Genomic DNA, 259,985 nt, shown 5'->3' on the forward strand with positions numbered 1-259,985 from the left:
TTAGAGAGTTTGTGGATGCTCTTAATCACAATGATCTGGGATTACGTTTTACTTTTGAGATTCACAAGGACCAGATCCCATTTCTCGATGTTCTGATCTCGAGAAATGACTCTGGTGGATTGGACACCACGATATACCGCAAGCCCACATCCACAAATTCACTACTAAACTGGGATAGTCATCACCCCAGATCTGTCTGCCGAGGGATTCCGAAAGGACAGTACCTGCGCATCAAGCGCAACTGCTCTACAGATTCGGAGTTCAAAAAGCAGGCTGCTGACTTACGGAAGAGGTTCAGAGAACGGGGGTACCCCGATTGGGTGTTAAGGAAAGCATATCAGGAGGCTATGAACAAAGAACGCAATTCACTCCTTGCACCCCGACAAAAAACATCAGGTAAAGACATCACACGGATAGTGGCTACTTTTGACAGTGGCACCCCGCAGGTCAGAGCCATTATTGAAAAGTATTGGCATGTCCTACTGATGGATAAAGATCTCCAGGAGGTCTTGGACACTCGCCCACAGATCTCTTTCCGGCGGGGTCGGAATCTGCGGGACAGACTTGTTCGCAGCCATTTCTCCAGACCCAATCAAGGACATACTTGGCTAGACCGCAGTATCAAGGGCTGCTTTAGATGCAGTGGGTGTATTGCATGTAACCACATTGCAGTGACCAAGACCTTCAGGAGTTCCATCACAGGGGGCACATTCAATATCCGTGATTTCATAAACTGTCGGAGCAAGGGGGTGGTATACAAGGCCAATTGTATATGTGGTCTTGAGTATATCGGCAAAACCAAGCGTGAACTGAGAAGGAGGATAGGGGAGCATTTGAGGGACATTGCTAATCAAGCAGATAAACCCTTGGCAAGACATGTTTGTGACAGCCACGGGGGGGACCCAAAAGTGGTGACCTTTGTGGGGATTGAGCTGGTAAGACCCCCCCTTAGGGGAGGGGACTGGGACAAATTGATCTTGCAAAAAGAGGCCCAGTGGATTTTTCGTCTCCAGACTCAGTCCCCGAAAGGCTTAAATGAGAAATTAAGTTACGCATGTTTCTTATAGCCGAGATATGTATATGGTCAATTATGAGCCTATACCCTCATGCCCTGTCACTCCATCACTTGGCCTATCTCCATGGCTCCTCCGCCATTCACACCCTTGTTATTACCATGGTTTATTTCCACTATAATGATTTACTCACTTGGTACTCGGAATCTACCTGTCTGAAGGTTAATTAATATTTTTCCAGTTACCCGACACTGACTAACATGTCCCCAATTAGTAGGATTGTACTACCTCTATGTTTTACTTACCACTGATGTCCCAGATCCAGCCCCCAAAATACTCCTTCTGTTATTGTTTACATAGTTGCGGACGACGCCTGCACCTAGCACTATGGTGTCGCCAGGCAACGGCAGACGCTCCGCTCTGTAATGGTGACGCGCCCCCGGAAGTGATGCAGACTCACCAGCGTGACGTCGGCATCCGGCAGTGGCGCGCGATCCGAGCGTAGCAGCGTCTGATTAGATAAGTGCTATAAGAGGGCTCCTCTTTCGCTGATCAAACCAGCGGAAAACAGACGCCATAGCTGTGCATTCTGCCACTACAGATGCCAGCATCTCGCAGACCGCCACTGTGGGTCACGTGAGTCAATACCCAGGAGCAGGGCTCTGCTCTGGGTCATTAGCACATCGCTACTCCCTGCACTATTACTTGTCTTTGAGGGGTGCCTAAACGGATGGGTTGTGGTTGCGGTGTGTTTTATTTTGTTTACTTTATATGGTGCACTTTATTGTAATTGCTGCACCTCTTTGGCCTCGGCTTTCATTTTACACTCTGTGTCACTAAGTTGTAGCGGATATTTGTGACACTGGCTGTTTATGCTCTGTAGCCCCTGACGAACCCAGTGATTTGGGGGAAACGCGTTGGGCGGGCGGGCTGACTATTTCTTAATACAGGGATTGACAAAGGGGTAGACCGGGGCAGGGGTCGTCCTTTCTAGGACGAGTGCCCCGACAGTTCCCTGAGCGAGCAGGGGTAGTGGCACGACATCTCCCTGATAGGGTATACTAGGGCCACAGCCCTACCCACCCTGGTCTCATATTGCTTATCCCCTATCACTCCCTGACCATCACCTTGGCCTTGTGACTGACTCAGATTGCTGTCCACAATCTATGGCCTCTGGGTCCGGTGTGACTACTTTTTCTGTTGTATTGTTGTCAGTGGGGTCCTGTCTTTTAATTAGCACAATAAATGTTAAGTTTTAAGTTGTTATACCCCTTCTGTGAAGCATGCATTAGGAGTCAGTCATACAGACTCATAATCTCCATGAAGAACCATGTTTACGCCTGGAGGAAATGTTTCTAGGGAGAATTCTATCCATAATATGGGATGTCATGGAGAATGCTACGATTTTGTTGCAGATTTTCATGAGAACAATGTAAAAGAGGTGGTATGTGAAGGTACAGTATGGGCCCAAAGAATCCTATGGTTGCATTGGTCAAACATCCCTGTGAACATTGGACATCCCATGTAAATGAAAGGTTTTTGAGATATATCTTCATTAGTAACTTTGTGAATATCACTTTTTTTTAGATAATTTTTACAGAAATGTCCTATTACCATACCAACCCTTAGTTATTGATGGGCATTTCATTGCACCCAACTGTGTTAAAGAGCTGTTTAAAGCGCAACTGTCATGAACTTGGGGCTATATAACCTACAGCCTTTGTACTGTGTACAGATTGTGTCTGCAGTGGTGTTTTTACCTTAGTTCTCTCTGCTTTTCTCACCCCAAAAAAAACGTTTTTGATAGCAGCCGCACACAGTCGGATAGGCGTGGTGCAAGGTTCCCTATGCCCTGCCGCTGACACGCCTATCCCCTGTACGTCAGTGCTGGGACCGCTGTGTGATTGACACACAGGTCCCAGTGCATGCACATCTTAGCTTATCCCCCGTGCACACTGCAGTGTGTTATGCGGCGGGGCATAGCGAACTTTGCACCACACCTATCCAACTGTGTGTGGCTGCTATCAAAACATTTTTGGGGGCGATAAAAGCAGAGAGAACTAAGGTAAAAACACTACTGTAGACACAATCTGCACACAGTACAAAGGCTGTGTGTAGGTTATATAGCCCCAAGTTCATGACAGTTGCGCTTTAATACAGATCCTAAATATGGCGCTTATGCATTGCTAGGTAGGCATGTAGTATACAGTTTTATTTATATGCAAAGTCTGTGTCATGCTGCACACAAAATGTAACCAACTGCATAGTGCACAACACAATTAAGTATTGTGTGTTGTACTGTGCAAGGTCATAAGTACATATCGATGATTTGTGAATGAGCTGGGACTCGATAGGGCTTTTTAACCCTTCATAATCTTTTAGCCCTACTCGTTTTTATAAGAATACACATGAATAATAAATGTCCCTATTCATGGCAATACTTGATATTCTTTGGTTCATATGCAGATTTGCAGGATATTTTTGGGATACTAAATACTATAGAACAACTAATAAAGTGCTCTGGGTGTGGCTATAGGCACACCCGGAGCACTTTATTAGTTGTTCTATAGTATGTACTCTCTGATGCTGGGTGATATTGTTGCGTAAGCTTGGTTCTACGCAGAACCCATTATTGAATACTGCGTTATCAATTTGAATAAAAAAAAATTTGGTACCCAAGTTTTAATTATAATCAGTCCATTATAAGATCTATGAACAGCAGCTATCCTTTTTGCAGGCTTTAACATACTTTATTTCTCTCTTGTCACAGTATAAAAATTAACTGGAATACAAGTATTACCAGTAAAGCCTTTTGAGTGAGTGGCCAAAGGTCAGGCAGAATAGTAAGGTTACTGAAAGAGCTTTATTGATCATTCAGTTGTCATTACAAGTCATTCAATAAATCACACACATACATAGCATGTGCAATATACAGTGCAATATACAGCACAGTTTAGCTATACATTGTACCAAATGTAAGCTATACATTGTACCACATGCTGCACTAACATTCCGCTCCATCACTTATAAAAGAAACAAAGTCAAACAACAATATATTACAGTCTGTGATCGGGGAGGGGTGTGCGATTTATGAGGGTAGGTAGGGGCTGATCCAGAGGTGTAGCTATAGGGGGTGTAGAGGTACCTAAGGGGGCCCCAAAGCACATCTGCCCCATATGAGACCAGTACTATAGTTGGCACATGGGGCCCTGTTGCAGAATTTGCATCAGGCCCCAGAAGCTACAAGTTATGCCTCTGGGCTGATTATATTTGCGGTGTGCAGGTTAAGGAAAGCACTTTGTATAAGGAGTCCAGAAATCTGACAAAATACTGCTAGTTAGCTGTTGACAGGGCAAGGAAAGCTTATGGTAGGAGGTTGCAGCGCGGGACCGTCCTTATTAGGACGACAATTCCGCCTAGGGGTAGGGCCTAGGATAGGAACTAGCATAGGGAGTGATAGGCTCCCGGTCTCCGCCACCCCCCCCCCCCTGTTGTCCCTCCCTGCACCCTCTCTGTGTCATCGGTGGGGAGGGTTTGATAGATACATACTGCGTATACTCATCTTCTATCTTGTAACTGTTTTGGTAGTTTGTTGTATTATCTATCAGACAGACTTTTTTTAGGTGGATAGATACGATCTATGTTATATGCTTTCTCAGACGTATCAAGAGCTATAGTGTTGTTTATCCACCTATAGGTATTTTCTATGTGTGAAGCATATTATTGATTATCATTTGTATTTTTGTGGTACCCCTTGTTTTATGGGCTTGGAATAAAAGTTATGTTTTAAAGTCTATTTTTCTGTGAGTATAAATTTGGTCGATAGACTTGATATCCTTTCTCTGTGAAAATACTTCTATAACAAACTAAACATTCCAAAAGGAACTTGGTTTCTGAAGCATCTGTTCTTTTGAGGACAATTTCTGTGCAGGGTTAAATTAAGAGCTGTGGTTATGAGTGTCTGGGAGATATTGAACCAGTTCTCACAGTGAATGTCTACATAGGAAAACAAAATCAATGCTTAAAGCAGCCAATCTATTACTCATCAAAGGCAGATTGTGCCTACTCCCTCCCCCATGTCACCTAGCCCTACCAGCACCCCCACTAGCTATGCCTCATCCTACAAAATCACCAATTATCTATGAGGACGCTCTGCCATTTGTGGTAAAAATGTATGAGACTATGGTATTGGGATAGGATACTGTATGGTAAAATGAGGCTCATGTCATAATGCAAGAAACTGGCATGTGGCATTCTTCTGAAAAGTATGGTGTTGACATGTAAATATAGCAGACACCACATTGTTGATGTGTCAACCTCATGGATGTCACCAAAAGTAATTGGCTACCATGTTTATGGTGCTATCTTACTATAAATAGATCTGATCAGTGCCGTTGCGGTAGGTTTCAATACATTACAATTTAAGGCCTCCATACACATTAAAAAAAAGTTGGCTAAACCTTCAGATTTCGGTTTGACGGGCTGACTGTGTAATGTGTATGAAGGCCTCTGGAAATCTCCATAGATGATGTCCAGAGAGATTGCTCAGCCATGTTGGATTTTAATTGCTTAACTGTAATATCCTTTCTGTGTTTTTGCATTTTTCAGTTTTTGGTCCTGTTCAGACATTAGGTTTGTGTCTGAACAGTTTCTGTGCTATCCTCCCTGGTATGGGAAGAGTTAATGCTCTCAGCCTATGGCATCTTGGGTGTGGTTATTTAGACCCGAGCTCTGCTGGAACTCTCTGCTGGTAATTAGATCTGTGCTATGCACTTTAGCTATGTTTGTCTGTTTGAACACGTCCTGAGTTTTTACCATGGTTATCTGTCCTGTTTGATATATAGATTTTAGCCTGCTTTGTTTTGGTACATTTGTCAGGTTTTAGCATTTGTGAATGTTCATTCTGCATTTGCTTTGTGTTGTCTTAGTCTGTATTCACACTGTGCGTTTTGTCAGTCCTGTTTTGACCTTTTGATCCTGCTACTCCTAGGATAGAATTCCTGAGCCTTGGGCTAATCCGCCTATCTAGGAGTGAGTGAGTCTTGTGCATGTACCTGTGTTTGCTTGTATTTAGTATTTATGTTTCCTCCTAGGCCAGTACGCTGATCACTCAGTGGAGAGTCCTCGCTGGCTAGGAGCCTATTTGGCTTTGGTTTAAATGTTCCTCCATGATTGGAGTGGGGTGTCTAGTGTGTTCCTTGTTCTGAGTCCAGTGTGAACAGTGCCCTTGAATTCCTGACCTGTTTAGTGTTCTGGCATTCAGTCATCCTGTTCATCCACTGCATCTCCTGGTTTTGTCTGCTGTATACTTTTCCCCGTCTTGTTCATATAACCTTATCTGCTGTTAATTTTGATTCCGGTTTCTGAATGGTATGTTAGTATGCTATCTGTTTGTTGCTTATTGTATTCCCGTTATGTTCCAGGCTAATTTCCTGACATGTACAGTTCCGTTTGTTTTGTTGACTTCGACGCCCATGGACTTTAGCGCAAGAAAGGGACCATAGGGCAAGTAGGCAGGGAGAATGGTTTCTATGGACATCTTTAGGACTCCCTTCTTCCTGCCCCCGGTCATGGCCTTAACTTTTGTTCTTAGAGAACTAAGGCACCATCAGTCTAACAGCAGCTTACCGCTTCTCTCCCAAGTCAGAACACATGAACACCCAACTAAACTGAATGTTTATGAATATGAACAGTAAGGGAGGAATAGAGGTCATTTGAATGAATGCTTGGCCCACAGTTATTCCATGTGTAAATGCAAGGCTGCCATAAAACAGTACTGGTGGTACTGCCATCAGGCACCTAGGCCTAATGAAATATTTAAAGGGGCCCACTGCCAGGTCCTTTATACAGATTTTGGTAATTGCACTTTAGGAAAGTGGGTAGTCTACAGTCGTATGAGATCCTATACAGTGGGCCACCATATACCACTTGGTATACCTTTAACATTGGGGGCTATAAGTGGCTTATGCCAGCGTATGCCCATACAGTGCTATGTCAGTACCTTCCATCAGAGAAATATGTTGTGGACATATATATCTGATCAGAAATATTAGATTTTTTTACCCTATATACAGCATCGGACAGAGCTGGAGACCACCTTACAATGTCGCTAGGATATTATTACTTTATAATGTTTTTACTGAGCCCTCAAGAACATACTGGAGAAGTACATGAAGGAGTGTTTAAGGTGTATGACCATTGTAGAGGACTAGACACTGGGAAGATTGGCTCCATCATCTCTTACATGGTCGCCCTGGCAATCCTTATGGCAATTTTCCCCAAGAAAAACTACAGCTCCCAACAATCCAGGACATTGTCAGGGCATGATGAGGGTTGTAGTTATACACAGCTGGACAGACACAACATTGCCTCATGCAGTGTTTTCCAAACTCTGGCTGTCCGGGCATGCTGGGAGTTGTATATTTGCAACAGCTGGAGACACACTGACACACAGTCAGCATCATGGGGGAGTGATCCACTTCTGAGGTAGCTGGAAGGCTTACCTCTCCTCCAGCACTGGCAAAATTTCATATTTGTGGTCACTTTGTATGCCCTAAAAAAATGTATAAAAAGCCCCATCAAAACAAAATTGTACCGATAAAAACTTCAGATCATGACGCGAAAAATGAGCCCTCATACTGGCCCGTATGGGGAAAAATAAAAAAGGTGCAAGTAGTTCTAATTTTTTTTAGGTAGTAAAAGAAAATAAGACCTATATACATTAGGTATCCTTGTAACTGTATGGACCTACAGAATAAAGATAAGGTGTCATTTTTACTGAAAAGTGTATTGCATAGAATCAAAAGCCCCCAAAAGTTACAAAATAGTGTGTGTGTGTTTTTTCAATTTTGCCCCACAAACACACACACACACACACACACATATATATATATATATATATATATATATATATATATATATTTTTTTTTTTTTCGCTGTAGATTTTGTGGAGAAACGATTGATGTCATTACAAAGTTAAATTGGTGGTGCAAAAAACAAGCCCTCGTGGATCTGTAGGTGGAAAATTGAAAGTGTTATGATTTTTAGAAGGTGACGAGGAAAAATGAAAGTGAAAAAATGGCCCGGTCCTGACATGTTATAGTCAGCAGAGGACGGGAGACACCTGTATGACAGGACATGGAGGTGCCTGGACAAAGCATTGACAATGGACTCCTCTGCCTGCAATAGATAAGGGGCTATGAGGGAAAGCAGAGGAGGGGAGGTGACCGACATGATAGGTGTGAGGAGGAGACGGTCCGTACAGCAGTATGTGAGAGGAGTCCCTGAGCCAGAGGAGGGAGACAGACGCCTGGGAGTCACAGAGAGAGCGCCGGGCGGGCGGAGACAGGAGAGGGAGGAGCGGCAGCACACAGCCTGGGACCGTACGTGCCGGAGCACGGGGAGGATGGACGGGGAGCTGCCCTAGTGCACCGGGCACCGCGCTTCTCCTTCCCCGGGAGCCGCAGGCTTTCCATGCTGGACAAGGCACCCTCTGGTTTACAGTGAAGGGCCCGGCCAGGACACAAGCGCCAGTGCATGCCAGCTCCACAGCAGGTAAGAGAGGAGGGCACTGCCCACTGGCTGCTATAGCAGGGAATGGCATATCATACTGGATGTGGCCCCCGACACCATCATCATCACCAGCAGCGGAGAGGGGTCTGGGGGTCCAGGTGTCATTATGTACCGGGGATGCCATGGATGTGGGACCAGGAGGGGCTGCCTGTGCTCATGGCTATACATTGGGTACCTGGCATGACAGCACTGCGAGTCCCTGCCCAACATGGATGCATTTAGTCCTCTATTACTGTGCCTTTGGCTATGAACTGATAATATGAGGCAATAGAAAACACAGCAACCATGATCATCAATGTAAAATACATCTAATCTACTGGAAGATGGTGTCTATGGGCACATGGTGGGTCCTGGAAGAATAGCAGCATTTTTATAGCTATATTATAGTAAAAAAAATAATAATCATCCTTTAAAGGGTTAATGTGAGCACTAGGCCTGCAATGTCATTTGGGGGTACAACCTGTGTGGCACTTCAACGTGTGTGGTTGGGAGACTGTGCCAGCCAAGCGCCATGGTAAGGATTCTCTATACAGTTGTTCCTGATTGTTGGGAAATATATGATCAGGACTATGGGAATGAAGCTTATTTTATCATTATTATGATGATGATGATTATTATTATGATTGTTATATATTTCTACTAGTCAAAGCAGACAAAGTAAGAGTGTATGACCTGCCATAGACAAGCTTTATGATATATGATGTTACCAATCTGAACAATAAGTAGAGATCCTAGTCGTCCTTTAGTGGGGTAACTGCATGTTTCTGGTTTCCCTAACACTAGAAAGCAGCTGTTACTGCCAGCGGAAGCTGCGGGCACAGCCTATAATTCTAGTGGAAATGTAATGTTATACGGTGGGCATGTTATACTAATCTCACAAAAAACGGAGGGTCCCTGTATAGCTCTCGTAATGCACATGGATGGGTTGTGTAGATATGGCAGCCCCTTTACTGATTATATTTAATGGGTGTTTCTAACATTTATTAGACCTTCACAGTTGTTGTATCACTATTGTCTGATACTACGGTATAATGGAAAGATTTGCACCTTTTTCTATGATTTGTACCCACTCCTGGTTTTGGTTAAAATACGCACCTAATACTCTATGTGAACCCAGCCTCCGGCTGGGTTCACATAGAGTATTTGGTGCGTATTTTAACCAAAACCAGGAGTGGGTACAAATCATAGAAAAAGGTACAAATCTTTCCATTTTAATATTTCTCTATAATGGTCTCACTTCTGGTTTTGGCTTCAAATACTGACCAAAATACTGTGTGTGAATCCAGCCTAAGATGAATGCGGTGAAATGGAACAATATGATGTGAAGGGGCTTCATGTGGGCTATGTTTCTGCATGAATGCCCTTTTCCTAGGGAGCATCCTGACAGTGAAAACCATCAGTAACCTGACTAGATCGGAGGAGATCCTCCCAAGAAGAAGGTGGCGATTTTAGGAAATACAATGTCACTGCGGTTGTTGTGTAGAATTTAGCAATGTTGCCAAACAGCTGCTGCCTTGTGCTTCACGGTCACAAATCCCAGAGGTGTGTTTTTGACAGCCAGATATATTTGGCAGTTCCATAATAAGACACGAGGTGGGGGGGAGCTAATGAACACAATTAATTCCCAGGAGTCATCCCATTTCTATACTAACGTTGTGTTGGCGTTCTGACCCGACGGACCCTTCATCTGTGTGTTACAATGTAGATCAACAGTGGAGTAATCATTAATGGAGTACTCCGCTGCTCAGCGTTTGGAACAAACTGTTCTGAATGCTGGAGCCGGCGCCGGAAGCTCTTGATGTCATAGCCCCACCCCCTCATGACATCATGCCCCGCCCCATCAATGCAAGTCTATGGGAGGGGGCGTGACGGATGTCACGCCCCCTCCCATAGACTTGCATTGAGGGGCACAAGGCATGACGTCATGAGGGGGCGGGGCTATGATGTCACAAGCTCCCGGCGCCAGCGCTCGGAGCAGTTTGTTCCAAATGCTGAGCAGCGGAGTATCCCTTTAACCAAATATTGCGGAGCAGCTACTGTGCTGTATTGTCTTATAGAAGGTTGGAGGACAGGTGCCAAAAATCGGAAGCCAGTCTTGTGGAAAACACGTAGAGAGGGTAGGAATAGTAACTAGGACCTATGTGATCAAGTGCTCATAAATATCTGTAGATCTATGTAGATAACATGCTTTGACATCTGTGTCAGTTTACTATGGTTGGACATTATGGTGCTCTCAAGTCACCCAAGTGCAAGTAAAAAGGGCAAGTGTTCACTCAAAAAACGTGCAGGAGGATGTGGTCTATCGCAAGCCCTTCTCCGAAAGGAGAGAGGCCCCCCAACAAACCAAACCCTTCGCCTCCGGACAAAAAAAGGCACCTGCAAGGTTCCAGGTACAATGTCCCCTTCCGCCGAAGCTACTAAGGGACCGAAAGTGTTCCCAGCGGACAACTAGGCGTTAACCATGTTGTCGCCAAGGAAACAGTAAAACCGTTTCGGCATCCCGCCAAAGCAGGAATGCCTGGGGTATGGCAGGGAGGTGAGGAACCCAATTGTCACACACACCTCTCCTAGACCGGCAGGAGGGACACCCATAAGGGCTACCGCACCCTACCAAATCCTTGTGAACAAACAGAACACAAAACGTGGACACAGGCACAGTGACAAAAAATAAATACATTGCTACACTTTCGCCCCCATCATTGGCTTTTCCTTCCTACCTGCTGCAGATCTTCATTATCAGGCCCAGTTGGTGTTTAAATGTCATGTCATTTAAAGGGATACTACCGTGCTGACAATTTATCCCCTATCTAACGGATAGGGGATAAGTTGCCTGATCGCGCGGGGTCCCCGCAATCTCGCACGCAGCACCCCGATCTCATCAGCCCCCGGAGCGAACATCGCTCTGGGTCTGATGACTGCCGATCACGGGGCCGGAGTATCGTGGCGTCATGGCTCCGCCCCCATGTGACGTCACGTTCCGCCCCCTCAATGTAAGTCTATGGCAGGGGGCGAGACAGTTGTCTCGCCCCTGCCATAGACTTGCATTGAGGGGGCGGAGCGTGACATCACACGGGGGCGGAGCTGTGACGTCACGATCACCAACCCCATTATCAGACCCGGAGCGGATGTTCGCTCCGGGGCCTGATGAGAGCAGGGTGCTGCGTGCGAGATCGTGGGGGGTACCCAGCGGCGGGACCCCGCGCGATCAGACAACTTATCCCCTATCCTTTAGATAGGGGATAAGTTGTCAGCACGGTATTACCCCTTTAAGGGAGAATGCTATTCAATACATACCCTAATTTCTGCAGAACCTCTTTTTTGAAGATGAATAAGGATCAACTATTCCCTGACATTCCTTTCACATTAGGTTCTGCAGCATCTATTTTGAGCATTATAGGCCATGCATCTACTGTAGGACCCCGTAGTGCACACACTGATGAAAATGGGGCATTTCATGTCAGTCAGTCAGTGACAGCAGATGACAGCGAGTGACACTTCCCCCTTCATCATCGTCATCTTCTCCTTATGCTTTTATGTAATGCTACTACTCTATGGTGACATGTACGCTGTATTATTGTAACCATTCATATTGGGCATTGATGATCCAGACAATGCATTTTGTTTTGCTGCAGTTCTTATCCTTTGTGTCAAGTAGGAGACAGTATAGGTGATATGTTGTAGTTTTGCCAGTTCTTTTTAGGTTTGGCTGTGGAGCAGGGAAATTGTCGGATCCTTGAAGTATTGTGATTAATGGGGGATCAGGATATATGGGAGGCAGCTGTATTACAATATAAAAGCCATCAATGTGGCTGTGGGAGAGGGGAGATGCTGTCAGTATTATACTGTGGGATTTTAGCTTCATTACATTGTTTGCAAGGATGCACAGACCAAACTACATCTCTCTGTTGGTAGATTTGGGTCATATTTTGGGAATATGCTGCTGAGCTGGAAGTTACTTGCCTGTCTTGTCTCTATATGTAATTGTCGGGTTGCACAAACAGAATTTATGTCAAATGCAGCCAGACACCAGTATTTCACTCAATACAATTCTGTCAAATACCCCAAAAAACATTATCTTGAACATGTAGAGCAGTGGTCTTCAATCTGCGGACCTCCAGATGTTTTAAAACTACAACTCCCAGCATGCCCGGACAGCCGATGGCTGTCCGGGCATGCTGGGAGTTGTAGTTTTGCAACATCTGGAGGTCCGCAGGTTGAAGACCACTGATGTAGAGAGATAACATTTCTCTTTTGCAGTTATAAAGAGGCAGGATGAGATAATTGTGAATAATGCCGCTATCAAGCTAATGTGCCCAATAGTATGACAGATTGTTAGAAGGTGCCTGACAAGTAATAGTTTTACACAATACTCCTATGTGTATCAGTGACATTAGGAGCGACCATCCCCCCCATCCCTCCATATGGTTTATATTGGCTGATCATATGAAAGCAGGTGCATATAACAGTGTTTGGGACCTCAGGGGATGGCCACAGAAACTTTGATGTGCTGCCCGGACTTGACAGTAGATATATATATTCCATTTTTTTATATTGTATTAGCAGTGTTATCTCTGATCAGAGGCCGTGTATTTTGCTCATTCCTTGTAATGTTGTTTTTTCAGGTTCCCATTTGGGGCAGGTCCAAGATGCTTGTTTTGTATTTGTCCGTCAGACATATTGTTCAGAGATTAAAATTAAATATAATATATTTGAACTAAATAAACATTTTCTATTGCTGTTCAAATGTTATTTTATGCTCTATAGTTCCATAAGTTATTAGTTCATCTCACCACTGTCATTAAAACTAATTTTTGCTGTTGCGCTCTTTATGGTAAATAAAAAAATATTTCTAATGTACTTTGTTAAAAAAAAAAAAAAAATGTTTTATGTGTGTTTAAAAAAGCTGCCACTAGGTGTCTCCCTGCTTGTCCAGAGCACATTTCCCCCCCATCTCTTGCACAGACCTTGGACTCTTGCTGGCCTGGCAGAAGTCTAAAATCAGGAAATGCTGAGGGGTGTGTGTGCAGCCTTATCCAATCATAGCTCATCTCACACTGAGCTGATCTGGGCTGTGTGTAGCAGAGTGTGGGAGGAAGTTCTCCCCTGTATGGCTTCAGATGATGTCACACCTGCTGGGGAACGCCCCTTCCCAATCTGTGAATCTGACTGAGACTGAGCAGAAAATACAGAGCAATATCAAGGTAGAAAACTAACAAATAATAAAAATAAAGGCAGGGGGTGGTTTATCATGATGAGGCAGTGAACTGGGAGGATTATAAAATTTAGCAAGATCATGACAAATACTCTTTAAATATCTTTTAAATCTTTTATATATCAACTGGCTCCAGAAAGTTAAACAGATTTGTAAATTACTTCTATAAAAAAATCTTAATCCTTTCAGTACTTATGAGCTTCTGAAGTTAAGGTTGTTATTTTCTGTCGAAGTGCTCTCTGATGACACTTGTCTCGGGAAACACCCAGTTTAGAAGCAATTCCCCATAGCAAACCTCTTCTAAACTGGGTGTTTCCCAAGACACGTGTCATCAGAGAGCACTTAGACAGAAAAGAACAACCTTAACTTCAGAAGCTCATAAGTACTGAAAGGATTAAGATTTTTTAACAAATCTGTTTAACTTTCTGGAGCCAGTTGATATATAAAAAAAAGTTTTTTTCCTGGAATACCCCTTTAATGATATTTTACTAGCACACCAATAAGAACCATCATAGAATATAATCCAAGAATGGTAACTAAAAGTAGGTATTGTAAGTGTACAGTGGTCCCTCAAGGTTATACAATGGCCTCAGGTTATAAGATATTCAACATACAATAGCATTCTTGGACCATTATAACTTGAAACATGCAATGTCAAAGACAGTCTGTATTTGCGGCACAAATAAATGGCTGAAAGAAATGATCAACCAGATGGGGTATTTTACTGCTAAAACCCCTGTATTACTGAAATACAGTGCCTTGCAAAAGTACTCACTCCCCTTGACTTTTTTTTCGTATTTTGGGACATTACAGCCTTAAAGGGGTACTCCGGTGGAAAAAAAAATTTTAAGTCAACTGGTGCCAGAAAGTTAAACAGATTTGTAAATTACTTTTTTAAATTCTATTAAAAAATCTTTACCTTTCCAGTACTTTATAGCAGCTGTATGCTACAGTGGAAATTTGTTTCTTTTTGAATTTCTTTTCTGTCTGGTCCACAGTGCTCTCTGCTGACACCTCTGTCCGTGTTAGGAACTCTCGAGATCAGCATAGGTTTGCAATGGGAATTTTCTCCTGCTCTGGACAGTTCCTGATACGGGCATTAGGTGTCAACAGAGAGCAATGTGGACAAGACAAAAAATAAATTCAAAAAGAAAAGAATTTCTTCTGTAGCATACAGCTTCTAAAAAGTAATGGAAGGGCAAAGATTTTTTTAATACAAATAATTTACAAATCTGTTTAAATTTCTGGCACCAGTTGATTTAAAAAAAAAAAAAAATGTTTTCCGCCGTAGTACCGTTTTAAATTCAATGTTTTGTTAATCTGAATTTTATGTGATGGATTAGAACCCAATAGTCTAAGTTGGTGAAGTGAAATGAGAAAAATATAAAAATAAAACTATTGTTTAGAAAAATGGCAAGTGTGTAGGTAGTCACCCCCTTTGCTAGGAAGCCCATAAAAAGCTCTGGTGCAACCAATTACCTTCAGAAGACACATGTTGAGAAGTACAAATCAGGGTTAGGTTATAACAAAATATCCAAATCTTTGATGATCCCCAGGAGCACCATTAAATCATAACCAAATGGAAAGAACATGGCACAACAGCAAACCTGTTGAGACGGCCGCCAACAAAAACTCACAGACCGGGCAGGAGGGCATTAATCAGAGAGGCAGCACAGAGACCTAAGGTATCCCTGGAGGAGCTGCAGAGTTCCACAGCCGAGACTGGAGTATCTGTACATAGGACGACAATAAGCCGTACGCTCCATAGAGTTGGGCTTTATGGCAGAGTGGCCAGAAGAAAACCATTACTTTCAGCTAGAAACAAAAAGTCATGTTGTGAGTTTGTGAAAAGGCATGTGGAAGACTCCCAAAATGTATGGAGGAAGGTGCGAGGGTCTGACGAGACTAAAAAAGTTTTCTTTTTACCCATCAAAGAAAACGTTATGTCTGGCACAGTCCCAACACATCACATCACCCAAAGAACATCTTTTTAGCAGCCGGGACTAGGAAACTGGTCAGAGTTGAGGGAAAGATGGATGGTGCAAAATATAAGGATATTCTTGAGCAAAACCTGTACCACTCTGTGCATGATTTTAGGCTAGGACGGAGGTTCACCTTCCAGCAGGACAATGACCCCAAACACACTGCTAAAGCAACACTTGAGTGGTTTAAGGGGAAACATGTAAATGTGTTGGAATGGCCTAGTTCCTTATTTTGGTGACATTTTAGGGGCTTTAAAATGAATTACTAATTTTCCAAAGAGTTTTGGTCTCAAGATACAATAGGTTCAACGTACAATGGTCATCCTGGAACCAATAATATTGTAATTTCAGGGATTACCTGTCTGAGGGTTATGTCTAGACTTTTGACGTTCTAATAAAACACCAACTGTTTACAGTCATTCTCAACACGTGTAATATTTGCAATGTGGAAATTATTTGACATGTTGACTAGGGCCACCGCTTAGGCTTAGGAAGTTCGTATCTGGAGATGTATGCATAGCTAGGAGTCATTCAGTTTGGTAGAAGGGCTGGCCTCTATGTTATCATGTTTACACATGACACCAAATGACACCTTATGACACCTTTAATGATCTGGAGATCATTAAAGTAAACACACTAGATTGGCAGCCTCTACATGTTTCGCTGTTACAACGGCGTTCTCAAGAGGCAAACAGTGGCAATGGCTGATTGCCATTGCCACTGTTTGCCTCTTTAGAACGCAGTTGTAACGGAGAAACATGTAGAGGCTGCCAATCTAGTGTGTTTACTTTAATGATCTCCAGATCATATAAGGTGTCATTTGGTGTCATTTGTACCAAAAAAGGGCACTGCGTAGAAACGGAAGCTCTAAAAAGTAGCAAAATGGCATTTTTGTTTTTTAATTTCACCCCACAAAATTGATGTCATTACAAAGTTCAATTGGTGACGCAAAAAACAAGCCCTTATATGGGTCTGTAGGTGTAAAATTGAACGTGTTATGATTTTTAGAATGGGGAGGAGGAAAAAACGAGTCCTTAAGGTGAAAAAGACCTTAAAGGGGTACTCGCTGGAAAACATAAAAAAATTTTTATCAACTGATGCAAGAAAGTTAAACAAATATGTGATTTATTTTTATTTTAGAAATCCTAATTCTTCCAGTACTTTTCAGCTGCTGTAAGCTGTTGAATTTCCTTTCTGTCTGACCACAGTGCTCTCTGCTGACACCTCTGTCCATGTCAGGAACTGTCCAGAGCAGGATAGGTTTACTCTGGACAGAGATGTCATCTGAGAGCACTGTGGTCAGACAGAAAGGAAATTCAAAAAGAAAAGAACTTCCCCTGGAGCATAAAGCAGCTGACAAGTACTGGAAGGATTAAGATTTTTAAATAGAAGTAATTTACAAATCTGTTTAACTTTCTGGCCTCAGTTGATTTCATTTTTTTTCCCAGCGGAGTACCACTTTAAGGTGTTAAGTACCAGGATGCAAGGGTGTACCTGTACATTCTTCATCCTGAAGAGGTTAAATCACCCCTTTTTCCAATTTTTCTAATAAAACAATGTAAAATAAATAAAATAGTAAACATACTTGGTATCATCACATGCATAATTGTCTGAACTATTATATTATTGCATTCCTTATCCTGCAGAGTTAATGACAAAAGGCAAAATTCCAAATTGCGGATTTTCTATCACATCCCAGAAAAAAAATTGAACAAAAGCCAGAACTACAAAAAAATGGTTAAAAACTATGGCTTATGCTGCAATAGCCCTAACATGGCTCTGTAGGTGGAAATGTAAAAATGGTTTTCAGATTTTCAAATATTCTCCAAGTTTAGTATCATTGGAATCATACTGACCCATAGAATAACGTTGGCATGTTCGTTTTACTGTATTGTGAACTTTGAAAAAATTATTGCCCCACAATATTGCACATGTCCATATTTTTTAAAAATTTTGCTCTACGTATAATCTTCTGGCTTCGTAATGCATTATATGATAAAATAAAGTGCACAAAGTCCCACAACTTTATCAGTGCAAACATTATAAAAGTTATGGATCTTAGAAGGTAAGGAGGAGAAAAACGTAAGCCACAAATCAAAATTCGCATGAAGGGGTTAAAATAATTGAAATATCAAACTAACTGTTACTTACCTCTCCAATCCTGCACTGATCAGCCTCCAGTTGGCACTCCAGGCTTACTTTAGGAGCTTACGACAAGTACCTGCTGCAGCCAATCAGCGGCCTTGGCAGTCTTGCTCTGTACTCCTGGCATCATGGCTGACATCACTGACATCACTGAGTGGTGAGGCCAAAAGTAGAGAGCGTGACTGCAAAGGCCACTGGCTGCTGTATTTACGTGACGTCTGCTTCCAGAGCAAGCCAGGAGTACTGAATGGGGGATCAATGAGGATTGGAGAGGTACCAGTGGCGACCGGGGTGCGGGGGGGTGCGGGCCGCACCGGGTGACACCAGCCTGGAGGGGTGACACCACGTCCGCCAGCTAACCCCCCGGAAATCATTTGCAGAGAGTGAGCAACAGCAGTGAGTGACATGTTCACCAGCAAGCCCCACAAACCAAGCCCCCCCCCCCCCGTCCTCATGTGTGCGGCGGCACGTGGATGGCTCCGGACCTGCTGAGCGACTCATACAGTAACATTGCGACCAGGGTGACACCATGTCCGCCAGCACCCATCCCCCCCCCCTCCCCCCCCCCCCTAAAACACTTGCAGAATAACTTGCAGAGTTAGAGTGACAACTTCAGCAGCAAAAGCACCAACCCCCCGTCCTCATCACGTCCTCACCAGCGGCGCCACTACACAACCACATTCCTCCCCCCGGCGGCACGTGTGCACCTTCGAGGCTGCTACCTAGGATGTCAGGCGGCGCGCTGAGTCCCGACTCCCTCCAGCCCTGGTCCTCTTCACCAATCCGGCAGCACCACAGACAACATGACTGCCACCACCGGTCCTCCGCTGTTGTCCGGCGACTGGGGTGCATCTGACCCCTGTAAGGTACTAACAGGGATAATGGGGTTGCTGAGAGGCTCTGGGGGGGTGCCACTGGCAGGAGGATGATCCTCCTTATGTATGATGAGGGTGCTACTGATGAATGATGGGGGTGCTGCACCCCCATCATCCATCAGCGAGATCATCCTCCTGGATGATGGGGGGTGCCACTGGCAGGAGGATGATCCTCCATATGTATGATGAGGGTGCTACTGATCAATGATGGGGGTGCTGCACCCCCATCATCCATCAGCGGGATCATCCTCCTGCCAGTAGCACCCCCATCATCCATCAGCAGGATCATCCTCCTGCGAGTAGCACCCCCATCATCCATCAGCAGATCATCCTCCTGGATGATGGGGGGTGCCACTGGCAGGAGGATGATCCTCCTTATGTATGATGAGGGTGCTACTGATGAATGATGGGGTACTGCACCCCAATCACCCATCATCAGGATCATCCTCCTGCATCCCCGCACTAACCTATTGGTAAAGGCTTGAAGTGCCTGTGACACTGATCCCAATGGTACTTACCGTTTGCTAATCCTTGGCTTATTTCCTTCATTATTCCTGTTTTTTTTTTTTATGCAGGTAAAGTAGCTTGGTGCACACGAGTGTTCTAAAGCCCCAAGTGCACCATGCTGATCCTCCACCCCTGTAAAATCTTTCTTATAAGTAGAGAGATTTTACCAGGGGGGAGCAGACGTCACAGTGCACCCGGGGCTTGGGATGCCCCACGTGCACCAACTACTTCACTTGTATAATAAGAAAAACAGGAATAATGAATAAAATAAGACAAGAATCAGCAAATGCTAAGTACTGTTATCGTCACTGTCAGGTGATACTGATGACCAATATCCTTTAAATGGGCACTTTTTTTTTGCATATGATAGAGCAAGATTTGTAATTTACTCCCTGTAATAAAAAGAAAAATGTATTTTTATGTCACTTTCATGGCCTTATAAATCTGGCCACTAGGGGTCTCCCTTCTGGCCCAGATGGCATTTTGTCTGCTGAAAAGCACAGACTTTAGTCTCCTGCTGGACTGGCAGGAGACCAAACCCAGGAAGTGCTGTCTGGCCATAGGCTGCCAATAGCACTTGCTCTCTGCCTGTGTATGAAACTGTATATGATGTATCTCATCCACACGCTACTCCTCGCACACCTGTCATGTCAAAAGATTTTAATAACCTGAATAGTTTTGTTAGATTAACCCTAAAATATAATGACAAGATCATTTTAATGCTCTTTAGTAATCATTTAGTGCAGATTGCGGTTACTGAGCCCCTGAGAGACCCCTTCATAATACACAGATATTTGTCATTCGCTCCAATTCAGGAAGAAGGTCCAGAGTTTATCTGTTTGCCAGTAATACACACGCAGGACTTTATCTCTCTTACGTCTCTGGCCAATCACAGCACAAACTCCTCTCTGCTATGCTATGACACAGGGCTGGTGAATGTGTACAGTGGATATGGAAAGAAGTTGTTTGAAGCAACATTACCATTTACTCTGTTGCAGATTTTTCATGTGCCACATTTCTGCTACATGTGAAATCACACTAAGGGTATGTTCACCCGGCAGATTTTATGTGCAGAATTCTGACTGAAAATTTGCTGTAATTTACTTCAAATTGATTTGAATGGGATTCCACAGTCCCATTTAGACAGCAGAATTTCTGTGGCGGGCTTTCCCCCACAGAAATTCTGTTTTCTGCATTCCATCAAAATATAAGACTAGTCTTTTATTTTGCATAATTCCGTGGCGGCATCCAATTAAAATCATTGGGGCTTGAATTTTAACGGAATATTGTGTTTAGATAACACAGTTTCGGTTGCATTTATGTTCTGAGCGGCATGCTGACTTACAGTTATGTTCTGAGCAGCAGGAGCTGCGCTCACTTCATAGACTGTTAATATTGTCTGCTATTAGCAGCCGTGCACTCACAGTCCGTGAAGGACATCAGCGATTCCCCCCAATGTCCATCTTTCACCCTTAAGTGCTATGTTCAATAGCAATGACAGTCCCCCTAACAGATTTGCACTACCGTAATATTTATGCGGGGGTCTGATCAGTTTGTTTGCCACTGGAGGTCCTCTCACCTGCTCTGCGTGGGTCTTGCTGATAGAACCTTCCTTAAAATGCCTGGCAAAGTCATCACAGCATGCCTGGCCAATAAAAGTTACCTGGCAATCAGAAGTCACACCGACTGCCGGGAATTGTAGTTTCCGGACAGCATGCGTAATGACACCAGGTAGAGGGGCCCAAACAGGCAAATATAAACTCCGGGGGCACAGAATGCAGTACTATGGGCCTAAAAACATGCTATTGGGCATCAATATGGTGATCTGATTGACTAATGAGCCTCCGCCTCTCTAGCTAGACTTTCGGATCTACTAATAACACATTATCATTTGCTCTATATGTCGCCAGACCATACTAGTTGAGAAAGGTCTTTGAGATGGTATTTTGTCTTTATTTAATCACTGTACTAAACTGGATGGATTGAATCCCTCTGTCAAATGAACTCAATATAAATTCAGAGCCAGATGTATTCAGCCATACTAAGCCATATGGATATTTTGTCTTTCTTGTTTCTCTCATATATAAATGAATTTAACTTTCTTCAAGCATAACAAGGAGTGCAGTAGTTTTTATACTGTTACTCCTATTCAGTTCTAGTTATGGGATAGTATTTTAGTGATCACATATCTGTTGCTACATTACGCTACACAAGCTGATACATGAGCAGCTTGTGATCTGTTACCTGTATTATTCAGCAGAAGTGTAAAGGAAGAAGTGCACACAGAGGCATTTTAAGCAGGCATGCATTGCTCTCCATTGCATTTATAATTTAACAGATATGCAGATATGTTTTGTCAGAGTATTTCCACCCGGCTGGCTCCCTCGAGTTTCTGAACTGCCCATCTGAGACTGCGGCATCTGCGCGCAGATTTCGTTTCTCCCCTGACAGCTATTACTCTTTAATGTACCAATTATATTTGCTGGGGCTTATTATGTAGAATAGATCATTTAAATACTAAGTCATGCTTCTACAAAACTAGTTATGTGTTCGAGGAGAAGCCCCAAAATCAATGAAAAAGAATGTAAGCTGCAAAGAGTGAGTAGAAAATAAAGAATGTTCGCTGCATATCTAGGAGATTTTGGTGCACTAACATATAGCTTTTAAAGGGGTTGCCTGATAAAGATAACCCCTGTCTATATTCCCTAATATGGCATATTGACCTCATAGAGGGGGATCTTCATCTGTAAAAATTGAACTCCTGATCTAATTTTAATGCTAAACATTTAAAAAGACTCTATGATGATCATAGGCTAAACGTTGGGAGCTCACACTCTGAAACCACATTTAGTGTAAACAATTTAAATGAAAATAAAGTATGAAGGAAACCGTCTTACCGTACTAGACTGAAAAAAAAACCACAAAACAAAATTTGCTCTCTTGGCATTGATGAACCTTTTCATGTCCCTTAAAAGATTTTGTTCATTCTTCCTAAGGTAACAGCACAGGTATCCTCCCTGCTTAGCAATAGCTTGTGTAGCTTTACCACCCAAACAGCAATCACAACAGTGTCCACCTTCACCCCCAAGTACTCTAAGGCCTTATTCACACTACCGTTAGGACACAGTAGTGTGACTGCCGTCGGGGCAACCAGGGAAAATAGCGGGAGAAAAAATTCATCTTTTTCTGCCGCTGAAAAACAGCGGCACTCGATGGACCCCATTGACTATAATGGATTTCATCGGGATCCGCTGTTGCCCGTTGCGCCTCATCAAAATGAGTAAAAAAAAAAAAAGAAAAGTTTGACGGCCCTTCTTAAAGGGGTGCAATGGCCGTGTGAAAGAAGCATAAGTAGTCCCCCCCCCCCAATCATACCAGTTATAATCCCATACAGTCTTACCAGTAGCCAATGCTGTGTCCTAATTATAACTTCTCCCTGATGTCACCATAGTGCCTTGTTCTGCCCCCTCAGTAGTCATAGCAGGTTCTCCTCACCCCTTCACTACTGTAAGTATGTACAACAGTACATTCTATCTAAGTAGCCATGTCCCCTTCCCTAGTCACATCAGTGTCTGCCCCCTCCACTATATACTCTGCTTCATTGCTTTCTTGGTCAGCACTGCACCTTCTGCCGGCAGAAAGCTTTATTTGAACAGCATATTGCTCAGCTACTGCATACAGAGATTGCTGCATGAGGAGCACAGAACTACCATTATCTGACCTCCTCTGTCTGAACAAATGGGGGCAGATGCTGTGAAACTCCAACTACATGTCCTTGGTATTGGGTGGAAGCCTATCTCACCAGGCAATGAGTTTTAGTCTTTAAATAAACAGTGCATGTTGTTCAGATTGCTCAAAACCGACTAGCATTAGCAGTGGATGTGGTCTGTATTCCCCAGACTATAATATTTTACAAAGCTTTAGAGCCGGTACATATGACTTAACCTAGTAATTGCTTTATGTGTTAAAGTATTTAGAAAATGTATGTTTAAAAGAGAAAAAGGGCCATTGTGTGAAACAAGCAGTCTATGTGTAATGATCTACCTATGGAGCTGAGAAAACGATTACTGTGCAGTCTACAACAAAAGCTTTTAAATGTAGCTTTATTGTATAAAGTAATCCAAAGAGAAAATAAGGACATATAGCACTCACCTTTTTGTTGGCAAACGTGGAGGGACTTTATTTAAGCATATCAAAGGTGCAATACATCAACGGGAGACAAGAAAGACGAGCAGCTCAGTGGAGCTGAAGGAGGAAATGATTACAGGAATGCTTGGATCAATATTACATATACAGTCATGGCCGTAAATGTTGGCACCCCTGAAACTTTTCAAGAAAATGAAGTATTTCGCTTAGAAATGGATTGCAGTAACACATGTTTTGCTATATACATGTTTATTCCCTTTGTGTGTGTTGGAACTAAACCAAATAAGGGAGGAAAAAAGCAAACTGTACATAATTTCACACCAAACTCCAAAAATGGTCTGGACAAAATTATTGGCACCCTTAACTTAATATTTGGTTGCACACCCTTTGGAGTTCACTTAGTCTTTGCATTGTGTGTCTGTGTGTGCCACAGACACACAATACAAAGTGTGTCTGAGGACTGGAGAACCAAAATTGTGTAAAAATATCAACAATCTCAAGGTTACAAGTCCATCTCCAGAGATCTAGATTTGCCTTTGTGCACAGTGCGCAACATTATCAAGAAGTTTGCAACCCATGGCACTGTAGCAAATCTCCCTGGGCGTGGACGGAAGAGAAAAATTGATGTAAGGTGTCAATGCAGGATAGTCCGGATAGTGGATAAGCAGCCCCAAACAAGCTCCAAAGATATTCAAGCTGTCCTGCAGGCTCAGGGAGCATCAGTGTCAGTTCGAACTATCTGTCGTCATTTAAATGAAATTAAACGCTATGGCAGGAGACCCAGGAGGACCCCACTGCTGACACAGAGACATAAAAAATCAAGACTACATTTTGCCAAAATGAACTTGCGTAAGCCAAAATCCTTCTGGGAAAACATCTTGTGGACAGATGAGACCAAGATGGAGCTTTTTGGTAAAGCACATCATTCTACTGTTTACCAAAAACAGAATGAGGCCTACAAAGAAAAGAACACAGTACCTACAGTGAAATATGGTGGAGGTTCAATTATGTTTTGGGGTTGTTTTGCTGCCTTTGGCACTGGATGCCTTGAATGTGTGCAAGGCATCATGAAATCTAAGGATTACTAACAGATTTTGGGTCGCACAGTACAGCCCATTGTCGGAAAACTTGTGTCCGAGATCTTGGGTCTTCCAGCAGGTCAATGACCCCAAACATACGTCAAAAAGCACCCTGAAATGGGTGGCAACAAAGCGCTGGAGAGTTCTGAAGTGGCTAGCAATGAGTCCAGATCTAAATCCACTTGAACACCTGTGGAGAGATCGTAAAATTGCTGTTGGGAAAAGGCGCCCTTCTAATAAGAGAGATCTGGAGCAGTTTGCAAAGGAAGAGTGGTCCAACATTCCGGCTGAGAGGTGTAAGAAGCTTATTGATGGTTATAGGAAGCGGCTGATTTCAGTTATTTTTTCCAAAGGGTGTGCAACCAAATATTAACCCCTTAAGGACCAAGGACGTACTGGTACGTCCTTGGTCCTGCTCTCCTGATATAACGCGGGGTTACACGGTAACCCCGCATCATATCACGGCGGGCCCGGCGTCATAGTGAAGCCGGGACCTGCCGATAATAGCGCGCAGCGCTGATCGCGGAGCCGCGCGCTATTAACACTTTAGCCGCACGCTCAGAGCTGCGGCTAAAACCGAAAGTGAAAGCTGCCGGTTAACTCAGTGGGCTGTTCGGGATAGCCGCGGCAAAATCGCGGCATCCCGAACAGCTTACAGGACAGCGGGAAGGCCCCTACCTGCCTCCTCGCTGTCCGATCGCCGAATGACTGCTCAGTGCCTGAGATCCAGGCATGAGCAGTCATGCGGCAGAATCATAGATCACTGGTTTCCTATGAGAAACCAGTGATCAATGATGAAGATCAGTGTGTGCAGTGTTATAGGTCCCTATGGGAGCTATAACACTGCAAAAAAAAAGTGAAAAAAAAAAGTGAATAAAGATCATTTAACTCCTCCCCTATTAAAAGTTTGAATCACCCCCCTTTTCCCATAAAAACAGTGTAAATAAAAATAAAAATAAACATATATGGTATCACCGTGTGTGGAAATGTCTGAATTATAAAAATATATCATTAATTAAACCGCTCGGTCAATGGCGTGCGCGCAAAAAAATTCCAAAGTCCAAAATACTGCATTTTTGGTCACTTTTTATATAATTTAAAAATGAATAAAAAGCAATCAATAAGTCCTATCAATGCAAAAACTGTACCGTTAAAAACTTCAGATCACGGCGCAAAAAATGAGCCCTCATACCACCCCATACACGGAAAAATAAAAAAGTTATAGGGATCAGAAGATGACAATTTTAAACGTATTAATTTTCCTGCATGTAGTTATGATTTTTTCCAGAAGTCCGACAAAATCAAACCTATATAAGTAGGGTATAATTTTAATCGTATGGACCTACAGAATAAAGATAAGGTGTCATCTTTACCGAAAAATGTACTGCGTAGAAACGGAAGCCCCTAAAAGTTACAAAATGGCGTTTTTTTTTTCAATTTTGTCGCACAATGATTTTTTTCCCGTTTCACCGTAGATTTTTGGGCAAAATGACTGACGTCATTACAAAGTAGATTTGGTGGCGCAAAAAATAAGCTATCATATGGATTTTTAGGTGCAAAATTGAAAGAGTTATGATTTTTTAAAGGCAAGTAGAAAAAAATGAAAATGCAAAAACGGAAAAAACCCCGGTCCTTAAGGGGTTAAGTTAAGGGTGCCAATAATTTTGTCCAGCCCATTTTTGGAGTTTGGTGTGACATTATGTCCAATTAGCTTTTTTTCCTCCCATTTTTGGTTTAGTTCTAATACACACAAAGGGAATAAACATGTGTATAGCAAAACATGTGTTACTGCAATCCTTTTCTGTGAGAAATACTTTATTTTCTAGAAAACATTTCAGGGGTGCCAACATTTACGGCCATGACTGTATATTACAGACATCCTGACACTTTTTAACAAACTAATCATAAGAGAAAAAGTGCTCCTTGTTATAGTTCTAGCTTTGGGCATTAAATGATCCTGTACCATCCTATGATATATTTATTATATATTAAATAAAAAATAAAAAAAAAGCTATCACTGTTGCCAAAATTACTGTTGGTTCCTCTAGGTATAGAACTCAAAAACAGAAAGACTTGCAGCTCCAAAATTAATTAAACTCTTATACCTTATACATTGTTGAACATCTTGTAAAAGCACATGACTGGTGATCTACGCGATGCTTTCTTTGCAGTGACACCTGTCATTTTGAAAATGCAGTCCATGTGCATAAATCTCATTACAGAGCAGAAGGAGCCAAGCAGATTGATATATAGGCGGAGATTTATCAAACTTTGTGCAATGGACCAGTGAAGCAATTGTTTATAGCAATCAATCAGATTGCTTCTTTATTTTTGAAAATGCTTCTGGAAAATGGGCAATTTGATTGGTTGCTATAGGCAACTGATGCACTGTTCCTTTCATAAATCTCCCCAATAGTTTAATCCAGCATAACGTTTCATTTATTCATGTAAATCTCTGCTTATTTTGTGCTAAGTAGTAAAGTGGGTGGTCTTACTCAGTGATTGACAGCTCTCTATTTGTATACTTATACACAGATAGATGTCAATCACTTAATAGAATCGTTCACTTGACTACTTAGCCCCAAATGAGCAGAATAGCATGAATAAAATGCAAGTAATCCTGGAACTTTCCCCACAAAACTATATATCAATCTGCTGAGCTCCTCCTCCTCTATAACATGACACCTGCAGACTGGACACCATATTCAATGTAACAGGTTCCCTTTAAGTGCTCTGTTTGATTACTTCTGTCCATGTCAGTCACCCAGTCTAGGCAATCTTGTATATTTAATGTAAATCAATAAAACAGTTCCCCTAGTGGTGACATTTATATAAGTGATTTTATAACACTTCTCTGGGCAGAGAAATGATAAGACTGTAGGGTTTTTATATTACGATTCTATGTGTATTATTCCCTTGCAGAGGAACTGAAATTGTTCCTGTAACATAACATGGCAGTTTTGATCTTATCTGTAATTTGCTCATTGTGTTCTAGCTCGATCCTCCACGTTGTCTGCTTTGTGTCAGCTGACATCTGTAGTTTATAACATGGTAAAACTGAAAGTGACTTGCTCACAAAACCAGATGTGGCTTGCTGAATCAGTTTATGAGATGTGCAGTGCTCTGCTATAGCAACTTGCTGCCAAATCTGTAACTTTCAGCGCACGTTTAGTGGACCTGCATACAACATTTACAAGTGCAGTTTATAGGCAAACCATTAAAAAAAAATCTCATTTTATGGTTTCCTCTATGTGCCTGCTGAGTGACTTTTATAACTGATTCGACCATTGCATCAAACAGATCCATTTCCTGTCTGGCCCAACTCATAAAGCAAGGAAAAATGCAGAAAGAGTGTAACCTCTAAAATGTCACAACTAAAGTGTAACCGTAAGAATCAGCTCCAGCCCCGATTCACTCGCAGGTCATCTATCAGAGATGACAGTATGCATGCTAAAATGTCAATTCAGTGTCGTGACAAATGCTGACAGATAAATCAATGCCAGTTTATAGACCGGTTTATACCATGCTATATTTATGCTGAATCATTTAATCTGCATTTCTCAGGTCTTACTATCTTGTGAGAGGAAAAAAGAAATGCTGCCCTTTAATTTTCATTGCCTTTGCTTGCACTTGGCATATAGCTTTAAATTTTGATGGAGGCATTTTTTTTACACCTTAAAATAATCAACCAGTTAAAAAATGAATCAATAATTAATCAATAATTAAATGCATGCCATTTTAGGAAATAAGGCAGCTAGGTGACATCTGCTACTTCTCATGTCTGCTTCACCAGACAGATTATCTCTTTGGGAGACTGAGAAAGCTGAGAGGGTACCGTGAGCCCATCAGCTTTCAATAAATGTTCTCTTCCCCACCCGTCCTGTTACTTCTCCCCCCGAAACAATTTTCTGCACCTGCCTGCCGGACAGGTAAATCATACTTTACCATGATGTTAGTCCGGCAGCAGGATGTTTAAAACTTCAGGCAATATCTGCAGCCCGAAAAGTAACGCGATCAGGAAATATTCCCGGAAGTCCCATAGAGTTGCATAGGACTTCTGGTACATCTCCTAGTCGTGTTACTCTTGGTCTGCGGAGATTTTTAAACATGGGTACCAAGTTTAACTGTAAATCTCTAGCCATTCGCGGAAGTTATGCTGGAACATATATATGTACACAGTCACGGCCGTAAATGTTGGCACCCCTGAAGTTTCTCAAGAAAATTAAGTATTTCTAACAGAAAAGGATTGCAGTAACACATGTTTTGCTATACACATGTTTATTCCCTTTGTGTGTATTGGAACTAAACCAAAAAAGGGAGGTAAAAAAGCAAATTGGACATAATGTCACACCAAACTCCAAAAATGGGCTGGACAAAATTATTGGCACCCTTAACTTAATATTTGGTTACACACCCTTTATAAAAAAATAACTGAAATCAGTCACTTCCTATACCCACCAATAAGCTTCTTACATCTCTCAGCTGGAATGTTGGGCCACTCTTCCTTTGCAAACTGCTCCAGGTCTCTCTTATTGGAAGGCTGCCTTTTCCCAACAGCAATTTGAAGATCTCTCCACAGGTGTTCAATGGGATTTAGATCTGGACTCATTGCTGGCCACTTCAGAACTCTCCTGCGCTTTGTTTCCATCCATTTCTGGGTGCTTTTTGATGTAGGTTTAGGGTCATTGTCCTGCTGGAAGACCCAAGATCTCGTAAGTAAACCCAGCTTTCTGACTCTGGGCTGTACAGTGCGACCCAAAATCCGTTAGTAATCCTCAGATTCCATAATGCTTTGCACACATTCAAGGCACCCAGTGCCAGAGGCAGCAAAACAACCCCAAAACATCATTGAACATCCACCATATTTCACTATAGGTACTGTGTTCTTTTCTTTGTAGACCTCATTTTGTTTTTGGTAAACAGTAGAATGATGTGCTTTACCAAAAAGCTCTATCTTGGTCTAATCTGTCCACAAGTTTTTTCCCAGAAGGATTTTGGCTTACGCAAGTTCATTTTGGCAAAATGTAGTCTTGCTTTTTTTATGTCTCTGTGGCAGTGGGGTCCTCCTGGGTCTCCTGCCATAGCATTTCATTTAAATGTTGATGGATAGTTTGCGCTGACACTGATGCTCCCTGAGCCTGCAGGACAGCTTGAATATCTTTGGAACTTGTTTGGAGCTGCTTACTGGACTATCCTGCGTTGACAACTTTCACCAATTTTTCTCTTCCATCCATGCCCAGGGAGATTAGCTACAGCGCCATGGGTTGCAAACTTCTTGATAATGTTGCACACTGTGGAAAAAGGCAAATCTAGATCTCTGGAGATGGACTTGTAACCTTGAGATTGTTGATATTTTTTCAAAATTTTTGTTCTCAAGTCGTCAGAGAGTTCTCTTCTCCTCTTTCTGTTGTCAATGCTTAGTGTGGCACACACAGACACATAATGCAAAGACTAAATGAACTTCTCTCCTTTTTATCTGCTTAAAGGCGTGATTTTTATATTACCCACACCTGTTACTTGCCCCAGGTGTATTTAAAGGAGCCTCACATGCTTGAAAGAATCTTATTTTTCCACAATTTGGAAAGGGTGCCAATAATTTTGTCCAGTTAGTTCCAATACACACAAAGGCAATAAACGTGTATATATTGCCTAAATAAAATTAACAAAATGTACTAAAGAATATACAGCTGGCAATCTAAAGATATATATATATATATATATATATATATATATATATATATATATATATATCTTTAGATTGCCAGCTGTATATTCTTTAGTAAATTTTGTTAATTTTATATAGGCAATATATACCTTACAACTGTTTGGAAACAGCCCTTTCGTCTGGATCTTTCCAGGTGGATTCCTGGGGAGAAAAAGTCCCTACATGCCTACATAGATTTTTATTTGTGGGGCCACAAGCTTACCTTTCCCAATTAAAAGAGAAATGAGTCTCAAGAGATCTAGGGCTGTACAGCTGTCCTGCTCAATAGTCTTATCCAGTTACATAATATCTATTGTTACCTTAATGATAATGCCATCTATAAATGCAGATGTTTCCAAAGTCGCTTCACACTCACATGCTCCTTAGGAGGATTATGTGGATCTGGTGAGGTATGGTATAACTCAAGGGGCCCATGATGACTGTGATTTTCCATAGGGGAATACCCTATTTGCAAGAAAAGCACAAGGAGAGTGATTTATGTATCCATCATTGTATGCTGCTGATATAATAGTCTCACCAGACTGATGCTGCTGAAAAAACTGGAAACTTATCTTTACTGATATACAACCTGACTCACTATTTTCCTTAGTAAATCCCTAAGACAATACTGTTTAAAAAAAAATCTCTGTTTGTTAGGAGCATTAGCGGTTTGATGAATGGGTTGTACCAAGCTTACATGCATGGCTCATTGCACCGCCTAATAATTTTTGTGTAATGAAGGCATAAAAAAGATTTCATCTTACCAGTGCACCGCCCTCTTGGTTATTTAAAAAAAAAAAAAAATGTTATTGCTGTCTGTGGTAATGTCTTGCAGTAGTTCTTTATCTAGTAGGCCGTGCATGTGAAGATCTTCTCTGCTTTGTGTTTCTATCTTTGCAGTAAAATAGTGCATGTGTTTTCTTGCTGTTTGCTCTCCACAGGATGAACTTGCTTCTTGAACAATTCAGCAGTGCTTGCTTCTTAAATGAGGCAAAAAATAATCTTTGTACAACCCCTTTAAGAGAAATTATTTTCCCATGGTTGACATAGATCTCCACCAGTAGATTCTGATCAATAAAAGGGTTAAAAATAACCCCACTACATTGCAGATGGAGATTGGAGTTTTGGAGGCGGAGATGGTGAGAAACCCTTCCCCCGAAGTATAGAGAAATTGGGTTAAGGCCCAGAGAGCTTTATTGATTAGTCAGAAGGAGAGAATTTAGAAGAGGATGGTGGATAGGGAGGTGGCCCTTTTTGAGTTTGGAAATAAAAATGGTAAGCTGCTGGGGAGTGTGGCATGGCACCGACCGAGATGGCCGCACATTAGGTCTGCTCCTGCTTCTCCGGCCATTCACCTGCCTTAAACCACGGGTGACCCTGCTACCTTCCATGGGGAAGACCTCCCAATGTTTTAAGAAGTCCCCCTCCATCACCTGGCCTCCTTCTACCCCGTCTGGAGGCATCCTCCGCTACCTTCGGACACATCCAGCCTTGGCACCTGCTTGCCTGTCTGCCATTACTGGCCCTGCACGCAGTCTGCACTCACGCTTCCAGGGTCCTCCCTTGCTTCGGACTGCGGACACTCCTACCTCGCAGCTGCCTACTCCATAACCCTCAAGGAAGCTGTCCCGAAAGCTGCAGTCTCCTGCTGCTGTTCTGCCCGGGCTCGGTGCGGCTGCCTGGTCACCTGAGTTCTGCGCTGAAGCGGAGACTCCGGAGCTTCCGGCCCCTGACATCACTCCCTCTGTGGTGCTTGCAGCCTCTTCACAGTGTTCGGACCTGGTGGTGAGTGAGTCCCTTAGCTAGCCGTCCGGGAATCCCAGTCCCCTAAGTGCTGGTCAGTTGCCCCCCTGGGTGGGACTCCCACTTTCCTCCCCCTGCATGCATGCGGGGTCGTCACCTTGGGCCGCAGTGACACATGGTCTGCCGTCCCCTACCTCCTGCTCACTGGTTTATGCGGAGGGGGGGGGGGGTTGGGTTGCCCTCACCGAGTACCCCTTTCACCTGCATCTCCTGACTGGGGAACTGGCTCTGATGGGTCTGATTCAGTGCCATCAGATCCTCTGCTCTCATTAACCCCTGGTTTCCACTCTGCTTACTGCATTCCTCCTGCCTCCCCAAGCCTCAGAGGATTGTGGTATCCAACAAGATGGCTGCCAGTACCTCCCATCTCCCCTCTCAAGGGAGCCCTTGGCGCTCTCCGGGGCCCACAGTGCCTCCTCAGCTGGCATCTACACCTGTATCCTGGGATCTGACGCGGATCTCACTTGCTCTGGCCTGCCTGTACCCTCATCTGCTGTACCTGACCTCAGCCAGCTCCTCTCTCAAATTCCAACTAAAGAGGACTTTCACTCATTCATTGCTGAAGTTAAGGACACTTGTCGGGTGGAAATTTCGTCCCTCCGCCAGTATTTACAGCATGTCTCTAACCAGGTCGAGGGGCTAGAGGATGCCCATGATACCACCAGTGCTTACATCGCTCGGCTTCACTCTACTATTGCATTACAAACGGACTTCCTCAGTGACCTGCAGGCCCATGTAGAGGATTTGGATAATAGGGGGGAGGAGCAAGAACATTCGGATTCTGGGGCTACCGGAGGCGACCTGTGAGGAAGAACTTCATATTACTCTGGAAGCTATTTTCAACCTTATCCAGGGTGAGCCCTCTACCCACAAGATCCATCTGGACAGAGCACATAGGGCCCTCTGCCCTAAATCCAATACGGGCACTCCTAGGGATGTAATCTGCTGTGTCCACAATTTCCAAGTCAAGGAGGCTATTATGGCTAAAGCTCGATCTCTGAGGAACTTTGACGGAGCTCCCATTCAGCTGTATCAAGATCTGTCCTGGCTGACACCCCGGCCCTTCCTGTCCCCAGCCCCTCTGCCCTGGCCTCTCCCACCGATCCAGAAGTACTTGACTGATTTTTTTTTACTGCAAATGAGTAATGGGTTCGGTTTCTTTGCAGGCCGTTCTCTGGGAAGCTCATAAATCGGTTGTACAGGGACATTGTATTGCCCTAGGTGCACGACTTAAGTGTGATGTTCTTGCTCGCTTCCGGGAATTTCATTTGCAGATTATGAACCTTGAGGCTTTATTACTATCCTCTCCCTCTCTCTCAGTCCCAAGGTGGACCTAAGGTGATGGGCCTTCTCTCCGATATCTCCTCACTACTCTTCATCCTCCTGACAGAGATCCTCCGTCGCACCGCTACATGGGTCGCTGGGATAATGTTTTGTGTACAGCCATTTCCCTACCTCAATGGCTTATTATTTGGAATGGACATCCAAAGCCTCTATTTGCACTACCTATAAGGAAACTCAGTGTAAAATTATTATGGGATGGTACCACACTCCTGAACTACTGCATAGACTTTACCCTAATGTTCCCCCTCAGTGCTGGCGCTGTGGGGTGGGGTTGGGTACGGTGTTTCATATTTTCTGGTCCTGTCCTCTCATAGCGCACTATTGGAGTATGTAGCAGTGCCTAATTTCTGAAGCCCTGAGTTTTTCTGTTCCTCTTGACCCCCTTCTCTATCTTCTTTACCTTTCTAATTCCACTTTATCTAAGAAGCCTCTTAAGCTCTTCATGAACATTGCTTTGGCTGCTAAGACCCTAATAGCCAAATGTTGGAAGAGGACTCTCCCTCCCTCAGAAACTGACCTGTTAAACCGTATTCGTGAGATCTGCTCCTTGGAATTTCTTACGGTCTCTTTGCATGACTCCATTCCCTCATCCCTCATTGGCTTCGTGTTTGTTCTTCTGTTTGTCCATGTGTTCCCTTTTGTCCCGTCCCCATCCCCCTCCCTTTGCTGTGGCCCTTTGGGCCTGTTTGATTCAAAATTAAGGTTCTTGTGTCTACCCCTGGAACCAGGGGCGTTTGCTTAACTTGCATTGCTTATATGAGCTTATCCTAGCTCACTTTATATCCTACAGATATGTAATTTTCTGACAGCTACTGGGCCTTGGCCCTGTTTTATTGTTGGATTGATTTTGAATCCATGAAAAATCTTGAATAAAAATTACAGTAAAAAAAAAAAAATGGTAAGCTGCTGGCGTATTTAGCTAGGGAGAGTAGGCCGGTGGTATCCATTCCTTGTATTAAAGGAGAATCTGGGGTGTTGGAGACGGACCTGCTGGTTATTAATGAGGTTTTCCAGGCCTTCTATCATACTCAATATGCTACTCCCTTATCGGAGGGCTTAGTCTCTTTTTTTTAGGGAATTGCCCCCTTTTTGAGGCAGCTGCTTTAGATGCCCCCTTTTCTGCTGAGGAAGTCTCCCTGGCAATTGATTCGCTGCAAACGGGGAAAACTCGAGGTTTAGACGGTATGATTGGGGACTGGTACAGGGTGAACAGGGAAAGGCTGATCCCGATTTTGCTAAATCTCTTTAGCGTTGCTGCGGAGACTGGGAAACTTCCGGACTGCATTAGGGAAGCCCTTATTGTGGTTCGCCTCAAGCCGGGGAAAGAGCTGACTCTGCCAGATTCTTACTGACCGATCTATCTTAATGTAGATATTAAACTTTTAGCTAAGATTCTGGCTAATCGCCTGAAAAGGGTCATAGCGGCTATCGTTGATCCTGAACAGAGGGGATTTATGCCTGGGAGAGCTACAGACATTAATGTTAAACGTTTACATCTTAATATTGCTGCTACGGAGAATGATGCTTCTGTGGGCTATGTGGTCAGTCTTGACGTGTATAATGCTTTTGATTCAGTAGAAGGGCCTTATCTTTGGACTGTGCTGAGGATCCTTCATTTTGATCTGAGGTTCAGAGCTTGGGTAAGGTTGCTATACGATAATCCGAGGACTAGAATACGCACACATTTGCATATCTCTGACTCTTTTCTACTGGGCAGGGGTACAAGGCAGGGGTGTCCACTGTCTCCGTTTCTGTTTGCTCTAGCTGTTGAACCTTTGGCAGCGGCCATCAGAGCTTCACCTGATATTCATAGGTTGTGTAGGGGGTCCCTTGAAGAGAAGGTCTCCATGTATGCAGATGATACTTTGGTCTACTAAGTGGATGTTTGGTTTCTTCTCGGGCTTGAGGGTTAACTGGGTAAAATCTACCCTGATGCCTTTGTCGGTGGTTGCTGATCCTCTGCCCTCTCTTCCCAATGGTTTGCAGGTGGTTACCATATTTAGCCATCTGGGAGTAGAGGTGACTGCGTGTCTGAGTGATTATATGGCGTTTAATCTGGATCCTGTTCTGGCCTTTACGGCTGCCAGATTGCAATCCTGGACCTCCTTGCCTCTTTCATTAGCGGGTAGAATGAATATTTTCACAATTATATATCTCCCTAAGTTTCTTTATGTTTTCCATTTGTCCCCCCTGATTCCCCCTAAGAGGTTCTTTGTGAAGTTGGGTGGTGTTCCGAGATCCTTCCACTGGCAAGATAAACCTCCACGACTGGGTCAGGCGCTGCTCCAGGCATCAAAGAAACGGGGTGGTCTTGCTGCCCCTGCCATGCATAACTATTTTCTAGCCTCTCAATTAGTGTACGCCACCTGGTGGATCGACCTGGATCTTGCGAATGCAGCTACAGCACTGGCAGGAGCCATCATGGGTTCGGATGAGACTCTTACTAACACCCTGTATAGGTACACCTCATCTAGTTTACCACCTCCTCTTAAAACTATACTGGAGGTGTGGTCGGTGGTCTGCAGATGCTTCCTGTTGCCAACACTGTCTGATAGAGCCCCCCTGTGGGGAAACCCTTACTTTGAGCACCTACGGGAGTTGGAGGCGGCCGGCTTCTGGAGTGATCATGGGATCAAGTTTGCCATGCATTTATTTGGGGACTTCTAATCCTTCCCCTCCTTCCATAAAGTGCTTTCATGTTCCATGGCATGCCCATTTTTGATAAATCTAGTTGAGACATGCAACACAGTGGCACAATTTGGCTCTCTTGATGTGACTCCTGTCTTTTCTGAAGTGGAACTGCTGCTGGGTACTACTGACCTCGCCAAACGGTGGGTCCAGATCCCTTTGAGTTGGAGTTTGTGAAGTGGTTGGTGGATATCCCAGAGTTGACAGAGGACCAGTGGCAGCAAGTTGTAAAAACGTATTACCCTACTGTGGTAGGTGCTAGATCAATACTGCATCTATATTATACTCCCGTTATAGGTGTATAGGTGTCTCCTCTTCTAATACTTACTTTCGCTGTCAGTCGGATGTGGATCATGCTGTGTGGAGTTGTCTGTGTGTAGAACCATTTTGGAGGGCTGTCATGCAGTTCTTGTTAGACCATTTAGAGTTCCCCTTTGTGTTTTCCCAGTTTTTTTTTTTTTTTTGGGGGGGGGGGGGAGTCATTAATGATCTGGAATCGGGTTCACATAGCGCTTGCTTTTGCGTTTCTTACTGTTTTACGCACGTAAGGTTGTGATAATGACAAGGAAAGACACTACCATTGTCCCTATTTCTCAGTGGTTTAAGTTAGTTAACAAGTATGTTCCTTTATATAGAACTTTATATATCAGTCGCAGGTGCCCAAAGAAATTTGATAAGGTCTGGATGCCGTGGCTGATTTTGGGAGTCAGTGGTCCCTCCGGAGCGGGTTAGTTCTCAATAAAGTATTTCCTCCTTGTGAGTGGGGGCTGGATGAGAGATGCTTCTCTGTGTGTGCGTGGTGTGTGGGTGTCCGTGTGCTGTGTTACTGTGCTGCCTAGCACTGGGCTTCATGATTGACTGGTCTTCCATGTGTTTAATGTATCTTTTTCCTGCCTCTCATTGCTGGTCGCGATGCTTTGAGGAGCTCTGTGCTGGTGTATTACTGTATTTGTTTTTTTTTTTGTTCTTTGAAAAAGTTCTAAATAAATAATAAAAAAAAAAAAATAACCCCACTATTACTCTCGTGCTGACCTTTTTCCTCTCCCAGTCTATGTCCGCATGAAATGAGCATTGATGTGCCCTATGGCAGAAAGTATAGCACCAGAAGACATATTTGCACATCCAAAAACAACTGTGAAAAAGCCAAATGAAAATCAGCATCATATGTGGCATGGTGTAGTTTTTAATGTGCACAGAAAACATGACATGTTACTTTATTTTCCATAAAGAAAACAAAATCGCAATAGAGTTTTTGAAAACTGTGCATTTTGTCCACATCTTCAATTAACCCCTTAAGGACTGAGCCCTTTTTCACCTTAAGGACTCAGCCATTTTTTGCAATTCTGACCACTGTCACTTTAAACATTTATAACTCTGGAATGCTTTTAGTTATCAATCTGATTCCGAGATTGTTTTTTCGTGACATATTCTACTTTAACTTAGTTGTAAAATTTTGTGGTAACTTGCATCCTTTCTTGGTGAAAAATCCCAAAATTTGATGAAAAATTTGAAAATTTTGCATTTTTCTAACTTTGAAGCTCTCTGCTTGTAAGGAAAATGGATATTCAAAATAATTTTTTTTTTATTCACATATACAATATGTCTACTTTATATTTGCATCATAAAATTGATGAGTTTTTACTTTTGGAAGGCACCAGAGGGCTTCAAAGTTCCACAGCAATTTTCCAATTTTTCACAAAATTTTGAAACTCGCTTTTTTTCAGGGACCAGTTCAGATTTGAAGTGGATTTGAAGGGCCTTCATATTAGAAATACCCCATAAATGACCCCATTATAAAAACTGCACCCCCCAAAGTATTCAAAATGACATTCAGTCAGCGTTTTAACCCTTTAGGTGTTTCACAGGAATAGCAGCAAAGTGAAGGAGAAAATTCTAAATCTTCATTTTTTACACTCGCATGTTTTTGTAGACCCAATTTTTGAATTTTTGCAAGGGGTAAAAAGGAGAAAATTTTTACTTGTATTTGAAACCCAATTTCTCTCGAGTAAGCACATACCTCATATGTCTATGTTAATTGTTCGGCGGGCGCAGTAGAGGGCTCAGAAGGGAAGGAGCGACAAATGGTTTTTCGGGGGCATGTCACATTTAGGAAGCCCCTATGGTGCCAGAACAGCAAAAAAAAAACACATGGCATACCATTTTGGAAACTAGACCCCTCGGGGAACATAACAAGGGGTAAAGTAAACCTTAATACCCCACAGGTGATTCACAACTTTTGCATACGTAAAAAAAAAAAAAAAAAAATTCCCTAAAATGCTTGGTTTCCCAAAAGTTTTACATTTTTAAAAAGGGTAATAGCAGAAAATACCCCCCAAAATTTGAAGCCCAATTTCTCCCGATTCAGAAAACACCCCATATGGGGGTGAAAAGTGCTCTGCTGGCGCACTACAGGTCTCAGAAGAGAAGGAGTCACATTTGGCTTTTTTGAAGGAAATTTTGCTCTGAGGGCATGCCGCATTTAGGAAGCCCCTATGGTGCCAGGACAGCAAAAAACCCCACATGGCATACCATTTTGGAAACTAGACCCCTTGGGGAACGTAAAAAGGGGTAAAGTGAACCTTAATACCCCAAAGGGGTTTCACAACTTTTGCATATGTAAAAAAAAAAAAAAAAATTTACCTAAAATGCTTGGTTTCCCAAACAATTTACATTTTTACAAAGGGTTAAAGCAGAAAATACCCCCCAAAATTTGAAGCCCAATTTCTCCCGATTCAGAAAACACCCCATATGGGGGTGAAAAGTGCTCTGCTGGCGCACTACAGGTCTCAGAAGAGAAGGAGTCACATTTGGCTTTTTTGAAGGAAATTTTGCTCTGAGGGCATGCCGCATTTAGGAAGCCCCTATGGTGCCAGGACAGCAAAAAACCCCACATGGCATACCATTTTGGAAACTAGACCCCTTGGGGAACGTAAAAAGGGGTAAAGTGAACCTTAATACCCCAAAGGGGTTTCACAACTTTTGCATATGTAAAAAAAAAAAAAAAAATTTACCTAAAATGCTTGGTTTCCCAAACAATTTACATTTTTACAAAGGGTTAAAGCAGAAAATACCCCCCAAAATTTGAAGCCCAATTTCTGCCGATTCAGAAAACGCCCCATATGGGGGTGAAAAGTGCTCTGCTGGCGCACTACAGGTCTCAGAAGAGAAGGAGTCACATTTGGCTTTTTGAAAGCAAATTTTGCTCTGGGGGCATGCCGCATTTAGGAAGCCCCTCTGGTGCCAGGACAGCAAAAAAAAAAAACATGGCATACCATTTTGGAAACTAGACCCCTCGGGGAACGTAACAAGGGGTTAAGTGAACCTTAATACCCCACAGGTGTTTCACGACTTTTGCATATGTAAAAAAAATAATTTTTTCCCAAAAATGTTACATTTTTAAAAAGGGTAAAAGCAGAAAATACCCCCCAAAATTTGTAACACAATTTCTCCCGAGTACGGCGATACCCCTTATGTGACCCTAAACTGTTGCCTTGAAATACGACAGGGCTCCAAAGTGAGAGCGCCATGCGCATTTGAGGCCTAAATTAGGGACTTGCATAGGGGAGGATATAGGGGTATTCTACGCCAGTGATTCCCAAACAGGGTGCCTCCAGCTGTTGTAAAACTCCCAGCATGCCTGGACAGTCAGTGGCTATCTGGCAATACTGGGAGTAGTTGTTTTGCAACAGCTGGAGGCTCCGTTTTGGAAACAGTGGCGTACCAGACGTTTTTCATTTTTATTGGGGAGGGGGGCTGTGTAGGGGTATGTGTATTTGTAGTGATTTTTACTTTTTATTTTATTGTGTGTTAGTGTAGTGTAGTGTTTTTAGGGTACAGTCACATGGGCGGGGGTTCACAGTAGTTTCACGCTGGCAGTTTGAGGCGCAGCTCAAACTTGCAGCCGGATACTTACTGTAATCCTCCGCCCATGTGAGTGTACCCTGTACGTTCACATTGGGGGGGGGGGGGGGGGGGGGGGAACGTCCAGCTGTTGCAAAACTACAACTCCCAGCATGTACGGTCTATCAGTGCATGCTGGGAGTTGTAGTTTTGCAACAGCTGGAGGCACACTGGTTGTGAAACACAAAGTTTGGTAACAAACTCAGTGTTTTGCAACCAGTGTGCCTTCAACTGTTGCAAAAGCTACAACCCCCAGCATGTACGGACAGCGGAAGGGCATGCTGGGTCTTGTAGTTATGCAACAGCTGGAGGCATACTACTTTGGCTGGGGATGCTGGGGACTGTAGTTATGCAACAGCTGGAGACACACTGGTTTGCTACATAACTCAGTGTGCCTTCAGCTGTTGCAAAACTACAACTCCCAGCAGTCACCGACAGCCAACGGGCATGCTGGGAGTTGTAGTTATGCAACCAGCAGATGCACTACTACAACTCCCAGCATGCACTTTAGCTGTTGGTGCAAGCTGGGAGTTGTAGTTACACAACAGCTGAAGGTACACTTTTCCATAGAAAAAATGTGCCTCCAGCTGTTGCAAAACTACAAGTCCCAGCATGCCCTTTTTGCATGCTGGGAGCTGTTGCTAAGCAACAGCAGGAGGCTGTCACTCACCTCCAACGATCCTCGCCGCACAGGTCAGTCCCTCGTCGTCTCCGCCGCGGCCGTCGCTCCTGGGGCCCCGATCCCAACATTGACGCCGGGGATCGGGGTCCCCAGCACCCGGGGTGCACGTCCCGCACCCGCTCACGTCCTCCGGAAGAGGGGCGGAGCGGGTGCGGGAGTGACACCCGCAGCAGGCGCCCTGATTGGTCGGCCGGTAATCCGGCCGACGAATCAGGGCGATCGTGAGGTGGCACCAGTGCCACCTCACCCCTGCAGGCTCTGGCTGTTCGGGGCCGTCGGAGACGGCCCCGAACAGCCTGTAATTCCGGGTCACCGGGTCACTGGAGACCCGATTGACCCGGAATCTGCCGCAGATCGCTGGACTGAATTGTCCAGCGATCTGCGGCAATCGCCAACATGGGGGGGCATAATGACCCCCCTGGGCGATATGCCCCGATGCCTGCTGAACGATTTCAGCAGGCATCGGGCACCGGCTCCCCTCCGACTAGCGGCGGGGGGCCGGGATTTGACAGGACGTACTCAAACGTCCTGAGTCCTTAAGGGGTTAAAATCAGTAAGACACAGTTTTTTTACGGCAAACCCGCATGATTTTTTAGGTGAAATCTGTAGTTTTCACATGAAAAGCCATGTGGCTTTAAGGTGTGAAAATGCCCTGAGGGCAGCATGGCCACACTTGCAGTGAGTATACAAAGTCAACTGGGGACCGGAGCATCACATCGGAGTGATGGGGATCTTATTTTGTTAAATTTATTGCTACTTTATCTCTGTATGTATATATTTTAGTGGTTATTAGCTGAGTACCCGGCGTTGCCCCGTTTTTCCTTCCTAATCCTTGTTGGGGAGGAAAATCAACAAGAGGTGGAAGCTTTTGACTTCATATTAGGGATCGGCCGATATTCACGATTTTTGACATTATCGGTATCGGCAATTACCTTGCCGATAATACCCCGCCCTGCCCCCCGGCCAGAGACCACCACCGCCGCTGCTGCCCCATTGCCTGCCCCATGCCCGGTTTTATAATTACCTGTTCCCGGGGTCCACGCTACTTCTGGCTTCTGCGGCGTCCTGCGCTATTGCTGTGCGCTGCGCAATGATGAGTGACGTCCTCAACGCGACGTCACCGTTAGTGCGCACAGTGACAGCTAAGGACGCCGCCGGAGCCAGAAGTAGCGCAGACCCCGGGAACAGGTAATTATAAAACCCGGGATGGGGGAGGCAATGGGGCAGCAGCGGTGGTTGGACTCAGGATCGTCAGGGGGAGAGAATCGGGCGGCGGCGGTCTCTGGCCAAAGGATAGGCAGGGGGGAGCAGCGGCGGTGGTGGTTGGACTAGGGAGGACCCCAGGACAGGCAGGGGGAGAGAAGCGGGTGGCGGCGGCAGTCTCTGGCCCCGCAAAAGCCACTGCAGTTCATTGATTTAAAGCGCCCGGTTTAAATCACTGGTCTGCAGCAGCTTCTGCGGGGCTGGGGGGGGGGGAGTTAGAAATAGCTGATAAATTATACCGGAATATCGGTATAAGTTATCGGCTATTGCCCTCAAAGTTCACTGATTATCGGTATCAGTATCGGCCCTAAAAAATCAATATCGGTCAATCCCTACTTCATATCCCGTCCTCATATCTCTATCTACTATCCCTTCCTCATATCTCAGCCGACTATCCCGACCTCCTATCTCAACCTCATATCCTGTCCTCATATCCTGACCTCCTATCCTGTCCTCCTATCTCGACCTCATATCCCGTCCTTATGTTCCATCCTCATATCCTGTCCTCAGGTGGGACTGATTTGTGATGAAGATATTGTAGTGCTGGACGGTATACCGGTTCATACCGAATACCGAAATTTTTATCCTGCACGATATGAATTTTTCCCATACCGCAATATCGGTTGAGCCCCTCCCCCTTGGGTGTGGCTTGCAAGCCAGACTTACACATTCACCAGGAGATGCAGAGAGGAGCTTGTGAAGTAAGGTATTGGAAGTCCCATATACCTGCATGGGACTTTTAACAAAAACCCACAAGGGTGTAGGTAAGGGTTAATTTAGCTATCATATATTTTTATTTGACATATAAGTAATATGTGTACCAGGTATTATTGAAATATCGCCAGCCGTACGGAAGTTATGTGGGAACATACATTTCCCTTAGATTTGCATGAGACTTTAAACAAAAATCCCGACTGTCACAAAGGGGGGGTAGTTAAGGGTTAAATGAACTATCCTATATTTTAAGTGGACATATAAGTAATATGTGACCAAGTTTTATCGAAATATCTCCAGCCGTTTGGAAGTTATGCAGTAACAAATTTTTTTCCGTAGACTTGTATGGGACTTTAAACAAAAACCCCGACCCTGGCAAATGTGGATGAGTAAGGGTTAAATTACCTATCCTATGTTTGTTGTTGACATATAAGTAACATGTGTGCCAAGTTTCATGTTAATATCTTTAGCTGTTTGGACGTGATGCTGGAACTACACACTTTAGTAACTACAAATAACAACTATTTGACACAGTGGGGCAAAAAAGTATTTAGTCAGCCACCAATTGTGCAAGTTCTCCCACTTAAAAAGATGAGAGAGGCCTGTAATTTTTATCACAGGTATACCTCAACTATGATACATAATGAGAAAAAAAATCCATAAAGTCACATTGTCTCAGAATTTATTTGCAAATTATGGTGTAAAATAAGAATTTGGTCACCTACAAACAAGCAAGATTTCTGGCTCTCAAAGACATGTAACTTCTTCTTTAAGAGTCTCCTCTGTCCTCCACTCGTTACCTGTATTAATGGCACCTGTTATAACTTGTTATCAGTATAAAAGAGACCTGTCCACAACCTCACACAGTCACACTCCAAACTCCACTATGGCCAAGACCAAAGAGCTGTCGAAGGACACCAGAAACAAAATTGTAGACCTGCACAAGGCTGGGAAGACTGAATCTGCAATAGGCAAGCAGTTTGGAGTGAAGGAATCAACTGTGGGCGCAATTATTAGAAAATGGAAGACATACAAGACCACTGATAATCTCCCTCGATCTGGGGCTCCAAGCAAGATCTCTCCCCAAGGTGTCAAAATGATCACAAGAACAGTGAGCAAAAATCCCAGAACCACACGGCGGGGCCTAGTGAATGACTTGCAGAGGGCTGGGACCAAAGTAACAAAGGCTACCATCAGTAACACACTACCTCATCAGGGATTCAAATCATGAAGTGCCAAACATGTCCCCCTGCTTAAGCCAGTACATGTCTGGGCCCATCTGAAGTTTGCTAGAGAGCATTTGGATGATCCAGAAGAGTTGGGAGAATGTCATAAGGTCAGATGAAACCAAAGTAGAAGTTTTTGGTAAAAATTCACCTCGTCGTGTTTGGAGGAGAAAGAATGCTGAGTTGCATCCAAAGAACACCATACCTACTGTGATTCATGGGGGTGGAAATAACATGCTTTGGGGACCAGGACAACTGATCCGTGTAAAGGAAAGAATGAATGGGGCTATGTATCGTGAGATTTTGAGTGAAAACCTCCTTCCATCAGCAAGGTCATTGAAGATGAAACGTGGCTGGTAGTGTTGAGCGGCATAGGCCATATTCGAATTCGCGAATATTCGCGAATATTCGTCATATATTCGCGAATATTCGCATATTCGTTATATTCTCGTTTTATTTTCGCATATGCGAAAGTTCGCGTATGCGAAAATTAACAAGTGAATATTGGCATATACAAAATTAACACGCACGTAAATACGCATATGCGAAAATTAGCATATGCTAATTTTCGCATATGCGAAATTTTGCACGCCAGTCTCGCACAGTAGTATTAGAGCCTTCTTTACACCACACAAGCTGGAAGCAGAGAGGGGTGATCACTGTGATGTGTACTGTGAAGAAAAGAAAAAAAAAAAAAAAAACGAATATTCGTAATTACGAATATGTAGCGCTAATATTCGCGAAATTCGCGAATTCGCGAATATGCGATATTCGCGAATAATATTCGAATTGCGAATATTCGCGAGCAACACTAGTGGCTGGGTCTTTCAGCAAGACAATGATCCCAAACACACTGCCCGGGCAACAAAAGAGTGGCTTCATAAGAAGCATTTCAAGGTCCTGGAGTGGCCTAGCCAGTCTCCAGATCTTAACCCCATAAAAAAACTTTGGAGGGAGTTGAAAGTCTGTGGTGCCCAGCGATAGCACCAAAACATCACTGCTCTAGAGGAGATCTGCATGGAGGAATGCGCCAAAATACCAGCAACAATGTGTGAAAACCTTGTGAAGACTTACAGAAAACGTTTGTTATATATACCCTTTGTTGGCAATGACAGAGGTAAAAGTATTGAGATTAGAGCTGGGTGGTATGACCAAAAATGTGTATTACGGTATTTTTGTAAGTTATGGCGGTTCCACAGTATTTAACAGTATTTTCATCATGTGACCCTTGGGCGCTGCTTCTCCAACACCCCCCCGCCCCCCCCCCCCCTTCCCCAGTTTATCAGCCCAGCGCTGCGCTGTCCCCCACATCGGGGAACTAATGATATGTCACCCGCAAGCGCTGCCGGATGGCTTCTTACATGACAGTGCGCTCATCCTATCACCAGCCTAGGTGAGACATCGCTGCGGCCGGTGATAGGCTGACGGCTCTGTGACATTCCCATCCCCGGCGTGAGGTCATTACCATAGCAACGGGGGAACGTAGGAAGGTGAGTTAAAGTGTATTTTGTTTATTTTTGCAGCCCGGGCACAAGGAATATGTAGTACAGTACAGAGTTCCAGCTCCGGCGGCCGGCAACTCACAGGGGGACGAGGAGAGCAGCGCTTGCGAGTGACATATGATTAGTTCTCTGATGTGGGGGACAGTGCTGGGCTGATAATTCATTGGGGGGGGGGGGGGAAGAGAAGCAGAACAGCGCCCGCGGGTGACATATGATTAGTTCCCCAATGTGGGGAAAGCGCGCTGCGGCTGATAATTCATTCATTCGAGGGGGGTGAGGGGCCCAAGCGATATTGTGGTATGGGAAAAATTCATATCGTACAGGAAATTAACCGGTAACCCAGCACTAATTGAGATGAACTTTTGTTATTGACCAAATATTTATTTTCCACCATAATTTGCAAATAAATTCTTTAAAAATCAGACAGACAATGTGATTGTATGGATTTTTTTCTCATTCTGTCTCTCATAGTTGAGGTATACCTATGATGAAAATTACAGGCCTCTCTCATCTTTTTAAGAGAACTTGCACAATTGGTGGCTGACTAAAATACTTTTCTGCCCCACTGTATATTGAATACTTTTCAATTTTTTTTGCATTTCAGACATCTTTTTTAAACAGTTTTCTGGTAATATAATATTAGGAAATGCTATGTATTATATTTTGTACAGTGTATTTTGTTTATTGTATTGTTCAGCACTGGGTGAGAGCTTCTGTAAATGTGCAAAATCTATACATGAACACAGTTCCCATTTATAGTACTGCTGTCTGCCATTGGGTTCCCTTTGTCACTTGGTCCCAGGTGCAACGTCAACCTCTGCACCCTCTGTAGCTATACCCCTGAGATCCCTCAGAGAATACACAATCCTTCAGATAAATCATTCCTTCCTAGCTGAACAGCCTGTTTTAGAAACTCCCGAAAAGTATGGCCTCACATGCATGTTACACATGGCTTACATCAGTGTATTTTGTATGGTATGGAGAAGTCATTATTACTTATATTGTACAAGTATTCCCCTTAATTAATGTACTGAATAAGCATTCTTCATTCCATGAATAGATGGATTCCTGCCATGCATCGTGGCTCACACAGTACAAATAAACAGTGTTTAGTTGTTTATTATCTGATATAAAATTAGACCCCTCAGTTAAAGGGCTTGTCTCACCATTGAATATTAAATATTCATTGTGTAGATCATAAAAAGAACAGTTTTGTTATTTACATTAGGGATATACCAATACTAGTATCGGTGCCGATACTCGGCATTTGCATGGTATCGGGGACTCGTTTAATGTCCCCGATACCATGTCCAATACCTGATCCTTACAAACAGCAGGTCCCCCCTTGTAGACAGGGACCCACCCTTGTAGACAGCACCCCCCCTTGTAGACAGTGCCCCCCCCTTGTAGACAGCAGACCCCCTTATCCCCCTTGTAGATAGCAGGCCCCCCCTTGTAGACAGCGCTCCTCCTTGTCCCCCTTGTAGATAGCAGCCCCCCCCCCTTGTAGACAGCGCTCCCTCTTGTCCCCCTTGTAGGGAGCAGCCCCCCCTCCTCTTGTAGACAGTAATCACCTGCGGCTGTCCTCGGGTGTTGCCGCTCCACTGTCCTGTTCTTCCGATCGCATCATGGCGTCCTATGGAGGAGCATTTGACACTTACATTACTCCTCCTCCTCCCCTGCGCCCAGAGTAACGCTACGGAGGAAGCAGAGTGACGTGTATGTCACATGCTCCTCCATAGGACGCCATGATGCGATCGGAAGAACGGGACAGCGGAGCGGCAGCACCCGAGGACAGCCGCAGGTGATCACTGTCTACAAGAGGAGGGGGGGGGGGCTGCTGTCTATAAGGGGGGCTGCTCCCTACAAGGGGGACAAGAGGGAGCGCTGTCTACAAGGGGGGGGGCCTGCTATCTACAAGGGGGACAAGGGGGAGCACTGTCTACAAGGGGGGGGCCCTGCTGTCTGCAAGGGGGGCCTGCTGTCTACAAGGGGGGGCACTGTCTACTAGGGGGGTGCTGTCTACAAGGGTGGTTCCCTGTCTACAAGGGGGGGGGGCCTGCTGTCTGTAAGGAGGACAAGAGGGGGCATTGTCTACAAGGGGGGGGGCGCTGTCTACAAGGGGGACAAGAGGGGGTGCTGTCTACAAGGGAGGGGGGCTGCGGTCTACAGGGATGGGGCTGCGGCTAATGTCTGCAACTATCTATTCTACCTACAAGGGGATACAACCTACTAATAAAGGCAACCTTACAGCAGAGTCACCTGCACTAACTTGAATTTATAGGTAGATAGTGCAGGTTACCCGGTTTCTACCGCTGCTCACCATGTGAACGTCAGCTACCTCTAAAGAGATACAATACTCACTCCTTTTTCACATAAATAAGGTGCTCTGCTTACACCCTTCTGGAAGTCATTCCACACATATCATCTTTTTGTCATTTCAGACTTCTATTACATAAAATGCACAAAGATGTTGATCAATGCAAACTACAGTAAGCTTATGTGATGAGCAATAGCAACAAGATACTATGGTCCTCATTGTAAACCTGACCTGTCTTTTCAGGCTGAGCACCAGAATTTGGCACATTGCACTGTAATTGTGTCTGTGCCAGAATTTGCACCATAAAATGTGAAAACCCGACCAACTCTCCATTTTACAGAAAGGGGCGTGGCTGCTTGGAGAAGGTGGGGTGTCACCAACATTTTCCAAAAAATCCCAACATATTTACTAAGGTTTCCATAGAATATGTGGTGGATTTGAGCTGAGGAAAACTCCAAAGCTCAGAGCATGTCTAAAAAAAAAGCAAAAAACGTAGGGAAACATTAATAAATACACAAAGAAAACTACATTCCACTCTCAGTAAATCAGGGTCTATATGTGCTAATACACATAGCAGTTTTTTCTGCAACCATATCCCTTCACAAATTACTCCAGTTTTGCAAAGCAGTTTACATCGGTACAGCAGGTACGGGTAAAACACTTAAGGAAATGTATTAACCATCCTAACATGTAAGCTGTCCATCTTCACCGGGGGGGCCTCTTCGCCGCGCTTCGGGCCCGACCCCAGAATAGTGACGTTGCCTTGACGACGACGCACAGGGACGTTCATGAGCAATGTCCCTGTGCGTCGTCGTCAAGGCAACGTCACTATTCCGGGCCCAAAGTGCGGAGAAGATGGACAGCCCAGAACGACTATCCCTCCCCACCGGACGGTCCCTGCAGCAAAGATGGCCCGGACCAGCTCACCCTAACGTCCCGCCGAGGGGAGGTGAGTACAAAACTAAAGGGGGGGGGGGGGTCTGGATGATGACGAAGGCCGCAGTGGTCTTCAACCTGCGGACCTCCAGATGTTTCAAAACTACAACTCCCAGCATGCTGGGAGTTGTAGTTTTGGAACATCTGGAGGTCCGCAGGTTGAAGACCACTGTAATCAGACATTGACAAGCGGTGATGATGACAGGTGGTGATGATGAAGGGGGGTGTGGGATGATGACAAGGGGATGATGACAGGCGGTGATGATGAAGTGGGGGGTGTGGGATGATGATAGGGGGATGATGACAGGCGGTGATGATGAGGGGGTGTGTGGGATGAGGACAGGGGGACGATGACAGGTGGTGATGATGAAGGGGGGGTGTGGGATGATGACAGGGTAATGATGACAGGCGGTGATGATGAAGGGGTTGTGTGGAATGATGACAGGGGGATGATGACAGGCGGTGATGATGAAGGGGGGTGTGGGATGATGACAGGCGGTCATGATGAAGGAGGGGATGATGACAGGGTAATGATGAAGGGGGGGGATGATGACAGGCGGTGAGGATGAAGGGGGGATGATGACAGGGTGATGATGAGGGTGTTAATGATGGGGGTCTGGATGATGACAGGGAGGATGATGTATTTCCCACCCTAGGCTTATAGTCAAGTCAATAACTTTTCCTGGGTTTTTGGGGTGAAATTAGGGGCCTCGGCTTATATTTGGGTCGGCTTATACTCGAATATATACGGTAGTGGGGTGAAAATCACAGAAGAATTGTGAGAAAACAGTCACACACAGGTACAAACACTATATTATGAACTACACTAACTTTACAGCCCCTGTAGCATAGTCAAATAAAAAAAAATCCTGGAATACCCCTTTAATAACCCTCTCATGTACTTTACTTTTACTTACCATTTGGCAACCATGTTTTTTGCTGTGCTGCTCCTGGCTCACCTGCACAAACTGCTGTGTGTACTGCTACCATAGTTGTGTGCACTAGACCATTTATACATGTGTACTTTGTTTGTTTGGTATTTGTGAAACCAGAAGTGGTACAAAAACTATAATGGAAAGGCTTGTACATCTTCCGTGTTTTGGACCCATCCTTGTTTTGGACTGATGCAAATGACTGCTGTGTAATAGTGTAAAACAGTGGTGGTAGTTGTCACAAAGTCTATTGTACTATAGAATTATCGGCAGAGCATCCAAGCACAGCGATGGCTGAGCATACAGTGTGTAGCGTGTGCCAGGCTGCCCTGTTATTGTGCTTGAGGCAGCGTTCAGTGCTTTATGCTGATGAGCAGGGACTGGAATATTTCAGCCTGTGCTTCTGTCAAGGATGATTTGAAGGCTTTGTTTTCTGGAAGGCGTTTACAGCAAGCTAAGGCCAAGCATATCATTAGAAATTATTAGCTCCATGGGAATACATCTTTAAATGTCAGGCTGATGTTCAAATTGTCAATTAGTGTTTCCCGCAGCATATTCCAGCTGTGGAACAATAGTAAAGGTTTACAGACTGAAATACACGTGTGGCGTTCTCCCAAAACATGGAGTACAAGCAAACCTTAGGAATAGGGTAGTTTTATACACTATTAACATTGGAATTGCATAATACAACTTTACACTATGTGAAGAGAAGGGTAAATCAGCTCACCAATTGTACGTCCAGTTCACAGCACGGCAGTTGTGCGGCAACACCAGCAGTAGATAAAGGAGAAGGATAAGCCAGCGTGGAAATGGCAGAAAGGTCCTTTTATTGCATAAAATCCAAAACACAGGTACAGGAATGCATAATGAGGCGTTTTAGGCATAAACCGCCCTTAGTCTTAGTATGACTAAAGGCGGTTTACGCCTGAAATGCGTCATTATGCATTCCTGTACCTGTGTTTTGGATTTTATGCAATAAAGGGACCTTTCTGCCATTTCCACACTGACTTATCCTTCAACTTTACACTATAATACATAGATCATGACAATTGCTTATAGTTACTAAACCATGGTGTGAAAGGACGTGGTTAAGGGCTGATAATTGTATAGGCTTTCAGTATATTAGCAATTATTAAAGGGATATTCCCATCTGGACATTTATGGCATAGTCTGTTTTACACAGTTCTCGTTGACATCAGTAGTCCTATACAGTGCATGCCTTGTAAAGTAACTTATATGACATAGAAGCAAACCTGTCTGCTTTTTTTATTCTGTCCTTTCAGAGAAAAGCAAAAACTGGGAGATTAAAGTTTAGCTCTGTGGTATACAGTCATGGCAGTAAATGTTGGCACCCCTGAATTTTTTAATGTTATTATTGTCAAACACACATTACCCCTTAAAACATAACTGTTATTTAATAATTTAAGAAATAAAGAAAAACACGTATGTGTCAAAATGAGGCTACAGCAAGTAGTCTGTGTGGTGTGCCCACTAGATACTGAAATATATGTATATAATGTTGTATCTTAGATATCGAACATGACATGAATATAGGGAGAAAGATGTAACAATATATTGGATATCAGCCATGGGGGACATTTATCAATGTTTGCTTATGTATTCCTTTTTTTAGTTATTTTTTTTCTTACAATTTTTTTTGCTTATGTGCTACTTATTTATCAACTGGTTTCAGTCTGTTGATAAATTTCTTTCACATAAACAATTTTTTTGCTTTGGTAGTGGCTTTTTCTGCTCCATGTCTGAGCTGGAGTAAATTTAGTAGTTTTTTTTATGCCATGGGACTTTTTTGCGACTTTTGACTTGATAAATCTCTAACCACTGCAAGTCAAAAATCACTTTTTGCTTTGGTAAGCAAGATTTTAATTTTTTGCTTAGGACACTGCACAAATCAAAAAGTGGCAGAAAAAAAGAGTAGTCACACTTTTTTTGTGACAATTTTAAGCAAAAAAAAAAATCTACTAAATGCTTTGAGAAATGTCCCCCTATATACATATACAATGATGAGCAGTGGTCAGGATATATGCATCTATTAGAATTAAATTTAATACGTATGCAATGATAGACAGTGGTCAAGATATATGTAGTAAATACCACTTAAGAATAATAATACATACATAACATAGATGGTAACTTACAGTTTTGCAGGCCCGGTGCAGAGCAGATATAAAAAGCAATATGGAACAGAGGTATCACAAATTCTGATGAAAAATGATACATATGATATTACGACTGCACTTACCCTGCCTAACAGTGGAGGATGAGCCCCCACTTCAAACGTTGAATTTTTTCTAGAAAATGAAGTATTTCTCACAGAAAAGGATTGCAGTAACACATGTTTTGCTATACACATGTTTATTCCCTTTGTGTGTATTGGAACTAAACCAAAAAGAGAGGAAAAAAAACCTTAATTGGACATAATGTCACACCAAACTCCAAAAATGGTCTGGACAAAATTATTGGCACCCTTAACTTAATATTTGGTTGCACACCCTTTATAAAAAATAACTGAAATCAGTCACTTCCTATAACAATCAATAAGCTTCTTACACCTCTCAGTCGGAATGTTGGACCACTCTTCCTTTGCAAACTGCTCCAGGTCTCTCTTATTGGAAGGGCGCCTTTTCTCAACAGCACTTTTAAAATCTCTCCCCAGGTGTTCAATGGGATTTGGTTCTGGACTTATTGCTGGCCACTTCAGAACTCTCCAGCGATTTGTTGCCATCCATTTCTGGATGCTTTTTGATGTATGTTTAGGGTCATTGTCCTGCTGGAAGACCCAAGATCTCGGAGGCAAACCCAGCTTTCTGACACTGGGCTGTACAGTGCAACCCAACATCCATTGGTAATCCTTAGATTTCATGATGCCTTGCACACATTCAAGGCACCCAGTGCAGCAAAACGACCCCAAAACATAATTGAACCTCCACCATATTTCACTGTAGGTACTGTGTTCTTTTCTTTATAGGCCTCATTCCATTTTCGGTAAACAGTAGACTGATGTTCTTTACCAAAAAGCTCTATCTTGGTCTCATCTGTCCACAGGATGTTTTCCCAGAAGGATTTTGGCTTACTCAAGATCCTTTTGGCAAAATGTAGTCTTGCTTTTTTATGTCTCTGTGTCAGCAGTGGGGTCGGGTCCTCCTGGGTCTCCTGCCATAGCGTTTTATTTAATTTAAATGTCGATGGATAGTTTGCGCTGACACTGATGCTCCCTGAGGCTGCAGAACAGCTTGAATATCTTTGGAACTTGTTTGGGGCTGATTATCCACCATCCGGACTATCCTGCATTGACACCTTTCATAAATTTTTCTCTTTTGTCCATGCCCAGGGAGATTAGCTACAGTGCAATGGGTTGATAATGTTGCGTACTGTGGACAAAGTCAAATCTAGATTTTTGGAGATGGATTTGTAGCCTTGAGATTGTTGATATTTTTCCAAAATTTTGGTTCCCAAGTCCTCAGACAGTTCTCTTCTCCTCTTTCTGTTGTCCATGCTTAGTGTGGTACACACAGACACACAATGCAAAGACTAAGTGAACTTCTCTTCTTTTTTATCTGCTTTCAGGTGTGATTTTTATATTGCCCACACCTGTTACTTGCCCCAGGTGAGTTTAAAGGGGAATCACATGCTTGAAACAATCTTGTGTTTCCACAATTTTGAAAGGGTGCCAATAATTTTGTCCAGCCCATTTTGGAGTTTGGTGTGACATTATGTCCAATTTGCTTTTTTTTCCTCCCTTTTTTGGTTTAGTTCCAATACACACAAAGGGAATAAACATGTGTATAGCAAAACATGTGTTATTGCAATCCTTTTCTGTGAGAAATACTTCATTTTCTAGAAAAATTTCCGGGGTGCCAACATTTACGGCCATGACTGTATAGGTATACAGGAAAGCTAAGAATAGGCAGCATAAATCACATTATTCCTAACCTCTATTTATCCCCTATGCATAGTATAGGGAATAAAAAGCTGATTGGTGGGGGTCTGATTGCAGGGACCTCTACCAATCCTGAGAACAGAGGAAAATTGTCTCCCTAATGAACAGAGTGCTGAATGCTATTTTTTAAGCCCATTGGCCTGTTGTTTTTCACTATTATTATTCTTTTCAAGGAAAACTTACAATATAAGCTAATATAATCAATAACTTCACATGGTCAGAGGAGATTCATTAAGCAGTTCAGTTTGTAATACAGAATTAGTGACCACACAAGGATTACTGTGTTATTATTATGTTTTACACAAACTTATTACCTTAAGAATGCATTAAGGGGACGTTTATAGAGACATTCAGGCCCTGTAGAGATTGGGGGAGGTCCCAGCAGATGGACCCCCATGATCAGACACATCCTCTATCCTGTAGATAGGGGATAAGGTGTCAAATGCTGGAGATTTATTTGATATACCATCACTTTATAAGGTGATAATTACTTGTGGCACAAAGATAAATCTTTCAGTAAGCTCATTACTATTTTCTAGTGTTATGGAGTTATATGTCTTAAATGGGCTTTCTGGGACCTATCTTCAGGTTATAGGTCATCATTATTAGATTAGGGGCATGCCAACACCAAGCACCTAACAGATCATCTATTTGCCAGAGCCACTGCACAGAGAACAAAGCCAGAAGCTGGCAACTTCATATGTTGTATAGTGGACAATGTTTTCCTGCTCCAGTTCTCAAGTGTCACATTTTTGATTGAAAGAGCTTTATTGTCCGTTCAGTCATTACAAGTCATACAATAAATTACAATCACACAAAGCATGACAGTACAATACACAGCAAAGGTTCCCTAAGCTATACATCGTACATCATGCTACTCCGCTCAATCCTGTAATAGAAAAGCACAAGAGATCGAATAACAAAACAATACAATCTGTGATCGGGGTAGGGGTGTGGGTGACTATGTGGGGGTGGGGAGGGGGCGGATCACAGGGCCAAAGTTCTCAAGAGTCACATGCTGAAGACTTCCTTAATATTCCACAGGTAATCTATCTCAGTCCCCACCATAGGATGGACAGTCCCGGATGGACAGTCTTCATATGTGGCAGAGACAATGTGAAGATGGAAATGGAGGGAAGCAGAAAACCTTACACATATTACACAAGTAATATAATACAGCACTGGATGATTGTAGTGATAAATGTTCATTTTTGCATCATTCCTGTGTAAGGTTAACTTGGCTTAGCACATATCCCAATAAGTAACCCAATGCTTGAGGAGATTAGAGTCTGTTAAAGGGCTGAATAATGCAGGTTAAGCCATGCTGATAGGAAAAGTGTATCCTTCTGAAAGATCAAGGATTGGGTACCTTGTGCAGCACAGTAATATTTCTTGAACATTTATGAAGCATTCTATAGAATGTCATAGAATATATGGCTTTTCAAGAAAACACTTGTTTCTGATAGACTTTCCATGTTGCTTATAAGCATTGACTTATATCACTTAACTGCTGGTCAAAGGTGGATTTTTCATTAGACTGCACATCTCGACAGCTCATGCCCACACACCAGTAGAAGCACATTAGGGTGTAAGGAGTTTTGGGGTTTATTGCACATCTAGGGAATTGTTGCAACATGAGGAAATGAAAATAATGAAGGCTGTTCATATAAGATCACCGACAGAGCATATAGCCGGAGTAGGGTGGTAGACAGAAAGGATGGAGGAGATATAGGTTGGCACAGAATTTTTCGGAAAACTATGTGCGTAAGAGTGAGGAGTTTAAATTGAATTCTAAAGTGAATGGGCAACCAGTTTCTGGCCCAGGGTAGAGGCATGGGTGTCGCAGTTGGACAGAAAGATAAGTGTTAGCTGTATTCAGTACAGATTAAAGAGGGTAGAGATTCTGGAGATTTTATTTTATTAGTCATTGTCTCCTGTAGGGCGCACTACTTAATTTCCATAACATACAAGCGCAAAAGATTTAAGAGGGCCAAATAGGTTGATTTAGACAGTTTTCTGCCAACTGATGGCTCATTTTCTCCATTTTTGGAAAAGTTAATATACTGTATTGGATACGCTGTTATTGAGTACAGTCATTAACAATACTTGGAAGGTCAGCTCAAGCTATAGATCATGATGACACCGTACAGCTCAGACTTTACAAGGGGGCAGAATAAAATGCAGTTATTATTAGTAAGTCATATTATATGTTGTGTTAGGGCACATTGGCGTAATTTATAGGAAAGTGGAAAGAGATATCTTCAAATTTACCTTAGTCTTTTGTGTGATATCATTGACAGCAGACAAGGCCTTTGAACTCTTGTTTAGGGCCTTTTCCTCTGTTCTGTTTTTACAAGCATGGATTGAAAACTGTAAAATAGTCAATGTTGGAGCCAAAATAAAAAACAATTATACTCCACGATAACATTTTCTAAAATGACAGTAATAGTACATAAAATATAATCAGTACTACACACTATACAAGCGTCTGTTTGATGTAAACTAAATAGTAATAAAACACTGTCTCCACAAAAGTATTCTGTGTGTACTTAAAAAGGTCTGTACACACTGTTTTGTTAGGGTATGTTAAGCAGGGTCCATCAACCTGATCTAGAAAATCATTGTCCTTGATGACAAACAGATATTTAGCATACATTGCAGCTGCTTATAAGTTAAACATGTGACTCAATATAACAGACCACATGTCCAGCCCCCGTTCCAAGTATTAGATTCAGCACTCCACAAGTCAGTGAACTCCAAGGGAACATACCTTATCTAACTATTTTCTACCCTTACTTGGAAAATAACACTTCCTGCGTACTAAAATGTATGCACTAAGGCTTTGGACAATCATAAATATTTAGTAAATTCTTAGGTACACATTCAAAAGAGACATCTTTGGGGTCTAGATTCTAGAATCTCCAGGCTGGGCAAGGGAAATGCTATAGATTTCCAGCCGATTGTCCAGTGCATATGTAACTGTGGTGGTATTAAAAAATGTCTAACTTGGTCAGCTGAATTTGTCTTTTGTAGAAGCACACACTCTACCAGCATGCTTCATTGGAATTTATCAGATTAAAATAACTATATACAGAGATGTGGAATTCCTATCACCCGACACCCGGGACATGCAGTTCTGGGCGCCGGGCAGGTGAATTTTTCCGGCCCTTAGCCCTGCTTCAGGCAATCAGGGCTGGACCTGACAAGTGCGGCGGCGCTCAGAGAAATGTATGGAGTGGGCTCCCGACTCGTGACCGCTCCATACTCTGCTGCCCCCGGCTGTTCTCAGTAGCCGGTGGCCGCCGCTAATAGCTAGCATGCGGTGATCGCCGTGGCTGGCTATCAACACTTTAGTTCGCCGCTGTCAAAGCTGACAGCGGTGTCTAAGGGGACATGGGAATGCTCACTGGCGGGCTAGTGGGGAGGATCCCCCCGCCGCAGCGGGATCGCAAAGGGACAATCCACTATAGAGGTAGCCGGATGGCTTAACTCTGTTCCCTGCTGTCCCTTGGCTCTGTCATTGATAGAGCTTGGTTGGACTAGGCTCTATCAATGGAGCGCAGAGCACACAGATCAATGGAGTTCAATAGAACTCTATTGGTCTGTATGAGGAATCTAATGATTCCTCCTAAAAGTCTAATAAAGTGTAAAACAAAACAAAAAAAGTTTTAATAAAAGTTTAAAAGACACACATTAACCCCTTCCATGTTAAAAGTTCAAACCACCCCCTTTTCCTATATAAAGCATGTAAACATAATAATAAATATCTTTAGTATCACTGCGTGCGTAATTGTATGAACTATTAAAATATAATATTATGTATCCCATACGGTAAATTACGTAAATGTAAAAAAAATTACCAAACTATTTTTATAATATCCCAGAAAAGAAAAGTTAAAAAGCGAATAAAAATTCAGATCAAAACCAAAATGGTACAAAAAACAGATTATGGCGCAAAAAAGGAGCCCTCATACAGCCTGGTATGGGCAAAAAATAAAAAAATAAAAAAAATAAAACTACAGGGGTCAAAAAATGTCAATTGAAAAAATTAGAATAAGTTCCAAAATTTTTTTAAATTAGTAAAACATGACAGAAACTATACAAATCTGGTATTGCTGTAATCAGGCCGGCCTAAAGTATCAAAAGAACATGTAAGCTCAACCACAAGGTAAATGGCGTAGAAAAGAAAACAACCAAATTTTATAAATTATCTTTTACTATTTCAATTTCACTTCACCAATTTATATATATATATATATTTTGGTTCAGAGAATATGTTATTGAAAAATGAAAAGGTATCATAGTAGGTGGTTATGGCTATTATAGGGTGAGGAGGAAAAAACGAGAGTGTAAAAGCGAAAAATGGCCGGACAAGTGGATCGTCATGAGGGACAAGTAGATTTTGCTCTGTTTTAGTCCCGTGGACAGGTAGCTATTTATTAAGTTTCCACACCCCTGTATACAAATACCTTGGCTTGTGGAGACATCATCAGATTCTACTACAGGACGATATGACCCCGTGTCATATTGCGTTGATCCCGGCGGCCATCAATGGCGGGACCCACTGCTAATACCGGAACCGATTGCGGTGATGCCCGGTATTAACCCTTCAGACGCGGCGATCAAAGATGAACGCCGCGTCTAAAGTGAAAGTAAACGTTGCCGGTTAACTCAGTGGAGCTGTTCGGGACAGCTGGAGGGTCCCTACCTGCCTCCTCGCTGTCCGACGCCGAATGACTGCTCCATGCCTGAGATCCAGGCAGGAGCAGTCGAGTGGCTATAACACTGATCAATGTCCGGCTATTGCCTGGCAGTGATCTGTGTGCAGTGTTATAGCCCCCTATGGGAGCTATAACTGCAAAAAAAAAAAGTGAAAATAAAGTGGTTAATAAAGATCATTTAACCCCTTCCATAACAAAAGTCAGAATCACCCCCCTTTTCCCAATAAAAAAAACAGTGTAAATAAAAATAAACATGTGGTATCACCGCGTGCGGAAATGTCCAAACACACACACACACACACACTCTCTCTCTCTCTCTCTCTCTCTCTATATATATATATATATTAATTAAACCGCAATCTATGGCTTACACGTAAAAAAAATCCAAAATAGCGTTTTTTGGTCACTTTTTATACCATAAAAAAGGGAATAAAAAGTGATCAAAAAGTCCAATCAAATCAAAAATGATAGCGATAAAAATGTCAGAACACGGCGCAACAAATGAGCCCTAATACATCCCCATATGCTGAAAAATAAAAAAGTTACAGGGGTCAGAAGATGACATTTTTAAACGTATACATTTTTCTGCATGTAGTTATGATTTTTTCCAGAAGTACAACAAAATCAAACCTATATAAGTAGGGTATAATTTTAACCGTATGAACCTACAGAATAAAGATAAGGTGTAATTTTTACCAGAAAATGTACTGCGTAGAAACGGAAGCCCCCAAAATGGCATTTTTTCTTCAGTTTTGTTGCACAATGATTTTTTTTCCGTTTTGCCGTGGAGTTTTGGGTAAAATGACTAATGTCACTGCAAAGTAGAATTGGTGGCGCAAAAAACAAGCCATAATATGGATTTTTAGGTGCAAAATTGAAAGCGTTATGATTTTTAGAAGGTGATGAGGAAAAAATGAAAATGCAAAAACGGAAAAACCCTGCGTCATTAAGGGGTTAATTGGGTCGATATGTAAAAAAAAAATTCCCTGAAGCATGAGGACAGTGATGCGTGACATAGGGGTGTAACCTCTGTTGCAATGTTCAAATCTAATTTACTATGTTCTGTTCCATTCTCAATACAGATTTCATCAGAATATATTTAGCTGTGGAAAATGTCATAGTAATTTTCTTCTGCCTCTGTAAATACAGTAGGTGATGCTAACAATGGCAGAAGTCCAGTCCCCCATTCTTCTTCCTTTATTGTTTGCTTATGTCTTATAATGTAGTAAGCACACATGGACATTTTGGAATCCATTTTCTTCTCTCTACTTAAATTATTATGTGAAGAGTCCTGAATGACATTATCTCATATAAGATCGAAACGTTATTATAGCCACAGTTGATATGTCTTTGCTGGAAGGAGCTCTACAGTCACTACCAATTTCTGTTATTTCCTGCTAAATATAGCATTGCATGAGAAGATAAATCCGCCTGGGAACAGGGATTTTCACCAGCAAACCAAATGAGAAATCCACCATAAAAAATAAGCAGCAGGAGCATTGTTTTAGTTTGGTGGTAATAAAAATACCCAGCTTGTATGAAAGGGTACAACCTCCATGCTCCTGCAAACTGATGACTGTTATCTGTGGGATAACACATAGCAAATGGATTTTCTTTTTTTAAGGTCTTTATTTGAGAAACACTCTTCTAATTTCCTCCAAGATGCTAAGATAGGATATAGGTGAAAAAATAGGTTTTAGAGGCACTGCTCAAAACTGGCACAAACACGACCAAGACGACAAACTATTACTATTGGGTATATATAGCTGAATAATGCGTTTCAGCACTACCATGTGCCTTCCTCAGGTCAACCAGAGTAACAATAGACAATTAAAAAAGGTAAAAAATCTTTCTCATTTATACTGTAAGAATAACCCATAGGAGTACAACAATAGTAAAAAAAAAATGTAAACAATGAGTTGTCATTCAGACAGAATGAATCACCAAGAGGTAGTACCTGTACGAACTGATAATATGCAATACAGTATAACAAAAGGTAAGAGATAAAAAAAATGCGTAGTATTAACATATGGAATATCAGCTAGTTAGTGATAGAGAAATAAATATAATATATCTGTCCAAAATAAATACACACATATATACATATCCAAATAAATACAAGCATACTAAAATGTGAATGTATATAATGTTATGTCTGAGCTATTAAATATTAGGTATATTGATATATATAGAGCATACTATGCTTATATAATATCTCCGTATTACCTATCTGCTCCTATAAGTATATAAGTGTTGGATCAGCTCATTTACTTGTCATCTTCCACACCCTCGATAGAGTTGTGCGTATTGCTTGCCAAACTCTACAAGTTCATGATATCACTGTGGGATACACACCTACTGATATTCTACACAAAGGAGCACCCCCTTTTCTTTTTTTTATCCTTCTAGTAGAGCTATTTAGGATTTTAACAGTTTCCATGAATAAAAAATAATGCTTAAAACACACATTAGCTAAAAGTTATGCAAACCCTATAATTTAGATGGCATCAGTTGAGTATAGGAGCTCCCCAACCATCCCTCCAGCATCTGATATTCAACGTGTCTGATTCTTTGTTCTTGGCGGAGTGGAGTGGTCTGGCAGCAGATTATTCCACTCTCCCCATTGAAGTAAACATGCATGTTTATGGTGGTGTTAGTAAAATAACTCACCAACAGCTATTGCATATGTATGGTCATCTTAAAGTGAATTTTTACCTTTTATTGTTATTAGAATTTTGTGCTGATTAATTTCTTGATATATCTTAGTAGTGGACGGAGTTCTGTTTTTCTGATACGGAGTGTCAAATCCTCTGCATAGATATAAAAACTTCCTAGTGGGACTCAACTAATGACTGGTGGACTTAGTAATCACACATTATGCAGTAAACTCCCATGCTCCTTCTAGTGATGACAGCAGGCCACTAGCATGCTATGTGCAAACTCTGGTGGAGATATTTAGAATGGTGTTTCTCATTTTGGGACCTCACTGGATAAGATTCAAAAGCTGGATACCCTTTTCTGGATATATCCTAAACGCAGATAAGTCAGAGGCTCTTTTGCTAAAGAGAACTACAAAATAATGCCCCAGCGGGGACAAGGGTAAGTTACAATTTAAACCAATAAATCCCGTTCCCGGTATCAAAAATACCCTTATTATTACCCCACCCTAAAACATAAATTTTATTAACGTGTTTAAAAACACCAGTGTCACTGTAATAGGTATATGTCACTGTGATATGAGGGCATGTGCCCACAATTACATCATATATGCTGTTGATGGCTGCAGTCCTAACAACAAGTATAATAAAAATATGACTGGTGACACAGGCTTATTAAAAACTCAAATAGCCCCCCTGACATGTTTCGCTACTCAGATCTTCATCAGAGGTTCTTTTGCTAAAGAGTAGGGATCGACCAATATCGTTTTTTTTAGGGCCGATACCGATAAGAGGTGCAGGTTAGGGCCGATAGCCGATAACTTATACCGATATTCCGGTATAAGTTATCGTCTATTCATCCCCCCACGACACCGCTGCAGATCATTGATTTAAAGCGGGCGCTTTAAATCAATGAACTGCAGCGGCTTTTGCGGTGCCATAGACCGCCGCTGCCACCCACTTCTCTCCCCCTGCCTGTCCGGGGGTCCTGAGTCCTATCAACGCCACCCCCCCCCCCCACACACACACCACTACGCACCCTCTACCGCCCCGCGTCACACCCCCCCACCGCACCGCCCCGGCCCCATTGCCTCCCTCATCCCTGGTTTTATAATTACCTGTTCCCGGGGTCCACTCTATATCTGGCTCTGGTGGCGTCCTCCTGAGCTGTCACTGTGCGCGGTGACGTCGCGTCACGTCACTGCGCACAGAGTAACGCATGACGCAGCAGGAGCCAGAAGTAGCGTTGACCCCGGGCCTTGGGAACAGGTAATTATAAAACCGGGGATGGGGGAGGCAATGGGGCTGGCGCGGTGCGGGTGCGACGCGGTGCGGCGGGTCATGGGGGGGCGGTCGCGGTGCGGTGGGGATGGTGCAGGGGGCGGGGCATTATCGGCAAGGTAATTGCAGATACCGATAATGCCCAAAATCGTGATTATCGGCCGATAGTATCGGCCAAACCGATAATCGGTCGAACCCTACTAAAGAGCACTTCAAAACTCTTATGGGCTTTGGCCTTTCCCCCTTAAATGGGGTTCAAATACACTGACTTAACTAGGAGTAAACAATGTGCAAACCTAAAGCATGTATAGCCACAACATACTAAACTAAATAAATAAGTTAGAACATACCTTTGGTCGTCAAAACAATTACGCTTTCCTTTGTGGGTCAAGCTAATATTATAAAAATCATGGATTTCCTTAAAGGGGTACTCCGGTGAAAACCTTTTTTCTTTTAAATCAACTGGTGGCGGAAAGTTAAACATATTTGTAAATTACTTCTATTAAAAATCTTAATCCTTCCTGTACTTATTAGCTGCTGAATACTACAGGGGAAATTATTTTCTTTTTGGAATGCTCTCTGATGACATCACGAGCACAGTTCTCTCTGCTGACGTTATTATAATAATAATAACGCTTCACTTGTTGTTGTACTTAGTGGGATTTGCTGTTGTACTTAGTGGCCACCATGCTGCCCTTAGCATACATCTGCTATGCATGGTTGCTAAAATGGACAGAGATGTCAGCAGAGAGCACTGTGCTCGTGATGTCATCAGTGTTCCAAAAAGAAAGGAATTTCCTCTGTAGCATTCAGCAGCTAATAATTATTGAAAGGATTAAGATTTTTTAATAGAAGTAATTTACAAATATGTTTAACTTTCTGCCACCAGTTTATTTAAAAGAAAAAAGGTTTTCACCGGAGTACCCCTTTAAACTTATGGATTTTCATTTTCTTCCAATTTACCTAAAAGTGAAAGAAAAGCAGATTAATTCACTACACAGATCCTTCATATGTGGAAGGGGGGTCCCTTACCATAATATAATATTTTAGGACAGCCCAGATTTAATGGGGTCTTAATTACCTAAATATTTGGTTTTATATCTTAACCCCTTAACGACCACGGACGTAAATGTACGTCCTGGTTTCGCGGTACTTCTTGCACCAGGACGTACATTTACGTCCTGTGTATGACCGCGAGCACCGGCAGCCGGGGACCCACCGGTAATGGCCTACATCCGTGATCGTGTGGATGTCTGCCATTAACCCCTCAGAGGCCTTGATCAATACAGATCACGGTATCTGCGGCAATGTACAAGTTAAAATAGATGATCGGATCACCCGTAGCGATCCGATAATCTGTAATGGCGGTCCCCTCACCTGCCTCTGTCCATCTCCCAGTATCTCCTGCACTGGTCTGAGATCGAGCAGACCAGAGCAGGAGATAGCCGATAATACTGATCAGTGCTATGTCCTACGCATAGCACTGAACAGTATTAGCAATCAAATGATTGCTATAAATAGTCACCTAGGGGAAATAAAAAGTGTAAAAAAAAAAAAAAGTGAAAATCCCCTCCCCCAATAAAAAAGAAAATTGTCTGTTTTTCCCATATTACCCCCAAAAAGCGTAAACTATTTTTTTATAAACATATTTGGTATCACCGCATGCGTAAATGTCCGAACTATCAAAATATAATGATCCCATACAGTGAATGGCGTAAACGTAATTTTTTTTTTTAAGTCCAAAAATGCTGCTTTTTTTGTCACATTTGATTCCCCCAAAAATTAATAAAAAATTATCTAAAAGTTTTAAATATGCAAATGTGGCATCGTTAAAACGTACAGATGATGGCGCAAAAAATGAGCCCTCATACCGCCCTATATACAGAAAAATGAATAGGTGATCAAAATAGGGCGATGTTAGATTACTGATTTTGTACATAAAGTTTTAGATTTTTTTTAAGCGGTACAAAAATATAAAAGTATCTATCCATGGGTATCATTTTAATCTTATTGACCCACAGAACAAAGAAGACATGTAATTTTTATCATAAATTGTACAATGAAAACGAAACCCTCCACAATGTGCAAAATTGTGGTTTTCATTTAAATTTCCTCCCTAAAAAAAGTTTTTTTTGGGTTCGCCGTACATTTTATGGTAAAATGAGAGGTTTCATTACAAAGTACAATTGGTCACGCAAAAAACAAGCCCTCATATGAGTCTGTAGATGGAAATATAGAAGAGGTATGAATTTTAGAAGGCGAGGAGGAAAAAACGAAAACGCAAAAATAAAATTGGCCTGGTCCTTAAGGTGAAAATGGGCTTGATCCTTAACCTCCCTGGCGGTATGATTCTGTCTGGAAATGTGTACCAAAAGCGGTACAATTTTTTTAAACTGAATTTCACATCTCCCTCCGCCCATTTCACATCTCCCCCGTCACATTCCCCTCTCCCTTGTCACATCCCCCGTCACTTTCTCCCCCCTCCTTGTCACATTCTCCCCCCTCCTTGTCACATTCTTCCCCTTGTCACATTCTCCCCCTTCATGTTACATTCCCCTCCCCCTGTCACATCCCCCCCCTTGTCACATCCCCCCTTCATGTTACATTCCCCTCCCCCTGTCACATCCCCCCTTCATGTCACATTCCCCTCCCCCCCTGTCACATCCCCCCTTCATGTCACATTCCCCTACCCCCCCTTTCACATTCCCCCCCCAGTCACATTCCCCTCTTGTCACATTCCCCCCCCCCCCCCCAGTCACATTCCCCCCTTGTCACATTCCCCCCTTGTCACATTCCCCCCTGTCACATCCCCCCCCCTGTCACATTCCACCCTTTGTCACATTCTCCCCCCCCCTTGTCACCTTGTCCTGCAGCCAATACACTAGGTTTGCCGGCAGATTTCAAACCTAGTGTATTTGCTGCAGAACAAGCCCTTTCCCCTTCAGCCAATCACAGGCTTTACACCACTGCGGCCTGTGATTGGCTGAAAAGTGAAAGGTCCTAGAAGATGAATAGTGAAGAGAGGACACCCCGGACCGCACGGAGGGGAACGGCATCTGCAGGGACCGGACTAGGTGAGCAAAAGGTTTTTTTTATTTTACTACTTCTTCCTTTTACACTTAGCTCAGTGTTTTTCTACCAGGGGGCCTCCAGCTGTTGTGAAACTACAACTCCCAGCATGCCCGGACAGCCTTTGGCTGTTCGGGCATGCTGAGAGTTGTAGTTTTTCAACAGCTGGAGGCCCCCTGGTAGGGAAACACTGACTTTTAGTATTTTTCTTTACCTGCTCTGGCCGGCCCCCGCAACGGGAGCCGACCAGAGCAGATAATCGCATGTTTTCCCGGGGGGCCGCATCGCTATATCGCATTGCTTTTGCGATATATCGTGCAGCCCGGCTGGGAACTCTGCAATTCTACCCCGAGCGTGACTCGGGGTTACCGATCCTGGCAGGGAAAATTAACCCCGAGTCACGCTCGGGAATACCGCTCAGGAGGTTAAGAGGTTAAAGGGGTTGTCTGGCAAAAAGTTTTTTTTTTTTTTTTTTTTTTTTTTTTTTTTTTTAATGACATTAAAAAATGAGTTCCATTTGCTCCTAATTATAGTGCCCATACCAGCTCTGCTCAGGCTGCTAGAATTGCTCAGCTAGCTCAAGTACATGGTGGCCTAAACACACCACAGTGGTTTGCACTTAAAGCCTTGGCAGTCCCAACATGCCCCCTTAAAGGGGTACTCCGGTGGAAAACTTTTTTTTTTTTTTTTATCAACTGGTGCCAGAAAGTTAAACAGATTTGTAAATAACTTATATTAAAAAATCTTAATCCTTCCAGTACTTATTAGCTGCTGAATACTACAGAGGAAATTATTTTCTTTTTGGGACACAGTGCTCTCTGCTGACATCATGACCACAGTGCTCTCTGCTGACAAGATTTTTTAATAGAAGTAATTTACAAATCTGTTTAACTTTATGGCACCAGTTGATTTAAAAAAAAAAGTTTTCCACTGGAGTACCCCTTTAATCTTCTGAAGGGGATCCAAGACGAAAACCTCCAGTATTGTCCCCAACATTATTGCAATCCATGGCTATCTGGGATTGCCTCGAAACACTCTTTCCCTACAGCATCGACAGCCACACTACTTCAGAATCTCGATTTTCCTCCGGGTATTGTATCTTTAGCATTTTCCCAGTGGTTTCTTCTTCTAGGTGACTTTATTAATAGATTAAGACTTTATTTATTGATCAGGTTTAAGACTTTATTAATAGATAAAACATTTATTAATAGAATGGGTATTTAGACCCTTGATCATTTTTGGACATTTTTCATGCCCTTTAAGACAATTTCTTATTTCCTGGTTGGCCTGAAGCAGAATAATGTTGATATCTCATGTCGCCTATGCTATGAATCACTGATTTTCGATTGTAAGCCTTAATTCTTCTGGCTGTAAGGGGTATCTCTCTTTCATTCATTGTGACCTTCTTATATATGCCTGAAAGTCTGATCTGGGCAAGGCTGGGTTCACACCACGTTTTGTACTTACGGTTCCTGTATACGGCTGGGGGGAGGGGGGATCGCGGCGCCCGCACTCAGCCGTATAGGGGAACCGTATTTAATGCATGTCTATGAGCCGAGCGGAGTGAACCGCAGCCTCCGGTCGGCTGCGTTTTCGGCCGTATGCAGTTTCCCGACTGTAGGCAAAAACGCGGTTGACCAGCATAGATGTCCCTTTGATTACCACAGTTTTCCCCCACATGAGGCAGCTCGCCCCCCACACTGTCACACACATACAGAGACAGACACATACACAAAGACACACACATACACAAAGATACACATATAAACACACACACTCACCCGGCTGAAGTTTAGAGCTGAGGGGAGGGGCGGAGCAGACAGGATACACAGCCTCTCCTCTACCTTCCGAGGTTCTACAACTGCACGGCAGAGAGGAGGGGGGGAGGGGAGAGAGTGCACACTCCCTTCTTCTGCCTGTCAGCACTGTACGGGCTCTCCCTGTCACAGGCTGATGGTGCAGACCTGGGCATTGTACGGCCCAACAGTGAGCGCGGGCTGGTCAGAGCCAATCAAAGGGCCGTATGTGGCCCGCGGGCCGTACAATGCCCAGGTCTGCTCTACTAGAATGTAAAGTAGTGAGTGCACAACCTGTATAACAATGTTTAATGTTGTGTCCCATCAAAATAACGCAACACAGCCATTAATGTCTAAACCTTGGCAACAAAAGTGAGTATACCCCAATGTGGAAATTGGACTCAAGTAGCCATTTTCCCTCCTGACGTCATGTGACTCATTAGTGTTACAAGGTCTCAGGTGTCTTTAATTTGTTATTGCTTTCACACTCTCTAATACTGGTCACTGGAAGTTCAATATGGCACCTCATGGCGAATAACTCTCTGAGAAACTGAAATGGTTGGTCAAAGAAGTTCAGTTCTTACATGGTTCTGGAGTACGATAAAGTGACTGCTGACAAAAAGTGTAATGTGCCCCATTAACCCCACCCCAACCCCCTTAGATTGTTTACTTAGGTTTTCTTCTTCCTCAACTTCTTAGATGTATAACATTATTTTTCAACTGAAGTAATTTTTTGCTGGACAAAGTTGTACTTTTAACCCCTTAAGGACTGAGCCCTTTTTTGCAATTCTGGCCACTGTCACTTTATGCATTAATATCTCTGGGATGCTTTTACAGATTTTTTTTTTTTCGTGACATATTCTACTTTAACATAGTGGTAAATTTTCGTCGTTACTTGCATCCTTTCTTGGTGAAAAATCCCCAAATTTCATGAAAATGTTTACAATTTTGCATTTTTTTAACTTTGAAACTCTCTGCTTGTAAGGAAAATGGATATTGCAAATAAATGTTATATTGATTCACAAATACAATATGTCTACTTTATGTTGGCATCAGAAAGTTGACATGTTTTTACTTTTTTAAAGACATTAGAGGGCTTCAAAGTATAGCAGCAATTTTCAGAATGTTTACGAAAATTCCCAAATCTGAATTTTTCAGGGACCAGTTAAGTTTGAAGTGGATTTGAGGGGCCTTTCTGTGAGAAATCCTCCATAAATGACCCCATTGTAGAAACTACACCCCTCAAAAGGATTAAAAATGACATTCGTTTGTAACCCTTTAGGTGTTTCACAAGAATAGCAGCAAAGTGGAGGAGAAAAATCTAAATCTGCATTTTTTACACTAACATTTTTTTCATTTTAAAAAGTGGTATTAGGTGAAAAAGCCCCCCCAAAATTTGTAGCCCAATTTTTCCCTAGTATGGAAATATCTCATATGTGGGATTTTTTAAAACAAATTTTGCTGTCATGGTTTTTGGGGGCCGTGTTGCATTTAGGAAGCCCCCATGGTGCCAGAACAGCAAAATAACCCCCACATTGCATACAAATTTTTCTTTTTCACAAGGGGTAATAAGTGAAAATGGAGCCCAAAATTTGAAGCCCAATTTCTCCAGATTATGAAAACGCCCCACATGTGGACATATAGTGCTCTGCTAGCACACTACAATGCTCAGAAGAGAAGGAGTAAAATTTGTCTTTTTGAAAGAGAATTTTGCTGAAATGGTTTTTGGGGGGCATGTTGCATTTAGAAAGTCCACATGGTGCCAGAACAGCAAAAAAAAAAAAAAAAACACATGGCACACCATTTTGGAAACTACACAATTCACGGAACTTAACAAGGTGTATAGTGAACCTTAACACCTCACAGGTGTTGGACGACTTTGCGTTGAAGTTGGATGTGAAAATGGAAAATTAGATTTTTAACACTAAATGAAGGTGTTACTCCAAATTTTTCATTTTCACATGTAAAAGGAGAAAATGGAACCCAAAATTTAAAGCCCAAATTCTCCCTGAATTGAAGTCGGGGGCCATGTGCATTTTCAAACCTCCCATGATGCCAGAACAGCAGAAACCCCCCATGTGACACCATTTTGGAAACTAGACCCCTCCAGGAACGTAACAAAGGTTACAGTGAGTACTTACACCTCACAGGTTTTTTGAATAGTGGGCCGCAAAAGTGAAAAATGTGATTTTTAACCCCTTAAGGACCGAGGGTTTTTCCGTTTTTGCATTTTCGTTTTTTCCTCCTTGCCTTTAAAAAATCATAACTCTTTCAATTTTGCACCTAAAAATCCATATGATGGCTTCTTTTTTGCGCCACCAATTCTACTTTGTAATGACGTCAGTCATTTTGCCCAAAAATCTACGGCGAAACGGAAAAAAAAAATCGTGAGACAAAATTGAAAAAAAATAAGCTGTTTTGTAACTTTTGGGGGCTTCTGTTTCTACGTAGTAAATTATTCGGTAAAAATGACACCTTATCTTTATTCTGTAGGTCCATACGGTTAACATGATATCCTACTTATATAGGTTTGATTTTGTCGTACTTCTGGAAAAAATCATAACTACATGCAGGAAAATGACGCCATATATGTTTATTTTTATTTACACTGTGTTTTTTTTTTTATGGGAAAAGGGGGGTGACTTTTAATAGGAGAGGGGTTAAATGATCTTTATTCACTTTTTTTTTGCAGTGTTATAGCTCCCATAGGGACCTATAACACTGCACACACTGATCTTTCACATTGATAACTGGTTTCTCATAGGAAACCAGTGATCGATGATTCTGCCGCTTGACTGCTCATGCCTGGATCTCAGGCACTGAACAGTCATTCGGCGATCGGACAGCAAAGAGGCAGATAGGGACCCTCCTGCTGTCCTGTAAGCTGTTCGGGATGCCGCGATTTCGCCGCGGTTATCCCGAACAGCCCACTGAGCTAACCGGCATACTTTCACTTTAGACGCGGCGTTCAACTTTCAACTGCGATCAATGCCGCGTGCTATTAGCCACGGGTCCCGGCCTCTAACAACGCAGTGGCCCCGCGTTATAGATCGGGAGCTGACACATCACGTTCAAGTACGTCATGTGTCCTTAAGGGGTTAATACTAAATTGCTGGTATTAACGAAAAATTTTTTTTCGTTTCACAAGTAGTAAGAGAAAAAAGCTCCACACAATTTGTAGCCCAATTTCTCCAGAATAAGGCTATACCCCATATATGGTGGTAAAGCACTATGCGGGTGCAAAACAGGGCTTAGGAGTAAGACAGCACCGATGAGATTTGAGGCCTAAAGTGGTGCTTTGCACTGCAATGGTTGAGGTTCTGACATAAAATCGAAACAAAAACCCCCGGCAAGTGATCACAATTTTGAAACTACACCCCTCAAGGAAGGTAAGAAGGGGTACATTAAGTACTTATACCTCACAGGTTTTTTGAACAGTGGGCTGTAAAATGACAAGGGGAATTTGGAGAAACTACCCGGGGTAATTCGAATCTCGCCCCTCATACACCATCAACTTGCAAGTGTACCCTGAGGTACTCTTGCAAAGTTTATACATCTTCACGTCATACCGCGCTCGCTTGGTTGGGATGTATTGCCGGAAGCTGAGTCTCCCCTTAAAGGTGATGAGAGACCCATCAATAGCGACCTCCCACCCAGGGATATAGGCCTTCCAAAATTTGTCCCCGAAGTGATTGATGACCGGCCTGATTTTATACAGGCGGTCATATGCGGGATCAATTCGCATAATGCAAACATTTCCGAATGGCCTCGAACCGGGAACGTGCCATGCCCATACTGTAGAGCGGGGTCTGGTAAAGGATGTTCCCACTCGAGTATAGCCTGACACTGGGTTTTTCACTAGACCCATATGCAGCACGAGGCCCCAAAATGTCTTCATTTCCGCTGCATTGACTGGGAACCACCCATGGGGTCTAGCTAAAAATTAGCCCGGGTTTGCCGCGACGAACTGTTGGGTGTACAGGTTCGTCTGGTCAACCATCCGATTGACAAAGTCGTCACTGAAAAAAAACCTGAAGTCCATTTCAGTTAAACCGACGATGTCAATCTTGATTCCTGAGTTGCCAACAGACTCAGGAGTCACAGGCTCGTGGTACGCTGACTGAGTCCAGACAAGTTCGCCGGTACGGGGTACCAGTAAATTTGGCTGGGGGGCTTGACTAGTATGAGCGCCAGGGGGACTCAAACTAGCATGGGGCACAGGGTCAGGAGCAGAGGAGGTTTGCGGCCTTGCATGGCAGCGTCTCCGCCGCCTTGGTGGCCTCTGTGGAGCTTTCAGAGTCGGAGGCAAGTAAGGCATATGCCTCCTCCGTTGAAAAAGCCCTGCGGGCCTATTCCGTACTCTAATGGGGGGGGGGACTTTATTGGTGTGTGTGCTGCCTGTGGTGTGGTGCGACACTTCCTACCCTAACACACCCTAACCTAACTAACTAACCCGCCCTAAGAACTAAAATATAAAATAAAACTAAACTAAAAAAAAGCGTTTACCTAATCAGTGGTGTGCACACTGATTAGCGCTTGGTGGCGGCAGAGGGCGCAGAAGTCAGGGGGGGGGGGGGGGGTCTGGCCACTCAGCCCAGAACAGTGGCTGGTGGCAGGTACACAGACCCCCACACACACAAAACCCAAAAACTTAAATTTAAAAAAAGGTTAAAACAGGGGGGGGGGGAAAAGCACCCGCCTGAACAAAGAAAAAAAAACTCTGATCAGTGAAAATCACTGACAGCGGTGGGGCAGGCCGCACACACAGGTAAGGTCCGTCCACACAGCACAGGCCTGCTACTGGTGGCACGGACCGCCTATAGTTGCAAAAAATTTAATTAAAAAAAAGATGCTTTAATCCCCGAAAAAGCGCCTTCACCACAAAAAAGTGCTGATCAGTTCTACGGGACTGCTCAGCGACAGATGGGCTTTAGCTAATGGTGGTGGACCGCTCTTTTATAGGTAAGAGGGCCCGCCACATGTTTAGCAAAAAAAAAAAAAAAGGGCTGCGCCCACCCAAAAGATTGCTGTCCTTACCTAATCTAACGCTTTCCCTGACTGCTTTCTGTGCCAAGGGGCTACAGAAAGGGGGCACTTTTTAAAACAACTTTTTTAGAACTGAGGGGGGAGATGGCACTACGGGGCTGCGTCCTGCACACCAGAACTCTAGGAATACATTAATTTATTCATTTACTAAATATGTCCTGATATTCCTGATCCTTTCCTTCCCTTGTTAAAGGAGATGTCCGGTACAGACTTTTCCTATTCCATCCTGCCCGGGCTGCTAAACAAGATAAAACAAACTTTCAGTTACCTTACTATGTTCCCCCGAAGCTCCGCAACAGCTGATCGGTCGGCCGGGCTGTCTACTTACTACTTCCCTTAGCCATGGACGTCACACGGCGCTTCAGCCTATCACCAGCCGAGGCGGGACATCGCTGCAGCCTGTGACAGGCTGAAGCTCACTGTGACGTTCTGGCTAAGGCTTCTTTCACACTATAAAAATTCATCCGTTACAAACGTCCATCAGAAAACCCTTGTTAAACCGCCGTTAAACAATCCCATTCAAGTCTGTGGGATTTTTTTTATTACCAGTTATGAACAGTTATAGCCAGTCATGAATAACGTCACAAGAAACGGGTAAATTAACGGCATGCTCAGAAGAGAGGACATCAGAAGACTCCTGCAGCGCTGAAGGACTACTACTACTCCCATCATGGAACAGACTTGTTTCAATGATGGGAGTAGTAATTCCCTGGCTGTGGGAGTCTGCAGAAAGCTGGGGAGGCTACATTAGTGTTTGTTCTACTACCACCATCATGGAACAGAGTCTGTTCCATAATGGGGGTTGTAGTACAGGGGCTAAGGGATTGATCGCACTGGGTTTCACTTCAGAGACCCAATGCGATCTGAAGTTATTAAGCAGGGGAGCGGGTGGCAAGCTCCGGCACCCTGCGATGTATCATTGTGTTTTAACTTTCAATTTTGAATACCCCGCGGGGAGCCCTGTATGGTCAGTACAGAGGAGCCATTCAGGGCTCTCAGTGGGAGATTTAAAAATGAACATTGGGAGTAGCAGGGGGGCCATATCTATATTAAAAGCACTTTTGTGGTAAAGATATATAGCGCTTTGGGGGGGGGGGGGGGGGGACAGATTTATAGCCTATATATCTAGTCCCCCAGCGCATTTATAATACGCCCCCTGCAGCGCATTAATATATATCCCCCGCCGGCGCAAGTATAATGTATCCCCCGCCGGCATAAGTATAATGTATTCCCCCGGCAGACGTCTGCTGACACTATGCGCTGCTAATAGAAATACTTTTCATTCATAGCACTGCAGGGGTATATGTATATAGAAGGGCTGCACCCCACAGCGCTTCTATATACATATGCCGACACTGCGCTATGAATGAAAAGTATTTCTATCAGCAGCATCGGGCCGCCAGCTGCTGCTAGAATGCTTTTCATTCATAGCGCAGCAGTGACATATATATATATATATATATATAGATGCTGCGAGAGTACCTATACATGCGCCGCTGGGGGGATATATATTTATTAATGTGCTGCAATTAATATGGGGCATATTATAATTGCGCTGGGGGGCTAGATATATAGGATATATGTCTGTCGTCCCCCCACTGCAGCGCTATATATCTTTTAATAGCTTTTAATATACAGTGGGGATCAAAAGTGTGGGCACCCCAGGTAAAAATTTGTATTAACGTACATAAAGAAGCCAAGGAAAGATGAAAAAAAATCTCCAAAGGTATCAAATTACAGATTAGACATTCTTATAATATGTCAACAAAAGAGATTTTATTTCCATCATTTACGCTTTCAAAATAACAGAAAACAAAAAAATGGCGTCTGCAAAAGTTGGGGCACCCTGCAGAATTTATAGCATGCACTGGCCCCTTTGCAAAGCTGAGACCTGCCAGTGTAAATGGATTGTTCTCAATCATCATCTGAGAAGACCAGGTGATATCAATCTCAAAGGTTTTAAATGCCCAGACTCATCTGACCTTGCCCCAACAATCAGCACCATGGGTTCTTCTAAGCAGTTGTCTAGAAATCTGAAACTGAAAAACGCTCACAAAGCTGGAGAAGGCTATAAGAAGATAGCAAAACGTTTTCTTATGTCAATATCCTCTGTTCGGAATATAATTAAGAAATGGCAGTCATCAGGAACAGTGGAAGTTAAAAGCAAGATCTGGAAGACCAAGAAAAATATCAGACAGAACAGCTTGCAGGATTGTGAGAAAAACAATTCAAAACCCACGTTTGACTGCACTTGTACAAATATGGTCTTCATGGAAGAGTCATCAGAAGAAAACCTCTGCTAGGTCCTCACCACAAAAATCATCGTTTGACCTTTGCAAATGAACATATAGACAAGCCTGATGCATTTTGGAAACAAGTTCTGTGGACCGATGAGGTTAAAATTGAACTTTTTGGCCATAATGAACAAAGGTACGTTTGGAGAAGAAGGGGAACAGAATTTAATGAAAAGAACCTCTGTCCAACTGTTAAGCATGGGGGTGGATCAATCATGCTTTGGGGTTGTATTGCAGCCAGTGGCACAGGGAACATCTCACGAGTAGAAGGAAAAATGGATTCAATAAAATTTCAGCAAATTTTGGATGCTAACTTGATGCCATCTGTGAAAAAGCTGAAGTTAAAGAGAGGATGGTTTCTACAAATGGATAATGATCCTAAACACACCTCAGAATCACGGGGGATTACATCAAGAGGTGTAAACTGAAGGTTTTGCTTTGGCCTTCACAATCTCCTGACCTCAACATAATTGAAAATCTATGGATAGACCTTAAAAGAGCAGTGCGTGACAGACAGACCAGAAATCTCAAAGAACTGGAAGACTTTTGTAAGGAAGAATGGGCAAAGATACCTTAAACAAGAATTGAAAGACTCTTGGCTGGCTAGAAAAAGCGTTTACAAGCTGTGATACTTGCCAAAGGGGGCAGTACAAGATATTAACTCTGCAGGGTGCCCAAACTTTTGCAGATGCCATTTTTTGTTTTCTGTTATTTTGAAAGTGTAAATGATGGAAATAAAATCTAACTTTTGCTGACATATTATAAGAATGTCTAATCTGTAATTTGATACCTTTTGGAGATTTTTCCATCTTTCCTTGGCTTCTTTATGCACTTTAATACAAATTTTTACCTGGGGTGTCCAAACTTTTGATCCCCACTGTAGATATGGCCCCCCTGTTACTCCCAATGTTCATTTTTAAATATCCCGCTGAGAGCCCTGATTGGCTCCTTGGTACTGACCATTCAGGGCTCCCCGTGGGGGATTCAAAAATGAAAGTTAAAACACAGGATACATCGCAGGGTTGCGGAGCTTGCCGCCCGCTCCCCTGCTTAATAACTTCGGATCGCATTGGGTCTCAGAAGTGAAACCCGGTACAATCAATCCCTCAGCCCCTGTACTACAAACCCCCAGCATGGAACAGACTCTGTTCCATGGTACAAACACTAATGTAGCCTCCCCAGCTGTCTGCAGACTCCTGCAGCCAGGGAATTACGACTCCCATCATGGAAACAAGTCTGTTCCATTATGGGAGTAGTGGTAGCCCCGCTTGTGGGAGTCTGTAGACAGAGATGTTATGGCCATACATGAGGGATTTTATAAGGGGTCGTAACAAATGACTATTTATTCATCCGTTAGCACCCGTTATTGCATCAGTTATTATACATCCGTTTTCATACAGAAAACGGATGTTTAATAACGGATGAATGCTCATAGTGTGAAAGCAGCCTAAGGGAACGTAGGAAGGTAAATGAAAATTTGTTTTCTCTTTTTTTGCAGCCCAGGCAGGATGGAATAGTCCGTACCGGACATCTCCTTTAACAGCTCATTGTCTATGTTGCAATGATCTGTCAACAAGGAGAGAAAAGGAGCAGGAGGCAAATTTACAATATTAATGTATCTGCAGAAAAATTTACTTTCTTTAAAAAGTATTATCCAGGAATAGAAAAAGAAAAGCTGGTATCTTCCAAAAACAGTGCCATCCCCGTCCTCAGGTTGTGTATGGTATTACAACTAGGTTTCATTCACTTCAATGGAACGGAGATGCAATAGCAAACACAACCTGAGGACAGGTGTGGCACAGTTTTAAAAACTAGCTGTTTTTCTAATCCTTGATAACTCTTTTAAAAGGATATTCCAGGATTTTAAACTATGTGCCTTTATCGCCAAATGACATATGCTGTTAATAAACTTGAATTACGTGCCTGGGATGGATCATGCCCTTTTTTTTTTCATGCCCCCAGAGATTCTGCATTGTTGTGCACTACTGTCCTTTTAAGCCAATTTCCTTAGCGGTACCTGTGTATAAAGGGTTAACACTACATCTATTAAAATGGATAATGTTGGCTTTATGATATCTCTCCTCGCAAACCTGTATCATGCCAGCTTCCTAGGATGGTCAATTGGGTGGTCTTAACTTGAAACTTTCTTGTGCAAGCCCTGGCACTGTTCCCTCTTTCTAAAACACTGGTTATTTTTTTCTTACATACCGTATTTTTCGCCCTATAGGACGCACCGGCATATAAGACGCACCCAATTTTAAAGGTGCAAAATCTAGAAAAAAAAGATTCTGCACCCAACAGTGATCTTCAACCTGCGGACCTCCAGATGTTACAAAACTACAACTCCCAGCATGCCCGGAAGTTTTGCAACATCTGGAGGTCCGCAAGTTGAAGACCACTGGATAGGAGGTAATACTCACATGTCCCTGCCGCTCCGGACCCGTCACCGCTGCCCTGGATGTCGCTCCATCGCTGTCGCCGCGTCCCTGGGGTGTCCCCGACTCTCCGGACGTCTTCTTCCCCGGGATCCATGCTCTCTGTCGCCGCCATCACGTCGCTACGCACGCCGCTCCTATTGGATGACTGGACGGCATGCGCGATGACGTGATGACGTCAAAGGAGAGCAACGGCCATGCAGGGGATCCCGGCACGGAGCAGACACCAAGGAGGCAGGTAAGATCCCTCCCGGTGTCCTGTAAGCTGTTCGGGACGTCGCGATTTCACAGCGGCGTTCCCGAACAGCCCGACTGAGCAGCCGGGTTACTGTCACTTTCACTTCAGACGCGGCGGTCAGCTTTGATTGCCATGTCTGAAGGGTTAATACAGGGCATCTCCGCGATCGGTGATGTCCTGTATTAGCCGCGGGTCCCGGCTGTTGATGGCTGCAGGGACCGACCCAATAGGTGTGTACTCGCCGTATAAGACGCACCAACTTTCCCCCCGTTTTGGGGAAGAAAAAGTGCATCTTATACGGCGCAAAATACGGTACTTCCCTGTCAGTGTAGATACTGATGCCTCCAAATAGCTTATATTTTGTAAATGAAGAGGAGCTAAGTGGTACAAATGTTTTCATGCTTCTCATTCCTGCTGCTTCCATTTGACTTGGCTTTGTAGCACTGCACATTGTAAACAAGCACATTTTACATAGTTTTTAATTTTTTTACAGGCAGGTCAGCCCCCCGCTGCCAGTTTCATCTATCCTGCAAATAAAATAAGATTCCTTCTCAGCTGCTTTAGTTGCTTGGTCAAGGGAGGAACAGTTGAACCTCACATGAACTTGTGTGTGGGTAGTATAACCTTCAAAGCAATGCTAGAGCGTGCACAGTTGTCTGCTATGCAACGCTTACATTTTCAGATAAGCATATTCCCTGCATGCTTTATGTTTGAGAATGAATTTTCTGGGAAATGGACAGTTTGTTTTTCCATCATAGAGTACACTCTCTATATTACATGTGCAAAAAACTCAAACACCAATTATAAGGCTGCCAAAAGGTATTTGCTACTTCACGGTTTATGTCATCTGCAACAGTCTGAGATTCACGACCACAGTAAAACTTTCTGGCCATTTGCTATCATGGATTTGATCAAATTTGCTGATACACATTAATGTGAGCAATATACAATTCAACTTTCAGGCTGTGTTTTCACTTGGCAGTTTTTTTTTATTTTTTATTTGGGCACCGCAGTTTTTGTGCCAAAGTCAGAAGTGAATTCAGCAGGAAGAATTAGTATAAGTCCTTCCTTTATATGTCCTATTCCTTTTGGATACACTTCTGGCCTTGGCTCAAAAACTGCAGTGGCAGTGTACCAAAAACCTGTAAAATGGAAACACTGCCTTATAGTTATCAAAATAAAGTTGAACCGAAGCTATGATAGGGAGAAAACTATTGTGAAAAGCTGATGCAAATCTGTGGCATAAAAGATGAATAGATATTAAAATCTGCATAATGCATTCCAATCCACTACATGGGATTCGGGTTTCCATCACAGCGATGTTACTTGTAGGACCAGCTTTAAGATGCATATCCGTACAGAACTTTTTCTGCAGTCCAGTATGGCTGGGTTCACAGGTTGGTCAGTACTTGGTGGGTATATTTAGACACCACGAGAAGTTGAACAGACACAGGAAAAACTGTAATGGAAAGATTTCCTTTTCTGTTTGGGATTCACTTTTGGATTTGGTCAAAATACTGACCAAAATGTGTACAAATAACTTTATAAATTGGCATTCCGCCATTGTAAATTGTTTCCATCCTAACAATGCATTACTGTGTAGAAATGCCTTATCAATCTGATGTGAGGCTACATCCCTTCCATGTAAAGCCAGCCTTAGATCTCATACTGTACATGCAGACATATTCTATCTGGAGTAGGGATGTCCCGATACCATTTTTTTTTAAGACAGAGTACGAGTACTGTACAGATATTTTTTTTATTTTTTTTTTAAGTACTCGTCGATACCAATTACCGATACTTTTTTCTAAGTCATGTGACAGGAAAAAGGGCTTTAGTTTTAATTAGAGGAAGGGCTTTTTTATATTTAAAAATATATATATTTTATTTAGGGGGGGGGGGGTGATTCAAACTTTTATTAGGAAAGGGGTTCATTCACATTATGTATTTTTTTACACTTTTTTTTGTCCCCATAGGGCACTATTACATGCAATCTGTAGATTGCATACACTGATCGATGCTATGCCATAGCATAGCATTGATCAGGGTTTTTTGGCGACCCATTACTACTGCCTGCCATAAATGGCTGCAGTAAAGAAGCGACGATTAGACGCCACAGGGCACAGAAACCTCACAGCTGATCGGGATTTCACTGCGGTGATCCTGATCAGCATCCCTGAGCTAACGGCAGTTAACTTCAGGACTTTTAGACGTCGCTATCAACTTTGATCGTGGCATCTAAAAAGGTTAAAGGGGTACTCCGCCCCTAGAAATCTTATCCCCTATCCAAAGGATAAGATGACTGATTAAGGGGCCACTGGGGCCCCCCGGGATCTCAGCTGCAGCACCCACCTGTCATTACTGCACAGAGCAAACTTGCTCTGTGCGTTATGACGGGCAATACAGGGGCCGGAGCATCGATAGGGGTTAAATTGTCTAGAGGCGGATCACACCTTTAGTACCGGACATCACCGCTGCTCACCGATTGGTGATGTTCGGCATTAGCCACAGGTCCCAGCTATGACACACGCTCAGCTGCTGGGTGCGCTGCATAGTTAGGCACCTCCGTGATGCCTGCCAAGTGGAGCAGTTTTTCCGTATATGCAAATAAACAGCAAGTGTGGTCAAGCATTTCTCTCCCGCCATCACCGTTTACCTCCTCCTGCCTTTGATTAAAGGGGTACTCCGCCCCTAGACATCTTATGCCCTATCCAAAAGATACCACCGCCGCTGGGGACCCCCGCAATATAGCATGCAGCACCCACCTGTATCTGCTTCCGGCAATGCTGGAGGTTCTGGCTCCCGACCACGGGAACGGAAGATCGTGATGTCACAACTCCGCCCCTTGTGACGTCACGCCCCGCCCCTCAATGCAAGCCATCACGCTCCCTCCCATAGACTTGCATTGAAGGGGCAGGGCATGACGTCACACGGTGCGGAGTCGGGAGCCAGAACCTCCAGCATTGCCAGAAGCAGATACAGGTGGGTGCTGCATGCTATATTGCGGGGGTCCCCAGCGGTGGAACCCCTGCGATCAGACATCTTGTCCCCTATCCTTTGGATAGGGGATAAGATGTCTAGTGGTGGAGTACCCCTTTAACAGCCCGTGTCATGTGGTGTAGCGGATGGAAATACTGGAACTTGAGGTGATTGGCCCCGCCCTGTGGGCACTTGCTGATCATTTGCAAAAGCTCACAAGATTGAAAACTACTGTATGCCTGTGAAGGTGCTTTTAACCCCTCGCTGATTCTGGGATTTCTTTGGGGTATGACTGTACCTGATCCAGCAGATTGACATGCACTCAGTAAGGATAGCAATATTCATAAATGATGCTGTGTGGAGCTGTGATACACTCTGTGGGCTTGATGTTAGCAGAGGCGCTGAAATAGCATTTACTGCAGGTTATCACAGTTTTAGAAAACTGACACTGAAAAGGTCACTAACAAGTTTAAGGTTTTCATTTGTTTCTGTTACAAGGAAAGGGTCTGTCAGCATCCATCACATGCATGACTTGGTGTTAACTACACTGCTAATTTGTGATATGTGTCAGGTTTATTATGCCGCTCCCTCTTTCTCCTCCATGGGATTAATAAAATCCTGCACAGATTATAAGAGCTTCTTGACAGCACCATGTCTCACCTGTAAATGTGGTTACCATGTCAAGTGGTGAACGCATACAGATTCACGTAGCCTGCCTGGATGGAAAGAACTGAAATAGCTCAGGAAAAGAACAAAGCCCCATTCCTAAAACAGAAAGCATAATACAATCAGGAAGGATGTGTAAGGCCAATGCCACCTTCTTCAGTTGCCAGAAATTCTGTTAGATTATTAAATGTTATCAACATTCCCAGCTTACAAGAAAATCAACATATTGCCCCCACCATTGTAACATTAATTGCTTTTTCTGTACCGTGTTAAGTTACCATGGCAATCCATAGGCTTCACAAATATGCAGCAAATCAAGTACACTATGAACACAGACTTGGTGAAATTATATGTAATGTGTCAAATATGTGCCAGGATTAAGAATGGGAATTAGTTGATTTTAATAATATTTTGAAAACAACATTTTATGATTCTTGATAATGCTTATAGTCTTCACTGGGTGTCACTGGCTATTATGTGGGTCCTTAAAGTGAATCTGCTTCCAGAATCCCTTAAAATCATCAGTTAATATCAGAGAAGTATCCAGCTAGTACCCATAATTACACTGCTCAAAAAACTAAAGAGAACACTAAGATAACACATCCTAGATCGGAATGAAGTAATGGTATGAAATACTTTAGTCTTTGCATAGTTGAGTGTGGTGACAACAAAATCACACAAAAATTATCAATGAAATCAAATTTATCAACCCATGGAGGTCTGGATATGGAGTCACATTCAAAATCAAAGTGGAAAACCACACTACAGGCTGATCCAACTTTGATGTAATGTCCTTAAAACACATCAAAATGAAAATGAGGATCAGTAGTGTGTGTGGCCTCCATGTGCCCGTATGACCTCACTACAACGTCTGGGCATTCTCTTGATGAGGTGGTGGATGGTCTCCTGAGGGATGTCCTCCCAGACCTGGACTAAAGCACTCCTGGACAGTTGGTGGATGGAGCTAGACATGATGTCCCAGAAGTGCTTAGTCGGGCTCAGGTCTGGGGAACGGGCGAGCCAGTCTAGAGCATCAATGCCTTCCTCTTGCAGGAACTGCTGACACACTCCAGGAACATGAAGTCAAGTATTGTCTTGCATTAGGAGGGACCAAGAGCCAACCAAACCAGCATATGGTCTCACAAGGGGTCTGAGGATGACATATCGGTACCTAATGGCAGTCAGGCTACCTCTGGCAAGCACATGGAGGGCTGTGCAACCCCCCCAAAGAAATGCCACCCCACACCATTACTAACCCACCACCAAACCGGTCATGCTGATGTTGCAGGCAGCAGAACGTTCTCCATGGCATCTCCAGACTCTGTCACGTGCTCAGTGTGAACCTGCTTTCATCTGTGAAGAGCACAGAGCGCCAGTGGCGAATTTGCCAATCTTGGTGTTCTCTGGCAAATGCCAAACGTCCTGCGCGGTGTTGGGCTGTAAGCACAACCCCCACCTGTGGACGTTGGGCCTTCATACCACCCTCATGGAGTCTGTTTCTTACCGTTTGAGTGGACACGTGCACATTTGTGGCCTGTTGGAGGTCATTTTGCAGGGCTCTGGCATTGCTCCTCCTTGCACAAAGGCAGAGGAAGTGGTCCTGCTGCTGGGTTGTTGCCCTCCTGCTTCCTTCAGGTCTCCTGATGTACTGTCCTGTCTCCTGGTAGTGCCTCCATGCTCTGGACACTACGCTGACAGACACAGCAAACCTTCTTGCCACAGCTTGCATTGATGTGCCATCCTGGATGAGCTGCACTACCTGAGCCACTTGTGTGGGTTTTAGACTCAGTCTCATGCTACCACTAGAGTAAAAGCACCGCCAGCATTCAAAAGTGACTAAAACATCAGCCAGGAAGCATAGGAACTGAGAAGTGGTCTGTGGTCACCACCTGCAGAACCACTCCTTTATTGGGGGTGTCTTGCTAATTGCCTATAATTTGCACCTGTTGTCTGTTTGATTTGTACAACAGCATGTGAAATTGATTGTCAATCAGTGTTGCTTCCTGAGTGGACAGTGTGATTTCACAGAAGTGTGATTGACTTGACTGTATTACATGTCCTAAGAAACTTTATATTTATGTAATGTTGCTGTAATATCCATTGTAGAGCTGTTGCGGAAATATTAATTTGAAAAACCATAGCAAATAAAGTTTCTTTTTTATACTTTATTCTTTTATAATTGTTTATTGCTCTAAAAAAAATATCTAGATTTTAACTCTTTTCTCTTTTTGTTTGCTTACAAAGCCATTAAGATGATTCCTGTGTCACCTGCATAGCTGGATGAACAGAAGATTCTACAATGCTACATAAACACTAGTAACAACCCAAAATCAGTGGGAAAGCTTTGGGAAAATGGAAGAACTCTATAAAGAAACGCCAGACCTGCAAATGGAGTTGAATAGCAGTCCCTCCACTATTCCAAACAAGATGGAGAATGGGGTCACACAACTGATTACGGCAGAAGCCTGGAATATCAATCCCTCGGGTCTGATGAAAAAAGCACTCTCCCCTCTCGTGACTGTGCCAGCTACCCCTGTCCTCAGCCCCTCATCTGACTCCCAAAGTGGAGTAGCACTCAAGGTAGCTGCAACTGTCCTTCAGCCTATTTGCTTAGGAGAGAGCCCTGTTGTTCTGCCAATTCACTGGCAGGTTGCAGGTAGCACACCACCTCAAATGAACTCAAACAGCAGTAGCACACCCTATGTTATAACAACACAAGGTCCTGTACCACTGCCTGTGCTTGTGGAGCAGCATGTTTTTCAGCACTTAAACTCACCATTGGTATTGCCTCAAGCGCCTCCATGTGCTGGTCCTACTATCCAAAACCACCTGTTCCCAGGAACTACTACTGCTACTGTTGGTCAGCCACAAATATTAGATCAAAAGGCTTCCATTCCTGTACAGGAAACTGTACTTCCACCAGTTTTCCAAACACCAGGATTTTCGTCTGTTCTACAAGATTTGTTTCCACCACCAAGTTTAGGTACACCCTCTCCTTGTCATTCATCTCCAGATTATGCATCTGCTAATATAAACTCATTGCCCCCTCAAGCCTTTAGCTCCCCTTTATCTCCGTTAGTTCCACCTGCCACGCTCCTAGTACCATATCCTGTCATTGTTCCCCTACCAGTACCACTGCCTATACCAATCCCAATCCCAATACCAGTGCCAGAGACTGAAAAGGACTGTAAGGGAAATGTGGACCTTTCTAAATCAACAGTAGAAATCCTTAAGACTTGCAAAGGTACCCAAACCACTCTAGAAAAAGAAGAAGTTAAACCTTTTGAATTTACAGCAAAAACAGAATTTCCTCAGTTCCATCGACACTCTGTCATTAAAATAAATAACGAAAATGAAGCACTTGATCTTTCAATGAAAACCGAGCCAATGGTTAATAACAATGATACAAGTACTGAGGTCCTCCAGGAAGATGGCGTTTTAGATCTATCCGTTCCTGTGTACAAGAGATGTGCGAGCACCAGTACACAAGTTGGCACATCTGTGTCTAGTATGTCTCAGTGTGACCCTGTAAGTCCTTCCACAGGTAAGAGCTTCCCTGCTACAACATTTAACCCACCCCTAGTCCATACTGAGGTGACACAAAAGCCGGACAATCGAGTCATCTGCTCCAACACTGCTGAAGTTTTACGCCAACAAAAATGGGTTTCGGAGTCAAGCAACAGAGCTAGTTATGAGCCGAAAATGTCCAACATTGAGCTGGTGAGTAGTTCCCAAACAGCAAAAGTCATTGTTTCTGTGAAAGATGCAGTTCCTGCAATATTTTGTGGCAAAATAAAAGGACTTTCTGGTGTGTCGACAAAAAACTTTTCCTTTAAGAGGGATTTGCCACAGGACTCTGTGATGCAGAATTACGATGTGAAGAGTCAGGCAGAGATGAGGGAGAATGCTGATGCTTTACGAAAGCCAGTGAAAAACAGAGGTATGAAGCTAAAAAAGGTGAATTCCCAAGAGATTCATATCCTTCCGATCAAAAAGCAGAGACTGGCAGCTTTTTTCCCTAGAAAATAGTATGCACCCAAAAGTGCAGTCCTGAAAGCTGCTGCAAGAAACAGCTTACTTATACAAAGATAAGAGGTTCTTATTCCATCCTTTTAACACTAGGAGTTCAAAAGGAATCATTTTTTTTTATTCGTTTTGTAAAAAGGTAAGAGTGGCATACAGTCATGGCCGTAAATGTTGGAACCGCTGAAATTTTTCAAGAAAATGAAGTATTGCTCACAGAAAAGGATTGCAGTAACACGTTATGCTATACACATTTTTATTCCCTTTGTGTGTGGAACTAAACCAAAAAAGGGAGGAAAAAAGCAAATTGGACATAATGTCACACCAAACTCCAAAATGGGATGGACAAAATTATTGGCACCCTTAACTTAATATTTGGTTGCACACCCTTTGGAAAAAATAACTGAAATCAGTCACTTCCTATAACCATCAATAAGCATATTACAGTTCACAGCCGGCAGAATGTTGGACCACTCTTCCTTTGCAAGGGCGTCCTCATTGGAAGGGCGTCTTTTCCCAACAGCAATTTTAAGATCTCTCCACAGGCGTTTAAATGGGATTTACATCTGGACTCATTGCTGGCCACTTTAGAACTCTCCAGCGCTTTGTTGCCATCCAATTCTGGGTGCTTTTTGACATGTTTGGGGTCATTGTCCTGCTGGAAGACCCAATATCTTGGACGCAAACCCAGCTTTTTGACACTGGGCTGTACAGTGCGACCCAAAGTTCGTTGGTAATTCTCAGATTTCATGATGCCTTGCATTCATTCAAGGCACCCAGTACCAGAGGCAGCAAAACAACCCCAAGACATCATTTAACCTCCATCATATTTCACTGTAGGTACTGTGTTCTTTTCTTTGTAGGCCTCGTTCCGTTTTCGGTAAACAGTAGAATGATGTGCTTCACCAAAAAGCTCTATCTTGGTCTCATCTGTCCACAAGACATTTTCCTAGAAGGACTTTGGCTTACTCAAGTTCATTTTGGCAAAATGTAGTCTTGCTTTTTTATGTCTCTATGTCAGCAGTGGGGTCCTCCTGGGTCTCCTGCCATAGAGTTTCATTTAATTTAAATGTCGATGGATAGTTCGCGCTGACACTGATGCTCCCTGAGCCTGCAAGACAGCTTGAATATATTTGGAACTTGTTTGGGGCTGCTTATCCACCATCCGGACTATCCTGTGTTGACACCTTTCATCAATTTTTCTCTTCCGTCCACGCCCAGGGAGATTAGCTACAGTGCCATGGGTTGGAAACCTCTTGATAATGTTGCGCACTGTGGACAAAGGCAAATCTAAATCTTTGGAGATGGACTTGTAACCTCGAGATTGTTGATCTTTTTCCACAAATTTGGTTCTTAAGTCCTCAGACAGTTCTCTTCTCCTCCTTCTGTTGTCCATGCTTAGTGTGGCACACAAAGACACACAATGCAAAGACTAAGTGAACTGCTCTCCCTTTTATCTGCTTTCAGGTGTGATTTTTATATTGTTCACACCTGTTACTTGCCCCAGGTGAGTTTAAAGGAGCATCACATGCTTGAAACAATCTTATTTTTCCACAATTTTGAAAGGGTGACAATAATTTTGTCCAGCCTATTTTTTGGAGTTTGGTGTGACATTATGTCCAATTAGCTATTTTTTGTCCCTTTTTTGGTTTAGTTCCAGTACACACAAAGGGAATAAACATGTCTATAGCAAAACATTACTGCAATCCTGTTCTGTGAGAAATACTTAATTTTCTTGAAAAATTTCAGAGGTCCCAACATTTACGGCCATGACTGTATGTACCCACAAATCAAGTGAATACCTTTACCTTGAAAAATAAACTTTGTAATTTATTACTTTAGGGATGGGGGAAGGGGGGTTGTGGAAGACTAAAAGGTAAATAAACATATAATATCTACAGTTTTTGTAACTTGTAATGGGCCACAAAACAACTTATTTTTGAGCAGATTGCACATTTTATGCAGCTTTTACTAGACTGGTGGGTTGGCCAGAGCTGTTTTTACTGCCAAGATTTGCTTATATGCTGTATTTAATATGAATAGCTACATTGCATATTTAAAATAAATGTTTGTATGTGTTCAAGACTTGCTGTATTGTGCTATTGTCTCATGCTGCCAGACATACAAAAATGTTCACAAGAAAAACTTGCTCTCCAGTGCAGGTGGAGCAAAACATGGTATTAATGATTTCTATACATATTTAGGTTAAGTATATCATATCCACACCCAGTGGGACAGATGAAAAAATATGTATGCCCACTTCTGCAAAGAGACATTGTAAATAAATTTGGTGTATGAAATGGATAATTTCTCCAAAATGTAGTAACATAGGTGGGAGATTTCCCAGCCGACATGTCAGATATCTTTTAGTAAGAATCAGCAAGTGATCGGCTAAAGCATTTATGGTAACAATATGCGAAAAAAGCAGATGCCAACAAATATATTACACAGGTGTAATGATATCAAAAGAATTACCTGGGAATATTAAAAATAAAACAAGATTTTATCACCTCAAATAGGTGATAAAAAAAAATAAATACTTGCCTTTTCTGATCCGAGCGGAGAATCGCTTGAATGTCTTCTCAAAATGTAAAATTATTCTTCAGATAAAAAGAAATACAAAATAGAAAAAAAGCCAAGTAAGCTAGTAGTATGTTTTGAGATCCAGGGAATAACTTGCTTGGTACCACTGGATGCACATCCCCCCTGGCTGTTATTCTTCATCTTACGTTATTTTTTTTCATAACCTCACAACATTGCATCATACTGAAGAACAGTATATATAATACGCTTTTTTCATTATCACAAAGCTATCATCAATGTAGTTACAAACAATAAAAAAATGCATAATATACAATTTGAAAATTTGACAAGATTCTTGGAATAGAAGCATTCAGCTGTTATACGTGCTACATATTACCTAAAAAAATTCATAAAACAGACATCCAAATTATTAAGCAAACATAGGTGCATCCAAATGAAATCAGGTTAAACAGAAAAAGAGCACCACTTTAATGACAAAGGACTTGTGCATGGACTCCCTTTTCCATGTTATAATATGGAGATGATGTATTCTAAATCATATAAAATGACAATGCTTACTTATAGGTTTGGCACTATTGGAAAGAAAGTGGCTATACATATATGCTTATTTTGTTCTTTTTGTCAAGTGACTGACTGAAAGCGGATCTGTCGGCTGAATATTCTGCCTATATTCTGCAACATATAACAGCTACAGGTCTGTACTGCTAGTGACCAAAATGGCACAAACTATCTTGCGTTTGGCTTACACGTATTCCTCTTCTCACCAATGGCATAAAATTGTCACCTATTCACAGGATAAAGGATAAGTGTATGATTGCAGGGGACATTTAACTGCTGGGACCCCCCTCCCCACAAAAACAGGGTTGCAAGTCTCATCAAAATAAAGAAGCGATCACACAGGTGCACCACTTCTACCATTCACTAATCCCCCGATGCTGTGAATATGAGATGAGTGTTATATTGGGACAGCCCCTTTAGGGGACAGCTCCTCTGCACATCTCAGGACAAAAAGCATTTATTGATCTGGATGTACACATTACACGGCTGTGGCTCCTAATATATTTCTAGACAACCCATGTTTATATGTTCTTTTAGGGTATATTCAGGACATAGTATGGTTCCCTTACTGGTGAATCCACCTCCATTAGCCAGACTGAAAAGGTGCTAAGAGTGGTTGATGCTTTAACAGACCCAACCTGTGCATACATGGTCATTCTTAACTTTCCTCAGCAATACCAGCTGGTCATCAGGGTTCTAGAAGCCAGAACTGTGGTAGTCATCTGAGAGAAAAGGGTTGCCGTGATTAAGCAATACCTTTAAGTCTGCCATACACACAAAACTGTGATTTTACAAATATTTATTTGGCCAATATCTCTCTCTTGGCTACAAAGTACACAATTAGAATGAAAACATGGTGCCACATATCCGGAAGTGGCTTAAAAAAGGGTTGAAATCCATTATGCACCATCCTTTCTTCTCCTGAAGTATGATATTGAATATGACTGAAGGAATATCAGGAATAAAAATTAGATGTTCACTATACAAAAATATGTGTGTCATAAAAACAGACTTTTGTTTTCCTCTAATTCTTTGTAAAACATATTGGAAAAGGCAAAGTATCATTGTATAGGTGTTACACAACCCTTATGTGTATTTATATTTACTTTTAGTATAATTTTGAATCCGATTGTTTTCCCAGATAGACCCACAGTACATATGTGCAGACACATGCCTTCTGCTTGGATTTGCCTGCCCACTGATTTGTGTACATTCTGTATAAGTCTAATATATGAAAACATCACAGTTCATGTTTTTAAGTTCCACCTTTTTTAAGGTTATACATATTAGTCTGCCAAGCCCTAAACAGACCTTCTCCATTAATTGTCATTAGAGCTGGCTTTCACCATCCTTCCTATCTACTTGTAAAACCCAGCACCAATGCATTGTACAACACTGACATTTCCAAGAGAGAAATCATGTATCAAGTCTTTGAAAGAGTCATTTGTTACAACTACCCCATTGTAGAAATATTTTCATGTTAATAGTGGAAGAAAGAAAAACAGGAATGCAACAAGAACAATACATTTGTATACTTAATGAAACAGGCCTTTAAATTAAAATGCTTCATTAAAAACAACATAATGGGCAATGGTGTTTTTATAAAGTAAAGAACATTACAATACGCATGTGCTAGAACCTGAGAAATAACTGTAGTAAGCCTTCCCTCACAGGCCGCTGTAGAAAAAGTAGATTTTTTTATGCTTACCGTAAAATCTCTCTTTCTCCAGGATCCATTGGGGGACACAGAGACCCTGGGTATATCTTGCTGACACTAGGCATACAAAAAGAAAGTCAGCCCCTCCTGGCAGGATATATCCCACCTACTGACTCTGTGCTAATCAGTTTAGTCCCAAAGCAGTAGGAGAGGACCGACAGAGAAAGAAACCAGCAGGTATCCGAGGGAACCAGACAAAAAAGGAACCAAAAACCAACCCCTCGGAAAGAAAACCGAACCATAGCAACAAACACAGTTAGTGGGTGTTGTATCCCCCAATGGATCCTCCGAGAAAGAGATTTTACAGTAAGCATAAAAAAAAACTACTTTTCTCGGTCGGCTCCATTGGGGGACACAGAGACTATGGGATGTACCAAAGCAGTCCCCGGGGTGGGAAAAATACCCAACTCAGAATCAGGCAGAAGACTTAGCCACTGCCGCCTGCAACACTTTGCGACCCAAACCAGCGTCAGCTGACGCAAATGCGTGCACTTGGTAGAATTTAGTGAAAGTGTGCAAGGACAACCAGCTGGCCACCTTACAGACTTGCAAGGCCAAACCCTATTGCGGAGCGCCCAAGAAGCCCCAACAGAACGCATGGAATGCGCAGTCACCCTTTACAACGGTAAGATTCCGCGATGGCAGAACGGATCCACCGCAAAATGGTCACTTCGGAAGCCGGAAGACCCTTGCGACCACCCTCCAGAATCACAAAGAAGGAGTCACCCTGCTGAAAGGAGGAGGTGACGGAAAGATAGATCCGGACAGCTCGAACTACCGTCCAGACTATGAAGGATGGATGGACTATAGATGGAGCTGGACAAAATAAAGGAAGAACGATCTCCTCGTTCATGTGAAATGGGGAAACCACCTTGGAGAAAAAGGAGGGAGGTGGCCGAAAAACCACCTTGTCCTCATGAAGGACCAAGAAGGGAGAGCAACAGGTAATCGCGATGAGGAGAGGTTTGAACGGAGCCTCCCTCAAAGCGCTAAGCACCAGGTTGAGATCCCAAGGAGGAGTGGGAGACTTGAATGGCGGAGCCGCATGGACCACTCCCTGCAGGTAGGTGTGGACATGAAAATTGGATGCCAACGGCCGCTGAAACAGAATAGAATGAGATGACAAAAAAGGAAAAGCGTCTCAGCTCACCTGGGGCGTGCACGGCTACCTCCAACCAAAGTAGAAAAAAGTAGAAAAAGGCCAGCACGGCTGAATGAAATCTTCAAAACTTTATTCACGAATCCTCGTTAAAAACCTTCATGGTGGCAGAAAGACACGGACATATACAAAAATAGAAATATTGCACATGGAAAAACAGTCCCAAACAAGGCTGACGCGTTTCAGGTTGCTATACCCTTACTCATAGCTATGAGTAAGGGTATAGCAACCTGAAACGCGTCAGCCTTGTTTGGGACTGTTTTTCCATGTGCAATATTTCTATTTTTGTATATGTCCGTGTCTTTCTGCCACCATGAAGGTTTTTAACGAGGATTCGTGAATAAAGTTTTGAAGATTTCATTCAGAATGAGATGACACTTGACCTTTAAGAGAGCTGAGTGCCAAGCGCTGATCCAGACTAGATTGTAAAAAGGCAAGAAGGCGCGGAAAGGAAAAAACGACCAGGGAGACGGCCTCACAACACCGGAAATAGGCTCGTCAAGTGTGGTGTTAAATCCTAGCGGAGGAAGGCTTCCGAGCCCGAACAGGAGAAAACCCCCAAGCTCTCAAAACCATGGTTTCAACGGCCACGCCGTCAAATGCAGCGACAGTAAACTGGGGTGGCAGAGAGGACCCTGGGAGAGCAGATGGGGGCGAACTGGAAGATGCATGGGTAAGTTGGCGACCAGCTGAATTATGTCGGCGTACCACGTGCGCCTGGGCCAGTCTGGAGCCACCAGAATGGCGGGAACGCCCTCCTCCTTGAGTTTCCTCAGAACCCTGGGCAGGAGAGGGAGAGGCAGAAAGAGGTAGGGAAGACTGAAGGACGACCACGGGATGACAAGTGCATTCACCACTAGAGCCAGAGAGTCTCGCGACTTTGCGACAAAGCAAGGAACTTGTCTGATGTGGCGAGATGCGAAGAGATCCACGTCCGGGTCCCCCAAAAATCGCAGATCTGCGCAAATGTCTCCGGATGGAGAGACCACTCCCCCGGATCCGCAGAGGAGTGGCTGAGAAAGTCCGCTTCCCAATTCTCCACATCCGTGGATCGCAGAGAGGGCAGGAACTTGAGTCTCGGCCCAGAGCAGAATCTTTTAGACCTCCTCCATCGCCGAGCGACTGCACGTGCCGCCCTGGCGACTGATATATGCCACAGCCGTGGCGTTGTCCGATTGGACACGAACCAGACGACCCTGTAGGAGGATCTCCCAGTGGAGGAGGTAAAGAAAGATGACATGGAGCTCCAGAACATTGATGGGAAGGTGAACCTCCTGAGGGGACCAGCGACCCTGGACAGTGAGGTCCTGAAATACACCTCCCCAACACAGGAGACTCGAGCCGGTGATGACAACCTGCAAGTGGAGGGGAAGAAACGACCACCCCTGGAGATGGAGGGGAGAGTGGAGCCACCACCGAAGAGACCGACGAAGGGGCTTTCCAAGATTGGGAGGGCGACCTGTTGGAAAGGACCGAAAGGAAGCCGCCTTCAGATCGGAGCGGCGAGGTTTGTTCTGCAGTAGCAGAGAAATTTTACCCCCAGTAGCTTCGGAAAGAAGTTCATCTAGGCGTTTCCCAAAGAGCCGAGTACCAGAGAAAGGCAAATCTGTAAGAGATTTCTTCGAAACAGCATCTGTTTACCACGCCTTCAGCCACATGGAGTGATGAATCGCAACCAAGTTACCAGAGGCAAAGGCCGTGCATTGGGCTGACTCCAAAGTCGCCGCACAAGGAAGGACCCGGCCTGAGAGAGTTGACGAATAAGGTCTGCAAAGTCCTCCCGAGGAGCACCAGACAGGATGCCCTGCCGTAGCTGAGAAACCCAAACTGAAACTGCCTTGGACACCAAGCGGAAGCGAAGGTGGGTAGCAAGGAGAAACCTGCCGCTTCAAAGGCAAATTTCGCCAAGTTCTCGATCTTCTTGTCCGTCGGATCCTTAAAGGATGCTGCGTCTGCCAGAGGCAGGGTAGTAGATTTGAGAAACTGGAGGATCTACTGCAGGAGTCGCTGTCCACTTGGAAACCAGATCCAAAAGGAAAGGGAAATTGAGCTTGAATCTTCTTGGTTCCCTGGAAACGTTTGTCCGGGTGCTTCAAAGCCGCGTCCAGTAAGACATCAAATTCAGCATGAGATATGAAAGCCTTGGGGGAAAGCAGAAAAGTTGCGAAAAGAAACTTCTGGATCAGGATCAAGGTAATTGCCGATACCGATAACGTCCAAAATCGTGAATATCGGCCGATAATATCGTCCAAACCGATAATCGGTCGATCCCTAACCGGTGAGCTGGTGAAGAGGAGCGTGACCTATGGGAGAAGAGCCTGGCGAAATTACTTTAGGCGCTTGTGAGAGCAGTGGGAGTGGGGGTCAGGAGAGACCAAGCGGGACTCCCTGGGGTTCGTGCGCAGGAAAGACCACTCTAAAGGCCAAAGCCACTGATCTGGAGACCCTAGCCAGATCGGAGATTGACAAGGAAAGGGAGAAAACCCACTCTGGGGAGGGGAGGACACCATGCGTTCCAGAGGGACATCCTGAGAAGGCGGCACAGGGGGGAATGGAGTGTGTGGTATAGCAGGCGGGACAGGTGGATTCAGTGAAACTACTGGGCATTTTGGTCTTGCAGCTCACACAAGAATAGTAGGTGACCAAGCCTGCGGTCGCCTGTCTGGGGGGGGGGTGTTCGGGTCTGGGGTCGGACATAGGTGCTAGTAAGAAATAGACAGCCAAGAAAATGGAGCAATCTCACCCAGGTCCTGTGTCCCGTGGCTGGTGCTGAAGAAACAGAGTGCAGCTGTACTATGTCCTGTGGCTGGAGCTGAGGAAGCAGGCAGCAGCAGAGGAGAATCTGAACGCTGAGCAGGAAGGGAGAAGGAGGGCAGGGAGAGCCGCCAGCACACCCGTGGAGCGGGGAGTGGACAGAGCTAAGTCCCTGAACAGGCCGCAGCCTCGGCCTCAGTTAATGCTCTCGCCGCCTCGCGCAAAAGTGGAGGTCCAGGCTGCTGTAACACTGACTCCAACATGAGATGCGCCAGAAAAGTAGGCGGCGCTGGGAGGGGGAATAGGGGATAGAGCTACTCCAGTAACCCTGACTATCCCGAAGGCTGAGAGTCCCAGAGGCCTAGACATGTCCCAGAACTTAATAAAAGAGAGGGAAACCCACTTGGTGTCCCAAGGAGAGGGGCCCAGGAAAAGACGGGGGAAAAAGGTAAAGGAAGAAAGGGGGAAGGGGGGGGGCTTAACCTGTACATACTCAACTAGGGTGTCTTCAGCCAGCTATGGTCACCTGCGTCATATCAGGCTGAAACAGCGGGACAAGCAGGGAAGTTAGGGGAACACAGACCAAAGGTGCAACCCCAAGCGCTGACCGTTGGCAGGAAGGGGTTAACGGTGCATACTCTATGCCCCGAATATGGGGGAACAGGTAGCGCCATGCTCCTGAACCCCCACCTAAGAACAAGAAATAAAAAGGAGAAAAAAAAAATCTAAAACAGGCCCTAGCTTAAAAAAAAAAAAAAAAAAAAAAAAAGACCAGGTCTGGAGAACTCCAGGCCTGTGTCTGCCTCCTACTGCTAAAACTAAGCTAAAACTTATTAGCTCAGGGTCAGTAGGCAGGATATATCCTGCCAGGAGGGGCTGACTTTCTTTTTGTATGTCTAGTGTCAGCCTCCTAGTGGCAGCAATATATACCCGTGGTCTCCGAGTCCCCCAAGGGAGCCGACTGAGAAATACACATTAACTTTCTTTTTACATATACATTATATGATTTGTATGTACATATACAAAAAGCAGTACGAAATTGATTAAAAAATTCATGTTAACACTGCAGATTCCTGTAAGAAATAGTCCTGTCCCTAGCTGCACTATTACATACATTCATTGTTCTGTTGAAATGCAGTGCATATTCTTGTCCCTGATCTATAAAACTGTTGGCAGCAACACAAAACTAATGGCGCTCAGAGATAGATGGTGAGGCTGCATTCTCCTGTACATATAGCCGATTATTAGCTATGGCTGAACAGAGAAAACTGATAAAAATTGGCAACAATGCATAAGAACAGAAAGTACAATATATACAATATACATCTTGTATACACACTGGACACCTTAGCGTATTGCATAGAACAGGGAAACCCTTGCCCGAAACAGATCTTTAAGCTGAACACATCAACAGTTCAAAGTACAGAATGTTCTGTATGTCTGGGATATGTGGACTTTACAGATTATTGCTATGGTCCTTACACTAGAACAACCCAGAAGGGTTAATGAAGAATTTGATGAAGACATTTTTTTCCAGCAACCCCATAAACGTAACATAGAAGAAGGAAATCATCCTACAAAATGGCAGTACACTGCGCAAAACATTACAATACATGGGCAATATGTACAGTGTCACAGAAAACTTTTTAAAAAATCAATCATCTGCCTTCCAGTTAGTAAGAAAGAACTGTTCTGTCTTAATGAAAAAAAAGTCTCACACAGTTCTTTCACATTAAATGACTTATTATAATATAGGGGATATACTTCTCAGATGTATAAGGAATTGCATAAACAGAAAATGACTACACTAGCAATGTGCAGTTTAAAGGGGAACAAGCAAAATGGCTTTCCTGTTTGCAGATTGAATGCTGCAGCTTCACTGCTCCAGGGCCCAATGACAGTCATGTCCTGAGTACTCTCAGGTCATGTTTTATTGAAGCAGAGGATGTTGTCTAACAGATTCAGATAGGTTTGGGGCAAGCTTGGTCACTTCTGGCAAGAGCTGCCTATCAAACAAAAGTCTGTGTAAATCAAAAGACAAGGATACTCTGTCGTAATGTTACTCTAATGCTTACAGAGATGTAAAATAAAGGCACATTGCACAACTCCAACATTGTGGTTCTCAGCAAGGAGATGTACTTCCAATTACTTTCTGGAAGTAAATCATACTATTTTTATTGAAATCATTTCTATTCTGAACCAGAAGCATTGTTTTACTTGGCACGAAAAGTCCAGATGACTATGACTACCCTGTCTGATCACAACCCTACTCTACACTAGAAGATGGGTACAGGTAGGTAAGGTCTGCTGCTGCACACCTCCCTCTAACATTGACTGCATTCACCACTGTGTATTACATTTGAAGCATTACATGAAGCATACCTATACTTTGCTAGCAGTTTAAAGAGCTTGTCTCACAATCAATTCTAATTTCCTATCCACAGTGCTTGGCTGGCTGCCTGCCAGTCCCATAGACTTTGAATGGAGCAGCACTGTGCATGCTCGACTGTTGCTCCTTAAAGATGGAGGACATGAATCCTCATTCTCATGATCGGTGGTCAGACACACATTGGGGGAGATTTATCAAAACCTGTCCAGAGGAAAAGTTGCTGAGTTGCCCATAGCAACCAATCAGATCTCTTCCTATATTTTTAACAAGGCCTCTGCAAAATGAAATAAGTAATCCGATTGGTTGCTATGGGCAACTCAGCAACTTTTCCTTTGGACAGGTTTTAATAAATGTCGCCCAGTATGTCTTTTATGAATAGGTTGTGTGGATTGTGGGACAACCTCTTTAATATAGAAAAACGTTTAATAAATTATACATTTAATAAAGGTGATAAACCTAGCTATGAGGAATGCTTACTAAATGGACAGATATCTATCTAGCTGGCTTGTCCACGGGATGACTACAGATCAGATCTGCAGATTACAATAACATAGCAGAAGCAGTGCTTAACTGTATGTACAGTGGTCCCTCAAGTTACAATATTAATTGGTTCCAGGACGACCATTGTATGTTGAGACCATAACTCTATGGAAACCTGGTAATTGGTTCTGAAGCCACCAAAATGTCATCCAAAAATAGGTAAAAGCGAGGAATAAAGAAATATAAGTAGATAACTAATACAGATAAAGCAAGTCCTTACATATAAAAGTAAGAAAGAGCTGCTGGGAGCTGTAAATCTCTGTCAATGTTTCCCAACCAGGGTGCCTCCAGCTGTTGCAAAACTACAACTCCCAGCATGCCCGGACAGCCAACGGCTGTCCGGGCATGCTGGGAGTTGTAGATTTGCAACAGCTGGAGGCACCCTGTTTGGGAAACAATGGTTTAAGTAGAGGACAGGAGCTTCTTTAGGGTCCTATACAGTACACACAGTGTCCAAAGGAGAAGCTAACCCTGTAACAGGTAAGGAGTAGTACAGAACTTGTAGTTCCTCCCTGTACTGTAGGGGGCGCTACCAGACAGCCAGTCAGTGCTTGCACCTCATTAATAGAGGCGATTTACCAGATAAATGCCCATTCTGATTGGTCAGTTCTTCCAGTTTTGACATGTCTCACAGATCTGGACTGTCCGTAGCATTGTATGTTGAGTCTGCTTTCAAGTTACAATGGTCCAGAAAAAAAACATTGTATGTTGAAACTATTGTATGTTGAGGCCATTGTAAGTTGAGGGATCACTGTATTTTCATATGGCAAATGTGAAGTCATCTGATCATTGTTCTTGGTCTGTGGCGCCTCAGCCACACAGAGAAGCACTATATTGGTTTGGTTCATAGGGGGTAAACGCATCAGTTATGACCAGTTATACTCCTGAAAGGAATGAAAAGGAAACTTCCTTCACAAGTTCTATGGAAATAATCCTGCCACAAATAAGTGAGAATAAGTAAGATTACCAGGTTGTAATACAGTACACATGCATCACTGACACTAATGTGGTTCTTGTCAAGGGATAACAACTAAGAAAGAAAAGATCAGTCACGATGTTCTGTTAGGAAGGTAAACTGAAAATGTCACTATAGATGTGTCACGCTCTGCCTCAATGTTCTGCATTATAACTTCACTGCTGTCACCTTTCTTCTATAAAATGGAAATGGCTTTGGCAGTAAGCCTTTTGGTTATGAAAAAAAAAAAATGGTTAATGAACAATTTTGAATGGATTTGTACTCAGATGTTACTTTTCTTTCCGTCGACAAGCACCACAGTAGTGATAAACAACAAAAGAATACTGAGGTTTCCAGAAAAATACTTTACATATTTAGTGTCTGCATTATTTTACAGAGGAGGTATATTATAGCCACTGCAAGCTTCTGCACAATAGGAATCAAAAGGTAGAGTCAGCTCTGAGGTAAATCCAATATTGTCGCTTGTGCCCAATGCTCCTAATACTTCCCTTGTTTGAGTCTTTCAATATGATAACATAGTTTCAAGGCTGGGCCAAGCTTCAGTCCCATATATTTCATTATCATATCACTCCGAAGTAACAAAAAAGCAGGTCCATCAATTTCCTGCAGGGAGATAATCATAGAATATAGAATTCATTTACTGTCACATAAAAAATGCTGAGATTATTAATACAGTACATAAATGTTACAACTTGTCTGTTACTGGGAGATTTTTGGAGGCCATTGGAAAGGAAGGCCAGCTTGTTTTCACTTGCTGAATGGTCACCCAAAATGCTGATTATAGTGCAGAAAGTGTGAGTGCTATATGCTGCTAGTAAGCGACTGTCACCTCATGTGTAGCAGAAAGCAAATTAAACAAGTCTGAAATTTATAAATATTACTTTTTCAGGAGGAATGACCAGATAAGTAGGCTTAGGGCACCCACAAGGTTACTTTTATAAGGACATCTTATTTATACAATGTTGCTTAAAGGGGTATTCCAGGTAAAAAAAAATTTTTTTATATATATCTATCAACTGGCTCCAGAAAGTTAAACAGATTGTAAATTACTTCTATTAAAAAATCTTAAATTCTTCCAATAATTATCAGCTGCTGAAGTTGAGTTGTTCTTTTCTGTCTGGCAACAGTGCTCTCTGCTGACATCTCTGCTTGTCTCAGGAACTGCACAGAGTTGAAGAGATTTGCTATGGGGATTTGCTTCTACTCTGGACAGTTCCAGAGACACGTGTCATCAAACAGCAGTTAGACAGAAAAGAACAACTTCAGCAGCTCATAAGTATTGAAAGGATTAAGTCGAAAAAGGAAGAAGCGTCACTCCAAAATAAGTAGAAAAAAGTGGTGGTTTATTCACCCATCATGTGAATAGTGCTACGTTTCAGTCTTCTCAATGAGACCTTTCTCAAGCCTAACACAGTTAGGAACACAGTGTCGGTTCCTTCCTGATTACAATATTGAAAGGATTAAGATTTTTTAATAGAAGTAATTTACAAATCTGTTTAACTTGCTGGAGCCAGTTGATATATAGAGAAAAAAAAAAGTTTTTTTTCCTGGATAACCCCTTTAAAGCTACACATAACTGTCCATGCATCTCAGAGGTGACTGCCTGGTAGTTTGCTGCTGGTTTTGCACTGATTGCGCTTCTTCTGGCCTCGTATCATACATGCGGGTAACCATTTTTCTCTTTGAGTTTACTATATTGTGACTAAGTTCTCTGGTTCCCAGCACCGCCTGACTTGCATGCTTAGGACCCCGATCTCCCGCAGTGACCTATGGAAGTGTTGTTACCCTACAGTCCTTGTCATCTAAGCAACAATAGTGCCACTTGATCTCCCACTGTATTATTTGCTTCTAAGATGACTATGGTGACTATAATTTGATCGATAGACTCAAAAGAGGCTTTCTGAATGAACTTGCCCACTGATCAGCTGATGGTCATAGGTCTAACTAAAAGCTGTTGCATATTTTCTGCTGCAGTAGAATGTATCATTATATGGTGTATCTTTAAACAAAAAGGTGACCAACCATGGTTGTGACTAGTCTGCCACAGTGGGGTTCACTCACAGAGATTGGGGAACCCCAGGTGCATCATGGTTTCTACTGCCTAAGTGGGTAGGACCAATACAAACTTCTGTAGTGGATAGACTTCGTAGGACTATTTTGGTACATACAGCTGCATGTACCAAAACTATAGTATAAGCATTCAAAACAGCTATTTAACCTAAATATTACAATAAGTGTATGTTCCACATGTATGTGCTTAAAAGCTTTTGAAATATATGGTCACTGAACACTGAAAAAATTACATCCTTTTAACTTGGTGAAAAGCTGATGGCTACTTATGTCTGCATGCATTCTAATCAAGTAAACCATGTTTTTAAAATGTATGTATGATTTTACCTCACAGGAATAAATATTTTTGTAAAGATACAAATGATAAAAAGTGCTCAGAGTCCTCAGTAGTTACTCAGTAGTAACTGAAAAGATGATGACAAATTGCAAACTTTTGAGGCTATCTAGGTCTCATTATTAGGAATGGTTGGAATAATGAGTAAAGCCGTAATTAAGTCTTAAAGGGGTACTCCATGAAACGGAACCCATAGCCCATACTTTCCCTCTCCCGTACCTATTTATTTGTCTAAATATCATTCATTAGCTATATGCAGCTGTTTCCCATCTTTAAGTTGTCATTACATGCAGGGAGTGAGGAAAATACGAAATCCAGCCATCAACTGTGTCTGTCCAAGTCCCTCTCCTGAAAGCAGCCCCTACCCTCATGAGAGACACACACCACGTGGTTTCTGCCCTGCACTGATGAGCCATGCTCTCTGAGCTGCAAGGTGTGTGTGCCGCCTTAGCCAATCACACACTGAATCTCTCTCCCCACAGAGTAGGAGAGTGGGGCTTCTCTCAAAGAGGGAGTTTGAGGGCAGTGAGAGGAGAGCTGCAATGGCTGCAGGGAAATGCAGCATCATGCTGGAGGGAGAGGAAAGAATGGCAAAGAATATCAAGCAGCCAGAAAAGACAACAAGGGCCACAGAAACCATGCAACCTTTTTTTTTTTTTTTTTAATATGTACTTCCCTGGAGCACCCCTTTTACTGGATTCTACACTTATTACTAGTAGTTCTCTTACATGTTTCCGAAAGAGTTCGGCATGAGGCGCCAATGTTTGGGGATCTGCTTCCTTTACAAAGCGTATAACATCATCCACAGACCAGGAGGCTGGAGGTTTACTTTGTGTTTTTGAGGAATCACGCTCAGAAGAGTTGATGTCCGGGCCTGTGGTGGAACTTGCCGCTAAGAAGACAAGAGATTTGATTTTGAATTTGCAGGTCCAAATGGTAAAAATCATGTATTTACAACTTTATTGTCCACTTTTTATTACCCTTCCCAGAACAACGTGAGTCTTCAGCTTATGCTCCCACAACTACTGGTAATTACTAAAACATCATGCAGACAGGAAGAGAGAACATCTTCAAGAAACCTGTGGTTTTCAATCCATTAACACAATGCCTCTCTAATCTGTGCTAAAGCTATGCTTATGAGTAAGCTGGTGCAAAACAAAGGGTACTTTTATTCCTGGGGAACAGAATAATAAAAGGAAAAGAGGCTAACAATTCCAAATGCTTGTCTTGTGATAATAAAAAAAAAAAAAGATTTATGATAATTAATAATAATTAAAATGAAATACCTAATAAAGCCCTGTGTTTCCATGAACTACTGATTTTAAACTTTTCCCCTGGTACTACAAACTAGAGTCGGCATCACTGCCCACTCACACGATGGCAGTAGACTGTACTGACTTCTAAGATAAGGCGCCATCACAGTCTTAAGGAAACAGACTGCGGCTTTCCGTTATGAAACATGCGCAGAAGAGGTGGTATAAAATTACAACATATATCACCACAGCTACTGCTATGATTATACAGGACGCTTTTAGCCTGAAGTGTGAACTTGGTGAAGGGAAAAATAAACAGTCAGGGCTGAATAAATTTCTTAGCACCTGACATTATATATACAAATATACCCTCCACCAAAGTGTCCTATTAATAAATCAGGGTCATGAATTAATTACATGCATCTGTGGAAAGTCACTTAATTTTAAAATGGCAATAAAGGGACATGCCAATAAAAGACATTTCTGGATGTCATGTTTCTCTGATATTTCTAGAAGGCAATATTATTTATAGAATATGCTCAGAGTTCTGTATTATTGTATTCTGTATCTTTAAATGGCAAGAAGACAAAAGAGAGTTGCATGCTATCACAGATATAGTAGTGCATGATTTTTGCTATGTTTACCTTCAATCCTCCGATGCATCCGGTTTCTGCTAGTTTCATAGTAGCAGCTGTTTCCTGCCGAGCTTGAGGATGATCTACGTACCAAAGGAGTGGTGTTTGAGGTAGGAGTCATTGGCTGGGGAGAAGGCCTGTAAAATGCAGGTGTGATGCCTGCTGAACGGTACTCCGTTGTATTATGGGGCGAAGAACTGGGTGGACTGACAGCATTGAGTGCTGAATCCATGGATTCCTCAGAATATCTGTGATCTTTTGGAGTTTCATTCTCTTGCAGCGGCAAGGTTTCAGCTGTTGGAGAAAAGGTGTGATAGAGCTGATTTACTGCATACAATATTAGACAAAACACAGACTAAACTGCAAGAAATGTAGACTACAAAGGCTGTCTTCCTCAATATGTTTGGCACATTATTTGTATCAACCTAATTTTATGCAAATACCGTTACAAAGTACCGTATTTATCGGCGTATAACACGCACTTTTTAGGCTAAAATTTTTAGCCTAAAGTCTGTGTGCGTGTTATACGCCGATACACCCCCAGGAAAGGCAGGGGGAGAGAGGCAGTCACTGCCCGCTTCTCTCCCCCTGCCTTTCCTGGGGTCTAGAGCGCTGCTGTCGGCCCTTTTCACCCCCTGGTTATCGGCGCCGCTGCCCGTTCTGTCCCCCTGACTATCGGTGCCGGCGCCGATAGCCAGGGAGAGAGAAGCTGCGCCGACAGCCAGGGGGAGAGAAGGGGCGCTGCTCCAGGCCTCCGTCGTGCGTCCCCGGCGTCATTGCTATGCGCTGAACGGCGCAGCGCATAGCAACGACGCTGGGGACGCACGACGGAGGCCTGGAGCAGCGCGGACCCGACTCAGGTAATTATGCCACCGGGGATGGGGGGAGGCAACGGGGCAGCGGCGCCGGCAATGGGTGCACCTGCCCCTTCTCTCCCCCTGGCTGTCGGCGCCGCTTCTCTCCCCCCTGGCTATCGGCGCCGGCACCGATAGTAAGGGGGACAGAACGGGCAGCGGCGCCGATAACCAGGGGGTGAAAAGGGCCGACAGCAGCGCTCTAGACCCCAGGAAAGGCAGGGGGAGAGAAGCGGGCAGCGACGGCCTCTCTCCCCCTGCCTTTCCTGGGGGTATATCGGGGTATACACGCGCACACACGCACCCTCATTTTATCATGGATATTTGGGTAAAAAAACTTTTTTTACCCAAATATCCTTGGTAAAATGAGGGTGCGTGTTATAGGCCGGTGCGTGGTATACCCCGGTAAATAACTATTCTTCAGTGATCTAAAAGTGTATAGGAAATGGTTACAAGGGTTGTCGAGTCTGGTAAACCTGTTGTAGGCAGCACCTGCACTCAGCTATTACCAAAATGATTACCTCCTTCTATCAGCCCTACAAGAAAACAGAAGAATTGCGGAGAACTCTTTGTGTATACAGTCAACATAAAGGGATTATAAAGACGGCCCGTCTTCACTCTCTGTTGTCTGTTGTAAATTAGATCCAAACATTCAACTTAATGGCTACACAACTGTTCTGTTAATGCTACATAGTCTGTAGCAACAATAAAAGCAAGTATGTAGCCAAGACTTCCTGGACTATATAGCTACATATAGATATATTTTTTTATGGCTGAATGAAAACAAGAATTTTACACACGGACAACGAGATGCTACCTTCTGATGGGTGTGCTTCTGTCCTTGGTAACTTCGGAGAAAGCGGAGCTGTGTAAGATGGAGACTCATGAAGAATTCTCTTGCTGTTCCTGTCTAACATTTCATCTTTTGCTTTAAAAATAGCAGAGATAAAGTAAAAAGTCATAAAAATGATGTAAGCATTTCTAACATCTAACAGCTTAGATTCCACGGTTGCTATAAGGCTAAGTTTCCACTTGTTTTTTTTGTGGCAGTTTTTGGAGTACTGCCACTGCAGTTTTTGAGGCAAAGTCAGAAGTGGATCCATAAGGGAGGAGAAGTATAAATCCTTCCTTTATATGTCCTATTTCTTTTGAATACATTTCTGGCTTTGGCTCAAAAACTGCAGTGGCAGATATCCAAAAACTGCCAGAAAAAAACCAAGTGGAAACGTTGCCTCACACAGACAGCCCCAACTGTGTATTTAGTGGAGTTTGCTTGACTTAATTTCAGAAAAGGGTTGATACTACAAAATGATCTTGCCTAAATACAAGATCAGTGGTAAGTTATAATAAACATGAACATGTAGATTACCATCACCAAGAACATTTTATCACTTGCAACATTACAGCCAATGTAAAGGCAAGCCAGAGATTTCAAAAATAACTGTAGGCTTTGTAGCTAAATGGTAGATATGGATCACTAGAAACACTGAAGAAAACAAATAGCAGGTATTCATCACCTATAGATACTGACTGTTTTTGAGCTCATGACATCGCTTCACTATTTATGTTCTTCCTTCCAATAAATAGGCTGTATCATCTTGTGCATGAATGTTTAGTAATAAAGTAGCAGACAGTTCTGTTTCACTAAACGTCACCACATGTGACATGCTGGTACAATGGTTGTTTAATCAGCTTAACTAAAGATAACCAAGTTTAGTCAAAAGATACCCACAGGTATAAAGAATAAAAGTGGTGGTCTGGTGAAAATCTACTTATCCCCTAATAATATGAAATAATGCTGGAACACCCCAACCAACCCCGCCCCCCCCGCGATTTCCTGAATGGGACTTGGCTCTCTGAGAGGAGCACATGCTGCAGACTGAATGCACTCCAATCATTCTCTGTGCCAAAGATACCAAAGTGCTGTACTCGGATATCTCTGGCGCTCCCATAGAAATGAATGCAGCGCGTGCCATCTGCAGCACGTGCTCCTCTCAGAGAGCTGGGTCTCGTTCAGGAGATTTCGGGGTGAGGTTGTGTTTGGAGTGACAGCGGTCGGACCCTGTGCGATCAAATACTTATTCCCTATCCTTTGGACTACAGCTTTAAATAGCACACCCACATTATCACATTGTGACTGCTTCTTGTTATGCAAGTGTAAAACAAAAAATTGTGAGATTCTTACAAGTTTTGCTTCTGTCGAAGTCTGCTGGGCTCTGCACTCCCCCCATGTATGGGCTGAACGGCTGGCTACTAAACAGATTATCACAATGCAGGCTGTGGCATAGTTTTTCTAAGAAGCGCAATACAAACGATGCACTGTTGACCGATGGCAGATGAATGGAGTGCACCTCCCCATCAAAAGAAGCTGTGGAAGTAAATAAAGCAAGGTGACTAAAAATCACAACCCTGAGCTGAAGAAAAGAAAAAGCAGCTACCAAATTACCGGAAAAAAGAAAGAATAGGCAATACATTTGTGCTGCTTAGGAGAGCATACATTAAATAGGTTGGCCATTGAAAGTCCCCAGATAGAAATAGTAATAAGATGTAAAGTAAATATCTCTGAAGGAAAATAATTATTACAAATAGATACAATGGGTGCATCACTGCTCTTCTATAATAATATAGCACATACCTGTTATAACTTCTCCTCCATGATGACCTGACTTCAGGAAGCCAAACACTACTTTAGATTGGTGTGCACAGTCCACACAGGCTTGTACTGCCAGCTGCAACACTATGTTCACTGGGCCCGGCCCAAAATGATCTGGTAGTTGTAGTACTTTCTTCCTATCCAAGTGAGGGCCACAGTTGCCATGTTTGTTCACGTAAACACAAACTAAATATGAGAAAATATATTACAACAGGTATGGGTTGCAATGTCTATAGAGATTTGCCGTCACTTTTCACTAGTTTGATAACCTCAGAAGGAGCATAATGGAGAAGAACATGGAAAATGATGTCTTATTTTCACCCAAACAATAATTGCTGCTATAGCTAAATGGTCATTCAGCCTATTATGTTTCTTAGTTATGATTTCAGATGTCTTCATATGCTAGTGTAGCAGTGCTGAGTTACCTGACAGTTGTCACATGCTGAGTTTACACATGTATGGCATCCCTGGGCTATTCCAGATGTAATGCTGGATGCAACAAGCTCAATCTTTTGCATCTGAAGTCCTATTAATTGCACTATGGGCTAAAATTGTTGTCATATTGTTGTCCCCCCAGCGTGCTTTCACTGGATACAAAAAAATGCTTGACAAGTGTGTTGGATGGCTGGATGAATGGGAACGAGCCCTTACTACAATAATAGTTTAGGGTTATCAGAGTTATTATCAATCATGCAACACCGATTAATCTAGTCTACCAAATTTGGAATATAAATTGTAAATACAAATACATATTGATTTATTTATTTTTTTAAACCGATACAGCCCAAAGTAGTTACCTGTAGAAATCACAGTCATTGAAGAATTTGTGATGCCAACAGCATCTTTTATCATTTGAGATTTACTGAGGTCTCCATCAGAGTTAGAAGGTGGAAGGGCTGAATGTAATGGCAGGATCTCTTTCTGGAAAGATGGAAACAAAATAGTTTGCAATAAGTGGGGCCACACTATGTGACTTAGTTATTTCTAATTGGAAGATAAATGAATGTGAAATCTGCACACACTTAAATAAACAAACATTGTCTAGGAGAAATGTATGTATCAGGAAAGCTATTATTCAGCCCTTGGCACAGGGAAATTGGAGGACGTGCAATAGAAAGTGGTGGTGTCTTTTGCCTGAGGAGCTGGCAAGAACACACAAAGCATTTATTGGTTACTGAGGGGGTGGGGGTGCACGCCTGCATAACATTTTAATAATCCAGAATACTTTTTCCAATATCACCAACCACTGAACAGTAATCTGCTTTGAACATAAAACAGACCGACACTATTAGTAAGATGATATCAATAAGATTGCCCTTAATTTCTAAATTATGTTCTGAACATACACTGTAGAGACTGTACAATGAGATAACAGGTAAAGTTGCTTGCGTGAGCACATAGGCTTCACCATCACCTGCATGCAAATAACTACAGTAAATTACAGCCTGTCATTCATTTAATAGTATGGCAGATTGGAGATGAAAGCAGAGCTTGGTCCTTTCTATCAGGCTGCTTCTATGATTCCTGTATTGATAGCTGCAGCCAATTACTAGTCATCAATACACTGAAAAAAATCTCTCTCCTCTCAAGCTGGTCTTAAAGTGGACCTGTCAGCCAGTCTACTACTAGATTTAATCTGTGATGTATACAGGCCATTGCCCTACAGAGCCACATTCTCCTGGAGGAGAGCATTGTGATCACTGCCAGATCAGCAGTAGATTCTACTACATTGACTGCCTAGGATCAGGAATATAATTGCATGAGGTGCGTCCAGCACACTTCATCATGAGTCGCTTCCGCCATGCTTTTACTACAGCTGATGTTTCTGGGGGGCCTAGTGTGGGTATATACAGTGCACTACATACAGTGTTTTTGTTATCTTCTTTGTATCTCAAAGACCACAGAATTAAACACCACAAAGGCCATAAAAACAACTATACAAACTTCAGGTGCAGCTGTATACAATAATCACAATGGGGGAAATTTATCAAAACCTGTCCACAGGAAAAGTTGCCCATAGCAACCAATCAGATCTCTTCTTTCATTTCTCAGAGGCTTTTTCAAAAATGAAAGAAGCAATCTGATTGGTTGCTATGGGCAAATCAGCAACTTTTCCTCTGGATGGGTTTTGTTAATCTCCCCCAATGTGTGTAAAATGAATATAGTACAACTTACAGTAGTCAATCGTGCATACGTTAAATAGTATTAATGTCCTTTGTGAGATTTTGTTTGGAACATTGTGGATGCCCTACTACACCCTAATAAACATTGCAGGTCGCCAAAAGAATGCTTTAGAATAAATGAGGCCTTGTTAGTGTCCTTTAAGTCAAAGTGTTTTCTTCCAGCACAAAGAAAAAATAAGATTCTTTGTTAAAACTCAGAACTGTATTAATCCATATTAGAAACTACAAAGTACACGGTAGCACAAAATATGTTTTTCTTATAAGCACACCTTAACCCCTTAAGGACGCAGGGTTTTTCCACTTATGATTTTTAAAAGGTGAGGAGGAAAAAACAAAACGCTTTAAATTTTGCACCTAAAAAGCCATATTATGGCTTATTTTTGGCGCCACCAATTCTACTTTGGAGTGACATTAGTCATTTTACCAAAAAATCAATGGCGAAATGGAAAATAAATTCATTGAGTCACAAAATTTAAGAAAAATGTCATTTTGTGATTTTGGGGGCTTCCGTTTCTACGTAGTATATTTTTAGGTAAAAATGACACCATATCTTTATTCTGTAGGTCCATACGATTAAAATGATACCCTACTTATATAAGTTTGATTTTGTCCTACCTCTAGAAAAAATCCTAACTACATGCACGAAAATGTATACGTTTAAAATAGTCATCTTCTGACCCCTATAATTTTTTTATTTTTCCACGTATGGGCTGGTATGAGGGATCAATTTTTGCGCCGTGATCTGAAGTTTTTATCTGTATAATTGTTTTGATTGGACTTTTTGATTGCTTTTTATTAATTTTTTTGTACTATAAAAAATGACACAAAATACGCTATTTTGGACTTTGGAATTTTTTTTTGCGCGTACACCATTGACAGTACAGTTTAATTAATGATATATTTTTATAGTTCAGACATTTCCGCACGTGGCGATAGCACATATGTTTATTTTTATTTACACAGTTTTTTTAATGGGAAAAGGGGTGTGGTTCTTATTTTTATTAGGGAAGGGGTTAATTCATCATAAGTAACTTTTTTCCACTTTTTTTTGCTATGTTATAGCCCCCTCTAGGGGCTACAACATGCATTACATTGATTCCTAGCACCGATTATCGGCATAGAACTACATGCGGATGCAGGGATGTGGAAATCCTATCGCCCGACGCCCGGGACAAGTAGTTTTGGGCGCCGGGCAGGTGAATTGTTCATAGATTTAGCCCTGTATCGGGCTAGCAGGGACAGACCGACTTCCCCCTTATTTTTCTTTAATGTCGGTGTGAGGCGCAGGAGCCGATGGAAGTCTACACCTCACACCGGGGCTCAGAGTGTATGGAGGGGGCGGCGGCCTCCAGCTGACTGCAGAGTCCCCTTATCTCCCCTCCCGGAGGATGAGGACGCAGCGCAGAAGACACAGCAGGGTGAGAGAAAGGATGTAGACAGCTCCGTGCACAGCTCCATCCCCCGCACACAGCTCTATCCCTCCCCCTGATCTGTCTCCACAGGACCTAATCCACCACCGGGAGGTTGCTTGTTTGCACGGGGAAAACACAGAGCACGGGGGGACGGAAATCTCACCTCACACCGGCGGTGACTACAGCTCTGATGTCCACTCATGGCCAGCCCAGCTGAGGAGGCCGAGAATGCAGGCGGCGGCAGGAAGGGTGGTTGTATACCGTATTTATCGGGGTATACCACGCACCGGCCTATAGCACGCACCCTCATTTTACCAAGGATATTTGGGTAAAAAAAGTTTTTTACCCAAATATCCATGATAAAATGAGGGTGCGTGTGTGCGCGTGTATACCCCGATATACCCCCAGGAAAGGCAGGGGGAGAGAGGCCGTCGCTGCCCGCTTCTCTCCCCCTGCCTTTCCTGGGGTCTATAGCGCTGCTGTCGGCCCTTTTCACCCCCTGGTTATCGGGAGAGAAGGGGCAACGGTACCCATTGCCGGCGCCGCTGCCCCGTTGCCTCCCCCCATCCCCGGTGGCATAATTACCTGAGTCAGGTCCGCGCTGCTCCAGGCCTCCGTCGTGCGTCCCAAGCGTCGTTGCTATGCGCGGCGCGGCGCTCTGACGTCATGCGCCGCGCCGTTCAGCGCATAGCAACGACGGAGGCCTGGAGCAGCGGAGCAGCGCGGACCCGACTCAGGTAATTATGCCACCGGGGATGGGGGGAGGCAACGGGGCAGCGGCGCCGGCAATGGGTGCCGCTGCCCCTTCTCTCCCCCTGGCTGTCGGCGCCGCTTCTCTCACCCTGGCTACAGGCGCCGGCACCGATAGTCAGGGGGACAGAACGGGCAGCGGCGCCGATAGCCAGGGGGTGAAAAGGGCCGACAGCAGCGCTCTAGACCCCAGGAAAGGCAGGGGGAGAGAAGCGGGCAGCGACGGCCTCTCTCCCCCTGCCTTTCCTGGGGGGGTATCGGCGTATAACACGCACACAGACTTTAGGCTAAAAATTTTAGCCTAAAAAGTGCGTGTTATACGCCGATAAATACGGTATGTATGGTGTGATTGTATGTGTGATGTATGTATGTAATGTATGATGGGGGCGCAGCGGCAGGTGTAAGTATGATGTGTGCATATGTATGGTGTATATCAGTGTTTCCCAACCAGGGTGCCTCTAGCTGTTGCAAAACTACAACTCTCAGCATGCCCTGGGCATGCTGGGAGTTGTAGTTTTGCAACAGCTGGAGGCACCCTGGTTGGGAAACACTGGTGTATATGTATGGTGTGAGTTTATATGTGATGTGTGTAGGATGTCTGTCTATGTGGGATGTGTATGTAATGGATAATGTGTGTGTGATGTCTGTCTATGTGGGATGTGTATGTAATGGATAATGTGTGTGTGATGTCTGTCTATGTGGGATGTGTATGTAATGTATAATGTGTGTGTGATGTCTGTCTATGTGGGATGTGTATGTAATGTATAATGTGTGTGTGATGTCTGTCTATGTGGGATGTGTATGTAATGTATAATGTGTGTGTGATGTCTGTCTATGTGGGATGTGTATGTAATGGATAATGTGTGTGTGATGTCTGTCTATGTGGGATGTGTATGTAATGTATAATGTGTGTGTGATGTCTGTCTATGTGGGATGTGTATGTAATGTATAATGTGTGTATGATGTGTCTGTGTGTGATGTGTATGTAATGTATAATGTGTGTGTGATGTCTGTCTATGTGGGATGTGTATGTAATGGATAATGTGTGTATGATGTCTGTCTATGTGGGATGTGTATGTAATGGATAATGTGTGTAGGATGTCTGTCTATGTGGGATGTGTATGTAATGGATAATGTGTGTATGATGTCTGTCTATGTGGGATGTGTATGTAATGGATAATGTGTGTATGATGTCTGTCTATGTGGGATGTGTATGTAATGGATAATGTGTGTATGATGTCTGTCTATGTGGGATGTGTATGTAATGGATAATGTGTGTATGATGTGTGTGTGATGTGTATGTGATGTGTATGTAATGTATGATGTGTGTGTGATGTCTAAGTGTGATGTGTGTATGTGATGTGTGTATGTGGGGTGGGCAGCGGCAGGTGTATGTATGATGTGTGCATATGTAGGGTGTATATCAGTGTTTCCCAACCAGGGTGACTCCATCTGTTGCAAAACTACAACTCCCAGCATGCCCTGGGCATGCTAGGAGTTGTAGTTTTGCAACAGCTGGAGGCACCCTGGTTGGGAAACACTGGTGGATATGTATGGTGCGAGTGTATGTGTGATGTGGGTATGATGTCTGTCTATGTGTGATGTGTATGTAATGTATGATGTCTAAGTGTGATGTGTGTGTATGTGATGTATGATGTGGGGTGGGCAGCGGCAGGTGTATGTATGATGTGTGCATATGTATGGTGTGAGTGTATGTGTGATGTGTGTATGATGTCTGTCTATGTGTGATGTGTATGTAATGTATAATGTATGTATGTATGTTGTCTAAGTGTGATGTGTGATGTGTATGTAATGTGATGTGTGTATGTGATGTATGATGTGGGGGGGCAGCGGCAGGTGTATGTATGATGTGTGCATATGTATAGTGTGAGTGTATGTGTGTATGTAATGTATGATGTGGGGGGGCAGTGGCGGGGGTGTGTGTATGTATATGGGGGCAGTGGCTGGTGCATGTATGATATGTGTATGCATGAATGTTTTGTATAGGAGCGGACTGTCACGTCGGGCATTAGGGCAGTTGTGCCATCTAATTTTATTTATTTTTAGTGGCAGACGCACTAAATTACACCCCCAGAATCACACCTCCTTCATAATCAACCGCCAACCAAGAACCCCACGGATGCACGCAAACACACCCGAACCAAAACTACAACTCCCAGCATGTTGGACCATAACCTAAACTGTAGAACTATAAAGTGCAACATGCTGGGAGTTGTAGTTTTGGTTCGGGTCAGCTGCAGAGCCATAGGCTGCATCAGGGCATGCTGGGTGTTGTAGTTACTAACTGCAATTCCCAGTATTCCTTGACACATCCTATGGCTCTGCAGCTGACACGAACCAAAACTACAACTCCCAGCATGTTACACAATAACCTTAACTGTACTACTATACAGTGCAACATGCTGCAACACCCACACAACCATAGGCTGCATCAGGGCATGCTGAGAGTTGTAGTTATCTAGTATCTAAATGCAACTTCCAGCATTTTCTGACACAAAATGCAGCACATAAACTGGAGAAGCAGAACACCCCACAGTAACACATAAGTCCCTATGAAGACTGAAAAATTGTGATTAAAATATTTTGAAAAGTGCGTATATATGTGAATAAGCCCCTTTCCTAATAAAAGTTTCCAATTTTCTTTAAATAAAAATAATGTACAAAAATAAACATAAGTGGTATCTCTGCATGTGGAGATGTCCAGGCTATTAAAATATAATGTTAATTAAATCGTACGGTGAACGGTGTAAATGTAAATAATAGTCCAGAATTGTTCATTTTTGGTCACTTCATATGAGAAATTTTTTATGAGGTGATCAAAAAGTTATATCTAAACTTTTCTGGGCTTGTCTCGGGTGTAAGAGGAGCTACAGCTAATATCCTGACATGCTGCGATCACCTATTAAACCATTAGATCAGCGCTGTCAGCAGTGTCTAAAGGAATCTTATATCCATCCCTGGTGGTCTAGTGGGGGGATCAGACTATTTTGGTTGAAATTATTTTATCTACCAGGACAAGTGGATTTTCTTGAGGGACAAGTAGATTGTGTTCCGCTTTAGTCCCTTGGACAAGTAGTTTTTTTTTTTTATTTCCACACCCCTGGGATGATCAGTGTTATCAGGGCTAGACTTCCCGGGAGCTGCGGGAGTTTCACCGCAGTGTTCCTGATCAGCCTGACTGAGCTGCCGGGATGACATTTTTTCAAATTTAGAAGCGGCAATCAATTTTAATCGCAGCGTCTAAAGGGTTAATATCTTGCGGTACAATGATCGGTGCTGCACACTATTAGCCCAGGGTCCCGGCTTTCATAAGCCGCCGAGACTGACCCACTATGACGAGGGGTCAAGGCGTGACCCCGCGTTATAGACCGGGAACGGGCGCAGGTCGTACAGGTACGCCCTGCGTTCTTAAGAGGTTGAATGGGCAGAATCAAAAATTGTTATATATCGTACATCTTGGCGAAAAAAAAAAATAAACCTTTCTAATATACTTCATATAAATGTTATCTCCTTTTTATAGAAATCATGACTTTAAAAAAAAAAAAAAAAAAAAAAAAAGACCACTAGGGGTCCCCATACCATCCAGAACACCCCAGGCTGCGACAGTCCAGAAGGGCAGAACTAGCACTCCTCTGTGCTCACTCTTGTCCTATCAGACTGTAGCATGAAAACAGGGAGGAGGAGGTTATAGAGCAGCCTGCATGAAGAGACCCAGCACAGCAGACTATGGGAGGAAATGAATACATGATCAGTGAGCACGGGCTCAGTGCTTGCCTCAGACACGCACCTGAGCAGTAGATGTCAGAAAGACATGTAAAGCATCTGCATGACCTAGTGAGTAACATATATAAGCAATCCTTTTTTCTGTGATATGACATCTGCCCTTTAATCCTTATTTCTTTGTTTTTCAATTTCTCAAAGTGATCAAGATTCCATTTTCTGATTGTATCTTGTAACATATTCCCTATTAGTGAAAACAATATTGCACCTTGGGGGAAAATTTGTGTAAAAACAAAGGTCATCACCTTTCTTCCTGGTTTTATTCCCTTTCTTTTTGTTTTTAAGTTGTCAGCATTTAGCACATTTCTTGCCAGTGTTGCATTTTTTGGACGCTTGCCTTTCCTTGGTGGAGGTGCTTCAAGGGGCTTGTCTCGTATAGGTTTCCTCCCCTTCTGTGCCAACACAGGCTTCTGTGGGGACTGCATGGAGCGTCTGATGCCCTTTACAGGAGAGGCTGAGGCAGTTGTGTTCTTTGATAAAGAAACTATATAGGAAAAGAATAAAACTGGTTTTAGAACACTAAATATTTCACAATTAAAATGTATGTTTTAAATTGATTCAGTTCTATTTTTAGCATTTATGAAAACATGAAAAGTGGAAATTCTTACAAAACCATACAGTATTTCCTTCAGTAATGGTTAAACTAGCTAGACAAGGGACAGAATGGCAAATGAAAGATTTGCTATATACTATCCAACATAATTTACATTGCATACAGTCAATATAAATAGGAATGATGACCTTAATAAATCATCACTGGACCAATAAACTGTACAAGAAGCCTGGACTTTTCAGAACCTGTATATACATTAACTATGAAAGTACATTTGGATAACCATACACTCTGGGTTTATTTTTTTATTTTTTATACCGTTCAGAAGAAAAATGTATTTACCCTGTAATAAATGATTGTCTGTAATGTTAAGCCAGTCATAGACACTAGAGAGCTTTCAGCCCAGAAGTTCTCTCCCCCAAACCCTATAACCATGCACTTTTGGATTGGTAAAGTGTGCATGTTTTAGGGGGGGGGCAGGGGAAAATTCCCTGGTAGTCACTTTTGGCAATGGCTTATCTCATAGCGAAAACAGGATCAGACATGCTGATATCTCACCTGATCCTTCTTTCCCCTCAACATCTGCTATTGAGGGGCTGTCAGGCACCTCTGTAATAATGCTGTTCTTGGAGCTGCTCTGGAGGAAACTTTAAAATTCTCTATTTAATAAAAGGGCTCATACGTGGATTACATTTAGAAGCCATTGTCTGAAAGCAATAGAATTGGGCACCAGAGGCCAGCAGACATTTGAAAGAGCATTTTGGAATTTGTTTGGGGACATATAATGATATAATATTCCTGCAGTGTATTTGTTTAATTCTATCCAAATATTTGGCAGCCCTTTAGAGAACGAATAAAGAATTTATTTGGGGGGTAACATTTTCCATTCGTTCTCAGGATCAGTGGGAGACCCCCACAGATATGGGATGGCTTTTGTTGGAAATACCTCTGTAAGAGACCAGAAGAGGAGTAATATAGTAGATGAGTCCATATACTGATCAACAACTCTGCCTGTCTCTTTGTCATGTCCTATGAGATGCATCCTGACACTGATGTTCCTGACAGGGAGAAAAACAATGAGACAGGTTGAAGCTACATCTCATATTATATCTCTATAGACTGAGTGTGAATTAGGGGACAGAAGATCTATGTCAACGATCTTCCTCTCAGTCTCTGCAAAGTCAAGAGAGGTATATTAGTATATTGGTGGGGAAACACAGGACTCACATAGCAGGCAACCCATAAATGGCACATTAATTAAAATATGTATACACACAAGCCTCCAAATTATTATTTATTAATAGCCTATGCTGTACTATATAAGAATAAAAATGGCAGAGAACTTTTTTAAAGGAAAGAATCTTCTGTTTGGTTGAGATCCCCTAAATCATCTAATGTGTAATGTCTAATGTGTATGCACAAGGCAGCATTGTTTAACACATGAAACATCCTGCATAAGGGCAGACAAAGAGATGGCCTGGGACATTAAAAGCGTACAGTGCATTCAACTACAATGTGAATAGGCCTGCTTCATTCACACAACTCTCACTTCTACACAGTCTTCTACTCCCATAAACAAAAATCTAGAGTTATATAATGGGAAACCATGTTAAGAAAAGACAGTTTTACAATTGTATTCATTTTTATCTTTTTACCATGTCAAATTTACTCAGAAAATTATAAAACACCTGGAGGATGAAATCCTATATTTACTAAACAAGTTTATTGTTTTGTAGTTCCTCTTCTGCACCACATCAGAGGACCATGCTCATGTTTCAGCTGAAGCATATGTCTAGTAGGGGAATGACAGACACCCCTTTCCTGCTAAATATTTAATTGGAAAGACCCTTCTCGCTTTTCACAAACTAAAGGTAAGTCAGGCCCCTGAATGTCCTTACACATACGCCATTAGTCTTATTAAATAGTGACCTTGCTTTCATTGGAGAAAGAAAACATAGACCTCATGCAGGAATGTTAAGTAGAACATAATGAGGCCCACATCTGTGCTATCTAAGCAGCTTTACCGGCTCCTAGCAGATCCTATGCTCAGGGCACACATTGGGGCAAACAGTTGTGTCTACAATCTCTTCAGTATCCTGTTTTATAGTAAAAGCAGATGTATCAGACAACATAATATCTCACTACTACAATATATACCCCAAGAACACAGTAACAGTCCAGTTAGAAAAAAAAGAAAAAGAAGTGTGAGCTGTGAAGCCCTGGCTCTTAATTCCCTGTAAGAGGAGGATCTTTAAGCAAATTCAGCAAGACCAAAATCCCATATGATCATTACAATTATGCAAATGTGTTCCCAGGAGAGGCGCTTTCTTAACTGAAAGGGGGCTACCAGAACAAGGAGATAGGACCACCTGCTCAATAACTGCTGGAGGAGTGTGGAAACAAATAGCATGTTAACTAACCTAACCTTGGATATCATAAACCTTTACAATCTGATACCAGTGTTCATACTGAAGACAATATACATTACATATATAGTATCATTAGATTATATACTATAAAGTCTAATGACAACATATTTCACATTGTGGAAAATTAAGACAAATAGACGTAAAACAAACTCCGGACCTTCCTCAGCTATATTACAGATAACCTAAGTAAGATGCCTACAACGCAGAATTGTGGAGGCACTGAAAGATGCTTCAAAATCCAGCTTCCTTTTTCTAGATAATATTTTCACTTTTTATTGTCTGCATATAGCTAAGTTCACATCAAGTTTTTGTCAGAAATGATGGCTTGACACCGTCTGCAAACATATGGACATTTTACGTTTGCACATGTCGCCCATTTAAAAAATGTTTAAAAAAAAAAAAAGAAGGGCTGTCACAGATGCGTTTTTAAAGGGGTTATCCAGGAAAAAAAAAACATTTTTATATATATATCAACTGGCTACAGAAAGTTAAACAGATTTGTAAATTACTTCTGTTAAAAAAAATCTTAATCCTTTCAGTACTTATGAGCTGCTGAAGTTGAGTTGCTCTTTTCTGTCTAAGTGCTCTCTGATGAAACCTGTCTCGGGAACTGTCTAGAGTAGAAGCAAATCCCCATAGCAAGCCTCTTCTACTCTGTGCAGTTCCCAAGACAAGCAGAGATGTCAGCAGAGAGCACTGTTGCCAGACAGAAAAGAACAACTCAACTTCAGCAGCTGATAATTATTGGAAGGATTAAGATTTTTTAATAGAAGTAATTTACATATCTGTTTAACTTTCTGGAGCCAGTTGACACTTTTTAGGACCTTCAAAAAATAAAATAAAATTAAAAAAAAAAAGACATGAAAAAGCAAGACATCAAGCAATAGCAACAAAAAATAGGGAACTATACATATCTGTAAAAAATATTTTCTAATTTCAGTCACCCAAGACCTTGTAAGGAAACATCTCTAAAGGGGGATGTTCGATTTCTAAACCAGTCTTTCATTTAACTAGAAACATGAAATAAAGCAACATTTAAATCACTTACCTTTCCAAAACAGTTCAAGTGATCTGTGCACATGATGCAGATCTTTATTTTTTATGTATTCAGCAGGAATGCAATGCAGTGTATGGGGTACATTAACTACAACGTATGCAGAAATGGGCCATACCTCAAACTTTTCATACTTAGCATTCTATAAAAAACACAAACAAGGTATGGCCCATATATATGTGTGTGTGTGTGTGTGTGTGTGTGTGTGTGTGTGTGTGTGTGTGTGTGTGTATATATATATATATATAGATATATAGATATATAGATATACACACATAAACACATATGTACATATACACACACACACACACACACACTCGAGAGTTAAGGCTTCTTTCACACTGCCATTGTGATGTCAGTCAGGGAACCCGGGGAGAATAACGGGAGGAAAAATACATCATGCAGTGTTTTTTCCTCCAGTTACTCCCGTCAAAAAACAACTGCGCCTGACGGACCCCATAAAATAGTATATGGGACCTGTCTGGACCCTTTTTTTCCTGTTGTGTCCCTTCAAAAATAACGTCCATTAAGGTACAAAAAAAAAAGTGCCTGATGGATGTTTGCCGACGTGTACCTGTACCTATACACTGTGCCGCAATAAATGCTGAATGCAGTATACGCAACATCAGCGACAGAAGATGATGAAAAATAAAAATTTGCCTAAAGTGACAGACTAAGAAAATGGTGCAACTAGACAGTTTATGAAAGGTAAGCGATTTACTAAGTTACTCAATATAATGTTTCTAGTTGAATGAAAGACAGTATCGCCTAACACAACTCTTAACTACCGGTATTTGTGGCATTACTGCTCAGTAGCTAAAAATGAAGTGGATAACTGGAAACCTACATTACGTGGCAGTCTCCTAGCAAACAAACCCTACATTAAACATCTAAATGTAAAATCAGTTTACCAGACTAGCAGTGCATATGGATTTTCTCCACCACTGCCTAGCTTGTGGACTCCTATTGAAGCTTTAGCTATTTTCTCATTCACTGAGGGCACAAGGATCAGTATACAATATACTGTACTGTCAGACATCAGAAATCGTGCCTAATGACCATCCAGCTACAAGGAGTTTTCAAGCTCCAAGCAGCACAAGAAATATATAAAAAGATGGTAAAAGTAAAGGCAAAAAAAACCATAGGAGTACTTTTTATTCTATAATATCACAAAATACCTGTATCTCACAGTTTTTTCACCTGTTTAAAAAAAATAATGTGTCTCCAACAAGTAATGACAGCATGTCACTAATAACATGATATGGAGGCAACGCATACACCTGTACCTAAGGCCCGGAATAATAAAGGAGAGGCCACATGGGAGTTTCGCTCCTGCATCCCGTCCCTCCTCCTTTTCTGGTCATATGTTTTGGTTGTACTTTCTGCAACCAACCTATTTTTGGAGGATTTTGTATGTTTTTTTTCTTACTAGATGCCAAGCGTTGTTGCTTAGAGTTTAGAGTGTTCAGCTGATTGGCTGACATAGGCTGTGGTGGGAAGATTTGGGGTATACAAGAGGGATCCCCAATGCTGGGTGGACAGTTATGGAGATATGCTGGTAATTCATGAGTTTCTTTTATGGTTATTTTTGGGTTTATTATTTATTGAAGGTGATAAATTATTTAATATTTATTGCACAATTATTAAATTGGGTAACCCTTAAAAAAAGACTGGCTTTTTATTTATTTATTTATTTTTACTAAGTTGTGTTTGTCATTTTTATAGGATAGTATTTTGGGAGTTGTAGGGGTTCTACTACTATGTCCTGCAATGCCCATCATCAATCTCTCCCCGCTCAGTTAGATGGCCTGCCCCCCCCCCCCCCCCCCCATATCTCCAGTGGCTATGCATCAGCACTATTTATATTTTGGAAAACCTTTTAATTAAAATTCCTTTAATTTAACTGAAACAAATATTTCATTTAAGAAATGGGTGGCTTGTCATATAGGATATGATGGTAGGATATGTGGTTTAGATGGTTCTATTGGCACATATTTGATATTCTAACAATAGAAGACATTTTAAAATTTCTATAAAAAAAAAAAAGATTTAAAAAAATATGAAGGATTTTAGATACTTAAAAATATCTAGAAGAGGTCTGAGAAGTAAGCAGTCCATAGCTGTGTCCATGCTGGTGTTTCTAAGGACACAAAATACAACATTATCGGAATATGACCTCGAAGCATGCACAAAAGCTATGGGGACTGTCTTCACCCCAAAAGTTCCTATGTCCAAGCATTATTTGAGTATATATTTTAAAGTGGGAGCACTATGTAGACTTCTTTTCTAAACTTGGAAAAAGTGTCTATAAAGAATATAACAAAACAATGTTGCCTTTTCCTAAATTAGTGATGGCAAGATGAACTAATATGCTAATAAAACTGGTATTTTGCATACTTTATTATAAGCATATTAAACGTGGAGCACAGAGGATGTAAAATGACCACGGCAGGACGTCCACATATGTGTATGATAAGAATGATCATTGGAGATGTGCTCTACAACGTACAGCAGAATGTAATATCCGGAAGTGAATACATTATAACAATGATGTATCCACCTCCAGGAAATATGGATCCCTTGGCAGGATGTCATCAGATGGCTATCTTATCTCTCAGTTAAATCGCAGTGCCCATCTTCAGGAAAATTACTTTTCTGCTGTTTGCAAGTTGCATGCTCTTTAGTTACCCAGCTCAGTGAGAATAATAAGAAATCATAGCAAAGTTTATTCTAGCAAGCTTTAGGAATATATTCTTTGCTTTCTGTGCCCATAAATGCTATAGAAGAAATGAGCAGCCTATTAAAGTGGATTAATCTAGAATGCCTGATAATGACTTCCTCCATGCACAACTCTATCAGAGCAACAATAAAGTAGGATGTGTGTAAATGTCCTACCTTCTAAATGTGTGTAGCACTGCACATCAGATAGTCCTCAACTGCTCATTTACAACAGGACCAAAACAGACAAAGCCCCCTGCTGCCGGGAGCAGCCCTGAACCCTCCCAGCAAATCGCCACTCACAGATCTGCATGTGCTACTTGATGGGAGGGGAGAGAGAGGGGAGAACGCCGGTAGTGGGGGAGGGAGAGTGAGAGAAAAGAAAGAGCATGAAAGAAAGAGGAAGGGAAACTGCTCAAGTGCTGTCATATTGTGTGCCAATCCCAGTGACAGTGATCATCAGTCAGCTGCCCTGAAGCCTGCACCCAGGCCTGGGAGTTGGAGCAAAGGTTGTGTGGGGTCAGCGGAGCTGCAAAGAGATCAACCCAGCAGGGAGAAGGGGAGGGGAGTGAGACAGCACACTGCCAGCTCAAACTCTCACTAAAGTATTATACAAATCGTACCTATAATGGAGGGATACCCACAAAAGACTGCAAAACATCCCACTGAATAGACATATAGTAGGATACATTGCAAATAGGTTCTAACTGAAAAAATAAACACAATTCTGTGCTGTTTATTATTTATCTTTTTGTACTACCTTCCTACTGAATGGAATAGCATAACATATTATGTTTTCCATATCACAGAAGAAAAAATCATCAAAAGGAGCAAAAGAAATGGCCTCTGTCAGGCGATTTTGTCCCAGCATACATGCCACGTGAAGAGCTATATACTGACCCTCACACAGTCCTACCAGGGAGAAGATAAACACGGACAGGGTCTCAGTACCCTCATGCCATGACCATAACATTAGACAAGGTGCTGAAAATGTTAATGGTGGCTCCGAAGAACGTGCCAGCACACTTACTGAGGGAGTGTGTGTGTTACATCACATTATACAGCAGCAAATCTCACTAGTCACTATCTGGCCAGTATATTCTATATGTATCTGTAAAGGCTCAGTGATTCAGCAGGCAGATGAGAGAATCCAGACTACAAATAACTAGGCCGCTCACAGGGGTAACTGGAAATGGCATTCTGTTCATAAGCAATGTGTGTAAAGAGTAACTCATAAAGCCTGACTGGAGCAGACACAGAGCATTTGCATTGCCAGGAGGCAAAACAACACATACAATATTTCTAATTAAATACGCTCCATTCTGACAAGTGAGGATATGATTTATGAATACACTACACAAACTACGGGGAGACAGTTTGGATGTGGAATCAACGTCATGCCAACAGCCAGGAATACAGACATTGCTTCTTCTTTAGTCTAATGGATCTATACGTAGGAGTTAATCTAATGCAAGGTAATTACTTGTTCCTTGAGGCAGAAGACGTGAGCAGCTACATTTCACAGAAACAGGTCAAAGTGAGCGACATGGCGCTAAAACGTTTACTGATCTAGAACTTTCAATAACTGTTGGTTTTTAAAGTGGTCAAATGTATTTTTCATGGTGCTGAAGTGGGATACAACAATGCCTTGTGCAGGGCGCTGCACTGGAAGAAAAGGCTGAAGGAATGAGAGCCCCTTGACAACCAATGTGGGAGTATGTCTGTCACTTTTGCAGGCATTTACTTCTTTTCTGGCTCATTGAGTTTATAACCTACAAACTAAACCAGCAATGAGCTTTCTATTGGTGCTAAATCTGCTATCACTCTAGTCAGAGAACACTAGATCCCTGGGCTTATAAATATCTACACTGGAATAACCCCATTGGGTCTGTGGCAATGTTTTGCCTTTATATTAAAAATAAAAACAGTTTACATAAAACTAGTTTCTGGCTTGGAAAGCGCCAGTGCCAGACACTTCTGTTAGAAGATTATCTCTATGGAGAACAATGGATCAGGCTGGTTGTCTGCTTCTCGAAGCATGCCAGCGCTGTAGACGTGATGCCACTGCGTCGCTCAACCAATCACTGGCTGCAACAGTGTCCCACCTTAGCCAGTAATTGGCGAGGGGCACTGTCAGTTCCCCCGGCTGTAGATGCTACGCTCTGCAACTTAGGGGAAAGCAGTGTCACCGGCTACGGACAGGGCACCTAGAAACTGGAGCAAAGAAGAAGCTGAGGAAGGAGAGTTAAAGTGTTTGTTATTTTATTAGGCAGCCTGGGGACAATAAAAATCAGGTCTGGTGCAAGGATTTTTGCCACCCTAGGCGAAAGCTAATTTTGCTGCCCCTTGACCCCGCCTATTGGCTCCTCCCAATGTATGGAGGAGTGCGCAATGTCAGGATGTAGGAACGGACCTGACCTTAGTGATCGCCCGACTGCCTTGGAAGTGGCGCTGCGCTCCTCCAGTAGGCTGAAAAATGCTGATTATTATAGTAGGAGGAGGGGTAGCGTGGCAGGGTTTTGCTTGATGGGCAGGTGCTTCAGGTGGGCGGGTGCTTCGGATGCTGGCTAACTTTATTGTAGCGGGCAGAGCAGTGCCCCCATCAAAAGAGCGCTCTAGATAGCTGCTCATTTTTTATGTAGAGCCGGCCCTGATAGTAATTAATACATTTTACCAGACAAGCCCTTGAAGGTAGAGGTTTAGTAGGACAAATACCAGGAGCCAGGTGACCAATACCCTACAGGCTGACATTAACTATTTTGGTGAAAGTGACCACTACCATTAGGGAATACCATGCCCTTGAAGGGGGGGGACACTTGGTCTGCAACAATGTTAGGGTACTTTAAAGTAAATTCCATATGAATGCCAAGATCCAAGGGCTACTAGCAGAACATTGCACATAGCAGCACACTGCATCTGCCAGCTTTCTTTCTTACAATTGTACTTTCTGGTACCATCTGTTCCCTTGATATGTGATGCTTAGCCACCCTGCCTTCCATGTAATGTGAATGTAAACAAATTCATCAGATCAGGACACTTTTTTCCCATTGCTATAAAGGTCCAGTTCTAATGCTCATGTCCCTATTTGGTGATTTTGGCATTAGACAGCACTGTCATTCTGATCAGTCTGCAGCTACACAGCCCTATTGGCAGCAAGCTGTAATGCACTGCGAATTCTGACATCTATCACAGCCAACATTAATAATTTCTGCTACAGTAGCTCTTCTGTTGGATCAAATCCAATGAGGTAACATTTGCTCCCTGTAAGCTTAAATCAACCAAGGGCTCCCATCACCCTGTTGCTGGTTCACCAGCTGTCATTCCTTGGACTACTTTTGTTAGGTTAGGTGCTAACCACTGCATACCAGGAATATAGTATTGCCCAAATGTTCTCTGATGGTCTGCATATACTTTGCCCCAAGTCATGTAATGTTTGTGAAGACATACTATGAGAAGCATCCCCTCCTGTATGTAGCACAAGTAGACCACAGAGGAAGTTGTAGATCTGATTACAATCAGGGTGCAAACAAAACACTTGCTTAAAGTAACAAATCCCATCACACATTGGCAGATTATCTGTAAAACAGGAGGCTTAGAACAGTAGAGAAGTGATAAGACTTCTTATACATACAAGATTACTGTCAGAATGAGAAATCACAGCTCAGTAGTGGTGCCAACTGAGAAAGGGCTATTTCAGCAGGATTTTTTAGCCATGAGAACGCTGTTACAGGTCAACCAAGGTAACTTCATAGCATCTGTCTTTTCTCAAGTGTTCAGCAGAAACTCTTATCTGGAAAGTAATGGTCTGACAGTGTACGAGGATAAAGCATGCTTCCATGCATAACAATTGCAGAAATAAACAGGAAGAGTTTGTAAGTTTGTTCATACACACAGAGTTCTCATTCATTTTTTTTTTGAGCCAAATACAGAAGTGGATCCAGCAACTGTAAGAGCATTTCATCTAGATTTTCCATTCCTAGCAAATCTACTTCTGAGAACAGAAATTAATAAAAAAATAAAAAAAATGCCACAAAAAGCTGTGTGTGAAAGCACCCACAAAAAATAGGGTGCACATACACCTTTTCAGTCAACAGCTTTCCCCCCAAAATATACAAGCATTTTGGCTCAGCTGTGTATTTCTGTATTCATGCATCGGCTCTCCCATGGAGATGCATGGAGGGGGTGTATGGACCCTCTGCTCTGTGCACGAGGAGAGAAGGAGCACCATGCAGGAGATCACAGGGGTTGCAGTGGTCAGACTTGAGGGCTTGTTTTTTTGCAGGACCAATTGTACTTCACATTGATGTCTTTCATTTTACCATAAAATGTACAACAAAGCAAAAAAAGATATTTTATTCGGGGGGAAAAAATGCAATTGTGCAACTTTTATTTTTATTTTTTTTCGTTTTTTGGCAGTGCACTTAACAGGAAAACTGACATGTGATCTTTACTTTGTGGGTCAATATGATTAAATAAGTGGGTAAATATGATAAAAATGATACCCTTTTCTAATATTTTACTACTTTTAAAAACAGTTAAACCTTTTTTTTTTTAAGAAATAGGTATGTTGAAGATGACCCATTCTAACCCCTATAACCTTTTTTATTTTTCTGTATATGTGACTATATGAGGGCTTATATTATTTTATTTGTTTGGTTCTATATTTTTCATATAAATTAGTATCTATACTTTAGCACAGCTTAGCAAGCAGTGCCCAGAGATATACACATTACTGATTATTGCTAGGATTCTTTTTGGGGAAGAATAAGACCCATTCACTTATTCTTCCACATTGCCACCTAGTGGTGTGTCTGTATAGTACATTTACATTTGTAAGCACCATGCTTAGTTTGCACTTTTTTGACCTTAAAAATATGGTGTGACGTACTGAAGCCAACACAAAAAAAGAAAACAATGTATTACTATCTTTCTCAAGCAAAATGTTCATATTGTAGACACCTGAGTTACAAATCATTTTCATTTACATGTTTAATTACAACTGTCTCTAACCTTTACAAAAACCAATGCAATAGATGTAGATTTTATTTACAAGTAATATTTAATACTCACTATAGTTAAAATGTAGAATCTCTCATGTTACCTACCACTGTTTCCAGGAGGCTGTAGAGAATCGCCAGTCATACTGCACCACCCGACGGGAAAGATGTCACGAGAGTCGTATTTGCACCAGTAGTCAAACGCTCCCCTCCATCCATCAAATGTGATAAATATTTCATCTCCTTTCACTTCTCCTACAGTAGCTGGGCAGATTAAAAATGGATTCTTTTTGTCCACAGCTTCCAGTTTCATCCCAATTTTAAATAAGTTCTGAGATTGCTTTTGTGGTTCCTGTTAAAGAGAATTATTATAAAAGATTTTTCAATACCTCTTGATTAGGGACAAGACACATAAAATAATAAAACAGAATAAAGTTTTTTTTCCTATGAATTAGCTAGGCTGGAGAATGGTAAAATGAGCATCATTTATCCAGTATGTCTCCATTACACAGACAGCCTATTGATTTTAATAGTTACCATGTGATGCGCAGGGCAACTGTATACTTGCTGCCAGCTTATTGCCAAGGTTCTGAGCAGTAAAACACCTAGTGGTCATTTTATCATCAGGGGACTATTCTAACAAACTGGAATAGTCCAAAGTAAACAGCCCTGCTCCTAACCATCAATCTGTACTGAGTTGGCCAACAAAATACATGAGGCAACCAAAAGCAACAGACAAAATCTCACTCTGCCCATCTATGTAAGCATTTTAGGAGAAAGATATCTCATGTGTATGGTCGGCTTAAAAGGGTACTCCGGTGAAAAACTTTTTTTTTTGTTTTGTTTTTTTAAATCAACTGGTGCCAGAAAGTTAAACAGATTTGTAAATTACTTCTATTAAAAAATCTTAATCCTTCCTGTACTTATTAGCTGCTGAATACTACAGTAGAAATTCTTTTCCGTTTGAAACACAGATCTCTCTGCTGACATCATGAGCACAGTGCTCTCTGCTGACATCTCTGTCCATTTTAGGAACTGTCCAGAGTAAAAGGAAATCCCCATAGCAAACACATGCTGTTCTAGACAGTTCCTAAAATGGACAGAGATGTCAGCAGAGAGCACTGTGCTCGTGATGACAGCAGAGAGCTCTGTGTTTCAAAAAGAAAAGAATTTCCGCTGTAGTATTCAGCAGCTAATAAGTACAGGAAGGATTAAGATTTTTTTATAGAAGTAATTTACAAATCTGTTTAACTTTCTGGCACCAGTTGATTTAAAAAAAAAAAAAAAAAAAAGTTTTTCACCGGAGTACCCCTTTAACGACGAAGGACGTAAATGTACGTCCTGGTGATGCGGTACTTAACGCACCAGGACGTACATTTACGTCCTAAGCATAACCGCGGGCATTGGAGCAATGCCCGGATCATGCGTGGCAGGTCCCGGCTGTTGATCGCAGCCAGGGACCCGCCGGTAATGGCGGACACCCACGATCCCGCGGATGTCTGCCATTAACCCCTCAGATGCCGTGATCAATACCGATCACGGCATCTGCAGCATCGCGGTCACTTAATTGGATGATCGGTTCGCCCGCAGCGCTGCCGCGGCGATCCGATCATCCTGCACGGCAGCCAGAGGTCCCCTCACCTGCCTCCGCTGTCTTACAGGAGTCTTCTGCTCTGATCTGCCTTCCCGCAGAGCAGAGCAGAAGATGACCGATAATGCTGATCAGTGCTGTGTCCTATACATAGCACTGAACAGGATTAGCAATCGAGTGATTGCTATAAATAGTCCCCTATGGGGACTATTAAAGTGTAAAAATAAAAGTTAAAAAAGAAGTTAAAAAATTAGAAAAAAAACCTCCCCCAATAAAAATGTAAATTGCCCCATTTTCCCTATTTCACCCCCAAAAAGTGTTAAAAAAATATTTTATATACATATTTGGTATCGCCGCGTGCGTAAATATCTGAACTAATAAAATAAAATGTTAATGATACCGTGGGGTGAACGGCGTGAACGTAAAAAAAAAAAAATACGTCCAAAATAGCTGCTTTTTTATAACATTTTATTTTAAAAAAAATTATAAAAAATGTATTAAAAGTTTTATATAAGCAAATATGGTATCATTAAAAAGTAAAGATCACGACGCAAAAAATGAGCCCTCATACTGCCGCTTATACGGAAAAATGAAAAAGTTATAGGTCTTCAAAATAGGGGGATCTTAAACGTACTAATTTGGTTAAAAAGTTTGTGTTTTTTTTTAGGCGCAACAGTAATAGAAAAGTATTATCATGGGTATCATTTTAATCGTATTGACCCAAAGAATAAAGAAAACATGTCATTTTTACCATAAATTGTACGGCGTGAAAACAAAACCTTGCAAAATTGCGGTTTTCTTTTTAATTTCCCCACACAAATAGTATTTTTTTGGTTGTGCCATACATTATATGGTAAAGTGAGTGATGTCATTACAACGGACAACTGGTCGCGCAAAAAAAAAAGCCCACATACTAGTCTGTGGATGAAAATATAAAAGAGTTATGATTTTTTGAAGGCGAGGAGGAAAAAACAAAAAACGTAATAATAAAATTGTCTGAGTCCTTAAGGCCAAAATGGGCTGCATCCTTAAGGGGTTAAAGGCCCCCACACACATTAGAGAAAGCCTGCCGAACCAGACAATTTTGCTAGGACTGCCCAGAAGTCTAATGTACATGGGGCATTTCTACTGAATTTTAACACTCATTCCTAAAGCTTCCATAAAGACAAAGAACATCACCAGGAAAGACTACCAGAGGCTTTCTCTACTCTGTCCATAAAAACACATGCACACTGAGCCTGGTGTCTGGCTGCCTTAAGACTATGGGACTCTTGTCTCATTTAATTAAATCCATTCATTTAACATTGATTTTAATGTCAGGGATTTATTCGGGTTGTCAAGAACTTATATTTTATCATCACAGTCACGTGTGATTGAGGAATTATTAGCATGAAATGTGATTATAATAAAAAAAGATATCCTACCAACATTTTCTCCATACTTTCTCTATATTACAGCTATCATTTCCATAGATAAGGCGTTGTTAGATTTAACTTTTATGATAACTTTGTATTGTATTTTGCACTTGAAACTGTATTTTTGACAATAAGAGTAAGACCACTGGCGTGGCACGACTGAGGTTTTACTGTAATTCAGCGCAGTTTTCAGACTGTTAATGGCCGCATTGGTTTGCAAAATTACAAAGTTGTGTGGCCACAGCCTGTTTGAAAACCTTGTGGTGAAACTTCACTTCCACGCAGTTTCCAGCCACTACATAGGAAGTCCCCATAAAAATAACTGGAGAATGGAGGAGGAATTTCTAAATGCTAGTCAAAGTACAATTAGAGAGAGAGGGGGGCTCCTATGTCTTACCTTTTTGAAGTATAAAGCTGGTGCCATTTCTGCTCCATTTAGTGTTCTTAACAGGAACATTGGCCACGAGGAGGCATTCATCCGGAATCCTTACCAAGAAAGAAAAAAAAAATCTTACTGCAAAACTTAACTGAACATATTTTCTAGTATTCTGATTACTTTACATGACAAGACAAACATTTTACTAGAACATTAGGGAAAAAAAATAGCTGTGTGTGTAGCCTCTCAATTACTTTCAGTCCCATCATGGTAGTCATCTGGAGAAAGGCAGATCAGATATGCTAGATTTTTTATTTGCCCAATCCTTTGCTTCCCCATACCTGTTCAGCTTAACAAGGGGTAATGTTTATGTAGAATGCAGCTTGGGAGAGAAAGTTGTGCAGCTAAAGCTTATTCTGGTCAGTCTTATGTGTATGGCCAGCAAAGGAACTGCACTCTGAATACAAATATTTCTTAGACATAATGCCAGTTTGTTACATATCAGCTTTTATTATCATACTGGAGGCTGTCATCAATCTCCTTTAAAGGGGTCATGCAAAAACATATACTAAGGCTGAGAAAGCTTGGGCTGGCACTGTTGCAACTGTTGGAATGGGTACTGTTAGGATGGCTGTGGGCTGGAGCAACAGATCGGTGTCCAATCAAATGGACACTGGGGGTGCAGACCAAATAAACTGTGATACGGCAACAATCCAAGGTAAGTAGAGAAAAAGAAGATCGCAATCACCCATTCATGTCCGTTTTCTTTATTGGCCATCAAAGTCCATCTAGCCCGTCGCTGCAGTAGGTAGTAGCGATCGGCATCAAGACGATGAACGGCAGAGACGAGGCAGCGCTCCTTTCGCGGTCTTGCCTGCTTGAGAAAGCTTGATGCCGACCGCTACTCCCTACTACAGCACCGGGCTGGATGGACTTTGATGGCCAATAAAGAAAACTGACACGAATGGGTGAGTGCGATCATCTTTTCCTCTACTTACCTTGGATTGCTCCTTTAAAGGGATACTCCGGAAAAAAAAAAAAAAAAAAAAAAGAATGTTGTCCTATTAACCTGTGTAAGAAAGTTATACAGATTTTATAAAATTACTTTTATATAAAAATCTCAAGCCTATCAGAGGAAGTTGTGTAGTTCTTCACAGGAGACGTGTGCTATGGGGATTTGCTTCTGCTCTGGACAGTTCCTGACATGGACAGTTATGGCAGCAGAGAGCACTGTGGTTAGACTGGAAAAAACTATACAACTTCCTCTGGAGCATACAGCAGCTGATAAGTACTGGAAGGATTAAGATTTTTTAATACAAGTAATTTACAAATCTGTTTAACTTTCTGGTACCAATTAGTTTGAAAACATTTTCTTTTCCTCCGGAGTACCCCTTTAAGCATAGGACTTCACTTTCACTGACATTACTCTGCACTGACTTACTGTAAAAAGATAGCACTGATTGGGTGCCTTGCCTAACACCTTAGCAATGAGCTGACATATGAAGTCCTGTGACTGACAACCTTACTTTCTCACAAGTCATATACAGTGATCCCTAAAGTTAAAGTGGCCTAAGGTTACAATACATTTAAAATACAATGCCAGAAACAGTCCAGATCCATAGCATGTGTGAATGGCTAGAAGATCCAACCAATCATTTTGGGCATTTCATTGATAAACATTGTATTACTGAAGTGCATGCACTGATTGGTTGTCTAGTAGCGCTTCTCTACAGTACAGTGTGGTACTGTACTGCTCTTTACCTGTGCAAGGACTAGCTGCATCTATGGACATGTGGTAAGGGTGCCTCCATATCTTATCTCCTGTACACTATTTAAGGCTCCTAAAAAGGCTCCTGCCCACTTTGATATATAGCTTCTAGCAGCTAAAACTTTTGTATGTAAGGACTTGTTTAATCTGTGTTAGCTAACCTGTCATTTTTCTTTCATCTTCATTTTTTCTGGTTTTGGATGACATTTTAGAGAACCAATAACCAGTTTTCCATACATACAGCAGAGGTGTGGAGGACAACACTGGACCAATCTAATGTGCACGTGGTTGTCCAGAAAGCCAGTCTGGATATGTAAAAAGAGAGTGAGGAATTGAGGCTAACATTTAGATGAAATGTCACTTTTAGGAACCTATGAATTTTAGCTTATTTGCACAAAATCCAGAGTTTCCAGTTTGGAGCTGTGGCCTTCGTCACTTTTAGTTTTCCATACATTTATGATCTCAACATAGAAGGATTTTAAAACACAATGGGGGAGATTAATCAAAACCTGTGCAGAGGGAAACTTGCTCAGTTGCCCATAGCAACCAATCAGATAACTTCTTTCATTTTGCAGAGGCCATGGTAAAAATTAAAGAAGCGATCTGATTGGTTGCTATGGGCAACTGGGCAAGTTTTCCTCTGCACAGGTTTTGCTAAATCTCCCTCAATGTACGTCCTGGGACAAATTAATATGTAAACTTTAGGGCCCACTGTACTTCTTTTTAGTCGTAGGGAACAGCTGACTGATGTGACTAAAAGTGAGCGGTCACTGTGAGACAAATTTTTATTTATTTTTTTATTTCCAATAAACTGTACAGACCAAAACCTAGCCTCTTACCCAATGGCGGCTGCAGCATATCTCCCAGTTTTTCACATATACCAATTTGCTGGATGTCTGAGGAGTCCACAAGCCTCCAGAAGTCATTTTTATCATCGCTGCCATCCAATCGTAAGCGCAAGCGAGCTCCAGAGGTTCCAACAACAGTGGCTATACAAACGGAGGTAACATTTCGAGGGTCATGAGCTTCCACTTTCATGCCAATTTTAAACTCATTACTGGGTGGGTTCCTAGACTACAAAGAACATAATATAAAATCCTGGTTTAAACTACAACAAATAACTTTAAAACAGAATAAAACAATGGCATTTCCATCGACTGAGCAGGGGGCTTACACAAAGACTTTCGGGAATGCACTTATATCTGTCCCCACTAGTAGAGCATCTCATCTGATGATAGATACTCTTCAATTCTGATATTGTAAACTTTACATGTATTATATAAGCATGCACCTTACTTTTTGTTAAAAAATGAAGCCATTAAAGAACTGATATTAGATTTTTTTATTATCAAAGTTAATAAAATGCACAATACACAGAATGATTACTTATTTTAAAGGTATGAGGTAAGGTGCACAGTGTATATATAAGTACTGATTATTGATAAATTGTTAGGTCTCCCAAGTAGAATACAAAAATTATAGACCAGTAGGAAACCTCTAAAACATAGCTTTTATTCCAAGCATAAAAATATCAATCATCAATCATGATATTTTTATGCTTGGAATAAAAGCTATGTTTTAGAGGTTCCCTATTGGTCTATAATTTTTGTACACAGTATGTATATATATGTATAGTCACATGCTATATTATCATCGCCACTTAACTCTTTTTAGCTCTTTATTGAGAATTAACAAAAAACAGAGGCCATACCAAATGAAGGTCAAAGACTTATAAGGTTCTACTTCAGTGTTTCCAAACCAATGTGCCTCAAGCTGTTGCAATAGTACAACACCAAGCATGAGATAAAGTCTGTCCAGGCATACTGGGAGTTGTAATTTTGCAACCACAATAGGCACACCCCACTAGACCACCAGGGATGGTTATAAGAAACCTTTAGACTCCGCTGTCAACTTTGACAGCGGTGATCTAAAGGGTTATTGGCCGGCCGCATGCCAGGCTATTAGCGGCGGCCCCCCGGCATCTGAAATCAGCCGGGTGCCGCCGGGTATGGAGCGGGCTCAAGTCATGAGCCCGCTCCATACACCCTGAGCGCCGGTGTGAGGTGCAGACTTGCGTCCCATGCAAGCCTGCGCCCGCTCCTCCCGTCAGTCTGCACCTCACACAAGCGTTCTAAAAATAAAGTCGGTCCAACCCTGCTAGCCCGATACAGGGCTAAATGTATGAAAAAATCACCTGCCCGGCACCCGGAACTACATGTCCCGGGCGTTGGGCGATAGGATTTCCACATCCCTGAAAGTGCATCTGTACAGAGCTGAAGACACCAGCAGTTGATGATAGAAGATACCTTTGTTTAGTGTGGCCACAGTTTATAAAGTTACATCGGTGTTGTTTTTTAATCATTCAAAACAGTCAGAGAGGCTGGCCGAGCTGCAGCGCCTAGCCTCCTTCCTGCCCTGACCTACTCCCAGCATGGAGCCCAGTAAATCAATCATGCGGGTCAGAGAAGAAAGGAAGTGTGCTGTTCAAGTAAGCCAGCCTTTACAAACTGTGCCCACACCAAACAAAGGTACCGTCTTTTAAATGTTTACTTTTTAAAGGGTAACTATAATGTTGTTGCTGACGCAAGATAAACGTTTAGAACTGAGATGCACTATATCAGTATTAAAGTTTAAAAAAATAATAGACGGATCTGACCTCAAGTTAAGGATGGCTAATTTATGTGTAATAATGATGGTAATATGGTATAAAAGACAACTGAGGGATGTGGCTGGTATAATAAGTGCTTTATTATTTATACAATGAACATGCAACATTGGGTGTAACCAAATTCCCAAGCAGGGCCCTTGCTATGGGGATGGTATACTAGATAGTAACAATAGTAGTATAGGAACAATAATGCATATGGTGTGATATATTAAAAATAGGTATAACAAATAGGGGAAGAACATAAAATTGCCACTTCAAAATGACGGAATAAAAAATAGTTGCAGCGCTGGAGTATATGCAAAAATAAGCCTGTTCCAGATTATTACCAGTCTATAGATTAACCCCTTAAGGACCCAGCCAATTTTCACTGTAGGACCCGGCCATTTTTTGCACATCTGACCACTGTCACTTTAAGCATTAATAACTCTGGGATGCTTTCATTCTGATTCCGAGATTATTTTTTCATGACATATTGTACTTCATGTTAGTGGTAATTTTTTGTCGATATTTGCATCATTTCATGGTGAAAAATTTCAACATTTTCTGAAAAAATTTACAACGTTGCATTTTTCTAACTTTGAAGCTCTATGCTTGTAAGGAAAATGGACATTCCAAATAAATTATACATTGATTCACATATACAATATGTCTACTTTATGTTTCCATCATAAAGTTTACATGTTTTTACTTTTGGAAGACATCAGAGGGCTTCAAAGTTCAGCAGCAATTTTCCAATTTTTCAAAAAATTTTCAAAATCGGAACAGTTCAGATTTGAAGTGGATTTCAAGGGCCTTCATATTAGAAATACCCCACAAATTACCCCATTATAAAAACTGCACCCCCTCAAAGTATCCAAAATGACATTCAGTAAGTGTGTTAACCCTTTAGGTGTTTCACAGGAATAGCAGCAAAGTTCTTGTAGACCCAGTTTTAGAATTTTTGCAAGCGGTAAAATGTACCCCCAAAATTTGTAACCCAATTTCTCTCGAGTAAGGAAATACCTCATATGTATATGTAAAGTGTTCGGCGTGCGCAGTAGAGGGCTCAGAAGGAAAGGAGCAACAATGGGATTTTGGAGAGTCAATTTTGCTGAAATGGTTTTTGGGGGGCATGTTGCACTTAGGAAGCCCCTATGGTGCCTGAACAGCAGAAAACCCCCCACATAGCCTACGATTTTGGAAACTACACCCCTCAAGGCATGTAACGAGGGGTCCAGTGAGCCTTAACACCCCACAGGTGTTTGATGACTTTTCGTTAAAGTCGGATGTGTAAATGAAAAAAAAAAAATTCTCACTTAAGTGCAGTTTTTCCCCCAAATTTACAATTTTAACAAAAGGTATTAGGAGAAAATGCCCCCCAAAATTGTAACCCCATCTCTTCTGAGTATGGAAATACCCCATGTTAGGACGTAAAATGCTCTGGGGGCGAACTATAGTGCTCAGAAGAGAAGGAGTCACATTTGGCTTTTAGAAAGCAAATTTTGCTGAAATGGTTTTTGGGGGGCATGTCGCATTTAGGAAGCCCCTATGGTGCCAGAACAGCAAAAAAACTAACAAACACATGGCATACTATTTTGGAAACTACATCCCTCAAGGAACGTAACAAGGGTTACAGTGAGCCTTAACACCCCACAGGTGTTTCACGACTTTTTGTTAAAGTTGGATGTGTACATGAAAAACTTTTTTTTCCCTCAAATGCTGCTTTTTCCCCAAATTTTACATTTTGACAAGGGGTAGTGGAGAAAATGACCCCAAAAATTTGTAATCCCATTTCTTCTGAGTATGGAAATACCCCAAGTGTGGACGTCAAGTGCTCTGCAGGCGGACTACAATCCAGAAGAGGAGGAGCGCCATTGAGCTTTTGGAGAGTGAATTTGTTTGGAAGTCAGGGGCCATGTGTGTTTACACAGTCCCCATGGTTCCAGAACAGTGGACCCCATTTTGGAAACTACACACCTCACAGAATTTAATAAGGGGTGCAGTGCAGTGACACCTGTGGGGCGTAAATGCTCACTGCACCCCTTATTACAATATGTGAGGGGTGTAGTTTCCAAAATGGGGTCACATGTGGGAGGGGTCCATTGTTCTGGCACTATGGGGGCTTTGTAAACACACACGGTCTTCAATTTCGGAAAATTTTCTCTTCAAAAGCCCAATGTCGCTCCTTCTCTTCTGAGCATTGTAGTTCGCCCGCAGAGCACTTTATATCCACATATGGGGTATGTTCTTACTAAGAATAAATGGAGTTACAAATTTTGTGGGGCTATTTTCCTATTTTCCCTTGTGAAAATGAAAAATTTAGGGTAACACCAGCATTTTAGTGAAAAAAAGGTTTTCTTCATTTTCCCATCCACATTTAATGAAAATTCACCTGTGGGGTGTTAAGGCTCACTATACCCCTTGTTACATTCCGTGAGGGGTGTAGTTTCCAAAATGGGGTCACATGTGGGTATTTTTTTTTTGCATTTATGTCAGAACCGTTGTAAACTCAGCCACCACTGTGCAAATCACCAATTTAGGCCTCAAATGTACATAGTGCGCTCTCACTCCTGAGCCTTGTTGTGCTTCCGCAGAGCATTTTACAGCCACATATGGGGTATTTCTGTACTCAGGAGAAATTGTGTTACAAATTTTGGGGGTCTTTTTTCCTTTTACCGCTTGCGATAATAAAAAGTATGGGGCAACACCAGCATGTTAGTGTAAATTTCTTTATTTTTTTACACTAACAGGCTGGTGTAGACCTCAACTTTTCCTTTTCATAAGGGGTAAAAGGAGAAAAAGCCCCCAAAATTTGTAGTGCAATTTCTTCAGAGTACGAAAATACCCCATGTGTGGCCCTAAACTGTTTCCTTGAAATAAGACAGGGCTCCGAAGTGAGAGAGCGCCATGTGCATTTGAAGACTGAATTAGGGATTGCATAGGGGTGGACATAGGGGTATTCTACGCCGGTGATTCCCAAACAGGGTGCTCCAGCTGTTGCTAAACTCCCAGCATGCCTGGACAGTCAGTGGCTGTCCGGAAATGCTGGGAGTTGTTGTTTTGCAACAGCTGGAGGCTCCGTTTTGGAAACACTGCCGTACGATACATTGTTCATTTTTATTGGGGGGGGACAGTGTAAGGGGGTGTATATGTATTGTTTTACTCTTTATTATGTGTTAGTGTAGTGTAGTGTAGAGTTTTTAGGTACATTCGCACTGGCGGGTTATGGTGAGTTTACCGCTAGGAGTTTGCACTGCGGCGAAAAATTTGCCGCAGCTCAAACTTGAAGCAGGAAACTTACTGTAAACCTGCCGTGTGAATGTACCCTGTACATTCACATGGGGGGGGGGGAACCTCCAGCTGTTTCAAAACTACAACTCCCATCATGTACTGACAGACCTTGTATGCTGGGAGTTGTACTTTGCAACAGCTGGAGGCACACTGGTTGGAAAACCTTCAGGTTCTGTTACCTAACTCAGTATTTTCCAACCAGTGTTGCAAAGCTACAACTCGGAGCATGTACTGATCGCCGAAGGGCATGCTGGGAGATGTAGTTGTGCAACAGCTGGAGGTACGCAACTACAACTCCCAGCATGCCGAGACAACTGTTTGAGTATGCTGGGATTTGTAGTTTTCCAACATCTGGAGAGCTACAGTTTAGAGACCACTGCACAGTGATCTCCAAACTGTGGCCTTCCAGATGTTCCAAAACTACAAATCCCAGCATGCCCAGACAGCAAAACTGCTGTGGGGGCATGCTTGGAGTTGTAGTTTTGCAAGATATAGAGGGCCACAGTTTAGAGACCACTGCACAGTGATCTCCAAACTGAAGCCCTCCAGCTGTTGCAAAACTACAAATCCCAGCATGCCCAAACAGCTGTCTGGGCAAGCTGGGAGTTGTAGTTTTGCAACATCTGGAGCGCTACAGTTTAGAGACCACTGTACAGTGGTCTCAAACTGTAGCCCTCCAGATGTTGCTAGGCAACTCACAGGCGCCAGCCGCACGACATCGCTGCCCGCTGATCACCGCAGCCGATCGTCGCCTCCGCGGCCACCGATGGGTAAGTCGACCTCAGGCGCCGGTCCTCATCTGTTTCCCCGTTCTGCCCTGCCTGTTGTGGGTGGGCAGAATGGGGAAACCGAAAGTTAACCCCCCCCCCCCCCCTCGATCTGCTATTGGTCTTCGCTTCTATACGATCAATAGCAGGGATAGGAGGCCCTGCCACCTCAATCCTATCCCTTCAGTGGGATCGTGGGTGTCTTGGACAACCCCGATCCCCCTTATTTTCCGGGTCACCATAGACCCGTATGACCCGGAAAGGCCGCAAAATTGCCGGTGCGAATTCACCGGCGATTTGCGGCAATCGCCAACATGGGGGTCTGATGACCTCCCTGGGCATTTGCGCGGGGTGCCTGCTGATCGATATACTGGTACGTCATGGGTCCTTAAGACCTAGGGTGTCATGACATAGCGGTACGTTATGGGTCCTGTAGGGGTTAAGAACAGTTAGGAATGCATTATAGTTATAGTAGTGTAATCCAGATAGAAAGATAGGGAACATGCTCAGGTTGGCACGAGCGCTGATTATTGCAGCGCACCCGACCTTAGTACAAAGTTACCTGCGGTCTTCTATAATCAAATCTAGCCGTGTTTCGGGGAGACCCCTTTATCAATGGCGGTATGGTGCTAGTCCTGGGAGTGTGGTCTTTTATAGGATGCCATTTTTAATTGGCATCTGGGTTTTGGAAAAAAGGATAACATGGATAATGGATTAGACAATGAAAATAGGAACAATAGTTGCGATGGGTGACATATACAGTTTTAAATGTGTGACAATGATCATACTTTTATGTATCAACATAATATCTGTTAACATAAACGAGTAATATAAATAATGCAGTCAGATGGTCAGCAAAAGGGACATATGTAATATGCTGAGAATAGAATGTGGTTCTGTATATGTAGGATCAGTTATGGATAGAATATTTATATGGAGATATATCAGTGGAATATGTATGCGTATATACAGAACCACATTCTGTTCTCAGCAAATTACATATGTCCCTTTTGCTGATCATCTGACTGCATTATTTCCATCATTTTTAATATTAGTCCTTTATGTTAACAGATTATATTACATTGATACATACAAGCATGATCATTGTCACACATTTAAAACTCAATATATCACCCATTACAACTATTGTTCATATTTTCATTGTCCAATCCATTATCTATGTTATCCTTTTTTCCAAAACCCAATTAAAAATGGCATCCTATTAAAGGCCACACTCCCAGGACTAGCACCATACCGCCATTGATAAAGGGGTATCCCCACAAAGCGTCTGGCTTTGATTAGAGACCATACAGGTCTATTTAGCCACCTTCGACACTGATGATTATTTACATCTACTGACAAGTGCTGCAGCCCCCGGCAAACTGGACCACTGCACAGTGTGTCTCGCACTCAAAGAGACCGCACTGCACGAGGACACCGCTATCAGCAACGAGATCACTCTCGCTACCACAGACTAACCTGCCCGACGGTGAGATTCATATACAGAGAGCCGGACGCCATTCCGTGCCACCACTGTACTTTGTTCATCACCCTCTGCCTGGAAGCAAGTGTTTAAGACGACCGCAGGTAACTTTGTACTTGGTGGCCTGTATATACGTATTAGTAGAATTTTGTATCAACCTCGTAAACTAATTGAGCAACACTGGTTGAATGCCTGGTTTTACGCACTTTGTGCCTGCCTGTACTGCCCTTGTGTAGTTTTCTCTCTTGTATCTGATTTTATGTAACATGAATCTAGAGTATAGTACTTGTTTTTCCATGAGGTTGTTTCTCCTGCCATAATTATTCTCCACGCACGTGGGTAGAGGTTCGGTGCTGCACTACCATATTCTCCGTACTATTGTGTCGGATCCGCTTTGAAGGAAAGACAAGGAAACTGGGGGGAGGGTGTTTTTGTGTGGGAGGGATGGGAGGGGGGACTGGGGTTTTCTGTATTTGTATGTTTTTTGTTTTATGCAAAAATGTTTAATAAACATTTTCTGATTAAAAAAAAAAAAAAGTTGTACTTAGGCCGGGTGCGCTGCGATAATCAACGCCTGTGCCAACCTCTGCATGTTCTCCATCTTTCTATCTGGATTACACTACTATGACTATAATGCATTCCTAACTGTTCTTAGTCTATAGACCGGTAATAATCTGGAACGGACTTATTTTTGCATATACTCCAGCGCTGCAACTATTTTTAATTCCGTCATTTTGAAGTGGCAATTTTATGTTATTCCCCTAAGTTTTATACCTATTTTAATATATCACACCATATGCATTATTGTTACTATACCAAGCAGGGCCCATAGCAAGGGCCCTGCATGGGAATTTGGTTACACCAAATTTTGCATGTTCATTGTATAAATAAAGCACTTATTATACCAGCCACATCCCTCAGTTGTCTTTTATACCATATTACCATCATTATTACACATAAATTAGCCATCCTTGCCTTCAATTCCTGCAGGGTCCACACATCCCAGAATTAAGGAAGCAACAGAGAGCTATAAAATATTTAATCCCCAAAATAAATTCAAATCACCTCTTTTCCCATTTTTTTTTTTTTTTTTTTTTAATCTGACCTACACAAAAAAGTTGGGGTTGTCTTTATACTGTATGGTGAACAGTGTAAATAAAGAAAAACTAACAAGTGTCAAAATTGCAGTTTTTTTGATCAGATCCCAGAAAGCATGAAATAAAAAGTGATCAAAAAGACTACAATGAAGATTACATGTCCGTTTTACTGCACAGTGAACTGTGTAAAAGTGACACTCCCAAAAGCTGCAGAACTGCAGATTTTTTTCCATTACATAAATTATTTATTTTTGTTTTTCTGCAATACATTTCACAGTACAATGAAAAAAGTACAATTGGTCCCATAAAAAACACCCTTACATTGCAGCATTGATAGAAAAATAAGAGAGATATGGCTTTTAGAAGCTAAGGAGAAAAGAATTAAACTGCAAAAATAGAAATAGGATGCGTCCTCAAGGAGTTAAGGTTGAGTGTGTATTTATCTTTATTAATATATATTCTTGATTGAGAACTTTTCTGTCTAAAATATTTTCTATACCTAATCTTAATACTGTATATGAAACAAGAAAATACAAATGCTATGCATATGATAGACTTACTCACAACACATAGAACATGAGATTTGTAGTCATGGGAGAATAGCGTACCTGTCTGAAGTAGTGAGCAGGAGCTGCAACTGAACCAGTTTCCTTTAAGTATTCATCCCAGTTAAATAGTTCTGAAAAGTAAAAAGAGAGTTGAGTAGACATACCCATTGCAGGCCATTATCATGACATACAGCACTAAAACCATCTGTCCGAGTGATGGAGAATTTTTTCCAGCTCTCAGAACAAGTCCAGGGCTGGGTTCGTAACATTGATGGTACAGCCGGGATAAACCCATGTACAGCAATTTACAGAAATTATATGTTTAATTGTCCAATACATGAAAGGAAAAGAACATTGGTAGAATAATGCTTCTAAAATTCCAGCTGTACTTTACTGGGATGGGATTTCGGACACTCTTATGTCTTCCATACAACAGATCTATGAGTAACAGATCTATGAATATAGCTGAACCACCTCCCCATTTCCCAGCATGCTGATTTTCTAATGGCATTTATTAGACATTAAAATTGTGATGCAAACATACTGACAAGAGGAGATAGGCTTGTATAATAATGTACTGTTAGTATCATACATGCAAAGCATTATGCATTTGTAGGCAGGTCTTTACATTGGCACTTTATTGTTTAACTAGGTAGGTCAGAAGGTGCACTGCTATAGGTCCATCCCATTTCATTTGCCATGATTTCCTCATAGTTCTTAAACAATATTTATTAAAAAAAAACAAAACAAAAAAAAAACACCTTACTGCCTAAATCAGAGATCAGCGTTTGTAGCTGCAAAACAAGCAATGTGTTCTGCAACTATAAAGAAAAACTAAAAAGTGATAAGACTATACCCAAGGATGGGCATGGGAGTACCTTTTGTTCTTTTTGTTGTAGTCTTCATAGTGAATGATGCTCTTTAAACAAAGCTGTCTGGGAAGAAGCAGTTTTATGTTTTAATGGCCCTCTGTTCTTTCACCGATTTGGCTTTCTAGGGAAAAGATAAAAAGGATTGAGTAATTAAAATGAGACAAAATCAAGTCATTACAGGAGACGTAAATCTCCAGAGGAATACACTAGCTTACTCCAGACATGCTTCCCTTTTCTTAAGTCAGTCTATGCTTTTCAGCTTATGAACAGTCCATGTGACAGAAGTGTTATTTTGTGTGCGTCACATAAGCTACAGATACAGGTATTTACAAGTCAATTGTGTGTCAACTAAAGATCACTGACTTAATTGACATAAACAAATACCTTGCTATATTAGACCCCATACTGGGGCATACACTTTTCCTGTTAAACCTTCCTTTACACAAAAGATGATAGTGGTCTTATTCCAAACATGTAGTTGTTGGGGGGGGGGGGGGGGGGAGGTTTGCCTAAGCCAAAGAAGAAAAAGGTATTGCACACTGCCTCATGGCACAGTATAACTGCAAACTGTATTTCCAGCTGAAAAATAAAACAGCGATGAGAGAGACAGTATGTAATATTATTGTATCATTACCTAACATTGTAAGCTCTGCCAAGTTACAATTTTTTATGTTTATAAATAAGAGATACACTTTATAAAGTACAAAAGAGTGTGTTAATAATAATAATAATAAATCATCATCATCATAAATAAAATTATAGATTTCATACATATTTTGCATCTCTACATACTATCTATGGCCACTTATACTGGTCACTATAACTTACTAATACTTACATTTTTCCTTTGATCTGTGACCGTAGATAGACCACTCTCTATAAAGAAGTCGCTCCACCTACAATGAAGTTATCCATCTGCCCAAACCTACTATCATAGATAACCAGACGGGGTGGGAACTAGAGATAAATTCTGCTAAAATATATGAGATAGTTTGTTGAAGTGTGCTATGTACAGACCTGTTATTAAACTAAGTACTTGTATGCATATCTATGCAGACATTTAAATTTGTCCCCCTAAAAATGCTGTAGCCCCCTAGAAGTCGATGCAGGTTGGGGGAGAGGAGATACTACTGCTGATTCTAGTAAGTGTTGTTGGTGTCACTAGTACAGCAGAGCTAATGGCTGCTTAAAAACTCCTCAGTAACAGCAGCATCATCCCTTCCATCAAAATCTACTATAAGGGTACATTTAGATGCGCATAACTCCATAACATATAAAAGGTTAAGACTATTAACAGCAAGTAAAAAAAATAAAAAAAAATAAAAACACTCCTATCTGCCACCAATATAACGGGGAGCTCCAATTCTGGCTGGGTTCGGTGATGTGATGTCACATGCAAGCTTAGCCAATCACCAGCTTAGGCTCCGGTTGCTTATTGGATGAGCAGGTGTGTGACATCACATCACCAAACTTAGAAGCAGTAGACAGCAGGAATCGGAGCTCTGTAATAGCAATACCTTAGACTGTGAGCTGCTTTGGCCAACTTTAGAAAAATGTTTATAGGGACCTTAATAGGGGTATCTCTATTTCAGCTTCTTAGGCCCTATCAATAGACAAGGGGAATAAGAAACTGATTGGTGGCAGTCCGCCTGAAGGGACCACTGCTGATCCCCAGAATGAATGAAGCGCACTACACCTGTGTGGCCACCTCTCCATTCATTTGTCTATGAGGCTGCTGAATGATTAAGCGTTCATCCGTCAGAAATTTTCACCGGCCCTATAGTGAATGAATGCAGCTGTGGCCAGAGAGACTCGGTGTGCTCTGTTCATTCAGGGGGCAATTAAGTGCTCATTGCTGGTAGAACAGTATACTTACAGTGTATCTCAGACAGTTTCCATCAGTAGAGAATGGAATACAAAGTCAGAGCTTCAGTTGAGTTTAAATACAGCATTATAGATGAGATTTGACAATTTCCATCATTACAAACAATGATTGGGTCCATTTTAACGGGATATTGGTTTTAGTTGACCAATCACAGATTATATTCTGAAATTTGACTCATTGCTAGTAGTTGAGCACATACGGTTCACTATAGCGATAAATGCATAACAGTTCAAGAAAGACCAACCTCCTCAGAAGATTATATAAGTGTATACATCATGTTTAAGATTGACCATGAAGAAATTCCACCTCATTATTAAGCTGGCTATACACGTATGATAGCTGTTTGCTGAGGGGTTAAAGGGGTTAAAATCAGGCACCGCTCATCCAAAACTTCACTTTTAGTGTGGTAAGAATAACGGGGGAGTTTTTTCAAAACCTGTGCAGAGGAAAAAGTTGCCTAGTTGTCCATAGCGACCAATCAGATTGCTTCTTTCATTTTGCAGAGGCCTTGTCAAAAATGAAAGAAGCAATCTGATTGGTTGCTATGGGTAGCTAGGCAACTTTTCCTCTGCACAGGTTTCCATAAATCTCCCCCAATGGCTCTCACCCGTTGCACACAGAGTTGCCAGGGTTTCCCCCCTAACAACAATCCACGACACCTCTTGGTTAAGAAGATATATCACTCCCCTCTCAGATATCCACCCAAACAGTGGAGGGCACTATATACTCGGTCCAGACATAAAATGTATGAAGACGAAAAAAAAGTAACACCAGCACTCAAAGTAGAAGTATAGGAACAGAACAACAATAGTATTGAGAAAGAGAAACAATGTGGGGAACTCACTCTACATTTGGGGGCCAGAGATATGTAGTGAGTCATCCACATTGTTTTCCTTAATATAAGTGTTGTTCTGTTAATTTACTCCTGTGCTCAGCGCTGGTGTTACTTTTTTAATGTCTTCTAACAAGATGTCCTTTAGGACCCGGTTATGTAATAGCCAGCCCCTTCCAGCGAGCTTTCTATCTTAGAGGGTGGTGGTTAGGGTGCCTGGGTAGGGCTGTCAGAACTGTGCCAATACCTACGAGTTGCTGAACAGAGCGGTGGGGAGGTGCACACCAGAGCTCACAATCAAAGATGGTACCTGCTCCCAGGGAGCAGCTACAAAGCTCTGAAACACATCCGGACCTCGCAGGCCACATAAAATTACAGACTGGATTCGGCCTGCGGGCCTAGAGTTTGACACAAATGCCTGTTGGTAGTCGGCCGGTTCAGCATGCCATTTATCATCTAAAAGGAGTATGGCTGCATCAACACAACAATTGTTAACCAAAAAAAGGTCCATTTACAAACTTTTATCAAATGTGTATGACCACCTTTTTTCATGGAGGAAGGACTTCATTCCCATCGAGAGAGTCCAGGAAGAACACATGTGATTATGAAAAGAAAAAAGATCACTTTAAAACAAGAAAGCAATGATAAAAGGTGGGGAAAAAGTATTAATAATAACAGATGAGAAACAGAGAACAGCTGACTAGAGTGGACACTAAGGATGGCAGAAGTGAAAGCAGCATCAAAGAAGCGTTCACAGCTTGAATCGAAAGAATACCAAAAGATTAATATAATGCAGAGACACAGGGCATAATGTTAACATATTAATAAAGTAAGAAGCACCCTTTTCTGCCTTGCATTTACGCCTTGCTTTATAGTGTCGGCTGCTTGAAGATCAGGGGATTTCTGCTTGTAATCAAGTGATTCGGATGTTTTACATCAAGCCCATCGTGCCTTTGAAGCCACTTCAGAGTTACTTATTTGTATTAAAGCTCTCACATGTTTAGGATTCTTCAGGCTTCCTAGCATATGTCCTTTAAGAAATTCACTGCCTGTGGACATGTCACGTGTGGATTTTAATACACCACTCTCATCTGGGCTAAGATACAGAAACAGATTTTTTTCACCATCATGAGTGCAAAATCCTAGAAATAAAAAAGAGGGGGAGATTTATCAAAACCTGTCCATAGGAAAGTTGCTGAGTTGCCCATAGCAACCAGATTACTTTTTTCATTTTTGAAAAGGCCTCGGAAAAATTAAAGAAGTGATCTGATTGGTTGCTATGGGCAACTCAGCAACTTTTTTGATAAGTCTCCCCCAAAAGCTTTATGTGTGTGTTGTATAGACTATTCCCAATTCCTGTATGAATTGTAATCTTGCAGTCATATTACACACAAAATGTGTTAACATATACTGTACACATTGGGAGAAGCCGCAATAACTTTTTGTTTGAATCCTCTTTGAATGACATTAATAGCAGTGAGAAAAAGCCACTTAAATTCCATAAAAACACACTGCCAGCTAAGCCAATGGACAAGATTGTAAAATCAACTGTATTTTGGTGCAAACTGGTGTACATGACTTTGCAGTGCATTTAGGAGTTCTACCCACTTTTTTGACATTCCGTCAGTTGCATGGCCTATTGGCAACACAAAATATATGCTGAAGTTTTGACACATGCTTCTGGTTTGAAATAAATCAACCAAAAGTTGGGGTAAACTTAACCCGGACAGTCTACAGATGTATCAATCAGCCTAAGCCTGTAAAAAGAATGTCACAATTTTAGCAAACCACAAAGATGAGGTGAAATTTAGTCCAAACACAAATAAAATAAAGATTGACAATTCTGTACCATTGTACAAAAATAAAAAAAACACAAATCAGTTATTGTTGCATGGAGAAATGTCCAACTATTAAAATATAATGTTAATGGTCCCTCATGGTGAATACCATTACCAAAGACAAAAAAAATTATACCAAATGTCACAATTGTCAATAGTTGCTCTCTCCAAATCTGAGAAAACATTCAATAAAAAAGTAATTAAAAGTTTCCATCTACCTCAAAATGATACCAATAAAGCAGCATTAAGTAAAAAAAAAAAAAAAAAGTCAGTTTAAGTGCATGGTAAATGAAGAAACAAAAATCCCAACTGCAGTTTCATGGTAAAATGAAGGATAAAGACAAACAAGACAAGTAGAAGACAATAGCATCTCTGTCACATGTCACTTACCTAGAGGAATGGATCATTAGCATCCATCACATGCTTTGTAATGCCATAAGAAATGCTAGAAAATCCATCGCATGATGACACAAATGTATCCTCTCTGGGAGACCAAGTGTGACTTCAAACCAGGTACTGTGCACGGAATGGCATGTGCAGATGAAAGTGTCTGACTCCTCCTCACCAGCCCAGCTGTATTTTACTACCACTTCTATTGATGGTAGTCTGGGATACCATAAACAGCACTGAAGGCTGAATGGGAGCAGCTACAATTGAAACAGTCTGCTAGGGAGATTGCCTTTATATTGGCAGCTCACTGCAACAATTTGGGTAACACTGCTAACGTGTGTAACACAGCAGAATGCTAGGATCTTTACATCTTAAAGGGGTACTCCAGTGAAAAAAAATGGTGCCAGAACGTTAAACAAATGTGTAAATTACTTCTATTTAAAAATCTTCCAGTACTTATCAGCTGCTTTATACTCCCACATGAAGTGCTTTTCTTTTTGAATTTCTTCTCTGTCTGACCACAGTGCTCTCTGCTGACACCTCGGTCCATGTCAGGAACTGTCAAGAGCGGGAGCAAATCCCCACAGCAAACCTATCCTGCTCTTGACAGTTCCGGTGTGTGTCAGCAGAGAACATTGTGGTCAGACTGAAAAGAAAAGGAAAAAAAAAAGAACTTTCTGTAGAGCATACAGCAGCTGATAAGTACTGGAAGGATTAAGATTTTCAAATAGAAGTAATTTACAAATCTGTTAAACTTTCTGGCACCAGTTCATAAAAAAAAAAAAAAAAAAAAAGTTTTTCACTGGAGTACCCCTGGCTGGGTTCACACATGGTAATTCGGTCAGTATTTTTTTGCCAAAACCAGTAGTTAGTCCAAAATGGTTAAAATCTTTCCATTATAGTTTTCCTCTGTGTTAGTTCCATTCCTGGATTTGACTAAAAAATACTGTGTCTGAACACAGCCTTAGGGTAGAATCACATGTGCCATGTATTCCTGCTGTGTATTCTGTGTAAGTCAGTGGGTAGGAAAATAAGCAGCAAAATATAGCACGTGTGACTTTACCCTTAGGCAGGGGCAGACTGACTGGCCAGTCTGTTTGGACATGGCCCGAAAGCCTAGCTGGGTAAAGGGCCTGCTACTACTGGAGATCCAAGACACTTGTCCCGGATCCCCAGGCTAATGCTGCTTTCAGCTGTATCCCAGACTCACACGCATACAGCTGAAAGCTCCTCTCCTTCGGAGAGGGGATAAGTTATAGATTGTGGGGGGTCCGAATGCTAAGGCACCCGGGATCTCCTGGACGGGGCCGCAGCAGTATGCTGGAAAGGGAGCGTTCCATCCCCATGACGCGGCGGCCGACACACCCCCTCACTGTACCCCATAGATACAGGGAAGGGGCGTGTCTGCCGCAGCTTTCTGCTGGGGACGAAACTTCACTTCCTGCAGACTGCCGCGGTCCCGTCCAGGAGATCCCGGGGTTCCCAGCGCTCGGACCCCCCCGCGATCTATAACTTATCCTCTATCCTTTGGATAGGGGCTAAATTATTTTGCGCTGGAATACTCCTTTAAGCCTAAAAATATAGCCTTAAGGTAGGGTCACACGTGCCGTATTTTCTGCAGCTGATTTTGCTACCTATTGGCTTCAACGGGTAGGAAGATAAACATCAGCAAAATGGCACGTGTGACTCTACCCTAAAGGGGTATCCCAGATATTAAATTTTTTGTGTTTTTTTTCTTCTCGTTTCAGATTCGTGTATGCAGAGGATTACAGCAGATTCAGGAGGACTACTGCGGATGAACTGGATTTTTTTCCTTTTAAGGGCTGTGGGGGAGTGTTTTTTTTTAAAATAAAATAACTTTTCCAATCTGTCTTTTTTTTTATTGAATTTTCATGCTTAGTAGTGGAAGCCATCTTATTTACGGAATACATTACTAAGCCGGGGCTTAGTCCTAGCCACAAAAACAGCTAGCGCTAACCCCCAATTATTACCCCGGTACCCACCGCCACAGGGGTGCCGGGAAGAGCCGGTACCAACAGGCCCAGAGCATTAAAAATGTCGCGCCTGGGCCTAGGCGGTAACAGGCTTATGTTATTTAGGCTGGGGAGGGCCAGTAACAATGGTCCTAGCCCACCCTGGTAACATCAGGCTGTTGCTGCTTGGTTGGTATCTGGCTGAGAATAAAAATACCGGGGAACCTATGAGTTTTTTTTTTTTTCATTTATTTATGGAAAAAAAATGCATAGGGTTCCCCGTCTTTTTATTCTCAGCCAGATACCAACCAAGCGGCAACAGCCTGACATTACCAGTGTGGGTTAGGACCATTGTTACTGGTCCTCCTCAGCCTAAATAACACCAGCCTGTTACCGCCTAGGAGCTATATTTTTGACACTCCGGGCCTGTTGGTACCGCCTCTTCACGGCACCCCTGTGGGGGTTAGCGCTAGCTGTTTCTGGGGCTAACGCTAAGCCCCGGCTTAGTAATGGATTTCGTCAATAAGACGGCTTCCACTACTAAATCTGAAAATTCAATAAAAATTAAAAAAACACAACACATTGGAATTTTTTTTTTATTTTACAAAATACTCCCCCACAGCCCTCGTTAGCCATTTTTTTTTTTAAAGGAAAAAAAATCCAGTTCATCAGCAGTAGTCCTCTGAATCCGCTGGAATCCTTTGCATACATGGATCTGAAAGGAGAAGAAAAAAAAAACACAATAAATTGTTTAGGACATTTATGGCACTCTCCGCTAGGGAGAGCGCCCATATTGCAATGTCTTCCCAAACAGGGAGCACCCAATTGTTGCATAACTACAACTCCCAGCACGCCGAGAGTTGTAGTTTTGCAACAGCTGAAGTCTCCCTGTCTGGGAGGACACTGGCAGAAGGGTCTGTTCACATTATACAAAACGTACAATGTGAACAGAGCCTCTCACCCTTACTAGCCTGGCTTCCGTATGTAGATCCGCCCCTAATGATGTCATCACTAGGGGGCGGAGCTACACAGTCCCGGTGGGGACAGGGAGCGAGGGAGGTAAGCGGACATAGTCTTCTGTATACACTATATACAGCTATCTATAGATATCTATATACTGTATACCGCCCAAAGGGGCTATAGGAGTCCTATCAGTATAGTGAGGAAATTCCTGGCACCTGTATAGTATACACGGGTACACTATGCACCCCTGTATACTATACGGCCTGGGGAGGTGAGTAGTGATGCTGTACATCACTCCTCATCTCCTTACACTCTGTGGAGCGGGCGCTCAGCATCCGACCCACAGAGTGGTACCCTGAAGACAGTGAAAAAACTGCCACATGGGACAAATTTGGCTGTTTCCACACACCAGGAAAAACGCCAGAAAAAACGCCAGAAAAACTGCCAAAACGCAGGAAAAAGCTGTGGCAGTTTTTCCTGGCAGTTTTAACGGTGGGAAAAAACCTGAGTGGTATCCTAGCCTCACCAAGTTTTAGATTTCCCCAAGATTAAGTGTAAAATAAATTTTCCTATGCAACCATTACGTAAACAAAAAGCTATACGTTTAGTATGTTATTTAGTGTGAAACTAGGATAAGTAGGTTATAAAAAAAAAAAAATTTACACAGTAATTCATATGTATCCTTAAACTGTGTCAAGAAAAAAAAACAATTTCTCCAAGTGAAATGCATACAGTAGAGGCAAATATGAAAACATTTGAACAAGACCAAATAGTTGTTAAAGGGGTACTCCACTGCCCCAGTGTCCGGAACATTTTGTTCTGAATGCTGCGTGCAGGCTTTGGGGCAGTGTTCCGGACACTGGGGCAGTGGAGTACCCCTTAAAATACAACTATGGATTTAACGGGACTATAAAAAAAAAATTTACGTGATTTATCAAAACCTGTGAAGAGGATGAATGGTGCAGTTGCCTATAGCAACCAGATTGCTTCTTTCATTTTTAAAAAGGCATGAGAAATTCCCCATGGCGCAAACGAAGTACAAGAAGTCCTTGGCAAGACACCTCCTTCAGGCTGCGAAAGCAGTGATCCCTCGGCGATGGCGGTCTACAGACCCCCCTTCCCTCAATGACTGGTTGACGGAAGTTGCCAATTCCCGTCAGATGGAGGAGTTGATGGCAGTCCTCCCCGAGGATGCTGTGCATGTTGAGACCACTTGGCTCCCATGGATGCAGTTCTGCTCTTCTCAGAGGTGCAGATCTCTGTAGTGTCCTTTCGCTGCTGAAATTGCGTGCTCTACCCTGGCGACTTCCTCGTGTGGTGTTGTGGACTCCGCTGGCTCCCGATTCCTCCTCTTCTTGCTGCTGCTCCTCTGCCTACAGGCTTATTCCTATTGCCTTGTGCTTCCCCTCTTCCGGTCCCTTCCTCTTCTTTCTTTTCCCTTTCTGGAGTTTTATGTCTTGTTCCGTCTGTGTTTGCATGTCTATGTACAATGATTTTTGCCATGCGTTTCGTCTGGAGAATTTGTTGTTGATACTTGATGCCTTACTAGAACCCCATCTTGCTCTATCTGGGGCACCCTGGCCCTCGTGACTGGGATACTACCAGATGCTCCTATATATATGTCCATCCTATGCTTCCATATGTTATATCATCATACTGTTTCACTTGCCTCTCGATACCCTACATGGTTACTATATGTTACATTTATTATTGTCCATTGGGCCTACCCTGGCCGCCGGACTTTCCTTTCCTGTATTCTACTTCTATTGTTGTATATCCAATGTTTGTATTGTTACCAATTTGCGCTTCTAATAATCAACTTTTTTTGAATTTGAAAAAAAAAGGCATGAGAAAAAATGAAAAAAGGAATCTAATTGGTTGCTATGGCCGATTGCGCCACTCACACAGGTTTGATATATCTCCCCCAATGTTTGTTGTAGATGTTTGAGTGAAATCAGTATTAAAGCCATTTACAGTAATCTCCACAGTGACTACCAATACATATATGTCTGCTGGAGCAGATTGGCCATTTTAGTACCCTCTGAGAATACCGTATGGTAATACTCTATACAAAATAGTTTTTAACCACATGATGGAAACAAAGATCAGTCTCCATTTCCTCTACAATTGCTTGGCACTTGGATATGCTAATAAAGGATCAAGGCTTTAATGTAACTAAACTCAAGCTAAACAAAGAATCCTCATTGACCCCAAGAACAAGCTGGTTTAGTTCCTAGCTGCCAGTGGAGAACAGGCTATGCATCTGAAGTAGCTCTGTTGAAATAGATGAGTGTTAGCAATGAACTTCACAACAATTTGACTCTGCTCTCTAAATACAGTAAATATATTAGGGATGTGTGCGGCGCAAATCCCAAAAGGAGCAACCACAGAATTCTATGTATTTATACTGTATCTCCATGGCTTTTCTTTTCATGGATATTTAGTGGTGTCCGTGTAGACAGGTCCATGCCTAAAGTGTTACTGTGTGCATGAGACTTCACCTGCAGTAAACCCAATAAACGGATTACAATGATGTATCACTTACCCTGATACACTTGTCGGTTTCAGAGATACTTATTGCACAAGTTGGCATTGCTAATCTGAAAATGGCCAGCTTTGAGGAATGGAATCAGCACCCAGTATCCCTGCCTCCATCGGCTCTGCACCCATAGCAGCCTTCACTAACAGTCTATAAAACAAATGCAGCTTGTGCGCTCACTTCAAAGACCTCCTACATGGCTGAGGCAGAGCTTTCCAAACTTTCCATGCTGGGGACACCATTTTTAGATGTGCATAGTTTGGTGACACATCCCTTGCTGTACCACCAATTGCACGTATCAGGTTGAGCGTCCTAAGATGCACATTGTGATACCAGTATCCAGTATCAGCATTAGAAATGTAGCTGCTACCCTCCTGTGCAATTTTATTCCCCCTTGATCACCCCTGTGCCATTTTATCCCCCCTCTTTCACCCCCTGTGCCATTTTATCCCCCTCTATCACCCCCTGTGCCATTTTATCCCCCTCTATCACCCCTGTGCCATTTTTTCCACCCCTTTATCACCTCCTGTGCCATTTTATCCCCCCTTTATCACCCCATGCCATTTCATTCCACCTTCACCCCCCCTGTGCCTTCTCATTTCCACTCTTTATGCCCCAATGTCACTTCTTTTCTCCACCCCTTGACACTTACCTGTGCCAAATCATTCCCCCCATTGATCTCCCCCCCCCCCCCCCCCGTGGCATTTAATTCCCACCTATTGTCACCCCCTGTGGCATTTTATTTCTCCCCTTTATCAGCCCCTGTGCCACATTCATTCCCCTTCTCTGATGCCACCCCCGAATCATTCCCCTCTTTATCCTTCCTGTGCAATTTCAAACTCCTCCCTTTATGAGCCCCTTTGCCACATCTTTCCCCCCTCCTCACTCTGATCCCCTGGGCTGTGTCCGGACGCACTCCAGCAGGCTCAGGTTCAGAAGATGTTTGGATTGTATGCACTGACAAGTGATTTCCAACTGCGCGCAGCACCTTGGAGCAATGTCAGGGGTGTCATTCATAATTTCCAGCAGCCACTGCAGCTCAGTTCACTGATTTAAAGGGGTACTCAACTGGTGCCAGAAAGTTAAACAGATTTGTAAATTACTTCTATTAAAAAATCTTAATCCTTCCAATACATTTTATGGGCTGTATACTACAGAGGAAATGCTTTTCTTTTTGGATTTCTCTGACGTCACCACCACAGTGCTCTCTGCTGACCTCTGCTGTCCATTTTAGGAACTGTCCAGAGCCGCATATGTTTGCTATGGGGATTTTCTCCTGCTCTTGACAGTTCCAAAAATGGACAGCAAAGGTCAGCAGAGAGTACTGTGGTTGTGAAATCAGAGAAATCCAAAAAGAAAAGAATTTCCTCTTTAGTATATAGCCCCTAAAAAGCACTGGAAGTATTAAGATTTTTTTTTTATAGAAGTCATTTACTAATCTGTTTAACTTTCTGGCACCAAAAGTTTTCCACAGGAGTACCCCTTTAAAGTGGCTGCGATGCAGGCTGTCTGTTCAAGATTAGTGTTGCTCGCGAATATTCGCAATTCGAATATTATTCGCGAATATCGCATATTCGCGAATTCGCGAATTTCGCGAATATAGCGCTGTATATTCGTAATTACGAATATTCGTTTTTTTTTTTTTTTTTTTTTTCTTCACAGTACACATCACAGTGATCATCCCTCTCTGCTTCCAGCTTGTGTGGTGTAAAGAAGGCTGTAATACTACTGTGTAAGACTGGCGTGCGAAAATTCGCATATGCGAAAATTAGCATATGCTAATTTTCGCATATGCGAAAATTCGCATATGTTAATTTTCGCATACACGTATTTTCGCACACGCGAAAATAAAACGAGAATATAACGAATATGCGAATATTCGCGAATATATGACGAATATTCGTCCATATATTCGCGAATATTCGCGAATTCGAATATGGCCTATGCCGCTCAACACTATTCAAGATCAGCTACTCGGGCTGCAGGCACTTTAAAACAGATACCAGAGACAGTAGCTGCTGCTGCTAGTCCGGACTGTCCAGCAACACACCAGGGGGTGACCACCGACACACTAGTGTGTTGCAGCTTCCAGTTTGGAAAGCCCTGAATTAAGAGCTTGTTTACACTGAGAAAATTGTTTACACTGACAAATGGGAATTCTGCAGAAAGATTGGACATGTTCACTCTCTTGCAAGAAAACAAATCTCCTTCGGACCTTCTACTATAGAACTTACGTCGTGTGAAAACAGCAGTGGAAATACCATTAAAGGGGATAAGATGTCTGATAGTGGGGGCCCGCTGCTGGGACCCCCGCGATCTCTGTGCAGCACCTGCATTCTATGCCGGGCTGCTGCTCCAGTCTTGAAAACCTCTGTGTTTCCGGGACTGGAGACTTGACTTCATGCCACGCCCCCTCCGTTAATGTCTATGAATAGAGGGATAAGATGTCTATGGCCAGAATACCCCTTTAAATCAATGGGAGTGTGCTGTGTAGATATTTTGCAAGGATTCTTCGTAGTGTGAACGGGGCCTATAAGGCAAATTATGAAATCATGTATGGCAGTTTTCTGAGAAGTCACTGGTATAAACATTTCCTCTCTAAGTATTCAAAACAGAGTGAATACAATATAGTGAAATCATTCTAATGCAGGCTATGTTATAACACATGCCTGTCACTGAGACAATTATTTCTAATAAATATAGCAATATATACAATCAATGAAAACACAAAGTGTATTCTCGTCTAAATCGCATAGAATATTTACCTAGAACAATTGGCACACTGTCAGTTATATGGCACGACGCATCAATAATCAGTAGAAAAAACATGTCATATCAGACATTTGCAGATTCAGTGGGTGTTACATTAGACAAATTATCACCCTTTTGCCTTAACACCCCACTGGTGTTTGACGACTTTTCGTTAAAGTCAGTTGTGTAAATGAATTTTTTTTATTTATTTTTTTTTCACTAAAATGCTGTTTGTTCCCCAAATGTAACATTTTTACAAGGGATAATAGGAGAAAATGCCCCCCCAAAATTTGTCTCTTTTGAGTATGGAAATACCCCATGTGTGGACGTCAAGTGCTCTGCGGGCGCACTACAATGCTCAGAAGAGAAGGAGTCACATTTGGCTCTTGGAAAGCAAATTTTGCTGAAATGGATTTTGGGGGGCATGTTGCACTTATGGTGCCAGAACAGTAAAAGAAACAAAAAACAAAAACAAAAAAACACATGGCATACTATTTTGGAAACGACACCCTCCAAGGAAAGTAACAAGGGAAACAGTGAGCATTAGCACACCACAGGAGTTTGACAACTTTTCCTTAAAGTCGGATGTGTAAATGAACTTTTTTTTTTAAATTTTTTTTTTTACTAAAAAGCATTTTTCCCCCCAAATTTTACATTTTTACAAGGGGTAATAGGAGAAAATGCCCCCCAAAATTTGTAACACCATTTCTTCTGAGTATTGAAATACCCCATGTAAAGTGCTCTGTGGGCAAACTACAATGCTCAGAAGAGGAGAAGTGCCATTGAGCTTTTGGGGAGAGAATTTGTTTGGAATGGAAGTCGGGGGCCATGTGCATTTACAAAGCCCCCCATGGTGCCAGAACAATGGACCCCCCCCCACATGTGATCCCATTTTGGAAACTACACCCCTCATAAATGAATAAGGAATGCAGTGAGCATTTACACCCCACTAGCGTTTGACAGATCTTTGGAACAGTAGGTTATGCAAATGAAAAATTACATTTGTTCCAAAAATCTGTCAGACACCTGTGGGGTGTAAATGCTCACTGCACTCCTTATTACATTACGTGAGGGGTGTAGTTTCCAAAATGGGGTCACATGTGGGGGGGGGGTCCATTGTTCTGGCACCATGGGGGCTTTCTAAACACACATGGCCTTCAATACTGGACACATTCTCTCTCCAAAAGCCCAATGACGCTCCTTCTCTTCTGAGCATTGTAGTGTGCCCGCAAAGCACTTTACATAAACATATGTACTATGTTCTTATTCAGAAGAAATGGGATTACATATTTTGGGGGGCATTTTTCCTATTTCCCCTTGTGAAAATGAAAAATTTAGGGTAACACCAGCATTTTAGGGTAACACCAGCATTTTCCCATCCAACTTTAACAAAAATTTGTCAAACACCTGTGGGGTGTTAAGGCTCACTACACCCCTAGTTACATTCCATGAGGGGTGTATTTTCCAAAATGGGGTCACGAGGGTGTTTTTTGTTTGCATTTATGTCAGAACCGCTGTAACTATCAGCCACCCCTGTGCAAATCACCAATTTAGGCCTCAAATGTACATGGCACGCTCTCACTCCTGAGCCTTGTTGTGCGCCCGCAGATCACTTTACACCCACATATGGGGTATTTCCGTGCTTAGGAGAAATTGCGTTACAAATTTTGGGGTCTTTTTTTTCCTTTTTCCTCTTGTGAAAATGAAAAGTATGGGGCAACACAAGCATGTTAGTGTGAAAAATCTATTTTTTTTACACTAACATGCTGGTGTAGACCCCAACTTTACCTTTTCATAAGGGGTAAAAGGAGAAAAAGCCTCCCAAACAGGGTGCCCCCAGCTGTTGCAAAACTCCCGGCATGCCTGGACAGTCAATGGAGTTTCAAGTGCCGCAGCTCAAACTTGACCCGGAGAACTCGCTGTAGATCCCCCGCCCGTATGAATGTACCCTGTACATTTACTTGGGGGGGGGGGGGGGGGGGGGGGCAAACCTTCAGCTGTTGCAAAACTACAACTTTCAGCAAGCACTGACAGACTGTGATGCTGGGAGTTGCAGCCATGCAACAGCTGGAGGCACACTGGTTGGGAAACACTGAGTTAGGTAACAGACAGTGTTTCCCAACCAGTGTGCCACCAGCTGTTGCAAAACTACAACTCCCAGCATACCCGGACAGCCAAAAGGCATGCTGGGAGTTATAGTTTTGCAACAACTGGAGGAGAATAGTTTGAAGACCACTGTGTAGTGCTTTTCAAACTGTGGCCCTCCAGATGTTGCAAAACTTTCACTCCAAGAATGCCCTTTGGCTGTCCGGGCACACTGGTTGAACTACAACGCTCAGCATGCCTGGACTGTCTGGGCATGCTGGGAGTTGTAGTTTTGCAACATCTGGAGGGTTACAGTTTGGACACCACTGTATAGTGGTCTCCAAAGTGTGCCCTTCCAGATATTGCAAGACTACAACTCCAGGCATGCCGAGATTGTCAAGGCATTCTGGGAGTTGTAGTTCAGCAACATCTGAAGGGCCAGATGTTGCAGAACTACAATGCTCAGCATGTTTGGATTGTCTGGGCATGCTGGGAGTTGTAGTTTTGCAATATCCGGACAGGCACACTTTGGAGACCACTATACAGTGGTGTCCAAACTGTAGCCCTCCAGATGCTGGAAGTTGTAGTTGTTAAACTACACGGCAACAGTGAAGATCACTTACCAGATCTTCACTGCTGCCCCTGCCTGCATTCTGCTGCTGCCGGTCCTCCCCGCCACTGGTCCCCACTGCCTGCTCCCTCTTCCACCACGGCCGGTAACCACCATCTGTTCCCCGCTCTCCCCGGACTTCCAGGGGCAGGCAGAGCGGAGGATCTCAACTTTAACCCCTGCCCTCCGATTGGCCGAACAGTCCTGACCGGCAAATCTCAGGGGATAGGAGGAGGTGGCACCCCTGCCACCTCGATCCTAACCTTTAGGTTGGTCGGAGCTGTCTCTGACAAACCCAATCACCCCTAGTAATATAAGGAAGTATTACATTACTGAGAGAGTAGTGGATGCATGGAATAGCCTTCCGTAGAAGTTGTAGCTACCAATACAGTGAAGGAGTTTAAGCATGCATGGGATAGGCATAAGGCTATCCTTCTTAGAAGATAGGGCTAGAAACTATTCATAGTATTCAAAATATTTAGAAGACTAGATGGGCCAAATGGTTTTAATCTGATAACATATTTTATGTTTTTACCTATATATCAAAATGCCACAGACCCAAAATGCTTTAGAAATAGTGTGTTTTATATGTTACAATTATATTTTTTATCAAATTACCAAAAAGGTAACAGAATACCCCTGTGCCACAGAAACCAGGATCACCCTTCACAGGGGTGCAGGGAATTGTCCCAAGTGTGCTGCAATGGGTGGGGTGGTTGAGGTGTGGGAGGGAGAAAAGTGACCTTAAACTTACAAACAAGGGTTCCTGGGACTAGAAATTGAAGGGAGGGAACTCCAACAGAAAATAACCATTTCACAAAAAGAAATCAGCAGTGTTATGGTGGACTCACAACACAGCCATTTAGCTCCAAGACAAACAAGGATCTTTCCTAAGCATGTCCATTACTGTCTGGAAGGTAAATACTAAAATCACCTTATGGTGGATAACCCTTTATTAATTATTTAATCATTAACACGATCTCACTTAAATGGGCACTGTCAGATACAAAAACTTTTTATATGTTGTACATCTTGGCAAAACATTAACCTTTCCAATAAACTTCATAAGAAAGTTTTATTTCCCTTTTATAGAAATCATGGCTTAAAAAATCATGGCTTTGTCCAAGCTGAAGCACAGGCATGGACAAAGTCCAGTAAGTGAGGGTGAAATAGAACTCCTCTGTGCTCTCTCCTGTCTGATAGTACTCCTCTGTGCTCTCTCCTGTCTGATAGGACTCCTCTGTGCTCCCTCCTGTCTGATAGGACTCCTCTGTGCTCCCTCCTGTCTGATAGTACTCCTCTGTGTTCTCTCCTGTCTGATAGGACTCCTCTGTGCTCTCTCCTGTCTGATAGGACTCCCATGTGCTCTCTCCTATCTGATAGAACTCCTCTGTGCTCTCTCCTGTCTGATAGTACTCCTCTGTGCTCTCTCCTATCTGATAGTACTCCTCTGTGCTCTCTCCTGTCTGATAGTACTCCTCTGTGCTCTCTCCTGTCTGATAGGACTCCTCTGTGCTCCCTCCTGTCTGATAGCACTCCTCTGTGCTCTCTCCTGTCTGATAGCACTCCTCTGTGCTCTCTCCTGTCTGATAGCACTCCTCTGTGCTTTCTCCTGTCTGATAGCACTCCTCTGTGCTCTCTCCTGTCTGATAGCACTCCTCTGTGCTCTCTCCTGTCTGATAGGACTCCTCTGTGCTCTCTCCTGTCTGATAGGACTCCTCTGGGCTCTCTCCTGTCTGATAGGACTCCTCTGGGCTCTCTCCTGTCTGATAGGACTCCTCTGGGCTCTCTCCTGTCTGATAGGACTCCTCTGGGCTCTCTCCTGTCTGATAGCACTCCTCTGTGCTCTCTCCTGTCTGATAGGACTCCTCTGTGCTCTCTCCTGTCTGATAGGACTCCTCTGTGCTCTCTCCTGTCTGATAGGACTCCTCTGTGCTCTCTCCTGTCTGATAGGACTCCTCTGTGCTCTCTCCTGTCTGATAGGACTCCTCTGTGCTCTCTCCTGTCTGATAGGTCAGGAGAGAGCCCAGAGGAGTCCTATCAGACAAGAGAGAGCACAGAGGAGTCCTATTAGACAGGAGAGAGCACAGAGGAGTGTTATCAGACAGGAGAGAGCACAGAGCAATGTCAGCCCCACCCTCACTTACTGGACTTTGTCCATGCCTGTGCTCCAGCTTGGACAAAGTCATGACTCATGATCTCTATAAAAAGGAAATACACTGCTCAAAAAAAAAAAAAAAAAAAAGAGAACACTAAAATAACACATCCTAGATCTGAATGAATGCACTAATCGTATGAAATACTTTTGTCTTTACATAGTTGAATGTGCTGCCAACAAAATCACACATAAATTATCAACAGAAATCAAATTTATCAACCCATGGAGGTCTGGATATGGAGTCACACTCAAAATCTAAGTGGAAAACCACACTACAGACTGATCCAACTTTGATGTAATGTCCTTAAAACAAGTCAAAATGAGGCTCAGTAGTGTGTGTGGCCTCCACGTGCCCGTATGACCTCCCTACAACGCCTGGGCATGCTCCTGATGAGGTGGCGGCCAACTCCTGTATAGTCTGTGGTGCAACGTGGCATTGGTAGATGGAGCGAGAAATAATGTCCCAGATGTGCTCAATAGGATTCAGGTCTGGGGAACGGGCGGGCCAGTCCATAGCATCAATGCCTTCCTCTTGCAGAAACTGCTGACACACTCCAGCCACATGAGGTCTAGCATTGTCTTGCATTAGGAGGAACCCAGGGCCAACCGCACAAGAATATGGTCTCACAAGGGGTCTGAGGATCTCATCTGGGTACATAATGGCAGTCAGGCTACCTCTGGCAAGCACATGGAGGGCTGTGCGGCCCCCCAAATAAATGCCACCCCACACCATTACTGACCCACTGCCAAACGGGTGATGCTGGAGGATGTTCAGGCAGCAGAATATTCTCCACAGCATCTCCGGACTCTGTCACATGTGCTCAGTGTGAACCTGCTTTCATCTGTGAAAAGCAAGGGGTGCCAGTGGAGAATTTGTCAATCTTGGTGTTCTCTGGCAAATGCCAAACGTCCTGCACGGTGTTGGGCTGTAATACCACCCTCATACCACCCTCATGAAGCCTGTTTCTGACATGCACATTTTATTCAGCACAGGGCACTTTACTAAGGTGTGTATCCTTGTGTGCGCCTTATAGTCTTATGTTTACATATGCATTCACTTTGCACATTAGCAATGATGTTGCTGCTGGCCATTAACTAGATCTCCTTATCCTCATTCTCCTTTGGTTGTTCCCTGGCTTTATATGCCCATTACATTGGACACTTGTACTTTCTCTCTTTCGTTTCATCATATATTTTTATGTCTTTTAAATGTTTATGTGCATTTATGTCAATAAAGATTTGTTACATTGATCATTATATGCTTGTTTCGCTGCATTTATACCGTTCAGCGTATTATCTATTACCATTGGCGATTGCTGTTTTTGAAATTCCCAATAAGTTTGATATGCCACATGACCCTCTTCCTATTGAAAAAACAAAAGTTGGATTCAAAATGGCCAACTTCAAAATTGCCGCCATGGTCACCACCCATCTTGAAAAGTTTTCCCCCTCACATATACTAATGTGCCACAAACAGGAAGTTAATATCACCAACCATTCCCATTTTATTAAGGTGTATCCATATAAATAGCCCACCCTGTAGTTCCCCCCCACATTAGGTTGCAGTTCCCCCAAATTAGGTAGGCAGTATAGTTCCCCCACATTAGGTTCTAGTTCCCCAACATTTAGTTGGCAGTATAGTTCCCCCACATTAGGTGCAGTATAGTTCCCCAAATTAGGTGCAGTATAGTTCCCCAAATTAGGTAGGCAGTATAGTTCCCCCACATTAGGTAGGCAGTATAGATCCCCCACATTAGGTAGGCAGTATAGTTCCCCCACATTAGGATGTAGTTCCCCAACATTTAGTTGGCAGTATAGTTCCCCCACATTAGGTGCAGTATAGTCCTCCACATTAGGTGCAGTATAGATCCCCCACATTAGGTTGGCATTATAGTTCCCCCACATTAGGTTGGCATTATAGTTCCCCCACATTAGGTTGGCAGTATAGTTCCCCCACATTGGGTTGTAGTTCCCCCACATTAGGTTGGCAGTATAGTTCCCCCACATTATGTGCAGTATAGTCCCCCACAGACATCCAGCCTCCAGCCATAGAGTGTATGGCTGGAGGTTGTATGCCTGTGTACTGCCCCACTTCAGTGCTCCGACCACCACTCCTCCGGTCCGGCCATAGTAGTAGGTCCCGGGACCGGAGGAGCGGTGGTTGGAGCACCAAAGCTGACGTGCAGCTGGTAACCAAGCTAGCCAGCGCACATACGGCTCGCTGCTCCGCTCCTCTGCGCTCTGTTGCTATGGGCTCACGAACGGGACGTCAGTGAAGTCCCCTGCGTGCGCTACCTCCCAGTGGGCCTAGCGTTTTTAAAGTAAACGCGGGACCGCAGAGAGCGCATCCCTGTGTCCCGAAAACATCTTATGGGACACAGGGGTGTCCTTAGGTAGCGGCGGGCCGCATGTGGCCCGGAGGCCGTAGTTTGAGGACCCCTGCTATAGTGTTTCCTGATGCAAACATCTTTCCCAGGTAAGTGAAAGAAATTTACTCAGCTGTCCACATGATGCACAAGAAAACATTATTTGTCATTCCAGGTCACCTTCTTCCACTGCTTCAGGATACAGCTCTGATCCTTATGTACAAATGTAGGCTCTTTTGGCAGTGGAAAGGGCTCAACATTGCAAGGCACTATAGGTTCTATTACCTTTTCAACAGAGAGCTTTAAAGGGGTTATCCACCATAAGATGATTTTAGTACGTACCTGGCAGACAGTAATGGACATGCTTAGGAAGGATCTGCGCTTGTCTTGGGACTAAATGGCTATGTTGTGAGATTACCATAACACTGTGGCTAGCTTTTTATGAACTGGTATTTCCTTTTTGAGTTTTCTTCTTTTGCCTACAAATCCCATAATTCCATTTTCCTTCCTCCCACACATCAGCCCCCCCCCCACCCATTGAAACATAAATGAGCTGCATCCATTCAAAAGACCTGTGGTTTTCAATCAGGGTGCCTACAGCTGTTGCATTAGTTGCCGATTGATCTCCCTCCACCCATTGAAGAAGACAGGCTCCCTGTCATCAGCGGACTAGTGAGTCAGGTCTCGGCTGCATTGCAATCTGGGAAAAATCTGAGACAACAGTCATCTTGGATGCTGTTAAAAATAAATATTGGGGTGAAAATCACAGAAGAATTGTGAGAAAACCGTCACAAACAGGTACCGACAGTATATTATGAACTACACTAACTTTACATCCCCTGTAACATTGTCAAATAAAAAAAAAATCCTGGAATACCCCTTTAACTTTTTCAGCAATTTGTGCTTCATAGCTAGGGGACTGAATCAGACAGGTCTGCCTTTAGTAGTGTGCCTTAAAGTGTACCTGTCGTCAGCAAAAACTTTTTATATAATGAAGATAATATCAATATACAGTATGCTTATTTGTAATATACATTGGCTAAAAATTGGGTATATTGTTGGGTGAAAAAATTTTTGTCCCTGCAGCTATGTGTCTCTATGAGGAGTCCTAAAACCAGAAGTGAGGGCTGGGCAAGTAGGGATCTGTGCAGACTCCTGGCTTGTCAATCATCCTGCTGTTTGAGCCAGGAGCATGTTATAGAGCCTTTGTGCACACTGTTCTGCTTTTTCTTAGTGCACAGAGCCCTGCTTGTCCACCCACACTTCATGTATTTGGACTCCTCATAGAGACACACAGGCAATATCTGCAGGGACAAAAATACACACATCTTTAAGGAATGTATATTCCAAATATACTTATAATGGTATTATCTACATTATATAAAAAGTTTTTGTTGACGACAGGTACACTCGAAGGGCCTATGTCTGTTCTCAGTTGTCATTCCTTTAAGGGGTACTTCAGTGAAAAACATTTTTTTTTTTAAATCAACTGGTGCCAGAACGTTAAACCAATTTTTTAATTGCTTCTATTTAAAAATCTTAACCCTTCCAGTATGTATCAGCTGCTGTATGCTCCACAGGAAGTTCTTTTCTTTTTAAATTTATTTTCTGTCTGACCACAGTGCTCTCTGCTGACATCTCTGTCCATGTCAGGAACTGTCCAGAGCAGAGGCAAATCCCCATAGCAAACTTGCTCTTTATAGTTCCTGAGACAGACAGAGGTGTCAGCAGAGAGCACTGTGGTCAGACAGAAAAGAAATTCAAAAAGAAAAGAACTTCATGTGGAACATAGAGCAGCTGATAAGTACTGGAAGGGTTAAGATTTTTAAATAGAAGTTATTTACAAACGGAGTACCCCTTTAAACTACTTTTTGTAGGTAAAGCAGAATCTCCTAATAGCGGACACTCACCGGGAATAAATGATTTGGCACAAAGGGGGGGGGGGGAAATGAAGTGGCCCTAGTGGGATAAGGGAGGGGGGGGGGGGAGAGAAATGGCACGGGGGTGGTAAAGAGGAGGTGATGAAAGGGGAATGAAATAGCGCGGGGGGGGGAACAAGGGGAATTCGGGGAAATGTGGTATGGCTGTAATAAAGGGGGGGGGTGATATGGCACAGGGGGAATAAAGTGGCACGGGGAGCTCAGGGGGAGAATGATGTGGCCGGCAGACATGCAGGAGACCACTGTTTAAACAGTAGTCTTCTGCTTCTGTGCTGGGGCTGCTACAGGGGGTGCAGCAGGGGCCAGAGCCCCTAAGAAGCCTGGGCCCTTTATTGGGATATTGGCTGTACCCCCCTGACAAGGTAGGGCCAGCACATAAGCCAATTGGGAGTGTTTTGTACCCTATTGGGAGTGTTTTTTCCCCCTATTGTGTGTGTCTGCATCCGCTATTTGGAGTGTCCCCTATTAAGAGGGTGCAAATACATTACGTTCTATAGGACTCTGCTGGGGAATTAAAAACTGTCCGCTATTGGGAGGTGTCCGCTAAGGGATATTTTACTGTACTAGTAATTACTTGATAGCGGAAACATCCAACAAGATCTGCCATTCTGTAGGTACTCTGACCCAGTGATCTCTTTGGTCCTTGCCAAAGTCACACAGATCATTACACCTGACAGTTATTCCTTCTGTCACATACAAAGTTCAAGAACTGACTGATCACTAGCTGCCTTATAAACCAAACCCCTTGCTAGGTATACTGAAATTATACACAGGGATGTGGAATTCCTATCGCCCGACGCCCGGGACTAGCAGTTTTGGGCGCCGGGCAGGTGAATTTGTCCGGCCCTTAGCCCGGCTTCGGGCAAGCAGGGCCGGACCTGACAAGTGCGGTGGCGATCTGCAGTCTGTATGGAGCGGGCTGCCGACTCCTGCCCGCTCCATACTCTGCCGCCTCCGACAATAAAAAACTGTATCCTCGGAAGCAGAGCAGGGGAGATGAGAAGCTGTGTATGTGTCCTCTCTCCACTGCTCTGCAGACGTACGGGGGGGAGATGAGGGGGCGTGGCTTCTTGCTCCCCGTGCAGACCTGCGTCCTCTGCCTTCACTCCCCCCAGCTGTAGCTTCGGAGAGCTGAGGGGAGGCGGCACGTCTGCACGGGGAGATGCATGCGGCGCTCACAGGGGAGTATGGAGCGGGCTCGAGATTCCTGCCCGCTCCATACTCTGCAGCCCCCGGCTGTTCTCAGTAGCCGGGGGCCGCCGCTAATAGCCAGCATGCAGCGATCGCCGCGGCTGGCTATTAACCCTTTAGATCGCCGCTGTCAAAGCTGACAGCGGCGTCTTAGTGGGGTGGATCGCCCCCCCGCAGCGCGATCGCAGGGGGGGCGATCCACTATAGAGGTAGCCGGAGGACTTACCTCTGCTTCCTCCTGTCCCGGCTCTGTCATTGATAGATCCTGGCTGGACTAGGCTCTATCAATGGATCACAGAGCACACAGATTAATAGAGTTCAATAGAACTCTATTCATCTGTCTGAGGAATCTAATGATTCCTCATAAGTCTAATAAAGTGTAAAAAAAAAAAAAAAAAGTTTTAATAAAAGTTTGAAAGACACATTAACCTAGTGGTCTTCAAACTGTGCCCCTCCAGATGTTACAAAACTACAATTCCCAGCATGCCAGGACAGCCGTTGGCTGTTCGGGCATGCTGGGAGTTGTAGTTTTGCAACATCTGGAGGGCCACAGTTTGAAGACCGCTGCATTAACCCCTTCCATGTTAAAAGTTCAAATCACCCCCTTTTCCTATTTAAAAACATGCAAACATAATAAAAATAAACATATTTGGTATCGCTACGTGTGTAATTGTACAACCCATTAAAATATAACATTATGTATCCCGTACGGTAAATGTAAAAAAATACCAAACCACAGATTTGCAATTTTTATAATATCCCATTAAAAAAAAGTTAAAAAGCGATTAAAAAGTCAGATCAATGCCAAAATGGTACCGATACAAAAAACAGATTATGGCGCAAAAAATTATCCCTCATACAGCCTGGTATGCGGGAAAAAAATTAAGCTACAGGGGTTAAAAAATGGCAATTAAAAAAATTAGAAAACGTTCAGAATTAGTAAAACATGACGTAAACGATACAAATCTGGTATTGCTGTAATCAGGCGGCCTAAAGTATAAAACTAACATGTTATCTCAGCCACAAGTTAAATGGCGCAGAAAAGAAAACCACCAAATCTGCTAAATTATCTTTTACTATTTCAATTTCACTTCCCCAAATATATATATATATTTTTTGGTTCAGAGAATATGTTATTGAAAAATTAAAAGGTATCATTATAGTAGGTAGGTATGGCTATTATAGGGCGAGGAGGAAAAAATGAGTGCGTAAAAGCGAAAATTGGCCGGGACAAGTGGATCGTCATGAGGGACAAGTAGATTTTGCTCCATTTTAGTCCCGTGGACAAGTAGTTTTTTATAAAATTTCCACACCCCTGTATACATGACTCCAAGTTTACACTAATTTACTAAAACTCTTAGACAAGGCAAAGTGAGATGGAAAGACTTCAAATGCCCCAGATTTATCAAAGTGTATAATGCTGTATCTAACAATTGTCTAGTTAAAGTAGACCACATATTAGTTACCCTACTTTAAATCAAAATGATATGCTCCCCACCACTTTTGCCGACCCCGCAGAAAAGTATCTAAAAAGTATATAAAACTCATAATAAAGGTGGCACAAGTCATATAAGACAATGTTTTGGGGCAACTTATGCCAGAAAATACATTTCTCACGAATTCTATATGGATTGGCATAGAGAAAAGTACCTTTGAATGGAAGTTTAAGGAGGAATTCTTCTCTAAAAGCATTATAGAAATGCCTACAGGTCAAGAACAGAGCAATGCCCTGGTGAACCTAACCAGCCAACGCCACAGAAGTCATGTGAGAATTTTTTTGCAGGGACTATTATAAAGTAATGAAAGCGTCACTGTTCTTTCAAACAGCTTTAGACATGATGCCCGGTCCTGAGAAACGCTGTGAAGTGGGGTGAAGCCGGGTGAAGTGGGTTGAAGCCAGGTGAAGCAACACTGTAAACCTCACTCAAACCTGACCCATTTCCCAGACAAAAATTGAGTGAATTTGTCGGATTTTGATGCTGGTAAGGCAATGAAGCCCAGTTCAATAGCTTATAACTTGTGATAACACCAGGTGTCAGGTTTGAGACCCAGTGTGATCTAAAGTTTTGACATGTCTGACCAACATGTCAAAAGTTGTTTTAAATGACAAGGAAGCTTTAGAAAACAAGAAATCCATCTGAGTAATCTGCCTTGGATACCATTCCGAACTCACAAGAAAAACCTGAACTGCCACTTAGATTTATGCTTAACTTGTACTTGTGTAAATGAAAATTCCTCCTACTGTATTTCACATCAGTTTATGTTAGCTAGAGAAGGGGGAAAAAAGGAGTTGTCTGAACCAGACAAAAGGATGTGGTACAAGGAGGTCCTCTGCTCCAAGCTCACCTTTATTAGCCACGGCATCTAGCAATAACCTCTAGCTTTGTTGGCACCATACAACTCCTTCTTTACAGAGTTTGGCCACACTTGGTCTTATACTCACCTTGGTACATGAAAGCAATACTTTTGGTTGCCTCTGATAATACATAAGTTGGATTTTAGGCTAGCTCCTATTCCATTTAAGCAAAGCAGCGAAGGTTTCAGTCAAATAGGTGTATTTTAGTGTCCATTGTACGGCAACAATTTCCTATGATGCTGTTGGTTTGGGTCATTACACCTGCTGGTTAGCCCAGGACTTACAGACATAGGGGGAGATTTATCAAAACATGTGTAGTGGATGGAAGAGTGGTGCAGTTGCCCATAGCAACTAATCAGATTGCTTATTTTATTTAAAAAACAAAAAAAACAATCTGATTGGTTGGTATTGGCAACTGGACCACTCTTCCTCCACACAGGTTTTGATAAGTCTCTCTAAAATGCCTCTGAATGAGGCCTTTGTTGGGGGTCACTGTATAACAATGTCCTTAAAGGGGCACTCCAGTGGAAAACAATTTTATTTTTATTTATTTTTTTAAATCAACTGGTGCCAGAAAGTTAATTAGATTTGTAAATTACTTTATTAAATTAAAGGGGGTTATCCCCCATACGGTGATTTTAGTACTTACCTGCCAGAACTGGGTATTTCCTGTTGGATTTTGTTCTCTAAACTACACATCCCACTGTTCCATGCTTGAAAGTTTGAGGTCTTTCAAGGTTGAAAGTTTCCTTCCTCCCGCACATCAGCCACCCCACCCATTGAAAAACACAGTGTTTTCTAACCAGGGGGCATACAGCTGTTGCCCCCTCTAGTGATCAGAGGTGTGGAAATTTAATGAAAAAACTACTTGTACACAGGACTAAAGCTGAGCAAACTCTACTTGTCCCTCATGACGATCCACTTGTCCGGACCAATTTTTCGCTTTTACACTCTCGTTTTTTCCTCCTCACCCTTTATTAGCCAGAACTAACTACTATAATGATACCTTTTCATTTTTCAATAACATATTCTCCGAACCAAAAAGAAAATATATTGAAAAAAAAACGGTGAAGTAAAATTGAACTAGTAAAAGATAATTTAGCTAATTTGGCTTTCTTTGCTACGCCATTTACCTTGTGGTTGAGCTAACATGTTATTTTGATACTTTAGGTTGCCGGATTACAGCAATACCAGATTTGTATAGTTTCAGTCATGTTTTACTAATAAATAAAAAAATCTGAACTTTTTCGAATTTTTTTAATTGCCATTTTTTGACCCCCTGTAGCTTTTTTTTTTGTTCCACATACCAGGCTGTATGAGGCTCATTTTTTGCGCCATAATATGTTTTTTGTATTGATACCATTTTGGTATTGATCTGACTTTTTAATCGCTTTTTAACTTTTTTTTCTGGGATATTATAAAAATTGCAATTCTGTGGTTTGGTATTTTCTTTTCATTTACGTCATTTACCATATGGGATACATAATGTTATATTTTAATAGTTCGTAGAATTACGCACGCAGCGATACTAAAGATGTTTATTAATATGATGTTTACAAGTTTTTATATAGGAAAATGGGGTGGTTTGAACTGTTTTAAACTTTTAATAAAACTTTTTTTTTGTTTTACATGTTACGCCTAGCGCTCCGGGTCCCCGCTCCTCCCCGGAGCGCTTACGGCGTCTCTCTCTCCGCAGCGCCCCGGTCGGTCCCGCTGACCGGGAGCGCTGCACTGTCATGGCCGTCGGGGATGCGATTCGCACAGCGGGACGCGCCCGCTCGCGAATCGCATCCCAGGTCACTTACCCGTCCCGGTCCCCTGCTGTCATGTGCTGGCGCGCGCGGCTCCGCTCTCTAGGGCGCGCGCGCGCCAGCTCCCTGAGACTTAAAGGGCCAGTGCACCAATGATTGGTGCCTGGCCCAATTAGCTTAATTGGCTTCCACCTGCTCCCAGACTATATCTGTTCACTGCCCCTGCACTCCCTTGCCGGATCTTGTTGCCTTAGAGCCTAGTGAAAGCGTTACTGTGTTTGTCCTTACTGTGTACTTGACCTCCTGCTATTACCTTATTGACTACGATCCTTGCTGCCTGCCCCGACCTTCTGCTACGTCCGACCTTGCTTCTGTCTACTCCCTTGTACCACGCCTATCTTCAGCAGTCAGAGAGGTAGAGCCGTTGCTAGTGGATACGACCTGGTCACTACCGCCGCAGCAAGACCATCCCGCTTTGCGGCGGGCTCTGGTGAACACCAGTAGTGACTTAGAACCGGTCCACTAGCACGGTCCACGCCAATCCCTCTCTGGCACAGAGGATCCACCTCCTGCCAGCCGGCATCGTGACATTACACTTTTAGAAGGAATCATTAGATTCCTCATACAGATCAATAGAGTTCTATTGAACTCCATTGATTTGTGTGCTCTGCGATCCATTGATAGAGCCTGGTCCAGCCAGGCTCCCTCAACGACAGAGCCACAGACACCAGGGAACAGAGGCAAGTCCTCTGGCTACCTCTATAGTGGATCTCCCCCTGCGATCATGCTGGGGGGGGGGGGGCAATCCACCCCACTAGCCCAACAGGGAGCATCCACATGTCCCTTCAGACGGCACTGTCAGCTTTGACAGCGGCGATCTAAAGGGTTAATAGCCAGCCGCAGCGATCGCCGCATGCTGGCCATTAGCGGTGGCCCCTGGCTACTGAGTATGGAGCGGGCACGAGTCCAAAGCCTGCTCCATACTGACTGCTGAGCGCCGCCGTGCTTGTCAGGTCTGGCCCTGCTTGCCCGAAGCAGGGCTAAGGGCCGGAAAAATTCACCTGCCCGGTGCCTGGAACTGCATGTCCCAGGCGTTGAGCGATAGGAATTCCCCATCCCTGAGTGATGTCAGGTCTTGACGCACTGCAACCTGGGAAATCTCGAGACATGAGTAATTTTGTATGTGGTTAAAAATAGGGATCGACCGATTATCAGTATGGCCGATATTATCGGCCGATAATCACGATTTTGGGCATTACCGGTATCAGCTATTACCTTGCCAATAAGCCGATAATGCCCCGCCCCCACCACCACCCTGGCCCCATTGCCTCCCCCATCCCCGGTTTTATAATTACCTGTTCCCGGAGCCCACGCTACTTCTTGCTCCTGCTGAGTCCTGCGTTACGCTGTGCGCAATGACGAGTGACATGACGTGCGCGACGTGACCGTCAGTGCGCACAGTGACAGTTCAGGAGGACGCCACCGGAGCCAGATGTGGAGTGGACCCCGGGAACAGGTAATTATAAAACCGGGGATGGGGGGGGGCAATGGGGCCGGTGTGGTGCGGGGGGGTCGGTCGCGGTGTGGCGGGCGGCAATAGGTCTCAGGACCCCCGGACAAGCAGGGGGAGAGAAGCGGGTTGCGGCGGCGGTCTATGGCACCACAAAAGCCACTGCAGTGCATTGATTTAAAGCGCCCGCTTTAAATCAATGATCTGCAGCGGTGTCGCGGGGGATAAATAGCCAATAACTTATACCGGAATATCGGTATAAGTTATCGGCTATCGCCCCTAACCTAATCGGCCCTAAAAAAACGATATTGGTCAATCCCTAGTTAAAAATAACTATTGGGCCGATATTCACAGCAGAATTGTGAGACCACTGTCAATTCCAGTACTTATCAGCTGCTGTATGCTCCACAGGTTGATCTTTTCTTTTTGAATTTCTTTTCTATCTGGCCACTGTGCTCTCTGTTGACACCTCTGTCTGTCTCAGGAACTGTCCAAAGCCAAAGCAAATCCCCATAGCAAATCTCTCCTGTTCTGGACAGTTCCTGACATGGACAGAGGTGTCAGCAGAGAGCACTGTGATTAGACAGAAGGGAAATTAAAAAAGAAATGAACTTCCTCTGTAGTATACAAGTGCTGGAAGGATGAAGCTTTTTAAATAGAAGTAATTTACAAATCTGTTTAACTTTCTGGCACCAGTTGATTAAAAACAAAATTTTCCACTGGAGTACCCCTTTAAGCTGACCATTTCTTCTTGGTTACAGCATTCTCAGGGTGTATTCACACACACCGGATCCACAGTTGTAAAATCCACAGTTGCCGATTTATTAAAAGCAAATTCTCATGTATTGTTGACTGTTTTGTAAAATCCACAACTGCAGATTTTATAATTGCAGATCTGGTGTGTGAGAGAACAAGCTAAGGGTAGGATCACACATAGCGTATATGCTGCATATTTTACACCGCAAGAAATTCGCCGAGCAGTGGGAAATACACAGTGGCCCTTATTTACTAAGAGTGGAGTGTAGGTTTCTTTGTGGGTTTTGATTCCCTACGGTATTTACTAAGGTTTGCCCACATTTTCCACTTTCCCTACACTTTGCTTTTTTTTTTTTTTCTTTTATACACCTGCTCTGATCTGTCGGGTTTTCCTCAGCTCAAATCCACCACATTTTATGTGGAAACCTTAGTAAATATGTTGGCTTTTTGTGAAAATGTCAAGACCACGCCCCTTTTCGGAGACCACGCCCCCTTTTCGGGTTTTCTTCGCAAAATGGAGAGTTAGTCAGGGTTTTTTCAATTCTGGAGCAAAATCTGGCGCAGACAGAATTTCTGGCGCAATACGACAGAATCTGGCGCACAACCTGACAAAACATGTCGGGTTTGCAATAGTAAATGAGGGCCAGTGTATTTTGCTATGAGCAGACACACAGGGCTTCCCCGCCGCAGCCCTGTGTGAGCAGTAAAGTTTAGAGGCAGGTACAGGTACTCCAAACCTCACTGCACACACAGGGATGTGTTGGGGAAGCCCTACGTGTTTGTTTATAGCAATATACACTGCATATTTCCAGCTGCGTAGCGGATTTCCTGCAGCGTGAAATAAGCAGCATATACGCATGTTACCTGACCCTAAGAACCTGTCAACATTGGCATAACTGTATGGTTTTCCACACAGAAACTGCACCAATTTTCGCAAACACACAGTTTTTCATTATATTGACTTCAACGATAGATGGGTGACAATGCAAAAAGGAAGTGACAAGTCACTTCATTTGTGCATGGTTACTCTCTGAGGCTCAGACAGAAATCAAAGGGGTCCTCCCGGCTGGGTCCAGTGTGCTGACTACGGCTCAGGGAAAGCCACGATTCCTGCATGTATGAACATTCCCTAAGGACAGTTAACCTGAAGACCTCCAGCCAAGGGCTGTTGTGATGTGGGAAGTTCTAAGGACTAACCAAGATGGATCTTTTCCTGTCTGAACACTTCAGCTTCCTTTACAGATAAGAGGCAGACGGCGTCTGGCACTTGAAGATGTTGATGGGAAGTATATGAACGGCCACCTGGATGGAGCAGAACTAAAAAGCAACTAAATATATAGGATACGGAAAATAAAAAAGAAATGCATTGTGCTAGAAGAATATTAAAGGGGTACTCCGGTGGAAAACTTTTTTTTTTCTATGTCAACTGGTGCCAGAAAGTTAAACAGATTAGTAAATTACTTCTATTAAAAAATCTTAATCCTTCCAGTACATATTAGCTGCTGAATACTAGAGGAAATTATTTTCTTTTTGGAACACCGTGCTCTCTGCTGACACCTCTGTTCATTTTAGGAACTGTCCAGAGCAGCATATGTTTTCTATGGAGATTTTCTCCTACTCTGGACAGTTCTTAAAATGGACAGTGTCAGCAGAGAGCTCTGTGGTCATGATGTCAGCAGAGAGCTCTGTGGTCATGATGTCAGCAGAGAGCTCTGTGTTCCAAAAAGAATAGAATTTCCTCTGTAGTATTCAGCAGCTAATAAGTACTGGAAGGATTAAGATTTTTTTAATAGAAGTAATTTACTGATCTGTTTAACTTTTTTTGCACCAGTTGATAAAAAAAAAAATAATAATTCTACCGGAGTACCCCTTTAAACTAACAGATAAACCCTTAAAGTAGAATTGTTAAGCTAATGTTGATGCCAATGCCAGACCTGTTACTTGTTGATGCCAACCGTCACGGTTTTCAATGACTTATATTGAGAGTTTGGCGGATTCCGCTGTGGTGTCGGTCACTTTTACGTGGAGAATAGTTCTCTACACTGCACTATTCTTCTGTCACATCCAACATGTCTATCTACCTCTATGGAGTCCCTTGACATTATATAACAGTGTTTTCCAAACAGGGTGCCTCCAGCTATCGCAAAACTACAAGTCCCAGCATGCCCGGACAGCCGAAGGCTGTCCGGGCATGCTGGGAGTTGTAGTTTTGTGACACCTCTAGGCACGCTGTTTAGAAAACCTTGCAATACAACAATGTTTGGAAGGAAAAGAGGAGTGGGCTCCAAGTGACACTTCATACAACAAACTTTTCCCGCCATTTATCCCAAGAGACACATGTTTGCGAACAGCGCCAGGTACGGATCCATTCATGTACCACCGTCCTATGACCACAACCATAACGCGATACACGACACATCGGTATCTCCTGTCGCTGTGATTTTTATTTTCAGAATTTTTTTTTATTATTTTTTCTTAAATAATAATACCCCACTGTGCTTCCATACAGAGATGGGGGCATGGCTCATGTCTGAGGGCTTTCCCTGATCCACTATGACACTAGTAGGTCACCCCCATCATCCACACATGTCCCTGGGCAGCTCTGATGGAAACACATGATACACTGGGTCAGCATACACACATTATTACTACTACGACCCTCATCGTGCACTGCACACAGTCATGATGTATAGCACTGGAGGGGTTCACTCATGTTTGTGTATACAGGACTCTCCCAGTCACGTGGCTCCACTATACACACAGACCCCACCTGTCACCTCCCCCACCAGGACAATGCCCGCCCGGTGCCCGGTCCTGTACGGTGTGGCCGGCCATGCACTGGAGGCCGCTGTGGGATGATGAGAGGAGTAAGCGCTCACCTCAGTACACACCACGCTGCAGCTGCCAGCCCCGGTACTGTGCGGCTTCCTGAGCCGCCACCATTGAATGACTTCTCAACTGCCGCCGTCTCTCACGGTCACCGTGTCCGTCTCCATTCATCCGTCTATTGCTCCAACGCCTGGTCTGTAACTCCCTGTGTCGCTCCACAGTAAGGACCTCACGGCGCCGCCATGTTGTCACTGAGCGCGCCCCCGCCTGTGTTCATGAGAGGAGAGGAGGGGGCGCTCGGGGGTCTTGGCTACACATACGGCTATCAATGGGGCTATTCTTCTCACCGGTCCAGTGTGTATGGCTGTACACACTAGTATATAACAATATACATATGACGCACTGCAGCTCTTAGTACCCCCCCCCCCCCCCCAATAAAGTGCGCCAACAGAACCCCCAATTACCTTCCACAGAGACCACATAGAGTGCGCCCAGACCTACTGACCCACCCTTCCACCTCAGTAAGTCCTGTGACCTCAATAACTTCTCGGGAAAAGGTGGGCGCAGCACTGTAGTCGTGGTCAGAGATGAGGTTATGACTACAAGTTTACTTCTAGGAGAAAACCCTGGCCGGTATTTTACTGGCACAGCTGGTATTTTGGCCACCCTGCCTGTATTTATATATGAAAATGCCGGTATTTATCCAACCAATCCTCCAACACCGATGTTACACCATAACCTATACCAGTGTTTTCCAACTAGGGGTGCCTCCAATTGTTGCAAAACTACAACTCCCAGCATGTCTGGTCATGCTGGGAGTTGTAGTTTTGCAACAACCGGAGGCACCCGTAGTTGGAAAACACTGACCTATACTATATACTACTATATAGTCCAACATGCTGGGAGCTGTAGTTTTGCAACAGCTGGAGGCACCCCTGGTTGGAAAACACTGACATATACTACTATATAGTCCAACATGCTGGGAGCTGTAGTTTTGCAACAGCTGGAGGCACCCCTGGTTGGAAAACACTGACATATACTACTATATAGTCCAACATGCTGGGGGCTGTAGTTTTGCAACAGCTGGAGGCACTCCTGGTTGGGAAACACTGACCTATACTATATACTACTATATAGTCCAACATGCTGGGGGCTGTAGTTTTGCAACAGCTGGAGGCACTCCTGGTTGGAAAACACTGACCTATACTATATACTACTATATAGTCCAACATGCTGGGAGCTGTAGTTTTGCAACAGCTGGAGTAGTGCCGGGCGGTATACCGGTATACCATCATACTGAATGACAAAAAAAAATTCCCGCACGATATGAATTTTTCCTATACCGGTTGGGCACCTCCCACCCCCCCACCCCAAAATGAATGAATTATCAGCCGCAGCGGCTGTCCCCACATCGAGGAACTAATCATATGTGACCCGTGGGCGCTGTTCTGCTTCTCGGCCAGTGATAGGCTGAGCGCATTGTCATGTAAGAAGCCGGCCTGCTCCTTTCATGACAGCGGGCTCAGCCTATCACCAGCCGAGCCGGGACATTGCTGTGGCCGGTGATAGGCTGACGGCTCTGTGACGTTCCCATCCCCAGGATAGAAGCGGAGGGACCGTGAATCCGGTAACTGGGAACGTAGGAAGGTGAGTTAAAGTTTATTTCGTTTATTTTTGCAGCCCGGGCACAGGATAGTACAGTATGGCGCAGCGGCTAATAATTATTTGGGGGAGAGAAGCAGCACTTAGTTCCCAAATGTGGAGCACTGGGCTGATAATTCATTGGGGGGGGGAGAGAAGCAGCGCTAGTGGGTGACACATGATTAGGGGACAGTGCAGCGCTGGGCTGATAAACTGGGGTGGGGGGAAGCAGCGCCCTCAATACCGTTAAATACCGTGGAGCCGCCTTAACTTACAAATATACCGTGATACACATTTTTTGTCATACCGCCCAGCTCTAAGATGGAGGCACCCCTGGTTGGGAAACACTAACCTATACTATATGCCACAGGTTGTAGAGGGCATGCTGGGAGTTGTAGTTAGTAACTAATAGTGATTATCAGCAGCATATTCGAATTCGTGACATTTCGTGAATATATTTATGATTATTTGTCCTATGTTCGCAAAATTCGCATTTTCGCTATGTCCCTTCACTTTTTTTCCCATGCGAAAATTCGCATGAAAAATGCGCATAAAAATTTGCATGTGGAAAAGAACAAAACGAATATTCGTCATTACGAATATATAGCGCTATATTCTAAATATTCATGAAATCGCAAAGTGGCAGTATTCGCGATAAAAATTAGCATTACGAATATTCGTTCTCAACACTAGTAACTAACTGCATCTCCTGAATTTAATTTAAAAAACTATCAAAAGTGATACTGTTAAAAACTACAGATCAGGATGCAAAAAATGATCCCCTATACAGTCCCGTATAAGGATAAAAGAAACCGTTATAGGGGTCAGAATAGGACAAAATTTCCCCCACATGTGTATTTATGATGTTACGCATATATATATATATATATATATATATATATATATATATATATATATATACTTTTTTTTTTATGCCACCACTTTGTATCGTTCCCCCATTGCGCCAAAATGTGACTTATAACGAATGCTACCAACAGCCAGTTTTGTAATCCAGGTCAGGGTCGGTGTAGCTTTGCGAAAAAATTGTGCGTCAAATAACACATGATAAATTTATAAACGCTGCAAATGGTTAACCGGATTATGGCATATCTAATAAAACAAAAGTCGCAATGAAAAGTCTCCAAACAGCAACTGGGTTAAAGGGAACCTGTCATGAAATGTTGCTATATATAACCGGTGGCAACACATTATATATGGGAAAATCATCTTCCCCGGGGGACTGCTTACTGGGGCACATCTTAGGAAGTGTGCCAGTGCCGAAAGTAAACAGACATCCACCGGGTAGATATTAGGTTATTTTAGTGCAGATCTGATGGCACTCGGGAATATTACACAGTCATTTTGGCTGGCTCCAGGTGTGGCACAAAGGGGAGGGGATTTTCACCTAGCGTTGTTGACACGGTAAAGCAATGGTTTTCCATAAGCATCTACAATTAATAGCATAGTGTAACTTAGCATACGTCAAGTCCTGACTTCCACAAATGCATTGTGTGCTATATTATGCATCGGCACAGTGTAACAACCCAGCATGTGATAAGCCAAACCATATGTGTGGAATTACTACACCTACACTTGAGTGATCCCACTACTATAATGAAAAATCAGCACCAGTCCCAGCTACCTGATCTAACCTTATAGTGACCATATGTGGTATGGGTAGGGAGGGGACCTATGCCCTGATCTGACCTAAGGTGAACCTATACCAAGGGCCCTGAGCCTAGGTGGGTTGGTCACAGGCCCAACTCCATCTATACCGCCTCGTGATCAACGGGGAGAACATGTTCGTCCGGGACTGCCGCAGGTTCATCAAGAGCCTGCTTAGAGACTATTCCATCTTGGACAGCCCGGCCGTCGATGAGGAAGAAGAGGAGTGAAGACCCCTCTCCTTCTCCCATGTCTCCTTGAAGATACAGCCCAGCAGTTTGGCCCTGTGACCCGCCCCCACCACCCACATAGTCGCCCACACCCCTACCCCGATCACAGATTGTATTGTTTTGTTATTCGATCTCTTGTGCTTTTCTATTACAGGAGTGAGCGGAGTGTTAGAGTAGCATGATGTGCGATGTATAGCTTAGGGAACCTTTGCTGTGTATTGTACTGTCATGCTTTGTGTGATTGTAATTTATTGTATGACTTGTAATGACTGAACGGACAATAAAGCTCTTTCAATAAAGCCAGGCTCCATCTATAGGCAAGATAGGCAGCCGCCAACTAAGCCCTCTTGAGGGGGTACTGCTCCACCTGCCCCCCCCCGAATTATCCTTATTCTTTCACTCCGCCTCCTCCCCCCAATCAGCCTTCTAGGTGGTGGCGGTAGAGGACCTGTGATGATGTCACCATCAAGTAACCAGTAACATATTGGAGGTGAGGCTGAGCCAAGTAAAGGTCACCTGTCACCCCAGTATTAAGGTAATTACACAAGGAGGAGGTTTGTTACAGTGTGTCACCTACGAAGTCAGGTCATTACATGAGGAGGAGGTTTGTTACAGTGTGTCACCTGGGTAATGAGATTACATGAGGAGGAGGTTTGTTACAGTGTGTCACCTGGGTAATGAGATTACATGAGGAGGAGGTTTGTTACAGTGTTTCACCCAAGTAGTAAGGTGGGTCATGTCAAAGAGCAAGGCCAATGGCTGGAGTCAAGGGGCAGCAAAATTAGCTTTTGCCTAGGGTGGAAAAAATCCTAGCACAGCCCTGGTTGGTCCAGAAAATGTCCAGTCAAAAAAATTGATCCCATATCTGACCACCCGCAATCTCTGCGGCATGGGGCCCCGGGTCAGTCCCAGCTCTGCTATGTTAATGCCAGTTTGATACTCAGCACGTCAGCTGGTCGAAACATGCCCCCTTCATACATCTTTATGGGAGAGGCGGAGACCAACAAACATTGTGTCTCCGCCTCTCCCTTAGAGAAATGGAGGGGGAATATTTCGACCAGCTGATGTGCTGGGTGCGAAACGTCATTTTCTGTAGCAGAGCCAGGGCCCCGTACGGAAGATTGTGGGGGTCCCAGCGGTCAGACACCCCTCGATCAGACATTTATCCCCTATCTTGTGCATAGGGAATAAGCTTTGTTTTGCTGGACATCTTCTTTAAAAGGGTGTTTCCACACTGGAACCTAAGTCCTACAAACCCTAAAACTCCATAGTACAGTGGTCCCTCAAGTTACAATATTAAAGGGGTTATCCAGGAAAAAACTTTTTTTTATATTTTAACTGGCTTCACAAAGTCAAACAGATTTGTAAATTACTTCTATTAAAAAATTAATCCTTAATCCTTTTAGTGCTTCTGAGCTGCTGAAGTTGAGTCGTTCTTTTCTGTCTAAGTGCTCTCTGATGACACGTGTCTCGGGAACTGTCCAGAGTAGAAGCAAATCCCCATAGCAAACCTCTTCTACTCTGTGCAGTTCCTGAGACAAGCAGAGATGTCAGCAGAGAGCACTGTTGCCAGACAGAAAATAACAACTCAACTTCAGCAGCTGATAATTATTGGAATGATTAAGATTTTTTAATAGAAGTAATTTACATATCGGTTTAACTTTTTGGAGCCAGTTGATATATTTTTTTTTTCCTGGAATACCCCTTTAATTGGTTCAGGACGACCATTGCATGTTGAAACCATTGTATGTCGAGACCGTAACTCTATGGAAACCTGGTAATTGGTTCTGAAGCCACAAAATGTCATCCAAAAATAGGAAAGACTGAGGGTTAAACAAAAATAAGTAGATAACCATTATACATAAAGCAAATCATTACATATAAAAGTAAGAAAGATCTGCTGGGGGCTGTAATCACTGTCTATGTAGGGGACAGGAGCTTCTTCAGGGTCTTGTACAGTGCACGCAATGTCCTAAAAAAGTAAAATGGAGCGACCCTCACCTGGTGTCCAAAGGAGCAGCTAACTGTGGCATAGGTTGAGTAATACAGAACATGTAATACCTCCCTGTACTGTAGGGGGCGCTACCAGACAGGAATTCAGTGCATGCGCTTTAGTAATACAGGTGTTTTACCAGTGAATGCCCATTCTAATTGGTCAGATCTTCCAGCCATTAACGTTTCGCAGATCTGGACTGTCTGTAGCATTTTATGTTGAGTCTGGTTTCAAGTTACAATAGTCCGGAAAAGACCATTGTATGTTGAAACTATTGTATGTTGAGGCTTTTGTAACTTGAGGGATCACTGTACATGGAAGACCACCAGTTCCTCTGTTAACCCCTTTCCGCCTTAGGAAGTATGTATACGTCCAAGTTGCTAGCCAGTTAGCGCAACTAAACGTATACTAGGGCTGCACAATATATTGCAAAAGCAATCGAATCGCGATATGGCGATACGGCCCCCCGGGAAAACATGCGATTATCTGCTCAGGCTGGCTCCCGTGTGCTGCTGTGGGCGGGGCCGGCCAGAGAAGGTAAAAACTAACTTAAATACTACAAGTCATGATTTCCCAACCAGGGGGCCTCCAGTTGTTGCAAAACTACAACTCTTAGCATGCCCGGACCGGCAAAGGCTGTCCGGGCATGCTGGGAGTAGTAGTTTCACAACAGCTGGAGGCACTCTGCTAGAAAAACATTGCCCTAAGGGCGCAGGGAGAGAAATAAAAAAAACCTTCTGCTCACCTAGTCCCTGCAGATTCGTCTCCGTGTGCTCCGGGGTTTCCTCTCTTCTTAGTACAGTAGGACCTTTCCCTTTTCAGCCAATCACTGGCCGCAGTGGTGTCATGTGTGGCTGATGGGGAAAGGTCTTGTGCTGCAGCAATACACTAGGTTTCCCGGGTCCTGCGCAAGATTTGAAATCCACCCGGGAAACCCAGTGTATTGCTGCAGTACAAGAATACAAGAATGTTACGGGGGGGGGAATGTAACGGGGGGGGAATGTGACGGGGGGGGGGGATGTGACAAAGGGGAGGAAGAATGTGACAAGGGGGGATGTGACAAGGGAGTGGGAATGTGACAAGGTGGGGGGAATGTGACAGGGGGGGAATGTGACAAGAGGGGAGAATGTAGTATCACAAGAAAGTGGGCTCTACCTCTAACAATAATCAGAACAATTTGGGTGCTTATTTCTGCTCATATACAAATCATACAAAAAAATAGAAAAAAGCAAAGCAGAAAAGCGATAGCACACCAAATAATAATCAAAAATAGCTTTATTATCAAAAATGACATGTATCAAAACACATTTAAAAACATTTAAAAAGGAGGTCCAAAAACCACATAGGACCAACCTGAGCCACAGAGAGGGACCCCAGAACTTATCTGACGGTTCCCCCTCCAAAAGCAAGGACACCCGAGTATTGGCTGTTTGTGTTATAAACTGGTTCCTCTCTATAGACCAGTGATTGCCAACCACGGTGCCGCGGCACACGTGTGTGCCGTTCAGCACTGCCCGTGGTGCCGCAGGATTTTGCCGTGATTTTTTTATTTTTTATTATTATTATTATTTTTTTTAAATGTCCCGCCCCGGCCTGACGGCGCAGGGGGGAAGGGAAGTCTGCGTGCGCACTGCGCGCACAGCGTCCCCCTGCATCTCCTCCCGTCTCCTGTGTTCCCCCTCCGTCTCCGCGTCCCCCGTGTTCCCCCTCCTTCCTCCTCTGTTCCCTGTGTCCCCCGCGTCCCCCTCCTTCACCCTCCGTCTCCCTCTCCCTTACGGCGCAGGGAGCCGAAAATGGGTCCCTGCCTGGGGCGGAACGAGCTGCACCTGCGCCGGACTCCCGTGCCTGCTGTGGAACTGCAAGCTGCGCGGGCCGGCTTGCTTAAGGTACTGTACCCTTTCCACCCCTCTGTTCACCTTCTCAACCCTGTCTAAACCCCCCACCGTCACCCAGGTCCACCCTCTGTCCCCCCCCCCTGTCAGCCATGTCTGCCTCCCCCTGTCACCACCCCCTGTCAGCCATGTCCGCCTTGTCCACCTCCCTGTCCATCTCTATCACCCTTCCCCCCCCTGTCACCCATGTCCACCTCCCCCTGTCACCCATGTCCACCCCCCGTCACCCATGTCCACCCCCCGTCACCCATGTCCACCCCCCCTGTCACCCATGTCCACCCCCCTCCCTGTCACCCATGTCCACCCCCCCCTGTCACCCATGTCCACCCCCCCCTGTCACCCATGTCCACCCTCCCCCTGACACCCATGTCCACCCCCCCCCTGTCACCCATGTCCACCCCCCCCGTCACCCATGTCCACCCCCCCCGTCACCCATGTCCACCCCCCCTGTCACCCATGTCCACCCCCCCTGTCACCCATGTCCACCCCCCCCCCCTGTCACCCATGTCCACCCTCCCTGTCACCCATGTCCACCCCCCCCTGTCACCCATGTCCACCCCCCCCTGTCACCCATGTCCACCCTCCCCCTGTCACCCATGTCCACCCTCCCCCTGTCACCCATGTCCACCCTCCCCCTGTCACCCATGTCCACCCTCCCCCTGTCACCCATGTCCACCCTCCCCCTGTCACCCATGTCCACCCCCCCGTCACCCATGTCCACCCCCCCCTGTCACCCATGTCCACCCCCCCCCCCTGTCACCCATGTCCACCCTCCCCGTCACTCATGTCCACCCTCCCCCTGTCACTCATGTCCACCCTCCCCCTGTCACTCATGTCCACCCTCCCCCTGTCACCCATGTCCACCCTCCCCCTGTCACCCATGTCCACCCTCCCCCTGTCACCCATGTCCACCCCCCCCTGTCACCCATGTCCACCCCCCCCTGTCACCCATGTCCACCCCCCCGTCACTCATGTCCACCCCCCCCCCCGTCACTCATGTCCACCCCCTCTCACACATGTCCCCCCACCTGTTATCCCCGTCACCCATGTCCACCTCCCCTCTCACCCATGTCCACCCTCCTGTCATCCATGTCTGCCTTGTCCACTCCCCTGTCCAACCCTGTCACTCATGTTTACCCCCCCCCCCCCGTCTACCCCCGTAGTCTACCCTGTCACCCATGTCCACCCTCCTGTTCACCCAACTGTCCCTTTGTCACCCTTGTCCACCCCTCTGACCCCCTGTCTCCCATGTCCACTCTCCTGTCATCCATGTCCACCCCCATCCAACCCTCTGTCACCCCTGCTCATCCCTGTCACCCATGTTCACCCTCCATTGTCCACCCCTCTGACCACATCCTTGTCACACATGTCAACCCTTCCCTGTCACCCATGTCCACCCTTCCCGGTCACCCATGTCCATCCCCCCAGTCACCCATGTCACCCATGTTCACCTTCCTGTCACCCATGTCCACCCCCCATCACTCATGTCCACCCGCACTAACACATGTCCCCCCACCTATCATCCCCGTCACCCATGTCCACCCCCCCTCTCACCCATGTCCACCCTCCTGTCATCCACGTCTGCCTTGTCCACTCCCCTGTCCATCCCTGTCACTCATGTTTACCCCCCTGTCTACCCCCGTTGTCTACTGTCACCCATGTCCACCCTCCTGTTCACCCATCTGTCCCTTTGTTACCCCAGTCCACCCCTCTGTCACTCCTGTCCCTCTTTTACCCCCTTGTCCACCCCTCTGACCCCATGTCCACCCCCTGTCCACCCCTCTGTCACCCCTATGCCCCCGTCACCCATGTTCACTCTTCTACACCTATCTATCACCCTTGTACACCTCCCTACACCCCTCTGTACACGAATCTACACCCTTCTGTCACCCATGTACACTTCTCTACACCCCTCTGTCACCCATGTACACCCATCTGTCACCCATGTACACTCCTCTATACCCCTCTGTCACCCATGTACACTTCTCAACACCCCTCTGTCACCCATGTACACTCCTCTATACCCCTCTGTCACCCATGTACACTTCTCAACACCCCTCTGTCACCCATGTACACTCCTCTATACCCCTCTGTCATCCATGTACACTCAACTACACCCCTCTGTCACCCATGTACAATTCTCTACACCCCTCTGTCATCCATGTACACTTCTCTACACCCCTCTGTCATCCATGTACACTTCTCTACACCCCTCTGTCACCCATGTACACTTCTCTACACCCATCTGTCACACATGTACACTCCTCTATACCCCTCTGTCACCCATGTACACTCCTCTATACCCCTCTGTCACTCATGTACACTCCTCTACACCCATTTGTCCACTCCTCTACACCCCTGTCACCCATGTACGCTCCTATACACCCCTTTGTACATTCCTCTACACCCCTTTCACCCATGTATGCTCCTCTACACCCTCTGTCACCCATGTACACTCCTCTATACCCCTCTGTCACCCATGTACACTCCTCTATACCCCTCTGTCACCCATGTACACTCCTCTACACCCATTTGTCACACATGTACACTACTCTACACCCCTCTGTCACCCATGTACGCTCCTCTACACCCCTTTCACCCATGTATGCTCCTCTACACCCCTGTCACCCATGTACACTCTTCTGCACCCCCCTGTCACCCATGTACATTCCTCTATACCCCTTTGTCACCCATGTACAACCCTCTATACCCCTCTGTCACCCATGTACACTCCTTTACACCCCTCTGTCACCCATGTACACCCATCTGTCACCCATGTACACTCCTCTATACCCCTCTGTCACCTATGTACACTCCTTTACACCCCTCTGTCACCCATGTACACCCATCTGTCACCCATGTACACTCCTCTACACCCCTCTGTCACCCATGTACACCCATCTGTCACCCATGTACACTCCTCTATACCCCTCTGTCACTCATGTACACTCCTCTACACCCATCTGTCCACTCCTCTACACCCCTGTCACCCATGTATGCTCCTATACACCCCTTTGTACATTCCTCTACACCCCTTTCACCCATGTATGCTCCTCTACACCCTCTGTCACCCATGTACACTCTTCTATACCCCTCTGTCACCCATGTACACTCCTCTATACCCCTCTGTCACCCATGTACACTCCTCTACACCCATTTGTCACACATGTACACTACTCTACACCCGTTACCCATGTACACTCCTCTACACCCCTTTGTACACTCCTCAACACCACTCTGTACACTCCTCTACACCCCTGTCACCCATGTACGCTCCTCTACACCCCTTTCACCCATGTATGCTCCTCTACACCCCTGTCACCCATGTACACTCTTCTGCACCCCCCTGTCACCCATGTACACTCCTCTATACCCCTTTGTCACCCATGTACAACCCTCTATACCCCTCTGTCACCCATGTACACTCCTTTACACCCCTCTGTCACCCATGTACACTCCTCTATACCCCTCTGTCACCTATGTACACTCCTTTACACCCCTCTGTCACCCATGTACACCCATCTGTCACCCATGTACACTCCTCTACACCCCTCTGTCACCCATGTACACCCATCTGTCACCCATGTACACTCCTCTATACCCCTCTGTCACTCATGTACACTCCTCTACACCCATCTGTCCACTCCTCTACACACCTGTCACCCATGTACGCTCCTATACACCCCTTTGTACATTCCTCTACACCCCTTTCACCCATGTATGCTCCTCTACACCCCTCTGTCACCCATGTACACCCATCTGTCACCCATGTACACTCCTCTATTCCCCTCTGTCACTCATGTACAGTCCTCTATACCCCTCTGTCACCCATGCACACCCATCTGTCACCCATGTACACTCCTCTACACCTCTCTGTCACCCATGTACATCCATCTGTCACCCATGGACACTCCTCTACACCCCTGTCACTCATGTACACTCCTCTATACCCCCCTGTCACCCATGTACACTCCTCTACACCCCTCTGTCACCCATGTACACCCATCTGTCACCCATGTACACTCCTCTACACCCATCTGTCACCCATGTATGCTCCTCTACACCCCTGTCACCCATGTACGCTCCTCTACACCCCTCTGAACGCTCCTCTATACCCCTCCGTCACCCATGTATGCTCCTCTACACCCCTCTACACCCATCTAAACCCCTCTGTCACCCATGTCCACCCCTCTGTCACCCATGTCCATTCTTCTACACCCCTCTGTCACCCATGTAAAAAAAAAGAAAAAAAAGTTTGGCGCCTAATAGATTTGCTTTGCAGGTTTAAAGGTGAAGAATTGTGTGTGGAAGAAATCGTGATGATGGCCCAGACCAGATTGAGAAGAGAAGGCAACAATGCAAATTAGAGAAGACGTCATTGGTGAGTTGCTGTATAAAGCAGCACTTTAAACTACATAAATAGATATAGTGCATTGCGTTTTTTATTGTTTTTTCCTTTTTTTTTTTTCTTGCTTGTCAACCTCGGTAGCGGTGCCACGAGGAAAAAAAAATTTCCGAGGTGTGCCCCGACCCGAAAAAGGTTGGGAAACACTGCTATAGACCAATGGCCCCACAGAAAAATACAATAAATACAACTGGCTGCTATTAGGTAAATCTCACCAAAATATTAAATAGGAGTAATAAATATATAAGCATAGTTAACAATAGTGCAAAATATAGCCATAAGTTTCATAAGAAGCAGCTACAGCAACAATATAAACCTGTCAAACAAGCATCAGACGGTCACAGGAACAATATGTATACGTCACACTGTTATCTGGAAAGCGGGTGTCCCCCCATAAAGACCCTCAGTCCCCACGCATTCCGTCACTCTAGGTGACTTCCTCAGGGGATATTGGACATGAAATGGGGGGGGAGATTTCACAATTTTTTTTTATTATATCGCATCGCATATCGCAATATTTAGACCCAAAATCGCAATTGCAGCCCTAACGTATACATACGGGTGATTTCATTCACAGCGAGATGCGCTGCAGCAGATCACCGGCGGGACCCGGCTGTCAATCACAGCCAGGGTCCCGCTGCAGCTGCCAAGACTAGTCATTAGCCCCAATTTATGGGGTTGACAGGGGGAGTGGGACTCCCCTTTTCCACCAACTGCAATCCTGCCATGAGTTGGTTGCCATGGCAGCAGGAGTATAGCTGATGGCCTCCTGTCTGCCTAGTACGGCAGCCTGTGAGGTCCTGCCATAGGCTGGATTGCACAGGCTGTTAGTCAGTGTAGTACTGCAGCATAGTATAACCTGTAAAAAGTTAAAAGTAAAAAAATAAGTTTTAAATAAATTTATTGTAAAAAATAAAATAAATGCCCCTTTGCCAATAAAACCCTGCAGAACAATGCAGAACTGGGGAACATCAGTAGACCAATACTAGTGAAAGAGGTGCTTAAATTATAACTTTTTCTATCGGCTCCATTGGGGGACACAGACCGTGGGTGTATGCTGCTGTCTCTAGGAGGTGTGACACTATGGCAACAAAGAAGTCGGCTCCTCCCAGCAGGATATACCTGCCTCCAGGCCCTGAGCTAATCAGTTTTAGCTTAGTGTCTGAAGGAGGTGGACATGGTCTGGAATTCTCCAGACTAGGTCTTCTGTTTTATTACTTTCCTAGTTAGGGAATGTGTTAGTTTTTTTATTCCCTTTTCTTTCATGTTTTCAGGTGGGGACTCAGGAACTACATGCAGGAAAATTTATATGTTAATAATTCTCATCTTCTAACCCCTATAACTTTTTTATTTTTCTGTGTACGGGCCGGTATGAGGACTCATTTTTTGCACCGTGTTCTGAAGTTTTTATCGGTACAATTTTTGTATTGATCGGACTTTTTGATTGCTTTTTATTCATTTTTTCATTATATAAAAAGTGACCAAAAATACACTATTTTGGACATTGGAATTTTTTTCCGCGCACGCCATTGACCGTGCGATTTAATTAACGATATATTAATCCCATAGGAAGCTATAGCATTGCACACACTGATCTCCTATGCTGATCCCTGCAAAGCCATAGCTTTGCACGGATCAGTCAGATAGGGGCTCGATTGCTCAAGCCTGTAGCTCAGGCTTGGAGCAATCAATCGACGATCGGACGCCGCGGAGACAGGTAAGGAGACCTCCGCCTGTGTCCCAGCTGATCGGGACATCACAATTTTATCGCGATGTCCCGATCAGCCCGACTGAGCTGCCGGGAAGCGTTTACTTTTGTTTTCAGACGCGGCGGTCAACTTTGATCGCCGCGTCTGAAGGGGTAACAGCTCGCAGCTCAACGATCGATGCCGCACGCTGTTAGCCCAGGGTCCCGGCTATGATTATGTCCCAGCTATGTGTGACCCCGTTTTTAACACCAGACGTAGGGCGTACAGGTACGCCCTACGTCCTTAAGAGGTTAAAAAACACCTGAAATTTAGCAATTTTTCACAATATTTTGAAGTTTTTCTCTAAAAAATGCTGTATGAATCAATATAGATTTACCACTAATATGTCACGAAAAAAACTATTTCAGAATCGCATCGCTAAGTAAAAGTATGTAAGAGGTTACATAGTTAGTTAGTATGGTTGAAAAAAGACATACGTCCATCAAGTCCAACCAGGGAATTGAAGTGAAGGGTGTAACGGGATAAGGGGAAGGGATGTAGTTTTATAATTCTGCAAAAGCATTAATGTTATTTTGTTCCAGGAATGTATCTAACCCTGTTTTAAAGCTGTTAATTGTTCCTGCTGTGACCAGTTCCTGAGGTAGACCGTTCCATAAATTCACAGTCCTCACGGTAAAGAAGGCGTGTCGCCCCTTTAGACTAAACCTTTTCTTCTCCAGAGGGAGTGCCCCCTCGTCCTTTGGGGAGGTTTAACCTGGAACAGTTTTTCTTCGTTTATCATATCCCCCCTTAAACGTCTCTTCTCAAGACTAAACAATTGTAACTCCTTTAATCGCTCCTCATAGCTAAGATGTTCCATGCCCCATATTAGTTTAGTAGCACGTCTCTGCACCCTTTCCAACTCCGCAGTGTCCCTTTTATGAACAGGCGACCAAAACTGAACAGCGTATTCCAGGTGAGGCCGTACCAATGCTTTATAAAGGGGGAGTATTATGTCCCTGTCCCTTTAGTCCATGCCTCTTTTTATACATGACAATATCCTGCCGGCTTTGGAAGCAGCAGCCTGACACTGCATGCTATTCTGTAGTCTGTGATCTACAAGTACACCCAGATCCTTCTCTACCAGTGACTCTGCCAGTTTAATCCCCCCTGAGACATATGATGCATGCATGTTCTTAGTACCCAGATGCATAACTTTACATTTATCCACATTGAACCTCATTTGCCAAGTGGATGCCCAGACACTTAGTCTATCCAAGTCATCTTGTAACTTATGCACATCCTCTATAGACTGTACTGTGCTACAAAGCTTGGTGTCATCTGCAAAGATAGAAACAGAGCTGTTAATACCATCCTCTATATCATTGATAAATAAATTAAACAACAGCGGGCCCAGTACTGAACCTTGGGGTACACCACTAATTACCGGGGACCAATCAGAGTACGAATCATTGACCACCACTCTCTGGGTACGATCCATGAGCCAGTGTTCAATCCAGTTACAAACTAAAGTTTCCAAGCCCAAAGACCTTAACTTACCTGTCAGACGTCTGTGAGGGACAGTATCAAACGCTTTGGCAAAATCCAGAAACACTATATCCACAGCCATTCCTCTGTCAAGGCTTCTACTCACCTCTTCAGAAAAGCAAATTAGATTGGTTTGACAACTTCTATCCTTCGTAAACCCATGCTGGCTATCACTTATAATACAATTATCCCCTATGTATTCCTGTATGTAATCCCTTATAAGTCCTTCAAACAATTTACCCACAATACACGTTAGACTTACTGGTCTATAATTGCCTGGCGAAGACCAAGAGCCCTTCTTGAAGATTTGTACCACATTAGCCTTGCGCCAGTCCCTTGGCACAATACCAGACACCAGAGAATCTCTAAATATCATGAACAAGGGTACAGATATTACTGAACTTACCTCTCTAAGAACTCTTGGGTGTAGTCCATCCGGCCCTGGAGATTTGCTTACATTTACTTTACTTAACTTACCTTGTACCATCTCTACATTAAGCCAGTTCAGTACATTACATGATGTGTTATCAGCACTGACCTGGCCAATGTCAGCTCCTTTTTCCATAGTGTATACCGAAATAAAGAACCCATTCAGTAGCTCCGCCTTCTCTTGATCGCCCGTGACAACCTCCCCATTATCATTATTAAGGGGTCCTACATCATCTGTCCTTGTTTTTTTTGTATTTATATATCTAAAAAAATATTTAGGATTAGTTTTGCTTTCTTTGGCCATCTGTCTCTCATTTTGAATTTTTACTGTTTTTATAAAATTTTTACAGATTTTATTAAGCTCCTTGTACTGTTTAAATGTTATAGCTGACCCATCAGATTTGTATTTTTTGAAGGCTATTTTTTTGTTGTTTATTGCTCTTTTAACATCATGTGTCAGCCATGTAGGATTTAGTTTTAATCGTTTATATTTGTTCCCCTTTGGTATATATTTAGATGTATAGTTATTTAGAGTTGATTTAAAGATGTCCCATTTCCCTTCTATATCAGTATTTGAGAACACCTCCCCCAGTCTATGTCCTGTAGTGCAGCTCTCAGCCCAGGGAAATTTGCCTTTTTAAAGTTATATGTTTTTGCCTTCCCCGTCTGTCTTTGTTTTCTACATTTTAAGTCAAAAGTAACTATATTGTGGTCGCTATTACCAAGGTTTTCCTGCACAGTTACATTACCAAACAGCTCTGCGTTGTTGGAAATGATCAGATCCAACAAGGCATCACTTCTTGTTGGGTCCTCCACAAACTGGCCCATAAAATTATCCTGCAATAAATTTAGGAATTGTCGCCCCTTTGTAGTTTTAGCCAACCCCGGACCCCAATCTATATCTGGATAGTTAAAATCTCCCATTATTACCACTGTACCTGCCCGGGCGGCCCTCTCTATTTGTTTATGCAGCCAACCTTCTATCTCTTCAGTGATATTAGGGGGTCTGTAGATTACACCAAATACTATTTTTTCAATATTTCCCTCCTTTTGTAATTCTACCCACAATGATTCCACATCCTCAGAATCATCACACACTATGGCATCGTTCACACTGGTTTTCATACCACTTCTTACATACAGACAGACTCCACCACCTTTTCTGTTCATCTATCCTTGCGAAACAATGTAAACCCCTGCAGATTAACGGCCCAGTCATGCGAGGAGTCCAGCCATGTCTCAGTGACCCCAACTATATCAATATGTTCCTCCAGCATCAAGGCCATTTTATTTGCTAGGCTTCTGGCATTTGTGAACATACACTTTATATTTCCATTAAGTTTTACACATATAGTCTCACTAATGGGATTTTCAGAGTTATTGGGGTTAATGTTAATATTTGAGTTATAAGGGCTAATTGTACTATTTAAGTTATTGGGGCTAATGGGATTTTTTGAGTTATTGGGTCTAACGTTATTATTTAAGTTATTGGGGCTAATGGGATTTTTTGCGTTATTGGGGCTTATTGTAGTTATTGAGGCTAATGGAATTTTTTGAATTATTGGGATTACAATTTTCCGGGCTACATTTATTTTTACGGCTGGTTTGTAACCCATGGATCTCCTTATCCACTGCTCTTAACCTCCCCCCACAGGACTCCTCTCCACCCACCATTATGTCCTGACCCATCTCTAACCTATCCATCCCACTGTCTGCTTTCTTTGCTTTATTATCCTCCCCCCACTCACCTAGTTTAAATACTCTGCCACCCCTTCCAGGATTCTCTCCCCCAGCACAGCGGACCCCCTTCCATTCAGGTATTACCACTTAAAGAGACACAGGACAGATTTAAAAAATTGGGCTTGGTCATTAAGGTAAAACAGGCGGTGCCCTTAAGGGGTTAATGCCTTCTAAGGCTTCCCTAACTGCCAACCACGGTCAGACTTACTACTCACCTCCATGTGCCATTAACACCTAAAAAATAAAAGAAGCAATCTGATTGGTTGCTATGGACAACTGGTCTACCTTTCCTCTGCACAGGTTTTCAGAATTCTCTCCCATAGGGGGGAATTTATCATTGTATGTAGACTTTGGGGAAGATTTATCAAAACCTGTCCAGAGGAAAAGTTGCTGAGTTGTCCATAGCAACCAATCAGATTGCTACTTTCATTTTTGAAAGAGCCTCTGAAAAATGAAAGAAGCAATCTGATTGGTTGCTATGGGCAACTTAGCAACTTTTCCTTTGGACAGGATTTAATATATCTCCCCCTATATTTTTGCTCTAAATTTGATGCTGTTAATTTCTTGTGAGTTTTCATGCGAGATTTCAAGTAAATGATCTTCTCATTATTGTGTAGGTATGTCAAAATCAGTTGTGTTTCTGCAGTGGTCATGACATTTATCATGTGTGACAGTTAATGAAAAGTCACACATTTTGCCACCCCAGACCTGGCTTAGGGTGCATGCACACTACGTTTCTTAAGATACGGGACCGTATACGGCTGGGGAGAGGGGGGCGGAGAGTCGGGGGCGGGGCAACAGCACGCTGCCATATGCGGTCCTGTATCTAATGTATTTCAATGAGCGACCGGAGTGAAACGCTGCCTCCGGTCGGCTCTGTTTTGGCCCGTATACGGTTTCCTGACCGGACCTACAAACGTAGTCAACAGCGTTTTTAGGTCCGGTGGGGAAACCGTATACGGGGCAAAACGGAGCCAACCAGAGGCTTCGTTTCACTCCGGTCGCTCATTGAAATACATTAGATACGGGACCGCATACGGCAGCGTGCAGTTGCCCCGCCCCTGACTCTCTGCCTCCCTCTCCCCAGCCGTATACGGTCCCGTATCTTAAGAAACGTAGTGTGCATGCATCCTTACAAAACTGGTTATGGATAGCATTTGTAAAAAGTCGCACATTTTTTTCTGTGATGGGTTAAAAAGTCGTAAAATTTGTGATGTCCGGATGCCATTCTTGGGCCATGGATGGCTGGCAGGACGTGTTTGTAACAACAGTGTTTCCTGTTCAGTACTGGAGGGCGTTGGAGACATAGCCCTCAGGTAAACTGAAAGTCTCTCTCCAGGCTCGGCAGACCTACAAAAAGTGAGAAATGTCTGCAAAATGCAGGCGGCACCTACCATTACCTCTAATAAATTATACTTTTCTCTTTAGATCTTGCAGATATACAGCCCCTGACGGTTGGCCCTGCACAAGAAATGCGTTGGGCTGTTCCCCCCCATCCATCTACGCTATCCATTCTCCAAACAATGTGGACTTGTGGTGAAAACCAAAAGGCCCACCAGAATCCTTACCCCCAGGCCCATGATGCTCTTATTTTGGACCCTGCTTGTGGATGGTGTCTGATTATCAACCACCCCTTCAATATTGGTGTGCACAGTGCATGCAAAGCAACTGGCTTACCATGATGAGGATGGGGCTGCATGTGGGAACAACAGAGGGAAAATAAAATATTCATGTTGTAATTGTTAATCAAACACCACCCTGTGGGGCTATGGACCACCCCAAGTGCAGCAAAAATGTAACCGCTTAATTTAACCCCTTAAGGACAAGCCCATTTTGGCCTTAAAGGGGTACTCCGCCCCTAGACATCTTATCCCCTATCCAAAGGATAGGGGATAAGATGTGAGATCGCAGGGTTCCCGCTGCTGGGGACTCCCGGGATCTCGGCTGCAGCACCCACATCAATGGCTTCCGGCAACGCTGGAGGCTTCGGACCCCGACCACAAGAGCGGAAGAGCTAACGTCATGACTCCGCCCCCGTGTGAAGTCACGCCCCACCCCTCAATGCAAGTCTATGGGAGGGGGCGTGACGGCGTAACTAAACTATGCAAGGTTCCACTCAGGGTCATAAACACTTATTATAAGGCCAATCTTTTGGGACAATTTGTTATAGATAAGAAGTGTCACGTTTTTTAAATCCAAAGTCCAAAATCTTGTCATCCAGTGTTACACATGATACGTGAAGTTAAACTAAACTTTCTAGTTAAAAGGAACAAATAGTGGAGTTTTGAAGAGTCAGGGTTTTGTAGTAAACGGGCCACCTGTGTAAGTATGGCCATCATTAACACTGGCAACTGTAGGCCAATTATGCAAAATGTGAGTATGTTGTCCAAGCATGTGTAGCAGTCAGAGATATGTTACAAAGATGTAGGGTACCAGTATATACCTACAAAAAGGTGTTTGGAGGCGAAGGGTATTCATTTGCATACCATTTTTTTAGGCAATGAAACATATCACATGTAAGGAAATGGGCAAGCTGAATGCATGGCGAGAGGGTTCAAAGTTCCCACTCAACTCCAAAACATGGATGCTAGATAATGGGGGAGATTTATCAAAACCTGTGTAAAGGAAAAGTTGCCCAGTTACCTATAGCAACCAATCAGATTGCTTCTTTCATTTTGCAGAGTCCTTGTTAAAAATGAAAGAATCGATCTGATTGGTTGCTATGGGCAACTGGGTAACTTTTCCTCTGGACAGGTTTTGATAAATCTCCCCCAATGTTGTTTGAGGCAGTACCTGCAAAAGGGAGACACAACTATTTAAACAACAGGACAAAAGCATTATAGGGACACAGCAAACGGCCATGGGACACAATACAAAGCATGGACACATTGGGAAGCATGTCCAAAACTATATAAATAACACTGACTTGGGTTATCCAGCATTACGTGTTTTTTCCATTTAATTTATTTACCTTGGCAGCATCTGCCTGCCTGCCACTTCCCAGCCCAAGCCTCCAGCTTATTCAGATCAATTTGTAACAATGTACTGTCCTCTATTGTGTTAACTGCTTTACAATACTTAGTATCATTAGGAAAGATTGTTACTTTACCATACTATCCCTCTACAAGGACATTAATAAATTAAGTTATTAGAATAGGGCCCAAAACTGACCCCTGGGGTACCCAGTTAGAAACAAACAATGACCCAATCAGAATATATACCATTATTAACCACTCTCTGTTTCCTATCATTGAGCCAGTTACTTACCCACTTATACTCATTTTATGTAACAACCTTTAATATGGCACAGTATAAAATGCTTTGGAGAAAATCAAGATAAATGTCATCCAGCGTTCTTTTTCTGATCCAGTCCAGTATGGATACGCCCTGGGTTTTTGATCAAAATCATTCAGCAGGCATCCCGTGCAAATACCCAGGCGGGTCCTGAGACCCCCATGTCGGCGATTGCCGCAAAGCGCCGGTGAATTCACACCAGCGATTTGCGCCGATTTAGGGTCATAGGGGTCTATGGTGACCCGGAATATAAGGGGGATCGCGGTTGTCCAAGACACCCATGATCCCCCTGAAGGGATAGGAGTGAGGTGGCAGGGGTGCCACCCATCCCATCCCTGCTAATGGTCGTCACGAAGCGACGACCAATAGCAGATCGGGGGGGGGGGGGGTTAACTTTCGGTTTCCCCGTTCTGCCTGCCCACCCACAATAAGCGGGGCAGAATGGGGAAACCGTCAGGGACCAGCGTTGAAGTCCACTTACCCATCGGCGGCTACAGCAGGCGGCGATCGGTGGCAGAAGAGGACTGCAATGCGGCTCCCTGGATCCTATGGAAGCCAGTCAGTTGCCTAGCAACATCTGGAGGGCTATAGTTTAAGACCACTATAGTGGTCTCTAAACTGTAGCCCTCCAGATGTTGCAAAACTACAACTGCCAGCATGCCCAGACAGCTGTCTCGGCATGCTGGGAGTTGTAGTTGCGTACCTTTAGTTGTTGCATAACTACATCTCCCAGCATGCCCTTCAGCAATCAGTACCTGCTGGGAGTTGTAGTTTTGCAACAGATGGAGGCACACTGGTTGGAAAATACTGAGTTAGGTAACAGAACTTCGGAGCCCTGTCGTATTTCAAGGAAACAGTTTAGGGCCACATATCGGGTATTTCCATACTCAGGAGAAATTACTTTACAAATTTTTGGGGGCTTTCTCTCCTTTTACCCCTTATGAAAAGGAAAAGTTGGGGGCTACACCAGCCTGTTAGTGTAAACAAATACAAATTTTTACACTAACATGCTGGTGTTGCCCCATAATTTCTATTTTCACAAGCGGTAACAGGAAAAAAAGACCCCCAAAATTTGTAACACCATTTCTTCTGAGCACGGAAATACCCCATATGTGGGCGTAAAATGCTCTGCGGATGCACAAAAAGGCTCACGAGTGAGAGCGCATTATGTACATTTGCCTAAATTGGTGATTTGCACAGGGGTGGCTGATTTTACAGCGGTTCTGACATAAATGCAAAAAAATGAATACCCACATGTGACCCCATTTTGGAAACTACACCCCTCATGGAATGTAACAAGGGGTATAGTGAGCATTAACACCCCACAGGTGTTTGAAGAATTTTCATTAAAGTTGGATGGGAAAATGAAAAAAAAACAAAAAATGTTTTCACTAAAATGCTGGTGTTAGCCTAAATTTTTCATTTTCACAAGGGAAAATAGGAAAAATGCCCCCCAAAATTTGTAACCCCACTTCTTCTGAGTAAGAACATACCCCATATGTGGAAGTAAAGTGCTCTGCGGGTGAACTACAATGCTCAGAAGAGAAGGAGCACCATTGGGCTTTTGAAGATAAATTTTGTCCCGAATTGAAGGCGACGTGTGTTTACAAAGCCCCCATAGTGTCAGAACAATGGACCCCTCCCCCCACATGTGACCCCATTTTGAAAACTACTCCCCTCTCGTAATGTAATAAGGGGTAAAGTGAGCATTTACACCTCACAGGTGTCTGACAGATTTTTGGAACAGTGGTCTGTGAAAATGAAAAATTTTTCATTTGCACAGCCCACTGTTCCAGTGGGGTGTAAATACTCACTGCACTCCTTATTAAATTCTGTGAGGGGTGTAGTTTCTAAAATGGGGTCACATGTGGGGGGGTCCACTGTTCTGGCACCACGGGGGCTTTGTAAACGCACATGGCCCCCAACTTCCGAGACCCACCAGAGACAGCCCAACACGTACTAACACACTCCATACACACACACATACATATGTCCCAGAAACCCTGACCCCCCCCCCCCCCATTGTGAAGAGTTGAAGTGCCTACAAAAACTACTGGGACAATCCACCCGGGGGGGGTCTGCCGATTTATCCAGCAGGGGGTCCATACCTTGTCGAACTTCTCCGGACACTTACGACTCACATAAAGAGTCTGATACAACAAGACATATTTGTTGACCAGAGCCAGCCAGCGTGACAGCGGAGGAGGGGGCGGTATCTTTCCAGAACGTTACAACCACTTTGCGGGCACAGAACAGCAAAAAGCGAATCAGTAGCCGTCTATGTGAGCTAGAAACCACCTCATTAATGACTCCCAACAGACATACCATTGGGGTAAGTATAAACGGAAAGTCCAGATTATCAGCCAGAAACCCCATTACCTCCCTCCAGAAGAGAGCAATGACAGGACAGTCCCCCACCACATGCGGAAAAGTACCTAAACCACCTGAACAACGGAAACACAGGTCAGATTGTGAGACACCAATACGTTTCAGTTTAGCCAGGGTATAATACAACCGTAAAACGTACCTAGATTGGATAAGCATATCTCTACTATTGACCACTGTAGAATAATAGGAGCCTTCTGCCTCCGATGACTGATCGTCAGACAGATCCGGGATATCAGACACCCATTTAGGAAATGCTTGTGAAAGCGGACTAAGCCCCAGTGTTTACAGGAGAGCATAGGCCTGAGTCAAGGGTTTAGAAAGGTCTGTGGTGCCCAGAGAATCTCCACTTCAGAAAATACAGGGGTAAATGTCAGGGAGCCAAACTGCGCCTGAACCGCATGTCTGAGCTCAAGATACTTAAAGAAGGCATTTCCAGGGATGCTATAACACTCCTTTATGTCAGAATAGGACAAGAAAACCTGATCCTCTCTGAGCAAATGGAACACAAACTTGATGCCATGAGAACCCCAGAATCTGGCATCCTGTAACCCATGCAGGTGAGGTAAATGAACATTCCCCCACAAGGGTACTCTAGGAGATACCAAGGGCTGTGGAAAGTTACTCGACACCACGGACCACACTTTAGTAACAGTCTGAAGGGGAAGAGGAAAGGAAGGTCGAGAATGATACCTGTAGAGAGTGTTAGTAAGAGTCTTGTAGGAACCCATCATCGCTCCAGCCAAGGCAGTCACTGAGTTGGACAGATCCAGAACGATCCACCACGCTGCATATACCAACTGGGAGGCAAGAAAGTAGTTATGAACGTCAGGGGCAGCTAAGCCGCCTTGCTTCTTAGGAGCTTGGGGAAGAGCCCGACCGAGTCTGGGAGACTTTCCCTGCCAGTAGAAGGATCCCAGAGCACCACACAGTGTTTTAAAATACTTCCTAGGGGGAATCATGGGAGCTAAATGAAACAGGTACAGGAATTTAGGAAGGTAGATCATTTTAAAAATATTGATCCAGCCAGCTAGTGAGAGGTGGAGTCAGAACCAGGCCATCAGCCGCTCCACAGTAGAGCGTATAAGTGGCTCCAAGTTTAGGGGCAAATAATCTATCAGGGAGTTAGTTACCTCCACCCCTAAGTATCTAAAGCAAGAAACTACCTGAACCCCAGCCGGAAGGGAGGTTGGGAGGGGGACCTCAGAGGAAAGTGTCATTAGAGACAATTTAGTCCAATTGACCCGCAAGCCCAAAATCGAACCAAACCGGTCAAGCACATCAATAAGGGACAAGAGCGAACCCTTGGCATCAGCCATATACACAAGGGTGTCATCTGTATAAAGGGAAACCTTCTCTACAATGGGACCCCTGGGAATACCACAGATAGTAGGGTCCCTACGTATGGCCGCCGCTCCATGGCCAGCGCAAAAAGGAAGGGAGACAGCTGGCACCCTTGCCTCGTTCCACGGCCCAGCGGGAAGGGCGCAGAAACATCTAAGTATGAATACGGGCCCTAGGACCATCACATCACAAGCGGACCCATGTGCAAAATCGGGGGCCAAACCCAAATGCCCCTAGAACCTCCCACAAATAAGGCCATAACACAGAGTCAAAGGCTTTGTAGATATCCAGACTGACTATCACACCAGTAGGGAAGCCCTCCTCCACCACAGCTATGTTAAGTTGCAGACACTTCACATTAACGTCCGTGGCCCTATCTGGCATAAACCCAGTTTGGTCAGGATGAATGATAGCGCTAATGACCCTATAAAGGCGAGTAGCCAACACTCTAGCCAAGATCTTAATATCAACATTCAACAGGGAAATAAGAGTCAGGCAGTAACGGGTCCTTCCCAGACTTAGGGAGCACTACAATCAACGCCTCCCGCATAGAGTCTGGAAGAGAAGACTCCTGCATAGAGTCTTCTATCGAGAAGAACAATAGTTCCCCTTGACATGGCAAAGAAGGGGCAGCATATAAAGAGGAGTAAAAGTCCCTAAAAACAGAGTTGATCAGCTGAGGATCTACCACCATAGTATGATCACCATCCTTAATACAGGAGATAGAGGCAGCAGGACGACTAGCCCTCGCCAAATACGCCAACAGTTTATCATTTTTGTCCCCAAATTCAAAGAGGGCAGCCTCCCTATCCGCTAACCACAACTGGACCCTATCCTTCTGAACAACTAACAAGGATCTTTGAGCTTTAGCCCATGCCCTCTCATTCTCAGGGGAGGGGTTCCTGACATACTCTGCCTCTACAACACACACCTCCTGCACCAGCCTACCCTCCAACTCTGACTGAATTTTCCGCTGGCCCGCAACTCCCGCTATAAAGGCCCCTCTAATTGTGGCTTTGTATGCATCCCATTGAACTAAGGGGTCAGGATAAGCAGCACTATACTCCCAATTAGGGCTGCACGATATATTGCAAAAGCAATCGAATCGCGATTTTTGCGATATAGCGATACGGCCCCCCGGGAAAACTTGCGGTCCCGTGTGCTGCTGCAGGCGGGGCCGGCCAGAACAGGTAAAAACAAATTTAAATACTAAAATTCAGTGTTTACCAACCAGGGTGCCTCCAGTTGTTGCAAAACTAAAACTCCCAGCATGCCTGGATCAGCAAAGGCTGTCCAGGCATGCTGTGAGTAGTAGTTTCACAACAGCTGGAGGCACCCTGGTAGAAAAACACTGAGCTAAGTAAAAGGGCACAGGGAGAAAAATAAAAACTTCTGCTCACCTACTCCCGGCCCCTGCAGATACCGTTTCCCTCCGTGCGGTCCAATGTCTCATCTCTTCTCCATACAAGCAGTAGGACCTTTCCCTTTTCAGCCAATCACTTGCCGCAGCGGTGTCACCTGTCAAGCCAGTGATTGGCTGATGGGGAAAGGTCTTTTTCAGCAGCAAACACGCTAGGTTGGGGATTTGAAAACCGCCCAGGAAACTTAGTGTATTGCTGCAGTACAAAATGTGACAGGGGGGAAGATTGTGACAGGGGGGGAGGGAGAGAGAGAGTGACGGGGGGAATGTGACGGTGGGAGTGTGACAGGGGGGAAGATTGTGACGTGCAAATGTCACGGGGGGAATGTGACCGGGAGGGGGGGGGGGAGTGTGACAGGGGGGAGTGTGACAGGGGGGAATGTGATGGGGGGAATGTGACAGTGGGGAGGAAATGTGACAGTGGGGAGGAAATGTGACAGAAGGAGGAAATGTGACAGAAGGAGGAATGTGACAAGGGGGAGGAATGTGACAGGGGGGAATGTGATGGGAGGAATGTGACGGGAGGAATGGGACAGGAGGAATGTGAAAGGGGGGAATGTGACAGGGGGAGGAATGTGACAGGGGGGAGTGTTACGGGGGGGGGGAATGTGACGGGGGGGGGGAATGTGACAGGGGAGGCGGAATGTGACAGGGGAGGAATATCACAAGGGGGGAATGTGACAGGGGTAGGAATGTGACAGGGGGAAGATTGTGATGGGGGGAATGTGTGACGGGGGGGGGGATTGTGACAAGGAGGGGAATGTGACAAGGAGGGGAATGTGACAGTGGGGAAGCTTGTGACAGGGGGTGGAGTGTGACGGGGGGGGGGGGGGAGATTATGACGGGGGGAATGTGTGACTGGGGGGGAAGATTGTGACAAGGAGGGGAATGTGACAGTGGAGAAGATTGTGACAGGGAGGGAGTGTGACAGGGGGGAAGATTGTGACGGGGGAAGATTGTAACAGGGGGGGAAGATTATGACGGGGGGGAATGTGTGACTGGGGGGGGGGAGATTGTGACAAGGAGGGGAATGTGACAGGGGGGAAGATTGTAACAGGAGGGGATGTGACGGGGGAAGATTGTGACGGGGGAGAATGTGACAAGGGGGGGGGAATGTGACGGGGGGAGTAATGTGACGGGGGGGATGTGACATAGGGGGAAGATGTGATGGGAGAAGATTTGACCATGAAGGGAGAATGTGACAGGGGGGAGATAGAAATTAAATGGAGATGTCAAATGGGCAGTGGGCATAAAATGTGTGGATAGTTATAAAAGGGAGGAGATTGGACATGAAATGGCGGGATTTCACCATTTATTTATTATATCACATCGCATATCAATATCGCAATATTTGCATATTTGCAATCGCACATTTTCCCACAATCATGCAGCCCTACTCCCAATAGTCAACATGAGCCACCCCCCAGCCTCAACTAAAGCCCCAGCCTGTAGCCACCCAGGGTGCATGAGCCAGATACGGGAGGGAGAGTCGGGCCTGAGTGTAAGCTTACCAACACAGCAGAGTGGTCTGAGATCCCCCTAGTGGTATAAGAAACATCTTTCATCGCAGGAAGGAGATCCTCAGATGCCAATGCGAGATCTATTCTAGAGAACGACCTATGAGCCGCAGAATAAAAGGAGAAGGAAGATGCAGTCTGATATTTCCATCTCCAGAGGTCGGTCAAGCACAACGCCACACGCCAAGCATTAAAGGAGGAGGAGCCAGAGTCAGCAGCAGTGGTGCGGGCGAGCAGGTGAACCGGAGCCACATTAAAATTACCTATAAAAAGAACAGGGTCAGAGGGAAAAGACAGTAGTTTGTTATTTATTAGCTCCAGCGCAGAGACGTGGAAAGGAGGTGGTATATAGACAGAGACAAGAACAAAGGAGAAAGACCCCAGAGAACACTGCAAAAATCACAAATTTCCAAAAGTGGTCACAGGCTGCCTGTACAACCGACAGTGGTAGGGACTTAGTAATCAACACAGAGACACCCCTAGCATAGTTGGAATAGGATGCATGATATCCCCTCGCAATCCAAGCAAAAAAAAAAAAAAGGCCAATTTGTAACTTTTGGGGGCTTCAGTTTCTACGCAATACACTTTTCGGTAAAAATTACACCTAATCTTTATTCTGTAGGTCCATACAGTTAGGCTGGGTTCACACTACGTTTTCTCCCATACGGGAGCACATACGGCAGGAGGGAGCTAAAACCTTGCGCTCCCGTATGCCTTCGTATGCGCTCCCGTATGTCATTCATTTCAATGAGGCGGCCGGAGTGAAACGTTCGGTCCGGTCCGCTCATTTTTGCACTGTATGCACTTTTACAACCGGACCTAAAACCGTGGTTGACCACAGTTTTAGGTCCGGGGAAAAAGCGCATACAGCGCAAAAATGAGCCGACCGGACCGAACGTTTCACTCCGGCCGCCTCATTGAAATGAATTACATACGGGAGCGCAAGGTTTTAGCTCCCCCCTGCCGTATGCACTCCCGTATGGGAGAAAACGTATTGTGAACCCAGCCTTACAAGGATACCCAATGTAGGTTTTATTTTATTTAACTACTTATTAATTTTACAATTTTACTACTAATTATTAAAAAGTTATAACTACATGCACCAAAATTACGATGTTTAAAATTGTCATCTTCTGACCCTTATAACTTTTTAATTTTTCCACGTACGGGACTATACAGTATGAGGGCTCATTTTTTTTGCGCCGTGGTCTGTAGTTTTTATTGGTACCATTTTTGTTTTGATGGGACTTTATCACTTTTTATAAATTTTATTTGTGGTATATGATGTGAACAAAAATGCTAAATTTTGGATTTTTTTTTTTTTTTACGTGTACGTCATCGACCATGCGGTTTAGCTAACCTTATATGTTATAGGTTTGGACATTCACGCACTCAGCGGTATCACATATGATCATTTACATTTTTTTATTATTATATATTATTTATTATTATATATTATATTTAAAAAGATTGCATGGTGTAGCCCCTTATGGGGGCTAAAAAAATGAAGTGTTAAAAAAAGTTTATAAAATGAATTAACCCTATCCTAATAAGTTTGAATCCCCCATTCAAACTTATTAGGAAGGGGTTAATTAATTTTATAAACTTTAACACTTTTTTTTTTAGCCCTCATAGGGGGCTACACCATGCAATTTTCTGATTGCATACACCGTTCAATGCTATGCCATAGCACAGCATTAGTCAGTGTTATAGGTGCTATGCTGCCCCAGCCTGCTATTCAGGCTGGGAGCAGCAGAAGACCGATCGGACGTTGAGGAGGCAGGTAAGGACCGCGATAGTCCCGATCAGCTTTCACCGCGGTGGTCCATATCAGCTCTGCTGAGCTGCCGGGACACTTTTACTTTAGTTTTAGATGCCGCAATCAACTTTGCTTCCAGCGTCTAAAGGGTTCATGCCGGGCATCGACCCAATCAGTGTTGCCCGGCATTAACCCTGGGTCCTGGCTGCTGATAGCAGTCAGGACTCACCAAGTTTGAAATGTGCTCAGCTTGTGAGCTTGCTTCAAACCCTGATAACGGCACCAGGGAATACATGTAAATGTCACGTTATATGAGAAAATATTTTATAAAAATCGATCAGAATGTCTCATCAAAACAAAAAGGTATCATTATAAAACTACAGTTCACAGCGCAAAAGTACATACATCCCTGTATACAGAAAAATAAAAGTTATAAGGGGTCAGAAAAGGACAATTTTATGCATATCAATTTGTTAAAAAAAAAATTTACTTTTTTAAACGTAGTACAATAATAGAAAAACTATATAAATTGTGTATCGTTTTACTCGCATTCATCTACAGAAGAAAATGTATAATTTTTACCATAAAATGCACTGTGTAAAACCCAAACCCCTCAAAATTTATAAATTGCCATTTACTTATGAATTTTCACCCATAAATAATAATATTTTGGATTTGCGGTACATTTTATGGTGAAATGAAAGATGTCAATACAAGCAACAATTGGTTGTACAAAAAAAACAAGGCCTTATATGAGTCTGCAGGTGAAAAAAAATTATAATTTTTAGGAGGAGGAGGGAAAAAAGGAAAACTCAAAAATGAAAATTGGCCTGGTCCTTAAGGCCAAAATGGGCTGTGTCCTTTAGGGGTTAAAGCATTACTGTCACTGAAGAAAACATTTACAAATGGCAGCATAGGTTTGTAAAAAGTCTAAATGTTCCTTGCATGAGGATCTGATCTGATTGGAGGTAATTAGGGAACAAGTAATGTGTGTGTCTTTTTTTACACCAAAAAACTGTTGAATTATGTATATTCCTACCTATGCCTGTTCAAATAAAATAGTTCAAATTACATTTATGGTGGTAGGGTCACAATGAATACCCTCTCAAAATTTTAAATTTTTCAGACTCAGATAAAGTACTTTTATTAAGTAAAAAAAAAATTGTATTAGCACACATAAAACAAAACAAAAAAACAATTACGCCAGAGGTGGGACTTAAAGGGGTATTCCAGGATTTTTTTTTATTTGACTATGCTACAGGGGCTGTAAAGTTAGTGTAGTTCATAATATAGTGTCTGTATGAACAAACTCTGATGGCGGACACAAGTTTATCTACTGAGGAAGGGGTCGTATAGATATCCTAAGTACCTTGAAACGTGTCTAGATTAATATACATATAGCACCAACGGCATTTATCCCGAGGATCCACCATCTGAGCCATCCAGGATTTATCCATTCTCAGAGCCTTCAACAGCTGCTGACGTCACCCGCTGCAAGTGAGACCGCGAATTTCCATTCCTCTATCTGCCAGAGCTCCAGCCAGACTGTGCTTTTGACCAGTGCGCTCCTGCCAGAGCCCTAGCCTGATGATCCGTGTGTTCCTGCCAGAGCCCTGATGGGACATCCGCCTTCGGAGTTTGTTCATACCAGCACAGCGCATTACCGACTGTCTCCATGAGTAACTCTCCCAGGGTTAAAATTACCAACTTCACATCCTCGAGGTCTGTCGCAGAACGGGGCCACACTGGTGAGTGTATTATACCTGTTCAAGATGAGCAAACTTACAGTAATTCGATTTGTCACAAACTTCTCGGCTTGGCGTTTGCGGACTTTAGCCTGGATAAATGAGTTCAGCTTTCAGGTGCTCCAGTGGGCTAGAAAAGGTGGATACAGTCCAGGAGAGACTCTCTCCTAGGACTCTATCCACCTTTTTTCAGCCCACCAGAGCACCTGAAAGCTGAACTAATTTATGCAGGCTAAAGGCAGCAGCTGCCGAGCCGAGAAGTTTGTGACGAATCGAATTACTGGAAGTTCACTCATCTCTAATTACTACCTAACGGGCATGCCCGTTTCCTCCTGAGGACGTTACTGATGTAATGAAACATGTAGAGGGGGCAGTGTTAGGTTTTAAAGGGGTATTTAAGGCCAAAACTTTTTTTTTATATATCAACTGGCTCCAGAAAGCTAAACAGATTTGTAAATTACTTCTATTAAAAAATCTTAATCCTTCCAATAGTTATTAGCTTCTGAAGTTTTCTGTCTAACTGCTCAATGATGATGTCACAGGAGCTGTGCATGATGGGAGAATATCCCTTGCATGATGGGAGAATATCCTCATAGGAGTTGGACAGCTCCCGGGACGTGAGTCATCAGAAAGCAGTTAGACAGAAAACAGCAACTCAACTTCAGAAGCTAATAACTATTGGAAGGATTAAGATTTTTTAATAGAAGAAGTCATTTACAAATCTGTTTAACTTTCCGGAGCCAGTTGATATATATGAAAAAAAGGTTTTGCCTGGAATACCCCTTTAATTGCAGCCCTAACAGTGTGCTATTATTACAATTAACCAGGGTACCTGCAGGCCACTGGTGAATGTTTAATTGCAAGACATGAACAAAGGTGTCTGTGGAAATATACATATATAGACTGATAAACAGACTATAGGACTGTGGTTTTAATAGACTCCACTATAAATAGATTGCATATTATTTAAAATCTAATAAAAGTTAAGTTTTAGGGGTGGGAGTTAATAAGGGTGTTTGTGATCAGGGGGTTACCCCTGGTCAATAGATTCTAAATTCTGTGATTTCACTCAAATTCTGTTTTGCTAAACTTGCTGCCGATTTTTTGCAGTTTAGCTGAATTTGAGTGGAACTATGGCAGAATGTGTGCGCTCAAAACAGAGATTTGTTACTAAATTCCAAGCCCCATTGATTTCACTGAAAAGCTGAATTTCTGCAGTTTGAATGGGACAGCAGGATCCTCATTCAAAACAATGTGCAATAAATTTGACAACATTTCCAAGCAAAATGTTTCCAACAGATTCTGTTCTGCCATGTGAACATAGCCTAAGTGAGCATGTGTGTACCCTACAGCCAGAGCCAGGAGCGGCAGATAGACAGCAACAAGAGCGAGGAACACAAGCACAGTTCAAGGGGTAGAGGGGATAAGGAGAATCCCAGCAGGCATGGACCTCCGGCATTACAGCGCCACCATCATTCAGCTGATTTCTTAAGATGGGTTCACACGGAGAATTCTGAACTGAATTGGTCGGTGGTATGACCAGGCAGACATTGCTGTCCCCATAGAGGGCAATGAATTCCACCATAAGAATGACAGTTTCACTCACACATTTTGATAAGTCAGGGAAAATAACTTACCCACTTTGCTAGTAACAGCTTTAATGCGTCATTTTTATTATTAGCGGTGTAAAATGTTTTTCCTTCTATGAATGACCCTCACAAAAAGGAAACTATTACAATGGTAATAGTGTCCTTCCTAACACACTAATAGGGTGAGTTTTGTTGCAAAAATTTCTAAATCGGTTACATTCACATTAATAGAGAAATTTCAAAACAATAGAATAGCTGATATGAAGTCAACAATAGTATTTAATAAATCGCTGCTTCTAAAGGTGTCATTTTAACACGATTTTCTTGTGCATGACTAATTAAAACCATTATCTTAATAGAGGTATATAAAGTTTTTCACTTTGCAGAAAACCTACTGGAAAACAAAATAAAACAAAAAAAACTAAACCTATTTCCTTACTCGCACCACCACTGCCACCATTCTCACAAAGTTGGTATGTGTATGGCAGTGTCCTGCCTCAGCCACTAAATGGCTGAGCAAGCAATATACACGTCACCCCCCAAAATCTAGAAGTGCTGTGCACTGCGATCTGCTCTTTGAGAATGGTGGCTGGGAGAGGGGGTGGGGAGGCAGGAGAACGGGTGCCGGAGCGAGGAAGGCAAGTATGTGGAGTTTTTTTTATGCTTTCCAACTGTATATCCTTATCATTGTATTCACTTAAGAAGGAAAGGTAATGCCTTGTATAAAAAGGAATCTGGAAGCCATTTTTTGCTACTGAGAGCTGCTGAAACTTATAAAATTGCCTCTTTTTTTTAGCCAAGTGTTAAGGAGGCAGAGGCCGAAGTAGGCCTGGGCTGTATACCAGTTCATACCAAATACCAACATTTTTGGGCTGCACGATATGAATTTTTCCCATATCGCAATACCGGTTTGGCCCCTTGGGAATGAATTATCAACCCAGAGCTGCGCTGTCCCCACATCGAGGAACTAATCATATGACCCCCCCAGTGCTGTCCCCCCCTCCCCCCACCAAATCATGTGACCCGCCAGCGCTGTTCTGCTCCCCCCCCCCCCACCAAATCATGTGACCCGCCAGCGCTGTTCAGCTCCCCCCCAATTAATTATCAGCCCAGCGGGGTACTACTCACATAGGTCACCCGCAAGCACTGCCCTCCTCCTCTTTGTTGGGGGCCGCCGGCGATGGAACTCTATACTGTACGCCAGTGGTCACCAACCTGCGGACCTCCAGATGTTGCAAAACTACAACCGTTGGCTGTCCGGGCATGCTGGGAGTTGTAGTTTTGCTAAAGCTGGAGGTCCGCAGGTTTGAGACCACTGCTGTATGCTGTATCCCTATGCCCGGGCTGCAAAAGATAAAGAAAATAAACTTTAACTTACCTACGTCGGCCTCACGCTGTTCCTGGGGACGTGAACATCGGACAGCCAATTGATTGATCTAGCCATTATGTAATGGTGCCCAATAACATTCCACATGGGATTCTTACCTTTTCTAAAGGTTTGATCTTAAAGGGGTACTCCAGTGAAAACCTTTTTTCTTTTAAATCAACTGGCTCTGGAAAGTTAAACAGATTTTTACATTACTTCTATTAAAAAATCTTAATCCTTCCTATACTTATTAGCTGCTGAATACTACAGAGGAAATTCTTTTCTTTTTGGGATGCTCTCTGATGACATCACGAGCACGTTGCTCTCTGCTGACATTATTATAAAAATAATAATAATAATAATAAGTCTTTATTTATTGTTGTCCTTAGTGGGATTTGAACCCAAGGCCCCAGCACTGCAAGGCAGCAGTGCTAACCACTAAGCCACCATGCTATCCTTAGCATACATCTACTATGCACGGTTGCTAAAATGGACAGAGATGTCAGCAGAGAGCACTGTGCTCGTGATGTCATCAGTGTTCCAAAAAGAAAGGAATTTCCTCTGTAGCATTCAGCAGCTAATAAGTACTGGAAGGATTAAGATTTTTTAATAGAAGTAATTTACAAATATGTTTAACTTTCTGGCAACAGTTGATTTAAAAGAAAAAAATGTTTTCACCGGAGTACCCCTTAAAGAAAAAGATTTTCAGCTTTTAGCCAATTTTACATTTATTATGTATTTTCTGAATAAGGCAGAGATTAACAAAAACATTTTTTTTTTAAGTAGGCAAGTAATTCCTTGACAGTCAATAGCAAACAGCCAAAAAGTGGGTCACCAGTCACATTGTCAAATTGGTTCCATCATTGTAGTGATAGGAATGGTTTACAACATACCGTGTAACCTCTTAGCAAATATAGTCACAGATGACATGAAATGCAGAATTACTCAACTTTACCTTCCATTTAGGTATTTCAAAATAATGACAATTACATCAGCAATTCCCGATAATACAGAACAATTCATGATTTATTTATTTATATGCTGTGGTAGGTAATGGCAACAGCATGATCAATGACACTGTTACATGTAGAAAAGAAGACTTACACGTTCTAGTAGGAATTGTTTTACATCACAATTACTTTGTAACATTTTCACAATATACTACATAATGCATCATGATTAGCATGTTATATACGATGCTCACATTGTAGCCAATTCCTTGTATAATACAAAGAGAACACGTCACCCTCAGTAAAACTTACTACACTACCTTATCACTGGCAACCAAAGTGCACATTTTTGTATTGCAATCTTAAAGGGGTATTCCAGGCCAAAACCTTTTTTTAGATATCAACTGGCTCCGGAAAGTTAAACAGATTTGTAAATTACTTCTATTAAAAAATCTTAATCCTTCCAATAGTTATTAGCTTCTGAAGTTGAGTTGTTGTTTTCTGTCTGACTGCTCTCTGATGACTCACGTCCCGGGAGCCGTGCAGCTCCTATGGGAATATTCTCCCATCATGCACAACTCCCGGGACGTGACATCATCATTGAGCAGTTAGACAGAAAACTTCAGAAGCTAATAACTAATGGAAGGATTAAGATTTTTTAATAGAAGTAATGTACAAATCTGTTTAACTTTCCGGAGCCAGTTGATATATATAAAAAAAGGTTTTGCCTGGAATACCCCTTTAATGTTTGGGAGCCAGTCTTTTTTTTTTACTCTACAGTTATCCCCTCTTTTGTCGCCACATTATACTTGACCAGAAGGTGAATAAGCCTTACTATAAATAGTCTGCTTATAACAACTTTTTGGGTGGCCTACAATAGCAAGAATAAAAAGATAATCCAGCTTTGGACACGGTTTTGAAAATCAGATTTATGAAAAGGTAAAAGGAACCTTAGGCTAGGTTCACATGCGCACACATTTTCCTGCTGTCCTGCTCATAGGAGCAGAACAATTAAAAAAAATAAATGTACGTGCCGTATCCACTCCACACCGGACACCAATGGCGTCCAACGGGCCTCATTGACTTTAATAGAATCTGTTTGGTTGAAGTCATGTTGCCCAGCATTTTACAAGGCAATATAGTGTCTTGTTCCTGCAAGGCAAGAGCCTTGTCCGAAGACCACAGTCCAAGTATAACACTAATGGATATCACCCCCTCCCTGCCCAGGGTCCCCACAGTTGAAGACAGCAATGTCTGTTTCAGTTCATTAAATTATGTAGCTGTACATACAATACATAATGGTAAATGGCAAAAATGAAATATGCCCAGACAACATAACAAAAGAATGGAACCTCTTCTCCTGTTATCAGGATTTGGAATCAGCCAATATTATAATGGACTATACAATTATATAAAATGCCATCTATCCTGAAGTAAAAAAAACAAAACTGCTGTAAAGCAATAGAAGGTGTACTATAGAGGGACCGCCTTTAATATCCCTCTCATTACTTTGTAGCTGATCAGTTGCTGATTTTCTTTTGGGGGGTAACAAGGTCCTCGTTCCATTACATAGGAGAAGGGGAATCTTAAAACCCATAATCCGTCAGCGGGCAGAATAATATCCTGCTTTTCAGGATAAAATACAGGGCATGGAGGTGGTCCTGGCTGCACCTAGAAATAAGAACAAACAAAATTTAGTTCACATTTAACACTGCTGACAGTCCCAATAAAACATGGGGCCTCCATCATGTTGTTCTCTGCCCCGCCCACCGCGAATGTGAAGAGGCGGGATCTTTTTTCTCAGTACACACCGCTCCCTGGTTAAAGATTTCCTGGCCCCACCAGTCATGTGGATTAACAGCTCTAGTATCCAATCAGAAAAAGCTTAAGCTGTCAATCATAGCTGAGGGGAGGGGCCAGGAAAGTTCTCTGCAGAGAGCTCTGAAGAAGGGACTGCCTCTTTGACACTTGCGGCAGTGGCGGCTAGGGCTTAGAACTGTGGTTATCTAGGTGATGCAGGCAGCGTGACCGAGTATGATTACACTCCACTTATTTTCATTAGCACCATTTTGTGGTACAGAAGATATTTAAATTCCTTTTTTTATAGACAGGTGCAAATTAACAACAACAACAACAAAAATACCCTTCAAGTTATTATTTTTATACAACTTTCACCATGCGGTTTACATAACATAATTCTCCATATGATTTTACTGCCTTATAACATAAAAATATGCCTCTGTTCTGGCATATGCTTGTTTGATAACGACATATTGCTAGTTCTCACATCTTTGCTCTCCTCTCTACCCAACTTGTGGATTCCGTTCAGGCCTGGCAGTAAACCATGCCAAATTAAAAGCTGACCATCTATTCCCCTGCCCTAAGGGGTTTCTATTTTTAAAGTGGTTATTCTAGAATTATAACTTATCACCTATCCACTGGATAGTACAGTACACACTGTTCAGTCAGCATTACAGATGTCCCGGGGTTAGATGCTATAGAATAAATAAACAGCATACAATTAATTAAACCTCACAAGTGAGTGCCAGCCAATTATTCTATCCACTGGATATGTGATTAGTATCTGAATGGTTAGGGATTGACCATTGGGACCCAAAGTGATTGAGAGAATGGGGTCTGCAGTCCTGCAAGTGAATGAACCAGCCCTCAAGCATGTATGCTGTCGCTCCATTCACTTGATTGATCAGGGTCCCAGAGGCCAGACCCCAACTGATCAGTTACTTATATATCCAGTGGATTGGTAATAAGTTATATTCTTGAGAACTCTTTTAGGGTGCGTTCACATGCTATTAGTAGCAGCAGGTTGCCCGCTGCGGGAATCCCACTGCGAGTTAAGCTACCATTGATTTAAATGGGTCTACAGACAGTCCACAATAGTGTCAGATTTGCGGACTGTCCGCAGGCCCATTCAAATGAATGGTAGCGTAGCTCACAGCAGAATTCCTTCAGCGGGAAACCCATTGCTAGTTACTAGTGTGTGAACGCACCATTAAAGGGGTACTCCGCACCCCTAGACATCTTATCCCCTATCCAAAGGATAGGGGATAAGATGTCAGATCGCTGGGGTCCCGCTGCTGGGGACCCCCGGGATCTCTGCTACAGCACCCACCTGTACGGATTCCAGCTCACACCGGCAACGCTGGAAGCTTCGGATCCCGACCACAATGGCGGACGAGCGTGATGTCAGAGCCTGCAGGGGTGAGGTGGCACTGGTGCCACCTCACGATCGCCCTGATTCGTCGGCCGGATTCCCGGCCGACCAATCAGGGCGCCTGCTGCGGGTGTCACTCCCGCAACCCGCTCCGCCCCTCTTCCGGAGGACGTGAGCGGGTGCGGGACGTGCACCCCTGGTGCTGGGGACCCCGATCCCCGGCGTTAATGTTGGGATCGGGGTCCCAGGAGCGACGGCCACGACTAGGGACTGACCTGTGCGGCGAGGATCGTTGGAGGTGAGTGACAGCCTCCTGCTGTTGCTTAGCAACAGCTCCCAGCATGCAAAAAGGGTGGGAGCTGTAGTTATGCAACAGCAGGAGGCAGACCACCACAACTCCCAGCATTCCCTTATGGGCATGCTGGGACTTGTAGTTTTGCAACAGCTGGAGGCACATTTTTTCTATGGAAAAGTGTACCTTCAGCTGTTGTGTAACTACAACTCCCAGCTTGCACAAACAGCTAAAGTGCATGCTGGGAGTTGTAGTGGTGCATCTGGTGGTTGCATAACTACAACTCCCAGCATGCCCGTTGGCTGTCGGTGACTGCTGGGAGTTGTAGTTTTGCAACAGCTGAAGGCACACTGAGTTATGTAGCAAACCAGTGTGTCTCCAGCTGTTGCATAAGTACAGTCCCCAGCATCCCCAGCCAAAGTAGTATGCCTCCAGCTGTTGCATAACTACAAGACCCAGCATGCCCTTCTGCTGTCCGTACATGCTGGAGGTTGTAGCTTTTGCAACAGCTGAAGGCACACTGGTTGCAAAACACTGAGTTTGTTACCAAACTCGGTGTTTCACAACCAGTGTGCCTCCAGCTGTTGCAAAACTACAACTCCCAGCATGCACTGATAGACCGTACATGCTGGGAGTTGTAGTTTTGCAACAGCTGGATGTTCCCCCCCCCCCCCAATGTGAAAGTACAGGGTACACTCACATGGGCGGAGGATTACAGCAAGTATCCGGCTGCAAGTTTGAGCTGCGGCAAGTTTTCTGACGCTGCTCAAACTGCCAGCGAGAAACTACTGTGAACCCCCGCCCGTGCGACTGTACCCTAAAAACACTACACTAACACACAATAAAAAGTAAAAAACACTACGTATACACATACCTCTATACAACCCCCCTCCCCTCCCCAATAAAAATGAAAAACGTCTGGTATGCCACTGTTTCCAAAACGGAGCCTCCAGCGGTTGCATAACTACAACTCCCAGTATTGCCAGATAGCCACTGACTGTCCAGGCATGCTGGGAGTTTTACAACAGCTGGAGGCACCCTGTTTGGGAATCACTGGCGTAGAATACCCCTATGTCCACCCCTATGCAAGCCCCTAATTTAGGCCTCAAATGCGCATGGCGCTCTCACTTTGGAGCCCTGTCGTATTTCAAGGCAACATTTTAGGGTCACATATGGGGTATCGCCGTACTCGGGAGAAATTGTGTTTCAAATTTTGGGGGGTATTTTCTGCTTTTACCCTTTTTAAAAATGTTAAACTTTTGGGAAACCAAGCATTTTAGGGAAACCAGAGCATTTTTTTTTTTTACAAATGCAAAAGTCGTGAAACCCCTGTGGGGTATTAAGGTTCACTTTACCCCTTGTTACGTTCCCCAAGGGGTCTAGTTTCCAAAATGGTATGCCATGTGTTTTTTTTTTGCTGTCCTGGCACCATAGGGGCTTCCTAAATGCGGCATGCCCCCAGAGCAAAATTTCCTTCAAAAAATCCAAATGTGACTCCTTCTCTTCTGAGACCTGTAGTGCGCCAGCAGAGCATTTTTCACCCCCATATGGGGTGTTTTCTGAATCGGGAGAAATTGGGCTTCAAATTTTGTGGGGTATTTTCTGCTTTAACCCTTTTTAAAAATGTAAAACTTTTGGGAAACCAAGCATTTTAGGGAAACCATAGCATTTTTTTTTTTTTTTTTACATATGCAAAAGTCGTGAATCACCTGTAGGGTATTAAGGTTTACTTTACCCCTTGTTATGTTCCCCGAGGGGTCTAGTTTCCAAAATGGCATGCCATGTGTTTTTTTTTTTGCTGTTCTTGCACCATAGGGGCTTCCTAAATGTGACATGCCCCCCAAAAACCATTTGTCACTCCTTCCCTTCTGAGCCCTCTACTGCGCCCGCCGAACAATTAACATAGACATATGAGGTATGTGCTTACTCGAGAAAAATTGGGTTTCAAATACAAGTAAAAATTTTCTCCTTTTTACCCCTTGCAAAAACTCAAAAATTGGGTCTACAAAAACATGCGAGTGTAAAAATTGAAGATTGTGAATTTTCTCCTTCACTTTGCTGCTATTCCTGTGAAACACCTAAAGGGTTAAAACGCTGACTGAATGTCATTTTGAATACTTTAGGGGGTGCAGTTTTTATAATGGGGTCTTTTATGGGGTATTTCTAATATGAAGACCCTTCAAATCCACTTCAAACCTGAACTGGTCCCTGAAAAAAAGCGAGTTTGAAATTTTTGTGAAAAATTGGAAAATTGCTGCTGAACTTTGAAGCCCTCTGGCGTCTTCCAAAAGTAAAAACCCATCAATTTTATGATGCAAACATAAAGTGGACATATTGTATATGTGAATACATTTTTTTATTTTGAATATCCATTTTCCTTACAAGCAGAGAGCTTCAAAGTTAGAAAAATGCAAAATTTTCTAATTTTTCATCAAATTTTGGGATTTTTCACCAAGAAAGGATGCAAGTTACCATAAAATTTTATCACTATGTTAAAGTAGAATATGTCACGAAAAAACAATCTCGGAATCAGATTGATAACTAAAAGCAGTCCAGAGTTATTAATGTTTAAAGTGACAGTGGTCAGATGTTCAAAAAATGGCTGAGTCCTTAAGGTGAAAAAGGGCTCAGTCGTTAAGGGGTTAACCCCTTAAGGACACATGACGTTCTCATACGTCTCCATTTCCGAGTCCTTAAGGACACATGACGTATGAGAACGTCATGTGTTTTACCGGCCCCCCGCAACCATCTGGAGCGGAGCCGGTCCCCGATGCCTGCTGAAATCGTTCAGCAGGCATTGGGGCGTATCGCCCAGGGGGGTCATTATGACCCCCCATGTCGGCGATGGCCGCAGATCGCTGGACAATTCAGTCCAGCGATCTGCGGCGGATTCCGGGTCAATCGGGTCTCCAGTGACCCGGAATTATTGGCTGATCGGGGCCGTCAGAGACGGCCCCGAACAGCCAGAGCCAGAAGGGGTGAGGTGGCACTGGTGCCACCTCACGATCGCCCTGATTCGTCGGCCGGATTACCGGCCGACCAATCAGGGCGCCTGCTGCGGGTGTCACTCCCGCAACCCGCTCCTCCCCTCTTCCGGAGGACGTGAGCGGGTGCGGGACGTGCACCCCCGGGTGCTGGGGACCCCGATCCCCGGCGCCCCTGTTGGGATCGGGGCCCCAGGAGCAGCGGCGGCGGCGACGAGGGACTGACCTGGTGCAGCGAGGATTGTTGGAGGAGATGAGTGACAGCCTCCTGCTGTTGCTTAGCAACAGCTCCCAGCATGCAAAAAGGGCATGCTGGGAGCTGTAGTTATGCAACAGCAGGAGGCAGACCACCACAACTCCCAGCATGCCCTTATGGGCATGCTGGGACTTGTAGTTTTGCAACAGCTGGAGGCACATTCTTTCTATAGAAAAGTGTACCTTCAGCTGTTGTGTAACTACAACTCCCAGCTTGCACAATCAGCTAAAGTGCATGCTGGGAGTTGTAGTGGTGCATCTGGTGGTTGCATAACTACAACTCCCAGCATGCCCGTTGGCTGTCGGTGACTGCTGAGAGTTGTAGTTTTGCAACAGCTGAAGGCACACTGAGTTAAGTAGCAAACCAGTGTGTCTCCAGCTGTTGCATAACTACAATCCCCAGCATCCCCAGCCAAAGTAGTATGCCTCCAGCTGTTGCATAACTACAACACCCAGCATGCCCTTCCGCTGTCCGTACATGCTGGAGGTTGTAGCTTTTGCAACAGATGAAGGCACACTGGTTGCAAAACACTGAGTTTGTTACCAAACTCGGTGTTTCACAACCAGTGTGCCTCCAGCTGTTGCAAAACTACAACTCCCAGCATGCACTGATAGACCGTACATGCTGGGAGTTGTAGTTTTGCAACAGCTGGATGTTCCCCCCCCCCAATGTGAACGTACAGGGTACACTCACATGGGCGGAGGATTACAGTAAGTATCCGGCTGCAAGTTCGAGGTGCGGCAAAATTTCTGCCGCAGCTCAAACTGCCAGCGAGAAACTACTGTGAACCCCCCGCCCGTGTGACTGTACCCTAAAAACACTACACTAACACACAATAAAATAAAAAGTAAAAAACACTACATATACACATACCCCTACACAGCCCCCCTCCCCAATAAAAATGAAAAAAACGTCTGGTACGCCACTGTTTCCAAAACGGAGCCTCCAGCGGTTGCAAAACTATAACTCCCAGCATGCACTGATAGACCGTACATGCTGGGAGTTGTAGTTTTGCAACAGCTGGATTCCCCCCCCCCCCCCCCAATGTGAACGTACAGGGTACACTCACATGGGCGGAGGATTACAGTAAGTATCCGGCTGCAAGTTTGAGCTGCGTCAAATTTTCTGCCGTAGCTCAAACTGCCAGCGAGAAACTACTGTGAACCCCCCGCCCGTGCGACTGTACCCTAAAAACACTACACTAACACAAAATAAAATAAAAAGTAAAAAACACTACATATACACATTCCCCTACACAGCCCCCCTCCCCTCCCCAATAAAAATGAAAAACGTCTGGTACGCCACTGTTTCCAAAACGGAGCCTCCAGCTGTTGCAAAACAACTACTCCCAGTTTTGCCAGATAGCCGTTGACTGTGCAGGCATGCTGGGAGTTTTACAACAGCTGGAGGCACCCTGTTTGGGAATCACTGGCGTAGAATACCCCTATGTCCACCCCTATGCAAGTCCCTAATTTAGGCCTCAAATGTGCATGGCGCTCTCACTTTGGAGCGCTGTTGTATTTCAAGGCAACAGTTTAGGGCCACATATGGGGTATCGCCGTACTCGGGAGAAATTGGGCTTCAAATTTTGGGGGGTATTTTCTGCTATTCCCCTTTTAAAAAATGTAAAATTTTTGGGAAAACAAGCATTTTAGGTAAAAAAAATATATATTTTTTTACATATGCAAAAGTCGTGAAACACCTGTAGGGTATTAAGGTTCAAATTACCCCTTGTTACGTTCCCCGAGGGGTCTAGTTTCCAAAATGGTATGCCATGTGTTTTTTTTTTGCTGTCCTGGCACCATAGGGGCTTCCTAAATGCGGCATGCCCCCAGAGCAAAATTTGCTTTCAAAAAGCCAAATGTTACTCCTCCTCTTCTGAGACCTGTAGTGCGCCAGCAGAGCACTTTTCACCCCCATATGGGGTGTTTTCTGTATCGGGAGAAATTGGGCTTCAAATTTTGGGGGGTATTTTCTGCTATTACCCTTTTTAAAAATGTAAAATTTTTGGGAAACCAAGCATTTTAGGTAAAAAAAAAATATATATTTTTTTTACATATGCAAAAGTCGTGAATCACCTGTGGGGTATTAAGGTTCACTTTACCCCTTGTTACGTTCCCTGAGGGGTCTAGTTTCCAAAATGGTATGCCATGTGTTTTTTTTTTGCTGTCCTGGCACCATAGGGGCTTCCTAAATGCGGCATGCCCCCCAAAAACCATTTGTCGCTCCTTCCCTTCTGAGCCCTCTACTGCGCCCGCCGAACAATTAACATAGACATATGAGGTATGTGCTTACTCTAGAGAAATTGGGTTTCAAATACAAGTAAAAATTTTCTCCTTTTTACCCCTTACAAAAATTCAAAAATTGGGTCTACAAGAACATGCGAGTGTAAAAAATGAAGATTTTGAATTTTCTCCTTCACTTTGCTGCTATTCGTGTGAAACACCTAAAGGGTTAATACACTTACTGAATGTTTTTTTGAATACTTTAGGGGGTCTAGTTTTTATAATGGGGTCTTTTATGGGGTATTTCTAATATGAAGACCCTTCAAATCCACTTCAAAACTGAACTGGTCCCTGAAAAATAGTGAGTTTGAAAATTTTGTGAAAAATTTCAAAATTGCTACTGAACTTTGAAGCCCTCTGGTGTCTTCCAAAAGTAAAAACTCATCAATTTTATGATGCAAACATAAAGTAGACATATTGTATATGTGAACCCCCAAAAAATATATTTTGAATATCCATTTTCCTTACAAGCAGAGAGCTTCAAAGTTAGAAAAATGCAAAATTTTCATTTTTTTCATCAAATTTTGGGATTTTTCACCAAGAAAGGATGCAAGTTACCATAAAATTTTACCACTACGTTAAAGTAGAATATGTCACGAAAAAACAATCTCGGAATCAGAATGATAACTAAAAGCATCCCAGAGTTATTAATGTTTAAATTGACAGTGGTCAGAATTGCAAAAAACGCTCCGGTCCTTAAGGTATAAAATGGCCTGGTCCTTAAGGGGTTAACGGGGTACTCCGGTGAAAACCTTTTTCTTTTAAATCAACTGGTGCCAGAAAGTTAAACATATTTGTAAATTACTTCTATTAAAAAATCTTAATCCTTTCAGTACTTTCCCCCCCAAAGGACGAGGGGGCACTCCCTCCGTCTGGAGAAGAAAAAGTTTAGTCTCAAGGGGCGACACGCCTTCTTTACCGTGAGGACTGTGAATTTATGGAACGGTCTACCTCAGGAACTGGTCACAGCAGGAACAATTAACAGCTTTAAAACAGGATTAGATCCATTTATGGAACAAAATAACATTAATGCTTATGAAGAAATATAAAATCCCATCCCTTCCCCAATATCGCGCCACACCCCTACCCCTTAATTCCCTGGTTGAACTTGATGGACATATGTCTTTTTTCGACCGTACTAACTATGTAACTATGTAACTATGTACTTATTAGCTGCTGAATGCTACAGAGGAAATTCCTTTCTTTTTGGAACACTGATGACATCACGAGCACAGTGCTCTCTGCTGACATCTCTGTCCATTTTAGCAACCATACATAGCAGATGTATGCTAAGGGCAGCATGGTGGCTCAGTGGTTAGCACTGCTGCCTTGCAGTGCTGGGGACTTGGGTCCAAATCCCACTAAGGACAACAATAAATAAAGCATTATTATAATAACGTAAGCAGAGAGAACTGTGCTCGTGATGTCATCAGAGCGCATTCCAAAAAGAAAAGAATTTCCTCTGTAGTATTCAGCAGCTAATAAGTACAGGAAGGATTAAGATTTTTTTAATAGGAGTAATTTACAAATATGTTTAACTTTCTGCCACCAGTTGATTTAAAAGAAAAAAAGGTTTTCACCGGAGTACCCCTTTAAATAACGATATATTTTTATAATCCGGACATTTCCGCACGCAGCGATACCACATGTTTATTTTTAGTTACACTGTTTTTTTTTTAATGGGAAAAGGGGGGTGATTCAAACTTTTATTAGGGGAGGGGTTAAATGATCTTTATTAACTTTTTTTTTTCCATAGCGACCTATAACCCTGCGCACACACACCGATCTTTTACATCGATGAATGGTTTCTCATAGGAAACCATTGAACGTCGATTCTGCCGCTTGACTGCTCATGCCTGGATCTCAGGTACTGAGCAGTCATTTGGCGATCGGACACCAGGAGGCAGGTAGGGGCCCTCCTCGTGTCCTACAGCTGTTCGGGATGTCTGTGGCGAAATCGTAGTATCCCGAACAGCCCCCTGAGCTAACCGGCAGTGAACGCCGCGTCTAAAGGGTTAATAGCACGCGGCACCGCGATCAGTGCTGCGCGTTATTAGCCACGGGTCCCGGCCGTTGTTAGAGGCCGGGCCCGACCCGCTATCGTTATAGAAAGGGAAAGGACTCAGGATGTACCGGTACGTCCTTGGTCCTTAACAGGTTAATACACTGCTCAAAAAAATAAAGGTAACACTTAAACAATACAATGTAACACCAAGTCAATCACACTTCTGTGAAATCACACTGTCCACTCAGGAAGCAACACTGATTGACAATCAATTTCACATGCTGTTGTGCAAATGGAACAGACAACAGGTGGAAATTATAGGCAATTAGCAAGACACCCCCAAAAAAGGAGTGGTTCTGCAGGTGGTGACCACAGACCACTTCTCGGTTCCTATGCTTCCTGGCTGATGTTTTGGCCACTTTTGAATGCTGGCGCTGCTTTCACTAGTGGTAGCATGAGACGGAGTCTACAACCCACACAAGTGGCTCAGGTAGTGCAGCTCATCCAGGATGGCACATCAATGCAAGCTGTGGCAAGAAGGTTTGCGGTGTCTGTCAGCGTAGTGTTCAGAACATGGCCTGCTCGTTCCTCAGACCTGAATCCGATTGAGCACATCTGGGACATCATGTCTCACTCCATCCACCAACCCCACGTTGCACCACAGACTTTCCACCTCATCAGGAACATGCCCAGGCGTTGTAGGGAGGTCATACGGGCACATGGAGGCCACACACACTACTGAGCCTCATTTTGACTTGTTTTAAGGAAATTGGATCAAAGTTGGATCAGCCTGTTGTGTTGTTTTCCCCTTTGATTTTGAGTGTGACTCCATATCCAGCCCTCCATAGGTTTGTAGTATTCAGCAGCTAATAAGTACTGGAAGGATTAAGATTTTTTAATAGAAGTAATTTACAAATCTGTTTAACTTTCTCGCATCAGACCCATAAAAAGGGCTTGTTTTTTTTGTGTGACCAATTGTACTTTGTAATGAAACCTCTCATTTTACCATAAAACGTACGGCGAACCCAAAAAAATATTTTTTTAGGGAGGAAATTTAAATGAAAACCAGTAGTTTTCATACAGTACACTTTACGGTCTTTATTCTGTGGGTCAATACGATTAAAATGATACCCATGGCTAGATACTTTTATATTTTTGTACCGCTTAAAAAAATTCTAAAACTTTTTTTTTACAAAATCAGTAATCTAAAATTGCCCTATTTTGACCACCTATAAAATTTTTCCATATATAGGGCGGTATGAGGGCTCATTTTTTTGCGCTGTCACCTGTACTTTATTGATACCACATTTGCATATATAACATTTTATGATAATTTTTTTATTAACTTTTTTTGAATAAAATGTGTCAAAAAAGCAGCATTTTTTGGACTTAAATTTTTAACGTTTACGCCGTTGACCATACAGGATCATTAACATTATATTTTGATAGTTCAGACATTTAAGCACGCGGCGATACCAAATATATTTTAAAAAAATGTACACTTTTTGGAAGTAAAATGGGAAAAACTGACAATTTTCATTTTTATTGGGGGAGGGGATTTTTCACTTTTTTAAAAAAAAAATTCAACTTTTTATTTATTTATTTAACACTATTTATGTCCCCATAGGGGACTATCTATAGGCAATCATTTAATTGCTAATACTGTTCAGTGCTATGCATAGGACACAGCACTGATCAGTATTATCAGCCATCTCCTTGCTCTGGTCTGCTCGATCTCAGACCAGAGCAGGAGATGCCGGGAGACAGACCTCCATCCACCATTAAAGATGATCGGATAGCCGTGGCAGAGCTGTGGGCGATCCGATCATCTATTTTAATGTGCGTATTGCCGCAGATACCGTGATCCGTACTGATCACGGCATCTGAGGGGTTAATGGCGGACATCCACACGATCGGGGATGTCGGCCATTACCAGCGGGTCCCCGGCTGCCATCAGCACCGCTCCAATGCTCGCGGTCATACACAGGACGTAAATGTACGTCCTGGTGCGCGATGTACCGCCAAGCCAGGACGTACATTTACGTCCGTGGTCGTTAAGGGGTTAATATCTGCTTGAGGATTCCTCTGTACTGCACCTCGGACCAGAATGAGTATCCTGCTTTGCACACTTAACATACATATACCAACTTTGTACACATTACTCTGTATATTTTTCTAGTCTACCTGGGTTCATTTTATGCATGTCTATGCGTTTAATAATACCTAAAACAAAATGTAATTCCTTCATATTCTTCATTTTCTTGTAAGAGCTGTTTAAAAAATGCTAGTTTGTGTTATATTGGCACTCAGGATTATACTATTTTAGATGTCGGGGAATATTTAGAAGTTGTAGCAGGAGGGGTTATAAATATGTACTTTTTATTTTATTTTTTATTTTTTTTAAACGGTTATCCAGAGTTAGAAAAACATGGCTGTTTTCTTCCAAAAACAATGCCACATCTGTCATCAGGCTCTGTGTGGTAGTAAAGGAAATCTGTCACCAGTGTCACCTGCACTAACCTGTCGGTACCGACAGGTAGTGCAGGTGACGCTGATGACAACGGTACTCACCTTGTCCCGTTCTGTCGCAGGGATCTTTGGTAATCTCCTCAGTTTGCTCCGCTCCTGGCACCCGGCTTGGGGCATGGGCAGAGCTTACTGACATCACCGCTACTGTTCTCTCACAGCGAGACCCAGCAGAGAGCAGCAGCTGCTTGGGGCATGGTTGGAGATTAGTGACGTCACCGCTGCTGCTCCCTGCTGGGTCCCGCTGTGAGAGAACAGCAGCGGTGACGTCAGTAAGCTCCGCCCATGCCCCAAGCGGGGTACCTGGAGCAGCGCTAACAGAGGAGATTATCGAAGATCCCCGCCACATAACGGGACAAGGTGAGTACCGTTGTCATCAGGGTCAAGTGCACTGTTTGTCGGTACAGACAGGTTAGTGCAGGTGACAGATTTCCTTTAAAACTTGACTCCATTCACTTCAGTTGAAAGCTGCAACACCATACACAATCTATGGACAAGAGTAGTTCTGTTTCACAGACAGCACCATAGTAGCTCTAGAAGTCAGAAGATAGTGTGTTCTTGTAAGAACATAGCACAACTCCCACTTTGTATCAACTCCAACTATAGTTAAATATTGAGCAATATTAAGCAATAGTCAAGAGCAATATTAAGAACTTACCTGAGGGGTCATTACAATTTGTAAAGGAACATCAGGAACCACAACAAACAGTCTCATAAGCTGTGCATAATGCGGTTTAAGTCCTCGCCCTTGAGATGGTGACAACATGTACAGAGGCATGTCAGTGTTGAGGGCTTTAACTGCCGATTCCTTAGGTCCATTGCCAAGAACTTTCATCATTTTATCTGGTCCCGAGCACATAAATCTGCGCCCTCGTGAATCCTCATACTCAAAACCAACAAATGCTCTTGCAATATCATCCCTTCTACGACCTCTTCCTGTTACGGCTCCACTTCTTTTACCAGGTACAGACTTATTAGGAGCGGGCCAAGAATTGGTGTCTAGGTCCCCTTCATCTTCTGGTTTTGTTCGGATAACAATGTCCCATGGCATCAGATAGTTGGTCCCTGGGATAAATCCAGATTGATCTAATCCTGTGTGAAAGTTGTAAGATTTGGCAGGGCCAAGTTTTACTAGTGACCAGCTTGAAAATTTAGGAAGAAGGCCCTTAAGACAGTTTGAATGCATCATACCAGGGAGGTATTCGACAGTGGATGCTTGTCGATCCACTAAACTGGGCCTTTTTTCAGCCTTCTCCTCTGTACTATGTCCAGGAGCATCAACATTATCTCCTCCTGCTTGGGGGTCAGCTGGGTATGTTCCAAGACTATCTGAAGACTGGCCCAGACTAAGTGCAAGGCTTAGACTAGTACTTTCACCCTGTGTTTGAGGTTCCTTATCCTTCAACTTCTCTACTTCCACATCCCCTTCTTGAGAAGTAGAAGGTGCCTCATTCTTGGCAGGAGCAGGGTCGGGTGTGCTTGGCTCAAATACTGGAAAATTTATGTGATCAAGTTTTCCACAGCATTTCTCTTCAAGCATCTGTGAATTACACAAAGGGAAAAACTATTATAATGAGATAATATGCAAAGAAACTGCACATGTTTTCTGAAAACTACTGTTGCTAATAACTGTCCATTACCACTGGCTAAATATGCATCTAAAAACAGTTCGATTATCATCCCCTCGAAAGGGAGCTGATTCGTCACTACTGAAGAACACCAATGATGCAGCTTATAACTACTGTTGTCAGTTTTGACAGTAGCATCTAAACAGTTAAAATAGCCAAAACAGAGCAATCTACATGCCTGGCTATTAGCGGTGGCCCCCGGCTGCTTTAAGTAGCGGAATGCAACTGGGTATTGAGCAAGCTTGAGTACTGTGCCCACTCTATATAGTGTTGACAGTCGCAGGATGAGTATACTCCTCCTGTGTTATCAACATGTTAATATAAAATACTTAAACAGCAAAAACAATAAAAAAAATAAAAAAAAATCATATGAAGCTAAAACAAACAGGAAGCCAACCTATGTCTTCAGTTTAAAGGTGACCTCCAATTTGTTCAATATAGAATGCAAAACAACTGTTAATTTACAGCAGAAATTGTGTGGAATGTCACAGAATATTGCTCCCTCATATAACCAACAGTCTTACTTCCTCCACGTCCCACAGTAAGTCACATTACATCAATTAATATCAACCTCTATCATATGCAGTAAAGCTGACATACCGTATATACTCGAGTATAAGCCAAGTTTTTCAGCACGATTTTTCGTGCTGAAAACACCCCCTCTGCTTATACTCGAGTGAACAAAAACCTAGCTGTGAGGGGATGGTCTGGGCCGTCCATCTTCAGCCATCCATGCTGCAGGGACCATCCCGTGGGGAGGGTTAGTCGTTCTGGGCTGTCCATCTTCACCTGGAGGCCCTCTTCTCCACTCCGGGCCGGCCCCGAACTAGTGACGCTGCATTGATGCCACCGCGCAGGGACGTTCATGCGCAGGGATGTCACAGACATCTGCTGCACACGTACGTACGTCCCTGCGCGTCGTTGTCAACGCAACGTCACTAGTTTGTGGCTGGCCCAGAGCGGAGAAGACTGCCTCCCGGTGAAGATGGACAGCCCGGAATGACTAACCCTCCTCACCGGACAGTCCCTGCAGCATAGATGGCCGAAGATGGACGGCCCGATGAGTAGAAAACAAAAGGGGGGTCTGGATGATGACAGAAGGGGGGGGGGGGGGGGGAAATGATGTATTTCCCACCCTAGGCTTATAGTCGAGTCAATAAACTTTTCCTAGGTTTTTGGGGTGAAATTAGGGGCCTCGGCTTATATTCGGAACAGATAATACTCGAGTATATACGGTAATAGGCCCACTATAAATATTACTTACTACACCGTACCTGGTAGAAATCATAATTCGCACTCTTGATGTCAAACGGGTCCTCACGAGGTGCCTGCTTTCTTCCACAGTTACAGTTTCCTGTAGACCTTGCACGGCTGTTATGGTACAGGATGGGAGGATTTCTATCTGGCTCAATTTTTTCACCTGTAATAACAAGAAAACAAATATATGTGTACTGTTTTCTTAAACAATGATGACAAACAGATGTCCTATTAAATTTTTGTTGTCAGAAAATGTACTTCTTTACGGAACTGGTTTGAAAAATACACTAAGCAAAAGAATACAGCATGGCATTACCAACTGTTTAAAAGGTATTTCCATTTTATAAAGTCATGCCATGATTTCATTAAGAGTGGGAGTCAAACCCCAGGACCCTCATAATCATGAGAATGATGGGGAATATGACTGGTTTAGCATTGCCAGCTCTTTTAACGTTTCCCTGTACAGCAGTGGAAATCAGAGGCCACGGCTGAGACTTATATAAAAGTAGCAGGATGACCACCAATGAGTTAGTCTTTCTTCAGCATGAATTGGTTAATAACAATCCCTTTATAGAAAATATATGCCCTATAGACAGAACAATACATCAACAGAATTTACCTGGTTTTGGAAGCAAGTGAAATTTGTGTACACAGTGCTGATCTGTTAGACTCCTTTCCTCACAAAGCTGGTGGCCGCTGCTCCAGAATTTGTAGCAATCTTCATTAAGGTGTATGGCATATTTCTGGAATGCTGGCCCTCGAGCATGCTGGCTGTACACCCTTAGTGCTTGTGCCAGCTGGTTTTTATGAACTGTGGTGGTGTAGTTATGGGGCAGGTTGGATTGGTAGGCACTATGTGCCATTGGTAGAGCTTTCTGACACCGGTTTTCTGAAAACTTAGTATCTGCATCCAAATAGCCTTCCAGTACCTTCATGTTAGCCAGCAGCTTTGGGGGATAGCCCCCTGGGAAGGCTGGAGGGTCGTCGTCCTTATTCTCTATGATCACCTCATAAAGCTTCAGGGCCACATTGGCCCATTTCTGATAGGTGGGCAGTTCAAAGTGGGAGGGCTGTGGGTTCCTGCCAACGCTATCATCAAAGCCCTTCTTTGTGAGCACCAGCTCCACATGCTGGAAGAGAAACTCACGCAGGGTGCAGTCCACCAGCTGCCCAGAGACCCAAGAGGTGCTCTCTGCTGTAAAGGTCAGCTGCTGTCGGCTGTGCCTCATCATATGGTAGCGCCGGGGCCCCGAGATACTTCCAATACTGGGCTCCACATCTCTAACCATGCAGTTCTGCCGCAGGCCATCCAGCAACATACCCACCGGGTCATCATCCTGCTCAGCCACAATATACACAAAGGCCTGGTTGGCGGGCACAGTAAACAAGCAGTTGATGCTTTGGTTGGTAAGAACCCGGCTCTTGCGGAAGATTCGGTAGATCTGGTCCTCCAGTGCATGCTGCAGCCTTCTCTTGGGTGAATGCTTCTTGGGCTTCTCTACAGCTGTCTGTCCCGCACCACGGCTGGGCTCCACTCCTCGTAGAGCTCCATTCAGCTGGAAAACAAACAGCAGCCGTGGTGGACAAGGCCGGGCATTAAGCTTCCACTCTAGTCCCACGGGGCACTCCTTCAGTGCTGGCTTCAGGGAGGGCAGAAGCTTCTGACGCACACTGTCCAGTGCCCGGAACAGCTTCTCATAGGCAATGTCAAAGCAGCAGGCAGGGTGCAGGAGCAGCAGGAGGTGGCACACAGAGAAGAGGTAGAGCATGTGCATACAGTGCAGCTTCTCCTCGTCCTTCCACCACTCGTGGGCCTCAGCATGGGACACCCCGCGCCCCAGCTCCTCGCATGCCCTCACCAGCTGCCCTGTGTCACTGATGCCAGTCAGCACCAAGTACAGCACTTGGGACTCCTGCTCGTAGTATGTCTGGAAGACGCTCCGCTCCCGGGCCTGCTCTGGCAGCTGCTGGAACAGCGGAAAGACATGCCGGTCACACAGGGAGTTCACCAGGCAGCCTTTGTCCCAGCCGCCTTGGAGCAGAGCCGTCTTCCCGAACACCCCAACCACGCACACCTCATCGTCCTTCCACGTCGGCTCAGAGCTCAACAGCTCCCGCAGCAGGGAAGGGCCGCAGCCCGACATCTTCATGGTCCCCGCTCTCTGTTATGACGGCGGGGAAGGGGAACACAATTGTAAGGTGCACAGCTATGGTGTTACAAACATAAACTTCCGGCTGGGAACAAGAGCGAAACTGCAGCTTTCCTATAGCCGCATTTCCTTAGTCTCAGATATGTGCAGAGCTCCCTCTGGCGACAACGGCTTTCACTACAGTGACCATTCATTGTAATGGCACAGCTGGTATTGATGGGCATGCTTTATGTACAGCATGAATGTTACCACTTGTGCCAACGTAACTATGACAGCTTGAATATTACCACTTGTGCCAACATAGCTATGACAGCATGAATATTACCACTTGTGCCAACGTAGCTATGACAGCTTGAATATTACCACTTGTGCCAACGTAGCTATGACAGCATGAATATTACCACTTGTGCCAACGTAGCTATGACAGCATGAATATTACCACTTGTGCCAACGTAGCTATGACAGCATGAATATTACCACTTGTGCCAACGTAGCTATGACAGCATGAATATTACCACTTGTGCCAACGTAACTATGACAGCTTGAATATTACCACTTGTGCCAACGTAGCTATGACAGCATGAATATTACCACTTGTGCCAACGTAGCTATGACAGCATGAATATTACCACTTGTGCCAACGTAACTATGACAGCTTGAATATTACCACTTGTGCCAACGTAGCTATGACAGCATGAATATTACCACTTGTGCCAACATAGCTATGACAGCATGAATATTACCACTTGTGCCAACGTAACTATGACAGCTTGAATATTACCACTTGTGCCAACATAACTATGACAGCTTGAATATTACCACTTGTGCCAACGTAGCTATGACAGCATGAATATTACCACTTGTGCCAACGTAGCTATGACAGCATGAATATTACCACTTGTGCCAACGTAGCTATGACAGCATGAATATTACCACTTGTGCCAACGTAGCTATGACAGCTTAAATATTACCAGTGGTGCCAATATAACTATGACAGCATGAATATTACCACTTGTGCCAACGTAGCTATGACAGCATAAATATTACCACTTGTGCCAACGTAGCTATGACAGCATGAATATTACCAGTGGTGCCAATATAACTATGGCAGCATGAATATTACCACTTGTGCCAACGTAGCTATGACAGCATGAATATTACCAGTGGTGCCAATATAACTATGACAGCATGAATGTTACCACTTGTGCCAACGTAGCTATGACAGCATGAATATTACCAGTGGTGCCAATATAACTATGACAGCATGAATGTTACCACTTGTGCCAACGTAGCTATGACAGCATGAATATAACCACTTGTGCCAACGTAACTATGACAGCATGAATATTACCAGTGGTGCCAATATAACTATGACAGCATGAATGTTACCACTTGTGCCAACGTAGCTATGACAGCTTGAATATTACCACTTGTGCCAACGTAGCTATGACAGCTTGAATATTACCAGTGGTGCCAATATAACTATGACAGCAAGAATATTACCACTTGTGCCAACGTAGCTATGACAGCATAAATATTACCACTTGTGCCAAAGTAGCTATGACAGCATGAATATTACCAGTGGTGCCAATATAACTATGACAGCATGAATGTTGCCACTTGTGCCAACGTAGCTATGACAGCATAAATATTACCACTTGTGCCAACGTAGCTATGACAGCATGAATATTACCAGTGGTGCCCAAATAACTATGACAGCATGAATATTACCACTTGTGCCAACGTAACTATGACAGCATGAATATTACCACTTGTGCCAACGTAGCTATGACAGCTTGAATATTACCAGTGGTGCCCAAATAACTATGACAGCATGAATATTACCACATTTGCCAACGTAACTATGACAGCATGAATATTACCACTTGTGCCAACGTAGCTATGACAGCATGAATATTACCAGTGGTGCCCAAATAACTATGACAGCATGAATATTACCACTTGTGCCAACGTAGCTATGACAGCATGAATATTAACAGTGGTGCCAATATAACTATGACAGCATGAATGTTACCACTTGTGCCAACGTAGCTATGACAGCATGAATATTACCAGTGGTGCCAATATAACTATGGCAGCATGAATATTACCACTTGTGCCAACGTAGCTATGACAGCATGAATATTACCAGTGGTGCCAATATAACTATGACAGCATGAATGTTACCACTTGTGCCAACGTAGCTATGACAGCATGAATATTACCAGTCGTGCCAATATAACTATGACAGCATGAATGTTACCACTTGTGCCAACGTAGCTATGACAGCATGAATATTACCACTTGTGCCAACGTAACTATGACAGCATGAATATTACCAGTGGTGCCAATATAACTATGACAGCATGAATATTACCAGTGGTGCCAATATAACTATGACAGCATGAATATTACCACTTGTGCCAATGTAGCTATGACAGCATAAATATTACCACTTGTGCCAACGTAGCTATGACAGCATGAATATTACCAGTGGTGCCCAAATAACTATGACAGCATGAATATTACCACTTGTGCCAACGTAGCTATGACAGCATGAATATTAACAGTGGTGCCAATATAACTATGACAGCATGAATATTACCACTTGGGCCAACGTAGCTATGACAGCATGAATATTAACAGTGGTGCCAATATAACTATGACAGCATGAATGTTACCACTTGTGCCAACGTAGCTATGACAGCATGAATATTACCAGTGGTGCCAATATAACTATGGCAGCATGAATATTACCACTTGTGCCAACGTAGCTATGACAGCATGAATATTACCAGTGGTGCCAATATAACTATGACAGCATGAATGTTACCACTTGTGCCAACGTAGCTATGACAGCATGAATATTACCAGTGGTGCCAATATAACTATGACAGCATGAATGTTACCACTTGTGCCAACGTAGCTATGACAGCATGAATATTACCACTTGTGCCAACGTAACTATGACAGCATGAATATTACCAGTGGTGCCAATATAACTATGACAGCATGAATATTACCACTTGTGCCAATGTAGCTATGACAGCATAAATATTACCACTTGTGCCAACGTAGCTATGACAGCATGAATATTACCAGTGGTGCCAATATAACTATGACAGCATGAATATTACCACTTGTGCCAACGTAGCTATGACAGCATGAATATTACCAGTGGTGTCAATATAACTATGACAGCATGAATATTACCACTTGGGCCAACTTAGCTATGACAGCATAAATATTACCACTTGTGCCAACGTAGCTATGACAGCATAAATATTACCACTTGTGCCAACTTAGCTATGACAGCATAAATATTACCACTTGTGCCAACGTAGCTATGACAGCATAAATATTACCACTTGTGCCAACGTAGCTATGACAGCATAAATATTACTACTTGTGCCAACGTAACTATGACAGCTTAAATATTACCACTTGTGCCAAGTTAGCTATGACAGCATTATAATTACCACTTGTGCCAACGTAACTATGACAGCATGAATATTACCAGTGGTGCCAATATAACTATGACAGCATGAATATTACCACTTGTGCCAATGTAGCTATGACAGCATAAATATTACCACTTGTGCCAACGTAGCTATGACAGCATGAATATTACCAGTGGTGCCAATATAACTATGACAGCATGAATATTACCACTTGTGCCAACGTAGCTAGGACAGCATGAATATTACCACTTGTGCCAACGTAACTATGACAGCATGAATATTACCACTTGTGCCAACGTAGCTACGACAGCATGAATATTACCACTTGTGCCAATGTAACTATGACAGCTTGAATATCACCACTTGTGCCAACGTAGCTATGACAGCATGAATATTACCAGTGGTGCCAATGTAACTATGACAGCATGAATATTACCCGTGGTGCCAATATAACTATGACAGCATGAATATTACCAGTGGTGCCAATATAACTATGACAGCATGAATATTACCGCTTGTGCCAACGTAGCTATGACAGCATGAATATTACCACTTGTGCCAACGTAGCTAGGACAGCATGAATATTACCACTTGTGCCAACGTAACTATGACAGCATGAATATTACCACTTGTGCCAACGTAGCTACGACAGCATGAATATTACCACTTGTGCCAATGTAACTATGACAGCTTGAATATCACCACTTGTGCCAACGTAGCTATGACAGCATGAATATTACCAGTGGTGCCAATGTAACTATGACAGCATGAATATTACCCGTGGTGCCAATATAACTATGACAGCATGAATATTACCAGTGGTGCCAATATAACTATGACAGCATGAATATTACCGCTTGTGCCAACGTAGCTATGACAGCATGAATATTACCAGTGGTGCCAATTAGAGATGAGCGAACTTTTAAAAATTTTGGTTCGTCCGATTCTAATTTTTCTAAAAAATTTGATTCGATCCGAATTTATTTGCGGCGAATCTATATTAAAACGGCTATTTCTGGACTACAGAGAGTCTCAATAGGGGTGTAGAACACTTTGCTTTGTTCTAACACACATATGGAGTGTGCTGGGGTAGTGAAATAATACTGTTATTCAGTATGACATGCAGATTACAGGGAATGCTTTTAGAATTACTGCTGCAGAGCAGCAAAATGACAGAGCCTGGAGGTGTCATTAGTATGAGGAGACCATATAGTGTCTGAATGACACAGCGTGGAGGTGTTGGCAGCATGAGGAGACCATATAGTGGCTGAATGACACAGCGTGGAGGTGTTGGCAGCATGAGGAGACCATATAGTGGCTGAATGACACAGTGTGGAGGTGTTGCCACCATGAGGAGACCATATAGTTGCTGAATGACAAAGTGTGGAGGTGTTGGCACCTTGAGGAGAGCATATAGTGGCTGAATGACACAGCATGGAGGTGTAGGCACTATGAGGAGACCATATAGTGGCTGAATGACACAGTGTGGAGGTGTTGGCAGCATGAGCAGACCATATAGTGGCTGAATGACACAGCATGGAGGTGTTGGCACCATGAGGAGACCATATAGTGGCTGAATGACACTGTGTGGAGGTGTTGGCAGCATTAGGAGACCATATAGTGGATGAATGACACAGCTTGGAGGTGTTGGCAGCATGAGGAAACAATAAAGTGGCTGAATGACACAGTGAGGAGGTGTTGGCAGCATGAGGAGACCATATAGTGGCTGAATGACACAGCTTGGAGATGTTGGCAGCATGGGGAGACAATAAAGTGGCTGAATGACACAGTGTGGAATTGTTCGCAGCATGAAGAGACCATATAGTGGCTAAATGACACAGCATGGAGGTGTTGGCAGCATGAGGAGACCATATAGTGGCTGAATGACACAGCATGAAGGTGTTGGCACCATGAGGAGACCATATAGTTGCTGAATGACACAGTGTGGAGGTGTTGGCCCCATGAGGAGACCATATAGTGGCTGAATGACACAGCATGGAGATGTTGGCACCATGAGGAGACCATATAGTGGCTGAATGACACAGCATGGAGATGTTGGCACCATGAGGAGACCATATAGTGGCTGATTGACACAGTGTGGAAGTGTTGGCAGCATGAGGAGACCATATAGTGGCTAAATGACAGAGCATGGAGGTGTTGGCAGCATGAGGAGACCATATAGTGGCTGAATGACAGCGCATGGAGGTGTTGGCACCATGAGGAGACCATATAGTGGCTGAATGACACAATGTGGAGGTGATGGCAGCATGAGGAGACCATATAGTGGCTGAATGACACAGTGTGGAGGTGTTGGTACCTTGAGGAGACCATATAGTGGCTGAATGACACAGCATGGAGGTGTTGGCACCATGAGGAGATCATATAGTTGCTGAATGACACAGTGTGGAGGTGTTGGCCCCATGAGGAGACCATATAGTGGCTGAATGACACAGCATGGAGATGTTGGCACCATGAGGAGACCATATAGTGGCTGATTGACACAGTGTGGAAGTGTTGGCAGCATGAGGAGACCATATAGTGGCTAAATGACAGAGCATGGAGGTGTTGGCAGCATGAGGAGACCATATAGTTGCTGAATGACACAGCCTGGAGCTAGCAGCAGCATGAGAAGACACTAGGGCTTCACAATCCCTAAGATTAAAAGATTAATTTTGAAATTTATATTGAAGATTTATGGTAGCTAGTGCTACCATAAAATTATTTAGGTCCAGGCCCTGGCCCAGCAGCATCAGTAAACCATATATTGGCTGAATCACACAGCCTGGAGGTGGCTGAAGCATGAGGAGAACCATATAGTGGCTGAATGACACAGCCTGGAGTTGGCGGCAGATGAGGAGACAATAGGGCATCACAATCTCTAAGAATAAAAGATGAATTTTGAAATTTCCATTGAAGATGTATAGTACCTAGTGCTACCATAAACATATATAGGTGATGTCCCAGGCCCAGCAGTATCACTAAACCATGTAGTTGCTGAATTATACAGACTGGAGCTGGCTGAAGAATCTGTAAGCCATATATTGGATGAATGGCACAGCCTGGAGGTGGCTGAAGCATCAGTAAACCATATATTGGATGAATGACACAGCCTGGAGGTGTTGGCAGCATGAGGAGACCATATAGTTGCTGAATGACACAGCCTGGAGCTGGCAGCAGCATGAGCAGACAATAGGGCTTCAGAATCCTTAAGATTAAAAGATGAATTTTAAAATTTTAATTGAAGATTTGTGGTAGCTAGTGCTACCATAAACATTTTTAGGCCCAGGCCCAGCAGCATCAGTAAACCATATATTGGCTGAATGACACAGCCTGGAGGTGGCTGAAGCAGGAGGAGACCATATAGTGGCTGAATGACACAGCCTGGAGTTGGCTGAAGCATGAGAAGAGACCATATAGTGGCTGAATGAAACAGCCTGGAGGTGGCAGCAGCAGCATCAGGAATCCTGAAAGTGACCCGGTGACAGAGTGGTGCGGTAGGTGGCAATACCAGTACCCAATGACGAAGGTGGGTGAAAAAGGTCTGATGCGGAGGAATGTTTGTAACTGGGGAGCAGCGCCTTAAATCTGTTTTGAACTATCCATATTTGTTAAGTGTTGGTGTGGCACCATGGTCAATCTACTTTCATGCATCAGGCATTGGTGGTTGGAAATCCTGGCTGATCCATGCCTGATTCAGCTTCACAAAGGTCAGTCTCTCCACATTTTTCATGGACAGACGAATTCTCCTTGGGGTGACTATGGCCCCCACCGCACTAAACACCCACTCTGATGGCACACTACTGGCCGGGCAGGACAGCTTTTCCAGGGCAAACTCTGCTATTTGTGGCCACAAATCAAGTTTGGCTGCACAGAAGTCCAGTGGATTTTCAAGGTGTGTTGGCATGGGCATGTTAAGGTATGCCACCACCTGCTGGTTCAGGTCCTGCTCCAGGTCTACCTGCTGCTGATGAGTTGCTTCACTATGCAGATGAAAAATGCTACTCATCAGTGACTGTAGACTCAGGCTGCTGCTGATGGAGCTGGTACTGCTCCTGCCACCCCACCCCTCCCCAGTAGCCATGGCAATGGAAGGTGAGCGCAGGGGGCCCCCCGATTCAGACCTGCAAAGGATGGACGATGGCGCCGATAGGCATATGCCAACTGACTACATAGGATGCCTCTGTAGTAGGTCCCTTTGTCCTCCCTCTCAGTGGGTGTAAAAAAAGCCCCTATTTTGTGGCGGAAGCGAGGGTCCAATAAGGTGGAGATCCAGAAGTCATCCCGCTGCCGAATGGTGACAATTCGGCTGTCACTATGCAAGCAAGTTGTAACACTCACATTTCTGAAGACAGGAACTCCGGTGTATGTGGATCCGCTGGACCTGTGTGGCAGATGTCTCGGACCGTACCAGGGAGCGGAGTCTAAGGTGCCACTGGTCTTCACCAGAGCTCGCCGCAAAGCAGGATGGGCTTGCAGCTGCAGGCGACACCCAGGTCGCTACCCCTGGCACGGCTCGACCACACAGGCGGCTGAGGAGATGCGAGGCACAGGAGACATCTCGTAGTCAGGATAGCAGTAGGTCAGGGCAGGCGGCACAGTAGCGTAGTCGGAACGTAGCAGGAGTTCAGTAGGCAGGCGGCAGAGGAGCAAGGTCAAGTCACAAGAGCAGGAGATCTGGTACACGGCAAGGCAATACAATGGAACGCTTTCTCTAGGGCACAAGGCAACAAAGATCCGGCAGAGAACTGAGGAGGGTGGAGGAATTTATAAATAAGCAACAGGTGGTTACACTAATGAGCGTACTGGCCCTTTAAATCTTAAAGACGTAGTTCATCCCTTAATCCTAGCGATTTACTAATAATGTGACTTCCTCAAAGGGCCTGAGAAAACGTATGAGCTGCCACTGGTTCCCATTGAAGTTACACAGAGGAGTACCCCTATCCGCTTGGATCATCAAGAAATCGGTGATGGCTTTTCTCTGTTCGTACAGTTGGTCCAACAAGTGGGGGGTGGAATTCCAACGTGTGGCAACGTCACAAATCAGACTATGTTGGGGGATTTCGTTCTGATGCTGCAGCTCAAGGAGAGGGTGCTTTGTGAGTGGCTGAAGTGCATGCAAAGTTTCCTTCCCATTGTTAGGATGTCTTGCAAATGGGGGGGAACACTTGAGGAACTGCTTCACAACCAGATTGAACACGTGTGCCATGCAGGGCGCATGGCTCAGCCTTCCCGGTCGCAGCGCATGCAAGATGTTCTTCCCGTTGTCAGTCACCATGGTTCCCATTTTCAGTTTTCGTGGAGCAAGCTATGCTCCTATTTCTTTACGAATGACTTTTAGCAGTTCCTCCCCTGTGTGACTCTTTTCACCAAGGCAAACCATGTGAAGAACAGTGTGACACCGCGGTGCCCTGCACACATGGTATGCTGAAGGGCCACCGAGACTTGTCTGGGCAGTGGAGGCTGAGGACACGGTGGAGGATGAGGAGGCCGAGTGGCACACTGTCACAGGACCAACGGCCTAAGAGCGTGGAGGAGGAAGAGGCGTGACCTATCCAAGTTAGTGTTGTGGCTGTGCAGGAACCACATTCACCCAGTGAGCCGTAAAGGACATGTATTGTCCCTGATCATAGTTACAGCTCCAGACATAGGCGCTGTCGTGCACTTTGGTACACACAAACAGGCTCAAGTACTGGCCCATCTTCTCTTCCACAAAATTGTGCAGGGCTGGTACTGCCTTCTTCGCAAAGAAATGACAGCTTGGAACTCTCCACCTCGGCTCAGCACAAACGATCAGTTCTCTGAAAGGAGTCCACCACTTGAAAAGGGAGGGACTGCAGCACCAGCAACTTGGACAGGAGCACATTCAGCTTCTGCGCCATTGGATGAATGAGCGCATACTGTTGTCTCTTGGACATGGCTTCGCCGATGGATTATTGGCGGAATGGCTGACTAAATGCAGGAGAAGCAGGAGCATCTGGAGCGACAGAAGGAGGGTATGACATACAGCTTCCTTCGGCTGAGCTGGTGGAGCCTTGGCTGGCTGAAAGAGGGAGCGGCGTTCCACTGGGTGATGCAGCAGGCTGGACCCCTGCATCACCAGCCTGCTGCATCACCCAGCAGTTTTTCATCAAGCATCCGGAGGAGGTTCACGTAGCCACATGCAAGATATGTCGGCAGAAGGTGAAGCGTGGCCAGGGTCCCAATGTTTGCACCATGGCCCTGCGTTAACATATGCTTCGCTACCATAAAGTGCCCTGGGAGAACCTCCTACGGATGCTTGAGGAAAAACTGCCACACTGCCGAGTAGCTGATTTTCCCACCAACAGTCCGCACTAATTGACTGCTACTGCCACCGTCTCCAGGAACCCCTGTTCCACTACCTCCCGGGAAGGTAGGCTGCCGTGAAGCAGGTGGTCTCCCCCGGGCACATTTGGCTCCAGAATCTCCACTTCTGCCACCATGTTGACTGTCAGCTGCTGTCTCACGGGCAACCTGCAACTCTCTTCTCCTGATGATGCTGAAGCCGCTTCTGCACCCGGCTCCCAATTGCGATCGGCTTCATCATCATCAACAAGTGTCTGCACGTCTGATGTCCTCCCCAGGTTCCTCAACAAGGTCTGCTTCAGGACCCTGAACCCTGGCAACACAGCCTCCCACGTCACTCTCCTCATCACTACTTGCCCGCCTAGCGGGGAAAGCGGCAGATGTCTCCTCCACTTCTTGGCTGGGCAGTAGCTGCTGACTGTCCTCTTTTAGATCGTCTTCACTGAATAGTGGAGCTGAACCCACAGCATAAGATACTTCTTTAGGGGAGGGAACAGCATAGGACAGAGGCAATGGGAGGACAGGGACTGCTCCCAGGCCATGCCAACTGAGGGTTGTGCCTGAGGAACCCACCGACTGTTGACTGGGGGTATCAGATGTCACTTGTGATGAAGTGGATGACTGTGTTAACCAATCGATGAGACACGACCGCTAGCTGATATTGGGAGCTCAGGCCTCTCGCTGTGACTCCTGCTGCCACTCGCCCCTAGTCTGCTGTGACCTCTATCTAATGAATTTAGGCCTCTGCCACTCCTCTGTGCATGTCCTGGCACTTCTCTGCCGTATATATTAAGGGAGTACAATATGCTTCACTATGCTTAAAACAGTATTTGTCTATAACAGCAGCAGGTGTGTACTTTTGACTGTCCTTTCACAGTATCTAGGCCCTTGACAGATTAACAGGTACAAAATAGTACACTACTTAGATGTAGGTATGTGGTATGCACTTATGAGGGCAGAAAAATGCGCTACTGAACACTTCAAAAATTATTTGAGTAAAACACCAGCCGGTGATTACTTTTGGCTGTGCTTTCACAGTATGTAGGCCCTTGACAGATTAACAGGCACAAAATAGTACATCACTTAGATGAAGGTATGTGGTATGCACATATGAGGGCAGAAAAATGCAGTACAGTATGCTTAAAAAAACTTATTTTAGTAAAACACCAGCCGGTGATTACTTTTGCGTGGATCTTCACAGTATGAAGGCCCTTGACAGATTAACAGATACAAAATAGTACACTACTTAGATGTGCATATGTGGTATGCACTTATGAGTGCAGAAAAATGCGCTACAGTACACTTAAAAAAGTATCTGAGTAAAAACACAAGCCAGTGATTAGTTTTGGTTGTCCTTTCACAGTATGTAGGCCCTTGACAGATTAACAGGTACACAATAGTACACTACTTAGATGTACATATGTGGTATGCACTTATGAAGGCAGAAAAATGCGGCACAGTACACTTAAAAAAGTATTTTAGTAAAACACCAGCCTGTGATTACTTTTGCCTGCAGTACAGTACGCTTACAAAAACGTATTTTAGTAAAACATCAGCCACAGCCAGTGATTGCTTTTGCCTGGACTTTCACAGTATCTAAGCCCTTGACAGATTAATAGGTACAAAATAGTACACTACTTAGATGTACCTATGTGGTATGCCCTTATGAGGGCAGAAAAATGCAGTACAGTACGCTTAAAAAAGTATTTTAGTAAAACACCAGCCGGTGATTACTTTTGCCTGGACTTTCACAGTATCTAGGCCCTTGACAGATTAACAGGTACATAATAGTACACTATTTAGCTGTACGTATGTGGTATGCACTTATGAGGGCAGAAAAATGTGGTGCAGTACGCTTAACCCCTTAAGGACCCAGCGATTTTTTGCACATCTTACCACTGTCACTTTAAGCATTAATAACTCTGGGATTTCTTGGTGAAAAATTCCAAAATTTGATGAAAACATTTAAAATTTTGATTTTTTTTTTAACTTTGAAGCTCTCTGCTTGTAAGGAAAATAGATATTCCAAATAAATTATATATTGATTCACATATACAATATGTCTACTTCAGGGGCGGACACAGACAACAGAGGGCCCCTGTGCAAAGAATATGCCTGGGCCCCCCCCCCCACCCAGGTAATATGTTTGCTAGGTAAGCAGGTAGTACGTTTGCAAGTAGTAAATTAGGTGAGTAGAACATTCTCTAAGTAGGTAGGCAAGTAGTAAGTTTGCAAGTTATTTAGGCAGGTAGTAAGTTCAGTTGGTAGGAAGGCAAGTAAAAGGTTTGCCGCTAGATAGGTAGGTTACCGTATATACTCGAGTATAAGCCGACCCGAATATAAGCCGAGGCCCCTAATTTCACCCCAAAATCCCAGGAAAAGTTATTGACTCGAGTATAAGCCTAGGGTGGGAAATACGTCATCCCCCCCTGTCATCATCCAGACCCCCGTTATTAACACCCTCATCATCATCACCCTGTCATCATCACCCTGTCATCATCCCCCCTTCATCATCCCCCCTTCATCATCACCGCCTGTCATCATCCCCCCTTCATCATCCCACACCCCCCCTTCATCATCCCCTTGTCATCATCCCCTTGTCATCATCCCACACCCCCCTTCATCATCCCCTTGTCATCATCCCCACCCCCCTTCATCATCCCCTTGTCATCATCCCACACACCCCCTTCATCATCCCCTTGTCATCATCCCCATGTCATCATCCCCACCCCCCTTCATCATCCCCTTGTCATCATCCTCTTGTCATGATCCTCTTGTCATCATCCCACACCCCCCCTTCATCATCCCCCTGTCATCATCCCACACACCCCCCCCTTCATCATCCCCTTGTCATAATCCCACACACACCCCTTCATCATCCCCTTGTCATCATCACCACATGTCATCATCATCACCGCTTGTCAATGTCTGATACAGTGGTCTTCAACCTGTGGACCTCCAGATGTTTCAAAACTACAACTCCCAGCAAGCCCGGGCAGCCATCGGCTGTCCGGGCTTGCTGGGAGTTGTAGTTTTGAAACCTCTGGAGGTCCGCAGGTTGAAGACCACTGCGGCCTTCGACATCATCCAGCCCCCTCTCACCCCCTTTAGTTCTGTACTCACCTCCGCTCGGCGCTGGTCCGGTGCTGCAGGACTGTCCGGTGGGGAGGTCGTCCGGTGGGATAGTGGTTCCGGGCTGCCATCTTCACCGGGGGGCCTCTTCTCCGCGCTTCGGGCCCGGAATAGAGGCGTTGCCTTGACTATGACGCAGAGGGACGTAGGTAATGAACGTACCTCTGCGTCGTCGTCAAGGCAACGTGACTATTCCGGGACCGAAGCGCGGAGAAGAGGCCCCTCCGATGAAGATGGCAGCCCAGAACCACTATCCCATCGGACGACCTCCTCACCGGACAGTTCTGCAGCACCAGACCAGCGCCGAGCGGAGATGAGTACAGAACTAAAGGGGGTGAGAGGGGCTGGATGATGTCGAAGGCCGCAGTGGTCTTCAACCTGCGGACCTCCAGAGGTTTCAAAACTACAACTCCCAGCAAGCCCGGACAGCCGATGGCTGCCCGGGCTTGCTGGGAGTTGTAGTTTTGAAACCTCTGGAGGTCCGCAGGTTGAAGACCACTGAGGGCGGAGAGTTCACTCGAGTATAAGCTGAGGGGGGTGTTTTCAGCACGAAAAATCGTGCTGAAAAACTCAGCTTATACTTGAGTATATACGGTATACGTTTGTTAGGTAGGCAGGAAAAGCATTTGCTAGGTAGGTAATATATTTGGTTGGTAGGTGGGTGGCCAAATTACATTTGGTAGGTAGGCCCTTAGTCCAGTGTTTTCCAAACAGGCTTTGGCTGTTTGAGCATGCTGGGAGTTGTAGTTTTGCAACAGCTGGAGGCACTCAGGTTGGGAAACACTGGACTAAGGGCCCAACTACCCACCAAAATGCCACCTTCTGCTGCAAAACTCTAACTTCCAGCTTAAGACTGTCCGAGCATGCTGGGAGTTGTAGTTTTGCAACAGATGGAGAGACAATGTTTCGAAAACACTGCCGTAGTTAGTGTTTCCCAACCTGGGGGCCTCCAGCTGTTGCAAAACTACAACTCCCAGCATGCCCGGACAGTCTTAAGCTGGGAGTTAGAGTTTTTCAACAGCTGGAGGCACCCAGGTTGGAAAACAATGGACTAAGGACCTACCTACCAAACCTGAGTGTCTCCAGCTGTTGCAGAACTATAATTCCCAGCATGCCTGGACAGCTAAAGACTGTCAGGGGAATGCTGGGAGTTGTAGTTTTGCAACAGCTGGAAGTCCCCAGGTTGGAAAATACTGACTAAGGCAGTTTTTTCAAAACAGTGTCTCTACAGGTGGTCCAAAACTACAACTCCCAGCATTCCCGGACAGTCTCTAGCTGTCAAGGCATGCTGGAAGTTATAGTTTTGCAACAGCTGGAGGCACACTTATTTGTAAACACTGGTGTAACACTGGAGGCACAATGATTTGTAAAACTGGTGCTGAAACAATGATGACACTGAGCGCACCGTGATTTACTGACCTGCAGGAACAGCAGAAGGCGGCGAACAGAGAACGGGACACCAATATTGGAGCAACGGGGGAGCATAGACAGTTCAGTTAGTTTCTTTTGGAATAATTTTCATCCCTGGCACAGTGGATAAAACTAAAATAAAATACTAAAAAAGCCAGCAAGTAGAAGTAAAACGTCCATCTTTATTCAGGGTTCTTCCTTAAAAGCCTTCACGGTGGCAGACAAACCGTGAACATATCAAAAATATGAAATATTGCACAAACAGAGGGGGGTCCCAAGCATGGCTGACGTGTTTCTGATCTATCGATCCTTACTCATAGCCTGTAGATCCTCAAATGAGGCACCCTTATATACTCCAGGGCATTTTCCCCATTCCCACAGGAAGGGGAGGGACAGGTCCACATCACATGTGCGTGTGATTAAAACAAAAACATGGGACCAAACACAGATAAATTATTCGGAGACATGTCAGTAATGTAATATTAAATCTGTTTTGCTATTTAGACCATGGGGTTGAATGCAATTTAAAAGATAAATCCACATGATTTCCCTATTGTGGAGGGATCGAATATGGTCACCTCCCCTTTTATTTAGGGTCACCTTCTCAATGCCTGAGAACCTGAGGGAAGTGGTGTCTGAATTATGACATATTAGAAAATGTTTAGATATGTTAGAAATGTTCGAGCTTAAAGGGCCAGCAGCATGTCTAATGTGCTCTTGCATGCGTTTTTTAAGGGACCTTTTGGTGGAACCCACATATGTTAAGTGACATTGTGTGCACATGATTTTATATAAAACAAAAGTGCTATCACAGTTTATAAAGTTGTGAATGACATTGCATTTGCCATCCACCGTACCTTCTATTTTCTGGCATTTTTCGGCAAAGGGACATACCACACACCACGATTTACCGCACTTGTGGAAGCCCTTGGTGCTAATCCACTGGGTGGTAACACTAGCCGTGTCCACCATACTGGGAACAAGGAGATTGGATAGAGTAGGTGCCCGCCTCGCTGCAAATCTCACACCTGACTTTATAATCTCCCCTACCGTGGGATCTGTTGGTAGCAAAGGTAAGTGTTTAATTACAATGCGTTTGATGTCATTAAATTCTGGACTGTACGTGGTGACAAATGTAGGACAATCTTGTGATTCAGTTGGTTGCTTACTTGTAAAAAGGGATTTTCGATCCATAGGATCCACTCTCGACCGAGCTTTTTTCAAGAGCCATCCAGGGTAACCTCGAGCCGCCAGGCGTGTGCATGCTGCATCAGCTTCCCTGCGGTACACCTCGGCGGAAGAACTGTTCCGCTTAATTCGTATAAGTTCACCTACTGGTATGGCTCTTACTGTTTGTTTGGAATGGCATGAATTCGCCCTTCGGATGGTATTGCCTGATATCTTTTTTCTGTAAGGATCAACCTCAATTTTATTTGTATCAGGGTTGCCACGTAATATGACATCCAAAAAGGGGGTTTCACTTTTACACCATGTGTGGGTAAACGTAAGATTGAACCGATTATTATTGATATATGTCATGAATGCATCAACGGTCAGATGGTCAGACGACCAAATGATGAACACATCGTCTACATACCTCCCATACCATGCGAGGCATGTGGAAAATGGATTGGTGTCAGAAAAAATATACTGCTCCTCCCACCAAAAAACAAAAAGCTTAGCCCGAGCTGGTGATGACTTTGCTCCCATTGAAGCACCCGTGCGCTGCAAATAAAAATTGTTACCAAACATAAAATAATTGTGTTTTAACACAAAATCTACCACCTCAATAATGTAATGTCTCAAATCCACAGAATATTTAGAAAATCTCATCAGTATAACCGAGATAGCTGATAATACCAGGTTTTGCGGAATACTGGAATAGAGCGTTTCAATGTCGCAAGTAAGCCACGACAGAGAATCGCTCCATGTGAATTCATCCATGATTTTTAGCCAGTTGTCACGATTCCGGCTGGCAGGTAGTGGATCCTCTGTGTCAGCGAGGGATTGGCGGGGACCGTGCTAGTGGACCGGTTCTAAGAGGCTACTGGTTTTCACCAGAGCCCGCCGCAAAGCGGGATGGTCTTGCTGCGGCAGTAGCAACCAGGTCGTATCCACTAGCAACGGCTCTACCTCGCTGACTGCTGAGAAGGCGTGGGACAGAAGGACTAGGCAGAGGCAAGGTCAGACGTAGCAGAAGGTCGGGGGCAGGCGGCAAGGTTCGTAGTCAGGATGGGTAGCAGAAGTTCAGGTACACAGGCTTTGGACACACTAAACGCTTTCACTGGCACAAGGCAACAAGATCCGGCAAGGGAGTGCAAGGGAGGAGACTAGATATATCCAGGGAACAGGTGGGAACCAATTAAGCTAATTGGGCCAGGCACCAATCATTGGTGCACTGGCCCTTTAAGTCTCAGAGAGCTGGCGCGCGCGCGCCCTAGAGAGCGGAGCCGCGCGCGCCAGCACATGACAGCAGGGGACCGGGACGGGTAAGTGACCTGGGATGCGATTCGCGAGCGGGCGCGTCCCGCTGTGCGAATCGCATCCCCAACGGCCATGACAGTGCGGCGCTCCCGGTCAGCGGGACCGACCGGAGCGCTGCAGGGAGAAAGACGCCGTGAGCGCTCCGGGGAGGAGCGGGGACCCGGAGCGCTAGGCGTAACAGTACCCCCCCCCTTAGGTCTCCCCTTCTCTTTGTCCAGTAACTGCCTCCCCTGGGATGAGGACACCGGGAAAGAATGGAGGGTTTCCTCAACGGCAGGCAGTACAGCAGGAGTGGGAATGGGGAGGGAGGGCAGAGGGCGAGACCTGGCACGGGGCAGTGTGACACCAGGACGGGGGCCATGGGGTGGCACAGAGGCTTGCCTGACGGGACTGGGAGGGGGGGAGAGGCACTTCCTGTGGCAGGCAGAGTCCCAGTTCCTGATCTCCCCGGTGGTCCAATCAATGGTGGGGGAATGAAGCCGGAGCCAAGGCAGACCGAGGAGAACCTCAGAGGTACAGTTGGGGAGAATGAAAAATTCAATCCTCTCAAGGTGGGGTCCAATAGACATGAGGAGGGGCTCAGTGCGGTAACGCACGGTGCAGTCCAATCTGGCTCCGTTGACCGCGGAAATGTAGAGCGGCTTGACGAGACGGGTCACCGGGATGCTGAATTTATTAACAAATGACTCCAAAATAAAATTTCCTGAGGCACCGGAGTCCAAGCAGGCCACGGCTGAGAGTGAGGAGCTGGCTGAAGAAGAAATCCGCACGGGTACCGTGAGACGTGGAGGAGCAGACTTGGAACCAAGAGACGCCACACCCACGTGAGCTGGGTGCGTGCGTGCGTTTCCCAGGCGTGGAGGACGGATAGGGCAATCCACCAAGAAATGCTCGGTACTGGCACAGTAAAGACAGAGATTTTCTTCCCTGCGGCGATTCCTCTCTTCCTGGGTCAGGCGAGACTTATCCACTTGCATGGCCTCCTCGGCGGGAGGCCCAGGCGTAGATTGCAACGGATACTGTGGGAGAGGTGCCCAGAGATCTAAGTCTTTTTCCTGGCGGAGCTCTTGGTGTCGCTCAGAAAAACGCATGTCGATGCGGGTAGCTAGATGGATGAGTTCTTGCAGATTGGCAGGAATCTCTCGTGCGGCCAGCACATCCTTGATGCGACTGGATAGGCCTTTTTTAAAGGTCGCGCAGAGAGCCTCGTTATTCCAGGATAGTTCTGAAGCAAGAGTACGGAATTGTACGGCATACTCGCCAACGGAAGAATTACCCTGGACCAGGTTCAACAGGGCAGTCTCGGCAGAAGAAGCTCGGGCTGGCTCCTCGAAGACACTCCGGAGTTCAGCGAAGAAGGCCTGGACTGTGGCTGTGGCAGGATCATTGCGGTCCCAGAGCGGTGTGGCCCAAGACAAGGCCTTTCCTGAGAGAAGGCTTACTACGAACGCCACCTTAGACCGTTCTGAAGGAAACAAGTCCGACATCATCTCCATATGCAGGGAACACTGAGACAAAAATCCACGGCAGAGTCTGGAGTCCCCATCAAATTTGTCCGGCAGGGACAAGCGGAGGCTAGGAGCGGCCACTCGCTGCGGAGGAGGTGCAGGAGCTGGCGGAGGAGATGGTTGCTGCTGTAGCAGAGGCAGAAGTTGCTGTAACATGGCGGTCAACTGCGACAGCTGCTGTCCTTGTTGGGCAATCTGCTGCGATTGCTGAGCGACCACCGTGGGAAGATCAGCGAGACTTGGCAGCGGCACCTCAGCGGGATCCATGGCCGGATCTACTGTCACGATTCCGGCTGGCAGGTAGTGGATCCTCTGTGTCAGCGAGGGATTGGCGGGGACCGTGCTAGTGGACCGGTTCTAAGAGGCTACTGGTTTTCACCAGAGCCCGCCGCAAAGCGGGATGGTCTTGCTGCGGCAGTAGCAACCAGGTCGTATCCACTAGCAACGGCTCTACCTCGCTGACTGCTGAGAAGGCGTGGGACAGAAGGACTAGGCAGAGGCAAGGTCAGACGTAGCAGAAGGTCGGGGGCAGGCGGCAAGGTTCGTAGTCAGGATGGGTAGCAGAAGTTCAGGTACACAGGCTTTGGACACACTAAACGCTTTCACTGGCACAAGGCAACAAGATCCGGCAAGGGAGTGCAAGGGAGGAGACTAGATATATCCAGGGAACAGGTGGGAACCAATTAAGCTAATTGGGCCAGGCACCAATCATTGGTGCACTGGCCCTTTAAGTCTCAGAGAGCTGGCGCGCGCGCGCCCTAGAGAGCGGAGCCGCGCGCGCCAGCACATGACAGCAGGGGACCGGGACGGGTAAGTGACCTGGGATGCGATTCGCGAGCGGGCGCGTCCCGCTGTGCGAATCGCATCCCCAACGGCCATGACAGTGCGGCGCTCCCGGTCAGCGGGACCGACCGGAGCGCTGCAGGGAGAAAGACGCCGTGAGCGCTCCGGGGAGGAGCGGGGACCCGGAGCGCTAGGCGTAACACCAGTGCTTAGTGTCCTTGATATAACTTGGGCATTGCATAACCAGAGGTTGCAGTTCTGAGTCCGGTCGTTAAGGGATCCGATCCCCGCCACAATCGGACGCATCGGCGGCAGGAATCGGTCCTTATGCAGCTTGGGTAGCGAGTGGAAGATAGGAATAATTGGAGCAGGCACGAAAATATAATCCACTTCTTTTTGGGTCAAAATAGATCTGGCTTTCCCCTCTTCCAATAGAGTCAACAGTTTTTTTTTAAAAGGTTCAGTGGGATCCCCACAAAGTTTAAGGTAAGTTTTATCATCAGATAGTAGATTTTCATTTACATTGATATACAGTCCCGTGTCCATACATACTACCGAGCCGCCTTTATCGGCGGATCGGATCGTCAAATTTTTGTTTTTCTTTAATTTCTTTAGGGCAGCAGCCTCCTTTTTATTCAAATTAGGACATTACTTTTGATTGTAGATTAACCAAATCTTTCATGATAAGGTCCTGGAACCAATCAAAAATTGCTGGTATGATCTGTATGGGGTAAAAATGTTGGTTTTTAGTGGAGAAGGTATGTGCAGTATTCACTTCATCACAAATAGATATCCCACTATTTTCAAGGAGACAGAGATCTCTAAAAGCAATTTGTTCTGCTAACGTATGCATTAGTGGTAAATCAGGGTTTATAGAAAGTTGAGGTGGGTCCGATGGTTCATCAGCATTTTCCACAAAAAAATGTTTCTTAACTGTTAAAGTTCTCACAAATTTATTTATATCCAAAATTGTCCGATAAACATCAAAATGATGTGTAGGAGAGAAACCCAGTCCTTTCCACAGGACCGAGGTTTCTTCATCTGTAATGATTTGTGCAGAAATGTTAATGACTTGAAAATCCTCTTTTATTACTTTTTCCGTTTGTCCTTGTTACGCTCTGAAGCTCTTCTTCCTATGTTTTCTGCCACCGCGCCTTCCTCGTTTTTTGACTGTCTTCTCACATTGCGATTCTTGTGAGTGTTCACATATTGCGGTTCTGAGTCCCCGCTAGTGTCCGTGGTATCTGAACAATCTGAATTTTCAGTAAACTCCTGGTCAGAAGAACTAAATTCACATGGAGCGATTCTCTGTCGTGGCTTACTTGCCACATTGAATCGCTCTATTCCAGTATTCCGCAAAACCTGGCATTATCAGCCATCTCGGATATACTGATGAGATTTTCTAAATATTCTGTGGATTTGAGACATTACATTATTGAGGTGGTAGATTTTGTGTTAAAACACAATTATTTTATGTTTGGTAACAATTTTTATTTGAAGCGCACGGGTGCTTCAATGGGAGCAAAGTCATCACCAGCTCGGGCTAAGCTTTTTGTTTTTTGGTGGAAGGAGCAGTTTATTTTTTCTGACACCAATCCATTTTCCACATGGTATGGGAGGTATGTAGATGATGTGGTCATCATTTGGTCGTCCGACCATCTGACCGTTGATGCATTCATGACATATATCAATAATAATCGGTTCAATCTTAAAGGGGTATTCCAGGCAAAAACCTTTTTATATATATCAACTGGCTCCAGAAAGTTAAACAGATTTGTAAATTACTTCTATTAAAAAATCTTAACCCTTTCAGTACTTATGAGCTTCTGAAGTTAAGGTTGTTATTTTCTGTCTAAGTGCTCTCTGATGACACGTGTCTCGGGCAACGCCCAGTTTAGAAGCAAATCTCCATAGCAAACCTCTTCTAAACTGGGCGGTTCCCGAGACACGTGTAATCAGAGAGCACTTAGACAGAAAATAACAACCTTAACTTCAGAAGGTCATAAGTACTGAAAGGATTAAGATTTTTTAATAGAAGTAATTTACAAATCTGTTTAACTTTCTGAAGCCAGTTGATATATAAAAAAAAGTTTTGGCCTGGAATACCCTTTTAAGTCACAGGATGCCCTTGGTCCTAGTGGGGTTAAAAGGTCAGGCCTGGAGAAATATTTTTCTAAAAGATGTTTTTATGTACTTGATGTATTTCTAGGTTTATATTAATATATATATATATATATATATATGTCAAAGAAGAAAGCAGCACTCCTAAAGCGTGAGTAGGTGCCTCCAGCTAGGATCCGGGTCCAGGATCCTGCATACGTAGTTCCAAGGAAAATGCTGTGGCACTCAAGGTATGGTGAAAAAATGAAAACTATTTATTCATCCCAAATGTGCAAAGAGCAACGTTTCAATGGTCTCACACCATCATTATCAAGTGGCTTGATGTGTGAGACCATTGAAACGCTGCTCTTTGCACATTTGGGATGAATAAATAGTTTTCATTTTTTCACCATACCTTGAGTGCCACAGCATTTTCCTTGGAACTATGTATGCAGAATCCTGGACACGGACCCTAGCTGGAGGCACCTACTCACGCTTGGAACTATATATATATATATATATATATATATATATATACACACAAATCAAAAAATATGTTGCAGTCTCTTGTAATACCTTTTTTATTGGACTAACAGAATTTTGTAGAGACAAGCTTTCAGGATTCCTCCCTTTATCAAGTCCAATAGTCAAGGACTAATGATCAAAGGACTTTATAAATTATCAGGGAGGAATCCCAAAAGTTTGTCTCTACAAAATTCTGTTAGTCCAATAAAAAAGGTATTACAATCTGCATCACTGGACTAATATGGCTACTCACATTTACTATACAGATATACACATACCTGAAGATGGTTTAGAACCCTGTGATGTCACACATGCTTGTGATGATGTCACCGTAAGCTGTACAAGGAGGTGCGCGCCGGCTGCAGTCTCTTCAGTGTGTTTTGCATTCACAACCTGTGGTGCAAAGTGTTTGTTAGAGAGTTTCTATTTGCGATAGAGAATTCAAGATTTTGACCGTTCCTTGTCTGAAGAGAGAACCACAAGGTAAGTCTCAGCCTCTTCTATTCATACATACACAGGGCTTTTTGTTTGACAGTTTTTTTTTATTGCTGTTGCTTTTTTTTTAGCAAAAAAAAACAAGAAATTAATTTCCAAAAGAAATAACAAAAGTTATATTTCTCATAGCATTGTGACAATTAGTGTTGCTCACGAATATTCGCAATTCGAATATTATTCGCGAATATCGCATATTCGCGAATTCGCGAATTTCGCGAATATAGCGCTATATATTCGTAATTCCGAATATTCGTTTTTTTTTTGTTTTGTTTTTCACAGTACACATCACAGTGATCACCCCTCTCTGCTTCCAGCTTGTGTGGTGTAAAGAAAGCTATAATACTACTGTATGAGACTGGCGTGTGAAAATTCGCATATGCGAAAATTCGCCTATGCTAATTTTCACATATGCGAATTTTAGCATATGATAATTTTGTATATGCTAATATTCACATATGTTAATTTTCGCATACGCGAATTTCGCATATGCGAAAATAAAACGAGAATATAACGAATATGCGAATATTCGCGAATATATGACGAATATTCGTCCATATATTCGCGAATATTCGCAAATTCGAATATGGCCTATGCCGCTCAACACTAGTGACAATACTTGGCTTAGGCATTAAACATAATAAAACGCACGGATAGTATCATGACCAGAGCTTTTTCTTGCAAAACTGCTAAAATGCAGAAAAAGAGTCCTAATTCATGAAATTCTAAAAGATATAAGTCTATGAGAAAGATTTAGTGGTGTAGTAAAAGAATAACAGAAAGATTAGGGCAGAAATATAATAGTATATAATAGAATTCTGTGTGTACTAACAATAGAAATACTCTGGGTACTCCGAAAGGGAAAATTTTCAAATCAACTAGTGGCAGAAAGTCATATAGGGGACGGATAGATCCCAATGAGATGGGGTAGGTTCATTATTAGTAAATGTATATAGCAGGATAGCCCAATTGTATCTACAGTATGAAGTTCACATGGCCCAGTGACCATACAGCCAAGCCCTTATAATCCACCATTACTAGGACAGATTCTGGGTTATCAGATATTACTATGACCGGAGAGGTTCAGGTTTATCAGATATTACTAGGACCGGACAGGTTCAGGGTTATCAGATATTACTAGGACCGGACAGGTTCAGGGTCATCAGATATTACTAGGACAGGACAGGTTCAGGGTTATCAGATATTACTAGGACCGGACAGGTTCAGGGTTATCAGATATTACTATGACCGGAGAGGTTCAGGTTTATCAGATATTACTAGGACCGGACAGGTTCAGGGTTATCAGATATTACTAGGACCGGACAGGTTCAGGTTTATCAGATATTACTAGGACCGGACAGGTTCAGGGTTATCAGATATTACTAGGACCGGACATGTTTAGGGTTATCAGTTATTACTAGGACCGGACAGGTTCAGGGTTATCAGATATTACTAGGACCGGACAGGTTCAGGGTTATCAGATATTACTAGGACCGGACAGGTTCAGGGTTATCAGTTATTACTAGGAACGGACAGGTTCAGGGTTATCAGATATTACTAGGACCAGACAGGTTCAGGGTTATCAGATATTACTAGGACCGGACAGGTTCAGGGTTATCAGATATTACTAGGACTGGACAGGTTCAGGGTTATTAGATATTACTAGGACTGGACAGGTTCAGGGTTATCAGATATTACTATGACGGACAGGTTCAGGGTTATCAGATATTACTAGGACCGGACAGGTTCAGGGTTATCAGATATTACTAGGACCGGACAGGTTCAGGGTTATCAGACATTGTAACCTCAGGGAAGACGTCTCCATATAAAACACTTATAGAGAAGCCTCTTCTTCTGAGGCTGCCATGGTCTTAGTGTTATCTTGTCGTTCTGTGCTGGACATTTCTGCTCTGTATGAAGGATCTATTGTATAATGACAGGAATGATGACATGTTGTCTAATGTGTTCACTTATCTCTCTCTCTCTAGTGTTTTCAGGCTCTGACCTGTGACCATGGCCTCTCCACAAGACCCATTGCTGAAGGAGGAGGAAGAAGCAATGGAGGACCATAGTGATATGGATGTAGAAAAGGGCGATATCCCTGAGAGGCAGAACCTGCCATCTCTAAGCGTGATGTCTGCCGCACGTTCCATCATCACCGTAGTGATCCTCGCCTTTGTTAATTTGCTCATCTATGCAAATCGCTCCAGCGTGGCGGGGGTGCTGCCTTATATACAGAAAGCATATGACACCAATGCTAGTCTGTCCGGCTTATTGAATACATTGTTCATTGGAAGCTACGTGCTGGTCGCACCAATTGCCGGATATTTGGGCGACCACTGTAATAAGAAATATACTGTTTGCGCAGGAGTCATCGTTTGGCTGAGCATGACACTTACCCTGTCATTCATCCCAGATGGGTACTTCCTGCTCTTCCTGCTGACGAGTGGACTGGTTGGAGCCGGAGAGGCGACTTTCTGCACCATCGCCCCCTCCATCATTGCAGACCTTTTTACAAGTGACCAGCGGACCCGCATGCTGAACGTGTTTTACTCCGTCATACCTGTAGGCTGCGGACTAGGATACATCATCGGGCCCAAAGTGACTGATGCAGCAAGGGGCGATTGGCACTGGGCGTTTCGGGTCACCCCTGGCCTGGGCCTCATAGCTGTAGCTTTGTTGATTTTGGTCACAAAGGAGCTTCCAAGAACGACTACAAACGGGAAGAAGAACAACAAATCCCAGAAGTTTGCCAAATGGGCGACAGATCTGAAAAAACTATTTAAAAATCGAAGCTTCATGTTAACCACCATGGGATCGACGGCTGTATCCTTCATAGTGGGAGCCATAGGTGTATGGGGTCCGTCATACCTGACCCACGCACGAACACTCCTACAAGAGAAGGACCCTTGCCGTGCTGAACCGTGTGACTATCACGACATCCTAATATTTGGTGTGGTTACAGTCGTTTCCGGCATTCTGGGAGTTGTAGCAGGGACGGAGATAAGTAAAAGATATCGTAAATCCAACCCACGGGCGGACCCGCTTGTGTGTGGATGCGCGATGATGCTCTCCGCCCCTTTTCTTCTGTTGGCATTGACTTTTGGCAACATCAGCCTCGTTGCCACCAACATCTTCATCTTCATCGGAGAGACGCTTCTGTCAGTAAATTTCACCCTCATATCTGACATTATACTAAAAGTAGTAACTCCGTGGAGGAGATCTTCAGCCCTGGCCGTGCAGATGACAATCTATCACCTCCTAGGTGACGCCGGCAGCCCGTACCTCATCGGCTTGATATCTGACACCTACGAACGAGGATATGCCAAATCCCCTCTTCTGAAATACCGCAGCCTGGAGTATGCCCTCATGACCTGCACCATAATGGCAGTCATCGGAGGGGCCTTCTTCATGGCCACGGCTCTATATATAGAGAGGGACGAAAAAGAAGCAGAGATGGAATCAGAACCTCCGTCATCCTCCTCCTCCTCACTGCTTCCTGCCGATGAGGACTGCGCTTCAGACTGAGGAAAAGTCATTGCTTACCTTTATCTCGTTTACTTCATTAAAAAAAATTAAGAAAAAAATAACTGTATTTGTTCTATGTTCCACTTTACCCCTTATTCTCTACCCAGGGGCGGACACAGACAGCAGAGGGCCCTTGTGCAAAGAATGTGCCTGTGCCCCCCCCCCTCCATGTGTCACTTACTCAGGTGGACCCCCATATGTCACTTGCTGTATAAGTTTCTAATTATTTATTAAGGCCTCCCATATGCCGCAGCTCATTCAAGCCCCCCACATTAGGTAGCATAGATTCCCAACATTAGGTAGCATAGATTCCCCACATTAGGTAGCATAGTTTCCTCACATTAGGTAGCATAGTTTCCCCACATTAGGTAGCATAGATTCCCTACATTAGGTAGCAGTTTCCCCACATTAGGTAGCATAGTTTCCCCACATTAGGTAGCATAGTTTCCCCACATTAGGTAGCATAGTTTCCCCACAATAGGTAGCACAGATTCCCCACATTAGGTAACATAGTTTCCCCACATTAGGTAGCATAGTTTCCCCACATTAGGTAGCACTGATTCACCACATTAGGTAACATAGTTTCCCCACATTAGGTAGCATAGTTTGCCCACATTAGGTAGCACAGATTCCCCACATCAGGTAACATAGTTTCCCCACATTAGGTAGCATAGTTTGCCCACATTAGGTAGCACAGATTCCCCACATTAGGTAACATTGTTTCCCCACATTAGGTAGCATAGTTTCCCCACATTAGGTAGCACAGATTCCCCACATTAGGTAACATAGTTTCCCCACATTAGGTAGCATAGCTTCCCCACATTAGGTAGCATACTTTCCCCACATTAGGTAGCATAGTTTCCCCACATTAGGTAGCACAGATTCCCCACATTAGGTAACATAGTTTCCCCACATTAGGTAGCATAGATTCCTCACATTAGGTAACCATAGCCCCCCCAAACACACAGACAGACAAACTGCACAGCGCTTCTCCTCTCCGGCAGCGGCCTGACGAATGACGTCCCTGACGTCCTCCTGAGCGGGTCTGCAGAAGTACGTCACTTGTGCGACGTCCCTCGTCAGACCCCAGTCGGCCGGAGGCAGACTCACTGTTTAAAGTGCCCGCTGCGCTATTATACCCCGCAGCTGCTTTAGAAAAGTGAGCAGCGGCGGCGCCAACCCTACCATGAACCTACTAGGCACAAAAAAAAAGGGGCAGCAAAATGCCGCCCCTGAAAAGTGCCACCTGGGACTTATGGTCTCACCGGGTCCCATGGTAGGGCCGACCAGAGGTGGCTCTAGACTTTGTGAGGCCTTAGGCGAAACTTGAACATGAGGCCCTGCTTTATTTTCTGCTGATATTACATGGTGGTCCGGCTGTGAGATGGTTATACTGTGACATCACTGTGTATTATCCCTGTACTGTGACGTCACTGTGTATTATCTCTGTACTGTGCCCTCACTCTGTGTATTATCCCTGTACTGTGACATCACTGTGTGTATTATCCCTGTACTGTGACATCACTGTGTATTATCCCTGTACTGTGACATCACTGTGTATTATCTCTGTACTGTGACATCACTGTGTATTGTCCCTGTACTGTGACATCACTGTGTGTATTATCCCTGTAATGTGACATCACTGTGTATTATCCCTGCACTGTGACATCACTCTGTATATTATCCCTGTACTGTGACATCACTCTGTATATTATCCCTGTACTGTGACATCACTGTGTGTATTATCCCTGTACTGTGACATCACTGTGTATTATCCCTGTACTGTGACATCACTGTGTATTATCTCTGTACTGTGACATCACTGTGTATTATCCCTGTACTGTGACATCACTCTGTATATTATCCCTGTACTGTGACATCACTCTGTATATTATCCCTGTACTGTCACATCACTGTGTATTATTCCTGTACTGTGACATCACTGTGTATTATTCCTGTACTGTGACATCACTGTGTATTATTCCTGTACTGTGACATCACTGTGTATTATTCCTGTACTGTGACATCACTGTGTGTATTATCTCTGTACTGTGACATCACTGTGTATTATCCCTGTACTGTGACGTCACTGTGTATTATCCCTGTACTGTGACTTCACTGTGTATTATCCCTGTACTATGACATCACTGTATATATTATCCATCCCTGTACTGTGACATAACTGTGTGTATTATCTCTGTACTGTGACATCACTGTGTATTATCCCTGTACTGTGACATCGCTGTGTGTATTATCTCTGTACTGTGACATCACTGTGTATTATCCCTGTACTGTGACATCACTGTGTGTATTATCTCTGTACTGTGACATCACTGTGTGTATTATCCCTGTACTGTGACATCACTGTGTATTATCCCTGTACTGTGACATCACTCTGTATATTATCCCTGTACTGTGACATCACTCTGTATATTATCCCTGTACTGTGACATCACTGTGTATTATTCCTGTACTGTGACATCACTGTGTATTATTCCTGTACTGTGACATCACTCTGTATATTATCCCTGTACTGTGACATCACTCTGTATATTATCCCTGTACTGTGACATCACTGTGTATTATTCCTGTACTGTGACATCACTGTGTATTTTTCCTGTACTGTGACATCACTGTGTATTATTCCTGTACTGTGACATCACTGTGTATTATTCCTGTACTGTGACATCACTGTGTGTATTATCTCTGTACTGTCACATCATGTGTATTATCCCTGTACTGTGACATCACTGTGTATATTATCCCTGTACTGTGACGTCACTGTGTATTATCCCTGTACTATGACAACACTGTGTATATTATCCCTCCCTGTACTGTGACATCACTGTGTGTATTATCTCTGTACTGTGACATCACTGTGTGTATTATCTCTGTACTGTGACATCACTGTGTGTATTATCTCTGTACTGTGACATCACTGTGTGTATTATCCCTGTACTGTGACATCACTGTGTATTATCCCTGTACTGTGACATCACTGTGTATTATCCCTGTACTGTGACATCACTGTGTATATTATCCCTGTACTGTGACATCACTGTGTATATTATCCCTGTACTGTGACATCACTGTGTGTATTATCCCTGTACTGTGACATCACTGTGTGTATTATCCCTGTACTGTGACATCACTGTGTATATTATCTCTGAACTATAACATCACTGTGTGTTATCTCTATACTGCAACATCACTGTTGATACTTACACTGCACTGTGACATCACTGTATATATTAAGCCTGTATACCCTAATGCCACTGTACATATTTACCTTGCACTGCGAGTGACAATACAGGGTAAATATGCACAGTGACATCACAGTTCAGAGTTAATATAAACAGTAATGTCTCTGTACAGGGACAATAAACAGTTTTGCCACTACAGGGTTAATAAACGCAGTGTTGTCACAGTAGAGGGTAACTATACAGTGATGTCATTGTACCGGGAAAATATACACAGTGAAGTCAGCATTCAAGAATAATAAACTGTGATGTCACTACAGGGTTGTTATAAACAGTGACATCAAATTACAGGATGAAGCACAGTGATGTCACAGTTTATTATGAAGCACAGTGATGTCACAGTTTATTATGAAGCACAGTGATGTCACAGTTTATTATGAAGCACAGTGATGTCAGTTTATTATGAAGCACAGTGATGTCACAGTTTATTATGAAGCACAGTGATGTCAGTTTATTATGAAGCACAGTGATGTCACAGTTTATTATGAAGCACAGTGATGTCACAGTTTATTATGAAGCACAGTGATGTCACAGTTTATTATGAAGCACAGTGATGTCACAGTTTATTATGAAGCACAGTGATGTCACAGTTTATGATGAAGCACAGTGGTCACAGTTTATGATGAAGCACAGTGATGTCAGTTTATAATGAAGCACAGTGATGTCACAGTGTATAATGAAGCACAGTGATGTCACAGTGTATGATGAAGCACAGTGATGTCACAGTTTATGATGAAGCACAGTGATGTCACAGTTTATTATGAAGCACAGTGATGTCACAGTTTATTATGAAGCACAGTGATGTCACAGTTTATTATGAAGCACAGTGATGTCACAGTTTATTATGAAGCACGGAGATGTCACAGTTTATTATGAAGCACGGAGATGTCACAGTTTATGATGAAGCACAGTGATGTCACAGTTTATGATGAAGCACAGTGATGTCACAGTTTATGATGAAGCACAGTGATGTCACAGTTTATGATGAAGCACAGTGATGTCACAGTTTATGATGAAGCACAGTGATGTCACAGTTTATTATGAAGCACAGTGATGTCACAGTTTATTATGAAGCACAGTGATGTCACAGTTTATTATGAAGCACAGTGATGTCACAGTTTATTATGAAGCACAGTGATGTCACAGTTTATTATGAAGCACAGTGATGTCAGTTTATTATGAAGCACAGTGATGTCACAGTTTATTATGAAGCACAGTGATGTCAGTTTATTATGAAGCACAGTGATGTCACAGTTTATGATGAAGCACAGTGATGTCAGTTTATAATGAAGCAGTGATGTCACAGTTTATTATGAAGCACAGTGATGTCACAGTTTATGATGAAGCACAGTGATGTCACAGTTTATTATGAAGCACAGTGATGTCACAGTTTATTATGAAGCACAGTGATGTCACAGTTTATTATGAAGCACAGTGATGTCACAGTTTATGATGAAGCACAGTGATGTCACAGTTTATGATGAAGCACAGTGATGTCACAGTTTATGATGAAGCACAGTGATGTCACAGTTTATGATGAAGCACAGTGATGTCACAGTTTATGATGAAGCACAGTGATGTCACAGTTTATTATGAAGCACAGTGATGTCACAGTTTATTATGAAGCACAGTGATGTCACAGTTTATTATGAAGCACAGTGATGTCACAGTTTATTATGAAGCACAGTGATGTCAGTTTATTATGAAGCACAGTGATGTCACAGTTTATTATGAAGCACAGTGATGTCACAGTTTATGATGAAGCACAGTAATGTCACAGTTTATGATGAAGCACAGTGATGTCACAGTTTATGATGAAGCACAGTGATGTCACAGTTTGTGATGAAGCACAGTGTTGTCACAGTTTATGATGAAGCACGGTGATGTCACAGTTTATTATGAAGCACAGTGATGTCACAGTTTATTATGAAGCACAGTGATGTCACAGTTTATTATGAAGCACAGTGATGTCATAGAGACTACAGAATGTACAACTGTACATATGATGAAGATGGCGGGATGCTATCGAAACGTACCACATACATGGGGGAATAAAACACTTTGTTTTTGCACCTTATCTGGGAGTGCCGCTGGATCTTTAGTTTTGTAGATAGATAGATAGATGATATATAGATAGATAGATATGAGATAGATAGATAGATAGATATGAGATAGATAGATCAGTGTATCCCAACCAGGGGGCCTCTAGCTATTCCAAAACGACAACTCCCAGCATGTATTTGGCTTTATGAGCATACTGGGAGTTGTAGTTTTGCAACAGCTGGAGGCCCCCTGGTTGGGAAACACTGCTCTATCCATCTATCTATCTATCTATCTATCTATCTATATCATATCTATCTATCATCTATCTATCTATCTCATATCTATCATCTATCTATCTATATCATATCTATCATCTATCTATCTATTATCTATCTATCTATATCATATCTATCTATCATCTATCTATCGATATCATATCTATCATCTATCTATCTATATCATATCTATCTATCTATCTATCATCTATTAATCTATCTTTCTATCTATCTCATATCTATCTATATATCATCTATCTATCTCTCATATCTATCTATCTTTCATCTATCTCTCATCTATCTGAGATAGATAGATAAATAGAAAGATAGATAGATACATAAATAGATGGATATAGATAGATGGATAGATAGATATGATATAGATAGATAGATATGGGATAGATAGATAGATATGAGGATAGATAGATATGAGATAGATAGATATGAGATAGATAGATAGATATGAGATAGATAGATATGAGATAGATAGATATGAGATAGATAGATATGAGATAGATAGATATGAGATGAGATAGATAGATAGGAGATAGATGGATAGATAAAAAAAAAAAAAAACTCCAGAAGAGCAGCACAACAAAATGAAGAAAACCAATGCAATGGTGCACGCTGGGTGTGGACCTTGGTGAGAGCTTCACTTGTACTAGAAAAAATCAAGAGACCAGCAACACACAGAATAATTAGTGCAAAAAAGATGGAGATTTATTGCATTATCCCAGTGTACAAAAGAAGCGACGTTTCAGCGACCTCTCGCCTCCGTTCTCAAGGAGCTTGTACACTGGGATAATGCAATAAATCTCCACCTTTTTTGCACTAATTTTTCTGTGTGCTGCTGGTCTCTTGATTTTTTTTTTTCTTTGATAGATAGATAATAGATAATAGATAGATGATTGATATAGATCAGTGTTTCCCAACTAGGGGGGCCTCCAGCTGTTGCAAAACTACAACTCCCAGTATGCTCATAAAGCCAAAGGAATGCTGGGAGTTGTAGTTTTGCAACAGCTGGATGCCCCCTGGTTGTGAAACTGATCTATCTATCTATATCATATAAATGTATCTATATCATATCCATCTATCTATATCATATCCATCTATCTCCTATCTATCTATCTAATCTATCTATCTATATCATATCCATCTATCTCCTATCTATCTATCTATCTATCTATCTAATCTATCTATCTGTCTATATCATATCTATGTATCATCTATCTATCTATATCATATCTATGTATCTATCAATCGATCTGTCTATCATCTATCTATCCATCTATTTATGTATCTTTCTATATATCATCTCTCTATCCATATATCATCTATTTATCTATCTTTCTATCTATCTCATATATATATATATATATATATATATATATATATATATATATATGTATCTATCTATCTATATATCATCCATCTACCTATCTATCTCTCATATCTATTTATCTATCTATCTCTCATCTATCTGAGTTAGATAGATAGAAAGATAGATAGATAGATAGATATGAGATAGATAGATATGAGATAGATAGATAGATGCATAAATAGATGGATATAGATAGATGGATGGATAGATATGAGATAGATAGATAGATAGATAGATAGGAGATAGATATATAATAGATTGATAGATAAATAGATAGATAGATCAGTGTTTCCCAACCTGGGGGCCTCCAGCTGTTGCAAAACTACAACTCCCAGTATGCTCATAAAGCCAAAGGAATGCTGGGAGTTGTAGTTTTGCAACAGCTGGAGGCCCCCTGGTTGGGAAACACTGAGCTACCTCCCACTGTCTCCTACAACTTCCCCCCTCTCCCCCAAGCAAGTTACTTACTTTAAAAGGGCAGCATCAGCAGTGGGCACTGGGCAGG

The 259,985-nt window shown here is 43.6% G+C and overlaps 4 protein-coding genes across 12 annotated transcripts; 2 read left to right on the top strand and 2 right to left on the bottom strand.

Annotated features, from left to right (window-relative positions):
• Positions 1-8,186: 8,186 nt before the first annotated feature.
• Positions 8,187-86,945, top strand: RAI2 (retinoic acid induced 2). Its single transcript, XM_056556829.1, has 2 exons — positions 8,187-8,567; positions 82,930-86,945. The coding sequence occupies exon 2, from the start codon at positions 83,038-83,040 to the stop codon at positions 84,712-84,714; it is 1,677 nt and encodes a 558-aa protein (XP_056412804.1). The 5' UTR covers positions 8,187-8,567; positions 82,930-83,037; the 3' UTR covers positions 84,715-86,945.
• A 5,102-nt stretch (positions 86,946-92,047) lies between these two features.
• SCML2 (Scm polycomb group protein like 2) lies at positions 92,048-191,162 on the bottom strand. 9 transcript variants are annotated; one of them, XR_008888706.1, is made up of 15 exons: positions 173,670-174,032; positions 140,903-141,017; positions 140,085-140,155; positions 131,031-131,265; positions 128,445-128,533; positions 125,150-125,393; positions 113,536-113,774; positions 105,942-106,065; positions 105,127-105,330; positions 104,677-104,859; positions 103,309-103,419; positions 101,647-101,931; positions 100,478-100,641; positions 96,766-97,948; positions 92,048-96,654 (listed from the first exon to the last, which is right to left on the bottom strand). XR_008888706.1 is itself a non-coding variant. In XM_056556831.1 (15 exons), the coding sequence occupies exons 3-15, from the start codon at positions 140,928-140,930 to the stop codon at positions 97,823-97,825; spliced, it is 2,103 nt and encodes a 700-aa protein (XP_056412806.1). In that variant the 5' UTR covers positions 140,931-141,017; positions 171,988-172,092; positions 173,670-174,032; the 3' UTR covers positions 92,048-97,822. The 9 variants fall into 9 exon arrangements, 8 of the variants coding, with proteins under 8 accessions (XP_056412806.1, XP_056412807.1, XP_056412808.1 ...); XM_056556831.1 differs by adding an exon at positions 171,988-172,092 and having other exon boundaries at positions 92,048-97,948; XM_056556832.1 differs by lacking the exon at positions 173,670-174,032 and adding an exon at positions 191,066-191,162 and having other exon boundaries at positions 92,048-97,948.
• A 17,496-nt stretch (positions 191,163-208,658) lies between these two features.
• Positions 208,659-226,856, bottom strand: SMG8 (SMG8 nonsense mediated mRNA decay factor). Its single transcript, XM_056560559.1, has 4 exons — positions 225,244-226,856; positions 224,642-224,787; positions 222,398-223,279; positions 208,659-209,890 (listed from the first exon to the last, which is right to left on the bottom strand). Exons 1-4 carry the CDS (start codon positions 226,772-226,774, stop codon positions 209,693-209,695), a joined length of 2,757 nt encoding a protein of 918 aa, XP_056416534.1. The 5' UTR covers positions 226,775-226,856; the 3' UTR covers positions 208,659-209,692.
• Positions 226,857-248,883: 22,027 nt separating this feature from the next.
• LOC130357829 (protein spinster homolog 1-like) lies at positions 248,884-252,543 on the top strand. The gene is made up of 2 exons (XM_056560560.1): positions 248,884-248,984; positions 250,982-252,543. Exon 2 carries the CDS (start codon positions 251,007-251,009, stop codon positions 252,519-252,521), a length of 1,515 nt encoding a protein of 504 aa, XP_056416535.1. The 5' UTR covers positions 248,884-248,984; positions 250,982-251,006; the 3' UTR covers positions 252,522-252,543.
• The last annotated feature ends 7,442 nt before the right edge of the window (positions 252,544-259,985 follow it).

This window comes from Hyla sarda, chromosome 2, assembly GCF_029499605.1.
Source record: "Hyla sarda isolate aHylSar1 chromosome 2, aHylSar1.hap1, whole genome shotgun sequence".
In the NCBI taxonomy this organism is placed as follows: Eukaryota; Metazoa; Chordata; class Amphibia; order Anura; family Hylidae; genus Hyla; species Hyla sarda.

Excerpts from the sequence above, each read along its gene's own strand:
- RAI2 (XM_056556829.1), top strand. The coding sequence starts at position 83,038 with ATGGAAGAACTCTATAAAGAAACGCCAGACCTGCAAATGGAGTTGAAT.
- SCML2 (XM_056556832.1), bottom strand. The coding sequence starts at position 140,930 with ATGAAGACTACAACAAAAAGAACAAAAG. Across the intron at positions 128,534-131,030 it reads TATGCTGCAGCCGCCATTGG|GATTCCGGATGAATGCCTCC; the intron begins GTAAGAGGCTAG and ends TTTCTTGGTAAG. Across the intron at positions 125,394-128,444 it reads CAGCTTTATACTTCAAAAAG|GAACCACAAAAGCAATCTCA; the intron begins GTAAGACATAGG and ends TCTCTTTAACAG.
- LOC130357829 (XM_056560560.1), top strand. The coding sequence starts at position 251,007 with ATGGCCTCTCCACAAGACCCATTGCTGAAGGAGGAGGAAGAAGCAATG.
- SMG8 (XM_056560559.1), bottom strand. The coding sequence starts at position 226,774 with ATGAAGATGTCGGGCTGCGGCCCTTCCCTGCTGCGGGAGCTGTTGAGC. Across the intron at positions 224,788-225,243 it reads TCACTTGCTTCCAAAACCAG|GTGAAAAAATTGAGCCAGAT; the intron begins GTAAATTCTGTT and ends TTGTTATTACAG. Across the intron at positions 223,280-224,641 it reads CGAATTATGATTTCTACCAG|ATGCTTGAAGAGAAATGCTG; the intron begins GTACGGTGTAGT and ends TGTAATTCACAG.